The sequence below is a fragment of the Bos javanicus genome, chromosome 4 (genome assembly GCF_032452875.1).
Source record: "Bos javanicus breed banteng chromosome 4, ARS-OSU_banteng_1.0, whole genome shotgun sequence".
In the NCBI taxonomy this organism is placed as follows: Eukaryota; Metazoa; Chordata; class Mammalia; order Artiodactyla; family Bovidae; genus Bos; species Bos javanicus.
The window spans coordinates 103,602,369-103,846,161 of record NC_083871.1 but is presented as its reverse complement, the minus strand read 5'-3'; the positions used below and the strand labels follow the sequence as shown (position 1 = coordinate 103,846,161).

Genomic DNA, 243,793 nt, shown 5'->3' with positions numbered 1-243,793 from the left:
CTGGGAAACAATCGGTGGCAACCACTCGTCTAGGTGATAGGGATTAGGGGTTTAACCCTCCAGACCTCGTAGACCTGAGGATGGGGGCGGAAACCAGATTCCCGCAGGAATACAGCGAACACCCGAAGGCTGCATTTCATAAGCGTGCGCCGAATGGCTCCCGCATCTCTGACCTCATTTGGATTTCCAAAGCTCCTCCACTTACTCGAGAGTCCGGGGAGGACCGCGTGCGCCCACTCCTCCATTCATTCATTCATTCATTCTAAACCCATCTCGGGGAGCGCCAACCAGGTGCGAGAAAGGGCGAGCCGCCGGCGGCCAAGGATCCCCTTCCAGTCGGTTCCCCTCCCGCCCAGCTCGCGCGCACACAAAGTTCTGGCTGCCACCCCCGCGGACCGGCTCCCTTGCCAATCAGAACCGAAGCGCATGCACCGCCGCCCGGCGGAGCCGCCTAACCTCCCCGGCTTCCCGGGATCCGCCCCCCACCCACCCCTCTCCCTGCACCGGCCCGGCCGCTCCTGCCCTGCGCTCGGCCTTCCCCGCCTCGCATCCGTGCCATCGGCGCTCGATTGCGCGCGGACTCCTCGCTCCGGGCTCGCTCGTCGCTCGCGCTCGGCCGCCGCTCCCGCCCCCGCCCCCCGCCCCCGCCCCCCGCCCCTCCCCCGGCTCCTCCCGCCCCTCCCCCGCCTCCCTTGCAACTTTTGCCGGAGCGCCCCCCTCCCCAACACACACAGCCATGCTGAGCTGAGCCCCGGCCGGGGACTGGCCGCGCGCTGCCCGCCCCGGCTCCCGCCCCACCGCGGACCCGCTCGGGGGCCGCGGCCGCTCGGCCCTCGGCCTCGGCCGCTGCGCCCGCCCGGCCGCCCCCGGAGCCCCCGGGAGCCCCGCGCAGGGCCCGGGCCGCGGCGGCGGCGGCGGCGGCGGCGGCGCCCGGCCCCCTCCCCCGGCGCCGGCCAAGTGAGGCGGTGATGCGGGCGCTGGCGGCCCCGGCTGCGCCGAGAGCGGAGACACAGGCTCAAGATGGCAGATTCCGACTGAGGCTGGGGGGGCCGAGCTCGCGCGCCGCGATCCCTTCTCCGTTGCCATGAATCGCGGACACCCCGGCCCCGATGGCCCCCGTGTACGAAGGTAAGCGGCGCCGGCCCGCCGACTCCGCCGACCCCCGCCCGCCCGGCCGCCCGGCCCCCGGAGCTTTGTTCTGCCCGCGGCCCCGCGCCGGGCAGTACCCCCCCACCCCCGGCCCGCAGCCCCCCGGCGCCCGGTCCCCGCGCCCCACCCCCGGGGCTCGAACCGGTCGCCCGCCCCCCTCCCCGCCACCCCCTCGGTCGCCCGGCGATCGGCCGGGATCCGGAATCAAACATCTTATTTCCAGGGTGGAGAAAGAGGCGGGGGGTGGGGTGGGGGGTGTGCGAGGGTGGGCTACTGGCCGAAGAAAAGAAATTGGGTGGGAGGGGGCGCCGGGAAAAAGACAGACCCGTGACGGTGCTTTTTATTTATTTGTAAGAAATAAAGGTGATGCGGTGTAGCTTTCCATCTCCAGCACCCCCCCCCAAAGAAAATTACCTTTAGGGTGATCTGTTTCCACTCTCCGTCCTCCCAGCTCCCTTCCCGTTTCCCTCCACTCCCCCCCACCCCCCAACACACACACACACACACACACACACACACACACACACACTCCTTTATTCTTCGCGAGCCTCAGATTTTGGGGGGCTGTCGGATCGGAATGTGCGGGGCTAGGTGATGCGAGGGGGGCAGAGAGGAAAAGTCCATTTCAGAGCCAGGCAGAACAATGAAATAGGCGAAAATCTCCCCGCATTAGCGTATGTAAGGGAAAATGTAGTTTAGGTTTGCCAGTCGGGGAGGCGGCCAAGACGCTGGTCTCCGCCGGTCTGGGTAAACCTGCGCGGTGCACCTTCACCTGGCGTTGGGTCCTTTTTCTCGTCTGTCTTTAGGAAGAAAGACAACGGAAGGCACAAATACTCCGTTTCCCCTGCAGTCCCTCTCTCTTTCGTTTTTCTTTAGTCAGTTCTGTCAGTTTCCAGCCAGAAATCAAACCGGAATCAACTAAGTTTTTACACTTCGATGTGTGTTTTGTGTGTGTGTGTGTGTGTGTGCTTGTAGTAGGAGGGATTTTGAACCAAAGGGTGTCTGATTTTTTTTTTTCAGTCATTTTCCTCGTGAAAATGTCTTTCTCATGAAATCATTGAAGTAGCAGCCTTTACATACTTTGAGCGTCAGTCCATCTGGCTTTCTTTCGGTTTTGTTCAGATATCCTGTGGATGAAATACCAAATGAGAGGAGGCAAGGGTTTGTGCGGAATGGAGAGGAGGGGCGAGGTTTTAATCCTCTATAAATCCGGAGAACAGTCATGGCCAGTGAGACAGGGAACGCATTAATAGTTTTATCTCTGTTATAAAGGCAGATTAAAAAAAAAAAAAAAACTTATCTGAAAAGAAAATCTGTTATTAGTTCCAGAGCTCCAAATGAATTAGGTTTCTGGATGGAATAAAGTTACCAGTCAGGCCCTGGGTAACGAGGCTGTAAATAACCTATGGACTGTAAATATTTTTTTTCAGACTCTCTTAGAAACAAAGGGGCCTGTTTAGAAGGCAACAGAGAGATGTTATTCCAGGGGCTTTCCTCTTTGATTCTGAAGAACACAAGGTCCATTTAACCATTCAACAAAACAAAACAAAATTTCTGATCACTCCACCACACAGAATGGAGCGAGCCCGGTGGCTCTGTGAACATACTAGGAGGACCCAGTCGGGCATTCATTGTTCCTCTGAGTCTCTGGGAGGGGGCTACAGTCAATGCTCCCACTGTCTATGGAGTGTTAAAATGAAACAATTTTCTCTTTATTAAGTACCTCTTTGAGACTCCCTCTGCTGGACACTCCGGGTGAGCATTGGAGAAGGAACTTGGCATTGAATTCAGAACTATAGTAAAACAGGCTGCTTTCCCTTTCTCAAGGGGCTGGGTATGTGGGTTGGGATGTATTTTGTCAACTTGGTAGAAAGCCGTCCTGGGAACCGTGGTGTTCCCCTCCTGTTCCTTTCATTCTAAATCCATACGGAATGTAGGCCATCCCCCTGCAGCTAAGACTTGGCACTCAGGTTCTTCCTACCGTGCTCTTTCAGGGCACGACACCAGATAAAGACCTGTGGGTGTGTAAGACGTTGTGGTTTAAGCATAATCTCAGATCTCAAAGGTCTCGAGCTCACTTTTTTTATTTGCAAGCCTGCCTTCTATGTCCCAGCTGACCTACGCGGTCACTTCTGCCACCCCTGGGCCCCTCAGTCTTGTGTGCGTGCTCTATTGATCATTCCTGTGCATTGTGCCCTTTGATTCTGCGAGAATTTCTTCGAATCTTTGTAGTTCTTCTCTTCTTCCTCACCCCTTTTGAACCAGTCCAGCATCACCGCCCAAGCTCAGGCCTGGGTCTTTTTTGAAAGCAACTGTTGGTCATGCTCTCAAGCAGACAGGTGACCCCTCTAATCAGGCATTGCACTGCGGAACCCACATTTACTTCCTGCGATGAGTGCTTCTAAGACTCCAGTGACCTCCTTTTTCCCTCCTTTGGCAACGCCCCCTGGATTTAGCGAACCTGATTTTTACCACATCCCGGTCAGAGCACATGGACTCCTTGTGTGTATCCCAGAGGAGCAGGGCTTTTCCTGTGGAATTCTCCAAGAGCGATTTCTGATAGTTTTCACCCTACTAAAAGATTTGAACCCTGGATTCTTCTCAGGAGAAGGATAATGACAGGTGAGGCATTTAAGCCAGAATTCAGGGGTATATTCATTTATTTAAATAGGGTGCAATTGCCTCAGGCTAGGATTTGATGTAAAGGCCTGAGTGCATTAGTGGAGCATTCTGAACTGCCAGGTATTTAGAGAGAAGTGATCAGTTTGAAACGGGGTATGTTTGATAATACAAGTCAACGGGTAGGAAAGTGTGATCAGCCTTCCACAGCCTGCTTTTAAGGATAGGTTTCTAAATAGCATAGTAGTTTTCAATGGCTTGGTACTGATCAAGTTAAACTTCTTTAAAAAGATTTCTTTTCTTTAGAAGGTTAAACATTCTCCTTGCAGTTATGTTTACTCCATCAACTTGCTTAGCAAGGCTTTTTCCAGTGCCACAGGTGTAAATTAGAGGACCCTAAATTGTATTCTCTCTCCCTGGCTGTGCCTTGTCCACTAGTGTTGGCTCAGACAGTCAGACTTCCCCAAACTGTAGCATCAAAGTCTGTCATCAGATGGGCCTGAAGACACCTACCAAGAAATGGATTCTGAATCATCTTCCATTAAAAGAATTTGATGACACATGTTCAGAAATATCTTTTCCTGTGTTTATGTTTTATATTTTTAAAAATGAGTAAGTATAAATATTGTTTTCCTTCTTAACCACATTTGAAAAGTAAATCAAGGCTCATTAATTAATTTTAATCCCTGATCCCGGACAGTGTGGTACAATACTCGAACCAGAAACCTGGGCTTTGACTCTAGCTGTATGGCTTTGGGCATGTTACTTAACTTCTCTGAGTTTTTTTTTTTTTTTTTTCTTCTTTTCAAAGCCTTATTCGATTGTTCCAGGGCTCCATTAGAAACAAGTATATGTAAAGCATCAGGCTATAGTAGGCATTTTCTCAGTACATGTTAAATCCCTCTATCTTTTGAGCTGCTTACAGGCATGATGACTCCAGGGAAAGAATAAGCCACAAATAGTTTAGAAAACCAATAATAGCAACATTTCAATTATTAATCTCCTGCCATTCCTTTTCCAGTTTGGGCACCAGCAACAATAAGCCCCCTATGGCCAGGGAAGAAAGAGCCTCTTTTGACCCTCTCTGTGACCTTTCCAGAGTCTTTATTCCCATTGAGCTTCTGCTGGTTTCAGGTAGAGAATTTCTCTTCTCCCATGGCACATTCTCTGCAACTCTAAAAATGAAGCAACAAACCGTTCGAACTGAGTTTCAGGGGCTGCAGCTGTGCCTCTGGGAAAATATCCCAAGGTGTGAAAGATAATCTTTGCCCTTTATCAGGATCCATTGGTAACCCAGACAGCCAGCCAGGAAAGGGAGCGCCCCGAGGTGGCTTACTTACGAACGGCCTCCTCAGAGGGGAGACACCCACTCGATCACGAGGCAAGGACTAGATCCATGCATCTAACGTGATTTTCCTACAAAAAAAATTGTGGTGCATTCTGCGAGTTGCAGCTGCTCATGTTCTTCATATTTTATTTTTTGTTTCTTTATTTCTTTCTCCCTTGTGTAGAGACCGATCTTGAAGGAACCACCTTTGAGTGGAACAAAGTAGCGACGTTCGAAAGGGTATGATACGTGAACATTTTTTATTGTTCTCCGAACATGTCATTTGCCAGTGCTTTCTGGTGGTCTCACGATGACAATTCAAGCTCTTCAGGTTGCTGTCAAAGGCGAGTTTCAGAATAATGCCAGCAGATGTTATATAACATCCAATGAAGCATGAACTTGAAAGGCCCCAAATCATAATAGTTCCATTTCGTGTGGCAGTACTGCGTTGGGAGGGGTGAGGACTGGAGGCAGAGAAAGAAAATGGAAAACCTGGAATATAGGAAGGTCTTTATTTTTCCTCTAAAAGAAGCCAAGATGCCTGAAGTTCATGGTAATAATTGTAGCTTAGTTTGTGGCACATCCTCTCCCTACAGTGACCCACTTGTCCTCCTCACAGACCCACAGAGTGGATACCTTCACCCCCACTTTATAGACAGGGCGCTTCTTTAGAACATCCATTCCACAGACGTTTGTGTGGGGTCCCTGTCCTTGAGTTCAGGGGTGATGGGAAGTGAAAATCAAAACTAAGCAAGAGCTGAACTCAAGATAGAATGCCTTTACGTGTGTGCCTTTCAGAACTTTAACCAGTTCTTACGTCTTACATGCTCATGTTTCTTGAGGTATACAGGGAAGACCACCATTTCTTTATTTTCTCTAGAAAGATTTTCTTTGGGATCAAAAAAGTATTTATGAATGCAGAAAATACCTATTACAAATCTCCTTAGAAATTTCCTTGGAAATTACCATCTCTAATTTGCAGAAGATTCCGTCTTCCTCTTTCATTACTTACATTTTATACCTTTGTAAATGCACCACGTTTCTGATTTGCACATGCCGCTTGGAGACTTTCTGTTTTTGGCATTTGGCGTCCCCAACTCTATCACCAGTGGACCTATTCATCTTACGCGGCTGTCGGAGAATGAATTCCTGACTTTGCTGCCTGGCTGAGATCCTTAATTCCAGGTAGCTTTGTGATACTTATTGGTGGGGATATAGATCGGGTGGTCACTCTGTAGATCCCTCAGGGAAGGAAGTTGTGGAAGAAGACCAACTCCTCCTCGCGGGAGCATGGAGCTCAGGACAGGAGAGGACCTCGGGAGAAATGAGTTCACCCTATTGCATTCAGGAAGGTGAATAGTCGTAACTTGGAATCGTCTGTTCACCCACAAAATTTTTTTCCAGGAAAAGACCACCCTAGGAACTCCCTCAGTGACCAGTTCCAGCATTCTGTTAATCTGATGGTCAAGAAACTCTTGGGTTGGCCTGAGATCTCGTCTGTTGTCACTCAAACCTGTTCTCTTTGACTCAGTGTCTTTTTCTGAAGCCTTTCATGTACTTGAAGGCAGTAACCGAGTCACTGTTGCTTTTTCCTCACAGAGCCTGTTTTGGGTCCTCTCCCTCTGAGAGCTCTCATTTCTCCACAAAACCAGAAAAAATGGTGGTGATCAAAGCTGGACACAGTTCTGTAATAATGGTCCCCTTACTGCAGGGTTCTTGCCTCATGGAGAGCCCCTGGAGGGCAAGAATCAGGTCTGAGTCATCATTGTGTCCCCTGTAGTAGCCATGCAGTTCCTAAACCTAGTAGGTGCTTCATAAATGCTTGTTGAGTTGACACTTCCTTTTAATATATCTAAGTAATAACTTACGTCACACAAGCCCTGCCCTGGTTAGCTTGCTCTCTCCTCGGTTCTGATCTTTATTTTTCTTGTATGTACTTGTGTCTAACCATCCCTCACCCTAACAAGGCCATCTTCTGTTTGATCCTTTGAATCTCACCCTTCTGTTTGTAGCTCTCTAGAACCTTACTTAACAGATCCTACATACAGAATGCAGCTGACATAAGTCATTAAAAAAAAACAAACATAAAGTTGAACTACTCTCGAAAGAAGAGGAGAGAGGGCTCAGAAAAATCTTGACAATTTGATGCAATATTGGTTCATTCAGGTTTAGAAAGGACACTTGTCAGATTCTTTAGAGGTTCTGAGTCAGCCAGAGCCATACCTGTTTTTCCAGGTTCTCTACAACGAGTCAGTGAGGTGTTCATGACACTGGCTACAAGTCAGACTTGTAGCCCGTATCCCTCCATCTTTGGTCTAGGGCCAGTGCAAAAGACAAAAGATGTGATGGGCAACGTCATTCAATTGGCAATTTTCTGATGGGTGACTTTACCATTAGAAAGTAAGCTGCTGAAATAGTTGCCAATTTTTAAAAAAGCAGCAGACTCTTAAAACTGCAAAATAATTGTGTGGTTTTCCAGCCGCTTATTTCTAAACACAGCGTTGAAGAGATTTGTAGTGTTTTTGAAAGTGGTCTGTTTTAGCAATTCTTGCCTAACTTCTTTTGCTCTAGTAGGTTCTGATTAATTAAATGCCACTGTGTTTAAGCAGAATTAAGATTGATTGACTCTTGCATGTGCTAATGCTGTAAACTTCATAAAACCTTCATTGTCACAGAAAGAATGCGGTTTAATATGTGAGTGGACAGGGGATTTTCTCCCCAGGCTGTGCTGTCTGTCCTCAGTGAAAGATCATTTTGGAACCTGCCCTAACATTGGGTTATGGCACTTTGGGTTTGCATAGTTACAGACTGCATCCTGATGTTGCAGTAAGTTTTGTTTCCCCCTATATTTGTACCATTTTCCTCTATAGCAATATTACCCTTTGATTCAACCTATGGAGTTAAATATAAAGGGCTGATTTTCCAAGGACTTATATAATATCAGTGATCCATCATGCCAGTTCTATTGAGAACTTCTAGTTTCATAGCATCAAGGAAACAGATTTTAATGATACGTGTGTCTGGAGTCCTTTCAGAAGTCACATGGTAAAGCAATTGGGAAAACTCTGGTTTGTTGGTAGTTGTGGAATTTTGATTTTTTTCTCTAATGAAGAATTAATAGAGCTCTGACCAAAAAAAAAAAAAAAAGCAGTGTGTTAAGTTAATTTTGCAGAAATTGTAGAAAGGCAGCAAGTTACACCCTCCAGAGTTCTGTGTCCGCTACACACTAGAACCCAGGCTGATAGAAGGAGTTTCTGCAGGAAAGTGAATTTCAAGGAAATTTGTAATGGTGGGTGGGGCTGGTAGGAGCATACACCGCTGAAGCAGGTACATTTTCAGCTCCAGCACACCTGTGATCACCGTTACTCATTAATGAGTATGACCTGCACCGTCAGGAAGAGGTTAATCGATGGTCGTTATGTTCTGTTAAGTGAGACTGGGAATGTCTGTAATGTGCTACAGAAATGTTTCCATTAGAAAATGGTTATAAATAAAGAAACTCTTTGATTTAATTGTTCCATGACTTATTCCCCCAAAAGGATTTAAGGCCTCTTAAAGAGTTAAGTTCCTGGAAGAGAGGAAATTAGTTCATATAGATCAGTTCTGTGGCTCGACCTTATTTCCAAAGATGTCAGATAAGTGAGGTTGTCCTACCCGGAGTGACAGCGGAAGCCGTCAGATCGCTTGTGCTGGCGTAACCAGGTGAACAAGCAGAGGGCCTAATGGAATTCATTTGCAAAGTCATTTTTGCTTGGCTAGAGTGTAAGCGCAAAATAGACCAACAGACGAGATTGGTAAGTGTTTGGGATCAGTTGTCCAAAGGCTTTTTAAAACGAGTGCTAATTTGAGAGGCATTTTATGGTGCAGAGAAGGGGACTAATATAATCGAAATGATTCTTGAACAAGGTAATTTTTCCTGGCCTGGGTATAACAGAGGGAGTGAGGCAGCCAGAGGGTGAGCCATGTGGTGCAGGGGAAGGCGTGTGCACAGTGGTGTTGGACCTGGGCTGCTGTTGGCGTCACACAGGAGTGTGCGGAAGAGCACCAAGCAGCATGCCTGACCCGAGGCTTCAGTGAATATTCATTCCTTTCCACGTTCCTCCCCAGCTCGTATGGCGGTGGTCTGGGACCAGGGAAGCTTGCTGGTGTTAGCAGTACCATGATATTTACAGTCTGCCCTCTATATCCATAGCTTGCACATCCATGGAGTCAACCAACCACGGATTGGACATATTTGGGGGAAAAAATTGCAGAAAGTTTTAAAAACCAAAGCTTGTGTTTGTTGTGCTCCTGGCCAGTATCTCCATAACATTTACATTGTATTAGGTGTTGTAAGTAATCTAGAGCTGATTTATAGCACACAAGCGGATGAATGTACGTTATGTACAAATGCTACATATTTTTATGTAAAGGACTGGCGCATACAAGGAGATTGGGCTCCTGGAATCAACATTCCTCAGATACCATGGGGTGACTTTATTCTGTCTTTCTAAAGAATCTCTTCTTTTTATAGGCTCTCTCACAGTCTACACTGGCATCACAGTATTTCAGGATCTCACTGGGTTACAGTATAACCCCAGGGAAGGCTTTGCACACTTGTATCCACCTTAGACACTTGAGGAAACTGAGGCCAGAGCAGTGAGAAGAGGCTGCCGAGGCATCGTCTTGAGAGTTGGAGGTGGGCAGAGTGAGGCACCCCCCGCATTGCGCTCCCTCAGCCATGGGCACAGAAACTCCAGGATGTTGGCCACTGAGTGAGGTTTGCTGGGCTGCACAGCCCATGGAAGCTCCATCAGGATGGTTCCCACAGGGCTGTCAGAACCACAAACCTTCTCCCAAAATCCAGAGGGAGGTCCCGGGCTCCAGTCCCCCTGGGTGCCCTGCCGCCCATGGTACCTGCCTGAGCCCATCCCAGAGGGCTCCTTCCCACTGTCTCAGGAAAGCAAGGCCATGTGACTTCAGCACCAGTCTGTAAAGGGCCTTCTGTCAGGAAGTCATTCCTTCTGTTTCCCTGAGCCATTACTCAGCTTGTCACCACAAGCTACTTATTAACAAAAACACATGCACACAAAATCACAGAAACTGATACAATTGTGACAGGTTTCACAGAACCTCAGCACACTTTTCAGTCATTAAGTGGCTTAAAAAAAAAAAAAATTGGGGGGGATTCCCTGGCAGTCCAGTGGTGTGGACTCTGGACTTTTGCTGCTTGAGGGCCTGGGTCTGATCCCTGGTTGAGGAACTAAGATCCTACAAGCTGTGCCATATGCAGAATTAGATTTTTAAAAATTAATTGATTTTAAAAAATACTGATTTTCTAAGGTAGAGCTTCAAGTCATCCTTTCTTTCCCTTTGACCTGACCAAAACTTGACCCCTATCCCTGTTGTCAGGCCTGCCCTTGTGACCCCAGCCCGAATCCTGTTGGGGTGGCCTTCTGTCTTGTGCTGCTCCCCACCTCCCTTGGAGGTCCTCCACCCTGACGAGTAACCCTGCATAGTATTTGAATAGACTTTTACGCGAAGGGCTGGCTTGACTTGGCATTGGTGAATCCTGGGGCGATGGTGCAGGGCGGCCTGCAGCCCACCAGTTCCTGGGTTCTGTGTCCAGCCTACGACCACCTCCACCTCCCCTTGGACCTCGGGGTGCCTCCTGGCCACCTACCCAGTCCCCTGCCTGGGGAAGGGACCTGCCCTGGGAAGGCCTGCAAGTAGGCATGAAACCTTTTGGACAGGGATTACCAGGGACCCAGAGCATGGTCTGGGAGAGCACCCTGTCCTTGGGGAGGGGTGTGGCTGAGACCTGCAAAGTATGGGGTTCAGGGCTGGAGCCCCGGCTGCCCTGTTGTGAGAGCCATGCTGATAAAAGCTTGGGCAACAAAGGCGACCCGACAATATTTCCTGTTTATACAAAGTCCTGGCTGCCGATTGCTTCACTGGATGCCCTGCTCCTTTCTTTCCCTCCTCCACCTTGATCTTCTACTTAGGGTTGCTCCATAAAGCAGGGTTGATGAAACTGCCCCATTTCCTGTTCCTGGCTGCGGAAAGTCTGTTCCTCCCACAGTGAAACTCACCAGAGAGCCCAGTGCATCCCGCAGCTCCTATGTCTTGTCTGTCTCTGCCACTGACACAGGCAGCTGCTCCTCCTCCTGTCCTCCCCTTTGATGTCATCTCACCTCTCTGCTTCCACCTGCTTATTATTTCCCACTCACCTGCCCACAGCCAGCCGGGCTCCTCCTGTCCCCGACTCACCTGCCCACAGCCAGCTGGGCTCCTTCCCTCCCCGACTCTGTGTATCTTGGACGTGTGTCCGCCTCGTTACACTCCTGTAGGTGTCAGGGTCCAAGAGCAGGACACTGGGCCTCTCTCTCTGGGAAGCATTTGTGTCGGGGAGCTGTTTGGGAAGAGTGCTCCTCCAGCTTTGGAAACTGTCAGTCACCTGGAGGGCCTGTTAAAACAGATCACCGGGCCCCACCCTCACAGTTTCTGTTTCAGTAGGTCTGGGGTGGGGCTCGGGAATTTGCATTTCTAATTGAGAACCCCGATTTTAGAGGAATGCACTCAGAATGAGAAATCCGTACGTATTTAAAGTCAGACGGTAGTTGCTTTGATGGAGACTTGCCTTGGGTGGGTGGGAGTCAGAGAGACCTGGCAGTGCGTTACTGCAGCTCTGACGCCCTTCCTAGCTGAGACAGCCTCCAGCCTCCAGCCTTCCTGCCTCAACTCCGGGAGGGATGAGGCTCCATCTTCTCCAGGACCCGTCTGTACACGCAGTCTGTAGTTCATCCAATTCAATGCTGGGACCCCAGAACTGAATGGGCAGGAATGTCTCCCAGTAACAATATGTGATTATTATTAATTGACATAAACAGCGCTATGATTTTCTCCATTTACAGAAGAGGAAATGGTGGCTTGCAGAGACTAACTAACCTGTCCAGGATCTCATAAGCCAGGGCTGGAGCCCTCCTGACCCTGGAGTGTGTTCTTGGCTTGACCAGCCAGCCACCCAGCTCCACATGGGGCAGTGGGAGGGGTGCAGCATACAGCGGGGAGGATCCCCAGTAGGAAGGATCTGGTACCTTCTTGGAGCAGGGGCGGCCACCGTGGGGGCTGATGGTGCCAGAGCATTGAAGCCACAAACGCCCGTTCCCCCACCCCACCCCCCCTCTGCTGTCCCATTCACCTCCTCTCCATCCATGAGGAAGAAGTGAGATGGTGAGTGTCAAGTCTTAGCCCAGGAGCTGGCGCAGAGGAGGGTATAGTTCGGGGCAGCCAAGCCATGGGTCCATTTGAGCAGCTAAAACAGAGATCTGAGAATAATCTTACTGAGACCTCTAAGAAAAAAAGTTATGGAAAGATGATAACAGCTAATACTTACAGAGCCCTTGGAAGTTCCAGTTTTGTTCTCAGGCTTCAGTTCTATTAAATCATTGTCACCTTGTAGTAATGCAGCAGGGTAGGTTATGTCCCTGCTATGTTACACTCCAGAGGTAGTGGAAGGTTAGCCACTAACAGGTGGCTGAGCTGAGGTTAACCCCCCCCCCAGTAGCCCTGACCCAGACCCCCTGCCCCTGTCCACTAGGCTCTAGCTGCAAAGCAGAAAGTCCTTCCAGTCCCTTCCTTGATAAGAGAAATTTGTAAATATGTTGGTTCCGCCCCCAAATATAAATGTTCTTTGTTTCAATCAGAACCTGAATAAATGTTTTAAAATTTGAAACACTGATTCCTTTTGGTCTTCTTGAAAGACAAGGTGGTGGGCGCATAGAACAGTCAGGTCTGAAAGATAAGAGCAGTGGAAGGACCAGCTCTGCCATGTGTTAAGCCAAACCATAAAGCTTCAGATTTGGCATGAAACTTGACAGCCCCATCAGCGGGCAGAATAGGTGCTCAGATTTAAGGCCCTGTAGTCTGTGAGCGTTTAATAGATGACGAAGGAGTTTCCACGAAGCAGTCGGAAAGAGGAAACCTGATTGAGCAAATGGGGATGGGACCACGTGATAGCAATTTGAAAAGTCTCAACGGATGTTATCACCTCACATCATTATACCAACATAAATTCTGTGTGATTAAAATGTTAAATTCAACAAAAGTCTGTCGAGCGCATTCAGGAAGCCAGGGATTGCTCTAGGTGCTGAGGGTGTAGCAATGAGTGAAACAGATGAGCACCCCTACCCTGAAGCAGCCTGCGTTTTCATGGAGAAAGGTAAAATTTATCAATGGCTTAAAAAAAAAATCCATTTTTAAAGAAAGCTGGGAGGAAACAGAAGTGGTATTTATTAAACCTCCAGAGGGGTTGACATTTCTAAGTTTAGAATCTGTCAAAGAAATCACAGAGGAAAATATTGGTAGTTTTGTTAGTGTAACATTCCCCAGATGTTAAAGTTGTTTCTGGTTCTTCTATCCTGAATCGTTTCTCAGTGTCACTCGGGGTAACATTAAGGGGTGTCTGGGTTTTAGGATCAGTTCTTCAAAGAAGCATTATTAGATCAAGGAGTATGACCGTTAATCTGGTTCTAGATACAGACCAGGCTTCCCTGCTGGCTCAGTGGTAAAGAATTTGCTTGCAGTGCAGGAGACGCAGGTTCGATTCCTGGGTGGGGAGTATCCCCCCAGAGGATGAAATGGCAACCCATTCCAGTATTCTTGCCTGGAAAAGCCCATGGACAGAGAAGCCTGACAGGCTACAGTCCATGAGGTCACAAAGAGTGGAACATGACTTAGCAGCTAAACAATAACAAAGATACAGAGCACCAGGTTAACCTAATTTCCTCCCCTAAGTGTTTTTATATTAAACAAATCAAAGCACCTTGATAAAGATTTAAGTTCACCTGCCCGCAAATTCAGGAAGGCGCAGAGTTCCTCCTGCTCTTGGGGGACGTAAGCATCCCCAAGGGCTTTCACACACCACCTCTGTGTATCAGTGACTCCCAAAGATGTGTCTTCACCTAGACTCCTTTTTTTTGCGCTCCAAAGTCACAAAGCCAACAATCTACACGACGTCTCTATTTGGATGTCTCACAAGCATCTCAAACTTAATGTGTAAAAGAGAAAAATCTTGATCAACCACCCGAAGTGTGTACTTCTCCCAGAAATCTTTATTTCCATAAATAGCATCTCCTTCCACCCAGTAGTTCATATTAGAAACCGGAGAGTCATCCTCAACTTCATTTTACTTTATATTTAATCCGTCACTGAATTGTATTGATTTTTGCCTCCCCAGTACAGCCATTCTTGCTTTTCACTGTGCTTACATTCTGTGAAGTCTCTGCGGGTGCCACGTTAGGGGACGATGACCCTCTGTCCCTAGGATTGGCTTCCTGTGAGCCTCTGGTCATATTTTCATCAGCTGATCACTACAGAACCTTGTGTTTTATGTGTGTTTTTGTTTAATGACACCTTCTTTAATACATACTGTTGATTGATTAGCGTTGAACTTGCAGCCCACAACACTATAACCCATGCTGGAATGAAGCTTACCGAACACATGTATTTTTCTGTAAGACACATCTCAGCCTGCTCACACTTACAAACACTAGACACCCATTCATCATGATGCTTGGGGGTCATTTAAAAATCCCGAACAAAAAATACCCCCAAATGTGAAAAACGTGGTCCTAAGTAGACCATGGAAGGTAAGCTCACTTACAGTATTGACATAAGAGGTGAAGTAAGAAGTCAGAGCTCGACCTCGTTTGACCTCAGCTGGGAACACAGGCATCAGGCATCACGCAGCCCAGATTTTTCCTGGCAGTGTGTGCATGCCCGGGGTGACTGTGAAAGCACCTGCTGAGGATTGATTTTGAAGTTACAAATAAATATTAGCGAGATTATTGAATCTGCAAATAGCGACAATCAGTTTTACATAGGGAACTTGGTCTCTCTCCACTGCCACCCGCTAGTCCATTGGTCAGCAGGCTTTCTCAAAAGGGCCACATAGCAGATGCTATGCTATGCTATGCTAAGTCACTTCAGTCGTGTCCGACTCTGTGTGACCCCATAGACGGCAGCCCACCAGGCTTCCCCCGTCCCTGGGATTCTCCAGGCAAGAACACTGGAGTGGGTTGCCATTTCCTTCTCCAATGCATGAAAGAGAAAAGTGAAAGTGAAGTCGCTCAGTCGTGTCCGACTCTCAGCGACCCCATGGACTGCAGCCCACCAGGCTCCTCCATCCATGGGATTTTCCAGGCAAGAGTACTGGAGTGGGGTGCCATTGCCTTTAGGCCAAATGGCCTCTGTCACAGCTACTTGGCTCTGCCCTGATAGTGAAAGCCTTTGTAGACCATACATAAATGAGCAGGCGGGGTGATGTTCCAATAAAGCTCTGTTTACACAAACCAGCTTTGGGCTGAATTCTGCCTTCAGGGTATAGTTTGGACCCCTGTAGCCTCATCCTGCTTCCCAGGTGGCTCAGAGGGCAAAGAATCCGCCTGCATTGCAGGAGACATGGGTTCCATCCCTGGGTCAGGAAGATCCCCTGGAGGAGGGCCTGGTGACCCACTCCACTATTCCTGCCTGGAGAATCCCACAGACAGAGGAGCTGGGTGGGCTACAGTCCTTGGCATCACAAAGAGTCTGACACAACTGAAGTGACTGACACGCATGCAACCTCATCTATAATCCAGCTTTGCATCTTCTCTGTACTGCCTTGTAGACGTGTCCCCCCCTCCCACCCCCGCCATTCATTCTTGAGCTTCCAACCAATCTCCATGTTGATTTTACATGTAACTCAGATGTGACCACTGTCCCATTTGGGATGGCCAGCGGCTTCCCCTGACACTTGGAGTAAAATCCCAAATCCTGAGTCACATGGCTACTGTACAGCCCTTGTGGATTTCTGCAGCCTCACTTTAGGTCAGTCTTCCCTTTGCCCCTGGGTGACCGTCCTCTGCTCCTTCCTGCTTCAGCACCTTTGCTCACAGTCTGGCATGGAAGGCTTGCCCACTCTCTGCTTGTCCAGTTCCCGTTCACTCTGTAGCCACAACTGAAATGTCACTTCCTCCGGTAAAGTACATGCCCCCTTTCTGATCCCAGGACACCCTGCTCTTTTTCTTCATGGCACTTGGTGTGTTAAGGCATCCATGTGTTTGGGTGTGTGTATTTTCCATCTGCCTGCCCCATCAGACCACACACTCTAGGAAGATAGAGCCTCAGTTGTCGTTTCTGTCTTCTCTGCTCGAGTTGCCTTTGCATGCATTGTAGACACTTCCCGAGACTTGTTAAAGCAGCACACACGACTGTACAATGTACTTTTGCTTGTACAGATCTTTGTATGAAGATCGTTCTTTGTATAGAAACCTTCAAAAGTCACCCTTCTAGAGCCTCTAGTGTATCTTCTCAATTTGAGAGTGGTGATTAAAGAAAATCATTCTGATAGCGAGTCTGTCAGTGGGTGTGAATGTGTGTCTATTGTCAGAGGGTGACTCTGCCATCAGGCACACCTAATCCGGGGCTTTCTCCATGGGACTCAAGTGCTATGTTCAGTCCTGCTGGTCTCCCTTTTCTCCGAAAGATTTTTTGAACTTTGCTGGTAGTGTTTTCACACAGGGGAAGTGAAAGTGAAATGTGCTTGACAAGGCATTTGTGGTACCCCTTTTGAACACTGACTTTAATTTCTTCTCTAAAAGCATCACCCCACCCCTCTCAGACCTTAAGTGGTATTAGTTTTTTTTCTGCTGCTGCTGCTGCTGCTAAGTCACCTCAGTTGTGTCCAACTCTGTGTGACCCTATAGACGGCAGCCCACCAGGCTCCCCCGTCCCAGGGATTCTCCAGGCAAGAACACTGGAGTGGGTTGCCATTTCCTTCTCCAATGCATGAAAGTGGAAAGTGAAGTCGCTCAGTCGTGTCCAACTCTTAGCGACCCCATGGACTGCAGTCTACCAGGCTCCTCCATCCATGGGATGTTCCAGGCAAGAGTCCTGGAGTGGAGTGTCATTGCCTTCTACTACAGCATTGCTATAGTCTGGGGAAGAAATCTTTGATTTCTCTAGAATCATCTAAGCAGCAAAGTTCCAAATTGAGGAGCATCCCAAGAACTCTGCCTGCTCTCGATGGACAGACCATTCAGCATATTTTAGGAAGATTGTACATTGTCTTAGATGGTCTTTCATAGATTAGCAGTGATGAAATTTAAAACCTTATTTAAAGTCTTCAAGAGATGTACTACAGAAACATCACTTACGCATCATAAAAAGTTAGAAAAGAAAAAGGCAAGCAAAGGGCTTCCCTGGTGGTCCAGTGGTTAAGACTCCACGCTGCCAGTGCAGGAGGTGTAGGTTCAAACCCTGCTCAGGGAACTAGAATCCCACATGCCGTGTAGTACGGCCAAGAGATTCAAAAAAGTAAAGGAAAGCAAGCAAACACTGCCCCCCACCCCTTTCTCTTTCCTTTCTCCAGAGATTACCGATGTTATCCTTGTAGGTCTTTTTCTGTGCATGTATATGTACATATATATACGCTTTTCTTTTACACCAAAATGATGTAGTAAAAGAACTGCTTTTGTAACTGGCTTTTTTTTTTTTTTTTTAACGAACAGTTTCCAACTTTTATTTCAGCACATTTTTTTCCTTTAGTTCCTTGTCCATATTCATTTTTCCATTATTGATTCCCAAATGTCCTTTGAAGCCAGTTTGTTGAAATCAGTATCTAATCAAGGACCACGCATTGCATCTGGTCATAACTTTCTTTTCATTTCCCTGCCTGGCACACATTCTCTCCCTCTCTCTCTCTCTCTCTCTCTAAAGAAGTGGGCCAGTTGCCCATAGAAGCTGTTGTCTTCTAGATAAGCAGGGTTTCTTCCTTGGGTGGTGCTGAGTTTGATTCTTCATCTCCTGTATCCTGTATGTACGGACTCGATGAATTCAGGTTCATCATTTGGGACTAGAATACCCCAGTGTTGATTCTGGGCACCAGCTTCAGTGTCCAGGGACCTACCCTTAGTGATGCTTAGATTAACCTCTGGATGAGGGTTATGACAGCCTGGACCCTCCCCTGTCCATTCCCGTTTTCCCCCCTGAGACCAAAAAGTGCTCTGTGAGGTGTAACTTTGGCGTACAGACCATTTACTGAGGGATTTTAACACCAAATGATAATTCTTGGCCTGCTGAACTCATACATTTCATTAAGTTTTGTAAAATGGTGTTTTCCTAATTCTTTTCATATCCTATGTAAAGTAAAACTTTTCCTCTTGCGTTGGGGCCATCTGGTTACCCTGAAATGATCGTTCCTACTAGGAAGAGAGGATCTTTGCTAATACTCCCCCTTTCATAGGGCTTCCCAGGTGGTGTCAGTGGTAAAGAACCCACCTGCCAATGCAGGAGACATACGAGAGGGCATGACAACCCATTCCAATATTCCTGCCTTGAGAATCCCATGGACAGAGGAGCCTGGCGGGCTGTGGTCCACAGGGTTGCAAAGATTCAGAAACGACTGAAGTAACTGAGCGCACACATGCAGGCACCCTTTAATCATTAATTGTCAGAGTAAGGAGTTGTATAATAGCCACTTAAAATAGTGAGAAATGAGGCTTTTTTTCTGCCTTTTTTAATCATGTAGTCATGGATTTTTATTGATTTGGCATATTTTAATCATTAGTCTTCTTGTTACAATTCTAGGCAGTGAGACCCCTTCAGCTAGCTCATGTGACCTCTTGACAGGACCTCTGCAGTCTTGAAAAGCTTTCCTGCTAAATGGCACAAATGCCCCAGACTCATCTTGGACTTTGCAGTGGTATTGGACAGTGGTGTTAGACACCACAGGTTGGACGTTAGGAGTGGTTATTGCTACAGAGATGACTTTTTTCCTAGAGAATTTCAGTGGACAGAAGTGGAAAGTACATGTTGTTAAAAATTAAGAGTTTAGATACTATTTAGTTTAGTTTTAATTACCCTGTGCTTTCACTTATTTTCCTCAATTTTATCATTGTAACTCCTTTCTCTTCTCTAAGAAAATCTTTATTCTAGAAAACTTTATTTCTTCTTCTAAATATAAGAATTAAGTTTCAGAATACTAATATTTATATTATTACAAATGCTAAAACTACAAAAGAAAGTTCAACACATCTTTGTAATTTTTGTCTTTTCCTTAGCATGCATCCAACTATGGATATACAGTTAACCCTTGAACAACGCAGGGGTTAGGGGCACCAACCCCCAGCCCTGCCTCCCTCAAAGTCAGAATTTCGTGTATAACTTTTGTCTTCCTCAGAACTTACTGCTGATGGCCTGCTGTTGACTGGAAGCCTTACCACCAACATAAACAGTGGACTAACTCACATTTTGTATGTTACCTGTGTGTGTTAGTCACTCAGTAGTTTCTGACTCTTTACGACCCCATGGACTGTAGCCCGCCAGGCTCCTCGGCCCATGGAATTCTCCAGGCAAGAATACAGGAGTGGGTTGCCATGCCCTCTTCATGTTACATGTATATCTAAATATATTTTATGTATAACCTAACTTTTTCTTGATTTTTTTGATATTTCTAGGGCTACACAGTTCATCTGTAAGTTATTTCAAATTGTTGCAAGTCTACAAAAAAAAATGTCAACATGTTTACTGAAAAATAGCAGTGTGTAAGTAGACCCACGCAGGTCAAACCTGTGTTGTTCCAGGGTCAATTGTGTAATTAAAACTGTGTTCTGAAATCTCTAAATTTTTCGTCAAGGTGACCGTGTCACAGTTTAGCATATAATTAGGTTCGTAGCTTTCAGCTTTGAAATTTTAATTAAGAAATTTTATAATTTAACTTTTTTGAGAGAGGTAATGCATTTTCATGACCAAAAGGTCAAAAGTATACCAGTATTAAATGTAGATGACAGGTCTATGGGAGTTTAATAAGTTATTCTTTCTACACTTTTTTGTTTGAAAATTAAAATAATTAAATTTAAACTATATAGAAAGAATCCACTATATATGCACAATGAAGTTTTTACTTTGTTCTCTCAGGATAGCCATTTTTATTGTGTCTTGCTTGACCCTTTGAGTCTTTTGCTTTGCAAATTCAAATTGTGTGAGAGTATGTGTGTTTGTGTTTGTTAGTTTGTTACCTTATTTATACAAAAGGTAACATATATATTGTTCTACATCTTAACTTTTCTCTTAAGAATATCTTCTGGGACTTTCTCTATATTAGTACGTAGAGATTATCCTCAGTCATTTTTATGGCCACAAAGTACCTATTTTGTTGACACATCAGGTTAATGGAATATTAACATAATCTTGAATTGTATCCAGTCCTCTGCTGTTAGCAAACCATCTGTAGTGTGCTATCTTATAAACATGTCATTGCATACTCATGCAGGTGCATCTGTAGGATAGAATCCTGTAAGTGGGATTGTATGGTCAGAGGGTAAGTGCATCTGTAACTTTTAAAAGACATTGACAAATTCCTGCAGTTGGGATTTGTATCGTGTTTCACTAGAACAAGCCATACATGAACGTGCCTGACTCCCCAGAATGTTGCCCATAGACTCTGTTGTCACACTTTTGGATTTTTGCTTGTGGGTGAGACATGGTATTTCAATGTAGGTTTTTAATTTGTATTTCTTTTATTATAAGTGAGGTTTAGCATCTTTCCATTTGTTTAAATGCCATTTGGTATTTATTTTTATGCAAATTGTTTTCCTACTGTTGTTTATCTTTTTCTCCTTTATTTCTAAGAGCTCTTTACATATTGTTTGTGATATGAGTTGCAGGTATTTTTTTAGGTTGGTCATATATGTTTTGATTCACTGATGGTGGTGTTTTTTGCCCTTTAAAAATCTTTTTAATTTTATGTAATCACTTTTACCTTTCTGTTTATAGCCTCTGCATTTTGAGTCAGAGTTAAAAAGACATTACCTATTTCAGGTTTTAAGTTCCCTGTGGTACTTCTCTGATTGTGTTTTTCCATTTATATCTTTGTTCGTTTGGTAAACAGGTATGCTCTGAGATTTGGTGCCAACCTTATAGTTTTCCAATATACAATTGTCCAAACATCATTTATTTAAAAGTTTATATTTTTTCCACAGTATCATAATGTCTACTTTATCGTATATTTAATTCCTGTAGTGTAGGCTCAGGGACCTGTTTCCAGACTCTGTATTTTTCTATTGGTCTGTCTGTTGCTAATTATTGAGATATGTATTGTCTTTTAATATAGGAAAGGACTAGTTCTCCCTCGTTGCTGTTTTCAGAGTTTTCCTGGCTGTTCCCCTTGTTTGTTTTTCCATATGAACTTTGGAATCAACATGTCTTGATTTTAGAAGAAATCTGTTGGTATTTCCATTGGGATCACATTAAATTTATAAATTGCTCAGAGGAAATTAACGTCTTTACAAGACTTTGAGTCTTGTCTGAGTTCATGTGTGCTTTCCGTGTGTTCTCTTTTTGTGTACTTTAGTAATGTTTAAAGTTTACTTAAAGCTTATGTAGTTAACATCTTAAGTTTATGCTTGTAAATAGTCTTTCATTGTATTCTAATTGGTTGTTGTTTGTATGTATGAAGACTGTTGATTTCCATATGGATTTTTATCAGCTTTACTGAGCTGTAATTCACCATTTAAAGCATAGGGTTCAGTGGTTTTTAAGATACATGCAGAATTGTGCAGTCATTACCCCTGTGTAATTTTATAATGTTTCCCTCACCCCAAAAGAACCTCTGTGCCCTTAGTAGTTATTCCCTGGTCCATTCTCCCCTCATTCCCTGGAGACCACTAATCTACCTTCTGTTACACAGTTTCATATAAATGAAGTCATGCAACATACCATCTTTTTTGTACCTGGTTTCTTTCATTTAGTGTAATGTTTTCAAGTTCTTCCCACGTTGTAGCTTATGTCTTTTTTTTTTTTTTTAATTATAGCCATCCTTATGGGTGTGAAGCAGGGTCTCATTGTGGCTTTGATTTGCGAATTTCTGTGTGTATTTCGTTTCTTTTTTGTCACCCACTCTAGTGAGACTTCATGAGGACAGGAGTGGGCTTTCAGTTCTAAATCCCCAATGCCTAAATAGTCCCCAGTAGCCTGGCAAATATTTGGTGTTACTAGATGCTTCTTGAATGAATGATTTGATCTATTGTATTTCTAGAGCACCTCTACTTTTAAAAATTACTGTGTGGTTTAGCACACATAAGTTAATTATTTTACCCTAGGCAGAATATAATTAAGAGGATGGATTTTTCTTTTCTCTAGGAAGGAAAGTCGTGTGTTATATCCAACAGCCCTGTAAAAACAATTTTGTGTGATATATGGTTTGTGATGGCTAACGCTACCTTCTCTTACATTAGCATGAATGACTGAGAATTGCTGAAACTTATGTCTAGGAGACTCATTATCTTTGCAGGAGGATGATTTTATGCCCTAGATTCTATTGTTGGAGACTTCTTTGTAAGATACATAAGATAAACAGGAGAAATTAGGTAAAGGTGTTCTGGTCCTGGGAAGGGAGTTTTGAATGAGATAGATCAGCTCAGGAACATTTCAGAAGTTGTACGTTTACCAGGGGCTGTGTTCCAGAATTTCTTTTATAAAGTGGTTGTGTGGATACAGATCACATTTAACAATAGAAAAAAGTGGTACATTTAAGATCGAGGTCTCAAGCTAGCCTGAAAGAACATTAAAGAGCACATGGCTGATGAATGAGTGTGGGTGGGGGGCGCGGTGCATGGGAATCTCTGTACGTTCTGCCCAGTTTTGCTGTGAACCTAAAATTGCTGTAAAAAAAAAAATTATAATAAAAATTTTGAAAAAATAGCATAACTTAAAAATATATTTTATAGGAAAAGAGAAATAATTTAATGTCAGAAAAATAAGATTGAATACAAATTACTTCGCTTCAATATCAGTGTATGAAAAAAGATACTTTATAAAAATAGGTAAGATTGTGTGTGTATTTACAGGAGACTTTTGATCACTGTCCAAGGGTTTCGAGATTGGCAATACTGGATTTTTATATTGCCTCAATTTTGTTCAAAAGATGTGACTTTCAACAAGGTTACCCTTATGTTATTAGGCATCTATGGGTTGAGGGTGGGAGAAAGAGACAGACTGATTAATTCACTGATTCCTTCATTTAGATAGATTTCCTTAAAGCACCTGAGAAACAGGAACAGTAGGATAGAATGTGGTCCTAAAGCATCTGAATCAGCTACAAGAAAACATTCGTCTGAAAGGCACTAATTGAGAATTGAACAGTGCGAGACAGAAGCAGTATCTGAAGGGCAGGTGGGTCAGAACAGTAGCTGTGGACCCACCTGGAACCAGTGAGCTGAGGAGCCACAGGGGGCACATTTAATCAGACCCTCAGGAAGAACGTTTTCATGCTGAACTCTCTACACATGGACAGCCCTGGGAATCAGACTCCTTTCCTACTGGAGGTGTTGGAAACGAGCACCTTCTGGTGGGACCGCTGGAGAAGTTGATCTTGGTGACCTTCAGAATTCCTCCTGAGAGAGAAGGTACCAGTCCTAGTGTGTCTGACGAGTGAGGGTCCAGCTCTGCTCATGACCTCCACTCAGAGGTGCTGATAACATCGGTTCTCTTCTCCACCAACGCCAGTGAAGCTTCAGCTGGGCATTTCCTTGACCCCAAACTACGTGACCGCATGGAGTAGCCTCCCATTCCCGCTCCTTCTGTCATTGAGAGAGAGACTTGGATAAAGTCACTGTCGCTCTTCACATGGTTCTGAAATGAAAGGACAGGGCACCCAGTGTCCTGTGTCCTCTCCCCAGCCCTGCGGTTCAGGCCTGACCCGCAGCTTCCACCCGCTTTCTAAGGATGTAGGCGCGGGGATCACCTGGATACAGCCTTGGGCTGGAGCAGGGAGCCGGCTCCCAGCAGTCCCCCCTGCCCTCCACTGCTGCAAAGCCAGGTTGAGCAGCCTGGCTGCTGCCCTCCTGCTCCTCGGTTATTCAGTGCAACCTTTAGTCTAGGAAAGGTGCCAGTCTTCGCTTCCAAGAATCATATCTCCCTAAATGGGGCAATCTGCTTCAAATGCCTTCTCGCCTGGCGCCTTCCCCGTCCCACGATTGGCACAATTAAAGCAACGGTTTCACCTTTTTAACTGCATGTGTGTGTGCACGTGTGTGTTTTCATGCCTGCCCGTGCGTGCATGCCCATAGCACCAGCACACCACGCTTCCACCCTCAGAGTGGTCGTTTTCAGAAGTGTGGAGTCAGAGATTAAGATTTACTTTCGTGTTTCTCTTACTGTGCTCAACCTAAAACAATGTTTCAAGCAGTCTGGCTATTATGATGCACGAGGTTTTTTGCACGCATGCTGGACTGAGACATACCTGTCTCTCTGCGTGGTCCCAAGTTGGGATTTTGCTCCATCGCTCATGACACTGGGTATCTTTCTCCAGTCATCTCTCCCTTCTCGTTTCCTGCACTCACCATTCTCCATCTGAGAGAGAAAGAGTTGGGGCTGGCCTCAGCAGGACGTGGAGAAGCCTCCCGTGGTTGCTCATCCTCTCTGATTTCAGTGCAGCTGATAAACCAGCCCCTTCAACTGAGCTCCTTTGGACTCTGGGTTTTCATTACCTGTCTTAAACCAGAGGCTTCTCTTCAGGGCGTGCCGGTGACAGCTTGCTGCCCTCTCCTATGATCAGACAGCCAGTTATTGCAAGCACTTTACTCTCTGCAGTCAACCTTGCAGCAGCAGTTGAGGCCCACTGGGTATAGAGCCCTGCATTAAGTGGTTCAGCCGGAAACAGAAGAGAAGACACCTGAAGATACTGAAGAAACTTGGGGCAGACGGCCACCCACGCTCTCCCAGCTTAGAGGACACGGAACTGGTGTTGACTTCCTGGTCTCAGGGACAAAGCTGTACTCACTTCTGCCTCTCCTGGGTCCCCTTGCAATTAAATCAGATGTGCAGACGTTCAGGCCGTAGCAGTGGTGTTGGGCTGATGTTGTAACTTAAGGAATTTTCGACCTGACAAGTAAAGCCCCTCACCTTTCAGCCAAGCAGGTGCGGCCAGTACCCCATGTGTTCAGCAGAGTTTTATGGTTGTTTCATTTCTACTGCGAGGAAGTACAGACTAGTGAGAAGTAGGGTTTGCTTTACAGGAGATGACTTTGGAGAATCATTCCCTCCTAAGCAAAAGCCTAAAGGCATGAAGGGCTATTGGGTGTCATGGTCCTGACCGCAGGGAGTTAGCTTTGGGTGCCTTCAGGAAGATGTTTGGCTTCTCAGTGGTCCGGAAGGAAGATGGCTGTGGCTTGGTGCAGAAGGGAGAGGGTGAGTGTGGAAGTGAGACAGTCACAGGGCAGGGAGGTCTGGCGCTGGGGTTCCTGGATGGCACAGGAGCCTGATGTCGTTTTGCTGTGTGCAAGGCCACGTGGCAGCGGGAAGAGCTCTGATGCACCGTCTCTCAGGCGTCTCCAGGACAACGGTACAGTGTCATGGGGACCACAAGAGGCGCAAAGACTCAGAGTGGGAGCAACTGACCCCTGAGGTCAGAGGACGGGGACGGTGGAGAAGAAGGAGACACAGCCCCTACCTGGCCAAAAAGAAGACAGATCAGCATGTGGGAAGGGGCGGAGGTGTGGGTGGAGTGGAGTACATTGAAAATATTATGCTTGTTTCTGAGCTTGCGTGTTGGTGTGGAAAAGATAGAAAAGACAGCGTTGTCAATGACCTGAAGAGCAGTTCATTTAAACCTGGGGGGCAGTCGTACCTGGTCCAGAGAATGCACAGAGTGTGCTGCCTGGTGGAGTACCAAGCTCTCCTGGCCTCCAGGATCCCTGTCCTCTGCATTCTTCCGTAGAAGAGCAAGAGCCGTTCATTTGTTAGTGGGCAGCAGGGTAGGGGGGCATTTGGTGCTTGTGTAGAGTTTCTGAAAGCGTTAATCAGACGACCCTGGAGGCTTCCCGATGTTCCAGGGAGAATCTGGAGGGCCACGTTTGGAGCAGTGTTCTCAGGAGGGTGCAGTTCTTAGGGTGTCTGCCTCCTCCAGCTATTTGTCATTTCTCACTTATCTCTGTGTCTCCTGACAGGTGCGTTTAGTGTCCGACACTTAATGATGATAAAAATTATTGTGTGTGGTTGGCCCAGCAGAAAACCACGTGTGTTCATCCATCTGCTGGTCCAGCCATCCAGGTAAACACTCACGAAACAAGGAGCCTTCCTCATGGCCCTCAGTCGTTCTCCTCTGCCTTCTTACAGGGGGAGCCGGGTATGTGCCCTGCCCAGATCAGGGGCTCCCAGACTCAGGAAGCTGTAAGCTTAGACTCGTCAGGATTGGATTCTGAGTCCTAAGGGGGAGGGTGGGAGGTGGTGATGGAAGTGAGGGAGGGTGATGTGTGAACCAGATCCAGGCTCTGCCAGAGGGCAAGTGGAGATGGCTTTATGAGGCAGGCACCTTAGAGTGTCTGCTGCAACACGTTAGTTTTTTTTAATGTTTTGTTCTGATTGTGTCTTTTTTTTTTTTAAGTTTGCTATGATAATTAGTTCAATTGGGTTCTATTCAGTTAATTATTTATACCTCACCTTGTTCTACAAATTATGATTGGCTTTATAGTATAAACACGTAGACTATAATAACCCATACAATACAAAAAGGAATTTAAGAGCAGAACTGGGAAAAACACAAATCAATATAGAAGTTCAAAGCCAGGAGGAAAAAGGAATCTCAGATATGCCAACAGTGAGACCCCTGCGTTGGCTTCAGCTGGGCCTCACATCGTCTCTCAGCTTCAGAGGATCAAAGAGCAGTGGTTACTTCAGTAATTCTTGCTGCCAGAGAAGGAAGACGTCCCACATCCTCAAGAGAAGCAAAGAGTTTTTTTGTTCTTTGAAACTCAATTTTGCGTGTGGACTTTTATCTAGGAAGAACTGAGTGGTATCACGACCGGGGTGTTCAGCATCCCCACGGCAAACGAACAGCTGGGCTCTTATAGCTGTTTCTCACATCAGCCCTCATCACAAGCGCCAGGCATAACATCAGAACGCAGCTCAGTCAGTGGAATTCGGGCTGCCTGCTGGTGTGGTGTGATGCGATGCCCAAAATACCAGTGGAAATGCTGGTCTCTGTGTCCATCAGACAGTCTTTACAGCCATCATTGCCTTTAACAGAGGTGTGTGTGTGTGTGTGTGTGTGTGTGTGTGTGAATAGGTGTGTGTGTATATGTGTGCAAAGTGAAGTGAAAGTTGCTCAGTTGTGTCCAACTCTTTGCGACCCCATGGACCATACAGTCCATGGAATTCTCCAGGCTAGGATACTGGAGTGGGTAGCCGTTTCTTTCTCCAGGGGATCTTCCCAACCTGGGGATTGAACATGGGTCTCTCCCACATTGCAGGAGGATTCTTTACCAGCTGAGGCACCAGGGAAGCCCATATATGTGTGTATACATATGTTAATATGAAATACTGTGTGTGTGTGTATACATACATGTATATATTATGGGGCTTCCCCAGTGGCTCAACAGTAAAGAATCCACCTGCAGTGCAGGAACCACAGGAGATGCAGGTTTGATCCGTGGGTCAGGAAGATCCCCTGGAGGAGGGCATGGAGAATCCCATGGACAGAGGAGCCTGGTGGGCTACAGTCCATAGGGTTACAAAGAGTTGGACATGACTGAAGCAACTTAGCATTCATGCACGTGTGTGTGTGTGTGTGTGTGTGTGTGTGGAGAGAGAGAGAGTTCACACACACACACACACGCATATATACACACATATGAAGAGATGGTTTGAGGTTATATTCCGTTGCTACCATGTTGTTTTCTAGCTCACTGAGGCTTTGGAAATCGACCTGGTAAAGTTGACATCTTCTGCAGAAATTAAGGACTCTATTTGAAACACTCACAGAGGAGAGTTCTATTTCTGTAAATAGGATAATTGGGTGGAAAACTGTGCTAATATCTATCTTTATTTAACCACTCCCAAGGACGAAGCCTAACAGTTAAAACCATGAGGTTATAACCAAGAAACCACCATTCACCCAAGGACAGTGTCATCTGTATGATGTGGGGACCTCAAAAGCCAGACCATCCAGTGCCATCCCGTCATCTCAAGTGTGTGAATGGAGGGTGGGAATGAACAGGGAGAACAGGGCAGGACCTGCAGAGGAGGGACAAGTGGGCAGAGATGCCACCCCTAACCGCCAGGAATGTTCTGCGGTGAGTAAGAGTTTATCGGGGAGGAAGGGTTGGGGAGGGGCTTCCCAGGTGGCCCTAGTGATAAAGAACCCACCTGCCAATGCAGGAGACCTTAGAGTTGTGGATTCAATCCCTGGGTCAGGAAGATCCCCTGGAGGAGGGTATGGCAACTCACTCTGGTATTCTTACCTGGAGAATCCCATGGACAGAGGAGCCTAGCGGGCTACAGTCCATGGGGTCGCAAAGAGTCAGACACTACTGAAGCGACTTAGCACCCTCACAGGGTTTGGGAAGTGTCAAATGAGGCAGTGATTGTGTCCTGACAGAGGTGATGTTTATTCTACATGACGTTCAATGACCTTTCCACCCTTGTGCAGATGTGAGCAGTGATGGGTGGCAGCATGGCATGGGTTGTTATACAGTGTGTTCAATACCACAGAAGAGAGTAGGGGTGGGATACAGAGGGAACGATCATTTATAGAGCTCCCACTATATATCAGGCCTATCACAAAATGGTTAGGGGTGTGGCTTTGCCATCAGAGGGACCTAGCTCTCAGCTCTAAGCCTAAGTGTGTGCGTTCAAAAATGGGCATAATGGTGGCACCCTACCCCATGAATACATCATCAGCGCTCAGTAAACATCATTATAAGATTGATGACCATCACCAGGTCTTTCTCAACATAATGTGAGTTGAGTCTCATGTTCCCCATATTGTGTGTGCTAAGTTGCTTCAGTTGTGTCCGATTCTTTGCGACCCTACAGACCATAGCCCACCAAGCTCCTCTGTCCAGACTCTCCAGGCAAGAATACTGGAATGGGTTGCCATTGCCCTCCTCCAGGGGATCTTCCGAATCCAGAGATCGAACCTGTGTCTCTTTCATCTCCTGCATTGGCAGGCAGGGTCTTTACCCCTAGTGCCACCTGGGAAGCCCGCTCCCCATTTTACAGATAGGTAAACTGAGGCTTGAGAGGGTTAATTACTTTGTCCAAGATCTTTCATCAGTGTTGAAGCTGGGAGTCAACCCAGGTTTTCTAGCTCTGAAGCCTATTGTTTTTCTCTACTCCATGCTGCCTGGATTTATAGATAACTCTCCTGTATCTTGCAACTCAGATGTGTAGGCTGTGAACCAAAGTATCTTTCTGGGTCCCCGGGCTGGTGGATGACTTTCTGTCCTTGATGACCACAGTTGATAAGCTTGGGCAGTGACTTGTGTGATGACTGGAAGCAGCACTGTGATAAGGAGTCTGGGTGAGGAGAGACTTTTTTCCCATCTGTTTGTCATGTTACCTGGTGATCATACCTATGCAGTGAGATGGTTTGATTGGATGAAGGTGGAGGAACTTCCCAGCACTGATCTGGGGACCGTGACAACTGTGACAGTTTTCCTTTGGCACTTCTGCCAAAGTCCAGGTTTTGGTTTTTGGTTTTGGACCTTGTTAAATCTAGTATCGTGAGCTTGAATTGCCCTGGTGGATAATGGAAACAGCATTATGTGGAATAAGCTTCCGCCTGGGTCACCACCTGCTCCCACAAACCTCAGCAGCTTCTTACGAATCTTCTTGTATTAATAGGAGAATGGAAAACAGATGGTGTGCCAGGAGGGGTGCTTTTTCTTGGAGGCTTGAGGGCCCATTATGGGTTGAATTGCGTCCCCCTCCAGATTCCAGCAGTGAAGTCTGAGTCCCCAGAACATGACTTCATTTGGATATAAGATTACAACAGATGTAATTAGTTAAGATGAGTTCATACTGAAATGGGGGGGGGACCCTAATTCTGTATGACTGGTGGTGGTTGTTGTTTAGTTGCTAGGTCATGTCCAGATCTTTGCAATCCCATGGACTGTAGCCCATCAGACTCCTCTCTCCATGGGGATTCTCCAGGCAATAATACTGGAGTGGGTTGCCATGCTGTCCTCCAGGGGATCTTCCCAGACCAGGAATTGAACCCAGGTCTCCTTCATTGGCAAGCAGATTCTTTACCACTAAGCCACTAGGGAAGCCCCTAATATGACTGGTATCCTTGCTAAAAGGGGGAAATGTGGACACAGGCACGCACCTTGATAGAACATATGTGAACAGAAAGGCAGACAAAATCGCTGAAAGACTTCAGGTGATGTCTTTTCAATCCAGGGAGCATGAAAGGTTTCCAGAAGCCAGCAGAGCTCGGAGAGGGGCGTGGAACACATCGTCCCTCAGAGCCTCAGAAGGAGCCAGCCCTGCTGACTCCCTGACCTTGAACCTGTCATCTAGATGATCAGTCAGTTTCTGTTGCTGTAAGTCACCCAGTTTCTGGCCGTGGGTCCTGGTAGCTCTGGCAAGCTCAAACAGAGCCCATGGAGAAACAGCAGTGTGTAAACCCAGGAGAGGACTGAGAGTCAGCCATGTGCTTGGGCTACTGTTTTCTCTGGCGCAGGAGTTGGATGCAGGGCTGAGGGTTCAGGATGTAGAAAGAAGAGGAGCATGGACAAGCAGACTGCCTTCTGAAGAACGTGAATGCTTGTTGTGTAAGGGCCGTTTCTCTGAGGTGGCCTTTTGCCTTGCTGGAATTTTTTTTAAGGAAAGCAATTTGTCCATTAGGGTTGGCTTCAGGACATGGTGGTGGTTTCGTCGCTAAGTCGTGTCCGACTCTTGGGACCCCATAGACTGTAGCCTCCCAGGCTCCTCTGTCTGTGGGATTCTCCAGGCAAGAATACTGGAGTAAGTTGCCATTTCCTTCTTCAGGCAATCTTCCCGACCCAGGGATGAAACCCAGGTCTCCTGCATTGCAGACAGATTTTTTACCCACTGAACTACAAGGGTAGCCCTCAAGACTTAAAGTGATGTTAAAAAAAAAAAAAAAATTGGCCCCCTCTAAGTTTAAATTTCACTGTGCAGAAATGCTTTGTCCAGCAGAACTTTCTTACTGATTATAATGTTCCAGATCCACGCCCTCCAGCCTGGTAGCCACATGCTGCCTGTGTGGCTGTGTGGTACTTGAAATGTGCCCAGTGTGGCTGAGGAACTAAATTTTTAAAATTTTAGTTTCTACCTGTGGCGAATGGCACCATGTTGGGCATGTGGATCCGGAACATAAGAGTAACAGTGGGAAAGGACCCAGAGGAGAAGACTGAGGTGTTGGGTCTTTACTGAGGTTCAGGGGAAGGTTGGGTTAACTGCTCACCTTGGGTTTGCTAGTGCCCCCATGTGTGGCCTTGTCCTCACCTAATGGGGCTCTGAAAGTATGAAAGTGTTAGCCTCTCAGTCAGGTCCGACTCCTAGCCACCCCGTGGACTGTAGCTTCTGTCCATGGGATTCTCCAAGCAAGAATACCAGAGGTGGGTTGCTATCCCCTTCTCCAGGGGATCTTCCCAACCCAGAGATTGAACCCGAGTCTCCCAAATTGCAGGCAGATTCTTTACCATCTGAGCCACCAGGGAAGCCAGTGGGGCTCTGGTGGGAGTCAAAGAGAGGTGAATACAAGCAGACGTCTCTAGATGCTTTGCTTAAAAGATGCTTGATACAGGGCTGCTTCTCGGAGTCCAGATCGTCTTAGACGGTGCCATACTCAGTAGAGAGATGGGGCAGGTGAACGAGTGCGAGCGGAGAGGGTGGGGAAGCTGGGTCTGTGGGTCCAGAGACCTCGAAGTCTTTTTCAGGTTGTGTGTACTTGCCCCGACCTGCCCGGAGGGACACAGAGACCCAGCGTTAGGAAGTCGATGATGTCCAGGTTAGAACACCTTCTCTGAAGGCAAGAGGGTCACGCCTGGAGTGTTTTACACTGGATTTGCTGTGTGCAGATGCCCAGTAAAAGTTCCCAGAGCTCAGCACCCCCACCCATCCGACTACATTGACGACCTCTGGGTGGAACACGTGGCCGGGGTATGCTAGTTTGGAGAGAGCGCACGTGGAAGGTTTCAGACCCTAAAATGGAACCACAGACAGGCGCTCTCAGATGCAGTTTCGTATGGAACAAGAACGGGTCCCTGTGACCGTGCGACCAGCCCCGGACAAATGACTGTTGTCATCGTCTCACCACTGGCTTTGGCTCAGGGCCCCATACCATTTAAAAATTGCTCCTTTTTCCAACTCTAACTTAGCTATGATTTTGATTTCACAGAGAAGCAAATGGTTCATCAAGTCTTGTGATTTTTCTAAACCGCGAGTCAAAGGAGGGGTGTCATGCGGAGATGCTTTATGTGAGGGTGCTGTCTGTCTCTGCCCTGCCCCTCTCCGCTCCAGCAGACTGGACTTAAGTGTGTGTGGGAGGCGGTGGGGGGTGTCCCAGAAGGAAGGGGCGGATTCTCCTGACCAAGCTGGGAGCTGGTGGATGTTCAGCCGAAATTGTCTAGGCCTTAGAGGGCTGCTGCTGCTGCTGCTAAGTTGCTTCAGTTGTGTCCGACTCTGTGACCCCATAGACGGCAGCCCACCAGGCTCCTCTGTCCCTGGTATTCTCCAGGCAAGAACATTGGAGTGGGTTGCCATTTCCTTCTCCAATGCATGCATGCATGCTAAGTCACTTCAGTCGTGTCCGACTCTGTGACCCCATGGACAGCAGCGCACCAGGCTCCTCTGTCCACAGGATTCTCCAGGCAAGAACATTGGAGTGGGTTGCCATTTCCTTCTCCAGCCTTAGAGGGCAGGGGTTTTCATTTGAGAGAGGTTAGGGAGAGAAACGGGGTTGAAGGAAAACTGCTTGTCAGCACTCGGTAGCTTGTTCTCATGTCTGGGACCTTGGAGACCTCAGTAAGTAATGATCCTTCATCATGGCTCACACTCACACAGACAACGTGATGGTGTCTTAGACCACCGAAGCATAGTCTCCCTCGTCTCCAAGAACTCATGAACTCATTGCAGACAATATTAAACAAACAGCAAGAGACCAAGGGATGTGAGGTAAGGTGTCACGAGCACCATCAGAGTGACACAAAGAAAAAACTCTGAGGTCCCAAACAGCCGGGGGTGTTTGATTTGATCTGATCTTCGAAGGATGGGCTTGATTCGGATGGGCGTCCAGGCAGCCCGAGGGTCCTCCAGGTGGTGGTCCCCGAGTCTCAGCTGGCAACAGTGGGTGACTAACTTGCTCCGACCGGTGCAAGTTACAAATGACGGGGTTTTCCATTTGAATGCAACGATTTGACTGTAGTAGCTGTCAGCAGATGGAGAGTTCAGAGGGACTACACTGAAATAATTAGTAATTTGCAGGTGCAGCCAGTGGCCCCGATGTTTCCATGTGCTGTTCCATTCCAGCAGAATCCACGCTCCCGGCCCCATCTGCTCCACTCTTCCCAGCTCAGTGTTTTATTCAATAACCTCTCTGTGACCTATTCACGTGAGGTCACCCACCTCCTCTTCTTCTCTTTTCCTGTGTCTCGGTAGTCTTGGCCGCCACTTGCTGTGTGGGATTTTATTGGTTGTGGGTGGTAGTGACCTCTTGAGTCAGTGAACATGTATTGAGTCTGGGACACGGCTTGCGGGGAGCCTGCACAGAAGGGGGGTGCACGCTTGGGTCCAGTGAATAGGGGGTTAAGAGTCGTGGACTACAGGAGCTGCCCCAGGGACATGTGGAAGGCAAGCCTGGAGAATGGTGATGATGGTATAGTCATGGGGGAAAGGGAAGACAGGAGGAGGAGGCTTGTGGGATCGAGGTTACGAGATTGAGTTGAGACTTTTTGAAAACTTTATTTATTTTTGGCCCTGCTGGGTCTTTGTTGCTGCACAAGCTTTCTCTCGTTGCAACGAGCGGGGTCTACTCTCTAACGGTATCATGCAGGCTTCTCATTGCAGTGGCTTCTCTTGCTGTGGAGCACGGGCTCTAGGGCAAGGGCTCAGTAGTTGAGGCACACAGGCTTAGTTGCTCTGAGGCGTGTAGGATCTTCCTTGACCAGAGATCCAACCCTTGTCCCCTGCATTGGCAGGTGGATTCTTAACCACTGGACCACCGGGGAAGTTCCTGATCTGTGACATTTTAAGTCTGAGACAGAACATCTCCGTGGAGCCAGTGAGCAGGTATTAAAGTATTCAAGACCCCACGGCTGTAGCGGGAATGCCTTCGATTTCAGCTTCCTGGTGACTCAGGTGGTTAATAATATGCCTGCAATGCAGGAGACCTGGGTTTAATTCCTGGGTCGGGAAGATCTCGAGGAGAAGGGAATGGCAACCCACTCCAGTATCCTTGCCTGGAGAATTCTATGGACAGAGAGGAGCCTGGCTGACTGCAGTACATGGGGTCGCAGGAGAGTTGGACACAGTTGAGCAAGTAGCACTTTCACTTTTCCTTCCCTGCCCTTCTCAAGTGGTTCCCCGAAGAGTCACTTCAGATTATGGGGGAGGACATTCCTTAAGTCCCCCAGGGCTTTATCCTCACACTCAAATGCTAACTCCTGAACTCCCTGCTCCTGCTAAGTAGTTCAAAAGCTCCGAGGGATCCTTGGAACAGTCGCACCCTGGTGGGACTTTTCAGAGCCCTCCCAGGGTCGGGAGAGAAATTGCAGGGTAACTGCAAAATAGCGTGAGCTCTAACTGGCTTGAGTGATCTCCTGGCTGGATTGCGGGGGTCAGCCAGCACGTTTGAAGGTTGCTGAATACCTGTTGACCCGCGTGCCCCAACAGGGTGAACTCTGTCTGCCTTTCCATTCCTGACTAATTGCAGCAAACAATACACCCGCTCGTCTTCTGTAAAAGGAGAGGGGTGAGCATTCCCACAAGCCTTGCCGCCTTGGTGGGGCAGGTCAGTTGACTGCCTTGAAGCTCTGCTTATTCATCTGGAAAATGAAGGGACTTGGCAAGATGCCCTGCAATGTGACTTCCAACACTAGCATTTTTGTGTCGGGCAGTGATCCTTTGTCTGGGGTGTGCTATTTTTTCCATAGGAGCCATTCTGCTGTTGCCAGGTAGCTTGTCATCTTGGCAAGAAGCAGCATGATGAGGTGGCCAGAATATAACCTTTGGAGTCAGCGACCCAAGTCAAATCCGTCACCCCAACCCAAGGCCAGCCGGGTACCTCTTGCCAGTTTAGCTGTTCCCCGACAGCCCTCAAGTCTCCTCGCCTGCAAAAGGGGCATGATGACACACACAATAGCTTCATTGGGTGTTAATATATATCAAGCATCTACCCTTGTGGCTCTTTTTCAAACAGTTTTACTGAGATACAATTCATATAACAGAAGATTTATCCTTTTGAAGTACAACTTAATTTTTAGTACATTCACAGAGTTGTGTATTGGTTACTACATATCTGACCCCAGAACATTTTTCTCACTCCTGCAAAGAAATCCCACACCTGTTAGCAGTCACTTCGCGTCCTCCCCTCCCCCTCGTCCTTAGAACTTCTTGTCTGCTTTCTGTCTCAGTGGGTTTGCCTGGCCTGAACATTTCATATAAATGGAATTCTAGAACATGTGGGCTATTGCGTCTGGCCTCTTGCTGAGTGTAACGTTTTCACATTTCGTTCACGTCGCAGTGTGTATCAGTGCTTCAGTCCTTTTCATCGCCAGGCAATGTTCATTGTATGGATGCAGCATATATACAACGCCTGGTGGGCCTTGGGTTGTTTCCACTTCCTGGCTGTTACGAGTAATGCTGTGAACACTGGTGTACGAGTTTTCATGTGGACGTGCTTTCTCCCTTCTCTTGGTGTCTCATGATTTTGATTTGCATTTCTCTATTGACTAGTGTTGATGAGCACTGTTCGTGAGCTTATTAGCCATTTGTGCCTCTCCTTTGGAAAAATGTCTACTCAGATTCTTTGGTCATTAAAAAAATTGGGTTATTTGTCTTTTTTTATTGTTGAGTCGTAAGGCTTCTTAATTTATTCTAGATACTGCCTGCCTTTAAAATGGGTGTGCAGTCAATGTTAATTGCTCTTACCAGGTTTCTCAGAAATCTGTAACCTTTTAGGTGACATCTGGAACTAACTGCTAAGACATTGAATGCCCAGTATCCTGAGTCTTTTTATATATATATTTATTTATTGGGTCTTAGTTGCATCACACGGGATCTTCACTGTGCATGCAAGACCTTTAGGTTGCGATGTGCGGGTTCAGTTGCTCTGCAGCATGTGGGATCTAGTTCCCCGACCAAGGATCGAACTCATATTCCCTGCATTGGAAGGCAGCTTCCTAACCACTGGACCGTCAGGGCAGTCCCTGAGGTTTTCTTTTCTCTTTTGGTCTTCATTGCTGGGCAGAGCTTTCTCTCATTGCCGTGAGTGGGGGTTACTCTGGTCCTCTCATTGTGGTGGCTTCTCCTGTTGCGGAGCACAGGCTCTGGGCACAGGCTCAGTAGTTTGTAGCACATGGGCTTTAGTTGCCCACGGCATGTGAAATCTTCCTGGACCAGGGATCGAAGCCATATCCCCTGCATTGGCAGGCAGATTCTTATCCACTGTACCACTGCAGAAATCCAATGTCCTGAGTCTTAAATACTTCTGTCTCTTGTAAAGCTCTTAGCACAGAGCCCTCAGCCTTTTTGATCCTAGAGCCCAAATTTGAAACCTAGAACATCAAGGGTAGTGATTGAGGGGCTAGAAAGGAGCTCTGGTGGGACCTGTGGAGCAGTGGCTATTTCTAAGTCTTATTTTTTTTTCTGGATGGAGAGTGTAGCAGGGAGTGATTGTACAGCTTTCTTAGCTGCAGCTGCTCTAGGGTATCCTTCATCCTGTGCTGTGGGCACCTGGGTCTTGGGGCTGAAGACCACGTGGAGGTATATCTGAGAACATCATCATCTTTCCATAGCGCCACTGCCATGGTGAGTCACGTGTTTTCCAAGAGCTATTTGGCAATTTCAAGTCATATATAAAAATATCCCAAGGAAAGTCATGGGTCTGTTTCAAAGAGAAGGGAGTTTTATGGGAAACCCTTGAAGCTACTGAGAGGACCTGGAAATGATTCTGTGTCCTGAGACCCATACTCAGCATCTGAGACATGTCCTGTCCCTGCTGCCTCTGTGTCTTTGCAGCCCTTGTCCTCTCTCTCCGTTCCCCCAGCCTGGCGTGGATAACTATCCCCTTTCTGCCAATTCAAATCAGATCACCCCTCAAGGCCCAGCAAGGTCTCCTGCCCCTCCCAGAAGCCTCTAGGGGCCTCTAAAGTTAGGGTTCCCTTCTCCCCACTCACCAGGGGAAGGGAGCCTCCCAGAGAAGCAGAGGCCTTTGGCAGTCCAGCCTGGACCAACCCATTGGGAGCGAGCACCACCAGTTTTCAAAACTGTCGAGTCACACATCTGCCCTGAAGACATGGCCTTACCCGGGATGTGGATTTCAAGGGTTTTGGACAGATATCATTGATTCCTCCCCTTAAGTCAGTTAGGACAGTTTCAGATCATTTTAATGCCCAGGAAATTCCCTCTAGAGGACAAAGCCAGTCCAGTTGCATTTGGATGACGGCTCCTCACTTTTAAAGGGTAGGAGGTCCCTCCAGATAGGCAAGTCCACTGTCACGCAGCTTGTCTCTGTCTCCTTCCTGCTTCCCTGCACATGTGGACCTGCCCCTGCCTGGCTGCCACCTTCTTGATTTCTCGGAAAAGCCCACTCTACCCTCAGAAACTGTGTCATTTACTTGGAAGGGTGAGATAAGTCAGAAAATTGTTCATTGTTAGAGCCAATGCATTCCTTGGAGATTATCCAGTCTAATATTTTCCAGTCTACCATGTTGACCAAAAACCATTAAATGCTTTATGTGGAAAAGAAAAGGTTTCCCTTGATAAATAACTCTGGGCTATGGGGCATGTTTGTGTGGCCCTCTTGGAGACTCGCAGTGTGCACTGGTGTGTTGAAGGCTCTGAGAAGTCCTGCAACAAAAACAACAGCTTAATTTGATTTAACCCGGCCTTCCTTAAACCATTTTGATCTCAGGTTTTGTTCTTCTTTTTCCATAACAGATATTTACAGCTCCCAGGTCAGTAGACACACTTTGGGACCTGTTACCTCGTTTACTGACAAGGAAACCTGTGTTCAGAAATACCAAGTGACTTGCTCAACGTGAACACAAAGCCAGACTTGAAACCAAGTTTTCCAACTCCCAATCCATTGTTCTTGTTACAAATAATAACCATATCATGCTTGAAAGAAGGTGTATGATGTTTAAAACGTTGTCGTTCACATTATTAATGAAAAACACACAGGCTTTAGAGTAATAGTGACCTGTGTGTGAACCCTGGTCCTGTCATTTTACTAGACCTTAAGCAGCTAAGCCTTTTGGTCTCTCTGTGTCTCCTTCTTTTGTAAGGAGAGGGTGACAGTTACGGCCTCACAGGGTTGGTGTGAGGAGGAGGTGAGACGGTACATGTACAGCTCAAGTCTGTGTTCATACCTTTGATTCTGCAGACTTTTCTCCTTAGACCAGGTGCTGGCCCCGCCTTCTTTGTGATTTTAAAAGGCTTAAGCATATTACAGACACCGAGAAATCAATAACAGTGATCGTAGTGAATGATGCTGATTTATAGGATGAAGGCACATGGGATAGCAGCAATTACCTATGCAAATGCAGAGCTGCATTGAGCTGCTAAATATTCATGGAATTAGGGGGGCACTGATGGAGGGATGGGCTTGAACATGTAGATTGCGAGGGGCTCGGTGGGCAGCCTCTGTCCAAGGTAGGAGCTGTTCAGCTCTCAACCCCTGCGCCTTCCCTTTCTCCATCCCCGCAACAAGGAGACCTGGTGGAGGTTCCTTGTAAAACACATAGCAGTTTGCCTTGGGAATACAATGTATTTTAAAACATTTGGCAACAAAGTTTGTCCCAGGCGGGAGACGTAAACCTTCACGTGACAGGTTGCGGGAGAATGGGGCACTGCAGGGCCCAGAGTTCAGCATGGCAGAAGGGGCTCCCAGGGCTGTGACGGGGCCCAGGTTTCCCCAGGGCAGAAATCATCCTCACCTCCCCAGCCCACCACCCCAACCACAAAACTTGCCCATGTGACTTTTGCACCTTTGCAGAGAAATTTAGTATCTGTGGTTTTCAGTCAGGATGGGAGATTGGAAAAGATTAGATCGAATAATCTCCAAGGAAACTTTTAGCTCTAACAGTGGACAACTTTCTGATTTATTTCACCCTTCTGAGTAGATGACACACTTTCTGAGGGTAGAGTGGGCTTTTCTGCGAAATCAAGAAGGTGGCAGCCAGGTAGCGGCAGGTCCACATGTGCAGAGAAGCGGGAAGGAAACAGAGACAAGCTGCATGACAGTGGACTTGTGTATCTGTCTAACGGGCAGCTCAGACATTTGTTTACCACTAGCGTGGAGGGACCACAGGTGAGCCTGATACCGGGTCGCCAGTTGCATCGATGAGGGCAACTTTCCTGGGATCAGTCCCAGCCCTCGGCCAGGAGTGTATCAGGACTAACAGGCGACAGGCCCCAAGGGCCCTGTCTCTTTGACACCACCCTCACATCCCCACCCCCTGCCACCGTCCAATTGTTCTCTGGATCACCCGTGGTCCTAGCCCCCTTCTCTGTGCCAGTTTCTTGGCAGGTGGTTTTGGGAGCAGTCTGCGGTCGATAGTAAATCACCCTCCCCAGGCTTTGCTGTGGCAAGGGGGCCAGCGGAGAGGGTGCCGGCTTGCGTCGTTCTGCAGCTGCTCTGGGCACACAGAGCCCTTCGCCTGGCACCAGCGCACAACGTGCCAGCCCCGCCTGCCCCGCCAGGTGCTGGGACGGTGCGGGGCTGGGCGTGCGGCTGGCACCCAGCACATCACAGCTTCCCTAATTTATTTACCTCGAATCAAACAAACCCCAGCTCCCCAGCTTTGAATGGTGACTGTGCAGTTTCACAGGATGACAGAAGGGCAGCCGTGTCTACGGAACTGCCTTTTGTGGGCTTTACCCGAGACCGCTGTCTGGCATGGCTCTTGGGGACTTCAGAGGCCACTCGGGAAAACAGCATGGCAGCTCCTCAAAAGGTTAAACCCGGAGTTACCACACAACTCAGCAGGTCCACTCCAGAGTCTCCACCCAGGAGACTGCAAACGTCTGTCCACACCAACTCTTGAACATGAGTTCTCAGCAGCTTGTCCAGAAATATAGCCCGAAACTAGAAACAGCCCAGATGTCTATCAGGTGATGAATGCGTCAGCAAATGTGCTGTATCCAGTCCATGGCACATTTGGTAGTAAAAAGGAGTGAAATGCTGATACATGCTATGACATGAATGAACTTTTAAAAATGAGGTTAAGTGGAAGAAACCAGACACAAAAGGCCACATTATCTGATGTAATTTTTATGAATTGTCCAGAATAGGTAAATCCATGGAGACAGAAAGCAGATTAGCTGTTGCCAGGGGCTGGGGGAGAGGGAACAGGACTGCTAATGGGTGTGGCATTTCTGTTGAGGGCAGTCAGAATGTTTGGAATTATTTAATATATGGTGATGATGATCGCCCAACTCTCAATAGACTACCAGCCTCTGAACTGCGTTTTAAAAGAAAGACTTTTATGGTATGTGATTGTAGGTCAATAGAGCTTTACTTAGAAAATTGCTCAGAACTTGTTGCAGTGCAGTCCTCTGTGGACATAGATGTATAGGCTAGGAAACAAAAGAGGGGAGAAGAGAAGCACCAGGTCGTGGGTTTGGGTGAGACATGCTTTTGGGGGACATCGAGTGTCCTCTGAAATCCATGACATCTGTTCAAATTTGGGGGGTACCCTGAACTTCTTAGTTTCAAACCCCCATCTGCAAATAAATTCCAGTTGGACCCAGAGTTCAGATGAGAGTTCACCCTCATCTACTGAAAACACATTTTATTTGGAAATAATTTTAAACTTAACAAAAATAAAAATAATGCAAAGAATAGCCCCATTCCTTCACCAAGTTCACTGGTCATCATTTTGCACCATTTGCTTTTATCATTTGCATTCACTCACACGCTCCCTCTTTCTCACTTCTACTCTGTTGGTCACACGTGTGTGTGTGCGCATACATATTTATATATATGTAAATGCTACTTGCTCTGAATGATTTGAGGGTGAGTTATAAGTATCATGGCCCCTGATTTCTGCACCATCTAATACAGTAGCCACTAGCCACAGAGGGCTATTTAAATTAAAAGTAAATAAAATGTGGGACTTCCCTGGTGGCTCAGTGGTTAAGAATCCACCTTGCAACGCACAGGATTTGAGTTCAGTCCCTGGTTGGGGAAATAAAATCTCACATGCCGCAACTAAGACCTGACACAGCCAAATAAATAAATATTTTAAAAATATTTTTTAAGAAAGTAAGTAAAATGTAAACAAAAAGGTCCCTGGGTCACACCAGCCGCACTTTCAAGTGTTCGGTAGCCACGTGTGGTTGGTGGTGACTGTGTGGGTCAGAAGATGTTTCAGGCGTTTGCAGCTCTGTGCAGAGCTCGAGTGGACGGCCCCGACGCTGCTCGTGTGTGTCCTGTGTCCTGAGACAGGGTGCCGTGTGGTTCCCAACTCAGGAGAACTTAGCCCTGATTCAGAGCTCCCGTCTTAGCCACAGTTCGTACTCCAGTTTCGTCCGTAGATCCAGTGATGTTCTCATTCCTTTTGGAATGAGGTCTGCAGTCTTCTCTGTGGCCTAGATCCGCCTGGTCTGTGCCCTGGGGAAGCGTGTGAACTACATAGAGACGGTTCAGCTTTCTGTTGGGGGTTCCTTCTCTGTGGCTCTACTTTTCACAAACTTGAATCCTTTCTCTAACTCATGTGCTGGGGCCAGCTTGCATTTCCTTAGCTCAAAAAGTCAGCAGTTAAGACTTCACCTTCTCATGCAGGGGTTGCAGGTTCGATCCCTCGTCAGGGAGTTAGGATCCCACGTGCTTGGGGCCAGAAAACCAAAACATAAAACAGAAGCAATATTGTAACAAATTCAATGAAGACTTTAAAAATGGCCCATATTAAAAGTCACTTGATATCTTTGTCATGGGCTGGAGAACCCCCTTCCCTGTTCTACACTGACGTTGGGTGTCTGAGCAGGTGAAGAAGCTCTGCCCTGAAAGCAGCAGGAAAGATTTCCTGTGAGAACAAGACAACTGGCCTCCCAGCAGCTGCACTCTTTTGCTTTATTCTGACAACTTTCCACATTTCAGCCTGCAGTCAAAAGAAAGCCTCATCTTGTTGCCCGTTGGTTTTTTGTTTTGCAGCTGAGTCGTGATTCCGGGGCTCTACATAGCTTCGCAGGGCGGCTGGGGCTCCAGGGAGCCTCCTGCCTGAACCCATTGTGGAGTAGAGGCCAGGAGAGTGAGTCCCTGCCTGGGGTTGCCCTGCCCACTTGCCCAGGTGCTTCCAACCCTGGCCCATCTTCACCCTACTTCACCCCCGTCCAGGGAAAAGTGGACTCTGGTGATCTTTCAGCCACACTTTGGATGAGATGTGGGGAAACAAGCAAATTGCAGAGCGGTTTCTACTGGTGTTGGCTCACCCTCCAAGGAATTTTATGGCAGGAGTAAGAATAGAAAACAGATTCCTGGGTTGCTAACTTCACTTCCACAGGGCACCATCCCCAAGACTCTTACCGTGTGGAGAGCGTGAAAGCTGGGAAACAAGAAATCTACAGGCTTATGCATTCGCCTTTCTTGTATTTCCATTCTGCCCCTTAAATGTATGCTTATACCTTCTCCCACCTTGTATTTTGATTCAGCATTTCTTAGAAAAATGTTCAGCAGAAAAAAGATAAGAATCACTGAAGAACTCAGTGGGGATCTTATATGAGCCATATAGCTTGAGCCAAGAAAGAAAGGAGAAATGGAGTCATGCAGAGAAAGTGGAAATGGAGCTGATAGCTTCATTTTCCAACTGAAAAAGAATGCAAAGGGCTTGGCTGGCAGGGTCAAGACCTTGAGGCGGGGCAACAGGCGCAGTGGAGTTTCTGCCCTTCCTCGCCTTCTTGAAAATTGACACAGGAAGGACTTGCAGTACCAGGTCCCCTCCCCATTTGGAGGAGTAAGCTGAGTGCATTTTATGCTGGTGAAAGAATCAGAGCACTGGCACTTCCTCCAGCTGTCAGAGAAGAACGTAAGTTCGGATGCTATGCATTCATATCTTGTGTATAACAAGGGGTACCCTAGGGACTTCCCTGGTGGCCCAGAGGTTACAACTCTGCGTCCAACACAGGGGTTGCAGGTTCAGCCCCTGCTCAGGGATGATCCCACATGCCTGGTGGGGCAGCAAAAAAATTTTTTTAAAGAAGTACCTAATTGGCCAAATTGTTCTGATTGATCCGTGTGTTTCTGTAAGGGTTTCTGTGTGTCATCCCTCAGGATTGTAAGTCTTCGAGTTTAAGGACTAAGAGGGTCCCAGCTTCAGCCGAGGCCAGCATCACAGGACAGGGACGCATAGGCCCAGCCTGAGCACTGGTTCATTTCAGGCCTTGGAGATAACACGCACTGAGTATTGGGCAGGCTAGGGGCTGGGCAGGAGGATGGGGGGCGGGGAGGGGGGTTCTTTGCCCACTAGTGCCCCCTGCTGTCTGCTGTCTGGGTTTCCTCAGGGAAACACTGCAGCCACCCTATCCCTGTTGTGTCTGAGCTCTTTCTGGCAGCGGAGTCCCCATTCCCTGGGAGCCCCTGTGTTCCCAGGGCTGTGTTCCCAGCTGGCCTGGCCATGCCCACCAGGCCGTGCCTCCCTCGGCCACACCAAGAAAGGGACCAGCCCTTCCCTTGGCTGTCACCGTGACCCGACATTATTGTGGACGCCTCTCCTGGCTTCTGCCTTCCCTGCCGGTTGCCAAGGTCTTTAACTGCCCCTTGGTCTCTTGTCTGTGACCTTGCTTTAGTTCCACCCGATGCCACGGTTCCTCCAGGATCTTACCTCCCAGATGCGCCTCCAAGGTGAGCAGGCTGCCTCCGGGCTTCTGCCGCAAGTCCATTTTTCCGTGCCACAACCCTGCTAGTCCTTGCCTCCCCACCTCTGTCCACAGGCGCCTCTGCAGCCCCGCACCCTCTCCTGGGTACAGGCGAGGTCTGGCACCAAGGCCCTCCGCATCTCACTCACTCCAGTCTCTCCAGGTTTGTTTGCTCGCTCTCTGCAGGAGCCCTCCCCGCAGGCAGACCCTTCTTCCTTGTGTTCCCTCTACATGGCTTCTCCCCTGCTTTTGTCTTAAGTGATCTTATTTTTACATTGTACCTGCAAAAACTACCCCAGGTCCTGTGGGCGTATAAAACACCAGCTCTCATCTTAGTCCCTAAGCCCGATGTGTGTCCCCTGGCCTCTGTGTGCCATTGGCCTCCTTCTTCCCCTTGGGGTGTTCTCCTGCGCCTCCACCCTCCCTGTGACCCCTCTAGCAGTTGGTCAGTAACGGTTGCGCCTGCCTTCTGTGGTCAGTTATCTTGTCTCATTATCACTCATCTCGTCAGTCTCTTGAAAAACAGTAGTGTTGTTTTGCACACTGCCTGTAGCCTTGCTTCAGCACTCCAGGCGGTGCCTGGACATAGCAGGCGCTTAGTCGCTATTTCTGGATGCCCACCGCGGCCTCTAGAATCCTCAGCTTGGCAGATCTGGGAAATCTGACTTCATAAACTCATCAAGCATTCTGAGGATCAGCAGGACCGATTCCTGCTAACTGATCTTAGAGAAGACTGATTCATCTGAATCCTTTTAAGAGAGACCTACTCCTCGGCGTGCATCTCCAGGGGCATTCCCTGAGTCACAAGGTCCTTTCCGGAGTCCCAGTTGGAAATCAGAGACTACTTACCAGGCACAGAATTTGAGTCCTAGGCATTCTGTGCTTTTCCAGATCCCTATAAATTATGAAATCACTCTCTCCTCCAGGGATATTTCTCTCTCAAGAACCAGTATCCCGCATCTAGATGCAAATGCCTTCTTTCCCCACCTAAAACAATGAAAAATCTCAGACTCTTATTTATAGACTTCACTGGGACAACGTCACTTATTGTCACATCAGCCCTCTTTATTTTGGGATGTTCTGCACATTATAGTTCCCAGATTTATAGATATTCTGGTTAGTTATATTTTAGGCTTATCATTTTTCAGTCACAAATAAGATGACATCTTACCTCCTGGTTTGTAATTGTTGGGGATTCTTTTAGGATATGCAAATCTCTATTTATGAAATAGTGCAGCGTAACCCGCCTACTAGGGGAGTCACAGATGCTGTGGCACACGTCTAGGCGTCTCGGTCCCAAATCCCATATAAGTCAGGAATCCAGAATAGTGTTTTGGCCATTAATGAATCAGTGGTACCCTGAACATGTGAGCAGTGCTATTTTTACACCCATTGCTGACCTCAGTGATAAAGAGGGTACAGACTGTGCCTTGCCAGGCTTGTGAGCTTACCATGAGTAATACCCATGGTTATTATGATGTCAGAACTTGAATATTCTTTACCAAGAACATAACCATTGCATCACACAGCTTGGGGCAGGGTGTGAAAAGTCCATTTTCCCCGGAGAACGCAATAGCATAAGCTGGTTCTCCCACAAGGGCGGGGAAGCCTGAATTCTGCAGTGCCAAGACTCCTGCTTGGATTTGGAGAACAGCTTCCCGTTTTTGCCACCCGGAAGTTATTTGCCTCAGGGTTTCCAAACAAGAGGCATTTGTGATGGGTGATCCTCTACCTCCTGCTTGCTCAGGAAAGTACCAGGTGGGGATGAGTGGGCGCACACCTGAAGTCACTAATCGCTGTGAGGGTCAGAGCTGTCGCATCATTGGACACATTGATCTCAGGAAGCATTTTCTTTCTTTTTTTTTTTTTAACTAATTTTTATTTTCACTTGTAAATTCTTGTCTTTTTTTTTAATTGGAGGAAAATTGCTTTACAGTATTGTGTTGGTTTCTGCTGTACAACAACGTAAGTCAGTCGTAATTACACGTATATTCCCTCCCTGGGGACCCTCCCTCTCCTCCCTGCCTCCCACCCCTCTAGGTCATCACAGAACACCAGGCAGGGCTGCCTGTGTTATACAGCAGCTTCTCACCGACTGTTTCACACGTGATGGTGTACACATATCAACGCTCCTTTCTCCATTCGTCCCACTCTCTCCTTCCTCCTCTCAGGAAGCATTTTCACAAAGCACAGAAGCGATGCTAAACTATGAAAGCTAAGGATTGAACGATTTAGAATTTTTTAAGTTGTCTCTAGAAATGTGTGCTCTGACTTTGATGGGTGAGGATGCTGAGCGTCCAAACGTGATTACATTCAACCTCGTTAATCCAGACTCGTTAGGGAGCGCAGCATTAAGGCAAAGCACAGTGCTATTTAGGACGGACTAAGTTTTACTGCGGCAGCAGACACCTTCCAGCGTCTCAGGGACTTAAAATAACAAAGGTTTGCTCCATCATCTTGCTGCGGGTCCCCCTTGGGTCAGCTGGGATCTCAGCCCCTTCTCATCCTCATTCACTTCCTATTCCCACCCCTGAATCATCACTGGTTACCTTAGCAAGGTATAGAGGGATCAAATAGGCCAATTGCACACTGGCTGTGAAAGCTTCTGCCCAGAAGTGGCACTTCTCACTTGGCCACTTTCTACTGGCCAAGTTTAATCATATGGCCAAGACTAATTGTAAGTTACTTGGCTTTAGCTACCTGAGGTATAACAGGAATTTTCAAAGTGAAGAGCTCAGAACAGTTTATTGGGATAGAGAAGAAAATATTGGGGGCTTCCCAGGTGGCACTGGTGGTAAGGAAACTGCTTGCCAATGCAGGAGACATAAGAGACACAGATTCGATCCCCCCGGGTCTGGAAGATCCCCTGGAGGAGGGTATGGGAGCCCACTCCAGTATTCCTGCCTGGAGAATCCCATGGACAGAGCACCCTGGTGGGCTACAGTTCGTGGGGTTGCAAAGAGTTGGACACGACTGAAGTAACTTAGCACGCACGCACAGAAGAAAGCATTAGACTATGTATATTATTTTTCATCCTTATAAATATTCTGGTTTTGTGTTTTTAATAAACATAATAGTAAAATAGAAATATATGATTTATTAAAAATAGATATCTCATGTGTTAGGAGTGTTCAGGTTTTTTTTTTTTTTTTACTGATTGTCAATCAGAAATGCTTAGGTCATAGTTTATACGGTAGATACAAATGTGCAATGAGTATGTTGTACATAGAGACTGAGTTCCATTTATGACCTGGAGTAGTGCTTTTTAAAAAAAAATTTTTTTCAAATCGAAGTAGAGTTGGTTTACAGTGTTTCGGGTGTACAGCAAAGTGATTCAGTTATGCATATATATTCTTTTTCAGATTCTTTTCCATTATAGGTTATTATAAGATATTGAATATAGTTCCCTGTGCTATACAGTAGGTTCTTGTTGTTTATTTTATATATAGTAGTGTGTGGGAATAGTGCCTTTCATTCAAACGTTACATGGAAAAGAAATGCAATACATTTTTAAGGTTAAGTAGGTAAAAATATGGGCTTCCCAGGTGGCGCTAGTGACAAATAACCCACCTGCCAGTGCAGGAGATGTAACAGATATAGTTTCGATCCCTGGGTCATGAAGAAGCTCTGGAGGAGGGCATGGCAACCCACTCCAGGATTCTTACCTGGAGCATCCCATGGACAGAGGAGCCTGGCGGGCTACAGTCCATAGGGTCACAGAGTCAGACATGAGTGAAGTGACTTAGGATGCATGCACAGGTAAAAATATAGAGTTTTTATCTGAATCTTTTGAATCCATCCAGTTTCCTCTGTGTCTTCTTCAGAATCCTTGGAAGTTGCTTTTTTCCTAACCAGACCTCCCTTCCCATGGGGAACAGCACTTAAGACAAGTGACCAATGAGCTCTTGTCCCATTTCATCATCTGTTTGCCTTGTCCAGTCATTCAGAAATAGCGTACTGAGTCCTCGTCCAGCCAGGCATGGTGCTGAGGGGGCCCCTGGTACCATGTGAGCTCCGTCCATCACGGCCAGCCATGCATCGGCTGGGGTGCGTGTTCCTGGGCCTCAGCGAGCCAGCTGACCTCTCCCTTCTCCTCTGACACCAACACAGAGCCCCCCCTGGGCCAGACTATGCTGTGAGAGCAGGACACTGACGCCTCCCCTTCACACCAGGATCATAAGAGGCACCCATTTCAGAGATGAGAAAACTGAGGCTCAGAGAGGCTTCATCACTTGCTGAGACCTTGCAGCAGCAAGCAGCAGAGCCCACACCTGACCAGTGGCCAGGAACTCAGAAATGACCTGGAATGAGCCTTCGGAACACAAACCCTGTTGAGTTGGGACCAGCTATGTCACCAGCTGCCATCCTCTGTGCCCTGGAGCGGGACACATGAGAGCTTTCTGACGTCTTCTCTGTGCTCCGGGTGGGGACAGAGCAACACCCGGTATCACCGGAGTGGGTACCTCCCCTCAGGCCGTGTGCCAATGGCCGGCACTGTGGGGTTGCTGGGTCATAACGACACCAGGACTGGTTTGGTGACAGTGACTCACAGCATAAAAATGTCCTTGCAGCAGCCCAAAGAACCACTACCATCTACACAGTGTAGAACGGGCTATTGGTTGCCTGGCCAAGGGATCCCTGTACCAGCTGGTTTTTATATCTGTATCATCTGCACACAAATATTATAAATAATATTGTGCCGCATTTTTATTATGCTTTATAGTTTACAAAGCACGTCTCAGTGTTGCTTTATTATTCCACCTGTGCTTACAATACCATTTCACTGCAGTCTGTTTTCTCACTTTTTCTCCATCTTTCATTTCTTTTTCCTTTTCCTTTTCCCCGACCTTTCTCCCTTCCAGCATCCCAGCCTGCTTTCCCCGCCATTCCTCTGGTTTTTATTCCCTTTGCACTGTTAGGAAATGCTTCTTCTATCTTTCCCAAATTGATCGCTAGTTGAGTTTCATCAGATGTCACTTTTAAAGGCAACTGAGAGTAATGAAAAAATTCTCTAAGGAGCAAGGGAGCTGTAACATAGAGTTACTGTTGTAAACAGCGGTCACCATTTAAATCAAGTAAGAAGGATTATATTACTGGGCTTTTAAGAGGAGGAAGGAAGGAATTTGGTCTCTGAAGAGAACCCAGGGGAAAGAGTCCTATGCACTTGGCCTTGTGGGCGTGGCTGGGACTGGATGTGGTGGTTGATGGTTTAGTCGCTAAGTCATGTCCAACTCTTGCAACCCCATGGACTGCCACCTGCCAGGCTCCTCTGTCCATGGGATTTTCCAAGCAAGAATACTGAAGTGGGTTACCATTTCCTTCACCAGGATCTTCCCGACCCAGGGATTGAACCCTGGTCTTCTGCACTGCAGGTGGATTCTTTACACTCTGGGCTACCGGGGGTCTGAATGACATCTTCACAAAGTTTTCTTTGCAGGTGGATAGCAGTCTTATGAGGGAAGTGTTCAAAGAAATGCAGAAACCCGAGTACAAGAGGCAGCGAGCAACAGGTGTTGCACTGAGCATGGGATGTCCTGGTTTCTCTGAACGACAGCAAGAAGCTGAGGTTTCTTGAGCGGGCAGGTGTGAGGAAGTGCGGCGGGGACTCCTTAACTGTCACTTAGCTGGTGAGGACAGACTGAATTTTTCTCTGCCTTCCGGTGAAGTCGTGGTTGTAAAGTCACACATCCGACACGAAGAACAAGTATATTTGTACAAAGAGAGAGGGTGCTTAGCACCACCCCCCAGCATAGGACCTCAGTGCCAAAACTGAGATGGGCGTTTAGACTGAGAATGCTTCTACTGTCTTTCAACCGGGAGGCGGCAAAGACCGGCTGTCAGGGCAAACTGCCGTTCGGCCAGCGTGACTCTGCACTTGTTATAAATACTTTATCACAGCTTGAGCACAAACATGTTTTTTCAATGAAATGCATCTTGAATTATATTCCAGAGGGTATGCATTTCTGAGGCCTGCTGTAACAAAGTGCCACAAACTGGGTGATCTAAACCAACAGATACTTATTCTCTCAGTTCTGGAGCCTGCAGGTTGGAAGCCAAAGTGTCAGCAGGGCCAGGCTCCCGCCGAGAATCTAGGCAGAAGCCGTCCTTGCCTCTTCCCAGCGTCCAGTGCACCCCCCAGCCAGCCTCAGCATCCCTGGGCTGGCAGCTGCACCCCTCTGGGCTCTGCCTGTGTCTTTATAGGGCAATCTGTGTGTGTGTGTGTGTCTTTTCTCCTTTTTGTATAAGGACACCAGTCAGATTGGATGAGAACTCACCTTAACACCTTAACTTGATTGTACCTGCAAAGAGCCTGTTTCTAGATAAGGTCATGTTCACAGGTACTGGGGGTTAGAACTCCAACATATCTTCTGAGGGGATACTTACTAATATAATATACCTAGAGTAACAGAGTAATGTAGAATAATGTGTGTGTGTGTGCATACTCAGTCATGTCCGACTCTTTGTGACCCCATGGACTATAGCCCACCAGGCTCCTCTCTCCGTGGAATTTCCCAAGGCAAGAATACTGGAGTGGGCTGCCATTTTCTTCTCCAAATATAGAGTAACAGATTTACATAATTTGTTGGGTACAAAAGAGTTGGCAGCAACACTGTAATAAGAACAGTAAAATGAAAAAGAGTAAAGTAGATTTTCAGTTTTGATCCTGAGTGCGCCAAACATTTTTGAAGTGGAAGCTAGGTTCACAAGACAAGTTTGTTGTGGGCTGGGCATGGGATGGGTCAGGTTAAGTAAAATGCATAATTGGGTAAAAGGTGTTTAAGAATAACTACTCTATTGGGCCTGAAAGAGGGAAAAAAATCAAAAGCCTACTAGATTTTTAGTCTTGATTTGGACTTGCTAAACCATTTCTGAAGGACAAGCAAATCCAATTGAAGGCTTCCCTGAGCATCACCAGACATAGGGGTGGCCCTGAAGAACAGAAGTGCCTCATCCTCACCTAATCTGCGACTGATTTATCTCTTGAGTGTACTCAGGTCTCCTTCAGAAATGCATGCACACCCAGAACCAGAGCCAGAGGGACTTCCCTGGTGGTCCAGTGGCTAACACTCCACACTCCCAGTGCAGCAGGCCCGGGTTCAATCCCTGGTTGGGGAACTACATCCCAGATCACAGCTAAGAGTTCTCATGCCGCAACTAAAGGTCCTGCATGCCATAATGAAAATTGAAGATGCTCTGTGCCAGCTAGCCAAATAAAATAAATAAAAATAAATGTTTTTTTAAAAAAGAAACTAGAAACTTACTCTCCCATTTTAGTGTTATTAATATGTGATGTTCAGTTCTCTTTTATACCAGAATGACTGCCATTATTCCTTGATATACATTGCAGAGATATTCCTGCATGACTTTTTTGGGAAGCACTGCATAAGTCACCTAAACTTATGCAGAATTTAATTTAAAGTAATCACTTAGCTTTCGCTTGTATAATATTCAACTAACTGACATCCCTTCCAGGGTCTTTTGAGGCAAGACATAGGGAAGTCACAGCGTGGACTGTCTTGTCTCCAAGGAGGGAGAAACAAAGAGAGTTCTTAGAAAATAATGACAGTATGTCCTGAGAAAGTTATGCTGTAGCAAAATGCTTTTGGTTTCCTTAAACCTACCATTAAGGGTTGAATTGTCTCCCCACCTGTAAAAACTCGTGTGTTTAATTCCTAACCCCAGGACCTCAGAAGGTGACTTCAGTTAAGGGAGGGTCTTCACAGAGGCGGTCAAGTTACAGATTGTTGAACCTGGGCCCTCGGCAATGAGAACGCCGAGTCCTGACCACTGGATCTCCAGGGAGTTCCCTTGGAAACAGAGTTTTTGAGTTTTGAGTGTGTGTATATATATATGTGTGTGTGTGTGTGTGTGTGTGTGTGTATATAAAATTTGTTTTCCTCTCATTGATTCTCCAGTTTCCTAAAACAAGCATGCATGTTTTATCATATCTTTCTTTCCTTCACCAGAATTCTCTTGGATTGGCAATTTTCAGGTTGCTTATGAACTCTTGGTAACATGGCCTCTAGCTAATCAATCTGTAGGCTGTGTGTACTTACCCATGGCAGTGAAATTCTGGTGCATCCACAGTGACTTATGGCTTAGTCCCAAGCAATGAGGCAGAGACATAGAAAGGGGAATTTGGGAGGCATGAAGCTTTCAGAGGTGAAGTTGGCAACTTTCAGAAAGTCAGTCAGAACATGGAGAAGGGCTGATTTGGATGAATAATGAGCCAGTAGGTAGATAGGTATGTGGAGAATTTGCAAATGGTAGGAAGAGGATACTTTCTCAACTGAAGAAACACAGCTTATGGTAGAATTTGCAGATTCAAAGAAGATGACGTAAAGGATTTTGAAAGTCTAAGAGAATCCTATTTCTTGGGAAAACAAGGAGCATAACATGGTGCATTTGGTTCTTTTCCCAGGGGAGCACCCCTTCTTTCTCTCCTCCTGACCCTGTGGGGGGAAAAAATGGGTTGGTGGCTTATTCTCAGCCAGGCCCTGTAGCCCTTTTTCTGTTCCCTTAATTTTTTTTTTTCCATCATTTTATCCTTGACGTCTCTGTGTGACTCATAGTGTTTGACAACGTCTCTGCCCCCAAGGATTACTTTATTTGCCATCTGCTCTACTTTCTACACCGTTTCTCCAGGGAGCAGCTTTTCCCACGTGGATTCCATGTTCATAGAGGTGTTGGGGACAGCCCTCAGGTCAGCGACCCCTTACCCATTCTCCTCTCTCGTTTTTCTCCTGGTACCTATAGAATGTCTCCGCCCTGTCATTACTAATCCCACAGCGAAATCTCTCCCAAACCAAGCTCTCCCTACTGGACTCTGCTCTCATCTTTGGCAACACCGGTTCCCGTCATGGAACACGAACCTTTGATTTCAGTCTTTTTCCCTTTCCATATTTTTGTCACTCTGACCTGCTCATCTTTGTTGAGCCGTGTTTTGGGCTCCACCCCTTTGCCCTTGGGCTTGTGCATGGACTGGTTCAGGGTCACCTTGCCCTCTTCCCCCTCTGATTCATGCTGTACAGGCTGAGCCCATCTTATTGATTTCCATTCTCTTTCCAAATGGTTTATCTTCATTTGAGATTCAACTCAGCCAGTGGGAAGTAGATGCTTGATTGTCAGTGACCAGCAGCTCCTGACACTGTGACTTTGGTAAATTCAGCACTTCCTTGTCTCAGAGTTTCAGTATGAAGTGTTGAACACTGAATATTTCAACTGGGATCTCCTCTCGTGTTTGTCATTCAACTTGTTTGAAAACACATTTCATTATCCCACCCGCTAAGAGAAACGCTTTCAGACCACCTCCCGTCTTCATTGTCACCATCCGTGGAACCCCACTCCTCTCGGCCCCCAGATGTTACTATTTGATTACCCCCTCGCCTCTGCCCTTTGTCCCGTCCATCAGTGTGTCTTGCCTCCCTTCTCTGCACAGTCTTAGGTTTCTGCTGCTTCCTTTCTGTTCTTTCAGGCAGTTCTTTATTCCAGGTCCTCCCTGCTGGGAGAACCCAGGTCAGCTCACCCAAGACCAGTGTTCTGTCCACTATGCATCAGAGAAGTGAAGTTTACCTCTTTCAGGAAGTAAATTTATGTGAATAGTTTGGTGTGGTGTTTCTCCAGTGTCATCCTAACCAGAGGATAGAGAAATGCCAGTGACTTGGAAACACTGTTGTGGAGTGCATTGATTTCCTAGGTGGTGTGCAGTCAGCCTACCCCTACTTTAGATCAGTCTCCTCTCACACATCAGGTTTCATTTTTTCTTGGCTGTTATGGTACCTTTCCCCTTAGTTGGTGCTTTGACTCCAAGACCCTAAAGCATGAAGAAGAAGAAAGGGTTAGCAGCATGGATTTGTGAGTCAGGCAGACCTCAGTTCAGATCCCAGTGGTAGAGTGAGCTTGGACAAGCTAAATCATCTCCCTAAACTCAACTTGGACTGCCGTGGTGGCTCAAATGGCAAAGAATCTGCCTGCAGTGCAGGAGGCCCGGGTTCAATCCCTGGGTCAGAAAGATCCCCTGGAGAAGGGAATGGTAACCCACTCCAGTATTCTTGCCTGAAGAATCCCCATGGACAGGGGAGCCTGGCGGGCTACATACCATGGGGTCACAAAGAGTCAGACATGACTGAGCAGCTAACACACTTTCACACTCAACTTACCTGTCTTTAAAATGGGAAATGCAGGAGAAGGAAATGGCAACCCACTCCAGTATTCTTGCCTAGAAAAGTCCATGGATAGAGGAGCCTGGCAGGCTGCAGTCCATGGGGTCACATGACTGAGCATGTATGTATGAGGGTGGAGGGAGATGGGTTGGTAGCAATAAACTGGTAGAACTAAAAAAAATAAAAAATAAAATGGGAAATGCACTTGACCTTGCATTTGTGAGCTGTGCACACCTAGAGTCTGACACAGAGCAAACCCAGTCACAACAGTTGCTCTCCAACTTGTTAATTGCATGTTAGATGATAGTAAAGTGAATATCTAGTGGTAGGGCTTCACACCAGCTTTTTCAGTATTTAAAAATTACTTCTAGAAGGTTGAAGTTATCAGAAGATGACAATTCTGGAAAAGCAGACTGTTGGGGCACCAGTGTAGACTAGTAGTTATGTTGGGAATGAGCATTTGTTAATGTATGACTACTACTAAAAACTCCTGAGCTGCTGTTTCCAAGCAAAGCCTCAGCTTCCTGAGGGCAGGGGCCATAGTGCTGGCTGCAGGCTCCCAAGGCCCAGTCAGCAGGAGCTGGAACACTGCCCTTCAAAAGACGTAACATCTTTCTAACTGCAGCTCAACTCTGCCTTTACCTCCCCTGTAAACCCTTGCCTTACGGTAGCCCGTGGTGATTCCTGCCTCTGAACTCCTGTTGCGTTTATTTTGGCAAGTTGTTTATGTTGCTCAGAATTGCCAGATGTCCTTTTTACTTTGCATTGACCTTGGCAACCCCATGAGATTTTTAGCTCCTTTAGCACAGGGCCAATGTCTTAGATATCTCATGCTTCCTTTTATACCCAATTCCAGCCTTTTTATAGAGAGAACCCTTAATGGAATCAGTAGTATTGTGATTGTGCTTATTGATAAAGAATTCTGTAGAGCTTGTGGTTGATTCTAAACTGAGTTCTGGCGGGATAGACTATACATTTAACGTTATACAACTAACAGATAATTAGACTTTGATGGAAAACTATATACAAGTTTTACGGACATTTAGTATACAGTTTTGGAAATGAATCATTTATAAATGGGCTAACCTGAAATTGTCTTTGTACTTGTGAAATAGAAACTTGACAAGCAGGGTTACTGTCATTAAAATTTTATGAATATTGTTATATATGTCAATGAAGAAGTTTTTTCTGTTACCTTTCAACCCCCAAAGGCATCAAATTATGGTAATCAAGGATTATACTGATTAACTCTTTTCTAAGTGTTTCTAAATGTCCATTCAGATGCATTTTTCTAACATTCATATTTTTTTATATTTTTTGAAATATTCTGTGATTTTATTATGTCTTATGTGCATAATGTGATTCGTAAGAGAGAGAGAGCAGTCAGCTAGGTATGGGAATTAATCCATCCTTTGAGTTCTGGATTCATAAAAAAAAAAGAAAAAGTCTGTAGCTTGTATCGAATGCTATTTGGTAGAAGTGTGTGTCCGAAGGACTATACACGCGGTGAGGCTGGCACCTTTTAAACTAAGGTGTCCTCTTTTTTCCCTGTTTTTGTTTTTGTTGTTGTTACATCATGTGACTTGCAGGACCTACCTTTGCCCCCTGTAATGAAAGTGTGGACTCTTAACCACTGGACCGCCAGGAAATCCCCAAACTAAGATGTTTGTGATTCCATTCTCTTTAATAATGTAACTGGATTCTGGGTGGTGACCTGCAACACCAAAATTAAACTTTACATCCTGATAAAAATGGTGCCACTATTTGGCTTGTAATTCCTTCCCTTGAGCTTTGAGAGGTTCCAGTGCAATTGAATTCAGTTTAATTTTTTTTTTTAATCATAATCGAACCCTCACTCATCCCTGTAGTTTCACCAGAGTCTGATCTTCCAGTAGATAATTTTGGGGTGGTGAAATGAAAAGGAAATGTACTCAGATGTGAAGCAACTCTTCAGTTCATCTAATTGTGAAATATAAAATTATGAAGAAACTAAGCAAATAAGTGGGAAAAAATGAACTAAATAAGCCAATCCTTTAACAAATGACCTTTTAAAAATGCTTGTGACTTAAGAGCTCAGAAAGATCATGAAAATTTTTTAAACTAATCTTTTTTTTTTAAGGTGGAAAAAAACTATTCTTAACCCTAGAAAAATTAATTTCTCATTGAACTATTAAGACAAAAAAGGCACATAGAATTACCCAGGTTTGAACTTTTGGGGCCAGAGTCTGTTTTTTCCACTTTATTATAGGTGCCTAAACCCATCACTTGACTTCCTAGTTTTCAAACTAGGACCTTTGTAAGAATGAAGGTAGGGTGGGTGCCCTCATTAATCGAATTGTTGTGACGGGTAATTCCAGATCGTCCCAAAGTCAGACGTGTGTTTACTCTGTTCGTGAAACATCTGGCCTGGAGCCTGGTACCTACTAGGTGCTCAAGATTTTAACTTCTGGAGAATCATGAGACTCCTAAGTAATAGGGTTTGAAATGAAGTGTGATCACATCAATGGACATAAATGGCCTCAACTTCCCTGGTGGCTTAGGTGGTAAAGATCCACTTGCAATGTGGGAAACCTGGGTTTGATCCTTGGCACAGTGTAAAGAACCTGCCAATTCAGGAAACACAAGAGACGGGTTTAGTCCCTTGATCAGGAAGATCCCCTAGAGTAGGAAATGGCAACACACTCCAGTATCCTTGCCTGGAAAATTCCATGGACAGAGGAACCTGGTGGTTTCTAGTCCATGGGGTTGCAAAGAGTCGGACATGACTGAGCGACTGAGCACACACTTTTAAAAATAGTATTTTGAAGTGTAGACTTATAGGCATGCTTTTTAAAAAATTTTTATTTATTTGACTATGCTGTGTCTTAGTTACAGCATGTGAAATCTAGTTCCCCAACCAGAGAACGAACCTCAGCCCCCTGCACTGGAAACAGTCTTAGCCACTGGACCACAAGGGAAGCTCCACGTGATTTTTTTAATGCACACTGAGGATGTGATAAAGTGACCAAAAGAGAGCCCGGTGCTTTTCTTTACCTTTAACATACAGGCTGTCAGAAATGCACCCAAGTATCAGGAGCCTGGGTTTGTTTGGGGTGTGTGAGAGAGAGGTCTTTTGTCTTTGTTGGTAAGAAGAAATACCTTCTTACAAATCATGGGCTTTAATTCTGCTGACTGTAGGGTGTATCTTAATGCCCATTTTATTGGGGCTGTATTTCATTTGCCCTATGCAAGGAAGAATGTATTACGTACAGTTGTATTAGTTGACTTAAACTTTAATAAATTTAAATGCCTCTTACTGGTCACTTTTATAACATCCACATAAACTTGTATCAGTAACATTAAAAAGCACACAAGGCCCTGATGAATATCTAATAGTCAGTGTTGATGTTTTGACCTCGTTACGAGACAGATGGTAACAGGGCTATATGCCTTTTAGAAGCCAGAGTTCTAAATTATGGTGCCTGGCTGTGCGTTCATATGCGTGACAGTGCGACCATCGTGTCAGGAGTTACCTTGGGAGGCTACTGAGGCTTTCGTGAATTGGTCTGGCTCTCGTGGCCCCTCTAGGGAGCAGCTGTTGAGTTTTGCAGATGTATCCTACAGTGATTTCCCAGGTCCCTCCTCATGGGCTCAGAACCACCCCCTCACACCCCAGTCCCCCACGGAAGGAGGAGAAAAATTCTTTCTTTTCCAAGAGCCAAATAGGAAGGACAGAGGTTACTTAAAAAGCAATTGCGATTGTGCTGTAATATCAAACAGAAAATGTCCATTAAACCCCCTGCCTTTTCTGAAAAGAAAATCGACCAATAAGGAGGATGGCAGGCCTTGCAGAGTACAACACAAGAGTTCAACACAGAGAGAAAGGAACCAGGACTTCCCTGGTGGCGCAGTGGATAAGAATCCTCCTGCCAACCAGGGGGATGTGGGTTCGATCCCTGGTCTGGGAAGATCCCACAACTTTGTTGTATTTCTCAGAGCAGCTAAGCCCATTCACTACAACTCCTGAAGCCCGCGCGCCCTAGAGCCTGTGCTCCTCAACAAGAGAAGCCCCCGCAGTGAGAAGCCTGAGCACCATGAGTAGAGAGTAGACCCTCCTCACCACAACTAGAGAAAGCCCATGCAAAGCAACAAAGACCCAGTGCAGCCAAAAAGAAAAAGAAAAAAGGAAAGAGATGAGAGGAAATAGCTCTTCCCAGAGTGGGGAACATAAACATTGTTACCTTCTTCGTCCCCAGCCTTGGGGGTTTGAATAAATCGAAAGCAAAAGGTGTGGATTGGGCTTCCCGGGGACTCCATTAATCAGGAGGTTTTGTTCCAGAAAAACACTCTCAAAAAGAAGTGTTTGGATAAGTCTGTTTATTCCAGTAGGATTAAGAGTAAGTTACACAGCTACCAGCAGTCTTTTATCCCTTATAGGTTGGAGATTTAAAAATAAATTATTGTTGTTATTATTATTGGAGACTTTCTTTCGCTATATTTTCTTTGAGCAGTTTGCTTCACAGAGCAAAATGACCTCTGCTAAAGAATAAGGGTAATAAGACTGTATTGGCAAACCTCCAGCTCTAAGATAAGTAAGCTTGGGGATGTAATGTACAATCTGATGACTGTAGTTAACAAGCTGTATTGTATCCTTGAAAGTTGCTAAGAGAGTAAATCTTAAATGTTCTCATCACACACACACAAAAGGTAAGGTGTGAGTTGATGGAGGTGGTAACTAACCTTATGATTATCATTTTGTAATGTCAACGCATACCAAATCATTATGTTGTACACTTTAAGCTTCCACAATTTCGTATGTCAGTTACATCTCGTAAAGCTAGGGGGTTGGGAAATAAGACTGTATCAGGACCTGTGACTGATTCTTAGAACAGTGGCTGCTGATCTTGTGAAGGGGCAGCAGTAGTCATACCAGGCCAGGCTGGTGTGGCAAAGGGCGTCTCTAGCCATGCAGATCTCCTCTCTGATCCTGGGACTCTGTCACCAGAGATAGTGAATGACAATTTCCACAATTTTATGACCCTTGGCTGTCATCCCAGTAGCAAACAAGTCATAAGCCATTCTCTTCCCCTTTGTAAAATTCCACTTCTATACCCTGGCCTTTCCACCAAGATTTTTTGAAACAGTGAAAACAGAGAAGAGAATTGCATCTCCTTTATGTAACTTCAGCATGTTTCTTCTGCCACCTCTGACCTCTTCACTGCACAGCCCGCCCCCCTACCCCCGCAATTCCTTGGCCTTAGTCCTCCTGCTTCGAAATACCAAGGATGAAGAAGTTAGGGGCAAGCTTCATACTAGAGAATATAGGAAATGCTTACTGCTTTGCCTTTTCAGGGATAAGTTACCAAAAGCCAAGGGACTGGTTGTTTATATATTGTATAAAATATCTGGAACAGTTGTTCATTCGCTCAGTCTTGTCTGACTCTTTGAGACCCCACGGACTGCAGCACGCCAGGTTTCCCTGTCCTTCACCATCTCCCAGAGTTTGCTCAAACTCATGTCCATTGAGTCAGTGATGCCATCCAACATCTCATCCTCTGTCGTCCCCTTCTCCTCCTGCCTTCAATCTTTCCCAGCATCAGGGTCTTTTCCAGTAAGTTGGCTCTTCGCATCAGATGGCCAAAGTATTGGAGCTTCGGCTTCAACATGAAACCTTCCAGTGAATATTCAGGGTTAATTTCCTTTAGGATTGACTGGTTTGATCTAGAACAGTATGGTTATTTAATACTGGTGTATATAGAATAGTCATTTTCTGTGCTATTGTAGAATTGAGGGGAAATTGACTTGAACAAAAAGTAGAGTAGGAAGAAACAGGCTAAGTGTGAATTCTGAATGAGCAAGCCAGAATAGTCTTGTCAGGCAGAAGGCTGTCTACAGAAGTGTAGTCATGTCACACAAGTAGATACTGGAGTTCAGGAAGCCTCCGTCAGATCTGTGAGGTCAGGGTCAAGGTGGGGTTCAGAGCAGCTGTTGGGTGTTGGGCTGAGGTTGACCCTGGGAAGTCAGAGCACATCAAGGATGAAGTGTAGATAGAACGTGGTTGCTGACACCAGAACAGGAGCTGCCTAGGCTCTGCCCCAGTTTGTGTGGAAAAGTATAAGCAGGTTTTTCTTTATTCTCTGGGGAGAGGCCAGGTTCCATAGGTACTTGTGACTGGTGATTGATTACTCTATTGCTAGAGAACTAAGCTCTCCTGGAGGCCTGGTCAGATAGAGTGCTTCATTCCATCAACCGAGTGCCTCCTATATATAACAATCGTGGCTTAATGCTGAGAGAAAAAAGAAGTATGGGGTGTAAACTGTACCGCGTGCCCTCTGAATGTAGCCTGGTTATGGAAACATGACTTAAACATGGGAAAAGTTACATAGCACAAAAGCTAAGTCATTCAACTCAAGACAAGATATTCTGCAAAGTAGAAATGAATTTGTGAGCAAATGGGCAGTGCACGTGGTAAGTGGCTTAGAAACGGAAAATTGGGAATATCACTGTGCATTGCCGGTGCCTGGGGAGAAGAGGCATATGAATTGTTTTATCTTTGAATAACTTGAGAGAAGTGGTGAAGGCGTGCCAGATGGGGGTAGGGGGCACTGCATAAGAGCATGGTGGTAGGAAACAAAAGAGACAGTCTAGAAATAGTGAGTAGAACAGTTTAATTAAAACTGGGTTCAGGAAGATTAATAGTTGGAGGTGAAGCCAGCAAAGCAGTTCAGATCAAAAGGTGAAGGTGTTAAGAGTCCTCAAATTTATCTTCTAGACACTAAGGAATCATTGAAAGTTTTGGGACAGAGGAGTGACATGCTTAGAAATGTTCTAGGAAGATAATCTGGTGGCTGAATATGGGCAGATTGGGGGAAGAAAGAGCGCTCGGGTAGGCCAGATGTCTGTGCTTGCTTTTCTCTACTGGAGAGTGATAAATGTTTTCACTGTGGAAGTGGCAGCAAGAACGGAAACAAAGAGGTGGTTACAAGAGACATTTTGGAGGATGGAGAAATGAGTCCGCACCTTCTTGTCCATGGAGGCAAAGAAGAATCATCAAAGGCAAATCCACAGTTTTGGAACCAAGTGACTAGAAGAATATTTTATGAACAGACATGGGGACATGATCATGGAGGTGAAATGGCTAGATTTTTAGGAAAAGATAGGGAGTTCATCTTTGGAAGATCATCTATGATATCGTAGCAGGAGGCAGAAATAACCTTCCTGGAAGGCACAGCAGAGCAGTTGGCCGGTGATGAACGTGTGGGGGTCACGAGAGCTTAACTCCAGAGAGAGCAAAGTCCAAACATTGGCGATGCCCGAATTTTAAAGGAGGAAGAGGAAGCAGCCAGCACAGTGTGCAATCAGATGCAGGATGGGGAGTTTACAGATTCACAGGGCACACAGATAAGAGCATCAAGAAGGAAGTTGTGGTTGGCAGTATCAGATCGGTCAGTTGCTGAGAGAGCAAAGAGAATAGAGGCTGAAAAAAGGCCATTTATTGGGCAATTAGGAAGTTGTTTACCTTTAAGAGGGCATTCCTGTCCAGTGTGTATGTGTGCATGGGTGGAGAGGGATTAAAGAGTGAGCCTTGAAGACAAGGGAGCATCAACCACTGATTACAGGTGAGAAGAAGGGAAGGATCAAAAGGGAAGGATTCAGCTGGTACTCCCCTTCCAAGCGGAGAGTGTCCACGTGCACAATGTGAAGGCAGAAGAAAAAGACTGTCATTGATTCGTTTGGCAAAACTGTATTAAGTACCTGCTAAGAACTTGGATCCAGTTAACATAGAGAAATTGAAAACTGAAAGAGAATAGGTCATGGAGGGAGTTCAAAAGGAAATGGGAGAGGCTGAGAATCAGGGGAACTTTTAGCGTCAGAACAGGGAGACCCTTCTTCTCTTGAGACCGGAGAGATGGAAGAGAGGATGGAGGATGGAGATAAATTCAGGGATGTTTTGAAATGAAGAGAATAGAGGTGGAAAGCAAGGCAGCTGGCCTCAGGCTTCTGGACAGCATGGAAAGTGGGTTGTTGCTGAGAGAAAAGGTAGATGAGGTCAAAGGGAAAATGTTAAATAACCCACAGGCAATGCTAGGGGGTCAGAAAGACATGCACGAGGATCTCTAAACACCGATGGTGCTTGAGAGAAGCCCCACTTCCTGTGTGCTTTTATAGGAAATGTTTCTTAACTACACTTTAGAAGATGGGCAGTGTTTATTTCTGCTTTTACCTGTAGGGACTTACCCTTCCTCATCGCCTTGTTACTTTTCCTTAATTCGTTGTCTATGAATTTTTGTGTCCAGCATCACCATAGTTATAAATTGCACAGCTATTCCATAGTTATGGTGTTCTAGATTACTGAGGTTCCTTAAATTGTGGGTGCGGTTTTGATATGAAATAATAGTACTTTCTAGATAAATTGATTGATAACATGACTTTAGCAGGAAAAGTGAGTGAATAGAGCCCATGAATTATGCTACCCATTCCCCCTAGCCTTCCCCCCACCCCCCCCCCAAAAAAAAAGTTGATAAAATGATTCAGACTATCTCAGTGAAAACGTCAGACCAACTGCTGGTCGATTCAGCCCTACAGAATGATTTAAGGTGAGTAAGACACCAGGGGGTAATTATGGTTCATCCGGAAGCTAGCAGATCATGAGTGGCTCTGTGATTGGACCTGTGTGGGAAGCTTTGTCCTCAAATGAGCAAGCCTGACACTTGCAGGGCCTGTGTATAGGCAGGGAGTACCCAACCGTGTGAGACAGCTAAGTATACAGTAGGTAACCGGGCCACCTGAGGCAGCCTTCAGGTTTAACTGGGTTGCCACCCGATGAGAACTGAGGAAGAATTTGTTTCTATCGCAGACAATATTTATTAGGAAAAAACCCCAACATAATGAACTAAGTTCTGGTATTCTAATTCCATCTCTGAGACTTAGTCGTATTCCCACCCTACGAGTCTTCTACCGGAACTCCCCGGGCCCACAGGCTTAGTGGCCAGATTGTGCTTCTGGGTGGAATAGATTCCATTTTCCAATCTTTTTTTTTTTATTTGTTTTTTGGCTGTGCTGGGTCTTCGTTGCTGCATGCGGGCTTTCTGAAGTTGCGACAAGCGGGGGCTCCTCTCTAGCTGCGGTGCTCGGGCGTCTCTGGTTGTGGAGCACAGGCTCTAGGGCGTGCAAGCTTCAGTGGTTGTGACGCACGGGGTTAGTTGCTCCGCGGCATGTGGGATCTTCTCCGACCAGGGATCAACCGGCGTCCCCCTGCGTCGCAAGACAGATTCTTCACCCCCAGACCACCAGGGAAGCCCCTTTGCCCTTATTTGAAGTGGGAAGACAGTATTCTCGAGGACCCACGCCGCCAGTCAGAAGCCAAGGGGCTGTGTCACGTTCATTCAGGCGAGGACGACTAACATCTCTCTTCCTCCCCCGCAGGTATGGCCTCGCATGTGCAAGTTTTCTCCCCTCACACCCTTCAATCAAGTGCCTTCTGTAGCGTGAAGAAACTGAAAGTAGAGCCGAGTTCCAACTGGGACATGACCGGGTACGGCTCCCACAGCAAAGTGTACGGCCCGAGCAAGAACGCGCCACCGTCCCAGCCAGCCGCCGCGACCGTCAGCGCCTCCCTGCCCATCCCCAACCCCAGCCTCCCGTACGAGCAGACCATCATCTTCCCAGGAAGCACCGGGCACATCGTCGTGACCTCAGCCAGCAGCACTTCCGTCTCCGGGCCCGTCCTCGGCGGGCCGCACAACCTCATGCGTCGCAGCACTGTGAGCCTTCTTGACACCTACCAAAAATGTGGACTCAAGCGGAAGAGTGAGGAGATCGAGAACACGAGCAGCGTGCAGATCATCGAAGAGCATCCACCCATGATTCAGAACAATGCGAGCGGGGCCACTGTAGCCACTGCCACCACCTCGACTGCCACCTCCAAAAACAGCGGCTCCAACAGCGAGGGGGATTACCAGCTGGTCCAGCATGAGGTGCTGTGCTCCATGACCAACACATACGAGGTCTTAGAGTTCCTGGGCCGAGGGACGTTCGGGCAAGTGGTCAAGTGCTGGAAACGGGGCACCAATGAGATTGTGGCCATCAAGATCCTGAAGAACCACCCGTCCTATGCCCGCCAAGGTCAGATCGAGGTGAGCATCCTGGCCCGCTTGAGCACGGAGAGCGCCGACGACTACAACTTCGTCCGCGCCTATGAGTGCTTCCAGCACAAGAACCACACGTGCTTGGTGTTCGAGATGCTGGAGCAGAACCTCTATGACTTTCTGAAGCAGAACAAGTTCAGCCCCTTGCCCCTCAAGTACATTCGCCCGGTCCTCCAGCAGGTGGCCACCGCCCTGATGAAACTGAAAAGTCTAGGTCTTATCCATGCCGACCTCAAACCGGAGAACATCATGTTGGTAGATCCATCCAGACAGCCGTACAGGGTGAAGGTCATTGACTTCGGTTCCGCCAGTCACGTGTCCAAGGCTGTGTGCTCCACCTACCTACAGTCTAGATATTACAGGTAAGGCCGTGTGCCCTGAGATAAGAGATGCTGAATGCCCAGAGGCATTCACAAAGCATGTGCCGTGTTGGTCGCTGCTGGGGAGATAAAATTGCTGCTCTCGGTGGTCATGATTTACTCGGGAAATTAGGACATTTGCACTTTGAAACAGTGATTAGAAGTCACTTGAAAACAGAGCCAAGTAAGATTCTTGGCGTAGACGTTCAGACTTGGGAGGTATTCCTGGCAGGGTGGGGCTGGGGCTAAGAGCAAAGGCCTGGCAGGGAGTCAGGTCATCATGGACGGATAGAATCCAGATGCAGGTGAAGGAGAGAGAGGGACACACGTGATGAAGTCACTCCAGCAAAATGCCCCAAAAGACTCACAGCAGACCAGGAGGACTGCCCACCTGGCCAGAACAGAGGATCCGTGGGGGGTGGAAGAGCTGACCACAAGGATAAGCTGGCCCCAGGATGCTGGGGTCTTAGCTACCAGACTAAGGGGTTGCAGTTGCGTCTGTAAACGTGGAGTAAGCGCCAACGCGTTTGAGCAACAGAGGGTAATGGGATGAAAGTGATGCTCTGAGAAGGTGGCCCTATGTCCCTGTAGGAGGAGGAGTCCAGGGGGAGGGTCTGTAGCCTGGGGACCAGGCCACCTGCTCTGGTGATGGGAGAACTCCAGGTTTGGGGTCAGGAAGATGAAGGATTGTAACACCCTTGGTGGGAAAATGTGAAACTTCCATTCCTTCACTCAACAAAGATTTATTTCACTTCTATCATGAGCTAGGCACAGCGCTGGGGACGGGAGCACAGCCAGGAGAGCAGGGGCAAGGCCCTCACCATCCTGAAGTCTGTAGTATACAGCTTCCCACCCTTGCCTCCATGTCAAAGTCACAAGCGGGTGGACGGAGCTTTAAAAAAAAAACAAAAAACACCTGATTTAGGTCCCAGTCCCCACAAGCTGAACGGACGTCTCTGGGGGAGGTATCCTGCACGGGTGATTGTCAGGGCCATCCTGGGGCTCTCAGCACGCAGCCAGGGTTGAGAGCCGCTGCTCAGGAGGGACCCAGATGAGAGCCCTGGCTCGGGTCAGAGAGGCCTTGTTTCTCTATTCACTAAAGTGTGTGGCTGGGCTGGTTGCCTTGTTCCTGACCCGTAAACTGGGTGGGTCTGGGCACCAGCCATGTGGGGCTGGTGGACAGTGGAGCCAGGACATGACTTGGGTGCTTGCTCTGAGTCCAGCATGTGGTGGGTGCTCAGGGCTTGGATAGGAACAGGAACAAGTGAGTCTGTTCTGGGAGATGGCAGTGGGCTGCGCTTGAGGGAATGTTTGAACGGTCCAAGACTCATGGAGTTTGGCAAGAAATGAAACTAAAACCCCCACGAGAAGATGAGGGCTGACAACACATTTAGGAGGTTGACACGTGGGTGGTGAAACCTGAATCCCTCGACCTTATCGTGCCCAGGCCCTGTGGGCCCAGCCCCGAAGGGTGCCCACGCTTTCTGCTCACCCCTCCGTCCCGGGCACATGGGCACAGCCAGCCCATCAACCCATTCTGAGGCTGTCCTGGCGCGTCCCCACCTTGTCTGCCCATCTGCCCACCCCTCCACCTGGCCAGATATGCACAGGTGCCCTCACCCCAGGGTCTCCTGACCCAACCCGGCCCTCACCCTTGGGTCTCCATCCATGACCTCACACCCCCTCCCCTGGATGATCTGTGGCCACGAGACAGGCATCCCCATGGTCCCCCACCTCCCTTATCTCAGTCCTGACTCAAACAGATTTGCAAGCCATTCCACCTGTTGCATCCATCACCATCCCCCCATCCCTTCTTGAGCATCCAGGGAAGAGCCTCACGTCCATGTCCCCTGGGTTTCTGGAGGGGTGGATCTGTATTGCTCACCCGGTTCCTCTCCACTCACCTGCTTCTTAAGCCTCTGTGGTCAGCTGTGAACCTGCAGCCCCGGAGCCAGGCAAAGAAGGAGGCTGTGAGCCTGGTGCCGTGGCAGCTGCGGAAGGGAGCCTGGGCTTGCGGACCCCAGGGGAGGGCATGAGGAGGTGGTTGGGCAGGACTGGGATGGCAGGTGTTCTCTTGAAAGTGCCCTTCTCTCAATGTGCAGTCTGGGTGGCATCATGTAGGCTTACCTGCCCGTCTGAGGGATATTCAGTGCTGTGGCCAGCTCCTTGCCGCCATTGTCCCTCTGCACTTGGGGGTGCCAGACCAGGATGCCAGAGGCCACTTCTTCCTGGGTCTTGGCCTGAATTTAGGGTGAACTGCAGCAGAGTCAAGATGCTCAGGCTTTTATTATTTTATTAACTTGATGCCATTTAGTGAAGAATACTGGCTTCATTCATGTTTATTAAAAATCGAGCACAGCAATCCTGAGTGCTTAGTCCTCAGTCATGTCCAACTCTTTGCAACCCCATGGACTGTAGCCCACCAGACTCCTCTGTCCATGGGGTTTCTCAGGGAAGAATACTAGAGTGGATTGCCATTACCTTCTCCAGGGGATCTCCCCAACCCAGAGGCTTCCCTGGTGACTCAGTGGTAAAGAATCCACCTGCCAGTGCAGGAGATACAGGAGAATTGCAGGAGAATTGGGGTCGATCCCTGGGTTGGGGAAATGGACAGAGGAGTCTATTGGACTACATACACTCCATGGAGTTGCTAAGACTCAGATATGACTTAGTGACTAAACAACAACATTCTTAACGTAGATCTTAGTAACCTCAGCATACCTTTTTTCTTTCCTTATTAAATGGAGCACTTTCACCTTTTCACTTAAAAGAAGCTCTTTATGGCTTCTCTTTGGTATCTCTGAATTCCCAGCATCACTACTTTTGCGCTTTGGGGCTGTTATTAAGTAAAATAAGGGCTACTTGAACACAGGCACTGCCATACCACAGTCAGTCTGATCGTCGAGTTGGCTACCAGGAGAGTCTACTGGGGGCTCACGGGCAGAACATGCTGAGCGAAGGGAAGATTCCCATCCTGGCTGGGATAGAATGGAACTTGATGAGATTTTATCATGCTCCTCAGAATAGCAAGCAATTTAAAACTTAAGAATTGTTCGTTTCTGGAATTTTTCACTTAATGTTTTTGGATTGAGGTTGACTATGATTAAGGGGGAGGGACTACTGCATTTGATTCTATATTGATACCAGTTATTTTTCTTTTTTTTTTGGAGCAAGCAATAAGTTGATGCTTGGATATTTCCACTGTCAGTGTGACCGGCAGACTGAAAACAAGACTAAATATTAAGCTCTACCCAGGAAAAACAAAAAGACATGCCATTCAGGCAGGAGATAGTGATTAAAATGTGTGAATTTTTGTTTGTTTGCTTCTGCTCCAAGCTGTTCAAAATACTCTTGTCTAGATTTCATTTGAAATACTTAAGACTATTACCAGGACCAAAGAAGTAGGGGGGAGGTGTGTATAAAAACTTAGGATGTAAAAAATGGCCAGTAGTCTTTTCCTTCAGAATAATCTAGCCTTTTTTGCCTGGTTCAAAAGGTTTCAGACACTATCTTAAAATTGGGGGCGGAGATACATTTTAATTCGGTTCAACTCATCACAGGTTCATTGGGTGCCTACCGTCTGTCCTGTGGTGGATGCACTGAAGGGTGGGAGAGATAAGACACAAGAGTTCCAATCTGGAGGAGTTTATGGTTTCTCTGAGGAGATTAAAAGACACAAGCAGATTGCCTGGAGTGTAATTCTGATACTTTGATATTGCAAATGTTTGATCACTCAGCAGATATTCATTGAGACTCTAGGGAACCCGTGATGAGAAAAACCAGTAAAAGAGATTCAAAGTCAATGAAAGATTTTGCAAGATGGGTTAATAGGGAAGATTTATAGAGCGCAGCTATATATTGAAGGACTGTTGAGGTCTGTCTTAAAGGAAATGTGAGATGGGGGTGGGGAGCAGCCTGAGAGGCACAGAGACTGGAATAAATAAGGGAATATGGTGGAGGTGGGGAAACAACATGAGATCTGCAGGTAGTTGGGGGCCTGGGTTGGAAAGGAAGGGTTAGGTGAGAGAGGCCAGACAGTGGAGAATTTTGATTGAGGCTTCAGGGGCTTGGATTTAACAAAGGAGTAATTCAGGGACGTTAAGAATATTAGTGAAGTTAATCAATTGAAATGGCAGGAAAACGTTTGGGAAAACGCAGAGGCCAGGAGACAACAGTGGTTATTCATGAATAAAGGGAAGAGGCCATAGATTATAATGGGAATTCCCCCACCCCCACCAGTATAAATGTGAACATGTTTTTTTGGCTGCTCTGGGTCTTCTTTGCAGTGCAGGGCTTCTTTTGTTCTTGAGCATGTGGGATCTTAGTTCCTCTTGTTGGTGTTCAGTCACTAAGTCATGTCTGACTCTTTGCAACCCTATGGACTACAGCATACCAGGCTCCTCTGTCCACTGTCTCCCGAAGTTTGCTCAAACTCATGTCCATTGAGTCGGTGATGCTATCCAACCATTTCATCCTCTGCCACCCCCTTCTCCTTTTGCTTTCAACCTTTCCCAATGTCAGAGTCTTTTCCAGTGAGTCAGCTCTTCACATCAGGTGGCCGAAATATTGGAGCTTCAGCATCAGTCCTTCCAATGAATATTCAGGGTTGAATTCCTTTAGGATTGACTGGTTTGATCTCCTTGCTGTCCAAAGGACCTTCAAGAGTCTTCTCCAGTACCACAATTCTAAAGTATCAATTCTTCAGCACTCAGCCTTCTTTATAGTCCAACTCTCACATCTGTACATGACGACAGGAAAAACCATAGCTCTGACTATACAGACCTATGTCGGCAAAGTGGTATCTCTGCTTTCTAATACACTGTCTAGGTTTGTCATGGCTTCTCTTCCAAGGAGCAAACATCTTTTAATTTCATGGCTGCGGTCACCATCCGCAGTGATTTTGAAGCCCAAGAAAATAAAGTCTGTCACTACTTCCACTGACAAGGGAGCAAACCTGTATCCTCTGCAGGAAAGCAGGTTCTTAACCACTGGACACCCAGGGAAATTCCTGTGAACATTTTTAATGCTTTTACATTCTGGTAATGTGATTGCAGAGTTGGCTAGAGGAAATAGGTTGGTTGGTTTGGTTTGCTGTCTTTTGTTCATGGACTCTGCTTTCCCTAAGGCACAGTTGTAAGGCTCTGGCCTCCAGAACCTGGTTTCAAGTCCCACCAGTGCTATCAAGTAACAGGCTCTGGGAGGAGAGTTGAGAGATCTCAGCTCCAGTCCTGGCCCTGTGGGTCCCCAGCTGACTGTGTTCCCCTGAGTCGGTGTATTGATAGAATATCCACTGTGAGCCATCCCCACTCCCGCGTCTGGATCCCATTATGACCAGGGCTTCGTCCTTGGCCAGGGGACAGTTTCCTCTCCTGTGGGCTGACCTTGATCTCATTAGTTCACACTGGGGACCCGCCATCACCTCCTCCCCATCAACAGGGAACACAGGATCTTCCAAAAGGCCTTAAGTCACTTCAAAAAAGGGGCAAAACTTAATAAAGCCATAAAAATAAGTTTCCAAAACTGCAAAGCTTGTGCAGATTAAAAAGTGTAAAAGATTCCTGAGTAGGAGTTAGGTTTGATTGAAAAGAAGAGCTCTGAAAGCAACTGCAGGCATTGGCTTTTCAGCTAATTTGTCTTTCGTTACCAGCAGATGCAACAGGAAAGGGTGCTAGTTCACCCTTGAGAACATTGAGTGACAGCTTCAACCTACTGGCAGTCTCAGTCACCCAAATGAAGGAGGTGGTTTATAAATATGTGGAAGCTTTTAGAGTTGCAATCTCCTTTCTGAGGAGAAGTAATCAATAAGTTATCTGGGCTGTTAGGTTATCTTTAGTTTTTCCTTGCTTTTGTCTCAGACCTTGAGTTGTGTGGTGAAATAATTTGAAATTGGATTTTGCTTTAGTATGAACTTAAGTGAGAACCCCTCTGGTTTTTTTTGAGTGTATCTCTACCCCAGTGTTGTAGTCCTTCTTACACACACACACACACGTGCACAGTCACGCAAATAAACCCGGATGCCACAATATAAGCCCACACATGACTTACGCACACCTGGGTGTGCTTGTGAGCGTCTTGGTGATAGAAGCTAGCTCTCAACTCTAGCAAAGATGCTGATGTACACAGATGCCCACCACAGGGAGAAGGACACATACACACAACTTCACAGACACTGAGAAGCCACATACATTCACAGATCACATGAGCCAACCAGAGTGACCCTGGAGGCCAAGGGCCCAGGTGCAAAAGCATCCGTGTTGATGCCCCGGAAACTTGACCCAATTGTCTGCCTTGCTGCAGAACTACCATCCACACGTCCGCAAACCTGAGGATGGTAGGGCTGGAACCACTCTTGAGCTCAGAGTACGAACCAGTCTTTTTCAAAGTGTGATCGAAGGACCCTTCTTCCGCAGTACCAACCAGGTGCCTGTTAAAAATGGAGATTCCTGGGTTGCAAAACAGATCTAAGAAACAGGCTTTCTGGGTATGGGGCAGGATGATTTAAACAAGCTCTGCAGCTCATTCTTTTTTTTTTTAAGCCACTTTATTGAGGTATGCTGCTGCTGCTGCTAAGTCGCTTCAGTCGTGTCCGACTCTGTGCGACCCCATAGATGGCAGCCCACCAGGCTCCCCTGTCCCTGGGATTCTCCAGGCAAGAACACTGGAGTGGGTTGCCATTTCCTTCTCCAATGCATGAAAGTGAAAAGTGAAAGGGAAGTCGCCCAGTCATGTCCGACTCTTAGCGACTCCATGGACTGCAGCCTACCAGGCTCCTCCATCCATGGGATTTGCCAGGCAAGAATACTGGAGTGGGTTGCCACTGTATGACTGACATACAAAAAAGCCTTACATGTTTAATATGTACAACTTGATGAGTTTGGAGGTAAAACTATCACCGCAGTTAGTGCCCTAAACAGATCTATCACCTCCAGAAGTTTCCTCCTGCTTTATTTCTTTATTTACATTTTAAAAATTATTATTTTGTCCTTTGAGAACTGTTGCTCAAGTTGGCTTGGATCCCAGAGTCCGTCACCCCACAGAGGGCGTTACTACTTGCCCCGTCAAAATGGGAGCCGTGGGGCTACTGTTGACAGCCTGGCATGGAACCGTTGACCTTTCACCTCAGTGGCTGACAGCCCCTCCTTCGGGGCCCAGTTGTTAGATTCCTTGTGGTCAGACCCTTTCTGCTTCAATGGTGGTGACAGTGAAGATCCAAAAATAGTTGACGCATGGGACAGGAGGGGTTTATGTGGGTTGGTAAACTGACAAGTGGGTGCTTGGGAGGGGGTTGTGATGGGGGTGGGTGGGCGTGGGGAAGCCTTAATGCATGGCAGAGACATTAATACACATGGCTATCTGCATAATCTGCAATCAATGTAGCATTTATGGCCAGTTACTGAACTGTCCCCGTAGCCACAGCTGGGTTTGAAGCCGTAATCCTCATTTCTGGATCCGACAAGTAATTTTTTGAATTCCGAAGATGTGCCAGACACTGTGCTTTGTGCTGAGGTTTCAAGAGGCGAGTAGGAGTGCCCTCAGCTATGCAGCTGTACTCCCAAGCCTGTCACGGAGTGAGCTGTCCCCCGGGGAGGCAGTGGGGGTGCGTCGGGCTCCACTGTCCTGGTCCGCCCCGGCGCAGATGTCTTGTTAAACACAGAAGGCAGAGTGCATCGCCTTTGAATGGCTCTGTCTGGTCTCCCTGGGTGCCACTCATGTCTTCTGAGTCCTGGGTGCCCTCCCCAGTGAATGCCGCCCCACCTCCCACCTGTCCTTGGTCCCCCCAAGGACAGGTGGGACTCTGCCTCACAGCTGGGACAGACCCGGCCATCCTCCTGCATCCCCTCACCAGGCTTCCAGAGGAGGAAGGAACGCCCAGCCTCAGCCTCCGCAGGGCAGCTCCAATATGGACTTCCCTTCCTCCCTTGGTTCCATCAGCTGCTGGCTCACAGGGCCTTAAAGCCGGATGGAGGAGCTGGGCTCTCGGTGTTGAGTGTTGGCCCCTGGCCCTCGTTCCTGAGTAGAGATGGAGATATTGACATTGCAGAAGCAATTGTCATGGGTTAGCTCCCCAAAGCAGAGCCCAAGGCAGGGCTGGGGTGCTACACGTCTGTGTGGGAGAAGACCTCAAGAAGCTGGGGGCAGGGGGTGATTCCACGAGGAGTTAGGGGCCTGCTATAGGCCTCAGGGATCTTGCCCCAGGCAAGGGGAGGCTGGGGTTCTGAGGCTCCTCACCCCGAGACCGAGGGCCCTCAGGGGCATTGACTGTCCTGTGCCTTTGTGTGGGCTGAGCTTGTTCGAGGTCTGGGTGGGCTTGAGCAGACGCAGGGGAGCCCATGAGGCAGAACAGACCACGTGACTGTGGCCGAGATCAGCGGGAAACATGACACGGGCCCCAGGAACCATGAAAGTGTGAGCTCCAGCCCCTGCCCAGGGATCCGCTTTGTCCTCCTCGCCAACTACAAGTGTGGCATTTTTAAATAGAAAGGGAATATAGGCGAAATGCCTTTGTGGACAAATTTAAGTATTAGAGGCTAAGAATTCGGAACTGAACTCCAGATTTTGGTTTTGGAAGAGTTGGAGAATCTGACTTAAAAGCTCAAAAAAAAAAAAAAGAAAGAATGAATCTTGCCTCCACCCCACTGCCTTTTGATCTGCCCAGCCTGCTGGCTAGACATGCAAGATGGGCCAGGCTCTCAGAGCGAGATACCTGCGCAGGGGGAGGTGCCTGAAGCATGTGTCTGTAGAAGCAGTGGGGTGAGGGGGAGGCGGGTTCTTTCCATTGGTGCTCAGTAGCTGATGTAGGTGCTGGTCCCCGAGGCACCTGTGTCAAATGGGCTGGTGACCAGCTGGCCAAATGAATGGACGAAGGAATGAATAGATGGATGGATGGATGGATAGATGGTTTCAGTGGCCTCGTATGTTTATAGCTCAACTCACATTGTTACACAGCAGAGACCCCCCACGTGCCCAGCGTCTTGTAGTCTCTTCCTACAAGTCCTTTCGCTGTTGCCCTAAACCTTGGGCATGGCATCCAGCACCCCCGAAACCTGGATCATACGGGTCCGCTTAATCAGCCTTTTGGGGAGCAGACACATCTCACCAAAAACATTCATTCCATCTTGCCTTTCCACCTGTGAGGGTTCAATTTGAAACCCGAGGACAGCTGACTGCTTTTAACAGATTAGTTCCCGGAAATCAGCCAGCATCTGTCATGTCCCATTACGCCTTTACAGAAAATTAGAAATGACTTCCCAGCACAAAGAAGGGGCCGAGCGCAGCACGACCTGACCAGGGAGCCTTGTGCGTGTGGAGACAGTGCCGTCCTCCAGGCCGCTGACCCCGTCTCTGCTTCCTGTTTCGTGAGATGTTCCGAACATGCTCGTCGCAGGCCCTGTAACTTTGTCTTCTTCCTTAGGAGCTGAGTGTACAGAGCTCTCCCATAGAGGATAAAGTAAATCACCCACCGCTCAGTGTGTGCCTGGCACATGGCAAGCACTCAGCCCATGCTGGCTGCTCTTACTACTTTTCCTGCTGCTACTGTTAGCATCATTGTCGTCATTCTTACCATCCTCACTCTATTGGCAGAGACCTGGGTGTGAATTCCAGGTCTGCTGCATTATAGCTGTGTGACTCCAGGTGAGTTCCCAAACCTCTCTGAGGCTCCCTGTTCTTTTTCTTACAAGAAATATGACAGCAGTTCTTGAGGGTGTTCTAGGGCCCAACCAAACCAGACGGCTGGTGTGTGGCTCACCCGTGTGCACCTTGCCTCGACCATTAGTGACCGTCACGCTCCCTGTTGGGCCCCCTTGCTGGTTTATGTGCCTGTGGCTTAGCATCTGTTTTCTTTGACCTGGTATCATTGTTAGCTGTCAACATCCCCACACTCCTTGGGGTCACGCATCGTTATCATCCCTTATACACGTGGAGGCCCAGCACCTCCTTCACATTCAGCAGGCGCTACAGGAGTGTGTTTGGTGGGCTCATTTGGTGTCAGGAAGAGACAGTGTCCCGTGCAGCGGTGAAGGGGTCAGTGTTTGAGGAGAGGAGCGACAGCTCTTCTGAGTCAGGAGAGACACGGGCGCAGCATTCTCGACTTGAGGGCACGGGCCTGGCACCCTCCGCCGCTGCTCGCATTTGCTGCTCGCAAACAGCCGCTGCTGTTCGGACCTTCTGCTTGACTGGGGTACATGAGCCTCAGGGTGGTGGGGAGCCATGTACCAAAACCTCAGGGCGGTGGGGAGCCGGGCACACAAGCCTCAGGAAGTTACAGTGCATCTGCCACCTGCCGTGCTTCCTGCCTCCACTCTCCATCTCTGCCAACATCAGAAAGGTCCAGGGGCCAAGACTAGAGTCATAGGCAAGACTCTGCTCAGGGACTCCCTGAAGGGATGTGTGTGTGTGTGTGAATGTTGTATGTTTATGACGTGAGTGTTTGGATGTGTGAATGTGTGTTGGTGTATGTATGTAATCTGCGTGTTTTCGATGTGTGAATGTGTGTTGATGTGTGTTGTATATGTGATGTGTGGTTGGTGTGTTGTATATGTGATATGCGTTGTTATGTGGGAGGTGTGTTGGTGTGTGTGTGTTGGTATATGTTGTATATGTCTCTGTGTTGTACATACGAAGTGTGTATTACGTTTGGCATATTGTTACTGTGTACTGTGTATATGACGGGTGTTGGTAGGTGGGGCTGTGTGGGTGTTGGGGTGTGTGTGTGTTGGTATATGTTGTATGTGTCTGTGTGTTGTATATGTGGGGGGTGTATTGTGTGTGGCATGTGTGTTAGTGTGTATTATATATGTGATTAGTGTTGGCAGGTGGGGGTGTGTGGCTGTGGTTGATGTATGTGTGTTAGGCTGTGCGGTTCAGTGGCAGGAAGTAGGCTGGTCTCCATGTTTGCCATCCCTTCAGATCCGGCTTCGTGTGGCTGCAGAAATGTACCCTCCAGTCACAACTTAGTTTATGTCATTATTAACCGTAAAAATGAGTATTTTGGCCAGAACATGAGGGAGAGACCGTGGGTAGTGTTTATTTACCATCCACTGACCTCCAGTGAAGGATTTCCAGTCTTCTTCTCTTTGTAAATTAGAACTTATATTGGCAAATAAAAATGCACTAAGTGTGAACCCTCAGAATAGAAATAGCTCTGGCACCGAGAGTCAGATGTTGTCATTGTAAAAGGTAAATATTCACAGCAGGGAGACCTTTGGGAGGTGGCATGGCTCTGTGTCCCGACTGTCAAGATGGTGACGGGCTAAAACTCATAGAACTTACACAGAAAATTTTTTAAATTCTGAGTGAACATTTAGAATCTATTTACCCCTAAAGATCTCCAAGGAAACTGTTATATTAAACCCTTAAACTTTATCTTGTGTCGTTTCTCTTCCTGTTTTTGTTGTGTTGCGTTGTGTTTGGGTAAAAGAGATATCTTTGTCCATCCTGTAACAGGATGGCCAGTAGGGCAACAGTCATTACTGGAAACGGCCGGCCCAGGGAACTGTGAAAACAACTCTGGGGAATAAACAGCTGCTGATGACGGAAGTGTTTCTGTCCCAACGTTTCTTTACATGTGCTGTTCCACGTGTGGTTCATGGACTTGTCCTCTAAAAGTGAAGGACAGTGACCGCTAGAAACAGAGACGTGAGGGACTGTTACCTCTGAAATCTCAGAGTCCAGAAAGAAGATGAAGGCTTTGTGGAATCTGGTCATCCGGCCTTACTGTGCCTGCAGGGCCCTGCCCTTGGCTCTTACCTCATCATGGCCTTGGCCAGCAAACCCGGGAGTGAAGCAACATCGTTTTCGATCAAGTAGCTTTCCTAAAATCCAAGCTTTTCCCAACGGCAGGCCTCCCACCTGTGGAGACATTGGCTTTTCACCGAGGGGTGGCTGGTTTTGTAGGAAGGGTCTTTTATCCCCTCAAAGAGAGGGCACCTGTGCGCCATCTTGGAAGCAGTGCGTTCTGCTGGGTGCGTTCTGAGTGATGGGCCTTGGAGAGGGGCCCCTGTCCCCAGCAGTGATCCCGGGCCTGATGAAGCCGGTTCCCAGCAGCATGACCTGGGCCACGCACCCCAGTGACTGGGCCATGGCCCAAGGCCACACGTTGGGCCCAGAGCCACGGGCCCTTCCGTTCCCGCCCCACTGACAGGAACTTTTCACTCGTTTCCTTGGGAGAAACAGGAGCGTCTGCAGCATGTAAATGTCATTCCACTGCGCCCTCTGCAGCTCTGAGGGGCCGGTTGAAGACGGGTTCTCTGTGACTTTCCTGCAATGGGAGGTCCGTCTGTTTGCAGATCTGAGCTCGTGGCCAGCCCTGCCGTTTCCTGGGCCTCTCTCTCCCTCTGTGCCAGTTCCAGGGAGCACGGGGCATCCTTGCTTGCCCTTCCATGTTGTCCTTTTCTTCTCAGAAGATGCCCCCCATGGCTCCTTCCTTGATTCCGTGTCCCTTCCTCTGTTTCCGATGTCCTGGTTCAGAATCCCAAGTCCTGTTCCAAGGCCCCAGCTTCTCCCTTGCCCCCTACCCGTACCCTCAGCACCTGTGTGAGCCCACCCCACTCCCTCAGCCTAGCGTCCCTCCCCACCTTCCCCAACACCCAGACCCTGAAACCTAGCCCTGTCCCACTCCTCTTGTGGAAGCCAAGTGCCAGACCCACCACAACCAGAAATAATCTCTTCCTCTGGAAACATTCAGACATTGATTAACCTGGCATGTTATTCACTTGTCTATTTGACCTCCAAGGAAATTATACACTTCCTGGGACCAGAGTCTGGCCCTTAGACCCCGTGATAGAACCAGGGCTGATGTTAACAACCCATGTTCCAGGGAGCTGGCATGACCAGCCACCGCTGGCACATCTAGGGAGGTGAGATGGAGACAGAGACCCGGTCTCAGTGTCCCGCCTACCGTGTGACTCCTGGTGGGTCTCCTCGCCTCCCTGACATGCCATCTCCTTAGTTGGACCAGGTGACATAGCACACTGGGCCGCGGGCACCTGGAAGGTCTGTGAGTTTACCCCTCTGTGCTTAGCCTCACACAGCCCTGTGAGCTTCGGGCATAGTGCAGACCGTCACTGTCTTACTATTTCTAACCATGCCCGGCCTTTCCTTTCTATCCCTGGCTTTTCCTTTTTCTTCTTTTCTTCTACCTGTGCTCCCAAGGTACTCCCATACTAATCCAGGTACATCAGCAGCGGTGGGACGTCTCAGGCACCGCCATACATAGACTCTGGAGACATGATTAAGTGAGACCTCGGCTCTCAGAGTGTTACCAGTTAATTGCTTTGCTGCCCCTGCAAGAAATGTACTCATGTTACTTCTGAGTTTGGGGCCATGTGGACCCAAATGAGGTTTCTGCTGGTGCGGACAGAAATAGTAAGATCGAAGATAGATTTTTTTTTTTCCTGAAAATGAGCCATTAGCATTTTCCCCAACTTTTCCCAGTTGGTATTCTGTGTCATGGTTTGTATAGAAAGACCCGTATCTTCATCTCATTGCTTTACTTTACAAGCTCTGTTCAGCAAGGGGTGTCAAACATCTGTGTGTGTGTGAGGCTGCAGACCCAGTGCGGACACACCCCCCACCCTCCCACTCCCCAGCTTTGGGGGATGAGCCACAGCTTCTCTGGAAAGAGCATCTCTTAGGAACACACCCATTTGGACGGAAGTCTCAGGAACATGAAGCCATCAAAGAAATCAGCGGGAGTGCCAAGTCTCCAGACCCTGTCTGGGTGGGAGCTAACAGCCTGTATTTGCCTGGGCCTTTGGTTATGGTGACGGCTTGCATTTTCTTCGCCCCAGGGACATGGCTTTATGTGACCATAACACCAAGGGTGGCTCTGGCAGCGTTGTCACCATCTCACTGTGTGGTCAGTGCCTTGTTAGGGGTCACCCACATGTTGGTGACTAGCCCCACAGGTGCAGCTTGCATGTCCCACTCTGTCCAGGCAATTCCTGCCCTGGTTGAGGCGCTGCCCACCTTCCCCCCTGCCCCGCCCCTGCGCGCCCCGCCCCCACCAGCCAAGAAACCTAGAACAACCTCCGATGCAGAGGCACAGACCCGGTCTGCACGCAGCCCCAGGAATGTATTTGATGTGAGCGGCCTCCTGTCCTGGCTCCTGTCCTCCTCACTCTCCTCTGGAGGGACCGCGGAGCCACGATTGGTTTTCCCGCCACATTGGGAGGCACCTGCTTAGTTCGGCACCCGACACTCATATTTGCATACTACTTGCTTTTGTTTGTTGTTCCCTCCCTGTCCTGGTGTTAGTGAAACGCAGCATCCTTGACACGCAGGACAGGAAGACATCCGCTCCCGTTCGGAAATGAATGAGTCTGGGTGGGAGAGCGCGGTGCAGGCGCGCAGCTGCAGTGCACGTGCGCGTCGTTTGGAGGTGTGCCGCACGCCGGCGCCTCGCCCCCTCCGTGCCTTCGGGGGCAGGTCAGCCTTGGCCCCTAGAGTTTACACTGAAAAATGTAAACAGGCCTGAGTTGTGGTGAAGGGTCCCTCCGCACAAAAATCTAACTTCTTGCTGTGGAAGGAAGGCACCCACAGCCTAAGCGGGGAGGGACCTTGTACATATTCATGGGATCCTTCCTTCCATCTAGTCATCCAGACTCACCACACTTAAATACTTGCAATTTTGCCTGCACAGCATGAGAATTGCTGGGTTTGTTTTGCCACAGAAATTGAACATTTCTAACGAAACGTGACAACCTCGCCTTTCTTAGCAGGTGGTGGGGGGTGCTCTTCTGCAGGGGATTTGTTCCCTACCGCCCCTGGGAAATGAGATTGTGCCAGGTGCTGGCCAGGGAGGTGGAAGAGCCCAGCTCTTCCTCTGGGTCTCAGGGTGCTTGCTGCCCAAGCTGCCCTGCAGTAACAGAGCAGAGCACCCCACCCCCCACCCCCAGTCCTTAAGGCGGCCATTGGATGGAAGCCAGGGCTTATTGTGTTTCTTATTTATTATACCCGCATTCTTCAAGGTCTTAGACTTCATTTCTCTATTCATCTGTCTTTAGTCACTTTGCTCTCCAGTGCGTCTCTCCCTTGTCTGCTATAAATTCTTGTTGCATTTAAAAATCTGTATTTTATGCCTCTTTGCATTTGATGTAACTTTTGGACTTATGTTTGTTTTGTAATTGTGTCCTAGGTATTAGTCCTGGGCAACTAGCTAGATTGTTAATGTCTTGAGGGTTCTGGTGATTAACATATTCTTCCATACTTAGGGGAGAGGGTTGAGGATTAGAGATTTCATAAGAACTGTTAAAGGAAAGCTGTTACATAAATTCCCTAAGCCGTTCATAGCCGCAAAGGTCAGCATTAATAATCGTTTCAGGGCTTTTTTTTAATAAATTAGATATGTTTAAAAGAACTATTTCAGGAGGCTTCATACATTGCTAGTGGTCAAATAAAATGGCACAGCCACTATAGAAATATTTGGCAGTTCCTCAAAATTGTAAACGTAGAATTATTCCAGAGGAACTGAAAGCAGATACTCAGACAAATGCTTATATGTTCATAGCAGCATTATTCACAGTAGCCCGCAGGTGGAAACAGCCCCAATGTCCAGTAGGGGATGAATGTTTAAACAGATTGTGGTGTATCCCCACAACAGAATATTATTAATAGTCAGCTGTAAAAAGGAAAGAGGTACTGACACACACACTGGAGCATGGGTGTATATCCAAAACACTGTGCTGAGTGAGACGAGCCAGACACAAGCAGTCGAGCGTTGTGTGATTCTCTTTATATGAACAGTATGCTAAGTTGCTTCAGTCATGTTTGACTCTTTGCAACCCCATGGACTGTAGCCCACCAGGCTCCTCTGTCCATGGGATTCTCCAAGCAAGAATCCTGGAGTGGGTTGCTGTGCCGTCCTCCAGGGGATCTTCCTGACCCAGGGATTGGACTCACATCTCTTGTGTCTCCTGCATTGGCGGGCGGGTTCTTTACCACTAATGCCACCTAGGAAGCCCAGCAACAGGGCAGATAAACCCATAAAGACGGAATGCAGATTAATAGTTGATGGGGTAGGGAGTGGGGAGGAATGGGTGAAACTGCTGAATGAGGAAGAGGTTTTTCTTGGGAGTGATGGAAATGTTTTGCAACTGGGTAGGAGTAGTGACCAAACAACACCGTGAATATACTAAATACCACAGAATGGTAAATTTTATATTATGTGTATTTCATCTCAATAAATTACTTTTTAAAAAGAAAGGAAGTTTTTCAGGCTAAAAAGTTGGAGTGGGATATTTTACTAGGACCCAAAATTGTTAAAAAATGCCAGCTTGAATCTGAGTAGCTTTGAGAACTGTATTTGTGTGGTAACTATGGGAGCTGATTTTAAAATCCTTACAAAAGCAGATTTTTTAGGTTCATTTATACTTTTCTGGTGCTGGGCCGAAACACTGAAGTATATATTTTTTCTTTGACTTGGCAAGAAAAGGAACAGCTTTGATTTTTTTTTTTTCATTATTTATTTGGCTGAGCCGTGATTTAGTTGCAGCATGCAGGATCTTTAGTTGTGACATGTAGGGTCTAGTTCCCCGACTAGGAATCGAACCTGGGCACCCTACTCTGGGAGTGTGGAGTCTTAGCCACTGAACCATCAGGGAAGTCCCAGGAACAGCTTTATCTTTACTCTGTTTGAGGGCATCAGACACTCGGGGTATAAAAGTGGAAGTAGGTGCTGCTGTGCAGCATGAGCAGTGAGCCGGGTGTCCTAGAGCCGGGCTGCCTGCCTTCCTTGCTCTCTCCTGCTCTCTCTGTCTCTGTCTCTCTCTCTCCCTTGCTTGGTCTATCTTATGAGGGAGACTAATCTTGGTCTTAAAAAAAGAAAAAAAGACCTTTGTTTATGACACTTTTAGTATTCCTAAAGTATATGGTATTGCTGATTTTTAGAGCTGGGAAACCTGAAATGAAATTCTAGTTCTGCAGCTTCCAGACTGTGTCCTTGGGCAGGTTATTTAACCTTCCTAATTCCTACATCAGGGACAACAACACTGTCTTAGAAAAGCATGAGGATTAAATGAATCCACTCATGCAGGGCCTGGCCTGTGGAAATGCGCAGAAACGTCAACTTCTCTGAAGAGGAAACCACTGAGAGTGTGTCCCCTGAGAAATGAGTACCCCAGGGAGACACAGGTCCCTTCCTTTCGTGCTTGCCTCCCATCTGGCCCTTTCCGCCCTTCCTTAGATCTCTGCCTCTTCTGTGTCACACCCTTTCTTGGCCCTGCCCTTTAGAGGAAGTGCAGAGTACCTGGGTTTTATTTGTTTTCACATCAGCTGTCTTCCCTAGTAAAAACTTTGCTTTTCACCCGCCGCCACCCCAGATTGCCACGTAGATAGTTAAATTTTATTCTCACTAGCCTTTGGATGAAAGACAAATTTGCATCTAACCACATGTATATTTAACATGTATTAAATATATACATATTTTTAATATGTAAATGTTAAATGTAAACACATACATATGTTAACATGTACAGTTAACAAATCCTTTCAACCTGAGACCAAAGTGAAAACTTTGAGCAAAACATTAATTGGCACCGTGAGCAGGATTTGTGAGACAAAATGCCACTCTTTAAGAAAAAAAGAGATTAAGGTTGATGAAGTTTTTATTCCCAGATGGGAAGATTCACCTTATTGCTCGTTAGCTAGTGAATGGGACATATTCTTTGGATTATGTGAGAATTGGAACCTTAAATTAAAGTGGGCCAAACCTTTAGAAGGCTTCTCTGGTAGCTCAGCTGGTAAAGAATCCGCCTGCAATGCAGGAGACCCCCTGGTTCAATTTCTGGGTCAGGAAGATCCGCTGGAGAAGGTAACCCACTCCAGTATTCTTGGGCTTCCCTGTGGCTCAGCTGGTAAAGAATCCACCTGCAATGCGGGAAACCTGGGTTCAATCCCTGGATTGGGAAAGATCCCCTGGAGAAGGGAAAGGCTGCCCACTCCATTATTCTGGCCTGGAGAATTCCGTGGACTATATAGTCCATGGGGTTGCAAAGAGTCGGACACAACTGAGTGACTTTCACTTTCACATGTATATTTACGTATTTGCTTTTTCCGCACCTACCATCCACAAAACCAACCGAAGTTCCACAAACATCCTTTACACCAAGACTCCTTGCCTTGGTGTCTGCTGCCCTGCAATACGCTTTTCCCTCCTGGCCGGTTCTCCCACGTTTATAATAGGTCTGGTCTTCTCTAAGTCTGCGGCTTTTCTTTCCCCCTTCATTCAGGAAGCAGTTATTGGATACCTGTCATAAGCCAGGCAGTGTGCCATGATGAATCCAGAAGTAGACCCCTCTATCAGGAAGAATCCAGTAAGGAAAATTAAAAATCACTATGGTCAAAGTCAAGCTGTCTTAAATGGCAGAAGATTTCACTAAACTCTGTTTTTATAGCTGTTTCACTCCCCAGTCATGCTGCCCCATCATTTGGGGTAATTTTTTACCATCTTTTTTGGGGGATATTGGTGACTATTTTTGTAAATCTTCCTTCCCTAGAGTTTTCTCCTTTTTTTTTTTTTAATAATGTGGCCCATTTTTAAAGTCTTTATTAAATTTGTTACAATATTACTTCTGCTTTATGTTTTGGTTTTTTGGCAGTGAGGCACACACAGGATCTTAGCTCCCCGAACAGGGATCCCAGGGATTGAACCCACACCCACTGTGTTGGAAGGCGAAGTCTTAACCCCCAGACCACCAGGGAAGTCCCAACAGTTTTCCCATGAGCATACTCTCTTTCTCCTCTCAGAAGTTTGTGTTGGCTGTAACAAATCGTCTGTCCCGTAAGTCATTCACTACGACAGCTCTGGTTTGTTCCGGTTCTGTGCTCTTCTCCGGGCTCTCAGAAAACTTTCTAACATCCTCAAGCTCAGATAGATCCATTTCTGCGTCGAGCGTACAGAGGTTTTCCTCCCGGTAGCAGTGACGTCAGGTAACTGGGCTGACATTATCAGCTCCGTTTCATGGTTGGGGTGGCCCCAAGAGGTGGTGTGCGACGACCCCACCCCCCAAGGCCACCCCGCTGGCCAGTGATGAAGGTGGCTTTGGATCTCTCGATGGCCGTTCAGTGATGTTTAGGTCTCCCCCTTCGCTCTGGAACCACTGCTGTGATGGGCACTCTGATGACAAGGGACCACTGTTCCCAGAGAACTGACTGCCAGCAGCCTCCCCCTCTAATGCTGGCGGGCCAGTGGGAGGCAGTGTGAATATTAATAAACCATACATCACTTTTATTACTTTTTCATTAGGTTTTCGTGGAGATGGTGTTGGTAAGTGAAGCCCAGGCACTGGGCTGAAGGCAGGCATTTTGTTTTCATGACAAAATGGCGAAGACGCAGCCAGAGGAAGGCATGTTTAGGAGCAGCTAGCCAGGAGAAGCTGGCTTCTAACATGGGGTGACCCTGGGGATTTTTACGTTCTGACTGTCATCCAAGGCAAGGCAGATAAGTAGCACCGTTCAGCAGTGTTTCAGGGAATTTCTGATGTGGCTGCGGCAGCATGTCGCCTCACACGCGATGCCCCGTCGCTCGCCCACGGTTGACTTGGGAACCTCTCCCTGCTCCGCTCTCACTGCACATGCCCAGCCCTCTTGTGCTCCTCAGCAGCATCCTTCCACCAACCCAAAGCAGACACTGCCTCCCCACCCTCGCGTTTCACCATCTGTCCCCGTTCTTGCGTGACCACGGACAGCACTGAAGTGTACACAGGTGATCGGGCCAGCAGGTGACCGTCGGCTTGCCCCGACTCCTGAACCCTCGCCTGGGGCCCTTTGAGACCCAGATAGACCAGAGCGGAGTTCCCACGTGTCTCCAGAGACCGGAGGTGGTCCTACCTGGAAGAACGTGCCTTTGGTCCCGCCCCGGGAAGATGGCCCAGGGAGCTCTGAGCCAAGTGTGGTTGGGGTGTCACAGTCAGTGCACATCCTGTCTGTGGTGGAGATGGGGCTGTGCCTCACTGGGCCGGGGGACAGAACCTCACTCTTGCTCGTCTCTGCTGTCTGGTGGCGCCATGACGGCACGCGTGTCTGGGCAGGACTGACCGTGTGAGAGCTGTGGCAGCACGAATTTTACTGAATACATCCCTCTCGTGAGCCAGGAAAATGAAATGAATTTCGGCTAAGTCGAAATTAAATCGCCTTATTTCAGCAAGGTCAAAAGAGAAGCTTGAGAAACCCAAAGTGCTGAGGGATACAGGACACCTAGACTTAACCATTCTTGATTACTTATTGAATAGGAAAAAAAGTGTGTTCCTGCTTTTTCAATTCCAGATTCTTCCCCTCATTTTAGAATGAATTATTTTAAGAAAAGCTTGCACTTTTTATGCACATAAAAGTGGCTTGTTTTTAGGTTGGATTATTTCTCTTGGATTATCGCTCCTTTCATGTATTTGATTTGCAGCAAGCATTCATTAAGTGCTTCCTGCATGCTCCATACTGTTTTTTAGTGCTCTGATGAATGTGAATTTTTTTAAGAAATGCTCATGTGAGTTGCACAGTATTGGAGATGGAAGAATATCCTGTGTGTATATACGTTTTTCCAGGTGACTGAAACTTACCGATTTCAATACATACTTGAAAATGTTTTCATTTTTCTGGATAGAAATCCACCAGGAAGACATCAAAGCACCCACTGCCTTCTTATATGGCGTAGAAGACAAAGGCTCTGACGTTTAATAAACACCTGCCAAAGGCCAGGGACTACTGTCACTGTCCCCATTTAATAGATGAGAAAACTGAGTTTCAGGGAACTGATCATCACATGCCACAAGGCTCATAACTAGTGCTGCTGGAATTGGGCCCAGAGTATCGGACTCCCAGACACAGGTTCCTCCTACCAAAGGGTGCTCTCTCCCCAGCTGAGCCTTTTCTTAATCCTTCAGGGTTATCATTATGATGTGATGAAATGTGCTCAACTACAGACATGCGCTTATGTATTCTATGTAGATGTTTCATTCTCTCTGCTCCAGAGTTAAAAGGCTCCTGTTATCTATATTCATTGAATTCTTAAAATAATAGCTAGAGCTGCCATTTATTAAATGCCTATTATATGCTGGGAACTTTACATACATTATCTCTTTTCTCCACGACTCTTGCAGCTGAGTATTATCCCCGTTTCATAGATGAGGAAATGGGCTCAGAGAGGTTAAGAACCCCCCACTCCGGGATCGTACAACCACTCAGTGATAGAGCTGGGTCCTTCTGCCTCCAGAGCATCCACGTTTTCTCACGGTGACCGTCCCCTGGTCCTCCCAGCGTTCAGTCATCTCTGCTCACTGCTGTCAGTATGCTGACCCCTCCCGCCTGCCGCAGTGACGTTCTAATCTGTTTGTGACTGCAGAGTCAAGTAACCAAACTTGCTAAAGGTAATACAAAAATATTGGCACGGGAGCCAAAGGACCTGGATTCTGGCCTCAAGGCCAGATGTGTGACCTTGAGCAAGTCATTAACCTCCTGAAGTCTCAGAGCTGGATGCTCCTAGTTTCTGCCTCCCAGCTGAGCCTTGGTCACACATGTAGTTTGAAAACTGTGTGTTCCCTCCACATATGTGTGTAGAGTAAATTATGTTTGGTACAGCTGCACGCAACTTTTTTTTTTTGATGCACATTGACATTCTTGTGATTCATATATTGAAAAACATTACTTGACTACCATAGCTTTTTAGCATTTGGTATTTTCCCAGTTGGAAGATAATAGAAGTATAGTTACTATCATGTGGCTCTTACTGCCCTGACCCCGTTTTGCAGAAGAGGATGGAGTTTTCCTCAATGTCCGGGACATTCCCCCTGATGCCATGGCCAGTGCTCACTAAACACAGGCAGGGGTCCCTTAGTTGATGTGGTCCCTGGGCCTTTAACCCACCAACGTCTGCTTTGTGGTGCTCCAGACATGCCGAGCGCAGCTCCCCCCAAGCATGTGCCCTTCTGTCCCTTTGAAATCTGTCATCTCTGCTGCTCCCTGTCCTCGGGTCCCTGCCATCAGGCCCCTGTACCTTGGGCCACTTGTCTCTGACCCTGTCAGGGAAGCTCTGTGTCTCTCAGTATTGCCGGCTCATTTCTCCCGACCCTCTCCTCCTCTTTTTCTGATTTCGAGTTAGGTATCTGTCTACCCCAGTTAGTCTCTCGCAACACTCAAGCCATAATGTGAGAGCTGTGAGCCAGTTGGGTGGAGGTCAGGCGTCACCCTCCAGCCAGGGGGAAGTGGGGGACCAGCAGGGATGTGCAGCTTCGCATGGGGACAGCTCCAGTCTGGGCTCATTAGAAGAAAGAAAGTGAAAGAGTTAGTCACTCAGTTGTGTCCAGTTCTTTGCAACCCCCTGGACTGTTGCCTGCCAGGCTCCTCCATCCATGAGATTTTCCAGACAAGAATAACTGGAGTGGGTTGCCATTTCCTCCTCCAGGGGATCTTCCCCACTCAGGGATTGAACCCAGGTCTCCCGCATTGCAGGCAGACTAGCAGAAAGAATCCTGGACAACTTCAACAGTCTAGCGAATACATATAAATGATATTGTATGAAAATAACTTGGGGCTGTTTCACAGGAAATATTTATTTTCATTCTAAATGAGATAGCAAGATGATTCTTTTCATAGGAAAAGATGTGACATAAGTAACTCCAAGGTCATGGCGCTTGTATTGGCTAAACCTTAATCATGAGAACTTCAGGGGTCTGTTTTGTGGGTGAACTTCATTGTGGTGATTGGATTAGGGACAGCAGCAAAGTGTCCTCTCTCTGCCTGTGCCCGAGTTGGTCTATGTTCCCCTATAGGGAGCAGGCCTCCCTGACAGAAGTGTACCGTTTCCCCAGTTCTTGGGAGAAGACCAGAGGGTCCAAGGCTGCTTTTACCCTCCTCCCCTGGCAAATTTGGCATTCAACAGGCACCTCCTGGCTATCACAGGGTTGTTGTTGTTCAGTCACTATGTCTGACTCTTGTGACCCCATGGACTGCAGCACGCCAGGCTCCTCTGTCCTCCACTGTCTCCCGGAGTTTGAGCAAATTCATGTCCATTGAGTCAATGATGCCATCCAACCATCTTATCCTCTGTCTTCCCCTTCTCCTCCTGCCTTCAATCTCTCCCAGCATCAGGGTCTTTTCCAGTGAGTTGGCTCTTCACGTCAGTCGTGGCAATGAATATTCAGGGTTGATTTCTTTTAGGATTGACTGGTTGGATATCCTTGCAGTCCAAGGGACTCTCAAGAGTCTTCTCCAGCACCACAATTCAAAAGCATCAGTTGTTTGGTGCTCAGCCTTCTTTATGGTCCAAGGGGTAACAGGATTATTCTTTAGCTATTGTTCTGGGTCACCAACTGGCAATTATGTTTTCAGGTTGAGAATTTCTCTTCATAAGCCTTATGAATATTAGAGTTTGACTTGCAGTGGTATCTGAAAACATGAACTCTTGAACTAGAAGTAGGCCTTGGGGGTGGAGGTGGGAAGATTAAAAAGAAGAATAAATAAAACTAGAAGTATATTTTAATACACAAAAGCTCCAGAAAGTACCCCAGAGTCTTATCAGTTAATGGACCTTTTCACCAACCTTTTTTTTTTTTTTTTCAGGTTCTATCCTGGTAACATTAAATGTACACATAAGCAGAATGCCCTTTGTAGTGAACAATCATATTTTTAAGTTGGTTGTCCAGGTGTGGGTCAAGTGGGAAGTGGGAAGAGGGGTAGTGATTGTACATGGGCATTCACTTCTGATGTTAAAAAAATAGTGATCATCAGAGACATACAGGTGATAGAGAAATATTACCTCATTCCACATTATTCAGGGAAGCATTTGATGCTAAAATTGTATGTCGGAGTTGAAAATAAGTTAGAAGACCAGCCCTCTGAGATGTGTACCTGTAGCTGGGAGCAGACCTTCCGCCCCCAACCCTGAGCACAGCCCCCGGGAGAGGACCAGATGGCAGCCAACAGTTCCCACCTCCTGGCTCTTGACACCTGACCCAGACTCTAGAGGTCAGAGACAAAGAAGCCAGTTCTCCCAGACCTTCCTGGCTTTTCCAGTTTCAGGCTGCCCTCAACTGCTTCTGACATGAAGAGGTCAGGTTGTCTCTGGTGGCTCAGACAGTAAAGAGTCCGCCTGCAGTGCAGGAGACCCAGGTTGGGAAGATCCCCTGAAGGAGGGCATGGCAATCCATTCCAGTATTCTTGCCTGGAGAATTCTGTGGATGGGGAAGCCTGGTGGGCTACAGTCCATGGAGTTGCAAAGAGTCGGACACGACTGAGCTACTAAACGACAGCAGTCCAGTGAGCAGCATCGGCCACAGGGAAGCTGGAGAGGATGAATGTGGAGAAGTTCGAGGGACCTGCAGAGCCTGGAAAGAACCTGGTGAATGAGAGTCCTCCATGCCAGAGCCCCACGGTCAAGGAGGAGCAGGACCTCAGCAGGCTGGGGCAGTGAGCAGGACAAAATGTGTGTGCATGGCTGTGAGTATGGGTGTGTACACACAGTGGCCACTGGGCTTGTCCCTCCAGACCCAGTGGGACATCTGTGTTTGTCAGCCTTGGCAGCAACTTACAGCAGGCTGGGATGACAGGAACTTGTATTGCTGGAGAACAAGGGCATACTCACCTCCAGATGTGCTCAAACTCAGCTCTGCAACACGTGGCTAGGAAGGGCCCTTTGTCCTCTCTGTAGGAAATTTTGTTTCATCTCATATCTAGATTGTTCTCTCAGCCAACCAGCCATCCACCAGCCCCAAAACTGCCTCACATTATCGAATACAAACCTGGGCTGTCTTGGCCAGAATTTCATTTATGTTGGAGCAGCAGGGGCTGATCATTAGACCCGCTCTGTGCTGCTTCATGGTTGCAAGTTGAGGAATCCAGGGAACTAATATTTCCTCCCCAGTGCTGGCCTGCGGGTCCTGGCAAGGGTGCCTGGTGGTGGACTGGACACACGGATGGGGGGATTGAGACAAAGTTGGGGGCATAACACCCATAATATCCTTTGTTCAAATTAAAACCGAAATTCTTAAGTAACATCAGATGTTCTGTGTTCAGCACGTTTGTCCGTTTTCTTTACCAGTGTGCTCCGTATCCCAAGCACCTAACAATGCTTGGCACATTTTAAGAATCCAGTGAATATTTGCTGAATGTTACAAATAAACTTTTTAAAGTGGTAGGCATTTAGAGTTTTGAAGAATACATAAAATTCCATCACTGATCACTTATCTTTAACAGCTTAGTTAAATCCTGGATGAGTGCATATGTCTCTATAGACGCCCCCTCCATCTTCTGTGGAATGGCCCCAGGGCTGTGGATAGTCTGGCTTCAGAAACTCTCTCGGGTAGCATCCCTTTCTCCCCTCATTTGCACGCAGCCCTGTTTCACCTCGTGATGAGTAGCCATGGCCTAGTAAAGAAGTCATTTAAAAACCAAATGACCGGAGTTTGCCCTCCTGCCAGAGAGAAGGGAAGAATTTTTATCTTTATATATTTATTGATTTTTTAAAAAAAATTTTAAACTCCCACTCCAGCTGTTTAGAATTATTACCTGAATTTTATAAGAGCCAAAGTTTGGTTATAATTATTTCTTTTGCAGAGGCTGTAACTCAGAGTGTGTTGTAAACTTGTCTCAATGGAGTTGCTTGTTTGGATGTTGGAAGAACACAATATTTTACTAGTGAACATTATTTTTTAAAGTGTTAACATTTTTGAATAGAGTTAAGTTTGAGTTTCTTTACGTTTTTCGTGATACTCACCAGGTTGCCATGCCCCAACTTGGCCGGCTGAACAGCCCAGCCCCCGGGGGTCCAGAGAAGATCTGCCTTTATTCCTTAAAGTTTCCCAGCCACGAACCTCGGCATTAATTCAGAAACAAGAATATTTCCTAGTAACGTCTTGAAATAATATTTTATTAGTGACATGAATTGTTGAAAATATTTAAAATATTTTTAAAATGTTTACATATTTAACATGTTTAAAAGTAATCATTATACATCCATGTTAGTAACAGCATAATTCAGAATAGTCAAAAGAAGAAAGGGACGCAAGTGTACATCGATGGATGAAGAGTCCAGCAAAATGTGATGTGTGTATAGGATGGAATATTATTCAGCCTTAAAAAGGAAAGAAATTTTGACACAAGCTGCAACATGGATGAATCTTGAAGACATCAAGTGTAATAAACCAGTCACAAAAGGACAAATATTGTATGATTCCTCTCATATGAGGTGCTTGCTGCTGCTGCTAAGTCGCTTCAGTCGTGTCCGACTCTGTGTGACCCCATGGACTGCAGCCCACCAGGCTCCCCGTCCCTGGGATTCTCCAGGCAAGAACACTGGAGTGGGTTGCCATTTCCTTCTCCAGTGCATGAAAATGAAAAGTGAAAGTGAAGTCGTTCAGTCATGCCCGACTCTTCGCAACCCCTTGGACTGCAGCCTACCAGGCTCCTCCGCCCATGGGATTTTCCAGGCAAGAGTACTGGAGTGGGGTGCCATTGCCTTTTCCTCTCATATGAGGTACTTGCTGCTGCTACTGCTGCTAAGTCGTTTCAGTTGTGTCCGACTCTGTGCGACCCCATAGACGGCAGCCCACCAGGCTCCCCCATCCCTGGGATTCTATAGGCAAGAATACTGGAGTGGGTTGCCATTTCCTTCTCCAATGCATGAAAGTGAAAAGTGAAAGTGAAGCCGCTCAGTCGTGTCCGACCCTCAGGGACCCCATGGACTGCAGCCTTCCAGGCTCTTCCACCCATGGGATTTTCCAGGCAAGAGTACTGGAGTGGGGTGCCATTGCCTTCTCCAGTGAGGTACTTAGGGCAGTCAAATGCATAGAGACAGAAAGAGTGATTGTTGCCAGGGGAAGGGAAGAGGGGAGATGGGGTATTGTTATTTAATCAGTACAGACTTTCAGTTTTACAAGATGAAAAGAATTCTGGAAATGGATGGTGATGGTGATCACACAGCAATGTGAATGTACTTAATGTCACTTACCCACACACTAGCCTTCCCTCATAGCTCAGTCGGTAAAGAATCTGCCTGTAATGTAGGACACCCGAGTTCGATTCCTGGGTCGGAAGATCCCCTGGAGAAGGAAATGGCAATCCACTCCAGTATTCTTGCCTGGAAAATCCCATGGACAGAGGAGCCTGGTGAGCTACAGTCCATGGGGTCACAAGAGTCCGATACGACATAGGAACTAAACCAGCACCACCACCCGCACCCTAAAAAAAGCACATACGTTTATGTTTGTGTTTATAGGTATAGGTGTGTGGATAGACAAACAGATAAATATCCTTTCTCCAATTCTGAGCCTGTTAAAATTTTCACAGCCATTGTGTAAAGCATCTGCAGCCTTCAAACTCACAGGTGGGGAAAAAAATCTCTCTGCGTGCGTATTGTGAGCAGCCCAATGGAAGCCCACATAGAAAGAAACTGAGGCCTCCAGCCAACAGCCAGAAAGTAACAGAGGCTTCCTGGCAGGAGTCATGTAGGTGAGCTTAGAAGCAGATCACGTTAATTACAGCCTCACGAGAGACCCTGAACCAAACCACACAGCTAAGCCGCTACTGTATCTCCCACCTACAAAAACTATGAGATAATGACTGTTATTTTAAGCCACTGAGTTTCATGGTAATTTGTCAGCCTTGCAACAGATAGCTAATATGGTGTCTTACAGTATTTTAATCTCGGTACATGTAACCCATGTGTGTGTATGTAACACACAAGCTTGACGTGGTCATAGTGGTTGTAGTCCAGACTCGAGTTTGAAAGCCAACCCCCCGCAATGGGTAATACTCGGTATCACATGAAGAGCAAGGTTTTGTTCAGTAATTACTAAGTGGCCTTAGGGGATGGTGTGTCAGTGGTGAATGTGCCTCTTCTCTAAGAGGAGAGGCATGTCCTCCATCCACCACCAGAAAGTCTCATCCTGCTGCTGTGTCGCTCCCCTGAGGCCTGGACCTCTCCTCCCACCTGCTCCGCATCTGGGGCCTCTGCTGTCCTGCAGATACAATAGTCCGGAGGAGTCCGAGGAGGGTCTTTGCAAAGCACACAGCTTAGAGTGGACAGCTGGGGCTGGCCGTCAGACTCCTGACTGGAGCCGTCTGGCACACTTCTGCCCCCTCCATCAGAAGGAGGAACAGGTTTCTAGTGAATACTTCAGGAAGGATTGCTGTTGACCCTGATCCTAAGTTTTACCGTCAGGTACATTCGAATCAGCAGTAGACATGTGCGGAGCACCCGCCATGTACAAGCCAGGGTGCCTGTTGTGTGGAGAGCACAGAGCAGAGCCTTGTTCCTGCTCTCGAGGGGTGTTCATGCCTCTGGGGGCCCAGGTTGAGTACATTCATTACTGCCCTGACCCCAAAAAGGACCCTGAGGAGGCTGAGTGATGAGGGAGAGCTTCCCATCAGGTGGTATCCAAGCTGGGCCCCGAGAAATGGAGAACTGCATTCTCCTTCCTTGGTTCTCAGGACCCTTCGTCCTGACCGTTTACTGCACATCTGTGCTGATAGATCCGGCTACCACTACTCAAGTCTGAGCTTCTTGAGGAAGCTCATCTAGAGATGGGTGTTATTTAGTGTCTCTGTGTGCGTCTATCACAATGCTTGACTCACTGGAGCCTCGGAGGATCTTTATGATTAAATGAACAGGTGAAAAAGTGAGTGAATATACACAGTGATGATTGATGAGACTGGCAAGGTAACCGGGGCTGAGTTGTAAGGGCCTGGGATGCCATGAATTTTGAGCTAATAATTGGCACCCAGGGGTGTTTGCCTTCTCACGTGGAAGCAATGTGGCCTACAGTCAGCGGCACCAAGGAGAGGTGGAAGCTGGGGGCCACGTCGGTGTGTTCCTGTGAGCCCCGGCATCACCCAGGGTCTGTCCCCAGAGGGGCACAAGCCATGTGCCAGCAGTAGAGGTGGCATATTAAGAGAAGGAACCAGAGCTGAGGGATGCAGTTGTGATTCCTGGGCTAGAAAAATCAGAGCCCACTGAGGCCAAGCTGTCGTGGGCTGGGGCAACTCCCAGTCCAGGGGGAGGCATTCCTGAACACAGGTGGCTCCACCGAGATGTATGGCGAGATTCTGGCCCAGAGAACTGGAGGCCCTCTGCTCCCAGGACCCGTGGATGCTGCAGTGGACTGGGCTTGGCTAGTGCAGGGTCCAGGCTGCATTCTGGACTTTGCTTAAAGAGAACCTCTTGTCCCTGGAATAACAGAACATGTCACGTGAGAATATTTAAATGTGCCTCTGGGTGGTAGCTGCGGCAACCTTAATTTCCATGGAGTAAACAGAGCTTAATTTGGATTCACAGAAAATGTGACTTTTAAAGCACGGCATTTAGTGATCATTGGAGATCATTTTTCACAGTCACCTCTTTGATTGTCCAGGTTGAGGGGAGGAGGAGATGGGAAGGTGGGTGGAGCTTTGGGGTTCAGCGTGTAAAACAGCAGGTACTCCGGAAATTGGCTCTGGAAGTAGATTTGTGCAACACAGAAGAACCCTAAAAGCAGGATTTCTTCCTCTGTACTCACCTCCATCCTGTCCGCCGTCCTCATGTGGGATGGCAATGGGTTTCCATTATCAAGATGAGCCAAGAACAAGAGGGATTAAAAGCCAACACCAGAGAAAAGGTCACATTGGTTTCATGATGGGGCAGGGAAGAAATTGACCCAATTAAGACTTAAGAGGCCTGCCTTTAATGGCCTCTCCTGTACATTTTTATCTGGAGAAGCGTGTTACCAGCTCCCCCAAAGTGCAAAGTCTACCCGAAATAGAGATTGAAGAGTGGCTTTGTCATATAATGAGTCAACATCAGCCGGGAGGAAGGATGAATATAGCATCACGATATTCTCCATGGGCAGGCACCCCGGCCCTGGGGGATGCTGTGGTCTAACCAGAGGCCCTGTGGTCTGTCAGGGGTCCTCATGACAGACAGGAGACACAGTCCACGGAAACGGCCTTCAAAGGACATGCATCGCCACCCTCGGGCTGTCCTCCGAGCTTTATCAGGCGCTGTGTCCTGAACCGGGAGAGCTGTTCCCTTCTGTCCTAGTTGGAAAGTTCTGGAAGCACATTTAAACACACACATGCCCACAGGCGTGAGCAAGAGTCTGTCTTGTAAAGACTCTTGAGCCATCTGAACATCAAGTTAAAAAATCACCTGCCGCTTTGGAGGCATTCTTAAGCCAGTTTTGGATACCATCCCTGTTAATTCTGTTCCTGGGGACATTCAGTACCATTTCTGTCACGGTCTGTACTTTTCAAAACATCCATTGCCCCCCACAAAGCCTTCATAAAGCAGCATACCCCAGACACCCAAGGCATCCCCCATGGGGCAGGATTTTAAGTCGGCAACATAAACTTACTATTGGGTGAAAGTGAGTCGCTCAGTCGTGTCTGACTCTCTGTGACCCCAAGGACTGTAGCTGGCCAGGCTCCTCTGTCCGTGAAATTCTCCAGGCAAGAATACTGGGGTGGGTTGCCATTCCCTTCTCCAGGGGGATCGTCCTGACCCAGGAATCAAACCCAGGTCTCCCACATTGATTGCAGGCCAATTCTTTAGCATCTGAGCCAGCAAGGAAGCACTTACTACTGGGTACCTGAGTCTGAGGCTGCCCACTCCGAGTGTCCCAGGGCAGGGCTCTTGTTCCAAAGCCACATGCCTGCTGGAGCTGTCAGGGCACCAGTTAAACTGGGGTGATAATCACCCAGGTTCCCGGTGGGGAGGAGGCTTTCGTAGAGCCGGGTCCTTGGGAAGCAGGCTGGATCCGACACAACCAGTCCTGGGGCAGAGGGGCCCTTCCCTGGGACCCGCATCCCATCTTGGTTTGAAAACCACTTAGACTTGGGCTAAATTCTGCTTGAAGAGTCTTGGGTGGGGGAGGGGCATTTTCAGAGATCAATTTGCTTTAGCAAATTCTGTGTTCGCCCTTGCTTGCCAGCCTTCCTAGACCCCATCCACACTCTCCCTCAGCTTCATCCGTAGAAAGCTTTGCACCCCAGGGTTCTGGCATTGGGTACCGAGAGAGACTAATGTCCGTGTCAAAGTGATTCCTGAAAGAAGGCGTCCTAGGTGTTAAATATTTATTTTAAGTGGAATGTTCTACTTCTGAGAGGTTAAAGAACAAATGTAATTTCATGCAGAGGCTTTCACTAGTCAGGGTGTGAGTGTCTTTTGGCTTTTTTTTATTTGGCTCTGCAGCAGCCAACCAACAAAATGCATTCCTGAGATGAGCTGACAAGAGTGCAGAAATGAAGAAATAAACAAAAAGCCATGTTAATTTCAAGCTTCAGTAGGAATACAGAAAGAAATATTAACATTTGCTGAATGACAAATAATGAAACGACTAGGAATTTTTAATGCTTCTAGCAAGGTTTTTGTAAGCTTTCATGGAATTTTCTCCCAGTCGAGTGTAGCACATTTATAACTGGCAGCACCCCATGAAGGTGTCTTGATAGGAGGTTTAATTTCAGGATGGTCCCTCCAAGCATATGGGGTTTCTAATACGATTCCATAGCCCCATTTCCACTGCTCTAATCTGTTTGGAGTGGCCACATCTCCTTAGCATAATCTTCACAAGTGCTTGTCCACAAAGTAAGAGTCACTTTGCCTGGCCAGAAGGATGATCACAGAGCTGTTGCGTTGCTGTTGTTGTTGTTTGGGATATGTATAAAAAAATATGTATGTTAGCGTCCAGCTCCTACTTAATACCTAGTTTCTTTTATAGTCATGTTTTCTTTAGAAGTCGGTCCTCTCACTTTAATGTTGGATTTATTGAGAAATATTAAAGTTCTAAACACTTTTATAATTTTAAAAATTTATTTTATTAAAATTCTTTCCAGCTTTATTGAGATACAGTTGACATATAGCATTGCATACGTGTAAGGTATACAATGGGTTCAATACTTTTTTTTTTTTAGTTTTTGTTGGAGTGTAGTTGATATACAGTGTTGTGTTCATTTCAGGTGTACAGCAGAGTGAATCAGTTATATGTCTACATACATCCATTCTTTTTTAAACTCTGTTCTCATGTAGGTCATTACAGAGTATCGAGTAGAGTTCCCTATGTCACACAGTAGGTTCTTATTTAAAGTTCTAAAATTTGTATGCGTGTGTCAGGTAGACATAAGGCACTGTTAACTTAAATTTTCTTTAATTCATTTTAGTCATGTTTTGGTTTTTTTCCTTTAATATTTATTTGGCTGTGCCAGGTCTTAGTTGCGGTATGCGGGATCTAACCCAGGCCCCCTGTATTGAGAGCAGAGTCTTAGCCGCTGTACCACCAGGGAAGTCCTCGGTCACTGTTTTTGAGCACCCACCATGTTGCAAGGCACTGGGTGAGCGGTCTTCTCCCAAGGGGCCGCTCCTGCCAGCTGTAGATACAGAAGCATGAGGTGTTTGGTTGTAGAGAGAAGGTGCCCTGGCAGGTCAGAGGCAGGGGAGCTTCGTCCAGCTCCTCCGAGCTGTCGAAATCATCCTCACCCGTCCGTCACCCCTACACACCCAGGACCGGCCTTGCACGCCGTGTACCTAGTGCTGAGCACACAGCGGGCGGCCCACAAGTGTCTGCTGAAGGGGGCTGTTGCGGGGAGCAGATGCGTGTAACGGTGGAGGGGCCTGTGAGGTGGGCAGAAGAGAGCGTGGGACGCTGACAGTCCACAGTGAGTGTGAGGAGACCCCAGGTGAGGAGGCTAGCCTCTGGGCTGGAAGGCCCGAGGGGGACAGTCAAGAGCTCTGCATGGCGGGGCCCAGCCTCGGGATGTCTGCTGAAGGGTCAGCAAGCCATGGCCCACAGGCCAGCCCCGTCCCCTCATCACCAGGAGACTGTGGCTGTGCCTGCGCCTGCTGGGCCGAGGTGAGTAGTTGCAACAACATGGCCTGAAAACTGAAATTGGTTTTTACATGTCCCTTCACTGGTGGCTCAGATGGTAAAGCATCTGCCTGCAATGTGGGAGACTCGGGTTTGATCCCTGGGTTGGAAAGATGCTCTGGAGAAGGAAATGGCAACCCACTCCATTACTCTTGCCTGGAAAATCCCAGGGACGGAGGAGCCACAGACTCCTAGTAGACTGGTGGGCTACAGTCCATGGGGTCACAAAGAGTTGGACACAACTGACCGACTTCACTCACTCACAGAAGGAGCGTGCCGGCCTCTCCTCAGACACAGGAACAAGGATGAGTATAGCCAGGGACCTTAGGACCATGTTGTAGAGGGACAGCCTCACTTGGTCCCCCTGTGCAGGGGACTGCCCTGACGGGAGGAGTGTTTGAAGACCATTGCTGTGGCAGTGATTTGCACCAGGGAAGGAGCTGAGTGTAGAAAACCACCAAGAACCGCCGTCAGTCACCTGCTGAGGTGTCATGGGGGGAAGTGCATGGTTTTGAGTCTCAAGATGAGAGTTGGCTTGGCACACTTTGTCCCTGAACTAGAAACCCTTGCCCTCTCCTAGTCCTTACCACTAGCTGGGGGTCCACCTCAAAGCTCCTTCAAAAAAACCCAAGTCAGTCCCACCCAGCTGACCATACCCTGACTTGTGGTGCTGTTTATCGAGACACGTGTGTCCTGTCTCTCTAAGCCTGTGAATATACCCTGAGGCCAGGGGCTTCAGCCTGCCACACCTCTCTCAGTGGTTAGCTGGTATTTTTAACATAACTAGTCACTTTGAAATGTTTGGTGAGGAGACAGTCACCAAGCAGGACGTGTTGTTAGAGAAAACATACCCTATCTTGTTCCATATTTTAGTCAGAAAACATCAGGCTAATAATTGTAAGAACAAGCATCTGTCTGTCTGACGAAGCAACGTTGCGTCCATCAGATAGAGCGGTTAAACCCACGTCAGTCAGTTTGGTACAATAAAACTAAAATTAGACACAGCACAGACACAGAAAAGATGAGAGCATTTATCCCAACATTAAAGACTGATAGAGGCAGATGCTAAGGTGTCTGGACTCCTCGGACGGTTCAGTTCGATGGTTCTTCCAGAGAAGAGCCTGGGTGAATGGAGGGGAGGTAATGGCCGGGGCTGGAGCCCCAAGGCCACATCCAGCACCCCTTTCTCGTCTTGAGGGTATGAGAAGCAAAAACGTCAGAATCATGAATCCAGTTTTACTTGGTAATATTCATTAGTGACCTAAATCAACAGAGAACCTTCTACTTAATGGAGTAATTAATTCGCTCCGGTAATTGATGTTGGAAACAGAAGATGAATTGATTAGCATGATTGCTGTGTTCCTTTTTCTTCCTTTTGTGGAAGGGAGCTGCTGTCGGGTCCATGCCAGGTTTGACATCAGGGGCCAGGCTGGATCAATCGGCCTGAGATTCGTTTTTGCTCTTCTCCTCACAGCTTGTCTGGTGCCCCGCTCTGTGCTCCTGTTCCTACATCATCCACAAGCCAAGGGCCTGTCTCCCCACCTTTCCCTCCAACACTTTACCTGCTCAAGCTCCGCCCACACCTCGCCCCCCACCCCCCATGGATTCAGGCTGTCTTGGTCCTTGTGGATCCCTGCTTTCTTTAAGTCACCATTTTACCTAATCAATACCAAGCAGTTTCTCGTGTAATGTTTCTTGTTGCTTTATATGTGGGATAAGGGGAAAGGATTAAAAGATTAAAGATAGACATCTCCCTCACTTTGCATAGTGTGAAATCCGACCTCTCTGCTCTGATAAGCCGCCTTCAGCACATCTCAGAGGGACGGGGGATGGAGGAGAGGGTGTCAGGCAAGACACCTATGCACTGTGAAGGCCACACAAGTTGTAATTACCGGCACCATAATTATTTTGGCATATGTGTAGCTTCTCTGCTGCACCATAATTATTTTGGGGTACATATAGCTTCTCTATTGTGTTTATACTGAAGATCCCCAAACCGAAAGTCAACAGGTTTTTGAACACCACTCTTTGTAAACGGGCTTTACCCTCGCCAGACAACGTGCTGCAAATAAATGGTTTTAAAAGCAGACTTCCTCCAGGTACCTGCTGCCCTTGCAGGTCGAAGGACAGTGAAGACCCACTTGAAACAGTGAGAAGGAACTCAGATGCAGGCACCTGGCCCCGCCCTGCCTGAATCTTCCTGCCCTCCCCCTCCCCACCTGCCCAGAGTCAAACACAGATGGCCCCACAGACCTCAGTCCCCAGGGGCTCCCCCAATCTCATCTTCCTCCATTTAGTCTTACAAAAAGAAGCAGGCGAAGCTGGACTGCCGCTCGGAGAGGGGGAATTTGGCAGTGTGCTCAGAAGCACTGGTGACTGGCCGACTCTTCCTCTGTGAGGGGGAGAGCAGAGCTGACAGAATATGAATGAGAACCAGAGTACATCACTGTCAAGGTCAGGCGTCCGCCACCGCTCTCTTCATTCGCTGCCAGCCAGCATGCTCCTTCTGTTTCTTCCCAGCTGACACCCTTTCAGGCTCCGCGTTCTCAGCCCATCCCTGGGCCCCAGAGTAGGTGGGGGTGACTCTGTAGGTCTCTAATAATCAGTTCCTGGCCATCTTCTCCCCTGACACCTGCCCTTCCCTCCCCCCCCAATTTTTTTTTTTCATTAAAATGTTCCAACCACTGCTTTTCTAATCACCACTGTTCTAACCACTGGGACTTTCTGTTCTAGACAGATTTATGGCTGTTAAAATATTTGTCTTAATTGTTGCAGGTGGTAATTTTGCCTTCTTGGCTTTGTTCCAACTTGCATTATTTTTTTTTTTTTTGCAAGGATACTGAATGCATTATAAAATATTAAATCATACTGTGACTGAGAATAGTAAAATTTAAATTCTTTAAATATAACAGGAGTTAAAGATGGGATAGTTATGTGGAGGACAACCCACCTGACTAAATAAATCATGATTCTGGTTTAATGACCTTAATTGACCCCAGAATTAATAAAAATGTTACTTTAATTATTTTTTTAAAGTTCTTATGCTCTGGAGACAGGACTTGAACTGACCTTTCTACAGTCAGTTTATGATTAGTTGATATGACATATTTAAAACTGTCCCAATTTTTCTTACAAGTTTGACTAGAGGCGATGGCACCCCACTTCAGTACTCTTGCCTGGAAAATCCCATGGACGGAGGAGGCTGGTAGGCTGCAGTCCATGGGGTTGCTAAGAGTCGGACACGACTGAGTGACTTCACTTTCACTCTTCACTTTCATGCGTTGGAGAAGGAAATGGCAACCCACTCCAGTGTTCTTGCCTGGAGAATCCCAGGGATGGGAGAGCCTGGTGGGCTGCCGTCTATGGGGTCGCACAGAGTCGGACACGGCTGAAGCGACTTAGCAGCAGCAGCAGTCTTCCATATCAAAGATATTGTATAATCTCATACCAACTTAAATGTAACGTATTTTCAAATCACTAAGTCAATAGCCAATCAATTCTATTAGCATTCCAAGTATTATACGAAGTAGAATGTAAATTCCATGAGGGCAGCAATGTTTGCCAGGCATGTGTTTATTTTATTCACTGTACTATCTCTAGGATCTAAAACAATGCAGAGCATGTGTTGTTGTCACTAGATAAATATTGAATGAATGAATGAATAAGTGAGCTATAGACAAATTATAAGAATTAATAAAAATCTTTTTACAAAAATGCAGAACAGTATATCATAATGTTAAATCACAAATGTGTCATTTTCAACTAAGACTGTAAATACCAACATACCATGATTGATTGTACTTCACAGATAGTGTGGTTTTTACAAATTGAAAGTTTGTGACAACCCTGCCTTGTCAAATGATGGCTAGTATTTTGCAGCAACAACAACATACTTTTAAATTAACGTATGTACCCTTTTTTAGACACTTAATAGACCACTGCTAAGTCACTTCAGTCGTGTCCAACTCTGTGTGACCCCATAGACGGCAGCCCACCAGGCTCCCCCATCCCTGGGATTCTCCAGGCAAGAACACTGGAGTGGGTTGCCATTTCCTTCTCCAGTGCATGAAAGTGAAAAGTGAAAGTCAAGTCGCTCAGTCGTATCCGACTCTTAGCGACCCCATGGACTGCAGCCCACCAGGCTCCCTTATCCGTGGGATTTTCCAGGCAAGAGTACTGGAGTGGGGTGCCATTGCCTTCTCCGTAACAGACCACAGTATAATGTAAAAATAACTTTTATATACACTGGAAAACCAAAAACTCATGTGACTCACTTTATTTTGGTGTTCTAGAACCAAACCTCTGAGGTCTGCCTGTAGTGAACAAATGGGAGGAATTAAAACAGTCTGCATTGCCCATCTCAACTGTAGCACTCAATGCTTAGATTCTGGTAATGCCCGTTTCTAATAGATGCACTGTAGTCGCTGCGTTAGAACTTTACTCAGAGTTCAAAGCACTGTAAGGGAGTCCAGTCTGTTTGGGTGCACAGACCATAGAAATAGTTCTTAATCTACTTTGATTTTCTGATCTGTATTCAGCAGTCTTTATAGAGACTGGCATAAAGCTGGGTACAGAGCAATCACAATATTAGAGAAAATGTCACGTTCACAGTTCTTTTGAAGTCTATAAATACAAAGTTAACCAGTGTGGTTTTCTATAAACCTGTCTTTGGTATAATTACTATTTCTTTTAATTATTCTGCCTTTACTCTTGTAATCTTCTGTTGTGTTTGACATGCCAGTTTCACGTCACTGAATTCCACTTGTAATACTGTGTTTTCAAGTATTATAAAAATATCTTAATGTTCTTTCTGTTGCAAATTATTCCTTTGGGTTCAACTATTTCAAATTGTGGGTTTTAAGAGTGTTACTTTTCAAGTTGTAGTTAAAACTAGAAGATGTAAAAAAAAAAAAGAAAAACAAAACACTAAGATGTTTAAATTTGGTTGAAAACAATCCAGTTTGAGTATCAGGATAAGAGGTGCGACCCCAGCCCCACTGCACTCCCTTCACTGCTGATTACGGGAATGATCAGTAATTAAGTCATGTCACTCCTGCCTTGTAAAAGTCTAGAATCTTAATGACGGTACAGGCCTTGGAGGGACCCTTTGACTCTGTCACCCCTCCATCAGTTGTGCGGGGAGGAAGAACAGCTTTTCTACTGAAGGAAGAACAACTTCTTGTATGACTTCTGAGTCTTCTCAGGCTGGACTCTCCAACCGGTAATGAGAGATGAAAATGTTCAGCCTCTACTCTAAGTTCTCACCTGCCCAGCGTCCGAAAGCAATTTGAGAACAATTCAAACCAAATCTTTCAGTAGAGCTAGTAAAGATCTAGGGCTTCCAGGTGGTGTAGTGGTAAAGACTCTGCCTGCCAATGCTGAAGACACAGGAGACATGAATTTGAGCCCTGAGTCAAGAAGATCCCCTGGAGAAGGAGATGGCAACCCACTCCAGTATCCTTGCCTGGAAATTCCGTGGACAGAGGAGCCTAGCGGGCTACAGTCAATGGGGTCACAAAGAGGTCACAAAGAGACACGACCGAGTGACTGAACACAAAGCACAGTAAAGAACTACATCTAACTGTTAATGGTGCCACATTTTGCTCTTAGAACCTCCATAAATATAAGATTAAAATGATGGACCTGACAGGAAGTAAATAAAGCTTAATTATCCCAGTTTAAAATTCAGCCATGGGTATGCCTGTGCCTGGCTGTCGTGTTGACCTCATTGCCATATGACTGCCATCAATAGCTCTTTATATTTAATCCGTTTCCTCTAAAAGCCACACTAACACATTTATAATGTGTGTAGACTGTTTTTTCCCATCACAGTTGATGTAGTCGCACAATCATTATTGAAGCCTTTTGTGAGATACAATCTTTCTGATTATCCTAGGATTTTCTGCTTCATTGCTTAAGTTTTTTGGTGACTGTGGTAGTACTGTTGCTCATGGAACAATTTGGTGAGACCCAGGAATTTCCCACTGTGTTTCTGTGGTTTCAGGGTCATCTCTCCATTCACCAGATGGAATCTCTGTAAGAACAGTACTCATCAGATAATTTATGAGAACCTTTTACAGCTGTGTTTTCTCATTCACAAATGAGTCTTGAAAACCTGGATTTAAGAAGTTTTTAAGATCTTTCTCTCAGTCTGCAGGAGAAAAACTGTGTTTATTAATGTTGCAGGCATGCTAAGTCACTTCAGTTGTGTCTGACCCTGTGCCAGCCTGTGAACTGTAGCCCATCAGGCTCCTCTGTCCATGGGATTCTCCAGGCAAGAATACTGGAAGGTTGCCATGCCCTCTTCCGGGGGATTGTCCCACCCCAGGGATTGAACCTGTGTCTCTTAATGTCTCCTGCGTCGGCCTGCAGGTTCTTTACCGATAGCACCACTTGGGAAGCCCTTATTTATGTGACCTCTGTTTTTATTCATGTAGCTATCTCCCCTGCCAGATCACCAGCTCCTCAAAGTGAGAGATCACCGTTGCTGTTTATGGTTCATCCTTTTAAACGACTTAAGAGCAAGCTGAGTACACAGTGGCCCACTGGCCGAGGGGATAGACTGTGACCTCCTTAGTAGGAGGAGAGATTCTTCAAGAAAGGTCACTCCCTACCCAGAATAATAAACCCTCCACTGTTGAATGTAATTGTTATCTAAAGGGATTAATTAACCCCAAGGAAGGAATGTTATGGCCACGTTCTTGGTCTTGTTTTTGATAAGAAAATTGAATTGAACCTTCTGTAAATTCTACACCTCACATTAGAAAGCAAAGGTTAAGTTGATCCTGCCACTTAAATTCTTCTGTGGTTGATTATTTGCAAAATATCTTGAAAGCTAAAAGGCATATAGACAAAAATCAATCAATGTAAATAGTTACATTTAGAGGAATAAAAGACAGTCATCAGTTGTTTTTTACTTCTCCATTAACCATGTGAATTCAGAGCTGGATTCTGTATCAGCTAAATACAACAGCTAGTATCCAATCAAATGTGCAATTTTAGCATTAGCCAGACAATCCCAGAATATCTGAATAACATTTGTAATTTTAGTCACAAAAATAATGGCATTAAATTCTAATAGAATTGATTTCATTTGTTAATTTCTTCTAAGTCAATCTAAAAGAAATCAACTTGACAAAGCAGGTGAGTGATGTCTCACCAGACATCCAGTTAAAAGTAAATCATGTCTGGTTCCCACAACAGGTAGCATTAATCAGACTTACTTGGTTAATAGTAAGTCATCTGACTATTGTTGCATAAGATATTGTTGATTTTAATTAACTCAAATTTGATATAATTTTAATTTATTTAATCATAAATGCTCTCTTCTCTCTTACCTAAAAGATAACCCAGGTGAAATAGAATGTATTCACCACTTATTACATATAAAACCAGATTGTTCTATGTATAAAGGAGATTAACCAATATGTTTTTGTATATTATACAAACGTACAAACTTTCTCCAAGGACTATGGCTTTTTTGGTAAGAGCTTCCCCGTTGTTATTGGTTTTCTTATAATAAAAACCAACAAGTCAATGCCATTTCTGAAATGGCAGTCACTCTTTTAGGATCCTACAGCAGAGACTTAATGCAAGAGGTAGATCAAAAATCATAAAATTGAATTTGAAACTCTGTGTTTGTACAATGCTACTAAAGATCAATTTAGCCAATTATAACAGCAGCCATAAATAGTTTTAAATCCTTTCACCTGATCATCTCATTCCTTAAAATTATGACTAATTGATTTTTAAAAGTGAAAGTGAAGTCGCTTAGTCGTGTCTGACTCTTTGGGACCCCCTGGACCGTAGCCTACCAGGCTTCTCCATCCATGGGATTTTTCAGGCAAGAATACTGGAGTGGGTTGCCATTTCCTTCTTCAGGGATCTTCCTGACCCAGGGATCGAACCCTGGTCTCCCGCATTGCAGGCAGATGCTTTACCCTCTGAGCTACCAGCATATATGTAATTATCCAACTATTGTTGGACAGTTGGATATTAGAATTGAATGTCAGAGACAACAGAATCAACAAATGAGCAATGAAGAATAAAAGCTTGAAAATGGAGTATTAAGAGTCAGGTGGAGTCTGTATTATAAGTATAAAGATCAAAAGTATATAGGAGGGGTTACAGACAAAAGAATGCAAAATTGTATGTGGACTGTGATTAAAATGATATGAAAAATTTTAAGTGAATAGCTTTTGTGTTAGATTTGTAATCTAAATTTCTTTAATGTTATTTTTTTTTTAAATATTGTTACAAAGTTGTTGAATATGTTGCTTAGCATATTTTTGTTCCATGGCACTTCAAGGAGGAATTGAAAGGATCAGCCAAAATGACTGCAGGTTATACCATCAACAATAAGGTCTCTTGGTGCCATTTAACAAATGACTGCATCCATTTGTGGCATCCTCAAAGAATGTCTGCACTTTCTAAGCATCCTCACCAACTCCCAGAGAGTCATTTACATGGTGGAACAGTTTCTTCTGGAGTGTCTTATCTGTCTAGTTAAAACCTCAAGGAGGAAGATGATATTTGCCAGTCCGTAAAATGACATTTGGCCACCTGACCTTTGACTTTTAAGAAGTGCCAGAGGGTCTTTAGTGGTTCAAGTGAGCCTTGGATTTCTGTGTTATCGTAGTGACATAGTGACAGCCCCTCTCACAAGAGCACCCCTTGGCCAGCACCCCTTCTCGAGTCTCAGAAGGCTGAACTCATGGTCACTGGGTTGCAGGTTAAAGATATCTGCGCATTCCCACCTCTTTAAAACTCTGATTTACCTAACACATATATTGACCTTTTTAATGAAAAAAGGAAAGCCCAAAGAGTGAAATACTTGCTCTTCACCCATACCAATAAATTATTTTGAAAAATTGCAGTTTCCAGAAATGTACTCACCATGTCATCTGTCTTTTTCTAGGTGTATTTTTTTTTTCTTATTTTTCTTTTTTAAAATTTTATTGGAGTATAGTTGCTTTACAATGTTGTGTTAGTTTCTTTTGTACAGCAAAGTGAATCAGCTGTAAGTATACACATATCTCCTCTTTTTTTGGATTTCTTTCCCATTTAGGTCACCACAGAGCATTGAGTAGAGTTCCCTGAGGTATACAATAGGTTCTCCTTAGTTACCTATTTTATACAGAGTGTCATATATGTCAGTCCCAATCTCCCAATTCCCCCTTGATATCCATATGTTTGTTACTACCTCTGTGTCTCTGTTTCTGCTTTTCAAGACAGGTTCATCATAGTTTTGCTTGTGCAATGTTGCTGGCCCTCGTAGAAACTGACTTCTGGCTACTAATGGTCACTGCCCATCAGCACAGTATATTAAGTAACTGCCATATTGAAACCACCATCTAAGCATCACCATGTTTTTGTTTTTGTTTTAAAAAGCTCTGCTTACTGACTTAACTGATTTTAAAGAACTCACAGTCTAGTTGGAAACAGAACAACTGAAGAACATTCCCAAAGGTCAAGATGAACTGGTCACGCCATAAGTATTTGCACTGAACCCCCAGTTCTGGGTGATCCTCAAGTGAGTAGCAGGCTTAGATTAGCTGAGGCCTGGGTGTCCCAGCTGGAGTGACTATGCGTGTAAGAGAAAGTCAAGTACCAGGTACCAGTTTTAAAAAGGGATGAATTTGGTAAGGTAGTGAGAATAAAGAGCAGTTGTCAATTTCTGGAAAGTGAGTAATGGAATAAAAATTATGACTAGGAGACGGATTGATTGATGAATATGGCCAAGGGGCTGAAGACAGGAGTCCAACCCAGGAGAGCTGGGTCAGTGCCTACATCGCTGGGGCATCTGCTGAGAAAATGGGGATGACAAAAGTCAGATCTTTTACAGAAAAGGAATCTTCTGGGTTTCATAAAGTACTGAATGCAAGATAAGAAGAAGGAAGGGCAACCAAGGGAAAGGAATTCTAAGCATTTGGAAACTGTTGTTGTGCGGGTGTTGATGACAGGCTGGGGACAGAGTACCTATAATAAGACGGATGAGGGACTCCAAGCTGCTTGTGTGGTGTGTTGTCGCTCTCCAGTATCCGTGGGATGTTTATCTGGACAATTAAGGTATAGAATTCGGGGGCAGTTAGGACCAGACACTAGACTTGTCCGTTTTGTGTTCTTCAGATGAGTGCACATGCAGAAGGAGGACCCAGTTGAAAGTCAAGGGGATGGGCTTCCCTAGTGGCTCAGTGGTAAAGAATCCACCTACTGATGCAGGAGCCACGGGTTCGATCCCTGGTCCGGGAAGGTCCCACATGCGGTGAGGTCACCCAGCCCATGTGTCACAACCGCCGACGCACGTGCTCTACGAAAGAAGTCACCACACAATGAACAACCTGCACCTCACAGCTAGAGAAAGGCTGTGTGTAGCAACGAAGATCCAGGACAACCAAAAATAAACAAATAAAATTATTTAGAAAAAGAAAGTCAAGGGGAGGATTAAGTCAGTGGTGGAGAGGGCAAAAGAGCCAGCGGAGAAATAGGGCCACAGTGTGGTCTCAGACCCACCTCACTGCCGCCACAGAGGCCACCCGAGGGGATGCTCTGCGTCCTCCACGGGGAGCGTTCTAACACAGCGGTGCAGACGGAAGCCACGTGGTGAGATGAGGGAGGGAGTTTTCAGGGGGATAAGCTTATTGGAGTAGTTGAGAAAGGAGGATGAGAACAAAGCAGATGACAAGGGGAAAGGGAAGATGAACGCAGAGTGACCCGGTGAGGGTTTTTTCAGTCAGAAGCCTGAGTGTAGAGGCGTGGAGGGTGGAGGGTGGTGGCAGTGAAGCGAGTGGTCAGGTGTGAGGACAGAGGGTCCCCGTAGGAGCTCTGTGGGACGCCCAGGCACCCCTTCAGCCTGTTGGTGACAGTTGCTGGACCACACGCTTTCAGAACACAGGTGAGCTTGAAGGACCGCTGGAGACAGAGTTGAAGAGGTCTCTGGGCTAGTTGCTTCTTATCAGTTACTGTCTCTAGTTTCCAGGTTGGAATGTGGAAAGTGCTGGTCTGTCAAGGTTAAACTGTACCCCAGAGTCTAACTGAATTTAGCTTTTATATCTTTTCTGTTTGTCTGTTTTTTTCAAATGTCTCAAGAACCCAGTTTTACCTGGAGCTATTATTTAAAGTTCGTTTGGTCCCTAATGCATATAAACAGCATTGTGCGTGCTAAGTCGCTTCAGTCGTGTCTGACTCTTTGTGACCTGTGGACTGTAGCCCGCCAGGCTCCTCTGTCTATGGGATTCTCCAGGCAAGAATAACTGGAGTGGGTTGCCATGCCCTCCTCCAGAGGATCTTCCTGGCCCAGGGATTGAACCTACGTCTCTTAAGTCTCTGCATTGGCAGGCGGGTTCTTTACCACTAGCACCCTCTGGGAAGCCCTCATTTATACCACAGAAGCCCACAAATATTATAGATGATCTGCTCCACCCCCACCCAGCGTCAGCAGGCCAGCACACCACCGGGATTGTCAGAATAAAGAGTGTCTGTTGGAAGCTGTGACCTTCTGGAATGTGAGACAGCAGATCGGAGAATGGAACATCCATGTTTACGTTCTTTGGACTTTTCAGATTTTCTTTCCCTCCATTATGCGCAGCTCCCATTGTTGGTGCTCAAAGCACTTCCTATCTCCTGCCAAGATCTGAGGCCTGGGAGTTTCTCTGTCACTGGATCTGCCAGGGAAACTCAGATACCTTCTGTTTCTTGGAATAATTCTTTCCTTGTTCAGTATCCCGACTGGCTAGCCCTGAGCAAGAGGCAGCCCCACTCCTCAGCACCAGCTGAAAGAACTGTGAGTCACAGATGAGTTCAGCCATCAAAACAGGATTTGGAAACACACAGGCTACGGAGAACACGTGGTCACAGGTGTAAGAGCAAAGCCCTCCCTGCAGGCCATGTGGCCCGCAGCAGGTCTCAGATCAGCCTCCGTGCCCATGGTTCATGGGCAGAGAGTAAACAGTGATTTTCATTCTATTGTTTCTCTCTCACACTTCTTTTTACAGAGAGGATTTGAAGAAAGCCTGAGTCAGGTATAAGGGAAAAGCAAATACCCTGTGGTAGACAAGACAGCAGTCAACCGTGGTCACGCAAATTCTATTTGAGTTTGTTCTGAGGTTCTTAGTCAAGAAATTGATTGTTTTTACTTTTCTCATATGTCTACTATATCCCACTTGAAACCCCAAAGGCTTTTCTCTTTTCCCCAGCGCTGCTTTCTCCCCGTTCCCCAGGAGAGAGAGACAGTAGCACCCAGGAATAGGTAGGCTGTACCTGGGGGAATAGTCCATCTAGTCAAAGCTATGGTTTTTCCAGTAGTCATGTGTGGATGTGAGAGCTGGACTATAAAGAAAGCTGAACGCCAAAGAATTGATGCTTTTGAATTGTAGTGTTGGAGAAGACTCTTGAGAGTCCCTTGGACTGCAAGGAGATCCAACCAGTCCATCCTAAAGGAGATGAACCCTGAATATACATTGGCAGGACGGATGCTGAAGCTGAAACTTCAATACTTTGGCAACCTGATGTGAAGAACTGACTCGTTGGAAAAGACCCTGATGCTGGGAAAGATTGAAGGCAGGAGGAGAAGGGGATGACAGAGGATGAGACGGTTGGATGGCATCATCGACTCAGTGGACATGAGTTTGGTTAAGCTCCAGGAGTTGGTGGTAGACAGGGAGGCCTGGCGTGCTGCAGTCCATGGGGTTGCAAAGAGTCAGACATGACTGAGCAGCTGAACTGAACTAACCTGGGGGAACGGCCCTTCCAGAAAAGTTCACATTGCCACCCTGTGAACAGTCTGTATTTGATAAAAAGTTTTCTTGCCAAATAAACCTATCCAAAGGTGATTTTTGAGCCGTAGAGCAAGCTAGTCTGAACCTCAGTATCCAGTTGTTTTTAACATGCAATAACAGGTTGTGAAGCTGTAAAGAGGTCTGTTTTAGAAGTGACTAAACCTCGTAGCACCAGTGGGAAGGAACGCGCCTGCCAGTGCAGGAGATTTAAGGGACCTGAGTTTGATCCCTGGGTTGGGAAGATCCCCTGGAGAAGGTATTCTTGTCTGGAGAATCCCATGGACAGAGGAATCTAGCAGGTTATGGGGTCATAAAGAGTTGGACACAACTGAAGCGGCTTAGTAGGAAACCCAATGAAGATGAGCTCTGTCCTTGTGTGGAGATTAGAGTGTGAAGAAGGGTCCAAGAGACCTGAATAAAGGCGTAAAGGTGAGACAGGAAGAAAGGGCAGGAAAGAGAATGCAGCTGTAGCACCACCGGGTCCCAGGCTAGGGACACATCCTTAGAAAGGTTTAGGCCAAGGGCAGGGAGTAAAGAGGAAACGGGTCCTGCTGCAGAAGCTGTAGGATGACAGGAGGTGGTGACTTGATGATGGTATTAACCACAGGCCCGTCCCAGGACCCCAGGAGGCCAGGGAGCAACCTCACTCTAGCCTTACCAAAGCCCCAGCCTGGGGTTGGAGCTCTGCGGAGCCCACAGGCTGGGGCTTCTGTAAGCCCCTTGTCCCTTCTGGCAGCAGAAAAATAGGGGCCCTGTTGGTTTTGGTTGGCCACATGCTGTCTGAGAAATGGCCTCACTGAGAAATACATCTGCTGGTCAGCATCTCTCCTTCTGCAGTCAGAGCTTCAGGGAAATGAAGCCCTCCTGCCCTAGACTGTATGTAAAGAGCCAGCTCCATATATATGAAATCTAGAAAAATGGTACTAATGAGCCTATTTGCAGGGCAGGAATAGGGATGCAGTTATAGATACACAGATGTACAGAATGGACTTGTAGACGCAGGGGGAAGGAGAGGGGATATGAACTGAGGGAGTAGTGTTGACATATATACACTGCCATGTGTAAAATAGGCAGCTAGACGGGAGCTGCCACACAGCACAGGGAGCGCAGCTCGGTGCTCTGTGACGACCTGGAGGGGTGCGATTGGCGGGGGGGAATATATGTATTCTTAGGGCTTCCCTGGTGGCTCAGCTGGTAAAGAATCTGCCTGCAATGTGAGAGACCTGGGTTCGATCCCTGGGTTGGGAAGATCCCCTGGAGGAGGGCATGGCAACCCACGCCAGTATTCTTGCCTGGAGAATCCCCATGGACAGAGGAGCCTGGCAGGCTACATACAGCCCATGGGGTCGCAAAGGACACGACTGAGCAGCTAAGCGCACAGCACAGCACACAGCACACCTGGCTGATTGACGGTGTTCTGCAGCAGAGACCAACACAACATTGTGAAGCAATTATACTCCAATTTGAAAAAATAAAAACAAAAAAAGACAATCTGCAAAAAAAAGTCAGCTTCTCCCCTGGATACCTGGGATGCTGCCTAGAAAGATGACAGTGACTCAGGTCATTTTCTGTCTCCTGTGGTTCAGGAGGAGAACCCTCCTTAAGAAAGACTGGCAATGCCTGACCTTCTGATACAAAATCATTAAGTATTTTAGCAACTTGCCAAGGTTCTGCCTGAAGAGGACTGCAGTAGCAGCTGGACTAGGGGGCACTTGGGATTGGGGATATACAGACCAAGGTCTTAGCTGCCTTTGAAGCATCTCCCAACTTTGATGTACCCATCAGAACTCCAATTCCCTCCTTCTCTTTACCCAAGATGAATTCTCTTATTAATAAATCAAATCTGTGCTTCCAAAGGCTCTCCCCCATCAAAACTTATAGTATTTGGTTCCAGTAGTGTTAGCACCGGAGAAGGCAATGGCACCCCACTCCAGTACTCTTGCTTGGAAAATCCCATGGATGGAGGAGCCTAATAGGCTGCAGTCCTTGGGGTCTCGAAGAGTCGGACATGACTGAGCGACTTCACTTTCACCTTTCACTTTTATGCATTGGAGAAGGAAATGGCAACCCACTCCGGTGTTCTTGCCTGGAGAATCCCAGGGATGGCGGAGCCTGGCGAGCTGCTGTCTGTGGGGTCGCACAGAGTCGGACACGACTGAAGCGACTTAGCAGCAGCAGCAGCAGCAGTGTTAGCACTGTGGAGAAGGCAGTGGCACCCCACTCTAGTACTCTTGTCTGGAAAATCCCATGGATGGAGGAGCCTGGAAGGCTGTAGTCCATGGGGTTGCTGAGGGTCGGATATGACTGAGTGACTTCACTTTCACTTTTCACTTTCATGCATTGGAGAAGGAAATGGCAACCCACTCCAGTGTTCTTGCATGGAGAATCCCAGGGAGAGGGGAGCCTGGTAGGCTGCTATCTATGGGGTCGCACGGAGTTGGACACGACTGAAGTGACTTAGCAGCAGCAGCAGCAGCAGCAGTATTGGCACTGAGATAGTTTCTAAGAAGAAAATTTTGTTTTTGCCTCCCCATTTCTCATGGAAATTGTTCCATGAAAATAACTCAGTGGGGTTGAAAATTCTTGGCTCACTGGCCCTTAATAGCTTGGTCATATCTATAACACAACATTGAATTATTGAGTGAGAGAATTATTGACACTCCATTGATCTTTACCCCAATATATAAGGTAACCAAGTAGGAATTATTCTTACCGTCTCAGAGTTGAGACAACTTAGGCTCATAACAATTAAGAGACTTAACCAGGAACAGGTGTAGAACCCAGGTCTCCTGATCCCTGATCCAGAACTTTTAAAGGGAATCTAGAAGAATGGTGGCCAGGTGCATGGTGTGAGGCAAAATAAGACAAGTTGTGTTTCAGTAAGCACCTAATATATAAGACTAGGGGCAGAGGCATGGGTGTCCAGGAAAAGATGTCGTGGTTTTTCATCAAGAAGCTTAAAGCTTACTTGGAAGGATCAAACTGCTACACCTAGAAAGAATTAGCCTTAATGAAGGTGAGTGAAGGGAAAGAAGAGAGTTCTGGAATGTACCAATAAAGTCTCTGGGGGAAGAACTAGAACTGAATGTTGGGCAGAGATAGGACTGCATAATCAGAGACCGGGGGACTGGGAGCGGAAATGGGGAGTTCGTGTTTAATGGGGACAGAGTTTCAGTTTAGGAAGGTGCAAAATTCAGGAGACAGATCATAGTGAGACTTGCACAACAATGTGAGCATACTTAGTGCTACTGAACTGTACAGTTAAAATAGTACCTTTTATATTATGTGACTTTACCACAAACACAAAAAAAACCACTTTTTTTTAAAGAGCTAGCAAGCAGGTCCTTCTGGCCAGGGGTCGTTTGAGTGCCGGCAGAATGTGCAGGAACTGTCCAGTCTAGAGATGAGGAGCTAAAGGTGAGGTCACAAGCTCCACAGAGGTCAGGCTGAAGAGTTTGGACTAGTAAACTGAAGAACTGAGTAGATGAGTCTGAAGGCACACTGGGGTCATCCCAAGTCTGTAAATAGCGGGATCGTGACCTGCAAAGACAAAGCAAACGGTATCTAACAGAGAGGTCTCCAGGCTGGTGTGATGCCTCCTGTGAGAGGCAGTGAGCAAGGGGGCACAGAGAGCAGTCTGGGGCTCCTGGGGGGAAGAGCCTGGGTGAGGCTAATAAAGAGCCTTGAGCTGGACTCTGAAGATGTTTACGATTTGAATAGGAGATGGAGAAGGCGCTTCAGGTGAAGGTGACACAGAAAAGTAAGGAGTAAGAAGGGAAGATACGGGCTTGAAAGAAGTTATTAAACAGAAACAGGATGGGATAAAAAGATGGGAATGGCTGCTCAGGGGCTGGGAGGCAATTAGAACTTGGATTGCATGGGGTAGCAAATTGGAGGAAGGAAGTTGGTATGATGAAAGCCGTTCTGGGAAAACAAGCCTGGCAGAGTCTTAGACAGGATTGGAAGGGAGAAAGATTAGAGGCAGAGAAACCAGCCAGGAGACTCTGTCAGAAATCTGGGTTAAGCCCCTGGGAGTCATGGCCCCGAGAGGGAAGAGGAAAAGGTGACTCCAAAACAAAGAAATCAGAAACTTGGGATTTCAGGGAAGATGCCATGGGCAGATATGACTTGAGGGCCCTAATTTTGAAGATAAAAAATAATGGTTCTACTGGGATAAAATGGGGTGATATGGGAAAGGAACCCCATTTTGAAAGGGGAAGGCGATAGTTCCATTTGGGGCACCCAAGTAAAGATACTCCCATCTTTGAGACTATGGGCCTAGAGGTGGAGGAGCTGGGACTGATGTCTGACGGCCGATGCTGGACAGTGAACCACAGTGAACGAGTGCCACTGGGGGGCTGGGGGTCCAGAGTAAGGAAGAGGAGGCAGAAAGGAAAGACAAGAGTGACAGGAGGAAGGGGAGAGCCAGGGAAGCACATTTACACATCTGAATGGATTTTGAAAGTGGTCCAGTGGTTAAGAATCTGCCTTCCAGTTTGCGAGACGTGGGTTCGATTCCTGCTTGGGGAACTAAGATCCCACATGCCTCAGGGCAAAATAAGCTACAACTACTGAATCTGCTCGCTAAGTCCGAGCACCACAATGAAGACGCAGTGCAGCACCCCCCAAAATAGAATGAGTTGAAGATTATCTGCTATCAAAGAGAGGGGAGGATCTTCCCTTGTGGCGCAGTGGATGAGAATCCGCCTGCCAATGCAGGGGACACAGGTTCGATCCCTGGTCCGGGAAGATCCCACATGCTGCAGAGCAGCTAAGCCCATGTGCCGCAACTACAGAGCCCGCACTCGAGAGCCCAAAAGAGCAACTACGGAGTCCGTGTGCTGCGACTGCTGAAGCCCCGAGAGCCTGTTCTCCACAAGAGAAGCCCCCGCAATGGGAAGCCCACACACCGCAACGAAGAGCAGCCCCCTGCTCACCACAACTAGAGAAATAGCCTTCGAAAAGCAGCAAAGACCCACTGTAGCCAAAACTACATTAATAAAACTTTAGAGAGAAAGAGTGGGGAGGCTAAGGATGGGAACTGAGAAGGCCAGTGGGTCTGCACAGAAGGAGGTTGTGTTGCTATAAGAGCAGTTTTCCTAGTGGCGGGGGGCTCCCGGTGCGGGGGGCGGGGGGGTCCCCACCCACCTGAAATGATGTGCTGGGCTCCAGACTCCCTCCCCCTGGCCTTCTCAGCTCTGACTGCTTCTCCGGAGGCCTAGCAGGAGAGGGCTCTTTCTTTTCAAATCTTAGTCACAAGTAATTAATAGTTATGTTTCTAAACTACAGATCTAATCACACATCTTAAGTTGGACGGGTGAGTTACATGGGCAGTGGCGGAAGGTCTGAGGAGAAGGGGAGCCCACCAATCAGAGGGGGCATATGGCGGCCAACACTGCTTTAAAAGGAAGAAGGAGGGACTTCCCTAGTGGTCCGGTGGTAAAGAATCCGCCTTCCAATGTAGAGGATGCAGGTTCGATCCCTAGTTGGGGAACTAGGATCCCACACACCGCAGGGCAACTGAACCTGTGCACAGCAAGAGAAGATCACAGGCTGCAAGAAATGACCCTGAATGCCGCAAGGGAGACCCAGCACAGCCAAAAATAAAAATTAAAAAAAAAAAAAAAAGGACGAAGGAGAGAAGAGAAAGGAGAAAAGAAAGAGGAAGTGAGCACATCCGAACCCAAAGCAAAGGCCTTGCAGCGGGGAATGAGCAGCGGCTACAGAGGGAGGCAGCCGGCACTGCTGGCCCCTCCTTCCTGCATCTCCAGGAACCCAGGACCGGCCACTGCAACTAACGGCTTAACTCATGATACACCTTCCCTTCGTTCCAAAGGGAAGATCGATGTCTGCTTATCTATCACCACTTGCTTCATCTGCTCTTGCTTTGTTTGCCTTCTCAGTACTTCTGCCTGCTGTTTCCCTGGTCTGCGTTTATTGCGACGATGCTCCCTTGACTAAACGTGGTTACTGACAACTGACGTTAACTCTGCACCTTGTTGGCACCTGGAGTTCAGCCACTGGCTCACAGACCGCAGCTCTGGCTGAGGACCCTCATCCCCAGGGATGCTTTCTGATCCTGTGCATTCCGCCACGGTCATAACAGCCCTTCACGCTAACGCATGGTCTTCCATTGCTCTGCGTCCCCTCTGCCTGTGTAATTGCATGTGATCAGAAGGAAGGCGGAATTGAATCCTAGAGCCATGGTGTTGGCGAGGACTTGAGAAATCACCCCATCCAGCCTCCCACTCACGAGGAATCCCTGCAACAGCTTTTGTTTAACTTATTAAATAAATAGCTTTTCTCTCGATTTAAGCTGTTCCCAAAATAAATATTGGGTGGGCGATCCAAGGAGAGGTTTGAGAGTTGATATTACCAAGAATATCAAGACGAGCTCACTTTTTGAGAAATCAGAACTTGGCTGATTGTTAAGAATCCTCATCATGCTTGGCTACCACGCCCTCCATGGAGACTGCACTGATGTATCATGGGGGGCCTAGGGGATCAGATGACAGGTCAGTGAAACCCCGTCCACAAGAGGGCCACTCCCTCCTAAATGTGCGAGGCAGCTCCTAAGATATGTTTCAAGTGACGTTTACCTTGAAGAGCCACTCAGGCAGCAGCCACTTCTCTGTGTGCTCCATACCATTAAGGCCACTTGAACATGGTTCTGTCAGGTCTCTGCGCCATTAGGACGCTGTTTTGCTTCTGTGTCATCCAACACGCTAGGCTGCACATACACAGAACTGTTTCATGTTACAACGGACCAAGTCTTTGGGACCAGGTGAGTGTGGTTTGCTTCCCCCCAACACACACACAACATCTGGGAAGGAAGAAACATTGAACAAGTGGAAAAGCTTTGCTAACATGACGGAAAACTTGGCATCATCTATCATGTCCTGGGCTGTGCCCCCTGAGGCTGTGTGGCTCACTTCCTTTCTCACTTCTCACCTCTCAGTGGCATCGCCAACAGGACATGAAGGCCTCCTTCCAAGGCCCGTGTGTCAGGCCTTTACAGTATATGGCCCCGGTGTTGCTGTTTGGTTGCTCAGTCTTGTCCGACTCTTTGTGACCCCATGGACTGCAGCACACCAGGCTTCCCTGTCCTTCACTGTCTCCCAGAGTTTGTTCAAACTCATCATATCCATTGAGTCGGAGATGGCCATCCAACCATCTCATCCTCTGTCACTGTTTTCCTCCTGCCCTCGATCTTTCCCAGCATCAAGGTCTTTTGCAATGAGTCGGTTCTTTGCATCAGGTGGCCAAAGTAGTGGAGCTTCAACTTCAGCATCACTCCTTCCAGTGAATATTCAGGGTTGATTTCCTTTAGGATTGACTGGTTTGATCTCCTTAATGTCTAAGGGACTCTCCAGCTCCAGAGTTTGAAAGCATCAGTTCTTCAGCACTCAGCCTTCTTTATGGTGTGGGAGGTGTGGTTTGTCCCATGAAGTCTCTAACCCCACCATCTACTTTACAACATTTAATAATCCCCAGTGCCATCTTCTCCAGTTACTCATGGTTAGAGACAAACCCCCTTGTGTCTGTACTTTCTGAGTAAAGGAATCAAAGAACAGCTCATTATCTGACCTCAGGACCAGCGCACCGGAAATGCAGGGTTAGTGCTTGCTGCCCTGGGTCATAGGTCCTGGTGTCCCTTCCTTGTTCCCCTGGACACTCCTGTGTTTTCCTGCCTCTGCGCCTTCACTTACAGTTTTCCCGTCTGCAGGCCCTCTCCCCTCTTGGGACCCTCTAAAGTCAGCTGAAAGTCTACCACTTCTAGTGTGTTAGTCGCTCAGTCGTGTCTGATTCTTTGTGACCCCTTGGACTGCAGCCCACCAGGCTCCTCTGCCCATGGAATTCTCCAGGCAAGAACACTGGGGTGGGTAGCCACTACCATGCCTAGTGGTCACAGTAAATCCTACCTCCTTGTGTTCTTCCCAGCCTGGATCAAGTCACTGAAGTCCACTAGAGTGTAAGCCCCAGGAGGGCAGAGACCCCCCATTTTTGTTCATTCCCAAATACTCAGCACCAGGACAGAATTGATGCTTGGTAAGTATTGTTGAATGAAAGACAGCGATTACTGTCTGTAAACTTAGTGGCCATCTGAGGTATATCCCTTCTGTCCATGTCCACCAGCTGCTAAGCTTCTTGAGAACAGAAACCATGACTTTGTATCACCCTCTAGCAGAGTCTGGAACACCCGAGGAGCTCCATAAATACTGGTGATCACATTTACGACATCGTTCCCTGAGCGTGGGGTGGGCTGGGGGATGGGGAGGCAGGCAGAGTGTCTTTCTCGTGCTCTTATAAAAACCACCTTGAGCAGCTTTTTAAGGAAGCCCAAGGGCCCCTGACCTCCCACTCAGCATTTGACTGTTTAGAAAGGATGGTCTTAAGAGCATGACATTGTTAATACTGCATTCCTCCTCTATAAATTTTCAAAGGACTGTATAGAAATTGTTCAGGAATCAAGTTATCCAGGGATTGGTTAGTTAATTCCTGAGTAAGCCACTCTGAAAACTGATTTTAATCCTATTTCAAATGGAGAGTTGGGAGAGGGCCAAAAAAGGGTATATTATTGTATCTTGTAGGAGAGACGAATCCAGAGGATATTCACTGAGTTATGGCGCCAGAGCCTTCCTTTCTTCTGTTATTGTGAATAATTGTGCTCGTCGAAAGCCAGGTCAGCAAAGTGAGACTCCGGCATCCCACTTCCTCTCAGCTGAGGTCTTCTGTAATGGAGACCTTCATAAACAAACACTGCATACACTTCACGTGGGATCCTTCTAAACTTCATGCTGTTTAATGTAAAGTGTAATCATTATTGTACATTCCTTCTAAGTTCTAAAGTGTCCCTGGCTTCTGGGGTAGCTGTTGATGAAACGTTTTTTGTTTAATAAAAGATAACTAGCTTTCTACCCCTCAAAAAAGTCTTCAGTATATAAGCTAAAAGCAGTCATTTTGCTTAGCTCCTCCATTCGTCCTTCCTCTTGCCTCTTTCCTGTGGGTGGCAAGCTCACATGCCTGTAGGGCCAGGCGGGTAAAATCAGCGAGCTGCGAGGGCACAGCGGGAGACACACCTGTATGCCACATAAGGGGGCAGAGCTCCCCAGCCCAGGCTAATTGCTGCCAAGCACAGACCTGTAGCCCTGAGTTGCCGGAGCCTCGGAATTTCAAGAGAAGCCAGAAATCCAGATTTTTAAGAAAGACCACTTGATTTCTAAATGTTAACAACTAATTCAAAAAGGATTTTTAACCCTTTGCAGGCCAAACCCCTTATGTGTCTGTGTCACACGCTTCCTACAGGGTAGCAGTTTGCAACCTTTATTCTGTCTTTCAGGCATTCCTGCCTCTGGGCACTTGAAAGTCCTCCTTGGTCATTGGTTTCATTGTACCACCTACTTTTTTAAGAGGTTGATCACTGACATCCAGAGTGTGTATGCCCACAGAGAAGGGACTAGGAGGAGCGTCTAGTACAGCTATGGGCACCAGGCAGATGCTCAGCTAAGGCTTGTCTCTAGAACAAGTCTCAAGCTTCTTTTGCATAATCCCTCCTCTCTTAGAAGTCTGGTCACATGTGGGTTTTAGTTACCCATCATTGCATAACGTATGACCTCAAAATTCATTGACTTAAAACAATAATATATATGTATTATCTCACAGTATCTGCAGGCCAGGAATTTGAGAGCAACCTGGCTGGACAGTTGTGCTCCAGTTCTCTCATAGGGTTGCAGTCAGCTTCTCAAGGGGGAGCCGCAGTCATCCGAGGACTTGGCCTGGGCTAGAGGATCTTCCTTAGTGGCTCTTTGTCCTGGCTGGTGCCAAGCTGGTGCAGGCGGTTGGCAGGAGGCCTCAATTTCTTGCTGTGTGGGCCTCTGCCTAGAACTGCTTGAGCATCCTCACAACATGGCCACCGGCTTCTCACAGAGTGGTCCATCCAAGAGCGAGCAGGGTAACAGATGCAACGTCTTTTATAACCTAGTCTCAGCAGTCACATTGTTTCTGCAGTATCCGGTGGGAGGATTCAGTGTGGGAGGGGATTCACTATTGAATATGACGAGGTGAGCGTCTAGGAGCCATCTTGGAGGCTCCTAGATGCTGTGTGTCACAGCTGTGCTTACAGTAGTCAGTAAATCCTTTTAGTTTATTTTGATTGCACTGGGTCTTCATTGCTGCTCACTGGCTTTCTCTAAGTGTAGCAAATGGGGGCTGCTCTTTGCTGTCTCGTTTCAGTGACTTCTCTTGTGAAGCCTGGGCTCCAGTAGTTTCAGCATGTGGGCTTAGCTGTTCCACAGCATGTGAAATCGTCCCAGGTGGGGGTTGAACTGTGTCCCCGGCTTTAGCAGGCAGATTCTTATCCAGTGTACCATTAGGGAAGTTCAGTAGTCAGTAAATCCTTTTTAAACAGATGATCATTGAGAGTAGTTTAAAAAAAAAAAACAAAAACCTAAAGGAATAACATTTATGCCCTAGTGATTTATCCCTAATATTCATCTCATTTACTATTGTGTTCTGGAGATGAACCTCAGGAATTAAATACCCTATTTTCATATCCAGTCTTAAAACTGTCATCTCCAAATGTGTCAAAAAACACTTTTCAAAAGTAGATTTAAAAATTCTACCTGTATCACCTCTCACAGTGATAGACTCAGGTATACTGTTTGCTGTTCAGGGAAGGGCTTTCAATTACTGCTTCCCTCTGTCTGCTTCACGGGGTTTCCCTGTTCTCATATTCTGTGGATTGTCTGAGATGACACTTCTCTAGTGAGCCTAATGTTTTTTAAAGATTTGAAAGGAAAATCCCGAAGAAGTAGTGTCCTGAGCCAAGGATGGTACCCGCTTTGGTATATTAATATCATTTGTGAAGACTAATAGCCCCCAGAGACTTCCTGGAGCCCTCTGAATTGGTAGGAGAGGGGGGCCAGTTTTCAGAAGGTCAGAAGTTCATGCCACTGTATCTATTTCGGGTATCCCCTGTGCCAGTCCCCATCCCAGCTCCAGCATCAGGACGGAGTGGGAGCTGCTGCCTGCTTCAAACATAGACACACAAAACACACACACACACCACATACATCACTCAGGCTGCACCTCGCAGACATACAGACCCGACACAACACGCACGCGCACGCGCGCACCCTCAGACTGCACCCTGCCTTTGCCTCCTTTAAGACCACTCTAAATACTCATTTCAACCACATTTCGCCTCAATAAAAATGTTCAGGGGAAGGAAACGTGCCCCACCGTGATTTCCCCTAGGAAAATCCCTGCTGGTAGCTAGTGCTTATTTGTTCAATAAACAAAACCTTAGTCTGGGAATTGAAGGTCAACACTAGGCAAAACCACACGAGTGTGCCTTGCGCTGTGCTCTGGGGCCAGCGAGTCTGCGTGTGCACCCGGGTGGTGAGGGGGGCGCGGGGCGGGGTGGGGGTGGGGGGACCGCCTCGCCCCGCCCACTCCACCTTAGCCCTGGTCACCGAGAAGGGCATAGGTGGATGGAAATGAAATGCATAATTCATAAGGCCCGTAGTGGCGTGCGATCTGTGGAAGGGGAGTGGTAATTACAGAACTGAGAAAGGAGGCTGCAGGCGTGTAAGTAACCTTTCTAGGTTACAGGCTGCTGTGATAGATGGCCCTCATTGTTCTATTCCTGACCTTTTTCTGAACTTCCCTTTAGAAGAACAGAGGAAATACACTTCTGCCTTTTCCCATATTGTTTGTGAATAATACCTTCAGATGCCAGCTTTGAGCATGTTTGTGTTCTTGCGTTTAGTGGTTTTGCTTTCCTTGTCCCCTCCCCAACTCAGGCCCCAGGCTTTGCTGCTTCCCATAGTAAAATTTAGTCCCTAATTAGTTCATCCCAGTATTAATGGTAAATACAGAGGCTACACAAATATTTGTCCATATTGAACATAGTACTGGGAAAGAAAAACACCCACGTAGCATCGTTTTCCCACCTCCGCCCCCTGCCTTTCCCTCCCAAAATTGCCTCCCTCAGGCAGGCAGGACAGGCCTGAAAATGGTGCTAAGGATAATGCAGATGGGCCGGTGACAAAGGTGTGGGATGTGGCTGTGGCCTCTCAGTAGGGATGATGGAACCGATGACAGACCTTCAGCCCCACCTTGCAAAATGGAGTCATTTTCACCAGATGTTAGGTGCACCTAGGAATGAAACTCACATTTAAACTGCTGATGCAATTGCAGAGAAAATAAAAAACATAACCAGGCTAGGGAACATGCGCCGTATTTCTTTTATCAGCCTTACCTCTACGCAACCCCAAGTCCTCGGTGTTGTACATGCCACACTTCCTCCAGCGGTATTGATTTCCTGGTCTGAACGGTGAGTCCCCAGTGATGGCCCTGTGATCGTCTGAAGCCTGTCAGCCTCTGTAAAGTCAGGGGACCCCAGAAGAGACAGGAAGGAAGACATCTGTTTGATGTTTCACACAAGTTAGCATCGTTAAAGAGTCAGGCAGAATTGTTCCACTTAGCCACCAACTTGAATCTAGAGTTGAATCTTTGGGGGTATTTGGGGTTGTTTTGTTCCTTGAAAAACAAACCCTTTTTGAGCCTGAATGAAAAGGAACTAGACAGTTGCGTCAGAGGCTTTCAACGAGGAGTCAGAATTTGATTGGTTAATGCTGATTGAACACCTGTTGTGTGCAGAGCACCACCAGGCTGCTCTCTGGCGGCTTAGCACTTCCTTAGGAAGCAAACATAGGCTCTGTCTTCTCAAGGAACTTTTGATCTCGTGGGGAAAGCCAGGACAAGCCTAAATGTACACATACAAAGACCTGCTTACATAACTGACACTCTACAGAGGCGAGGGTGACAAGCTCGGTTACTTTAAATGATTTTTCAAAACTTCGTACCAATGATGACTACCATTCTTTCAAACATTCATTTAATTGCTTGTGGTTTCTTTTTTTTTCAGTTGTATCTTTTAAAATCTCCCTAGCTGCCTCCTCTCTTCTCATCTCCATTTGTTATTTCTTTCCTCCATTCCAGATAAATAGTTTCTTCTCTTCACCTACCATTCCTCCATATCTTTTAAAGATACAAACTTCCTAGGTCAAGCCTCTTCCATTAGAAATGAAGGATTTCTCCATGGAAATCCCCATTATCAGAGAAGTACCAGACAGGGCTCACTTGTTCTCTATCCCTTCTCTTGCCTGGCACATAAACACATGCATGTGCGTGCTCAATCATGTCCAACTCTCTGCGACCCTATGGACTATAACCCGCCAGGCTCCTCTGTCCATGGGATTCTCCAGGCAAGCATACAGGAGTGGATTGCCATTTCCTCCTCCAGAGGATCTTCCTGACCCAGCGATCGAACCCGCATCTCCTGCATTGCAGGCAGATTCTTTGCTGCCTGAGCCATCAGGGAAGCCACACATCATCTATGATGCATAAACAACAAATAGTAAGAAGTCCCTGTGTTTACTTCTTCCCCAGAAAATGGCTTTCGTCAGCAAGCATCTGTGTATTGAACATTGACTACATCCTGCAGGGTTTGTGGTAGGAAAAGGAGACTGAGACCTCTGCCTCTCCCAACCCATGAGCGTGGCGCGTGGCCACCCGTATATGTGGAGGACTCACCCCCACAGCACTTAGGCCGGGTTTGCAGGGATAAATAACAGACGCCCACTGCCTCGAGATGCTTTCTGTCCAGCTGAGGAGCCGCTGGTAGATTTTTCTCATTTTAAGAAATTTATCAGGGCAGCGATGAATAAAAGACTGGAACTGGAAGATGTGTTGTGGGGACACAGACTCAGAGAGCGCCTTGGTCAGGACAGAATTCTAGAAGAGGCAGGATTCGAGTTGGAAGCCTTGATGGCCAGAGGAGGGCTTTCCATAGAGGCAAACTGGAGGTGCGGCTGGGGGTGGGGAGCGAGGGCGGTTGGAAGGGATGCTGGGCGTGCTTCCAGGGCCTCGTCCTGACCACCCTGATGAGTCTGGATGGTTCTGCCCTGTCGCCTCTTGTGCCCCCACCAGGTAGATCCCCCCCTCCCTCTCAAGTCCATCTTCCTTTCCTTTTCCTCCACCTCCTGAGCCCCAGCCGACTGATGTGCAATGCCCTACTTCTGCACTTGGGTTAGTCCACTCAGCTGGAGTGGGGTTCGGTGCTCCAAGGAACAAGATGAACATTTTAATCTCTTTTGCTGAAGGCTGCTCCATTCCAAAGGCAAGATCCGAGAGTCCCAGCTCTTGGATTACAAAGAGGCCCCATTGTTCGGATGAGAAAAACAAGTTTCTGGACAGATGAGCAGTGGTGTTCTCATCTGGGGGGACAGCCTGCTCCCCTTCCACTGGCAGAAGTGTCTTCCAGGTTCTCGTCTGCAGCGTGCTGTAGGTCTGTCACGGTGACGTCCCTGGCTGTCCCCGGTGGCCTCCGTCCCTCTATCCTGCAGCAGTCGAAGGATGGGGGCCCTTTCAGAGCATGCATCGGCCCCTGCACGCCGGCAGCCCCTCATGTCAGCTGCAAAAAGCCATCTTTGTTTTTCCTCCATGACCCAAGCGAGCACAAGAAAGCAAACTGGAGCTCTGTTTTGTTTCCAGTTCCTCTAGGAAAAGTTGAATATTAGGTTTTCCCTCGATCAGCTGCCTTTGGCTGGAGACCTGGGATTTATGCCCACTCTCTAGTCCTAACTCCCGTCGGAACAACCAACCAGCCGCCACGGGGGCCGCATCTTTGCCCTGACCAGGGCAGGTCTGAGCAGACCATGGTTTAAGTCCCCTCTGCAGCATGTCCTGCAGTAGAATTGAGTGAAGAATGGTGCCTCCATTCTCCTCTGCCCATCTGGTCTCCTGGCAGAGCCAGCCTCATCCACCTGGCTCTTCTTCCTCCACGCACCTGTCCACGTGCAGACAGGACACTTCCTACACTCTGTGGACCAGAACCTGCTCCATCAGCCAGGGTGGCCATTGGCTTTAGTTGAAAACTTGCTTAGGTAGTGTATCTGCTAGCCTTGGCCCTTCTTTCTCTATAATTCTCTACCGACAGCGCAATAGCAGGAGGGAGACCTTGTCTGAGGATGGAAGTATCCCCATGGCTACAGGGAAGGTCACCCTCCAGCATGTGTTCAACATCTTTACTCAGCGGGCTCCTCTCCATATCTCAGGTTTCAGCTCCAGCTCTCTTGATTGGTATGTCTCCAATCGGTGACACTGAATGCATCTCCCTTTCAAAGAAGGAGCAGGTTTATCCCAGGCCCTGTATTCCTCACCCCCATCCATCAGCCATAAAGACCGCCTCCTGATTTAGCACTGTGAGCCACAGAGTCAGCTGGTGCCATAAGAAGGGAAATAACCCAAGGACGAGCCTTGACTTTGGTACCGTTCACTTGCCAAGAGCTGGGCATCAGGGGGCCCCGTGCAGTACAGCATACTGGCTCTCCAGCCTCGTGCTGGTTCAGTCCAGCCCTGAGAAGCATTTCTGAGAACTCACTACTGGCCAGCGGAAGCTAAGTGTTAACCAATGAAAAGTTTTCCACCGAAATCAATAATTTCTTATAAGTAATAGTACCTTCTTAGTGTGCTTTTATTTGGGATAGAGGCTGTTGAGCTGTTGCTGAATCATGTCCAAGTCTTTGCGACCCCATGAACTGCAGCACGCCAGGCTCCCCTGTCCTTCACTATCTCCCAATGTTTGCTCAAATTCATGTCCGTTGAGTCGGTGATGCTATCTAACCATCTCCTCTGCTGCCCCCTTCTCCTTTTGCCTTCAATCTTTCCCAGCATCAGGGTCTTTTCCAATGAATCAGTCTTCACATCAGGTGGCCAAAGTATTGGAGCTTCAGCATCAGTCCTTCCAGTGAATATTCATGGTTGATTCCCTTTAGGATTGACTGGTTTGATCTCCTTGCTGTCCAGAGAACTCTCAAGAGTCTTCTCCGGCACCCTGGTTTGAAGGCATCAATGGCTGAGCCTTGAGTTAACTCACTCAAAGGTGTGAAGGAGACCCCTCCTTTCTTCCAGGCCTGACATCCCACTTCCACCCCATTGGGGGTGACACATAACCACTCTGAATAAAGTGGAGGGGCTGCATCTGCCATGGGTCTGGAACTCAAATTCCAAATTCCCTCCCAGCGCAGAGAAAAGAGGAGTGGCCTCAGGAGGCGAAGGGTGACAGCCGGTGACAGTGCCTCATGGGTGAGGCCTTCTTGGTATCAGCTGACTTTCCAGGGAAGCTCGAAATGCAGTTTCAACCCTCAGTTTCAGTCAGCAGACTAGCAACAAAGCAGAAGAAACAGTCAACCAGCAGAACTAAAAAGGACATCCGAGGTTTTGTCTTCTTTCTCCCACTCAGCCAGCTGCCCCGGGCTTTGCGCTGCACGCCTGCCCCTGTGAGCCAGGACTCTGGTCTGGTCCTCCTGTTAAGGACCTGATTCCTGGAGGCGTGGGGGCCACACTACAAGATGCACACACTCCTGTACAGGCCACGTGTCACCACCTCATACAGAGAGGGGTCGGTATGCGGGAGGGGCTTGGTGATGCCCACTGCGTCTCTCCACCCGGCTGTGAGTGATGCCGGGCGATGCTTTCTGATAAGTCACAGCGCCATTATGTTTTTGCTCTATGCACATCTTTTTACATGTGTTGTTATTCACAATCAATCAAAGCCTTTTTTAACTTTATAAAAGAACCTGGAGCCGTACGTGTGTAAAAAGAATCTCTAGGTGTAGTTCAGTTCAGTTCAGTCATTCAGTTGTGTCTGACTCTGCCACTCCATGGATGCAGCACGCCAGGCTTCCCTGTCCATCACCAACTCCCAGAGTTTCCTCAAACTCCCATTGACTCAGTGATGCCATCCAACCATCTCATCCTATGTCGCCCCCTTCTCAATCTTTCCCAGCATCAGGGTCTTTTCCAGTGAGTCAGTTCTTTGCATCAAGTGGCCAAAGTACTGGAGCTTCAGCATCAGTCCTTTCAATGAATACTCAGGACTGATTTCCTTTACGATTGACTGGTTTTGGTCTCCTTGCAGTCCAAGGGACTCTCAAGAGTCTTCTCCAACACCACAGTTCAAAAGCATCCATTCTTTGGTGCTCAGCCTTCTTCATGGTCCAACTCACATCCATACATGACTACTGGAAAAACCATAGCTTTGACTAGACAGACCTTTGTCAGCAAAGTACTGTCTCTGCTTTTTAATACACTGTCTAGGCTTGTCATAGCTTTTCTTGCAAGGAGCAAGCATCTTTTAATTTCATGGCTGCAGTCACCATCTGCAGTGATTTTGGAGCCCAAGAAAATAGTCTGTCATTGTTTCCATTGTTTCCCCATCTATTTGCCATGAAGTGATGGGACCGGATGTAGATGTGCCGAAATCTGAGATTCCGTTTCCCTGGCCAACAGGTGCTTCCACAGGCATTTACTGAGCATGTACTTTCGCCAAAAGTATGAGCATAAAGTCTGGTAATGTTATCATCCCATGGGGTGTTGGACGGCAAGAGCAGGCTTTCTCCAGCATCCCCCGACTTCATGATAACAAGCCCCAGAGACCTGGGAGATACAGGACCACCGGGTGTGGGGTGGGCTGAGTAGACACAGTGCGTGATACATGTCAAGAGGATAAGGAATTCTAGGACAGGGTCCATGTTTTCGAAATGACCCGTTATGAGGTCTAAGTCATTCTTCCCAGGACCATTTCTTAAAGCGATTTACAAAGAATTAGAGGCTAACGTCAGTATATCCTCTAGATATCTGGGAACCGGTTTCCTAATTATACCAATATTGTTAGAAGCCTTTGGAGATTATAGTTATTGAGTTCCAGATCCAACCTTTTCTTCTGGTAGATAAGCAAGAAGGTTAGATTTTAGTGCTGAACTTTGCAGAGTTGAAGCAGAGCTGGGAACTAAGGGTCAGCACAGGGGTGGGGAATGGGAGGGTGGAGATGTGTGTGTGTGTGTGTGTGTGTGTGTGCACGCACGCGTATATTTAGTGTACACCGGGTAAGACTTCCTCAGAGTCAAAATGTTCATTGCCAATACAAATCCAAAAAAACTTCCGCTCTGATTCTAACATTGTCCTGAAATGGTTGGTTGACTCAAGGAAACGCACTTCCTTTGGGAGACTGTCCAAGTATGGCGTGAGAATGACGTCACCAGCACAGTCAAACCCTGATTATATATAATCAACTTTCCAGGTGGATGTGATGCTTTGTTCTGATGTCTTGAGCATTTCTGTTCGTGAGAACTGGAGGTGCTCAATTATAGCAGCGTCACCAGTGAGGATCTTGAATCCTCATAGCACACACACAGTTTTATGGCTGTCAGCAGTGGCCCCGAGAAAGAACTTCTAGAACCCCTCTGAAACAATTTCGTTGCATATGTCACATCAATCTGGGACCACCACAGGCACCAGTTGGGTATATTTGCTGGCTTCCCTTCTGGAGTCAGAGCCTTGTCACTGTCAGAGGACAGCGTCCTCCTCGTCGTACAGCAGATTTTCTTACAGAAGAAAATCTCTTCTGTGGAGGGTGTGTGGAGCTCTTAGGATGCACAGTGTTTGGTTAGACCAGTCTCCTTATCACCTTGGCTCAGGGCAGGCTCACACAATGAGCGGGCTCCTGGTCAACCTCACCCTGTGATTTGTTCCTGAAGCTCTGTCTCTGAGTCACTTTGCCTTTCACCCATTTGTCAAGCACCTCAAAGACGGAGCTGCTTCTTTACTATCTCCAGTTTGCCAAGGAAGCTGTATCTTCTTCAAAATCGAACCCCAGGTTGACCTTGGATTAGCCAGGCCTCAGTTGCTATCTCCACTTGGACCTTTCTGGGTCCCCCTGACATGGTACGAACCCATCTTCTAGAAATACTGCCCCGAGGCACTCCCCAGCATTCACCTTTCAGGTTGTCCTCTGTGAAAATCCTTTGGGCTTTGGGGTCCAACTTCCCTAAAATAGCCTCCTCCGAGTCCTCAGATTTCTGCCCCTCCTAGGGTCCTGTGTTGCCTTGATATAATCCTTTGCCTCCCAGTCCAGGTCACCAACTCAAATAGTGCCTCTGAGCGGGTGTCAGCCTTTCCAAGTCTCCTTATTTTTGCGGCGGAAACATAAGATTTAACAACCCATCTGAAACACAATTTTACATTTTGATTGCTTCTGCCCCAGCCATACTGAGGTTACTTTCAATCTACATATATTTGTGGGAACAGGCTTTTTCACTGCAGTTCAATTCAAGTACACCTTATAATACCAGTGATTATAAAATACCATGGACTAACAGAGTGTCTTGCTTCCAGAGAGTTCAAACTGCTTTATAATTCTACCAAACGTAATTTATCTTCATAAGCTGCTGCAGAGACAAGGAAAAAAGCAAGATTAATAATCACATTTTATAGATGGTGAAATAAAAACCTGGAGAAATTGAGTAACATTTTTCCAGAAATGCACAGTCCTTCCTGTGCTCTCTGATTAGTGTTGCAGATTTATTGCCCGAGTTGGGAGTGGCCGTGAACCTTGCACTTATGTTATTAGTGTGGGTGATGGAGACATGAACTTGGCCGGGGAGGTTGGGTGAGGAAGGGCTTGTACTGTGAAAGGTGATGCAGGGTTAAGGTCATGCTCTCCAGTAGGAAGACGTTAAAGAGCATCCCTTTAACTTCTTTAAAGTTAAAGGGGGTTGTGAATGGGCAGTTTTCTTTCTAAAGCTAAATGACAGGGACTTCGTTGTTGGTTATATTAATCTTTGTACCTTTTTCGTAAAGATAAATGAAAAAACTCTTCAATGGTTATGTTTTAATATATTTAAATAGTTTTCCTAATGTTTAAATTTATAAGGAAGAAAATGGACCTTTAAGATGAAGAAAGGGGGACTCCCCTGGTGGTCCATTGGGTAAGAATCTGCCTGCCAATGCAGAGCACATGTGTTTGATCCCTGGTCTGGGAGGATTCCACATGCCATGGGGCAACTGAGCCCTTGTGCCGCAACTCCTGAGCCCATGCTCTAGAGCCTGTGAGCCACAGCTGTTGAAGCCCATGTGTCTAGAGCCTGTGCTCTGCAATGGGGGAAGCCACTGCAATATGAAGCGCCCACACCGCAAGAGAGTAGCCCCTGCCCGCTGCAACTAGAGAGAAGCGCGTGCAGCAGTGAAGACCAAGCGCAACCAAAAAATAAATAACAGTAATAAAACTTTTTAAATGAGGAAAAGGGATGCTTTTTATCTAATTGCCGTCACATGGCCTTAGACACATTGTACATAATACATAAGTGATGTACTATCTGTTGACTGCTTTCTCTGGGCCAGGCCCTGTGCTAGGTGCTCCCATGATGCTGTTTCATTTTATCCTCCTACCAACGTCAGGAAGTTGGTATACAGCCACAACCTGATGGCACTGTGAACTTGGGGTCCTGAGTGTTTCCACTCAACTCAGGTGGTATCCACGCCTCTGTTGGAGGTCATTCCCCCATAGGGTCACAACATGCTGCACGTGATCTGGGAATGCCTCACCAGCTACATGTACTGTCAGGAGAGCAACCAGAGTGAAATATCAAAGCTTAATCTCTGGTGTGTTGAAAATGACAGTTGTCTGTTCTCTTTCTGTAGAAAGATAGAATTTTCCATGTCTTGCTGTGGAAATGTTGGAAAGGAACAATCTCTCTTTCTTAGGTGCAAATTTTGTCTGACACTCCGTGTGTGTTTCAAGTATTTCTGATGTCCCAAAATAGCAGTGAGGAGCTTCTGTAAGAGGATTCCATGGGCTGGTAAGTGAAGGTTGAGTCCCTGACAAAGCCTGGGCGGTTCTGAGCCCAGAGGGGAAAGGCCATGTCCCAAGCTGGCAGTCCTACCCATTAGGGACCCAAACCGAGACCAGAAACAGCCCCCATGCAAGAAACCGGGACGTGATCTTTTTTCTTTTTTTAAAGCATGTAAACTTTGAAATAGAAAGGCCAAGTAGTCTGCCTCTTGTCATATAGGCAGTGTTGCCAAGGAGATGGCACCAGCTTCAGGGAAAACTGGTGCCTGCTGAGGGTGTGGGGTTGAAACAGAAGGGTTTATTCCTTCTTCAGAGGTGTGGTGAGCACCTGGGTGCTCCATGTGTCTGTGCTAGACGCCAGAGGTGCAGCCAGAGGCCAGGGATGGACATGTACTCACCCCGCCCTGTGCCTGGAGGCCACTTCGCCCGATCACCTCTCCCAAGAAGCCCCCCAGGCTTTGCCTCGCCTGCGTGTGCTGGGCGCCGGTTGTATGTTGGCTGCAGGCCCATTGTTGCCTCTGACTAGACAGTGAACTCCTGGAGGAACCACAGGGTCTGGTTTCTGATCATCAGCACCCAGCACAGTGCCTGGCACATAGGAGATGCTTAGGAAAATGGCAGTTGAGTTATTCTGCTAAGTGACTAAATAAGGGGCGCTAAACTCTGTCTTAGGATAACCCCTGCTAATAATGGTTTCTTCACTGAAGAATAAATACACCTTACCAACCATCGAATATGCTTCAGGTGCACTGAACAAAAAGAAACCAATTTTAGACTTGACTTTGAACATCGAGGAGTTTGGAGCCTTACAGACCATTGGAGCAGGGACTAGGCATCTGCCCGATCATAGCAGAGGGGTCTTCAGTTCCCCAGGGATTACTGAGAGGCCAGATAAAGAAGTACCTTCCTGACCTGAGGGTTCATGTTGAGCAGATTTTTATGAAGCATCTTCTGTGTACCAGTGGCTCAAAACATAGAAACACAGGCCCTGCCCTTGGGATAGTAGAGGGCGAACACCCAGACATATATATACAGCAGTTGTTGTTCAGTCGCTCGGTCGTGTCTGACTCTTTGTAACTCCACGGACTGCAGCACACCAGGCTTCCCTGTCCTTCTCCATCTCCCGGAGTTTGCTCAAACTCATGTCCATTGAGTTGCTGATGCCATCCAACCATCTCATCCTCTGTTGTCCCCTTCTCCTGTCTTCAATCTTTCCCAGCATCAGGATCTTTTCCAATGAGTCAGTTCTTCGCATCAGGTTGGTCAAAGGATTGGAGCTTCAGCTTCAGCATCAGTCCTTCAGGTGGTCAGTTAATATTTATTGGACCGATCTGGTGGCTCATGTCTGTATGTTCACCACACAGTCCACCAGCACCGAGAGCAAGGTGTGTTTGAGTGAGGAAGGGGCGGGGAAGGACAGGCTGTCTCAGAAATGTGACCAAAGTGTCATGTGTGCAGACAAGAGGACACAGCCTTTGAATGGGGGACAGTTTCAGAGTAAATTGGAAATGGTTGAAACCAAAGGCAGGGGACGAGTAGGGGTTTACAAGAGAGGGCTGGACCACAGAGGGCTCCAGCAAGCCCACAGTGTGGAGCTGAGTGGATGATGGCTTCTAAAGGAAGAGGGAAGAGATGGGCCTTATCAGCCCTGCCCGTTCACATGCACGGAAGCCTGCTCTTCCCTGGGTGAAAGGCTCGAGCCTGGGCTCTCATTCCTTCATGAAGATTCGCCCCTTCCACCCTCCTTTGTTTGCAAGCCTTAGAACTTTCCATCTGAATCACATATTTTAGCACTTTTCTTATATTTAATAAAGGTTTATTCAATCTACAAATCCTTACTGATTGGCTCCTAAATGCCAGACCCTGTGCTGCCCTCTTGGATGTAGCAGAGGAGACAGACGGTGAGGAGGTTATTGGGAAAGTGCTGTAAAGTGACATTTACGGCACCAGAGATGGAGACTGACTGGTATCGAGGGACGCCTGTCGGCGGCGGTGACAATTAAGCGCAGGTTTGAAGGATGAGCGAGAAGGAAGCCGCCACCTGAGAACCAGCAGAGAAAGCATTTGACGCCGAAGCTACAGCTCCGCAGGAAGGCTCAGGAAACTGGTTAGACTGGGGCTCACTGAGCGAGAGTGGACTGGGTGACAGTGCCCGGCAGGGGAGGGACTGAGATTTCCTTCTCAGGGTGGCAGGGAGCCTGGGAAGGACTTCGAGCGGAGGCCCTGTGACCTGTTGAGCTGGTAGAGAGTGGACTGGAGGAAGCAGTGATGGATGGAAAGATAGGAAGGCCCAGGTGAGGTGGTCAGGGCCAGGGCGGTGGCAGCAGAAGCGGAGGATCTGGGGCCAGTTGAGCTGCTTCGGAGCTGCCGTTATTGCGTGGCAAGGATGTGGAGGGAGAGAGAGGAATCAGCGATCAATCCCAGGTTTCCACCATGAGTAATGGGGCGCTGTGGGGGGTGAGGGTGCGACAGGAATTCCATTTAGTGAAACAGAGGACAGAGGGAGGAATTATTTGGGGTGGGAGGGTGCAGAGGAGCAGAGTTCCCTTTTAAAGACAAGTTGAGGTGATTGAGAGATATTCCAACGGAGATGTCAGGCCATCAGAAACATAAAGCTGGAGCCGAGAAAAGTCCAAGATGGAGACAGACTTTTGGAAATACACAAAATGGGATTTAAACCACTAAGAGTGGACACAATGACCGTTGCACTTTCCCAGCGTGCAGAGACGAGTACCACAAAATACATGACTCAGAATAACAGAGCCTTGTCCTCTCTCAGTTCTGGAAGCTAGACATCCAAAACCAAGGTGTCGACAGGACCATGCTCCCTCTGAACCCTCCAGGGAGGGGCCTTCTTGCCTCTTCTAGCTTCTGCTGGCTCCTTGGCTTGTGACAGCATCACTCCAGTCTCCGCCTCCATCTTCACATGGCCATCTTCCCTCTGTGTCTGTGTCCAAATCTCCCCCTTCTTCCGAGGACACTGGTCATACTGGATGAAGGATACACCCCGCTCCAGGATGACGTCATCATAACTGATGACATCTGTAGTCACCCCATTCCCAAAGAAGGGCACACGTTGAGCTACCGAAGATTAGTACTTCAGCATGACTTTGGGACACAGTTCAACCCCATAAGAATTACCTAGAAAAACAATGAAATGAGAGAAGAGAAGGGGTCCTGGGGCTTTGCCATGGGCAGCACTTGGACAGAGGAGGACAAGCCGTGAGCAACAGAGCAGAACGAATGCAGGAGCACGTAGTGTCGTGCGGACCAAGATTGCCTGTTTCAAGACTGGATGGAACGATCAACTGTGTGGAAGAAACATGACTCTCAGGCTCCAGAGCTGAGAAACTGACCAGTGGACGCGACGTGGTCCCTGCTGGCCTCGACGAGCTCCACACTTGAGTGGAGCGGAGGGGCAAGTCCAGCGAGAGGAGGGAGGGAAGATGCGAGAGACAGAGCGTTGGAAGCTGCCGGAGATGACTCTTCAGAGATTTGGCTTTGGAAGGAGAACAGAGAACTAGGGCAACAGCTGCAGGGAGCTGAAGGGATTAGGAGAGGTTTGGTTTTGGCATGTTTTGTTCTTGCGCTCTGTTTTATTGTTTTTAGACGGGAGACACTGGAGGAGAGTGTGCGCTTGGATTAGGTCTGTGTGTGTGTGTGTGTGTGTACTGTGAGACACTGGAGGAGTGTGCGCTTGGATTAGGTCTGTGTGTGTGTGTGTACTGTGAGACACTGGAGGAGAGTGTGTGCTTGGATTAGGTCTGTGTGTGTGTGTGTGTGTGTACTGTGTATGTTTTTGTGCTCGACTTCAGTTGTCACCTGTGCTTTGGTGTTGCCTCCCCAGCGACCCGTGGGGGACAGGGCTGCACCTTCTGTTTCTTTTGTCTCCCAGCTGCCCTGCCTGATGCCCACGCATTTGCTCACTAGGATCACAGCAAAAGAAATCCTCTGCCGTATATATCGCGACGCCAGGAATTGCTGTCATTCCGTTTTCTGATGGGCTAAACCATTTTTTTAAATATTTACTTACTATTTATCTGGCTGTGCTGGGTCTTAGTTGAGGCATGAGAACTCTTAGTTGCAGCATGTGGGATATTACTTCCTCAACCAGGGATTGAACCTGAGCCCCTTGTATAAGGACCTCAGCATCTTAACCACTGGACCACCAGGGAAGTCCCCAACTAAATGATTTTCACAGATCCCATACCTGTAACGTGAGTCTGCTGTTTCTTGCCCAAGAACATCACTGGCATGCCCTTTGCATGACAGTCTTACCTGTTGGATTCTGCTGGGCAGATCATCAGGGAACAGAATCTGAGAAATGGGTTTCCAGGGGTTCCCAGCAGTCTGCTTAAGGGCATGAAAAAGTGAAAGTGAAAGTTAGTCACACAGTCGTGTCCCACTCTTTGCGATCCCATGGACTGTAGCCCACCAGGCTCCTCTGTCCTTGGAATTCTCCAGGCAAGAGTACTGGGACATGAGGGCCAGTTAATTAACCTGATAGGAAGGACAGCCTCATGGTCAAGTCCAGAGATGGCCACACAGAACCAGAGCAGCCTGTTCCTAAGACCCGAGTGTCCAGGCTGCAACGGGCAAAGGGACAGGTCACAAGAACGGGAGACAGAGGTGCTGAGATGCCTGATTCTGAGCCAGCAGCAGCTGCCACAGGAGGGGCTTCTCAAGACCAGAGCAGGGACCTCCCCAAGGAGAGGCCCGAGTCTCCACGTGAGAGGATGCAGGTAGACACGTCTGACTCTCGAAGAGAGAGGGCAGAAAGCAAAGCAGGTTCTGCCACATGTGTAACAAGAGCATGTTGTTTTCACTATCATGTTCTTTTGAGATACTCCCTTCTTTTCAAAAAGATGTGTTGTTTTTGTTTTTGTTTTAAATAAACCGAAACCACCTCGGAAGAGATGGCATTGCTGGAAGCAACCTGCGGTAGTCTCATCAGTTCCACCTAATGACGTGTGGCTCTGGAAGCCCTGGTGTGCGGGGGCTGTGCTGGACACAGTGACCTAGGCCAGGTCGAAGGTCCCTGACCCGGGGCAGTCCAGCACTGACGCCTCCCCAGGGCATCCGTCCCGGAGGGCAAGAGCCATCCCCCAGGTCCACATGAACCGTCAGCAGCTAGGCTGGGAGGAGACAAAGACCAAAGACAGAGCGAAGTGCCAGGCGCAACACTGGAGCTGAAGACACCCAGCAGTGAGGGGACGGGGACAGGGGAGACCCCTTAAGTAACAGCTCGCTCCCCGGCCCTCTGCAGCAATCCCCTCCTTCCAAGCCCACGGAGACCCAACCGTGGCCTCACCACCCAGACCACAGTCTTGGTGCTCTAGAAGCATCAACAGTAGTGCTGCCTCTCCAGCTCCAAGGAAGGGAAGAGACTCCTTTTTACAGCTGAAAAATCAAAAGACTTGATAGCAAGACCTTTTGGTTCATATTTGCTTTTTCAGAACCATTATGTAGAGGAAAAAAACCAGCAATGAGAGCCAGTTTAAAGGAACAGGCAGGGAGATGCTTTGTGCAGGGAAAATTCAGCTCAAAGCTCCAACAAGTGGAGGTGCTCCTGGCATCCCCTCCCTCCCTCCTCTCCTGCTGGCTGGGCAAAGATAACCCGGATAGAGAAAAGTCTCCCAGCTCCCGGGCTCCCTCTCCAGGCTGCTAAAAAGGTGGAGTTGCATCTTCCTGGATCACTTCATCAAGGGGACCATTGATAGACAAAACAGAAGTTGGGCCCATGCATCAGCAGAATGCCTTGAGCCACGTTTAAAAAAAAAAAAAAAATCATAAATTGAGTTCATATCTCATGCTCTGAACGTGGTTTTCTCCAAAATGTACCCCTAGCAATCATGACCAATTCCTAGAAAAGCGGAGCTACTCTGTGGTCTTTGGTTTTGATTACCAAGTACATGTGAAATTTTCTCTTTGAGTTTAGGTGATTTCCTTTAGAAGTTCCAGCAGGTAACCAGGTTTATCATGTGAAGGAATATAGTTTCTAAAGTTAGGAAAGGGTTTATAATGGAATTCTGATTAACACCTGAACCAGGTACTATAATTGTCATAATAGAGAATTCTTTAGAAGGTAATGAAAAAAAAAAAAAAACTAGTGTTTCCTTGGAAAAGTGTGATACAAACCCCTAAAAAGGGATTGTTGGCATAAACAGATACTGGATTTAATCCCATTCGGAGTGGAGGCAACTTGTTTTATATATGACTGAAAATAAAATACCTGTACTTCAGAATTCCTTTGTAAAAACTGGGCATCCTTGGGACTTCCCTGGTAACCCAGTGGTTAAGACTCGGAGCTTCCACTGAATGTTCAGGGTGCAGGTTTGATCCCTGATCAGGGAACTAAGATCCTGCATGCCACTCAGCAAAAAAAATTTTTTAAACCTGGGCATTCTCTAAAGGTTGGTTTCCTGGATTTTCAGCTACAAAAGATAATTCTTGAGTATCTGAAAGGCATTGATTAGCTCGTCTGGCTGGAGTGTGATGGTAATGAAGCAGTAGCTGTGGTTCCCTCTGGGTCTGCTCTACAACCTCAGACCTACCGTGCATCTCAGCCAGTCATCCAGCCAGGCTCCCTACTGATGGGAGGACCAAGCCAAAGGATGCAGGGATCATTGCAGCCCAGCTCAAGAACAGCAGGACCTTGAGTAACAGTAGCTTGGATTTGAAAGACTGGATTTTTTTTTTTTTTTTTTTTTGTAGAAGTCATACAGAAATAGCTTCCTGCTTTTCCAAATTGCTAATGACTTTTTTTTTTTCCATTCTTCCTTTTCAGGGCCCCTGAGATCATCCTGGGTTTACCATTTTGTGAGGCAATTGATATGTGGTCTTTGGGCTGCGTCATCGCAGAGCTGTTCCTGGGCTGGCCGCTGTATCCAGGAGCTTCAGAGTACGATCAGGTGGGTCCAGACAGCACAGGTGTTCTCAGCCAGCTCTCTTCCTTTGTCTGGATGGGCACCCCATCCATAACCTGACATGGGGTGGGGCTCTGAGGTATGATACTGTCTCCCAAACCTTGCTTCCCTTCAATCACTTTTTTTTTTAATTTAGCCACGACCTTTATTGAAGCATCTTACCTGTGTTATCTCTTCAAGTACCAGTATCCAAATTTACAATTGAAGATCACCTGGCTTTTCTTTCTTTGTTCTTCTTCCTTTTCCCTTTTCCTTTGATTACTTCTTTCTCTCCCTATAAAATTGTCATTTTTCTCTGAGACGCTAGAGCCGTGAGTATACCACGTGTATGGTGACAGGAAAAGCCCTGACCTCATTCCCATCTTTCCTTGCAGATCCGGTATATTTCACAAACACAGGGTTTGCCAGCAGAATATTTATTAAGCGCGGGGACAAAGACAACTAGGTTTTTTAACCGGGACACAGACTCGCCGTATCCTCTGTGGAGGCTGAAGGTAGGAAGAGCGCCCACTCTTTCCTCACCAACACCCAGCTTTCGGGGAAGAAGGTCCCCGTGAAAAGTACCCCCATTCGCAGGGAGCCTTTAACCGAGGCACGTGGGTCCTGGCTCTGACTCTGATTCGGCCATGGCGGGGTCGCGACTGTGGTTGATACATGGTGGATGGATTTTTGAATGTTCAGAAAGCACCACTTTGCTTGACCTACTGCCTCTGCACCTCAAGCTCTGATTGCTAAACTCCCTCAATTTCATCCAGTAAACCTGGATGACCTGCCTGGTTGGCTGCTGGATAGAGAAATGAAAGAAGTGAACGGCCCCTGGCCCTTAAGGAGCTCCCAGTGCAGAGGGAGACTGAACCTGTGTGACAAGCCCTGCCCCCTCCCCATGACCAGCACCCTGTTTCAGGCAGGAACAGAATGTGGGAGCCTGGAGGAGGGAGCCTTGATTCTTGCTATGGCAGAGGGTTGAGGAGGAGCATTTGAGCCAGGCCCTGAAGGATGCAGAGAGCCTTGCAGGCAGCAACACAATGTACGAAGCCTCCGGGAGGGGTCTGCTGGCCCCGCCGGCAGGTGGTGTAGCGCCTCACTGCACACCGTAAACTCCGGCAGTTTGACTTTAACGGAAACATATTTTGCTTTCACTTTGATCTGTGCCTAGTAATTAAAATTAATGTTGTTTTTTTTTTTTCCTGGGGAGGAGAAAATAATATACATCTTAAGTGTGTTTTGTGTTCATTTTACGTGTTTCCTTTTTTTTGCAAGAGTGTGGGTGGGTATTTTTTTAACAGAAACCACAGCCAAACTGTAATACATTAGAGATGATGCATGGTCAGTGATGGCAAAAGATTTAGAAAAGAGATCTGGCAGCTGAGCAGGCCTCTGAGGCTCCTGATGGGAGGCTGGCGTTTGGCAGCTGTTGAGGGTGAGCGGCTCAAGGTCAGGTCCAGTGAAAAAGAGTCCTGGCAGGAGGAGGCTGAGGCTGGCCAGGGCCGGGGTTCATTTCTGTGTCTTAGTTAGGAGACTCAGGCCTTCTTGGCCAGCTGTTCCCTCATCGAAGCCTGGATCTTAGCAGCTCCAGGTGTGCTGTCCTTGAGTAAGTCTTGGAGGATCAATTACCTGTGATCCATGAATGAGTCCAAAACCCCATAGTCATTGGAAACAGCGGCTTCCTAGACTGAGGCCAGTTTAGGAACCGGACGTGTGTCCCCTGGACCCAGGCAGAGGGAACTGTCGAACAGACTCCAGAGCCAGCAGTCACGTGACCTTGGCAAGCTCCTCAGGCTCTCTGCCCCCGTTTGTCCCTCTGGAAGATGGGCTGGTAATCGGCCTCCCTAAGTTGGTTGTGAAGGGCATTATGTGAGTTCACGTGCTTTGGAACAGTACCTGGGGACTCCCCTTGCAGTCCAATGGTTGAGAATCCGCCTGCCAATGCTGGGGACTCAGGTTCGATCCCTGTTCCAGGAAGGATGCATGTGCAGAGGGGCAACTAAGCCTGTGCCTCCCAGCTACTGAAGCCCACGTGCCCTGTAGCCCATGCTCCACAGTAAGAAAAGCCACCACAATGAGAAACCCCCTGTGGCCACAGTTGGAGAAAGTCCTCATGCAGCGAGGACCCAATGCAGCCACAAATAAATACACGGTTAAATAGATAAATAATTTTAAAAAATAGTGTCTGACACATAGGGAGAGCTCTATGTATATGAATTTGATAAATTAAAATTTTAAAATGTGTGGACAAAAGGCTTCTGCTTTTCCACATATGAAACCTAACCGCATCCCTTAAACTTAGGGGAGAATGTAGTTTTCGGGGTTGTGGCATATACTGCCTTCTGGGGATCCCCCCAGACCCGACTCAGAGCTGGCACCCCAACAGTGTTCATGGGAAGGGAGGAAGGAGGAGGGGTGAACTAAGTGTGGAGCAGGAGGAGAGGAAGGAATTCCTGGACAGGTCACTTTAAGAATCCTATCTCCTCTCTGAAAGGTGGGAAAAGATCCTCAGGGGGAGAAGCAGAGGTTGGCAGGTTTGAGTCACAGTGACTAGGAAATAATTCATATTACCAATGGCCCGTTGCCTGTCTTGACCAGACACCAGATGACCATGAAGCAGAGACGGGGATTAAGTCAAAAGAAGCAAGGAAGTACATTTTCAACTGTTTAGATGACATGGCCCAGGTAAGCTCCGTGGGTGAGTATACAGTGTTAGCCCTTTCAGGGCCACACACAACAACACTTCTGCAGGAGTAATTAACAGAGGATGGGGGTAGAAATCCACCTGACTCCAATGTGGTGGCTGACTTTGACCTTAAACAATGACATGTCAGCCTTGGGAAGTATACCACTGAGTTTGTGGAACATTTTTAAGACCTTACACAAGCTCTTTAAAAACAGCTTCAGTTTACTGTCTCTCAATTGTAAAATAGCACTGGCCAATCTTACTGATGTCTTCATGAGAAGAATTCAAGCCCATTAGTTCATTTGAGTACCATGAGGAGTTCTCTAGTGCCACCTTATCAAGGGGCCATAAACTGGTGACTTAAGGCAACAGTGTTTATTCTCTTGCAGTGCTAGAGGCCGGAAGTTTGAGATCACAGTGCCAGCAGGCCATGTCCCCTCTAGACCAGCTCTAGGAAGAAACTGGCCCAGGCTGTTCTAGTTTCTGATGGCCCCCAGTAACCCTCAGTTTCCCTTGACTTGTATCTGCATCCCCCAGTCTCTGTCTCCTTCATGTGGCCTTCTTTTCTCTGTGTTCTCTATGTTCCCTCTTTTCTCTGGGTCCAAAATCTCCCTTCTTTCTCTTACAAAGACACCAGTCATTGGCTGTATGGCCCACCCTACTTCATTGTGACTTTAACTTGGGTACATCTGCTGAGACTCTGTTTCCAAATTAGGTCCCATTCCCAGGTACCAGGGACCAGGACATCCATCTTCTGTGAGCACTCAACCCAATGCAGTCAGTCTCTCTCAGGTCACCTTTGTGTCCAGAGAGAATTCTAGAACATCAGCTATTTTTAGAATAAGACCTAGTCTAAAATCAGGGCAACCCAAAGTGAGTTTTTCTTCAAAGCAATGAGAAACACAGCTCCAGACCAATGAACACTTAACACACTTCTTACTGAAGATAAGCGTAACCAAAACTCATAACTCCAAGTAAAGTATACTTGTCAGTTGATTAGAAGCTTTGATTTTCTGAGAAAACTGAAATTGCTTTCCAGTACATGTCTTGGGAGGGAGGCGGAAAAGAAAGCACCACAAAACAAGGCTTTTAAAGGTCATCCTAGTATAGGTTTCCCAGGCAGTACAGTGGTAAAGAATCTGCCTGCTGATGTAGGAGACACGAGTTCGATTTCTGGGTCAGGAAGAGCCCCTGGAGAAGGAAATGGAAACCTGCTCCAGTATTCTTCCTGGGAAACCCCACGGACAGAGGAGCCTGGTGGGCTACAGTCCACAGGGTCACAAAGAGTTGGACACGACTGAACGACTGAGCACACACACATACCATATAGACTTGCTCTTGGAAGAAAAATCTTGTGTTCAGATATCCTGCCTGCCTTTGCCAGAGATGGTCCCAGTGAACCCAGGGATTCAAATAACTCAGACCCTGGCTCAGAAGCTGCAAGAAGACTGACCTGCTGTAGGTATAGGAAGCAGGCCCCAATACCTCTCTTATAAGGTTAAAGAGCTAAACCTTTTTTGCATCTTATTTTTCACTGCTTGGTTGTAATTATTGTTTTTTAACCATGGGAAAATATGTGTAGCCTAAAATGGTACAACTCTAAGTATACCATTCAGTACATTCACATTGTCATAAGCTCAGTCTCCAGAATTCTTTTCATCTTATGGTTCTTTTCAATGATGCAAGGTGCATTTCAACCTAACTGATGAAAGCAGAGCCAGCTGCGCCCGCACACTCATATGTGTGCAGGTGCCCACAGGGGCCTCTGTCTTCCCTGAGCAGCCCCCACCAGCCTCTCCTGCAGAGAGAACAGCTATGACCTGCGGGCAGTGATGACCCGTGGCAGCACCCCCCACAGGGCAGACACAGCCTTCTGGGGGTTGTGAAGGCGTGCCCAAGAGATTAGGATGGAGCTGCAGAGCACAGAATAAGAGGGATGGGGCCAGGGAGGCCCAGCGGAATCTTGGTAACTTGTCCCCACTTGCTTGCAGGTGAACATGACCACAGATTTGGAAGGGAGTGACATGTTGGTGGAGAAGGCGGACCGGCGGGAGTTCATCGACCTGCTGAAGAAGATGCTGACCATAGACGCCGATAAGAGAATCACTCCAATCGAGACCCTGAACCACCCCTTCGTCACCATGACGCACTTACTCGACTTTCCCCACAGCACACAGTAGGTGTCCTGGTGGATGCTTTATCCCAGGGGTCGGCAGACTCTTTTTTAAAGCCCCAGGTAGTGCATGTTTCAGGCTTTGTAGGGACTTCCCTGGTGGGTCCAGTGTTCAAGACTCTGGGCTCCTTTCAATGTAAGGAGCGCAGGTTTGATCCCTGGTCAGGGAACCAAGATCCCACAGGCCTCGAGGCTCCCCCCCAAAAAAATTCAGGCTTTGTAGCCGTATGGTCTCTGTCACGACAACTCAGCTCTGCCATTAGAGTTGAAAGCAGCTGTAGACATTACAGAAACCAACAAGGGAGGCTGTGTTCCACTAAAGCAGTATTGATAAAAATAGTCAGCAGCCACACTGGGATCCTGGGCTGAAGTTTTCTTAACACCAAAAAGAGGGAACAGTGGGGCATGAGAGGGCATGAGGCCGGGTGGACCAGACCTGGGGTGTCTGCATGAAGGGAGGTGCTCAGAATGGCAGCATCTGTGGTGCAGAGCCATGTACAAGCCAGAGGTCACGCGTGGATTATTGGTTTGTTCATTCATTCATTCATTCACTGGGCTGGGCCGGGAGCTGGAGGCAGTGGGGAGCAGAGCAGATGGGTACCCTGCCCACTGGAGTTTAGAGTCTATAGGAGAGAAAGTGAAAGTTGCTTAGTCGTGTCTGACTCTGTGACTCCATGGACTATTACAGTCCATGGAACTCTCCAGGCCAGAATACTAGAGTGGGTACCCATTCCCTTCTCCAGGGGACCTTCCCAACCCAGGGATCAAACCCAGGTCTCCCGCGTAGCAGGTGGATTCTTTACCAGATGAGCCACTAGGGAAGCCCAGGCATACTGGAGTGGCTAGCCTATCCCTTCTCCAGGGGATCTTCCCAACCCAGGAATCAAACTGGGGTCTCCCGCATTGCCCGTGGATTTTTTACCAGCTGAGCCACCAGGGAAGCCCCTATAGGAGAGAGGAAGGCACTAAACCAAAGATCCCCAAATAACCAGGCTGTTCTCAGGGGATACAAAGGGCGAGCAGAGCATGTAACACGAGGACCTTGCTGGAGGCAGGGCGGGGATGACCCACAGATGTGACCGCCCAAGGAGAGGGAGCTGCTTGGTGGAAAGGCCAGTGAGAGTGGAAGGGGCCTTCCCAGGTGGAGACCCCAGCACGGGCAAGATCAAGCACCTGGGGACAGGGAGAGATGAGGCCTCAGGATAAGCCAGTGGCAAGGCTTCCGTGTTATGGATTTCGCTCTTTCTCCTAAGAGTAATGGGAAGTCATTAAAGGATTGATGGCCAGGGAATGGCTGATTGGAGTTGTGTTAAACAAAGATCGGTCTGCTGTCGCTCGATCAAGTCAAATAAGCTTGGAAAAAATGCCCATCAGATCTGGCAACTTGGAGGTTGCTGGTAACTTATGGAGAGCTGTTTCTGTGGATGGTAGAAGCAGAAACCAGTTTAGCAGGTTGAAAAATTGAGTGAGAGATGAAGAAATAGATGGTACCCTTTTAGGAAGGGAGGCTGTGAAAGGTGGGGGGAAGAAATAGAAGGGTGACTCAGGAAGACCCAAGGAGGGGGTTTCTTTTCATATGAAAGAGACTTGAGCATCTTAAGAGGCTGATGGGAAGTGCCTGGTAGTAAGTAAGAGATTAAAGATAAAGGATGCTCAGAAGATGTTTCTCGAGGTAGTGGGAAGGACCAGGATTCGGAGGGCAGGTGGAGGAATAGGCAACATCACAGAGGGCGGGCAGAGGAGAGCACATGGCTGTTGCAAGTGCCTGGTGCAGTGGAGCAGAGTTGAGGGCTTCTTCCACCAGCTTCTGTCTCTCCCTGTTGAAAACAGGGTATTGGTGGTTAAAGGAGGGTAGGAAAGCTTAGGTAGCGGAAGGTAGCAGAGACAATTGAACAGAGAAACAGAGCAGAATTGCTGAGTGTGGGGGTTGGATTTGAAAAGCCCGGGGTGTAAATGAACTCCTCAGGTGAAGGCATACAATCAACAGAGTCCTTCCAGGTTGGAGTTTGGCTGCACTGCTAAGAGAAAAAGATTGACACAGATTTATGATGTTGGCAGTGAAGAGACTGTAATCCAAAGTCATGGCTATGCGAGGCTTAGCTAAAAGAAAAAGGAAGTGAAGCTGGGAGGGGTCCAAAGAGACTGAGTGGTCTGATCAGCTCAGAGAACGCTTAGTATAGTCATAGTTGAACTAGCCAGATGGGTGGAAAGTGTGCCTAGGAGGTGGGATGCTTGAATTTGTGGTTGTGGAAATGGCACGGTTTCAGGCTTGACAGTCCAAGGAATGGGGTGGCTGGAATTGACAACAGGTCCCTGGAGATGAGAAGGAACTAAGGAGCCAGGGAGTCTGACCAGGAATCAGGGTGACTCCGAAGGGCTTCCCTGTTGGCTCAGACAGTAAAGAATCTGCCCGCAAGGCAAGCAACTCAGGTTCGATCCCTGGGTCGGGAAGATCCCCTGGAGAAGGGAATGGCAACCCACTCCCAGTATTCTTGCCTGGAGAATTCTGTGGACAGAGAAGCCTGGCGGGCTACAGTCCATGGGGTCACAAAGAGTCGAACACAACTGAGCAACTAACACTTCCACTTTTTCACTTTTCGAAGTCTCCCAGATGGGCAGGACTGAGCAAGTGGCCCGGCCTCGGTGACTGAGGGGGAGAGAAGAGAAGGGAGGATTAGTTTGAGGAGGTGCCATCACAAAGCACCACCAAGTGGTCGAGTGTCATGAACAGCAGACACTCATTTTCTTATTCTAGAAGCCCACGATCTAGGTGTCTGGCAGAGTTGGCTTTTTCTGTGGCCTCTCTCCTCGGCTTCTGCCCGAGTCTTCCTGTGGTCTTCCTCTTACGCTGTCTGTGTCCTGATTTCCTCCTCCTTCTAAGGAATTGGTTCAGGGCCCGCCCTAATGACCTCATATTTCACCTTTAAAGATCCTATCTCCAAATTCAGTCCCATTCTTAAGCACTGGGGGGTTAGAACTATAACATGTGAATCTGAGGGGCACGGTTCAGCCTATAAACAGAGTCAGGAGAGAGATCACTTCAACCTCTGAGGCACTTGGGGCATGAAAGAATAAACAGCCCTCTCCCTGGGGGTCTGCCGGGAGAAGCAGGGTGCTCAAGAGAGCAGCAGGTTTCAGGTGGCATCAGGAGAGAGAGGGATACATGGAAAGAGCCTGCAGCCGAGACAGTCACGGGTCACCATGGGCCCCGCCACAGCCAGAATCAGATCAGGTCAAGTCTCAAGGCTGGATTTGACCCTCAGCAGCATACGAGAAATGAGGGTGTGGCACCCATCACCAGTGGTGCTTCCTCTCTTTTCGGTCTGTTCCTTACTAGCTGCTGTTGAGCAAGTCAGATTGTATTGCAACAACCAGATAGTGCCTCTACTTTAGAAGCATGCTTGCAACAACCAGACTCGAGAACAGAGAAGGAACTGGGACCCATCCCTTGCAAGCTCTCATTACGGGATTTGTCCTGTTTCTGGGTATGGGAGGGGTAAGTCAAGGGGTGCCAGTCTGAACCACAGAGGAAAGGCAGACTTGGTGATTTACTGCATAGGCCCCCATAAGATCAGTCTTCGTGTCATCAGGAGTGAAGTGGGATGGCTGAGAAACAGCTGTGGATAGGAGATGGAGGGGTGCTCGTTAGAGGGTTCCTGGTAGCCGTGTGCACTGTCAGTGAGACATTCGTGCATGCCCAGCTGTGTCCAGCTGTTTTGTGACTCAATAGACTGCTACCCACCAGGCTCCTCTGTCTAAGAAGTTTCCCAGGCAAGAATACTGGAGTGGGCTGCCACTTCCTTCTGCACGGAACCTTCCTGACCCAGGGATCGAACCCACATCTACTGCATCTCCCGCACCAGCAGGTGGATTCTTTACCACTGAGCCACCTGGAAAGCCCCCAGCACTGTCAGTGAACAGTCACATGCATAAAGTTTGAGGCTTGGCTGAATGACCTCAGGGTGCCGTCTGTCTTTTAGTTCTGCATGGAAGCAAATCAGGGTGTTTCACTGTAGGTGAAGACCCAGCACGGAAACCATGGGCATCAGCTGGCTCCTAACTCAGAACCTGGTGTGGAACCAGGGGAAGCACTGACAACTTAGATTTCAGAAAATAGGCCTCGGAAGGAAAGAAGGGTCTCTGAGCACAAAGTAGGCCTGATCTCCAAGCAACCCTAGAATTTGCTGGGCAGACCATGAAGAAGTCTGGGGCCAGAAGAAACCTGCGGCTGGGCCAGGGCTGCCCCAACATCTAGATTATCAGATGAAAGAGACTCCACTCGTTTCTCCATGCCAAGATTCTAGTGCTCGAATTCCTTAAAAACCATTCTCAACATTAACCCAGTGTGAAAGTACTTTCCTCTGAAACTAAAAACTCAGATCGTTTCAGTTACAGAATCCTGAGTCTGAAAGCTTTGTGTTGAATTGTCGAAAAACCATTGATGTGTTAAATACAGTCCAGAAGAACACAAAATCCATTGTTTTTTTCTTTCAGCCTCCAAGCACTTAGCAGTAGGTTTGGTACTGAGTCGATGCTCAAAACGTGTTGGCATTGCTAGCATTAGTGTTTTTAGCTCTTGGTCAGCAGAGAATCCGTTCTCCTTCTCTCTAGGGTCATCAGTCAGTCATTGTTTACTTCGTGTGCATTGTGTGGCCAGTGTCAGTCATGATTAAGTCACAAAAAACGTGTAAGTCAGTTCAGAGGACCTTTCATGGAGCGGATGTTTCGGGATAGCCTGCAAGCACCTGCCTGGCCCAGAATCTAGCTTACCCGTAGTACAGTATGCAGCTGTCATCTTAAAATGGTAGAATTTTATTGTTACTACACTACTTATAATTAAAATAAGTATTTTAAATGGAAATTTCAGTGGGATCTTGCTATCCTAAATATTAGCATTTGAGGAAAAAGTGAGTTTAATTAGAAGATGACCCAGAAGTGAATGAGACTTGGCGTGGCACACGTGCTCAGTTGTGTCTGACTCTTTCAGACCCCGTGGACTATAGTCCACCAGGCTCCTCTGTCCATGGAATGTTCCAGGCAAGAATACTGCAGTGGGTTGCCATTTCCTCCTCCCGGGTATCTTCCTGACCCAGGGATCAAACCCGCGTGGCCGGCGTTGGCAGGCAGATTCCTGACCTGGACACCACCTGGGAGCCGGGGACGTGAGTGAGAAGCGATGTACAAACAACTGGAAATCCTGTGGTGGGGTTTCAAACACCCAGTCAAGGCCACTAATGGCTTTCTTTGTCCTTGATGCTGGTGTCCGCAACACTTTTATACTTGAATTTCATAATTGAGAGTTTTGTTTTGATTCAAAAATGCAATGGAAGAAGAAAAAGAGGGAGAGAATTTTATGTAACTGGGTAACAATAAGAAAAGAAATGAAGAATGAAGGAAGTTAAAGAGAATGCACGTGTCTATGTGAAGACTACCATTAACCAGCTCTTGATCTTGGCAAATTAACCTATCCCTTCTCTGCTTTATCCTTATTCGCAAAATAGGGGCAACAGTTGTCTGTCTTCCCCTCGTGGTGGTTGTAGGACTGAGTGAAAGAGTGCTTGCGAACAGCCGCCACGCTGTCAGTAAGCTTCACCGCTATTCAGTTAAGTTCAGTTCAGTCGCTCAGTCGCGTCCGACTCTTTGTGACCCCATGAATCGCAGCACGCCAGGCCTCCCTGTCCATCACCAACTCCCGGAGTTCACGCAGACTCACGTCCATCGAGTCAGTGATGCCATCCAGCCATCTCACCCTCTGTCGTCCCCTTCTCCTCCCGCCCCCAATCCCTCCCAGCATCAGAGTCTTTTCCAATGAGAACCCTTCGCTCATTCCCTGCACAATCCAGGGAGGAGCAAGAGTGCCAATCAATAGGTCCTGACACCGGGTTGGCTATTCTTTGGCTGACCCCTAGATGGCGCTGGTGTCCTGGGTTAGCTGGAAAGGGCGTGGGCAAGGAAGATGGCGGCAGGTCATCCGTTGATGACCAGTGCCAATCAGAGAACTTACATGTTTATTTATGGGCCAGAAACCACTTTAAAAGCCAAGAATGAGCTGTGGAAATTGGGAAGCAGATCAGCAGCAGGAGGAAATGCAGTGAGAGCCAAGAGGTCTGTTGTGTTGGTGGAGAACTGTTACCCACCCAGGATGAGGAGGAGGCAGTGAGAAGGTGTGGGGGGAGGGGGCAGGGGAGGGTGGAATTCCTGTAAATACCACCAACTTTTGCAAGTGCAGACACTGCCTGAGAAATCCAGGAACCTGAGATCCAAAGTGAAGTGTCTCGGTTCTTTCGTTTATTAGATTAACTCTCTTTTTCTCTCTCCATTTTCTCCCTGTAATTCCATGTTACTCTCTCCCTGACACCTTTGTCTCTGCTTGTGCATGAACAGCGTCAAATCATGTTTCCAGAACATGGAGATTTGCAAGCGTCGGGTGAACATGTATGACACGGTGAACCAGAGCAAAACCCCTTTCATCACGCACGTGGCCCCCAGCACATCCACCAACCTGACCATGACCTTCAACAACCAGCTGAACACTGTCCACAACCAGGTGAGTGGGGAGCAGAGCGGAAGGCAGACACGGGGCTGACAGAGCAAAGGTCAGGAACTCTGTTTTCCCACCAAGCTGAGTCAGAAGACAAAACTCCAATATCATATACAACAGACAAAATCCCTCTACTGTCACGTTCAACTCTGCAAGAAGGTGTTTGTCTTCGTTATTTTCCTTTGAGATCCTCAGGAATTCTTTGTATTGACTCCTAGCCCCTTGAAAGGTCCCAGAAATGACTCACTAAGAGAGTTATTTCTGAGATGGTACCTCCTACTGCTTCCCTGTCCTGCTGTGAGAATAAGGTAAAGGAGATGCTGGGATCCTCTCATGTCTGACATCTGCCCGATGGAGAATTCTAGAACTGGAAGGGATGGATGCTAGCGGTCATCCAGCTCAGGCCCCCACTCCTCTTGTCCGCACTGCCGGGTCCACATGATCTCCTTTCAACACAGAAAAAAACCCGCCCTTTTCCAGGTCTTGTCACCAGAATCCCAGCAGTGAGAACTAAAAGGGGACCCACAGCTTTCAAACCTCTTACAGAAAATTTGCAGAATCTAGCACCTAATATACTGCTGGAAATATGGATGACACCCAGGAAATATGTACTACATGAAGAGTCTCCAAGGCCTCGCTCAGGCAGCCTCTGGTATCTAAGAGACTTTAACTTTTATTCCTACCTACCAGTTTCCCCAAAGAAAGTGTCCCTAGATCTTCTTCAGTCTTAGTATCAGTCTTTAATGATGACCACACACCTGTGTACGTACACACACACCACACCCCTCGATAGCAGAAGAGCATGTATGTTCCAGCGGGAATACTCTGCCTGGCCATCCACTCTTTTGACAGGTCCCGTGCTCCCATGAAGAGTCACCGACCCTGCTTCCCAGGCCATTCCCGGAACGTTTGGTTGCTAAGGCCCAGCGTTCCTTCCCAGCCTGTTCCTCTCCCCTTCTGCCTACCCTCTAGGAGAGGCTGCCTAGAATCTGCTGCCCCCTGGAGGCCGCTGGTGTCCTTACCGTTCTCCTCAGCCAAAAGAGTTCATTTCTCTAAGGCCTGGAGTACCCTGTGATAAACATTCCCACCCAGCGCCTAGCTCAGCCCTCAGGCTAAGACAGCCACCTCCAGTCAGGTGAACTCCTGGACAGAATAACCACTGTGATTCTGCTCTCCGTCTCCAGAGTCCCAGCACGGTGAGCAGGCCGTCTGGCTGGTGCCCTGAGCAGGGAGGGTAGAAGATACATTGAGATGGGAAGTAGGGCCTAATTGTGACTGGAAGGAGGGCCAGCCTAAGATGCGTACACAGTGCCCATTAGGCAGCAACCGGAGACTTTTGAGCAGAGGTGGTATCACACAAAAAGTAGTCATTTGGAAAGAATGTTCTAGCCTCTGTGCCCAAGAAGAATTAGAAAACAAGAAGTGGAGACCAGAACATCACTAGTCAAGGCCCTACAGGTCCCAGGCACCAGGACAGAAGGCCTTAGCAAAGGAAGTAGTGATTAAAAAGAGGGAGAGCCTTCCGGGGACATTTGGAAGGAAGGAGCAGCAAGACCAGTGGCTGGCCAGAAGGGGGAGCCACTGAGCACCCGTGTGGGAACCTGGAGGAGACTGCTGCCAGTGCCCCAAAGAGGGAAGCCAGGAGGCAGGAAGATGAGGGGAGAGTGTGGACTCTGGTGTGTAGAGGGCAAGTGGCTAGTGGGAGGTGTGTCTGAGGGGAGCCTCCAGGAGAGGTGAGGCTGCAGAGAGAGCAGAAAGGAAACACAAGTCATGCCGTTGGTAACAACACAAAATGCTGGCCCCATGCAAATGACTATGTATAAAATGAGCAACAGGGCCCTACTGTGCAGCACAGGGAGCTGTATTTAGTGCCTTTTAGTAACCTGTGATGGAAAGGAACAGGAAAATCGTGTATATTTATTCCTTTCACTAGAGTTTCCTTTTGTTAGGATATATATACATAACACAACATTGTAAATCAACTACACTTCAATAAAAAACAGCGATAAGAGATGCTGGCCTACATGTGCCACACATGCATTCCCAGTCACACTGCCTGGAGGCTGACTGTGTGATGCTGCACAGACGCTGGCTGTTAAAATAACATCTTAAAATCTAAACATGGGCAGTACCTAATGTGGTGATTACTTTCAAACAAATTCTATGCTTTGCACTGAAATTCAGCATAAAATATAAGTATAAAAGACATGTAAAATGAGACTTTATCCTTTTCATCAAATTTGACATATATGCATACCTTTCCTAAGGTCCTAATTTTATATGTTTCCCGATAGCCTTGTGGCTCTTTCCCTTTTTACTTTTTTAGTCCTTATAGCCTCTAGTAGCAAAATCTCTCATAAACAAGGTTGAAATTGAAGCCATGGGTTACTCCACCTATCTTAATAAAGGATCAGCACGAAGATGGGCTGAAACTGGAGAATTCCCAATGTAGAATTCCTTTTCCTTCCATGGCCTTGCTTCACATGCAAGTTCAACCTCAAATGCTATCTCTTTCTGAAAAAGAAAGGAGAGAGGACATAACTTCAGTGTCTGTCTAACCCATCTCCATTTAACTTAACCCATCTCAAGTTCTCTTAACCCCCTGGCATCTTCTCCTTGCCCTTTAGGCTTAGTTGCTGAATGCCAGCACAAGAATGCACCGAATTCCAACAAGTAACCGCAGCCTCAGCATGTCCCCCTCTATCTCTATTTCTGTAGTGTTATTTCTTCGCAGTAACTGTGCTCTGTGAACATCTAAGGGCATCTGTAAAAGTGCTACCCTTAGACCTGAGCAGAAGGGCTTGCTGCCCAGGCCCTCCCCGAGTGCATGTGCTTCCGTGTCAAGCTCCGGGAATCTGAGACCTGGGGCCTGGAGGAGCCACTTCTAGTTTCATCCTCCCCAGTAGAGACCAAGTCCAAATACCTGCACCCAAAGGCCCTCAGGTTGTGGGACGGAGCTGGAGCCTGGAGAGAAGGCAGGCAGGCACTCGGCTCCATATTCCAGGGCCCAAGCCAAGGAATCCAGATTCAGACTCAAACCAAAGCCTTCCAGGTGGTTATGAAAGTGTTTGTGTCTGCGTGGAAGGGCAGATCATAATTCTTTCCAGCCAGTCCTTAACTCTGCTGTTTAGACTTGACAGGCAGGCATGCTGTGTGCACTTGCAGGCCCTGCAAGTATTAGGAACAGGCCCTGAAAATATTAAGAACAGGCCCGAATCTAAGCATCGAAGGTGATTCTGTGTCCTGGGCTGCAGGTGCCTGCTTTCCCCTAAGACTTTCCAACTGTATTTCCCCTCCCCCGTTTTTGCTTTTTTTCTTGGCTCGTGGTTTTCGTTCATTCATTTGCTCTTCTTTGAGTTCATTTATTTGATTTGGATCCATGTCTCCCAGCATGCCATCTCCCTCATGTTTTATTTGTGTTTATTTTTGTCTAATCCCCACCATTCCTTTAGGCTCCCACCTCCACCAGTGCCACTCTTTCCCTAGCCAATCCCGAGGTCTCCATACTAAACTACCAATCTGCACTCTGCCAGCCCTCAGCGGCATCCATGGCCGCGGTGGCCCAGCGGAGCATGCCCCTGCAGACGGGAGCCGCCCAGATCTGCGCCCGGCCCGACCCCTTCCAGCAAGCGCTCATCGTGTGTCCACCCGGCTTCCAAGGTAAGGCGGAGTGGACCCAGCCTCCCACCTGCTTCCACCAGGACCGCCTCTTCGGTGCTGGCCTCATGCTTTTCTGTCCTGCTAAAGCCCTCTTTGTTTCTTTCCGCGAGAGCCCTGGCATCCCTGAACTTGAGGGCCCCCATCCTGCGGCAGTCAACCTAGAAACAATGGACTTAGGCTTCTGCGTCAAGTCCGTTCCCTGTTATTCGCACCACCTGCCAGTGGTTTTGTCCTGGCTCAGCCACCGTCTGTAAATCAGCACATTGTGTGCGCTCCCGTTGTTATGCTGATGTCAGCTCTCCCGTGGGATAACCTCTGTGTGGATTATCGACAGCACACTGCCAGCCTCTGACAGCGCACCAGTCCCCGTTCTTGTGACGAGTGTAAACCTCTCTGAAAAGTACTTCCTGGCCAGTGCCCCCACCTCTGGCCAGGCACCCCGGCACTCTTCTGAAAATTCTAAGCGAGAGTTGACCGGGCACCTTGTTATAGTTTACCTTGAAAACTCGAGAATTTGGTTCTGAAAACCCCCTGGTGTAAGTCTGCGTGGTTGAGTTTGAGTAAGTGCTGTTCAGCAGCCTTACCCTCTCTCCCCGGCTTTGACCCAGTCAGATGTGTCTTCATGACAAAAGCAGCTGTTTTCCTGCTGTAATTTGTCAGCATAACTGTTTCACTTTGGGCTTTAAAGACTCCTTAATTTGACTGAATCTTTGAAAACATTCAAAAAGGTTGTTTTTTGGTTTTTTTTTTTTTTAATTTTAAATTAGAGGGAATTCCATGGTGGTCCAACGGGTAGGACTCCACGCCTCCACTGATGAAGGCCTGGGTTCTATCCCTGGTTAGCAAACTAAGATCCCAACAAGCCATGTGGCATGGCCAAAGGAAAAAAAACCACAGACTTTTTTTTAAGTTAAAACTGAGGCAGGGAAGACTTCCAAAGGACCAGGCAGTGTCTGGTGGGGACTAGTGCAAAGGGAAGCTGAGGGCTGACAGAGTGGGCTAGGAAGGTCTCCTCATCCAGCTCTTGCCAGTTACTCAGCCCTTCTCCCCCTCACCCCTTGTCTGCACTAGGATTGCAGGCCTCTCCCTCTAAACATGCTGGCTACTCTGTGCGAATGGAAAACGCCGTTCCCATCGTCACTCAAGCCCCAGGAGCTCAGCCTCTTCAGATCCAACCAGGTCTGCTTGCCCAGGTAATTCTTTTTTTATTATCACTGGTATTACCACGACACATGTTAATGTTGTTCACAAAAGAGATATATCTCTGATAATTCCCTCCCTGGCAGTGAGTTAGATGCCTCAAGTCATTAGAATATATCAGTAATATTCCGAATGATCCCCAGGTGAATTACCTTCCTAAGTATCTAGCTTACAGTTCCAAGAAGAAATTTAGACACAGGGGGAGTCTGGAGAAATTTATTATTATTATTGTCTCTTTGTAATGTAGATTAATATGAGAGACCTAGGTTTTAATCCTAACTCTACTAATAACTCTGTGACCCAAGGCAAGTCAGTTAGCATTTCCTTATTATAAATTGAAACTATTTTTTGAAAGCAGAAAAAGAACCTTGGAGATTATCTCTTTGTTTCCTAGTTGAAAACCAGGATCACAGAGGCTTTGGGCTGGAAGCTTCCTTATCTGTTCACATAGGTACTCTGGTAGATTCCTCAAATAAGATCACAGAGGTGAAACTGGTTGAAAATTTGTGACGTGTTGTGAAAATTGTAGGCAACAAAGTGGTGTAATGATAATAAGTAATCGATCCTTAATGTCACTCGAACATTAATAACAAATACATCTTCGTTGTGCTGAGCACTTCATAGTTGCTATTGATTTAATCCCCACAATATGGTAAGGTGTTTGTCTCCTTTTGCCAAACAAGGCACAGGCACTGGCTCAAAGTCACACAGCAATTAGGTGACAGAACCAGAACACAAACCCAAGAAGTCTGACTCCAGCACGTGTATTTTAACCCATCATTTGCTGTACTGTTTCTTTATCATGGCTTCTGTTGCTGGGAGTCAAGGATAGTTTGACTGAAATGTTGTTAGTTTAAAGCACCTTTGTTTTTTAAATGAAGTTGGTTCCCAAAGACACTTTATTTATAGTGTCTTTTATTGAACAGAAGTTTGGGGGATAATTTTAATGTAGTCAAATTGCATAGGTCTATTTTAGACTCATGGGGTTCCCTGGTGACTCAGTGGTACGGAATCTACTTGCAATGCAGGAGACACAGGTTTGATCCCTGGGTCGGGAAGATCCCCTGAAGAAGGAAATGTCAACCCACTCCACTGTTGTTGTTTGGGAAATCCCATGGACAGAGGGGCCTGGCGGGCTACAGTCCATGGAGTCAAAAAAGAGTCAGATACAACTGAGCAACTAAACAACAACAATTTTGGACTCAGTCCGTTCTAGACCACTGGGCTCTCTGATATCCTATTGTCTTTGCTATTGATTTTATAACTTTAACGTATGTCTTGATATCTGGTGGGAAAAGCCCTGATCCTATCACGTCCTTCAAAATTTCCCTGTCTGTTCTTGTCCCTTTGCTTTTCTATGTGAATTTTATCCTCACTGTTACATAAGAGTTTTCATTCCAAAACAAACAAGACAAAAGCCCAGAACCCTGATTTGTGTGTATTGGACCTGCACTGGATTTATATTCACTTCAAGGAAAACTGACATCTTTGTAATATTGTCATTTCATCCTTGATCATGGTATATAACTGTATATAGTGAGTGAAGTTGCTCAGTCGTGTCTCTTTGCAACCCCATGGACTGTACTACGCTCCTCCATCCATGGGATTTTCCAGGCAAGAATACTGGAGTCGGTCGCCATTTCCTTCTCCAGAGGATCTTCCCAACTCAGGGATTGAACCCAGGTCTCCCGCATTGTAGGCAGATGCTTTACTGTCTGAACCACCAGGGAAGTCATAACTGTATATAAGTTACCTTTTATTCCTTTCACTAGAGTTTTCTTTTGTTAGAATCATTCCTAAATATTTTACACTTCTGTTATTAATAACTTTATTAACTATATTTTCTTATTATTTGTCTTTGGTTAATAGGAATATAACTGGTTTTGCTCCATTGAGTTTGTTATCCAGCACCTTCCAAACTCTGATTAGTTCTGATTGTTTCTGTGAATTCCCTTGGATTTTCTGTGTAGACTATTTTTTCATTTACAAGGGATACAATTTTGTTTCTTCCTTTCCAGTCTTTATAACTTTTATTTATTGTTCTCATGACACCGTGCCAACAGTAGCTCCAAAACAGTGTTTAATAAGAGCGTTGATATTGAGCATTCTTAACTTGAACTTAACTTTAAAGCAAATTCTTCTTGCTGTTTGCCACTAGAGATTTTGTTTAAAGAGCGGTTAGGGACACTTTATCAAGTTTGCTAAATTTTTTTTAATGAATTAATGTTCAACTGCATCAAATGTTCTTTCTCCACCTATTGAAATACTCCTGTGTTTTTGTTCCTTCAACTGTTAATGTAGCAAGTTAATAGATTTTGTAACGTTAAGTCATCTTTGTATCAATATTTTCAATGTGAACTTTATTTGATCATGTGGTACTTGATGTGTTTGTGTGCTTTTCAATTCTGGATTGTTTGTGAATACTGCAGTTAGTATTTTTGCATCTTTGTTCGTACGTGAGGAAGTGGCATGGATTTCTTTTTCTTATAGAATCTTCATCTGCTTTGGTCATGGAGACCACACCCAGGCTCATAAGACACGGTGGATATTATTACTTCTTCTTCTGTTTTCAAGAACAGCTTGTTTGAGATTGACACTAGCCGTTCTTAATCTCTTTGTTCTTATGTCCAGATTGAGACTGCAGATGCCCACTTCCACTAGTTTCTGGTGGCACACAAAATTCTGTCTTGCTGAAGGTTTAAACAGAGAACCTTCCGTATATAAAGCACACCTGTACTCCTTCCCCTCTCTCTCTGTTCCTCATAGCTCCCTTTTGTTTGCACAGTTTGGTAGTACGGAGTTCAGAAAAAGCCCTGGTAGATCAAGAGAACTACCACTCACTCCAGGGGCACGGCAGCCTGTTCACACTTCATCTGACTGGGAGCCAAAATTCAGGCCAGTTTCCCAGTGCTGCTCCTCTGTGAGCCAAAACCTGCAGAATTCACATGTACTCTTAAAGGGTACTTACAGATCCTTTTTTTGTGTTTGCATACTTAACCCTGTAAGCCAAGAACCATCTCTGAAAGAAATGATACATAGCATCGCATACTAGCTAAAGTAGATATTACTCATTGTTCAGTTCGGTGGAAACCAACAGGCCCAGCATTTCTGAATTTGTCTTAGTCCTTTAATCACAGCAGGGAAGGGCTTTACCAACTGCCTACTTGAAAAGGAGTCCTTAGAGCACCATAAATCTCCAAGTGGATTTAACCTACAGCTCTAAGTGGGGAAGTGAACCAAAATTACATGTACAAGGATTTTAATTGCTACAGTGCTTATAACAGGGAACTGCTGGAAGCAATTTGAATGTTCATCAGTAGAAAATTTGTTTAAATTGATAAGGGCATAAAATGGAACACCATATAGCCATTGGAAAAGGACGTGGTGGACCAAAGTGTCTTAACATACAGAGTTGTCTAAGAGATATTAACTTAAAAATTAAAAAAAAAAAAAAGAACTGTCCTGTTCTATCCAGTGTCACTGTGTCTTTTTTGTTTATTGATTGCTTTTGATTTTTCTTGTTTGTCACCCAATCCATTCCAATATGTTAGCCTATTAAGGTGGAGCTTTCTCCTAGATATTTTTTAATGATCCCTTCAAAGGAAAAAAAATAAGCAACTTGCAAAACTAGGCAGATTCTTTAGCCTCTGAGCCACCAGGGAAGCCCTAAAAAACTAGTATGGCAGCTATTTTTTTAAAGCAGTAATTAAACATTAACACTGACCCCTTCATTTTTCTTGGGATTAGGTTAGGTATCAGGCAGAGGTACTCCAAATATTATTACTTTAAATATATCCCCAAATTTCAGTATATTTCTTTTTATCTAAATGTTTAAACCTTTTCAAGGAATTTGTGCATGTTTACAAATAGTCTTTTGAATCCACCCTCATGTTAGCTTTGTTTGCTCTGCCATTTTCCAACCCCCCCTTGCCAGTAGCATCATATGTCCCTAAAATGGAAAACAGTCTCTCTGGTGCACCCCAAAGATGTGTGTCCGGAAATAATCACACCCTCTCATTTCAGTAACACAAGGGTGATCATGTGGATCGCCTTACCAGTAATGCTTTTTTGGTATCGCCTAAAAGGAGCTTTCACCTCTGTCTGCCCAGCCCCCAGCCAAGAACTGGTATCTTGACCACCATCAGAAATTGTGAGTGAGGGACTTGCCTGCTGGTCCAGTGGCTGAGATGCCACGCTCCCAATGCAGGGGGCTGGGAATCCCCGGCCAGGGAACTAGACCCCACATGCCACAACGAAGCTCACACACCACAACTGAAGATGCTGCCTGCCACAACAGAGGCGGAAGATCCCACTCCAGCGCTTCTCAAAACCTTCTCTGGTCATTTTCAGCAACCAGTCTTTCCCACCATTCTGTCTTGCTGTCTGTGTCAGTCTTGCTGGGTGCCTGATATTGCTAATAAATAAGGAAGACTTTTTCATACGACTCTTAGGCACCTGATCCTGAATTGGGCCGTTGTTTTTATGTGTCACCTCCACAGAAAGTGTAGCATATTGGCTGAGAGCATGGGCTCTGGAATTCCACTGCCCATGTTCAGATAGCGGCCCCAGCACTCACTGGCTGTTTGACTTTGGAGAAGTTATTTTGAATTTAAATTTTAATTCTTTTTCAAAGTAATACATGTGTCTAATTGTTACAGTTAAATGCCACCATAAACAGCTAAGAAAATAGTAGTCTCCTGCCTATCCCGTCCCCAATTTCCATTCCCCCCAAACTATCATTTTTTAATTAATTAATTTTAAATGAAGGCTAATTACTTTACAATATTATGGTGGTTTTTGCCATACACTGACATGAACCAGCCATGGATGTACATGTGTCCCCCCCTACCCCGTCCCGAGCCGCCCCCCACCCTCCTCCCCATCCCAGCCCCCTGGGCTGTCCCAGTGCACCGGCTCTGAGTGCCTTGTTTCATGCATCAAACTTGGACTGGTCATCCAAAAATAAAACAGTTTTTTTTAACTGTTTCATTTAGCTATTTAAATCCATGTTTCTAAATAGCATTCTTTAACTGTTTCTTACTGAATTTTGCACTTTAGGTATCAATCAACCATGGAAGAATGCTTAGCCCTCTAACCCTCCATCTCCAGAACACACAGGCCCACTCGCATGCACACTCTCTTCCTCTCTCTCTCACTTTTCCTTTCTCCCTTTTCCTCCCTTGTAAGTTTTTCTTCGACCACTTCATATTATCTACATAATTATTATCATCAATATTGTATTATATTATTATCAGCTGAGCCTCATAACGTACTACGATTCTGCTTCCTTTCCTGTATAAGTTGTTTTTCCTGGAATTAGTATTGTCCCATCTTTTCATTGGGTCAGTTTCCTCTGTATGTGTTATTGTGCAGCCCCAAAGTCTTCCAGAGCTCTCAAAGGCTTGTGTGCTTGATGTACTGGTGTCTTTGAGCGCATTGAGAAGTTCAGTGCTGTTGTTTTTCCTCTCTTTCGGAAAGTTTTTTAAGACCTTCCTTGTCCATGGTGGACACGATGTCCGTGAGATTGACGGCTCCATGCTTTCTCATGAGTCTTTTAGAATACACTGTCCGGTACATCCTGTTTGCCCTTTTTGTCTGGAGAACTTTCTTCTTTTATTTTTGCCCTTTTTATCTGGAGAACTTTCTTCTTTTATTTTTGCCCTTGTTAACTTCTTCCCCTACATTTTCTCTGTTCCTTCTTTGTGGAATTCCTGCTAGTTGAGCGCTGGTACTTCTGAACTGATCTAATGACTTTCATATCTCCCACCCTCACCCCCATCCACCTTTTCCCTGTATATATTCTATCTATGCTACTTTCTAAAATTTCCCCATCTGTATGGAATTGTTCATTTCTATTGTCATTGTTCTCATTTCCAAGAGTTTTCTTGTTCTCAGAATATAGATATATATCCTTTATATCTTGTTTCATGGATATATATACACGTTTAGCCTCTTTGAGGACACTAATTACATATATTTTTAGATTTTCTTCCAATTCCTGTACTGTTGTTGTTCCTCAGAGTTTCATTTTTTGTTTTAGTCTCCTTCATGATAGAAACTTCCTTTAAAGTCTGGTGACCCTTGGCTGTTCATTCATATCTAAGACTGAAGGACTAAAAACTGGAACGCTTCAGGGGCAGCGGGGTGGACTTCTCTATCGGATAATAAGGAGTGAGCTCAGCATTTTCATTGGCAGGTCCCCTCTCATCGAAAGTATCTGTAGTTTTTTTCTCTTTGAATAGTCAGTTTCCTTGGAGAGAATCCACCAGGTTCCTGCTTGAAGATTGGGGGTGGCGGGTGAGGGGGTAACAATCCTTCATACCAGGAATCTGAGGGTGATAGAATCCCAGGGTTTGATATTCAGACTTTACCTTCTGTTCCTTCAGTCTGCTAACTTGGTAATCACTCTCATCTGTTTTCCAGCTTCTAAAATTCTGTTAACTGTTACTGTCCCTCACTGTTCTCTGTGTCCTTATGGATCTATATATACTTTTTCATTCCTTCACTGTCATTTTAGTTGGGCTTAAAAGAGGGAGAGCTGTAAACGTATGTTTAATTTACTATGTGTCCAGGCAAGCTAGTTAACTTCTCTGTGTTTCAGTTTATCCACCTGAAAAATAGGAGGGGAGAATAGCCCCGATGTCACAGGATTGGTGTTACGATAAAGTCAGAGAATCCACTTATGGTCTTAGTTCTATGCCTGGCACACAATGTGCATCCAGAAATATTGGCTCTAACCTTACAGATTATAAAGTAGCAATAAATTATAGAAATACCTGATGCAAAGTGTTGTCTCAAATGAGTTGAACATATCCATCAGTGATAGAGGTCCAGAAATATCTTTTTACCCCATCTCTTTGAGGTAAAATGCTAAGATTCATTTTAGGGAAACAGGGAAGAAATAATGTCCTTAGCTTGATATCAAGATTTATTATTTCAAAATGACATTAGTCAAAACACAGGCTTTTCATGGGATCTGAAATAAGTTCCAGACAAAACAGTAGAATTCTTACTGCCAATGAGACTATTGTTCATTTAAGCTTTTGAGCTCATAATTATTTTAATCAATTAAATTATTTTTCTGCTTACTGTGTTTGAATTCAGTAAACCTGAAATACAGTTAAGTATAGCTAATTGCCTTGGTAGAATTGCTTCTTTCATTTTATCAACAAACATTTCTTAAGCACTTATTGTATAATCTGTGGTCCCTGAGCTTTTTGACTATATATTAAAAGATCAGTAAACAAACAGGAAATATCTAAAAGGTATAAGAGATCTCACTGAATCTCATGTGCAACAGTGGTAACAGGATAGACCAGGTGAACTATGCACTCAAATCTAAGAGGAAGCTGTATCATTTTAGTACACATCACTGATTATGAAGTTTTGACTCAAATTTATAATCTATTTCTAGAAGTGCTTGTTTGTTGATATGAGCCAAAACACACATATTGAACATATGCACAGTTTGTGGAGCACTACATTATATTAATTAGCCAGTGTTCGTCATCTCCAGCCTGATGGAAAGAGAGAGAAAGAGCTAAGATCCAAGTCTTTAAATCCTTGACCTTCCCAAGAGGTATTTTCCCTTAGCAGCATTCCTTCAAGTGTCCAACTTTGGACAACTGTGTTCAGAGTGAATCATTTAATAACCAAAGGCAAGCAGAATAGTGACTGAAGATACAGAGGGCTCAAAACACAACACACACACACACACACGTGTACACACGCACACCTGTAAGTCTATTCAAGGAGGAATCAGGAAAGTTCCTGATTTATAGCTTGGTGCTTATAAAAAATCGAACTCTGACTTCCTCACTGTTTCATTTTCGCCTTGAGGAGTCAAGGTATTCTCAGTTAAGCTCAAGATCCCAGCTAAGAATTTTACTTCATGCCTGTTTGCCCTTGGATATAGGCAGGTGTCAGATACTTGGTGATCTCAGAATTACGTTAACTTAGATTCAGAAGATAACACAAGTTGCACCTCTACATTCTAACTGCTAAACAAAAGGTAAGATATTAAATAAAGGATACTAGACAGAAAACTTCTTGAGGGCAAGGAGTTACCCTTGTATGACCCAATTCAACCCCCTCAATCTCTTGTGCACAGTTGTGTCACAAAAGAAATCAATAAGTGAACTTTTGGGAATTTTAAACGTGGTGCATTAGAGCAGATTTATAAATAAATCATTCTTCAGTGTGAATGAATCACTTCCATATAGTTCTTTGCCCATATACCTACCTACTGTCTTCTATTGAGTTCACATGTGTTCATTTTATCTGCCGTGGTGTTTGAGGTCAGAGAGCAGGTCTCCACTGTCACACCTGTCAAGGGGTCTAGCATAACCTTGAGCAAAGAATAAGCGCTTGACTCATGCCAACTGATATATGATCGTCAGACATAGTGATGGCAGGTATCCTCTGTCCTACAGCAGGCCTGGCCAAGTGGGACCCAGCAGATCCTGCTTCCCCCGGCGTGGCAACAGCTGACCGGCGTGGCCACGCACACTTCGGTGCAGCACGCAACTGTGATTCCTGAGACCATGGCCGGCACCCAGCAGCTGGCCGACTGGAGGTGAGCAAGGCGCAGGCAGGGCTGGGATGGGAGGCACGTCCACTGCTGACCCAGAGGGCGGCCAGGCTGGCCAGTACCAGACTCCCCTGCTTTGTAGAGGGCTTTTTAAATTAAAAAGAGTAGCATGTGGCCTACCTGGGTTCGATCCTTGGTTTGGGAAGATCCCCTGGAGGAGGACATGGCAACCCATTCCAGTATTCTTGCCTGGAGAATCCCATGGCCAGAGGAGCCTGGCGGGCTATGGTTCATGGGGTCGCAAAGAGTCAGACACTATCGAGCAACTAAGCGCCTGAGCACACCATGTGGCCTAAAACTGCAGTGTAATGAGAGATTGTTTTTAAATAAATGTATAATGGAGAAGGAAATGGCAACCCACTCCAGTACTCTTGCCTAGAGAATTCCGTGGACAGAGGAACCTGCTGGGCTGCTGTCCACGGGTTCGCACAGAGTCAGATACGACTGAAGCAACTTAGCATGCATGCATGCACTGGAGAAGGGAATGGCAACCCACTCCAGTATTCTTTCCAGGAGAATCCCTGGGACAGAGGAACTTGGTGAGCTGCCGTTTATGGTGCTGCACAGAGTCAGACACAACTGCAGCGACTTAGCAGCAGCAGCAGCATACCAGGACACCAGAAAACCAGCTTGGTTACTTTAGGATCTGTTGTCATTTTGAACTCCAAATTCAGTTCCATTATCTGATCACCAGTGTGATTCACCAGACTTGGCTTGGGATGATTTTTGGTTGTTTCTCTGCAGAAGAGATCCAGGGGCTCCTTAGCAATTCCAGGAAGTGTTCTCGAGGTGTTTTCACACGCGAGCACGCTGGAGTCACATCCGACCTCCTGGGGGAAAGCTTGACAGAAAGGGGTTTATTTGGACTGGTAAACTCTGCTCTGTTTGCTGAGTGTGTCTCTTCAGTTGATGCTCATATCTTTGAGATCAAAGTACGCTTTCCACAGAGCCCAGAGACATCCAGCTGACAGCCACAAGCACACCACAACCCCTGCATCTGTTTCCAGAACCTTCCATGCCATCTTGCTCACCAACTTCATCACTAACATGTGGCTCTGTTGTTTTTATGGCCACTTTCCACTTTTCCTTATACCTGCCACCTATTCCATCCCACGGAGAAGGCAATGGCACCCCACTCCAGCACTCTTGCCTGGAAAATCCCATGGATGGAGGAGCCTGGTGGGCTGCAGTCCATGGGGCACTAAGGGTCAGACACGACTGAGTGACTTCACTTTCACTTTTCACTTTCATGCACTGGAGAAGGAAATGGCAACCCACTCCAGTGTTCTTGCCTGGAGAATCCCAGGGACGGAGGAGCCTGGTGGGCTGCCGTCTCTGGGGTTGCACAGAGTCGGACACGACTGAAGCGACTTAGCAGCAGCAGCAGCATGCCATCCCAATACCACCCTCAGTGCCCACCTTCACCAGTGCAGAGCCAAATGGCAGTCCCCCAAGTTGGCCCCAACTTCTCATGGCCCTCTGGGCTGTCTTTCTTTCAGCCAAAGCATCAGGGTAGGACACACCCTTCACCCTCTGACAGTCCTCAAACCAGCCACAGAACCTCCCGACAGTTCTTTTTCTGTCCCGTAAAGCTGCTGTGAGTGAAGAGCTCTGATGAAAGGCAAAGAGACAGGCCCCCAGTCCAGCCTCAACTGCAGCGTCCTCTGTCCTGCCATTTAGTTTTCTACTTACTAATTTACTAATTCTAATTTAGTAGAAAGAAGAGAGGAACGGAGGCCATTTATCACAATCCCATTCACTTTCCACTGACAACACCACCCCCCACATCCACCGCCTCTCATTGGAAGCACTTTCAAGCCAGGTAAACTGGGCTCATTTCTGGCCCTGCGTGACCTGGGAAAGTTACTAAACCTCAGTTCTTCAGTAAAGTAGGGACAGTAATGCCTATCATCGGATTGTTGGGAGGTTTAAATTTAAGATAAAAGACAAAGCACTTGACTGGATTTAACATGTACCATGCAGCGCCAGGCTTCCCTGGTGGCTCAGTGGGTAAAGGATCCGCCTGCAATGCCGGAGACCTGGGTTTGATCCGTGATTCGAGAAAGATCCCCTGGAGGAAGGAATGGCTGCCCACTCCAGTGTTCTTGCCTGGAGAATCCCACAGACAGAGGAGCCTGGCGGGTTATAGTCCATGGGGTCGCAGAGTTGGACACGACTGAGTGAATAACATTTCACTTCATTCCAGCGCCTGATCCATGACAGGCAGCAATAAATCTGTTATCTGCCCTTCCCCCGTTCACAGCATGAACGCTCAGCAAGACCACCTTCCCTCTCCAGCTCATTAGCAGCAGCAACCAAGTGGAAAGCTGTTTGACCACTTGTTTTTTTCCTTACCCCTTTTTCTCCCAGAAGACCACACATATGCTGTACTTCCATTTTCCTTTGTCTCTCAGCATTTACAGCTTATTTAATTTCAGAGATACTGACATTCTTAACTCATTCATGCACATCTTCTTATCTCTCATCCCTCCTCATCTCTTACCTGGTTACCACAGGAGAGACCTAAAGCCAACAGTTTCTTTTCAGTCTCTTCTCCATTTCATATGTAGCCCAGAGAACATCTGGAATCATGGCTAGTGCTAGACCTATGTCAAAGGGAAAAATGCCATGTCTGTAGAAGAAATAGCAACAAAGTAAAGGAGCTATAACATCAGTTTTTAAAGTTCACTTAAATGTCCAAAAGACTATCAGGATCTCTACAAAAGTGTCTCCCTGCTTCTTTTGTGTTCAACTTTTTTCCTAAATTTCATAATATTTAAAAAATTCCTATGAACTCTCCTATAGCTCTTCATTTTACCATGTATTAAATGGGTTTTTCGGAGAAGGCGATGGCACCCCACTCCAGAACTCTAGCCTGGAAAATCCCATGGACGGAGGAGCCTGGTGGGCTATAGTCCATGGGGTTGCTAAGAGTCGGACATGACTGAGCGACTTCACTTTCACTTTTCACTTTCATGCATTGGAGAAGGAAAGGGCTTCTGGATGGAAACCCACTCCTAGTTCTTACCTGGAGAATCCCAGGGATGGGGGAGCCGGGTGGGCTGCTGTCTATGGGGTCACACAGAGTTGGACACGACTGAAGCGACTTAGCAGCAGCAGCAGCAAATGGGTTTTTATGGGCAACTCTCTAAATTCATCATCACTCTTAATATTTCTGTGGGAATAAGCCTAACAGCACCATACAACCCAGATCTCACATAACCCATTTTCAGGATTATGGCTACAAATATTTCTATCAACATGTGTCTGTTACTAATTTTCACTTAGTACCAAACTCTATACATGTCTAGTCAACCTTCAGTTAATCTAATTGTTCATTCAGAAAGCATGTAACTCACTGATCAGCTGTTACATTCCTGAACATTGTGCTAACTGCTGAGAGAATTCTAAAGAATGTTAGCACTTCCTAATGCCAGAAAGACATACCTACGAGACTTCAAAGTTTGTTTTTCACATAACTGATATTCTCATTTACAAAACGGTATTACTAAGATATCCTGCCTACCTCACAGAGTGGAACAACCCATTGAAGGCGCTTTTTAAATTATAAAATAAAATACACAGCCCAGTTAGCTATTTAGGGTCTTGAAGAGCAGAAGGGAATATTTATTTCCTCTCCCCAGAACTTAAGCTGAGTCCGCCTACTTGGCATTCTCCCCACTTGAAATGTGCCCTTTCTCACTCACGAACAAATTGTGTCCACGCCACTTAAACATTCCTACACCAGAGACACTCAATGAAGTCACCTGGGAAGGCTCATCTCTTCAACAACTCTCTCCTCGGTGTGAAGACTACCTTTTGATTTTAATTTGACTTTTAATGGGCGGGAGGGAACTTTATCTTCTAAAGGAGCTCTGTTTCTATTAAACCATCAAAGAATCTGTTTTCCCATCTCCCTTTCAGGAACACGCATGCTCATGGCAGCCATTACAATCCCATCATGCAGCAGCCTGCGTTGTTGACTGGTCATGTGACCCTTCCAGCAGCTCAACCCTTAAATGTGGGCGTGGCCCACGTGATGCGGCAGCAACCTACCAGCACCACCTCTTCCCGGAAGAATAAGCAACACCAGTCCTCTGCGAGGTAGGTGTGTAAGAAGTGTTAGAGAAAGAAAACTTCAAGGAGATTGGAAATTAAAGATCTGGGTCCCTGGAATGGGATTTTGAAGGAGGCACTCATCTTGAGGTCTATGTGAGTGCTGGCCCTACCAGCACCCTAGGGTGGGGCCCTCAAACCACAGTATTCCGTGTTCCCGTCTTGAGTGATTCTCTCCCCTTCCACTTATCTAGAAAACACTCAGACTGCCCTCTGAAGATGCATTTTTGAAACCATAACTTTTTTTTAGAAGTAGTAGAGAAATGTGTTTTATTTGAGTCTAATGTCAGAAATTTAACTCATTCAGCTATTTGCTAAAATATAAGCAGTAACTTTGGTTAATCACAGACACTACCAGAAGAACAATGATCTTTCCCATTTCCTCTAAATCCAGTTTCATCTCCATGAACTCTTAAAAAAAAATTAAGATTGACCAAAGGCCGTGTCCTTTTGTTCATTTTATATGGTATTTTGGAAAAGGTAAAACTATGGAGTGTGTAGATTGAAGGTTGCTGGGAAAGATTAAAGGCAGGAGGAGGAAAAGACAGAGGTTGAGATGGTTGGGTGACAATCACCGACTCAATGGACATGAATTTGAACAAGCTCTGGGAGATAGTGAAGGACAGGGAAACCTGGTGTGCTGCAGTCCATGGGTCACAAAGAGTCAGATACAACTGAGCAACTGAACAGCAACAAAACTATAGAGACAGATCAGATCAGGAGCTGCTAAGGACTAGAGGGAACTTTTCAAGGTGATAACAAATTTCTGTATCTGCATTGTGATGGGAATTACATGACTGTACATTTGTCAAAACTCATCAAACAATTGATACCTCAATATACCTTACTTAAAAAAATAGAGATTTCCTAACAAACAAAAAAATCGAGATCAAAATTGTATGGCTGTAAAATTGTTCCTACATCTCTCTCCGGTGGCTTGGCGGTCCCTAATTGTTTATTTGGAATAGGTTAATCAAGAGAAGTCAAGTAATACATGAAATGTCTAGTGAATTTTTTATACTTCCTTGGATAGCAAGATGCCAGAAATTAGATCTGCCTCTTTTCATTCTTTTTCATTTGAAAACTAATCCAAGAGCTGACTTCCTGAAGTTGTCATCCTTCCTGAACAAGATTCTTATTTGGTGGTTTCTGACAGCTTAGGGAAATTCATGTCAGATCAGTGGCAGGCTTCCAGAATGCTTTTGTTTGACAGCTCTGTGATAGAACACCCATGTCTGTGTTAGATTGGGTGGCCCCAGAGGCCCCTGTCTCAGTCCTCACGTGCTGTCATGCTCAGTCTGGTGGGTGGTCGCCAGAACCCTGGTCTGGCTTGAGCTTAGCCTCTGTGTGCTCACTCTGGCCAGGTAGGGGCAAGAAGAACCCTTAGTCTCTGACCTGTTGGTAAGTCCCTCTTTGTGGCCTTCTTACCACCCAGCTGGCTTTAGAAGGCTCACTGCCAGTGCATTTCAAGATCAGTGGGACTATGGTGAAAATTATGGGTTTGCCTATTTTTAAGACCAATGCCTTAGGCAAAACAATTGGAAAAACCAGAAGGCTCTCCCCTTTGGCAGGCGGTACGATCAGGCATAGTTTTCTTTAAAAATGCCAAGTAGACATATTTTAACTGCTCGAGTAGTAAAAACTTAATCTCAAAATTGTACCATGTTAGTAATAACAAATATTAAGTTTTCTGGTAAGTACAAATAATAGAACAATTTTATCAGTGAAACTTCTTATTAGGAGCCCCCCAAAAGGAACAAGCAACATGTGATACCGACTAAATAGAAAATTAAATAGACCTACCTTTATGGAATTATTTTCATCTAATTACCTTCCCTTTAGCTAGAAGGTGCTAGAATCTCTAAGGACATATCACACTCTTAAGTTTCATTATAGGCTGGCTTTGGTCTCATTGTATAGATACAACCAAGGTCATCAACAGTTGATGGGGAAGGGAAAGGTAAGGTCTTCTTTCTCTAAAGTTACCAGAAACTACATTGGCTTTTTGATAAGTTAATTTCTAGTTGATCAAAATCAAGAGTTACAGGTCCCTTAAGCATACATTTTCGTTTTGCATTTTTCCTGGTTTTTCATTACGATTGAAACAGACTGGTAAGCTTCCTGTGAGGCTCCTGTGTCAAAATCCAGGATTTTCTTTGGGTTTGTTTCTGGTTGCACTGCGAGGCATGTGGAATCTTAGTTCCCCAACCGTGGATTGAACCCATGTGCCCTGCATTAGAAGGCAGAGTCTTAACCACTAGACCGCTCATTAAGTCCCCAGAAAAATTAATTTTTGAAAAATTATACCCGCACAGATACTTCTATAGTTATGTCCTTTTCCCAGAGGAGGAAGGAGGCAAAGCTACACTTTAACCTTAGATCTTTTAGCTCCAGGAAGTCTTAGGAAATGAGTGTGGTCATTGAATCAGTGGTAAACCAGCCGTGAGCAAGGAAATGAAAGCTTTATGTGCAAATATCTTTTCTTCCACCTCCCTCCAAAACAAGACCTAACTCAGTACACTGGGGAGGATGACGAGATTGAACTTACGTAGTTGGGCTTTGACCCTGAAGGCAGGGGGCTGCGTTGGGGCAGACACCCCTGAAATCTGCCCCCACCGCAAGACCGGCCCAGTCCTTGGGCATGGTCCTCTGTCCTCTCCTGAGAGCCCTGGCTACCCACTTTGTCCCTCAGCGGGTAGAACCCAGAGAAGCCAGGATGCTGCCCTGTCTGTGTAGCAATTGAAAGAAAGTCCCACAGGCCACCGCCTCTGCAGTCTGGTTAAGCCCGAGTGTGCTGGTCTCTCTCCGATTTATGGAGAGCTTACGACGAATGGTGTCGGATTCGTGATCTCCGAAGAAGATATAAGTTCAGGACCAGGGACCAGGCTTGAGCACTCAAGAGCTTTCATAAAGCAGAGTTTTATTAAAGTATAAAAAACGGACAGAGAAAGCTTCTGACACAGACATCAGAAGGGGGAGGAGGAGTGACCCCCATGCTAGTTTTGGCAAGCTGTTTTCTGTCTGTTAGAAAGCTATTAATCAGATAGAGACCCCTCAAGCCTGAGGGAGTTTCACCAGGCCCCTCTCCCACAATATGCATTTTTGAGATAGGATGGCAGGAGGTGTGTCATCCCCAGCCATAAAACAATTGATATGAATACTGGTTGGTTGAGCTGTTATCAGCCAAAAGTTAGTCTTAGGTGGAACCATTTTGAAGAAAGGCAAATTCCAAAGCAAACACATAGTTTCATTAACATAGCTTAAGAAAAACACTTCCATAAGAAAAATGCGTTGGTTAGCGCAAGGTTTGAGAAAAGTTAAGTTCAGGTGGAACTAGGTGTTGTCATGGCAACACAGAATTTTAAGAGAAAAAATTCTGACACTTGTAGTTTGTTTCCTCCTGCCGCTTAAGGGAGAGAGAGAAAAACGTCTGACACTGGCAGCCTGTTTCCTCCGTTTATAGACCCTTGGCCTTCCTGCCTGTGATCCTCTCAATTTGGCCATGCTGGTGTTTCTAGACAGTTGGGCTTCTTGCAAGGACCTGGCGGCCCTGACCTTCTCCATGAGTGTGGTATGGCTTTGTCGTTCCAGAAACGTCTCCACCTGTGAGGTGTCCTCCTCTCAGGCCGTCAGCTCCCCGCAGCGGTCCAAGCGCGTCAAGGAGAACACGCCTCCGCGCTGCGCCCTGGTGCATAGCAGCCCCGCCTGCAGCTCGTCCGTCACGTGCGGCTGGGGTGACGGGGCCTCCAGCACCACCAGGGAGCGGCAGCGGCAGACGATTGTCATCCCCGACACCCCCAGCCCCACGGTCAGCGTCATCACCATCAGCAGTGACACGGACGAGGAGGAGGAGCAGAAGCACGCCCCCACCAGGTGAGGCCGTGATGCCTTCAGACACCAGGAAGGAGCAGAGTCGGGGTGCACGGTGCCTGGCCGGCTCACCCAGAGATAGTCGGTGGTGGGCCTGGACCACTTCCCCGTCATCCAAAGTGATGATCCATCCTTCTCTCCTGGCCCCTGAATCCTGGCCTTGCCATGTCCTGGAGCCCTAAAGTGACTTCAGGGGATCATCCAATAGATTTGGGCTTCTCAGGTGGCTCAGATGGTAAAGAAGCCGCCTGCAAAGCAGAAGACCTCCATTCGATCCCTGGGTTGGGAAGAGCCCCTGGAGAAGGGAATGGCAACCCACTCCAGTATTCTTGCCTAGAGAATCCCCATGGACAGAGGAGCCTCGTGGGCTACAGTCCATGGGGTTGCAAAGAGTTGGACATAACTGAATGACGCTTCACTTTCTACTTTTCAAACAGATTTCTATAATTATTGAAAGCCCAAAATAATTTTGAGTCAATTTGGTCTTAAAAAATAGTTATAGGCCCTCTACATTTGGGGGACGTGAGACCATGAAAGTCAGGCACACAGTGCCGTTGTATTTCAGCCCTCATAAGCTAAAAAAATCTCTGCCTCGGGCTATTGAACGTATTCCCAGTTGGTCAGGCTGTTTCTCAAACATTGCCTCGGTGCTCAGAATTTGAGGTAATTGTCCAACTAATCAGAAATTTCCCTGTGTCTGATTAACCCAGTCTTTCAAACTGCCACGTGGCCTTTTACCCAGAGAACATTACTGTTTATTCCCAAAGTAGTAAGAACTCATTTCACTCGCTGTATGCTTCTGGGGGAGAGGGAAGAAATATTTATTATATTTGCAAGACTGTTAAGCCTGGTGCCAGAGGCTCTTTCCTATACTTGCCAGCCAGACTGAAACAGAGTTTGGTGTGAGTTTGAGCTGTCTAATGGTCCCCTGGAACTTTTCCCTCCAAACAGTTGGTCCTCTGGCCCTTAGCATCCCTGGGCCTCGGGACCTTGTAGATCTGAAATCTCACAACCCCAACCTGCTGGCTCTTCGCATTGGGACCCAGGACTCGGGAAGGGAGGCCTGCCAGTCAGAGCACATCCTGTGACCCAATGTGAAGATAACATTCACATTTAGGCCCAAATTATTAATTCCTAATTGGATAGAATGTCACTGATTATAATCACAAATCCTTTTGATTAGATAATAAATTCTTACCTTTGAAATCATTGCACGATGTACAGATAGACTGATTAAAACATTATCACTACAACTATTCCTGGCTGCATGGGGTATTCCCTTCCCACCTTTATAATGAGCTCAGCATCTTGTCTTTTCATGAGAAGGCTTGTGTAGCGCTCATTCCAGTGTCCTCTTTAATGGCCTAGCTCAGTTCAGTGTGTCTCAGAGAAGCATGTGATGGAGCATTTCTGTCCTAGCATTGGGTCAGGTGGCAGAGGGGCCGAGGAGCTGAGGGCTGGGGTGTAGTGCCTCCCTCCCAGCCTGCCTGTTCCAGAGCTGGCCTCAGTTTCCTTTGGAGACTCAGTTTCCTTTGTTTCCTTAGGAGAACAGTCCCAAGCTGAGTCCATGGCCCGTGCCCCCCAGTCACTTCCCAAAGGGAAAGGCTCCTCCCAGCCACAGCCCGGGCCCTGGCGTGGAGCAGTGTGCCCACACATCTGTGGCATCAGGCATAAGAAGGACAGGCAACCTCACAGGGCCCTTTGCCACAAGTGGAAAAAGGCAATTTTAAAATCTGACAGTTGACTAGATTGGAATATCATTTTAACATTTTAATTGACACGGAATCTCAACATATGTGCTCAGGAGAGAACCGAATAGTGGATCTGAGGGGAAGGAGGATGAGCAAACCATCTCTCCACCCATCATGCCGCTGCCAGGGCCGAGAGCACAGAGCAAGCCGGAAGTACAGGCTGCCTCTGCAGCAGCCCCAACGCCCAGAAAGAACAGAGCGGAAGCATGTGGCAGCATGGGAGGACCTTGGTGTCGATGAGTCACGACTTAGGGGAGGGCAGGGAAGGGGCCGATGGGCAGGTGCCAGTGTGACAACCAGAGATAGTGAGTGACAGTGGACTGCTGAGTACCGGAGATTCATAACATGGAAGATGCAGGCCTGCCTCCTGCCCAGGGTAACAAGATGCACAGAGACATTCCGTCAAACATGGGAGGCTGCAGTCTGAGGCCAGAGCGAAACCCAGAAAGGTGTCACCTGTCCACAGGTGTGATGGGAAGCTCACAGAATGAGAAAATAGTGTTTTCCAGAGAGATCAAATAACTGTTGCCTTGAAGAAACATTTGAGGACCCAGGAAGGTAGGAGAGGGTATTGGAACCTGAGGAGGATAAAACAGAAACCAGTAGCTATTTTATTTATAGAGAAACCATCATGTAATGTGACCACATTAATGTGACTGCATTTTGTAATGAGGAAAAAGATAGGGAGAAATACAAGTACTCATTCTTAGAAATCAGACTATCATAAAATTTAACAGGGTAAATATTTATTGGCCCCACTGGTAAGATATTATGCTCGGAACCGCAGGTGCTGCATAAATAAGGTAGACAGTCTCTGTCCTCAGGAGGTTTGCAGGGTAATAAGCAAGATAAGACACGTACAAATCTTCATAATACAAAACAGGTTACCAGGCCCCTAAAAACTAGCAGAGAACTGTAGGGATTCAAAGGGGGAATAGCTTGAGGAAATAGGGGAGAGGGGGCTTTTCAAGGTCAGTGGTCCTGATATGCTTAGACAATGGGTAAAGGAGGTGAGACTGCAAATTTCAGTGAGATAAGTGGTGGGCAGAGCCTCACAGGTGGGCAGAGCCTTAGGTGGGCAGAGGGGGATCAAGAACAGGTGGGGTTCACTGATAAGAGAAAGTGGGAGGTCAGGACGAAAGGGATTTCAGCATGGAAAGGGGGATTTGGGGGTAATCTCCCCTTAGGTGGGCGTGGCCAGCTTTCCAAGGAGATGCTGAGGAGCTCCCAAGAAAGCATCAGTTCTGGGAGAACAAGGATGGGACATGCCCCCAGGGCAGGCCACTGGGGAGCCGCCTGGTTGCCCTCGGACTGGAAGCTTCTCTACCCGTCAGGGCTCCAGTGTGAACGTCCCTCCTTGACCCTCACCGTCCTCATTCCCAAACCTAATTTCTCCCAGCTGTGAGCAACTTGATTCTGCTCTTCTGTGTTCTGACCTCATTTCCTATTTGCGGCTCAGCCCCAGTACTAGCCCTGTAACCCTGCCTCAAATGCCGATGGCTTCCCCTCAGCCTCATCACAGCCTCTGGAGAGTTGAGGGAGGGGGGTTGGGGGTTCCTGTGATGCTCACAGGGATGGTGAGCATGGGATCACGTGGCAGCGACTTTTAAAGCCGACCTAAGACAAGTAGTCCTTGGTAGCTCAGTGGTAAAGAATCCACCTGCCAATGCAGGAGACGAGGGAGATGCAGGTTCGATCCCTGGGCCAGGAAGATCCCCTAGAGAAGGAAATGGCAACCCACTCCAGTGTTCTTGCCTGGGAAATGACATGGACAGATGAGCCTGGTGGGCTACAGTCCATGGGGTCGAAAAGAGTCAGACATGAGTTAGCCACTGAGCACAAAAGCACAAGCGTGTCAGTAAATCTCCAGGATCAGGTGACATTGTCTAGAATTTTCAGGGGAATGCCAAGGCAAAATTATTGTTCCCGACCCCCAACATGTGGGACTGTTAGCTGCCAGAGCAGATGGACACTCGACAGCTCCTGCTTATAAGAAGGACTCCAGAGTGTGAGGGGCAGGCTGGGGGTGAGTGAACCAGACAGGAAGGGTGTTATAACAGACATCCCCCAGGAGTTTTCACCTGCACTGTCTCTGCATCATTTGATGAGATGACACAAGGCTGGTAGTTGTAGTCCCATTTAATAGATGAAGAAACTGAGGTCTGAGAAAAATAAGTGACTCAGAGTGGCAAAGGTTCCAAGTAGCAGAATTGGGATTCAGGTTTTGTGACAGTGAGAAAATGGTAATCTTAATTACTGGCAAAAATAATTTATTTCTCCTTAGTCATTAATTCAACACATTATAAATTATGTCCTCAGCCTCCTCTGACCATAACCATGCCCACACCCATGGTCTCACCTGCTGTGTGCAGGGCACCAGGCCAGGGCAGTGGGGAGTCCAGGGCATGTTCACTGAGCCCTGACTCAGGCCAGGCATTGGTTGAGTGCAGCTGCTCTAGCAGCAGGCCAGGCAGAATTCACCTGTTCTCATTTCTTTGAGAAGGTTTGAAAAAGCGAGGAGGCCAGGCAAGACCCAGTAGCCTCCTCTTTTTCCATGTTGGATGAGGGGGCTCTGTGGTCATGGCTAGAGTTGTTTGTGTAAAGATAGAAAACAGATATATTTTTTGGATTCCCCAGGATTAGGTAGTAGAACCAGAATTACTTTAAATACACATAAATGATTTTGATGAGAGGAACAGCTGACTCTCTGCATGTGCTGAATAAGCCATGTTTTCTCCCTTGAAATTTCCTTGGAGAAAGTTTATGGGTGCCCGTCTTATTATTCAGACCTTTCTGCCAACCTTGTCTTGTGCTGAAGCTGTCTTTTAGGGGCCATGGGGCTACATCATACAGGCTTCCAGAGTGTGTGACCAGAGTGGCTCATTTCAGCTGATCCATTAGAAATCATTTTGCCTGGTCTCCATTATTCATTCATTTATCTGCTCATTCAATTATCTATTTCTGGTAGACGGGGTTCATTTACCAAGGTCATCAGGGCACCACTGTATCCTGCATCACTTTGCAAGTGATGCTGAGTGTTACAGCTAATCTGACCAAAATGTGAACTTCCCTAGGAGATTGATTCATCATTATCCCTAAGGATTTTAGGGGTCATTCTGAAACTGTTTATCCCCCAAAAGTGTGACACCACCCCCCCAATGTTCTTTTTGACACTAAATTGAAAATCCAGATAAATTACTATAGAAAAGTCACAGTCAGGAAGCTGATGTGCTGCTGCCCAAAAGACGGCCTGAAGAATTAACATCCAGTTAACGGGGGAAAGCGCACACACCCACTCAGGCCAACTTCGTGCTGTGCTGGTGGCATCAGAGCCAGGCTTGAGGAAAGAAGCAAAGGAACCCAGCACGCAGTGTCATTTGGAGGGCTTGTTATTTTGCGGTGTTAAGTTAAATCCAGTGAACCAGTTTCCATCACCTGACTCTTCCCGGGAGAGGTGAGTTTTGAGGAGAGTACCCCATGGCTTCCTCTTTCCTGGGCTTCATTCAGAACACCCCAGTGGTTAAGGGCTGCACTTTATGAAAAGACTGCATCTTGAAGAGAAGATACTGCACCCGGCTGTCCCCAGCTGCCAGTCCTACACTTCCCCGTGTTACAAAGCCGTTGCTGACGTGTAGCGACGACCTGCTGTCCTGCCTGCCTTCCACAGGGCAGAGGGAGGAGGGCCGGAGCGGCTTGGAAAGCACGGGGCAGAGCCATGCCCGGGGGACGGACCCAGCGTGATCAGGAGAGGCCTGCAGGCATGTGGAAGGCGGGGGCAGAGTGAACACCGGCTACTGTGCGTGATGCCTGGGGACCAGGGCCACCCCTGGCTCCTTCCAGACCCCGTTTCAGATTTCTCCAGAAGGTAGTCAGGTTTAAAGTGATCATAATGGTGACGTGTATATGCGTATCTTGGGGCTTCCCAGGTGGCGCTAATGGTAAAGAACCCACCTGTTGGTGCAGGAGACATAAGAGATGTGGGTTTTGATCCCTGGGTCAGAAAGATCGATCCCCTGGAGAAGGAAATGGCAACCCACTCGAGTATTCTTACCTGGAGAATCCCATAGACAGAGGAGCCTGGCAAGGTACAGTCCATATTGAGAAATATATATATATATATATATATATATATATATATATATATATATATGGATAATGTAACTCAAATGGAATGTATGCACCAAATTTAAAATGTAGAGGTTTTTTTTTTTTTTGGTCCTCAGTCATTTCAGTCACTCAGTCATGTCCGACTCTTTGCGACCCCATGGACTGCACACCAGGCTTCCCTGTCCATCACCAGCTCCCAGGGCTTACTCAAACTTATGTCCATCAAGTCAGTGATGCCATCCAACCATCTCATCCTCTGTCATCCCCTTCTCCTCCTGCCTTCAATCTTTCCCAGCATCAGGTTCTTTTCCAGTGAGGCAGTTCTTCACATCAGGTGGCCAAACTATTGGAGTTTCAGCTTCAGCATCAATCCTTCCAGTGAATATTCAGGACTGATTTCCTTTAGGATTGACTGGTTGGATCTCCTTGCTGTCCAAGGGACTCTCAAGAATCCTCTCCAACACCACAGTTCAAAAGCATCAATTCTTCAGTGCTCAGCTTTCTTTAAATCGAAGGCCATGTGATACATTGGAAGGAGCATGCTGGCCTGGTGGCATTGGACCCCAGCCCCTCCACTCACGTGACAGGCTAGTTAAAGGCTGTTGGCCATTTCTTTCTGGTTGGGTAGAAAGGGAGTGGGAACAGCACAGTGAACAGTTCACACCCCCATGCAGGTGGCCGGGCCAGCAGCTGTCATCTCCATCAGCTGGGGCAACTGTCCGTGTGAACAATCCCACGTCCCATGCCACTGTCGCCGACTCGGCCCCTGGTGGAACCTGAAGGAGGACTCTGAGTTGCCTTACATTCTCAGTGCTCATGGGTAGGAGGAGCTGTGTAGCTGGTGATGAAGAGGGAGTGCAGGCTCCGGACAACCCAACAGAAAAAAAAAAAAACAAAAAACAGAAACCAAATTTAAAAGTGGGCTAAGGATTTGGACAGAGTTTACTTAAAAGAAGATGTACCAGCAGCCATATGAAGAGTGCTCAGCCTCACTCATAATCAGGGAAATGCGAAGCAAAACCATGGTGTGGTATCACCTTACACATGGCAGGATGGCTGTTACCAAAAAGACAAAAGCTGATCATTGTTGATGGAGGAAGTGGAGACATTGGAACTCTTGGACACTGCTGGTGGGAATATAAGTTGGTGCAGCTATTATGGAAAACAGTATGGAGGTTCCTCACAAAAATTAAAAATAGGGACTTCTCAGTAGTCCAGTGGTTAAGACTCCATGCTTCCAATGCAGGAGGTGCAGGCTCGATCCCCGGTCAGAGAAGTAAGATCCCACGTTCTGTGGGGCACAACCAAAAAGTGAAAAATAGAACTGCCATGTGATCTAGCAGGCCCACTTCTGAGTGTTTATCCAAAAGAATTAAAATTAGAACCTCAAAGAGATACCTACACTCCCATGTTGACTGCAGCATCAGTCACAGTAGCCAAGATGTAGAAGCAACCTAAGTGTCCATCAGATGAATGGATAAAAAAAATGTGACCTGTGCAGACAGTGGGATGCTGTTCAGCCTTAAAAAGAAGGAAAATGTGCAGTATGCGACCTCATACATGAGCTATGTAAAATAGTCTAATTCACAGAATCAAAGAATTAAATCTCGGTTGTCAGGGGCTGTGAGTAGGGGGACATGGGCAGTCACTAATCAACAGGCATAAATCTCAGTTACAATGAATAAGCTTCAGAGGTCTGCTATATAGCGTCACTGATACCGTATTGTATACTTAAAATTTTAAGAAAGTAGATCTCATGTTGCATATTCTTACCACAATAAAATATAAAGTTTTAAATAAACTAAGACCACACTCAGTCACAAAAAGAAAAAGGAGCAGAAGAAGAATGCTCACGCTTGGTTCCAGCCCAGCTCTGTCCCCAACCAGCTATGTGACCTTGAACATCCAAGTGACCTAAAGCACCCAACATTTTCCTGTTCTCAAAATGGAAGTTATAATTTTCTCCACCTCATAGTCTGGCTGTGAGGATTCAAGGGGATAAAACATGTAAAGGATTTTGAATAGTAGTTGTGCATTCAGTAAACATTATCTATATTCAGTAATCAATGTCATTTCACATATAGTGTTGATTATGGCATGGAAAGTTCATTGGTGGAGATGAGTTTTGACTCTGGTCTTGCAGGATGGAATTGACCGGCAAATGGAAATCAGAAGAGCATGTTCCAGGTAGGGTCCTACAGAGAAGGGGTTGCAGAATGTGTCTGATTCTCCAGCCATGTGTTCTCCACTGGGGCTGATTTCTTTGCTTCTTAGCTCCTTGTTTCTTTTCATCACTTGAAAATGATGAAAATTGTCTACTGCCATGACAACACAGTGCAGTCGTGAACTCTGGCAGCTTTGTTCTTTATTCAGAAGTGATGTTCTGTCGAGGCCATTTAAGCAAGGATTTCTCATTCTGCTCTTGTCACTGTCTGTCTCACTTCCATTAACCAGTTTGTAATGGGATTGATAAGCTATCAATAATAATTAGACAGTGTCGTGGGATGAATCCCAGCAGAATCGACATGTAGGAGCTAAAAGAATCCGTAGTCATCGTGTCAAATGCGTGCTCATTTTTAAATTGACTCATTTAACAGCTTCCCTTTTGTTCTTTAATCTGCATAGTACATCAAGTAGAGCACAGAGATTCTAACAATAGAAGATATTAGAAACAGAGCTATCAAATTAATTCACCTCTTCCAAACCTGTCACATGTAAACCCAAAAACGTAGGTATAACAGCATCAGACTGTGTTGTACCTGTCTGTTCGTCAGGCATGGGGACTTCCAGCTCCAAAAAAAGGGAGGAATCCCTGAAGAGCTCAGAGGTTTTATCCCACACTCCTGATAGATATCAAGAAAATGACACACAGAATTCCTCTACCCCTTTGGTGGAAAGACTCACCACTTGTTAGTTCTGAGGGGTCATCTAGATCAGCTGTCGGCTTTATAAGACTCTTGCCAGAAAGCCATCCTCTTGTGACAGGAAGCTCACTGGTTCACAAATTGGCCCACTGTCTGTTCAGATAATTCCAGTTGTCAGAAAATTCTTAACTCGTATTGAGCTGAAGCTTCTCTGCAATTTCTAAACTTGAGTAAAGAATTCCAAGTATGTCCACCTTGAGTTCGGTTACAGCTTGGCCAGAATTAGTGGGGTGGGGTGTGTGTGTGTTTAATTTGCCCGTTTTCTATTTGTGTGTTAGTCCCTCAGTCGTGTCTGACTCTTTGTGACTCCATGAACTGTGTAGCCTTCCAGGCTCATCTGTCCATGGGATTTTCCAGGCAAGAATACTGGAATGGGTGGCCATTTCCTTCTCCAGTGGATCTTCCTGACCAGGGATCAAACCCATGTCTCCTGCATTGGAGGCAGATTCTTTGCCGTCCGAGCCACCGCAGAAGCCCTATTTAATAAACTACTCAGAACCTAAGGAGGATGGTAGTCAGCAGGGATTGCCTTGGTCTGGGTCTCCGTGAAAAATACACTTACTAAAAGGATTTATTTTCTCTCCAAATTAGTAAAGCAAATCCTCTTTTAAATGTCTTTAATAATAAATATTCAGGGGACCACAACTGGCTCCTTTAATGCCACTCTCCCTAACAGTTTCATAGCAGGTTAGAGCTGGAGGGACATCCAGGGTCACCCCAGTATATCCAGGCCACTGCCCAAGGTCACACCAATGACATGGACAGCCGCGCCAGGCCCAGAGCGCCAGCTCTGAGGACACATTTGGCAACAGCCAGCCTCTGTCCTTCACGTGGGGTCCACCACCCACAGTCTGCGCACCTGCAGCAGAACGTTTCTGCGTTTAGTGAGGTGACCAGATGAGTCACTGTGTGTGTGTCATTTAATCAGGCGGAACTGGCTGTGACCGAGGCTGAGAGTGAAGGGCGGGGCAGGCAAGCCGCACGCTCTCAGTCTCCCAGCGCTGACCCTGGTCCTGGGAGCATTTTGTGATGGTGCCAGGAGTCGGGGGTTAGAGCTGGGGGCGTTTCCTGTAATAACATCTTATTACTCTAGAGACTGCTCCCAGGCCCGCCCCACCCCCCCACAGAGAGCAGCTGTAGCTTCTCTCACCAGTTCCTTTTTTTTTGTAAGGCAGCTCTCCTTCCTCCCAGTGTGTTGTGGGTTAGTCACTCAGTCGTGTCCAACTCTTTGCCTCCCCCTGGACTGTAGCCCATCAGGCTCTTCTGTCCATGGATTTTCCAGGCAAGAATACTGGAGTGGGTTGCCATTGCCTCCTCCAGGGGATCTTTCCAACCCAGGGGTCGAACCCAAGTCTCCTGTTTCTCCTGCGTTGCAGGCGGATTCTTTACTGCTGAGCCATCAGGAAAGCCCCAGTGGTCCATCCCATTTCCACAGCTTTCCAGAACTCTTGTTGCTCTCAGATTTCTTGTCCCTGCTGTGCAGGCTTGGGGATCTTTCCCCGGTGCCCCACTTTGTAGTTCTGCCACATCTGAGTCATTCATCCCCACCTACCCTGTGAGTCCCATTTGCTTTCTTGTCCCTGAATAAGCATATGGACTTTAAAACTTGAGATATAATTTGAGTACCGTAGAGTTCACCCATTTAAAGTATACAATTAAGTGGTTCGGGGCCTATTACATTATTTTTTTTTTCAGTTGTGGCACTCAGATTCAGTTCAGTGTCTCAGTTGTGGCCGACTCTTTGCAACCCCATGAACTGCAGCACGCCAGGCCTCCCTGTCCATCACCAACTCCCAGAGTTTACCCAAACTCACGTCACGTCCATTGAGTCGGTGATGCCATCCAACCATCTCATCCTCTGTTGTCCCCTTCTCCTCCTGCCCTCAATCTTCCCCAGCATCGGAGTCTTTTCAAATGAGTCAGCTCTTCGCATCAGGTGCCCAAAGGATTGGCATTTCAGCTTCAACATCAGTCCTTCCAATGAACACCCAGGACTGATCTCCTTTAGGATGGACTGGTTGGATCTCCTTGCAGTCCAAGGACTCTCCAACACCACAGTTCAAAAGCATCAATTCTTTGGCGCTCAGCTTTCTTTATAGTCCAACTCTCATGTCCATACATGACTATTGGAATAACCATAGCCTTGACTAGACGGACCTTTGTTGACAAAGTATGTCCCTGCTTTTTAATATGCTATCTAGGTTGGTCATAACTTTCCTTCCAAGGAGTAAATGTCTTTTCATTTCATGGCTGCAATCACCATCTGCAGTGATTTTGGAGCCCCAGAAAATAAAGTCTGCCACTGTTTCCCCATCTATTTGCCATGAAGTGATAGGACCAGATCCCACGATCTTAGTTTTCTGAATGTTGAGCCTTAAGCCAACTTTTTCACTCTCCTCTTTCACCTTCATCAAGAGGCTCTTTAGTTCCTCTTCACTTTCTGCCATAAGGGTGGTGTCATCTGCATATCTGAGGTTATTGATATTTCTCCCAGCAATCTTGATTCCAGCTTGTGCTTCATCCAGCCCATTGTTTCTCATGATGTACTCTACATAAGTTAAATAAGCCGAGTGACAGTATACAGCCTTGACGTACTCCTTTTCCTATTTGGAAACAGTCTGTTTTTCCATGTCCAGTTCTAACTGTTCCTTCCTGACCTGCATACAGGTTTCTCAAGAGGCGGGTCAGCTGGTCTGGTATTCCCATCTCTCTGTACATACGTAATAAAGTGTGCCACTTGAACCATTGTTAAGTGTACAGTTCAGTGACACTGAATACGTTCATGTGTGCAGCCGTCACCACTATTTCCAAAACTTTTCCATCCCCTCAAACAGAAACTTTGTACCATTAAGCAGCAACTCCCCAAACTCCTCTCCCCACCCCCCAGCCCCTGGTACCCAACCTCTAATTTACATTCTGTCTCTATTAATTTGCCTATTCTAGGAATCTCGTATAAGTGGAATCACACAATATCTGTCCTTTTGTGTCCGGCTTATTTCACTTAGCATAACATTTCCAAGATTCATCCATATTGTAGCATGTATCAGAACTTTATTCGTTTTTATGGCTGAATACTATTCTGTTGATCAGCCGATGGGCACTGAGGTTATTTCCACCTTTTGGCTATGGTGAATACTACAGCAGTGAACATTAGCATACAAGTGTCTGTTTTGGCTTTCAATTCCGTTTTGTACTTACCTAGACCAGAATCACTGGGTCATACAGTAACTGTTTACCTCAAACTGTGTTTGAGCAACAAGCATGTGGGCCTTTTGCATTTCAGCTGTTACAAGTAGAAAGTGTAGTTCTTTATCCCCTGGAGGAGGAAATGGCAACGCACTCCAATATTCTTGACAGGATAATCCCATGGACAGAGGAGCCTGGTAGGTTACAGTCCATTGGAGTTGCAGAGTCGGACGTGACTGAGCGACTGAGCGCACATGCACGTAGTTTTTCTTAATTAAGATATATCCATTTTATCAGTTAGAATGAAGAACTATAAGTGTATGCAATCAATTCATTCCTTGCCTTCTTCTGAGTTCTTAATTATCATCTGCACAGCTCACTTGACAGTTCATCATGGAAGCCTTTATGACATCCTTTCTCTTTAACTGATTATTTTAAAACTTCTAATGTGTAACTTGTCATGTTTTTATACAATCCTTCACTGAGATTTTAATCAGCTCCTAGGGCGGAGACACATATTATATTTCTTTATACTGAAATTCCCTGTACCACCTAGCATAGATTGCCAAGGATTCTAACTGATGAGTTTTAACTTCTTTCCTATCAGTCTTCTGGTTTATTCCTAGACTGGAAACTTTTCCAGCAAGTCTGTTACCTTCATAGAACTCACTTTGCCTAGAGATATTTTTTGCCTGCAAACCTGTTTCCACATGTTAAATGAGGTAACACTAATAATGGAAGCTAGTTTTCATAGAATACTTAACTCTGTGTTGTGTACCATTCAAAATACTTTGTGTATTTTCTCATTTGATTCTCAGAACAAGCCTGTGATGTAGGTACTATTATTATCTACACCTTACTGGTAAGCAGATTGACTCTCTTGGAGGTTGAACAGTCACCAAGGCCACCGGCACTTGCTGAAGTTAGACATCTGTCTTCCGGGCCTGTGTCCTTACCCACAGATGCAGAGAGGGACCCTTCCACCCTGATCCGGGGGGACAGAAGGTACAGCCCCAGGAGGAATTATCCAGCCCAGATGTCAGCAGTGCAGGCTTCGGGGAGCAAGGCATCAGGCCTCCTGTGGACTCACTCCCAGCCCCTCAGCCTTTTGTAGACCAGCAGACCTGGGGCTCCAGTTTCTCATTTCTCCACTGCCCTCAGGTGGGGCAGAGATCAATCTTGGAATCTGGCTGTCACTGGCTGTGTGACCTTGGGCAAGACACCTGGGTTGGGAGGTGGCAGTATTGTGGCTCCATTAGGCGCTCTATAAATACCGGCTTCTTAGCCAAGTGGTTGGACACTGACCATCTTACTTAGGCAATCGATATTTCTTAAAAATAGATGATCAATATACAAAAATAGATGTGATCCATTTTTACACCTTTCACAATAAGCAAGCAATTCCGTATCTGTCATCCCACCAGCCTCTCACTGAGCTGCGAGGCAGACAGAATTGGTTCCCAAAGTGACAAACATAAATATCTCAGGAAAAAAGAAATGTGCTGGCCAAGAGCCAGGCAAAGTGTGTTCCTCCCCATCAGTGTATGAAGTCTCGGTTCTAGAACGAAGACCAAGGGTTCAGAGCAGCGCCTTCACAGGCATCTTTTACCGCCACCCCACCCTCGGCCCGGCAGTGGAGAAGCTGTAGGAAGGTTGGGACTTCCCTGAGATGGGGACCTGGGGGTCTTAGGTGGCCTGCACGGCAAAGCCATCGCCCCTCCCGTCCTCAGAGCCGAGAGGTGGCTGATGCTATGGGGTCCAGCTCCAATTCCTCAGCTGTGTGCGGGATTAGCAGGGTCAGCACCTCGCTCTCCCATCCCTCTCACTGCATCCCAGCCCCTCTTGGATGTCTTATCCTCCCTTGCCTAAATTGGCGGGGTCTCCCAGGCCCCAAGCCTAATAAAGCTTATGCTCTTCCTTCCCAGGGGTGTTTTTCTTCCACACCACAGCCTCGCGTTGCTGGGGTCTGGCTGGGTGCTCCGTGTGCTTTTCTGTCCCTCCCTGGTGGCTCAGAGGGCACTTGTGTGAATTGGAATATCTCCTGCCTTATCAGTAAACAAGAATGTCACAGCCATCCGCGATTTCAGGCCTCCAAATGTAATGTCAAATGGAGTATTTTCTGCCATAGTAAACAGGGATGTCACAACCTAGCTATTTTTCCTTAATTAACACTTTTGATGTTCAGACTACTTGCCCCTTGCTACAAACTTCTATATAACCTGATTCCTCCCGCTACCTCCTCGGAACAGTTATCTCAGGATCACTTGAGATGCTGTCTCTCGGACTCCCAAGTCCTAGGTGGATGTTGTCTAGTCGCTCATTTGTGTCTGACTCTTTGCAACCCCATGGACTGCAGCACGCCAGGCTTCCCTGTCCCTCACTATCTCCCAGAGTTTGCTCAAACTCATGTCCATTGAGTCAGTGATGCCAGCCAACCATCTCATCTCTACCATCCCCTTCTCTTCTTGCCCTCAATCTTTCCCAGCATCAGGGTCTTTACCAGTGAGTTGGCTCTTCATATCAGGTGGTCAAAGGATTGGAGCTTCAGCTTCAGCATCAGTCCTTCCAGTAAATATTCAGGGTTGATTTCCTTTAGGATTGAATGGTTTGATCGCCAAGTGGTCCAAAGGACTAGGAATTCCCACCAAACAAAAGATAACTCTCAATTTCAAGAGAGTTGTGCCTGTTTTTTTAGTGGACAGCTGCCACACAGCTGTGGGCTGCCAGTGCTTCCCCGGCAGGTCTGCTGAGCCCTGATGAATGGGGGAGAGCCCAGGCCTGCCCGGAAGGTTCACCCCATTTCCAGAAGCTTCTGTGGGCCCCATTCCAGCCTCTTCTCTTGTCCTCGCATCATCCCCACCCCCGCCCCCAACCCCGCCGGTGAGACTGGTGACACCTGGGTTTCCCCATCAGGGTTCTCAAGAGCAGAAGTCACATTCCTACCCTCTCTCCTGCTCTGCCTGCCCCTGCCTGCAGCAAGTGCAGCTCTGCCCGGCCGGTCAGGTGTCTCACCACACAGCTTCTCATGGTCCTTGTTTCTCTCTTTGCATTTCCAGCACTGTCTCCAAGCAGAGAAAAAACGTCATCAGCTGTGTCACGGTCCACGACTCTCCCTACTCCGACTCCTCCAGCAACACCAGCCCCTACTCCGTGCAGCACCGCGCCGGGCACACCACCACCACCTTCGACACCAAGGGGAGCCTGGAGCCACACTGCACGGGGAACCCCCGGACCATCATCGTGCCCCCCCTGAAAACCCAGGCCAGCGAGGTGCTGGTGGAGTGTGACAGCTTGGGGCCAGGTAATTCGGGGCGGAGCTGCCAGGAGCATCTCTCTCGAGGCTGGTTTTCTGCTTCCTGTGGCTCGCAATCTTGTTACAGGAGCATTTAATAAGCCCTGGGTCGGGGGAGTGTGTGGTTAATAGATCTTTACCAAGGATCCTGTTTGAGAAGGTTCCTTGTTGTCAGCCAAGGCGGCCAGAGATGACCTCATATCTGTCACAAAAAGTCCTCCCTGTGATGACGGCCGCCTCATTTCTAAACCATCTCACGGATGGGTGGACAGATGGGTGGATGGATGGATGGATGGATGGGTGGGGAGTTTGCAAAGAGTTTGTCGCCTGAGTGGGAACAAGCCTGGTCAGCCCTCAATGTTTCCTACTGAGGGTGGCTTTCTTTGCTCTCAAGGGACCATTCTCAGGAACCATATGTTCTGGAATTATTCCATTTGGGCACTTCTTAGGTTTCTCACACCTGGTGGCAGTGCAAACATTCAGGAGAGTGAGAAGGGAGCCTTTCTTTTGTAAGAGGGGTGAATGCGAGAGAGAAGGCGGGTAAGGGAACCAGTGGGTCCTAGGGCCAGTGCACCCATTTAGGAAAAGATACATCTGAAAGTTAAGAATCTGGGCATTGACCCCTCAAACCTCTCCTTGCCTCACACCCTTAAGTCCTCAGGTCACCTGCATGTAGCCCATTTATAAAGATTACAGCCTTAAATGCACACATCTTGGTGTGTGCTCTTCTGCTTAATTAACAGTGAAGGTGTCAAGACTATGTTGTTGAAAACCTTAAGACCAGCAAAAAGAGAATGACATACTGTTTTTCATCTGTAATCCAAAATCCAAAAAGCTCTGAAAACCAGATTTTAAGTTCATAGCAAACTCGGCTGGTAAACCCAGACCTGAACTAACCAGAGGCTGTTTGCAAGTCCCTTTGTCATATTCCTGTTTGTGTCATAGTCATATCTGTGCCAGTTAGTGAAATGTCCCGTATTTTATAACAGAAATATTCACTTCTTTTTATTATGTGGTTGGTGCCCAAGGCTCCTTTGGGGGTAACCTAAAATGTTGAATATGTATCAAATTCCCTTCTAAAATCTGAAAGTCTTTATTTCATAAGTGTCTGACCCTAGGGTTTTCCAATCGGAGATTGTCGATCTACAGAATGAGATGAGCGTTGTAAATTGAGGATGCCCGTGTTCCAGGACCTCTCAGAGGAACTCCGTAGCAGTAATGGCCCCTGTACAATTCAGGACAGTGTCTGTAAGAATTGGCTCAGAACAGACCTTACCCAGGTCCTCTGGCAATTCATAAAGGCAGGGGTGGGGGTGCACAAGTAACTGATGCTGAAATTCCCTTGGCCGTTTAAACACAGAGGAGGATGCATGAGAGAGTGACCATATCATCGAAGGTTAGGCATCTTCCAGCTCAGAGCTTTGTCGGTCTTGGTGCTGGCAAAATTGGGAGTTACTGAAACTTTAAGGTGAGGTGGTCCGATCCCTAGTTGAAACAGGTGAGGAAACCGAAGGCCAGCTTTGCCCCGCCTAACACAGCAGTTTTCTGTTAGGACCCAGAACAACAGCGAGGTGGACAGAGGCGGCTTTGTGGAGCCCACCGGTCACCTCTTTCACATTCCACTGCCCATTTCCACCATCAGCTGTCACGCTGTGGGCCGCCCATGGTGGTTTTGAGGACTCACCCCACTACATTTCCACAGAGATTGTTAGAGCTGAAGGGATGAGAATCTCTCAGGGATACTTTGGACCAAAAAAAAAAAAAAAAGGAAGTTACTCTCAGAATTCTCAGAAAGGCTGCTGGTTCTACAGCACCTCATGCTGCTGTCTCTGGGGAAGCCCGTGGTGTGATTTCCTGATGTAAAGAGAGATGTATGTTCCCCTGTGAGGACCTGCCTTCCTAGTGACAGCAGGAGGCAGGAAGGAGCTTCATTCTGGTCCCTGTCAGCCCACCAGCCTGTGGTGTCTCTCAACACTGACACCCACCATTAGCGGCACAACCCTCCTAGCTCAGCTCAGAAGAATCAGGAGAGCAGCCTTCCTCGGCCTCCTGGGGCCCATTTGGCCCCATTATGGACCTTTGCGGGGGTCCCGGGCTTCCCTGAGCCCTCTCAGGTCAAGACAAAAGGCCGTGCAGCCAACAGTCCATTTTCTTTCATTCTTGTTTTGGTCCATTTTCTCTCAGTGCTCATACCCTCTGTGGGTCTCAGTTCAGAAAGGATCCCTGAGAATGTCTCACGTAGCCTCCTCAGATCTCTTGGGGTAGTTAAGGTTCTTCTGGACGGCAACAGAACGAACTCTGCACTGTTATAAGGAAAATGCAGGACTAGGGTCAACCACCAAGTCCCGGATGGGACAGAACTCCTTGATCTGAGCCACTGGAGGCCCAACGCCTGCTTTCTGGGCACTGCATCACCCTGACCCAGTGACCCCCAGGCTCCCAGTTTCCCTGCCCCAGGAGACAGGACTTGATGGTCCCAAGTTGGGGCAGACATCTGTTGTTTGAGCATCAGCCTTAGCCAAGGAACAGGGCTCAATAATAAAGACATCAACCATAGCTAACACTGTTAAGAGCTGAACACGTGCCAGATACTAAGCATTCTACGTCCTTTAACTCAGGTAGTCCTCACAGCAACCCTAATGTAGTTTCCATTACTTTCCCAGTTTTCCACATAGGAATATAGACGCACAGAGAGGTTAACTCACTACGGCCATGCAGGAGGCCCTCCAGGGTTCATGTGGCATCTAAAGCACTCTGCTACCGGCCTTGTGCAGACAGGGCCACCAGGGGCCACCCGTGAACCCAGGCCTGTTCCCGAGCAGTGGATCTTTGAGAGCAGCTAGGAAAGATGGAGGGCAAGAGAAGAAGGGGACAACAGAGAATGAGATGGTTGGATGGCATCTCTGACTCAATGGCATGAGTTTGAGCAAACTCCAGGAGATGGTGAAGGACAGGGAAGCCTGGCATGCGGCAGTCCATGGGATCACAAAGAGTCGGACATGACTTAGGGACTGAATAACAAGGCTTAGGTAGAGAGCTCTGTACATCCTTCCAGCTCCAAAATATGCCCCAAGAACTTGACCCTCAGCACTTGCCTTCTCCACTCCGAGGTCACTTCATTTCTCTCCGCAGGAGGAAATTCCTAGTCTCTTGGTCCCTTTCAAGACCCTCTTCCCTCATTCTGGGGTCCCCTACTCTGGTGACTTGACAAGCTCTGACCCAGCCCCCCACCCCTGTCCCTGTGATGATGGTGGCCTGGCCCTGTCACATCCATTTCATCTGAAGCTCTCTAACTTACAGGCTCAAGCTATGGGTCCCTTGCACTTAAGAGTTTCTCCCTCAAGTATAATTACTACAAAGTACCCAGAGCATTGACACAGGAGCAGAGAGGTGCCATCCCCAGCTGGGCCCAGGAAGCTTGCACAGCTGGTGATCCACAAGGCAGGGAGGAACTGAATACCAGTACAGCAGCCCTATGGCTGAGCGATGGAGACTGAAGTTGTCCTGAAGTTGCCAACATCTGCAGCTTTCCGTCCTTCACCCTACAATGGGTCCCCTGAACCCCTCCCTCCACCCCCACCCCCAGGTTTTGGAGGACTAACTAAGTTTGGCCTGAGCACAGACCCTGATTCCATGATGCAGGTCAGCTGTGTCCACCAGGGCCAGGCTGGCTCCTGCTCTCCTGGAATCTTACGAAGAATACAAATTCCTGGGCATCTCATGCTTCACTGGGTAGGATGGGAGGGCCACTGGGCACCGATGCACAGTTGAATTTGGGGTCTCTGCTAGGACCCGCCCCTTCCCAGGGAGGTAGCTCTCCTTTTACTGGGGCAGGGAGGTTGGGGGGAGTGGCTGTTGCCTCCGGGTAGGAGGCTTCTCTCACCCTCAGTGTGCTCCCCAGTCTCCTGCTCCCAGGTTCCTGATTGGCCTTCACTCTCCAGCTTTGTCTCCATCAACAGTTAATCAGCATTCTCTCTTGCTGGCCCCAGCCTCAGGCATCTCCTCATCATGACTTTGATCTCATCACCCTGGGATTTGTAATAGAATTGATCCAACCCAGTTATGTCAAGTGTGCTTTATTAATTGTTAGCATCCCTACCCCCTAAAACAGCCAGAGAGTGCAGAGAATGCTCAGTCACTCAGTTGTATCCGATTCTTTGCGATCCTACGGACTGCAGCAAGCCAGGCTTCTCTGTCCATGGGATTCTCTAGGCAAGAGTGGGTTGCCATGCCATCCTCCAGGGGATTTTCCAGACCCAGGAATCGAACCCGCATCTTTTGTGTCTCCTGCATTCACACGCGGATTCTTTACCACTAGCGCCACCTGGGAATGACCAGATGTGCTCTTTTTACACTCACAGTCCCGGGGTGCCTGATTGAGACTGTCTGTATTAGACTTTTGTGTTTCCCAAAGATGCTCATCCCCAATAAATCTTCCAAATTCTCACAACTGACAGCACAAGAAATAGCCCTGCCTTCTGAGGTCCTGGGTTCGTCTTGCCGCTTCTCCTTTTACTGGGGTCTTCTCTTAAAGTCCCTACTCTGGGAGGCTCCTTCAAACATGGATGGTTTTAGGGTCGGGGAGTCTGCTGAGGACATTGCAGGTTTTGGCAAGTGTCCGGACTCCCTGTGCTGAAGGCCTCTTGGCATTCACTGTGGATCACTTCCTCTTCATCTAGACAAAGCTTCAGGACAGGAATACCTGATGTCAGGAGAGACACTGAGAGGTAGGCGAGCGGTCACTCTCAATTCCATATGTCCTGTGTCCGTGCATGCGGTTCTGACTTTGCTCCCTGGAGACACAAGTCCCACTCTGCTGGGAATTTGACAGGTCACTCGGCACCAATAATGACTGAAATGGTTTCTTTAATATAAACCGCCTCCCCCTCTTCATTTTATTCTGGTTGTTCCCCCTACCCCTGGGTATATTATTATTGTTCAGTTGCTAAGTTGTGTCCGACTTTTCATGACCCCAAGGACTGCAGCACTCCAGGCTTCCTTGTCCTTCACTATCTCCTGGAGTTGGCTCAAGCTCATGCCCATTGAGTCAGTGATGCCATCCAACCATCTCATCCTCTGTTGCCCCCTTCTCCTTTTTCCCTCAATCCTTCCTGCATCAGAGTCTTTCCCAGTGAGTCGGCTCTTCACATAAGGTGACCAAAGTATTGGAGCTTCAGCATCAGTCCTTCCGATGAATATTCAGGGTTGATTTCCTCTAAGATTGACTGGCTTGGTCTCCTTGCTGTCTGAGAGACCACAGTCCCTTTTTTGAGACTCAGTTTTCTGTACTCTGCTACATCTGTCACTGTGTCTTTGCATCTTGGCAGGTGGCCCCCCACTGCACCCCTGGCTGAAACACAAGGAACCTCAGAGAGCTCTCCTTCCACCTCTTAGATGACCTTTAGGCTTTTCAGTGTCACCAGATAGTAATTCTAAAGTCCATCAGGGTTTGCTCCCAACCAGTGGAACAAGCTGCAGCCCAGGTGTCAATCCCGAGTCAACATCATCACCGAGTCTGGGGGCAATGCGGCTGATGGGGATGGTCCAGTCTCAGGACTGTGTCCTCGGAAGACTGCTGTTGTCCCCCTAGGGCAGGGTCTTCCGGGCAGCCAAGGACCTGTGACTGACTGTGCCCTTTTCCTCCTCCTGACACAGTCAACACCAGTCACCACTCGTCCTCCTTCAAGTCCAAGTCCTCCAGCAACGTGACCTCCACCAGCGGTCACTCTTCAGGGAGCTCGTCTGGAGCAATTGCCTACCGGCAACAGCGGCCAGGACCACACTTCCAGCAGCAACAGCCTCTCAATCTCAGCCAGGTAAGCACACATGCCATGCTCCCCTGCCCCTCTCCTCCCACCAGCTCACTGGGTGCCCTGGGGTAGCAGGAAGTGCCTTGGTGAGCTCTGGTGGTCTCCCTCTGCTGCAGGTCACCTTGGAAAAGGTGGATCCTCAATACATGGAGAGCCAGTCCAACGCGAAATGACTTGTCTAATGTTCCAAAGCCCTTAGTGATGCGGTGCCTGCTTAAAAATAGTCTGGCCCACATGTTGCCTTTTCAGCCCAGCGAAGGGTAAAACACTGGGTCTGGGCCCACTTCGGCCCAGAACCCCAGAGACAGACCTAGAGTCCAACCACGCCAGGCCTCCTGAGTCATTACAGTGAAGGAGGCCTCACACAGGGACCCCAAACCCAGGAAAAGAGCCGGTAAACTTGGGAGACAGTGGTTGATACTCAGGGGAGTATCAACCAGGCCGTGTCTCCAGGGGCAGCACTCAGCCTGTGTGTCTAGGATCACTCAGGTCTGAATTGCAAAATGGACTCCAGCCCTGCTTCCTTAGTAGCTGGGAGGTAAGATAAGACCACGTGTGTGTTGTGACTCAGTCTCTGGCTGAGAGAAGGTGGCTTCATTTGTATGTGACTTCAGAATACGGCAACGTTTCTGAGAGCCTGCTGTTTGGGGAGCAGGACTTCACGGTGAGGCAGGAAAGTGGTCCGCACTCAGAGACGGGCCCGTGTGACACTTCACAGCTGCAGGATGTCCTCGGGAGACATGCTGTCTCCTGTTGCCTCTGCAGCTGGCTCTGTCGGTGTGTCACCCGGCCCAGGAAACAGCAGGGCACCACCTTGCTTCTCGGACAGGTTGACTGATATTTTTCCCAGCATGTGAACGAGGCATCTTCTGTGATCCCTGCCGCACCGCCCTCCCCACCCTCCTCCTGACTCTCCTCCCCAGCCCTCACTTCCGCTTTCTCCCAAGTCCTCACTTCCGCCTCCTCCCCACTCCCCCCACCTTCCTCCCTCTCTGCCCGCTCCCGCCCCATGCTCTTCTGCGCATGCGTATGTCCAGTCCCCCCACACCCCCCCAACGCGGTCCTCCTGGTCCTTCTCCAGGCTCAACAGCACATTGCCGCAGACCGCGCCGGGAGCCACCGACGTCAGCAGGCCTACATCACTCCCACGATGGCCCAGGCTCCATACTCCTTTCCGCACAACAGCCCCAGCCACGGCACTGTGCACCCCCACCTGGCCGCCGCCGCCGCCGCCGCCCACCTCCCTGCCCAGCCCCACCTCTACACCTACACAGCACCCGCGGCCCTGGGCTCCACGGGCACCGTGGCCCATCTGGTGGCCTCCCAAGGCTCGGCGCGTCACACCGTGCAGCACACTGCCTACCCGGCCAGCATCGTCCACCAGGTCCCCGTGAGCATGGGCCCCCGGGTCCTGCCCTCACCCACCATACACCCAAGTCAGTATCCAGCCCAGTTTGCCCACCAGACCTACATCAGCGCCTCTCCAGCCTCCACAGTCTACACTGGATACCCACTGAGCCCAGCCAAGGTCAACCAGTACCCTTACATATAAACACTGGAAGGGGAGGGGATGGGAGGGAGGCTGGCCAGAGGGAGAGGAGGAGGGACGGAGGGGGGATCTGGGGCTTCTGTACTGAAGATGCCGCACAGAAACAATGCAAACGGGCAGGGGTGGGGGGGCAGGGGGCAGGGACGGGACACAGATGAAACTTGAACTAGGAAGTAGGAGGACTGAGAGCGGAGGAGAGAACATTTTGAAAAGGAAGGGATTTAAGGAGGGGGGAAAATTATGCTTTTTATTTTAAAAAAGAAAAAGGAAAAAAAATTAAAAATAAAACGTCAGTAACAAAAAAAAACCCACAGCTCACGAACCCGTTCGGCACCAAACTGGAAAGAAGAAGAAGAGCCACAGAAGATTCCAGAAGTAGGGGGAGGGGGGCCTCCGTTTTTGAAGAACTTTATGAACTTTGCAAAGATTATTTTCATATGGCAGCAAGTGGCGTTTAAGAATTTGCTGTCAGGGACACCTGATACGGAAATCCAATAGATTTTTAATGATTGAACGTAAGGATTAGGGATTTTTCCAGAACTCTATAAAGGGTCGGGAGCCCTCTGGAAAGGCCAGGCTGTGGCCTGAGGAGGCTGGTGTCTAGGGGTTGGGTCGGGGTTGGCGGAGCCTAGTTCTGGTCCACTTGCCTGGACCTTTGGGGAGGGCGGGCAGGCAGCTGGGCTGAAGGAGGACCCCGGGAGAGGGTGTGTTTTTCTGAGCACTCTGGATAAATCCCTAAGCAATGATATTCCTCAAAATGTCATTAATGATGTGTGTTGCAAACTCGCTTTTTTTTTTTTTTTTTTTTGGTCTTTTCTGAAAACGTGTCTTCTCTTTGAGTGCATCCCGCGTCTCATAGCCTAGGGCTCGCGGCGTGGCCAGCACCCTGGTAAATGTAGCAGTGTGCACCTATCTGTGCTGCTTTTCGTTCACCCCATTGATACCAATAGACTATCCTCACTGTAATTGCACAAGAAAGGCGATCTCACGCAGGCACGTCCCCCGCGCGGTGGTCCAGGTGCGCCCTCCCGCCCCCGGCACCGCCTCCGGCTCTCGCAGACTTGGTTTTTACATCCTTTCCTCCTAGTGCCTTAGCGACCGGGGACGCGGTTGAGGGTTTACTTCCACGGTACTCCAAGAAGCCGGCTGAGGCGAGTCTCAGCCTCTCAGCCCTTCTTCTGTGCTGTTGCAACATTTTACTCTGGTCTTTTCCTTTTCCTTTTTTTTTTTTTTTTAATTTTAATTTTATTTTAATAAGCTGTTGTCTTTCCCCGGGCTGTTTGCTAGCAGAGGAGTGTCAGGGAACTGGCAGGGGCTAGGAGAGCCAGTGGGTCAGGAGACGGCTGCGGGAGGTGGATGGTGGTGGGTGAGGCTGACGCTGGAGATGGCTTGGCGTGGCTCTTCCCCTGGTGGACAAAGCAAGAGAGACTGACTCCCCACCCTGCACCTTCACCCAGTTCTGCCCCCAGCGGGCTAGCTCTGCCATCTGTGGGATCACAGATCCCATCTCAGTTTCAGGAATGTTGGCTTTGCTTCTGACGCAAGGAGCAAAGGAGAGGAGTGGCCTGCAGCCTCCAGGCCGGGCACTGGCTTCGGGTCGGTCGCCACCTGTCCGCAGGGCGGAGAGCAGGCCTGGGGGCCCGCCCCGTGTTCTCAGACCCGCCCCACACTCCACTCCACCAGTCCAGCCCATCTGGCCTCTGCTTCCACCCTCCCACCCCACCAGGCTGTGTTTTTCTCTCAACCATTTTGCCTGATCCCTTTCTCTGTAGACAACCGCCAACCATCATTTGCTGCTAAATCTTTCCTCGCGTTACCCAGGCCTACCCCAGGCAGGCCTTCGTTTCTGGTCTTTGAGGGTTCGGGTGGGCAGAAGGCTGGAGGGACATTCACGAGGGTGAGCCGGTGATCTTGGACCGCCCTTGGGAAAACACGCCCACGGGCAGTCAAATTTCCAAGGAAGTTTGCCGTGTGCCCTCTGTGCATCGTTGATAACGTTCTGGAAATTTCCTCAGGCTTTGAACACTGGTGGGGGTGGGGGTGGAGAGGTGTCTCTATCCATAGCAAATTATTGTTACACACGAAAACGTTGGGAGGTGCTGTCTGGTCCCAGACGGGATTTTTAACTGTGGTCCTCACTGTTCGATGGTTGATGCGGAGCCCCTGACCCCAAAGCCAAGCTTCCAAGGTGCAGAGGGATCGCTCCCGGGTTCGAACAGCAGTCCGCACCCGCCTCCCTCACTTTCCTTCCCCATCCTGCGGTATCCCTTAACGATCTACTGTGAAAGGTGTTTTTAATCTTGATATCCGACCTAATTCAGTAACGAAGCCCAGCCCTTACCTTAGCTCTTAGCTGTGAAATGTGAAATAACTCTGGAAAATATCCCCTCTCCATGCATCAATTCTACTTAAACGACAAAGAAATCGGTCCCCAGGTTGGAACCAGCTTAGTCCCGGCCTCAGCCTGGAAGGAAGGAAGGACCCCGTGTCCGCCGGGGAGCCGCCTACAGCAGGACACAATGGTGTCTTCATGGCGCCACAGTCAATGCATCTTCTATCTGGACGTGGGGAAGTGCTGCCATTCTGAGACAACCAGAAAGTGGTCCATGGGGGTGGGGGCGGGGAATGTGCCAGAGGACTCGTGAGCCCGAGCACTCACGGAGCCACGCCAGCCTGCGGACGGATCTCTGTTCTGGACTCGCGGCATCCAGAGGGCAGCAGTGCCCCGTCCAACCCTCCCCGTGCCCAGTCGCACAAGTCATGGCTGCAAACGAGCCAGCGTTTTTGCCTTATTGGGTAGCATACTGGACCCCTGGTACTGTTCACTTCCAGCGCTTTCTAGATCTGATCTTTTAACAGGAAAAGACAACGTAGCCTTCCACTTTAATGAAAATTATTTTGTCTACTTAAGTTGGAAGTTACTCTTTCACCTGACATTTTCTTTCCTTTCCTTCCTGATCAGGAAATGAAAGTTTCATGCTGCTCATAAAGATAATATTATTGTACTAATTATTTTGGTTATTAACCTTTGTAATTATTATCCTAATCATCATTTTGATATTTTAGTTGGGGGTTTAAAGTGCACATTTATTCCAAGTTATCTTTGTGTTTTCTCTTTAATATTTAAATTTATTTTATTGTATCTGTGAGTATCTGAGTAGACAGGAGGGACATCCAGATGTCCAGTTTTGTCAGACCAAAAAGAAAAGAAAAGAAGGAAGGATTCAGGAATCAGGAAAAAGCTGTCAAGAATGATCCACCAGAGAACAAAAGTCTGAAGAAGAATCGAAGCCTTTATCTCTGTGTAAGCCAACTTGGGCTCTGGACAGCATGGTTCGTGGTCACCATCAAGACTAGATTTTTCTAGACTCTCAGTGGCCTGGGAAGAGATCTGAGGAGGCTCCTTGGAGGCTGAACCCTCAGCATGGTCCTCTCCAACCTTCTCTGTGCTTCTGAAATCTGCTAAATAGACCCTGGGCCTGCCTGGCATCTGATACTGACCTGTCAAGGAAAAAAAAAAAAGCCCTCTGCCCAGAGCTGACCCAGCCCCCTCCCTAAAAGTCCCCCCTTTTCCCATCAGCCCACCGGAAGTGTGGCTTACACCCTTCAGTGTATAGATAATGTTGCCTCCTAGAAGCCACTGAAGGTAACGAGCTGATGGAAGGTGCTTAGGCAGGTGGTACCTTCCCCTGGGAGATGTCAGCCTCCCTGCCCCTAACAAACCACACTGCCCACTTCTTCAGTCCCTGCCCCCACCCAGTACATCTCTGCACACAATTCTAGGGACAAACTGTGGAGCCAAAAAAATAATAAATAGGGATAGTAGGAGGCCAGAAGAGCACTGACCGTGTCCGGCAGGTCCTCGGACAGTATGGGCTGCTGCCCCCATGAACTCGTTGGCCAGTGGAGGGGCACAGTGGGGCCTTACAGCGATGCCCACTGGGCTCTGACTGTGCCCTTTAGGCCACCATGCTGGGTGCCATGGGCTTTCTAAATCAGCTTGAGGTGCCCACACACCGCCCACCAAACCCAGAAACTACCAGGCCCCAGGTGGGTGAAATAAGGCCTGGAATGACGGGCTTCACTGAGGCTAATGAAGGGAGACGCCAGGTCATGCCCAGCCCCCCACCACTCAGCGAACATTAGTATCCTCCCCGCATCCCCACCTGCCTTTTTCTTCCAACCCAAGCACAGAGCTGTGGGTCTGAAGCCCTCGGAGAAGGCCCTAGTGGGAGAGATGAGCCCCTCTGTGGGTTCCTCAGCAGCTGCTTGAACTCCCACCCCATCCTCCAACCCTGAGTCGCCCTGGCAGATAGGCTGAATAAAGGCTGCCCGTCCCCAGGACCCAGCTCCCAAGTGGAGAGATGCCAACCTAGTCTTCATGTAGACCACAAATACCCTAGAACATCATCTGCTCTGGAATTGGCTCCATCCTCCTTTACTGAAGCAACATGGTTACGGCTCAGAGGGGCAGGCTAAAAAAGACAGGTCAAGGGGAGCCTCGTAACCGGAGCCCTGGGAACCGCAGGTTGATTTGCTTCTGCTCGTGTCGTCTCGCAGGCGCCTCGGGTATTTGCACCGCCATCTCTGTGCTTAGTGCCTCCTTTCATGATGTTTTGGCTGTTTCCAAGGGAAGGGTGAGCAGGCCGATGGGTGGGAGGGTCTGAGGCTTGGTGCCAATTAATACTGTGACGTGGAGCATGTGGTTGGTCGAATTCAGAGGGAAAGGAAGGGTTGGTTGTCTCCTGGACTGTCTTTGCATTCTGGCCTTACTGGTGGTGAGTGGCTGGTGGGCTGTGGGAGCTGGAAGACTTTACCCACCCAGACACCAGACTGTGGGATGTAAGGAAGGCAAGGAAAGATCAGCCCAGCTGCTGACAGGCAGATTTCCCTCGACCGGATCTCTGGAATTGCAAACACTCATTTTTGAACAAGCTCGTGGTGGAGGATTTGGGTTGTGTGAGTGTGTGTGAGTGAGTGGAGCAGACTTTCTTGGAAACTGGAGGAAGGAGATGAGGAGGCTTAAGGAAATATTGCTGATGGGCTGTGGTTGATGAAACATGGTGGGCTGACTGGCCGGCCCCAGCTCTCGTCCTGGTGCTGGGGGTGGGGTGGGATGTGGGGCTCTCCATGGCCTGTTCAGTAGCTGCGGGGACAGAACAGAAGAGAAAAACGAGGTGCCCTCGAGCAGCAGAGAGGCCAGGGCTCCTTCTGTGGGTCGCAGACCTTGCCCAGCACTGCTCAACACCAGCCCAAGCGATTCTGCCATGAAATATTCCAGCCCCAGGGACCCAACTTGCTTCTCGCCCCTTCTCTGTGTTTTCTTTCTGGTGTGTCTTAGAGATTTCAGATGGGGAAGGCTCAGAGTTGAGCAAGCTAGAGCTGTCCTAACCAAATTGGAAAGGAAAGTGAAAGTGTTCCTTTCTTTAGCCAAAGACCCTCTTCTCAAAGACACCCCCAGATGTGGACAGAATGGCATTCCTCTGTCCTTCCTCTCCCGGCAATAATGACTCTGTCAGTGATGCAATCCCGTTTATATCCTTCTCTTGCCTGACTTGTTTTGGGTTTTTTGTTTTTGACTTTATTTTAAAACTGTGCTCATCTTGTAAGTGGAGTGGAGGTTTATAACCCCCAAATGCTGCTGCTGTCAGGAAACTGGAAGTACTGCATGGATCTGTGGGTGGAACTCACCTTGAGTTACCTCGGGTATCTGCCGGAGCAGACCAGCCAGGAGGTGCGGCTCTGTCTGGGTCAGGTGCACGCCAGGACCGGGCTCAGGGGGTCAGTATTTTTCCACTTCGATGCCTTAGGACTCTCACTTCTGAGTTCCACAGACGGGACTCAGTGGAGAGATGGAGATGGCAAACTGATATTTAAAGGCAGTAGAAACCCCTTGAAGGCTTTTGGCACCCTCACTCACTTGAGCAACCCAACCTAGGAGAAGTTTTTCCCATCCTTCTGGCAGCTCCCAAAAGTCCAAGAGAGCCAGCTCTGAGCCAGTTCTTCATTTGAGACTCATGAGAATCTGCAGAGAAGTGACCCTTCTGCGGGGCATGCTTGCTCAGGGTACCTCTGCCAGAAGGGAGCTTCCTGACGCCCCAGCTTGAGTCCCAGAAGCCTCTGCGAGCCCCTAATTGCACTCTCATTGCATTAGAATTTCACGTTGACTGTCTCTGTTAAAACTTGCCATGTCCTTCGAGTAGGAGCCAACATTTGTTGAATGCTTTCAATACACCAGGCTCATCCCAAGCCCTTAGTGAGCACGGCCTCCCGGTACCCTCAGACCCACCCCTATTCACAACACCCCTCTCCTCCATTTACAGAGGAGGAAGTTGATGAGACAGTCGACTCTCTGAGAAAGTAGGCTGTGTTAAGGAAAGGAAATACAAGGATTGGGGGTGGCCCCAAATCCCCGAGCTTCTAGTGAAATTTTGTGTTCTTGAGACCTTTACTAACAGAATTTGTTTCCCTTGTTAAATAATCATCAGTGAGTGGCCTCGTGTTTCTGGTGATCCGTCTATGATGCTCCCATTGACTGTGTGCCAGACACTGTGCTGGAAGTCGCTCCTGTTTATCCCGTTTCATTTCGTCTTCATAATAGCCCTATGAAATCGGCAGTACTAGTCCCTTTACAGATGAGGCAGATGGCTTGGTGAACTGGTAACCAGCCCAGGGTCACACAAGCCAGTAGGGAAGGCCGGCCGTGACCTGGGTCTGCCCAGCTCACAGACGCTGGCCTCAGCTGTCTCCTGGGAGTGTGTGCGAAGAAGGGCCTCACAGGAGCGTTGCCCCGCACCACCCCTGCCCTGTGCGCAGAGCTCAGCAGAAGGTCTGTATGTAGAGGGAGTCCTGAATCTGATCCAGGCAGCAAGGGCAGAATTAGTTTGACTTTTAGAGAAAATCTTAGGGGAGTTTCTTTTGATTAATCATAGTAGGGTTCATTTTCGATTCCTTTTCAGTGCACCAACTAGCTTTAGCAGTGCTGCTGCTGCGACAAACTCTTATAAGAGTGAAGGAAAAAAAAAGTGTTCTTTTCTTCTTTTAAAAAAATATTTTTTTCTTGCTTATAGTTAATTCTAGAAAGGCAATACTAAAAGTATATATTTTCTTCAAAATACTATTTTTTACTGCACTGATAAATATCATAACGACTCTGGTCTCTGTAATCAATCCACCCTTCAGCTCTGGGTAGAACCAAAGGCAGGATTCACACCAAATTTGTAAATAATCACGTGTGAGTCTGGTGTCCAGGAACTGTTTTTTCTTTGTGTTTAAAAAAATAAAAAAAAAAAAAAAAGGAAAAAAGAGACAAGATCAAGATGATATTTAGAAAGAGGAACAAAATTAAGTTTTCTTTCAAGATAGCCTTCTCAAAGAAATGGGAAGCAACATGTTGTGCAAACTGAAGAAAAATTAGCCAACTTTCAGGATACAAGGAAGGGGAGCCTCTGGCTGAGGTGGGAGATTAACAGTAACGTAGAAACGTGTTTCCTTTGGTTGAAAGGTGGCAAGAATTTAGCAATGCTTTAGAACTAGATTTTTCATTTTGTGGAAAACCATTACCATTTGTTACGAAATATCTCTGCAGTTGTTTGGAATGGGGTTTTCAGTTTCTTTTTTTTTTCCTTTAAAAATTTCCTTATTGACTGGCTCCAGACATGTTTGCCTCAATTCTTAGGTAGTTTACACAAGTTCTAGAGTCTTCTAGAGCTTTAATTCCATTGGAAGCAAACCCAGCTAATCAGAATTTGAGATCCTGGTTGGTTTGAATAGGTATTCTGGAATTCTTGACAGAACACCTGAAGACTTCTTTTTTTTTTTTTAAGAAGGTTTTAGATACGTTATCTTACACAAACTGTGACCTGATGGCAATAATTACCTCAAATGTGGGCATTCATCCTGGTTTTAGCCTTTTTTGAAATCATGTAGCCAGCTTGCTCTTGGAATTTAAAAGACTATAAATATAAACTCTGTGTGGGCTGAAAACAATGATTACTGCACATCCTGGTCGTTGTTGCTTAAGTGAACTCTGAAAATAGGTAATCTTTACAACAGAAATTAAACCAAGGGAGAGAATATTCTTTGTGTTTTCAAATGTGAGTTTCAAATGCACATGTTTAAGTATATATGTTTTTAGCTACTGTAAAATGCTGTTAGCCTTCCAAGATATCAAGAGAGTCACGTTTTAAGTGCATAAACTATAAACAATTGACTGTGGATAACTAAACATATTTCTGGCCACGTTTTATAGTTAAAGTATTTTATAGTTTACATTTAAACTGGTACTTTTTAAAGAAAATTTCTGTTTATAACTGACATCTTCGGACCCCAGCAATTGCCTCTTCAGTTGGAGGCCACATTCCCCCAAGGCAGGTGTGTTCTGCCCCTACTGTAGCGCACCGTGAGCATTTCCATCCGTATTGCTGGTTTCCATGGGAACTCGAGAGAATGTAAAGGGATTTCCAGGCTGAGCAGGAAGGGGTGAGTCCACAGCCTGGGCCAGGTGCAAAGATCTGCCACGTGATATGCACACTGGTGGTCAAGGCCTTCCTTTTGACATCTTGGAAGAGGCAGAGAGAATAGACATCTGGTTCATTGATTTTGTCTTGATTTGAATGTTTAATTTATTAATCGACCCACTGACTTGCAGGCACCAGGCAGTAGAAGACACTGGGATTCAGGTGGCCCCAAGGGTACAGCTGCTATTTCTGGGGCCCCAGCAATACTCTGATTGGTGTTTTGCAGGGGAGAGTCATACACCCCCGTGCCTATATTTACTGGTTGAGTTTTCCATATATCTGCTGTCATTTAATTCCTTTTGTCCTTTAAAACAAAGTGTAAAAGGATATGTTTACTTTTTACTCTTTATCAAACTTCTGTTTGAAGCCTAGGTCATTAGGAGGTGGGATCTAGATTTTTTTTTTTTTTTTTAACAGCTCAGTGTTTTATTCAGTAAACAGAGGGTAAGTAGTACATCCTCCAGGCGTGGGGGTGGGCCGACCCCAAAGGAGAGGCCTAGACTCTTTTTTTCTAGAGATTGTAAGTGCTGCTGAGCAGGAGGAAGGGACTGGAGACTGAAGGGCAGCTAGGGGGGCAGATGATGAGATCTATCCAAGTAGAGGTCACAATTGAGAGGCCCCGTCGCCATGCAGAAGCAGCCTGGAGGGCACCAGTTGCCCTAAATGTTTTGGTTCATTTCTTCTTTTGTGCCACAACCTTAGCGCAGAGGACCTACTGTGATCCAAAGGGCATTCCTTTAGCAAATAACACCTTAAAAGCTGCAGAACACCTGGGACCAGGGAACTGGTGGTGGTTCTTAATGCACTTGCTTTTTCCTTGTGAACTCTGTTGATAGCACGTTCTTATCACAGTATTCGGTTGGAAATGTCACTGTAAAATAGTTTTTGTCTTGCCTCTCCTAATTCAACTATCACTTTCCTCTGGTTTTCTCCCGTGATTTAAATAACCAAATATATTTTATGTCATTGTCTTTGGGGCTTAATCATATTTTTAAAAAAACAGAGGAATAGAAATTAGCTTTTTTTTTTTTTTTTTAGTAAATATGCTGTATCTGAAAAAAGGGCTCTGCCTTCTCTCTCGTTTCCTTTCAGCCAGCCTCCACGCAAACCTCCCAGCACCCTTGCCCTCTTGTGTTGGGGCACTGCTCCCCCCACCGCCCCCACACGTGGCCACCTTGGCTTCCGCCCTGATGTCCCCACAGCCCCATCCATGCCCAGGCACCCAGGACGCCCAGGAAGCTCTCAAGAGCCAGGAAGAAGGATCCACTTAGCCTTGCCAATGGTGGTCTTGCCTCCCTGTTAGATATTCGCCTGCTTGGTTGAAGGGGCAATGGATTTATTTTTATTATTATTATTTTAATAGTTTGGCTCAGGTTATAAGGAAGAACTTGGGAAATGGAAAGTGACTTGACCATGCCCATCCTTCGTAGCTTTCTGTGACTTCTGAATGGAACCTAAAGCGTGCCCCACCCCAGTTCCCTCTCCTCCCTTCCGGCAGACTCCTGTAGACGCCTCCATGGCTCGTGGTTTCTCCCTGCCGTCTCATCGTCACTTTCTACCCTTTCACCGTTGCGTTACTGCTCCTTTAAAGCTTTCTCCCATGGCTTTTCCAGGGCACAATCATTTCTGGCCCCCAAAGCACCTCCTCATCCTCTTTGTGTGCGTTTCTTTAACCAAATGAAGTAGACCCGGAAGTCATACTTTGGGGCGGTAGGATTTCTAGTCTAGGAGAATCACTGTATAGATAATAGATGTTGATATATATGTGTGTGTATATATATATATCAAACCAAATTTTGGATAGGAAAAGTATAGCTTTATGGATGAGGAAGGAGAGGAGCTTTTGGAAGCTGGTTGCTATATCAGAGGAGCCAGGGATGACCCAGGCTGCGCCGTCGCACATGGACTGGAAAAGCAGGATGCGGGGGACCCAGGCACCACCTCGGGCTGCAGTGGAGGCCGGTGGCCCCGAAGGGTACTGCTGCTCTCTCTGGGTCCCCAGTAACAGGGCAGAGATGAGTGTTGGGGGGTGGGGGAGGGCGGTACAGCACATCAGAATGACTGGAATTTTCCATCCCATTTTGCTTTGACCACATGTATTGAGCTGCAGCCTCTGATATTATATCCCGTTTCCAAAAATGGTATCCATTAGGATGGAAAGAGAAGGCATCTGTAGAAATGTTTACCTTTCAACTGCCCACACATCAGGACACTCTGGATAGAAAGACTCACTCCCCAGAAAGAGAGCAGGGAAGAGGAGATCCGGTGAGGCTCGGTCACCGGTCCAAGGAACGTGGCTCCTCCCCAGGGCCATCTCGCCCAGATCTCTCTCTACCAGGTCATCTCAGCTCAGTTACCCTACAGAAGCCCTGGTCTGTTGTGTTCCTTCACTGTACGGTTTCTGTAATAAAAAAAAAAAAAGTGTTAATCCATGTTAATCTTTGTGAAAATTATTGCGTGCAACAGTATTTTCTCGTGTACCTCTTTTTCCTATGTGAATTGTCCCTCTTTTCTTTTTTTATTTATAAATGTCTACTTTTTTTAAAAAAAGACAAACCAATGTGTCGTAGGCCTATATGTAACCTATTCCTTAGTCTCATATTATAGGTATGTTATAAGAATGGATATTTTACTTGGCTTTAGAATGTTTTACAAGAAAAATAATTCTTAACTGATCCAGTCCTTGCTACTAAAATGCTTGTGTTTTTCATCATGACGTCGTGTGCTTCTAAATTAATGATCATTTTTGTTGTAGAAAAATGGAGTGAATTTATATTAGTCTTGGAAACTAATAATAGCATTGTAAATTTATGAGATGATTTTAACAGAAAAAAATTATAGAAGAATATAGTTATTTTAATTGTAATATTACTAACTGTAGGGTGAGGAAGGGGGGGGTCCCGTTGTGGTGAACTATGTTATAGCTTGTTACTCACAGTTTCTTTTTGATCATTTTTTCGGTCTCTGAGGTGAAACGAGTTATTAATTAAAATTTGTAAACTCACATATGCATATTGTATATGTGTAGAAATGTAATCACACTTTGTCTTGGAATTACATTAAACTGTTTGGAATCACTGTACACTCGCCCTGGCACGTTTATTTATTCTAGAGCCAGACCAGTTCTGAGACTGCAGAGGTTGTTAATACGAGTCACAGCTTAAGTTATTTAGCCCTCTGGAAAATATTTAATACCTCTGAACACATTCATAACCCACCACTGCATTTTAAATCTGCCAGCAGGAATGTATGTGCCTGAAGAGGGGAGGTCTTGAGGTCATGTCACTACCTGCTCCTGGACAGCTGGACAGGGCAGCTGGACAGGGGGTCGTCTCCTCACTGCCACTGACTCAGCTCGCCGTTTCCCAGCTCCATCCCTAAGGGCTAAGGCATTGCTATCATCTGCTGTCCCAAGCACTCCCCAAAGTCATCCCAGATCTGAGTGGGAGGTCACCATCCTGTGCACCCAGGCCCACCATCTCACCAGACTTCAGTGCCAGGCAGCCCCCCACTCACCAGCACCAGGGCCCCCCCAGCACTGCCCACCAGCACTCTACCACCGTGAGAAACTCCACATCCCTCTGACTGGGCCTTCTCACCCTTCCAGCAATCTTTTCTAAAGTGGTTAAAATATACATAAAAGTTACCATCTTAACCACTTTAAAATGTACTATCAATTAGTTACATTCACAATGTTGTGCAAACCTCACCACTAGCTATTTCTAGAACTTTCATCGTCCCAAACCACCTCCTACTTTCTGTCTCTAAATTTTCCTTTTCTAGACTGAACAACAACAAAGACACTTGATGTAAGTGGATCAGTACAATATTTGCCCTTTTGTGTCTGGCTTCTTTTACTCAACAGCGTTTTCAAGGTCCGTCTACTCATGTTATAGCACGCATCCGAATTTCATTCCCTTCAAAGACTGGGGCCACTCCATTGTTTGTGTACACCACATTTGGTCTGTCCATTCATTGTTAATGGACAAGTGAGTAACGACTCAACTTCTGGCTTCTGTGAACCATGCTGCTGGAAACACGGGGATGTAAGCGCCTGAGTCCCCGCTTTCAGTTCTTTGGGATAAATACCTGAATGTGGAATTGCTGGGTTATATGGTGATTCTTCACTTTTTGAGGAATTGCCAAAATTTTCCACAGCAGCTGTACCATATTACACCCCCGGCAACTCCAGTTTCCTCACCCAGCACTCTTATCCTGTCCTTCGTGGCCAGTGTTCTCAGGCCTCAGGAATGCCAGGCTCCTGGGCCTCCATTTTCTGTGTCTCCAGGTTTCATAAGGTCCCCAACCAGCCTAAACTCTCCCCACCCACCTTCTCTTTTTTTTGGCCGTACCACCAGGCTTGAGGGATATTAGTTCCCTGACCAGGGGTTGAACCCATGCCTTCAGCAGTGGAAGCATGGAGTCCTAACCATTGGACCACCAGGGAATCCCTTCTTCCCAGGTGATGCTAGTGGTAAAGAACCTGCCAATCCAGGAGACACAGGAGATGCAGCTTGGTCCCTGTGTTGGGACGATCCCTTGGAGGAGGGCATGGCAACCCACTCTAGTATTCTTGCCTGGAGAATCCCATGGACAGAGGAGCCTGGCTTGATACAGTCCATAGTGTTGCAGAGTTGGACACGATTGAAGTGACTTTGCATGCACACCCTTTTGGCTGGTACCCTGAGCTTCCTGCTACACCTACTCACTGTGAATTCAACCATCTATGGCTCTGCTTCTCCACCCTGGCTCCCAGAACCATGGGGACCTTGGGCCAGCATCTGTGCTCGTCATTGGCTCCATGTGTGGCTGCTTGAAAACTTGCCATTCTCTCCAGCCACAATCCCTACTCTGCAGAGTCACCCAGAGAAATCCAGGCCCCCACAGGGCTCTCTCAATCCCATGCCCTCCTGAAGCCTGTGCCTCACAAGCCTTTCTCCCTTCAGCCTCAGAGGAAGAAGGGCCTGCACCCAGAGTCCCTTCCTCTCTTCAGAGCTCTTTCTTGTCAAGCATCTGCCCTTTACCTGGGATTCTCCTGCTTGTCTCACACCGGGTGCCCTTCGAGAACCAGCCTGAGTCATCCCTATGGTGGGCTCGTCCTCAGGCTCCTGATAGGGTGGGTGTCCCTGACCACAACCTCTTGTGCATACTTCTTAGTAAGCCACACTGTCAACCTTTTTTTCCTGATTTTCCTTCCCCAGGGACCACAAATTCCTTGCAGGTAAGGATTTTTCTCTCATCTCTTATTTCCATGCCTTCTATTACCCTGCTAGGCAGAGTAGGAGGTCAAGAAATATTTGGATAAATGAACACACTACATCAGGCTGCCTTCATTGCCCAATCAACCCACCTTCCCGCTGGCCAAATTCCATGTGTCCCAGAATTCAGGACAAATAAACCCTAAATGCAACTCAACCAAAACTCAAGTTCCGTAAAAATCCATGCAGAAAATTTTGACAGAACTTCAGAACTCGTCCAACAAACTTCTTCAGTGAGAAATGCACTCCAGGGATCACAGCCCATGGAAATGGAGAAGAAGCAGAGCCTATATTCCAAGTGAGATAAGAGCATGTCAATGGGAGATACAGGGCAGCTGTGTTTAAGATCTCACCATTAGTGTCTCTGGAAAGTTATTTAAATCTAAAGTGAAAAGACAGAAGAACAAATATTGTATATTAATACATACATATGGAATCTACAAAAAATGGTTCTGATGAACCTATTTGCAGGGCAAGGATAGAGACACAGAGATAGAGAACAGATTTGTAGACACAGTGAGAAGGGGAGGGTGGGACAAATTGGGAGAGCAGCATTGACAGTTCACTTCAGTTCACTTCAGTCGATCAGTCGTGTCTGACTATTTTCGACCCCATGAATCGCAGCACGCCAGGCCTCCCTGTCCATCACCAACTCCCGGAGTTTACCCAAACTCATGTCCATTGAGTCAGTGATACCATCCTGCCATCTCATCCTCTGTCGTCCCCTTCTCCTCCTGCCCTCAATCCCTCCCAGCATCAGTCTTTTCCGATGAGTCAACTCTTTGCATGACACCACTGTGTGTAAAATAGATAGCTGGTGGGAAGCTGCCGTAGAGCACAGGGAAGTCAACTCAGTGCTCTGTGATGACCTAGAGGGGCGGGATGGGGGAATGGGTGGGAGGAAGGTTCAAGAGGCAGGGGATATATATATATATACACACACACACACACACACACACACACACACACACACACACATATTCCCAGGTGGCTCAGTGGGTAAAGAACCTGCCTGCCAATGCAGAAGAGGTAAGAGACCCAGGTTCGATCCTTGGGTCAGGAAGATTCCCTGGAGTGGGGCTTGGCAACACACTCCAGTATTCTTATCTGGAGAATCTCCATGGACAGAGGAGCCTGGTGGACTATGGCCCAAAGGGTTGCATAGAGTCAACACAGCTGAGACTACTGAGCTCATACGCATGGCTGATTCACATTGTTGTACAGCAGGAAAATAAATAAATAAAATTTGTAAAATAATAAGTGAAAAGACAAAGCTACTGATGTCAATATGTTCCTCCAAGCAAAAAAAAAAAAAAAAACACTGCTTTCCTTGAACTGATGATGAACAGAAAGTGGAACTCTAGAGGCCAATAATAAATACTATTTCCCAGCAGAGCCAAGGAGCCCCTAGAGGAAGGCCAAGCCAGGAGGTAGGTGGCGCTTTCACGCAGCAGGCAGCTCCGGACTCTGCTCCCTGGCGCTTTGCTTCTGGGGGGAGGTGCTCTCACCTCACAAAGCTCCCCTTCCTTTGGGGGCATATTGCTGGGTCCTGGAGGTCCTGCCGAACAGCCACGTGCACTACGTTTTCGGCAAGAGTCTGATTTACATGTTTCCTAACTGTTCCCTGGGAATAGCTAAGCTTAAGCAAATAACCCCTCCAGTATCCTTGCCTGTAAAATCTCCATGGACAGAGGAGCCTGACGTGCTATACAGTCCATGAGGCTGCAAAGAGTCAGACACAACTGAGCAACTAAGCACACACACACAAGCAAATATCAAGTAAGTGTAAAAGCAGAGAATACACCAAGAGCAAAGTGTAAATGTAACAGTGATGGGGCAGGTGTCTTCATGACCTCTTCACTGTGTTCAGTCCCTCCCTTCTGCCCTTGGGCCCTCCCTCCCCCACCTGGCACGATGTAGGCCCAACTTGAGCCATGCAAACATCCTCCAACAGATCTTCCTTAGAAGATCTACTTTCCTTACACTGCCTGGTGCTGCTTGAGGTTGGAAACCATTCCCTCCCACCACCAACCCCCACCCCAACACCCTATTCAGCAATAACCCTAATCCTCACTCTGCTGCTGCTAAGTCACTTCAATGGTGTCCGGCTCTGTGCAACCCCAGAGACGGCAGCCCACCAGGCTCCCCCGTCCCTGGATTCTCCAGGCAAGAACACTGGAGTAGGTTGCCATTTCCTTCTCCAATGCATGAAAGTGAAAAGTGAAAGTGAAGTCACTCAGTCGTGTCCGACTCTTAGCGACCCCATGGACTCCAGCCTACCAGGCTCCTCTGCCCATGGGATTTTCCAGGCAAGAGTACTGGAGTGGGGTGCCATTGCCTTCTCCAATCCTCACTCTACAGAGAAGAAACAGCCAGAAGTCAGATAGTCCTCCAGTCTTGTGAGCCTGAAACCATGCACGATGATTAATCAAGTCCATTCCACCTGCCTCCACTGATCCAGAGCACTTTCACAATCACGTGTCCTCCAAGCAGCTTTTAACCTGAACAGTAAGATCTTTGCCTGAGTCGTTTTCTAGGAATTTGGAATTGCAGCTGCATCTAGTTCAACTGAGCCGGGTAAAATGGATAGGCCAGCGACCCTCCAGCTGGACCCCTGCAGAGGCTGGTAGCTTGGTTACATCTGCACAGAGAGTGATTCCAAACCTTTTTCCAATCACTGTGCATCAGCAAGACAACGTTGGTTTGGTAAGACGACCATCTAATTCCCATTCATGAGTGCTCTCTTTACACACATCCATCTATAGATCTAGTCCCATCTACCGACACACTCGGCATTTGACCAGCACATATAAAACACTGGAGTGCAGGTACCCTTCTCCAGAACCACTTAACTTCCGCTTCTATGTCTTTTTGTATTCTGTTTGGATGTCTTATTGCTGTGGCTCTCAGACTGTTTATCTGCTGCAGACTGAGTTCCAGAAAAACATCTACTTTATTGACTATACCAAAGCCTTTGACTGTGTGGCTCACAACAAACTGTTGAAAATTATTCAAGAGATGGGAATACCAGACCACCTTACCTGCCTCCTGAGAAACCTGTATGCAAATCAAGAAGCAACGGTTAGAATCTGACATGGAACAAGGAACTGGTTCCAAATTGAGAAAGGAGTATGTCAAGGCTGTATATTGTCACCCTACTTAATTTAATTTATATGCGGAGTATATCGTGCGAAATGCCAGACTGGATGAAGCACAAACTGGAATCATAATCACAAGGAGAAATATCAATAACCTCAGATATGCAGATGACACCACCCTTATGGCAGAAAGCAAAGAGGAAATAAACAGCCTCTTGATGAAAGTGAAATAGGAGAGTAGAAAAGCTGGTTTAAAACTCAACATTCAAAAAACTAACGTCATGGCATCCAGTCCCATCACTTCATGACAAATAGATGGGGAAAAATGGAAACAGTGATAGACTTCATTTTCTTGGGCTCCAAAATCACTGCAGATGGTGACTGCAGCCATGAAATTAAAACGTGCTTGTTCCTTGGAAGAATATCTATGACCAAAGACAGCATATTAAAAAGCAGAGGCATTGCTGACAAAGTTCTGTCTAGTCAAAGTTATGGTTTTTCCAGTAGTCATGTATGGATGTGAAAGTTGGACCATAAAGAAAGCTGAGCACCGAAGAATTGATGCTTTTGAAGTGTGGTGTTGGAGAAGACTCTTGAGAGTCCCTTGGACTGCAAGGAGATCAAACCAGTCAATCCTAAAGGAAATCAGTCCTGAATATTCATTGGAAAGACTATGCTGAAGTTGAAGCTCTAATACTTCAGCCACCTGATGCAAAGGACTGACTCACTGGAAAAGACCCTGATGCTAGGAAAGATTGAAGGCAGGGGCAGAAGGGAACGACAGAGGATGAGATGGTTGGATGGCATCACTGACTCGATGGATGTGAGTTTGAGCAGCTCTGGGAGTTGGTGATGGACAGGGAAGCCTGGCATGCTGCCATTCCATGGGGTTGCAAAGAGTTGGATACAACTGAACGACTGAACTGAACTGAAAAGCCCATGGACCAGACTGCTTATAAGAGAAAAAATTACCCATTGATATATAAAAAGGCAGAACCAGAATAGAAAAAGTGGGTGCTTGGAAGAAGCCCTTCTAAAGGAGAAATGATTGCCCCAGGTCTTAAGATAGCACTGGCCAATGAGGCATAAGAGAGAAGGCATTATCCATAACAGAGCAATTCAGAGCATGGCTTTGGAGTCAGCCATATTGGGTCCAATTCCAGGCTCTGTTGTTTATGATGGTAAAAGCTGAGAGATCACTTAACCTCTCAAGCCTCAGATTTCTTTTCTGTAAAACAGGGATAATGCCAACAGTGGCAAAGACTAATTGGATACTCTCAAAGTCGTTTCCTCTTCTTGCTGAGCACAGAGCCAGATTATATTTCCTAGCTTTCTTTGCATATAGATATGGCTGGCCCAGGACTTCCCTGGTGGTCCAATAGCTAGACTCCAAGTTCCCAATGTAGTGGGCCTGGGTACAGTCCCTGGTCAGGGAACTAGATCCTAGATGCTGCAACTAAGAGTTCACACACCAGAACTAAAAGCTCCCGTGTGCTACAACTAAGACCAAAGATCCCAAGTGCTGCAACTAAGATCCAGCACAGTCAAATAAATATATTTTTTTAAACAGCCCTAAAAAAACTCTCCTACTTTTATCCACGCTCTCTTTCCTCAATTTCTGGCCAAATGTGGAAGAGCTAATGAAGGACTTTGAAAGCTCGGAGAACCGTGGGACCACCGAATGACTTCATGGCCTCCTAATAAAACCACGTTGGACAAAGCCACAAAGAGTAAGAAAAAGCCTTTTTATAATATTTAAGCCACTGAAATTTTCGGGTTGTTTGTTACAGCAATTGCAGTTTTGATCCCTAGGTTGGGAATACCCCTGGAGAAGGAAATGGCAAACCATTCCAGTATTCTTGCCTGGGAAATGCCATGGACAGAGGAACTTTGTAGGCTACAGTCCATGGGGTCGCAAAGAGTCAGACACAACTTAACCACTAAGCGACAACAATAAATTATAGCAATTAGCCTATCCTGACTAATATAGACATTGGTTTCTGAAAGTGAGGTACTACTGTAGCAAACAGGTAAAATAAAATCCATGGCACTGGCTTAGCAGCTGGACAGAGAAATGAAGCTGATTTCAGGAGTTGGAATCATGGTGACCCACGCTTTGTTTTAATAAAACATTGGATGCACGTGCAATTAAAAAGCCTGATCAGTCTGCTGAAATATAGAACTAACAAGTCAGTCTGGTAAGATAACAGGATAAAAGGTATGACAAACCCAACAGCCTTAATTGGAGTCCGGGAAGGAGAGAAAAGAGTCAGGCAGGAGAAATATTTAGAGACAAAGGTAAGGAATCTTCCAAAATTTATGAAAACCTCAACTTTTAGAATCATGAATCTCGTGCAGGGCTTCCTTGGTAGCTCAGTGGTAAAGAATCTGCCTGCTTATGCAGGGGACACAGGCTCGATCCCTGGGAAGATCCCACATTTCGAGGAACAACTAAGCCCGTGTGCCACCACTATTGAGCCTGTGCTCTAGAGCCTGGGAACCACAACTACTGAGCCCATGCACTGCAACTACAGAAGCCTGAGTACCCTAGAGCCCACGTTCCACAAGGAGAAAAGCCGCCACAATGAGAAGCCTAGGCACCGCAACTAGAGAGTAGTCCGTGCAGCAACAAAAACCCAGCACAGCCAAAACTAAGTAAATAAATAAACTTATTTAAAAAAAAAAGAATCTCATGCATACAACAGGCATACAGCTGAAAGATATTTCTCAGCCTCCAAAACAACCTTCCTGGTCAATGAACTGTGGATGGAACGTGTGCCACCTCCAGGTCTCTGTCTAGTCTAGGGTAAGATACGCTATGATCACAACAAATCCAAAATCTCAGAGGCTTTCTCCCTTACACATCTGCTGCAGATTCAGACACCCTCCAGGGAACCCATCCTCCACATACTGACTTAGCATTTCAGAATGCTTCAGTCTTAGGAAGCCTCCAAATAGAAAAATTATGACTGGCAGTGGAGGAGGGGGCAGTATAGAATATGGAGGAGTGTGCACTGGTTCTTAAATGTTTCCACCAGGAAACGACATGTCACCTTTCCATGGTTAAAGCTCTGGTGTCACCTGACACCCACCTTCAAACAGACCCGGAAGTGCAGTCCTTCTACATACCCACAAGGAAAGGAAAGGAAAAATTGGTACCTGGTAGCCTCATCTACCACATCCCCTAAAACACGTCCTGTGTGAGCCTCTATGTTCAAAAGCCCTGGATGCAGCAACGCTTTTCCATGTGGTTGACCTGCGTTAGTCTGCGGTGTGAGCCACAAAGAGATCTTTACTCAGGTAAGCCTCTGAAATGCAGGTATTACAGAAGCTAGCATATTCCAACCCCCTACTCAGTTTACATCATAGTGAAAAAAGATAATAACTTTTTATTAAGCACTTACTATGTGTGTGAAGTGCTTCGCACAATGCCTGGCCTTATTATAAGCTCTTAATTAGCATTCATTGTTATTATTCCAATTTTGTCTTAGATGTGTATGTCTTTGTTCAGATGGATTCTGTGCTCTAAAAGATGCTAATCGACATTGCAAGGTAGTTGAGCATCTTTTCTTTTTCTCTAAAACATCTGCAAGTTTTCATACTTTCTGAGGGCAGCTGGACTGGCAGTGCAGATTTCTGAGATCAGAGACAGCATGGTATAGAGGGAAGGAGCATGTGAATTAGGAGCCAAGATCAGTTCAACACACATTTATTAAGCTCCTTTAGTATGCACCAGGCTCCAGAGAAACAAAGGAGCATGAGAGTGGATCCCCACCCTCTAGGGGCTTACACTTCCGTGTGGATGGTGAACAAGTGAACAAATAAAGCATGATACGTGCAACAATAAGAAGATCAACAAAGAAGAGAGGAGCCACGAGACCTGAGGTCTAGCTCTGCCACTAGATGCGCAACCTTGGACGTGTTTTTTAACCCTCTCTGGGCCTCATGGATAGTGAGAACAGGGTTGATCATTTTTTATCCCTGAAATTCTAACATCTACAGTTCTCATAACCCTGTGAGGTAGGCCAGGCAGGCACGATTTCTACTTTATTAGAAGTAAAGCCTGGGGTCTGGGAGGTTGAGCACAGCAGTCTGAGCTGCACACCTGCTCATTGGTAGAGATAGTCCAGACTAGACTCCAGCAGGTCTTCAGAGCCAAGAGGAAGCACATCCCCTCCAGGCTGAGAATGTATCTCTGAAGGGTATGGCAGGAAGTTTTCCGGATGCCCTTCTGTGTGAATCTCATACTTGCTCCCAGTTTGAAGTTCTTTACCCCCTCCTGGTGTAAGTACACAGCTGACAGTGGACATTTCTGAAAGCCAAGTGGTCTTTCACACACAGAACAGCGACATTAGCATAATTATCCTGGAGATCACAGGAATCTTCAGCAGCCAACCCCAGTCACTGCTGGAAGCCCTCCCTGGGCCTGGTCTCTTGGTCCTCTGTGTATGATGCAAAGAACATCTTAAGAGGTGGAGGGATTTCTCCCTCTCAGCTCACGTGCTCCAGGCCACCCCCACTCAGGCGGCCCAGTATGTACGTGCTTAGGGAATGTGAGTGAGCTCACTTAGCTGAAGCAAAACAAATTAAAGATCTCATCTTGGCCGGACCTCTAAAATCATGCCACGCCCACTAAAGCCTAAAAGGCAAGTCTCTAACAGGCAGCCAGCCACGGCTGTCTGCCCCCATGGCAAAGGGTGAAGAGATGACACTCGCCAGCAATCTTATTGTCACCAACAACAATTTTTTTGAGCATATGTTATGTGTGCTACAAAGAGCCAGCAACACATAATCCCTGCTATTCAGAGGCTTATAATCAGACAAGAGCAGTCAGATGAGTGAAGAGATGCGTCACAGATGAGAAGTTCCACACACTCGGCCGTGTGAGAGGCTCAGTCTTCGGTGCTGGAGGTGTTGGGGGAGGGCGTGGTCACCGAGGGCTGCTGCCGACCCAGAAGCAGTCCCAGGGAGTGCGAACTGGACCTTGAAGCGAGAGAAGGGCAGTAGTCAGTATTTGCGTCACTCACGCTCTATGGGAAATTCCACCTGAAAACCATATGAAAGCGATAAAAGTGCGCAGGAAAAAAAAATCGCCGAGGGGCACCCCACGTCCTCTCCCAAGGTGGCTCCTTTGGCTCCTTCTATCCCCCACCCCCTAGGCTTGTGATGTAGATAGAGCAAGCCCCTTAACGTTCCTGAACCTGCTTCTTCATCTGTTAAGGCTGTAAGAGAATTTACTAAGCAAACACCAGTGAACCTGCCAGCACAGCAACGAACCTTACCCCGCACTGTGTCCTGCTAATAAAATCCCTCCTCGCGCCATCTTCATAGCCAACGTCTGAGGGTGGCCTGGGAGGTGAGCTCCAGCCTTCCCGTCCCCTCCAGGGGCTACTCAGAGGACAGCGCTGCGGTGTGGCTTCAAATCCACCCAGGTTCCAAGCTAAGCACACTCTCAACTCCAGGCGAGTCGCCTCAGAAGGGAAAATCTTCCAAAGGGGTTGAGGAGTGGGGCTGGAGGGTGGTCCTTTGGGGCAGAAGGGTGCTTCTTTGCACCTTGCCACTACCCTTCTCCCTAGCCTGAAGTGAAATGAAGTGAAAGTCGCTCAGTCATGTCCGACTCTTTGCGACCCCATGGACTACTATGCAGTCCATGGAATTCTCCAGGCCGGAATACTGGAATGGGTAGCCTTTCCCTTCTCCAGGGGATCTTCCCAACCCAGGGATCGAACCCAGGTCTCCCTCATGGCGGCCGGATTCTTTACCAGCTGAGCCACAAGTGAAGCCCTACCCTAGAACCTCTCCCTAACCGCCCCCACCCAACCCCCCAGCCCCCGACCCAGGGAGACAGCTCTGAGCTCCAGGCTTAGAAACCCGCAGAGGGTCTGGACTCCATGCTGCCGCCTGTGGCCTCAGGAGGAACTGCATGCCCACCCAGCCTGGCTCACTGCCCACCAGGATGGCGTGGGTGCCTGGCTGGGTATATCGGTATTTTGTTTTGCTTTTGGCCGCGCAGGGCAGCGTGCAAGATCTTCCTCGACCAGAGATCGGATGGATCGCGCCCCCTACAGTAGAAGGCGGAATCTTAACCGCTGAACCTCCAGGGAAGTCCCTGGCTGGTTTATAACCTTTGAAAGGATTTTCAACGTTTCTCAAGTTTGGCGTGCCGGTGCTTTGTTTTGCTCTTGTGTTTCCTTCCTGGGTAGGAATAGATAAGAAAGCTCTGAAAACATCCATGACCTTGGGTCAGAGTTCCTTTTGTTGTTACTCAGTCGCTCAGTCCTGTTTGACTCGTTACGACCCCATGGACTGCAGCTGGCCAGGCTTCCCTGTCCACTACCTTCCTGAGTTTGCTGAAACTTATGTCCACTGAGTCAGTGATGCCATCAAACCATCTCATCCTCTGTTGCCCCCTTCTCCTCTTGTCCTTAATCTTTTCTACAAGAGGGTCTTTTCCAGTGAGTCGGCTCTTCAAATCAGGTGGCCAAGGTTTTGGAGCTTCAGCATCAGTCCTTCCAATGAATATTCAGGGTTGACTTCCTTTAGGATTGACTGGTTTGATCTCTTTTAGCTTTAGAGTTCCTTTAACTTTGCTGAACTGATTTAGAATTGTTGAGCCACCCCAGGACAAACCCAAGGTTAGGCGAGCTCACCTGCCAGTGTGCCCTGAGGCAGCAGGCTGTGGAGCGCTGAATGAAAGATCAGATCCCAAGGGCCTGGGTTCCTATTCCCTGCCCTCCCACAGTGCTTCCTCCCTGCCCCCTCGTGGCTCCCTTCTTCCCACTCGAACCCACAAAACAGAATGAGAGCACAGCCCCGCTCCTTGTGCCTTGGGGCCCTGCCTGGGTACTGTTGGGTCATCTGTGGCAGCATAATCCGCCTCAGGTCCTTTTTAAGAGAATTAAATGAGGTAAGACTAGCATCACTGACTCAATGAACCTGAGTTTGAGCAAACTCTGGGAGATAGTGGAGGAAAGAGGAGCCTAGTGTGCTGCAGTCTGTCGGGTCGCAAAGAGTCAGACACAACTTGGTGACTGAACAACAACAGCAAAGCCTTTGATGGGAGGATACTGGTGAGAACCCCAGGCCTGTGTATGACTGAGAACAGGTGTGAGTGTGAGACACCCCCCTACTCACCCTTCAGCTCCTGCCCAACCCAAGCAGCAGCAACAGCAGCTGACCACTTCCTCAGTCCTCAGCCCCTCAAAACACTTCCCCACAGGAGCTGGGAAGGCAGTGGGCTTCAGCCAACCCCCCACAGGCCACCACCACCACACTGCATTCCTTTAACCTCTTCATTACACAGATTCTACACTGGCTCCCCATGAAGATAAAATATGAAACCACAAAATACCCATATTTTACTAAATATCTGGAAAGCTTTCAGAAGAATCAACAAAACCGAAGCTGACAGTTTTGTCTGAAAACTGACAGTAAAAGTGACCAGAGCAGAGCAGGATGTGTTTCCCTCCAAGCTCTTTTCTCAGAAAAGGGGCCAGGACCCAGATTCACAGACGCAACTCCGAGGCAGCTCCCGCCTGTATCTCACCTGGCCGTGGGCTGGGGATGCCCAGGCCGCCCCACCGCTTGCTCTGGGCTCCAGGTGTGTGCTGGAGAGGGTGGCACTTGCAGCCGCTGCAGGCCCAGGGGAACTGCCAGCCTCTGCCCCATCCCCCCTTCCTTCCCCACAGACCAAGGGAGAACAGGAAGGGGCCCTTGGACCTGCACAAACTCTTAACCAGCCCAACATGCACATGATCTCCTCTCATCCTTCCGCCTTCTTCACTCCATCCTCTCCTAAGGCAGAATAAGCCATCCCCCGGCCATGTCCCAGAATGTTCTGGTGCTTCCCAAGCTGGCCCCTCTACTCCCTGTGTGCTCACTTGGGGGATACAGCTGCTGATCCCCCTGCCTGGTGTGGTGTCTGGCACATGATAGGTGTGAATAAATGTTTGTCATGTTGAGTCGAATAGTAATGACGCCACCAGATGGAGCACACCCCTCAGACATCTAAGAATAACACAGTGGCCTGGCAACATTAAACAGTGCCCTGAGGCCACTGAGCGTGTTTTTGGCCTTGGTTCCTACATGTGTCGCCGGCCACACAGGTGCCTCTTGGTGGTCCCTCCCTAGATGGTCCTCCCGAGCCATGGCCCCTCCCCCAATCCACGACCATGGAACAAACAGCAGCCGACTTCTCTGGACGCCAGTCATCTCTTTATTCCACCGGTGGCCAACAGAGCAGCACCACGGACACAGCAGGGGCCTGCCTGAGACTCCGGGCAAGGCCAGAGAGGTGGATGCAGGGGCCAGGTGAGGGGGCTGCCCTTCCTGCCTCCCCAGGTGCCAGAAGAGAGATGCCTGGGGAGGGGGGTCCGTGTGTGCAGACAGTATGGCAGACTGTCAGCCCCCAGCCTTCCTCAGAGCACCGGGGCCTCCAGAGGAAGAAATGCTCCAGGGTGGGGCCAGGGAGAGACCTGTTGGGCTGACTAAGGGTAGACTGTGAACTTGAGCGGGCGCTGTGTGCACATGTGTGCATAAGCAAGTGCGTTGGTGTGCGTGTGTGTCTGAGGACAGGTGCCTACTGTACTACTGAGCTCGTGGGAGTTGACTGCTGAGCCACAGGACCTGCCTGGGGCCAAGGAGACCAGGGACCAGGACTCAGGGGTTGGGGAAGAGCACCCAGGGGCAGAGAGCATCCTCCTCGCTGCTTTGCCTTGGAGTGGGGCCCCGGGCCAGCAGGTCTCGGAGCCTGGTTGCAGGGTGGCCTCTGGCGTGACCCACCTCACGTGTAGGCCATCTTGCTGCACACCCAGGGCCGGGTCATCAGGCAGTCTGTCGACACCAGCCTGGTGGGCTCCACGAAGACGCACTCCCCAGGGCCCGCGATGGGGAACCTGTGGCCGGGAGAGACGAGACCAGGCACTCACCGCTGGCAGATGCCACCCATCGCTGGGCAGCCCCGGAGGCCCTGTGACTCATCCTTCCCTCTGGAGCTGCCCTGCTCTGGGACAGTCCGCCCCATAGACCTTGCTAGTGTGGCTCCCACCATCTCCCAACTCTGTCCACAGCTCCAATCGCCCTGGTGACGCCCACAGACGTGTCCTGGACGCACCCTACACTCCCCATCCGGCTTCCCCATCCTGCCAGGCTCAGCTCACTCATGCCAGGAGACTGGGACCCTATCTAGGACAAGCCTCCCCTGACCCCACCTCCCCACGGCACCCTGCCTGCACCTCTTACAGCTATTGATAGCACAGGGGGTTTTCCCTGCCTAAAATCATCCCTTTTGAATCTCAACATTTCTTCTTAAACTCATTTGGTCACCCTGACCTGAGCCTCCCACCACCAAGGTCAGAACAGGGGTCTCAGAGGGCATCAGAAGGACCCCAAGAGGGAGTGGGGAGGCCAGAACCACGTCAGAGTGGTCAGAGAAGCGTGGCCCCAAGGCCTGCTGGTTGCTGGGTGGTCAACATCCTGGGGTCCCAGCCTCCAGGGCTCCCCGGGTTCTGGGAGCAAGAAGCTTCCAGAAGGGGAGAGGCAGGGGCAGCAGCAAGGTAAGACTTTCTCAGCAGCTCTGAGAACAGATTGGGGATGAAGACAGGACAAGGAAAAAGGAGAAAAAAGGAAGGGGCAGTGAGGACAGAGAGAGGCACCGAATGAAGAGCGCAGGAGACAGGGAGACACAGGAACAGGGAAGTCTTCGTGGCCCGAGGGTCACATCAGGTCAGCAGCTGTGCCCGCACCCAGCTCCTCGGGCCTAGTCCTCCAGCCTTAGGGTCTAGATCAGAGGCTGAGGTTATTACGCCCCTGTGTGTGCTGACCTGTGTCTCCCTAAGCCTAAAGTGCCCCCCTCTCTGCTGCCACCATCACCCTACACATGCACCACACAAATCAGACGCTTGCTGCCACACCACGTGGGCCACACAAATAATACCATCCTGGCACACGCCACTAACACCCTCAAGGTGTTTTCTCTAAGAGGACCCTCCTGGGATCCATAGTTCAGATCCCCTTTCTCCATAGTAAAACTGTTCAGGTAGCATGTGACTGCCCAGCAGAGAAGTCCCAGCTCCTCCCCTCTCTCACTGTCAGGTGGGGCCATATGGCTAAGTTCTGCCCAATGCAGAGGGCTGTCCTGGGATGTCCTCCCCTTTCTCTGAGCCACACTGAGCCGTGCAGAGGGATGAGGGAGTCACAAGATGGAAAGAGCCTGGGCCCCTTCCAGCAGCAGGAAGCTCTGATGCCTACATGGGACAGGACCACCAAACCAGGCTGGACTTTACTGGGGAGGGAACAGTAAAGCCATTCCCACGCCCAGGTCTCTGTCCCTCACTCCTAACCCTACAGGTGAGTGGCTCTAGCTAACACAAAACCAAGTTCTCCCTCAGGAGGTTCGTCTGGGAGGCTAGGTCTTCCTCGGTTTAAGCTCGGTGGCCAGGAGATGAAGCCTCAGCTCACGTGTCCGGGTCAAATGGGTCCCCGTTGACCCAGTGGAATTCGTCCCCCACTCTGCGCAGGCCAATCCAGGGCTCCCTCCGTGTGAACTTGAACATGAATTCCTGCACCAAGGAAAGAGGGAAACCGCAGAGTCAGGTGTGGCCTCCTGACTGCTCAAACATCCACAGATGAACCTCAACTTGGAAGACTGGCTCTCAAGATGTGTGGACAACATGAAGGAGACACCTCACTGCACCCCAAGACTGAGGAGCTGGGTTTACAGATGCACTGCAATGGCCTTCAAGGTACCTGGACTCTGGGGATGTGCCAATGGGGCAGGAACCCTGGAACAGGGTTTGTCTCTTAGCTTGGGGACCCAGCATGCCAACATTCCTGATTTTCAGGAAGCCTGGGATTGCTTGATGGATTATCTGGGACTGGCTGTCCTGGGCCTTTCTCTGCAGAAAGAGGCTATTAGACTGTGTATCAGAGACAAACAGAAGTGATTTTAGATTTTGAATTGCACGAACTGTTGCCTACAAAATCCAAAAATGGCCAAGAGACCTGTTCATTGTGTTACATTCATATTTCTAGTGATATAACTGTTTGGGGTGTTAGGTGGGACCTCAGATCCTGACATGGACTAGTTGAAGATGCCAATTTGATATACTGGAGTGGGTTGCCATGCCCTCCTCCAGGGGATCCTTCCAAACCAGGGATTGAGCCCAGGTCTGCTGCATAGCAGGCGGGTTCTTTACTGTCTTGAGCCACCAAGGAAGCCCTCACATTTCACAAGTGCCTGTATAATTTGTAATGCTTACACTTAACTGTGTTGAGCTCAGCAAACCAGCCTTGGAATGGACGCAGCTGGCCTTGACAAGAGCAGTGAGAACAAGAGGCCCTCGTGGAGCTGCTCAAATTCCACTTGTGGAGCCCACGTGCACACCCCACCCGTCTGGAAACAGGTCACGGGGGCACCATGTCCTTGGGCGTGGCTGTCCCGGGTGGCCCCGCCCCTTTCCCCGACACGCCCAGGCCCCGCCCCGACACGCCCCCCGCCCCGCACGCACCAGCTCTTTCTGACTCTGGATCACAGCAAGTGCCGCTTCGTGGCTGTGGCAATACTGCCGGCCCGTGTTCCAGTCTCTTGGTTCCTCCGAGAAGAAGTAGCATTTTCTTCCGTACAGCAGCCAGTCCTCCGGGCAGGGCGCTTCGCACTTGATGCAGCCCTTGGAGGCTGCAGGGAAAAGGAAGGACTCAGTAGCTGCCAGTACGGAGAGCCTCTGCCTGGCCCCCCAAAATCCCACTTCCCCTGTCTTTGGTGACCATCAGTCATTCATCTCAGGGGAGGGCCTGTCACAGTGCCTGGCAGGTCGGAGGCTGAGGACTACATGAACTAGGAAGAGCAATTTGGCAGGGACACCCCTGTGAGTATTATAGCAGGTTATGTTCTCCTCTCTCTCTGAGCTCCTGGAGGCCGTGGAATCCTAGAAACTCGGACTTGAACCTGGTGACCATCCTCTCTCTTCAGCCAGGGTGGGAACCATGCCAGACTCCATGGGCTCCATAACCCCCCCACTCCCACCTGCAGCCCCCCCCCCACCTCTGACCCCCACTCCCACCCGCTCTCATTGGCCACACCCTCATCGGCTACGCTGCGGAAGCGCTGGAAATTCCTTTTCAATGCTGAGTCTCAACCTGCCTTCCCATTGTGACCTAGCACCGCGGACCCAGGATCTGCCTCTGGAGTGACCCGGACAGACCTGCTCTGCCTTCTCCTTGAGGAAGGACCCACATCCCCCTCTTCCAGAACTGAACAGACACCGTTTCTTCCACAATCCCTTGGAGGGGATGCTCTCCAGACCTTCTCCATCCTGCCTGCCTCACTGTGATGCACCCACATCACCCCTAAAACGCTGCCACCAGCACAGGCTGCGACACATCAGCTGTGCTCTGCCACCCAGCAGCGATCGCCATACCCCTTCCGGCTGCCGTGGATTTTCCAGTCTGCAGACTCTCCAATGAGGAGAATCTGTGGGTATGTGCATAGGTGCACTTTTCTGGGAAGGAAGCCCGGAGCTTCCATGCAATTCTCTAAGGGCCTCCTTGCCAAAAGGAATTCAGCCATACTCTTCAACTGTTTTCCTATGATCTCCTTCCAAACCAGGCCCCCCTGCCCAGAACACGTGTAAATCACATTTAAATCTAAATGCAGGGTCTTGTGTTTATTTCTTACACAGTCGCTTCATTCACGTTGGCTCATTTGAGTTTTTAAGGATGAATTTTAATCTCGATTTCTTTTTCACCTGGCCTGTGGAACATCCCCCTTTGGGTTGTATTGCCTACAAATTCCATAAGCATATTTTTTTCATTTGTTCTCATATAAGAAGGTTGATTAAAATGTAGACCAGGACAGAGTCAAGAACAGGCCCTTGGTACTCAAGCGCCCAAGGGAGCTACCCCTACGCCAACACCAATTAATTAATTAATGGGCACTTGGGCATTCCTGCTCAGTGAGCTGCAGGCTCACTTAGAAGTATAGGCCATGCTTTTCCATGAGGATGTCCGAAGACTGTTGTGCTTTCCTCCAATCACAATATGCTCTGTTTACACATTGCCCTGGCCTCCCAACACAGCAGTAGAACAGTTTAATTTGTAGCAATTAGTCTAGGTGGATCCAAGCTGGTGGTCACCACCTTCTTTTCTAAACACCCACAGTGCCCTGCTTAGCCTGCATGCCCTGCAAGTGCGGGTTGAATAGAACTGATATTATCCGTGGATTTTCCTCCCATTTTGAGGTCTTGGGATGCTTCTCAAAGATTAAAGACAGAGGTCCTGAAATCACTTTGGCTTGAATCCATTACAAGCAGCAAAGCCCCAGGTCATATAGCCTGGCCTGCCTTACTTGTAGCAGTTTCCTCTTTTTTATTCCTCCTTCAACCCTTTCAGTCCTGCCTGCCACTGGTGTTTCCCTGGACTCTCCTTCTCAGAATGCCCTGGTCTGTGTTCCTCCTGGTCTCCAGGAAACTATTCATTCTTCAGAGTTTACCACATGGGAGACCTCCAGGCAATACCCTATCACTGGACAAGGGAGTTGATGTCATACTACACTTTAAAAAAAATATATATCTCCAGCACTTAGCCCAGGGCCTAACACACAGCTAGGATCAATAACTGTTTGTTGAGTGAGTGAATGAGATCTTTAAGGCCCTTAACCCCAAACTGTCTCTTTCATGAAGCACTGCCCGCCTAACGCACACCAAGTTTGTTCAGCGTTCTTGAAGCATTTTTGTAATGGTACCTAAGTAACGTCTCCACTTTCGCTGCATGGCTTAGTTAAGGGGATGGATATAATCGATGTGTGAACATATTATTTTAGGCTAAAATGTCATCTAGAGCCAACACTCTATTTCCTATTTACTTTGACCCCCACAAAGTTGACGATATGTCTGGAACCTTTCTTGACCTAATTAGACATGCTTTTGAAAGGTGTGTAGGAAATGAATTACAAATGCTCTGACATCCATGCTCACCCAAGATGCTCATCACCACCAGGATGGCGAACAGAAGCACTGCGATGGCCCCCAGCAGGAGACGCGTGGTGGTATCTGAGGAGAGAGAAAGGGATTGATTATGGCCCATCCCTACCACCCATTCCCACTGCCAACCCCAAGTCCTGACACTGAGAAACTGGGGCTGAGCCCAGCACTCTGTGTTTGAACAAGCCCTCCAGGGAAGTGGCCCCCAACCTTTTTGGCACCAAGGACTGGTTTTGTGGAAGACAATCTTTCCATGGACCATGAGGGGTTCCATGAGGGAGAGGGATGATTTGGGGATGATTCAAGTGCATTACATGTATTGTGCACTTTATTTCTAATTTAATGCCAATGCTGATCTGATAGGAGGTACCAGTCCACAGGCTGGAGGTTGGAGACCTCTGGTCCAGGCCATCCTGGTGCTGAAGTCTGAATTGCCATTCTCAAGCACAGGTTTGTCTGATTCTGTGATACTTCTGCTTAAAAACCCTGCCTCAAGGCTACGCACTTGAACTCTTTCTGTGGCTGTTAGCACTTTCCAGTCTCTCATCTCCTGCTGCTTCTCTGCCTCATCCCTAATGTCAGCCAGACAGACTCCTTGAAATACCCAGTTCGCTCTCTTAGCCCTGTGGCTGGATCTTTGCTCCCAAAGTGCTCCTCTTCCACTGCTGTCTCTTGAAATTCTGCCCCACACCCTCCATCTTCTTCAGGAAGGCTTTCCTGATCCTCTGGCTTCTCCCTTTAAATTTTTATTTATTTATTGTTCTCACTCCAAATTTTAATTTGATTTTTTAAATGCTCATAGCAGGTTTATTCATAACAGTGCGAAAATGGAAAGAAGCTAAATATTTGTCAAAGGGAGAATGGATAAAATGTTGGGCATTCATTCAGTGGAATCCTGCACAGCAATTTTTTAACTCTCTATTTTATATTGGAGTGTAATTGATTAACAATGATGTGTTAGTTTCAGGTGTATACAGCAAAGTGATTCATTTTATATATGTATATATCTGTTCTTTTTCAAATTCTTTTCCCATTTAGGTTGTTACATAATATTGAACAGAGTTCCCTGTGCAATGCAGTAGGTCTTGTTGGTTATTTTAAGTATAGCAGCGTGTACATGTCAATCCCAAACTCCCTTACCATCCCTCCCCTCAATCCTTCCCACTGGTAACTATAAGTTCCTTCCCTAAATCTATAAGTCTGTTTCTGTTTCGTAAAAAAATTCATTTGTATTCTTCTGTTTTTTCAGATTCCACATATAAACGATATCATACAATATTTGTACTTCTCTGTCTGACTTTATTTCACTCAGTATGACGATCTCTAGATCCATCCGTGTTGCTGCAAATGGCATTTAATTTGATATTTAATGAAAGAACGCTTATAGACTTTAGACACAGGGTCTTTGAAAGTTTTATTAATTGTGATAAAATACACATAACATAAAAGTTGCCTTTTTAACTATGCTCAAGGGTGCAATGCATGGTGTTAATTGCATTCACAAAGTTGTGCATTGATCCCCATGATCTACTTGTAAAACTTTTTCATCATCCCAAACAGAAACTCTGTACTGATCAAGCATTAACGCCTCATTCCCAACCCTCTCCAGCCCCTGCTAATCTCTCATTCACTTTCTGACTCTAATATTCACCTATCCTAAGTACCTCATGTAAATGAAATCATATCTGTCTTTTGGGGTCTGACTTCTTTTGCTTAACATATTGTTTTCAGTGTTCATCCATATTGTAGCACGTATCAAAATTTCATTCCTTTTTGTGGCTGAATAATATTCCATTGTATGATTACATACATTTTGTTTATCCATCCATACATTGACAGACAGTTAGATGGACTGTTTCCATCTTTTAGTTATTATGAATCATCCTGCTGTGAACATTGGCTAACAAAGATCTGTTTGAGTCCCTATTTTCAACTCTTTGGGGTATATACCTAGGAGTAGAATTGCTGGATCATATGATAATTCTACATTTAACTTTTTGAGGACACACCAAACTGCTTTCCACAGCTGCAACACCATTTTGCATCCTACCAGAGATGCTGACACCACGTGTTCTACTTTCTCCATCTCCTCACCAACACTTGTTAGCTTCCAGTTTTGTTTGTTATAGCCATCCTAGTAGATGTGAAAAGTGAAAGTCACTCAGTCGTGTCAGACTCTGTGCGACCCTATGGACTGTAGTCTGCCAGCCTCCTCTGTCCGTAGAATTCTCCAGGCCAGAATACTGGAGTGGGTAGCTGGTCCCTTCTCCAGGGGATCTTCCCAACTCAGTGATCAAACCCAGGTCTCCCACATTGCAGGCGGATTCTTTACCAGCTGAGCCACCAGTAGATGAGAACTTCCTTTTTGTTTTTAAGTCCTTTAAAATTGTTTTATATTATATATGTGCATAGATGAAAGAACCACCTCCACAGCCCACCACTGGGTTGTCCACCCGTATGAACTAAGTACCAAAGTCAAGAGGAAGTATCTATTAGTAGAAACGTCTACAGCAATTCAGCATTCCTGTGACATCCAAGTGCCTGATACTGTTTCTAGTAATTCATCTGTATGGTACTTCACAACAGATTGGGAAAAGAAACCTGGTCCTTTATCAAGGATCTGCAAAGCAACAGATCCAAAGTCAAGAAATTCTACCAGGCTTCACTACACAACCAAAGAACATCGCCCCTTCCATAGAGGCAACTACTTCCAATTCCTTCAGCAAATTCTTTCGGTATTTACCTCCAAATCTCTAAAAGCTTTGTGTCAAGAAGTCAATACTGCTCAACTTTTCTGTTTAAGACATTACTTATTGACGTTCCACAATAATGAGGAAGATTTAATTCTCTGCATTATTGTCCCACCCTGACCACTCACATACTACTTACCCTCTCAACATCATAGTTTGGGTTGGACTGATAATTTGGTGAGGTTTTTTGTGTTTTTTTTTTTTTTTTTTTTTTTGGCCATGCCACACAGCTTGTGGGATCTTAGCTCTCCTGACCAGGGATAAAACCTGCGCCCCCTGCAGTGGAAGTGAGGAATCTTAACCACTGGACCACCAGGGAAGTTCAGTGTTCTTTTCTTACGACAATGTAAATGCTGCTCCCAGCAAGCTATGGCAGCGTATTATTTCTACACAACTTCTTGTTTCCCTGTAAGTAATTATTTCCCTTTGCCTACACTTCTGTGTGCTCATCCTGATTTCAATTCCAAAGCTCCTTTAAGCTGATGAGGCAAAATCAGGAATTCTACTCCACTTCTGTCTTAGTCTTCACAGGCTAACAAAATCCCCAGACTAGATGGCTGAAGCAACAGACACATCTCTCCCCCAGTTCTGGAGGCTGGCGAGTGCAGGATCAAGGTTACCAGCAGATCTGTTCTTGGTCAGGGCTCCCATGGTGGGGTTAATGCCCTTACAAGAAGAGGACATGGCACCAGAGCAGACAGCGGAAGCCCTCATATCCACTTTGCCTGTTGCTCTATTTCCTGAAGATTTTTTTAAACTTTACCTTCCCACTCTCTACTGAATCTTTTATTTTTACCATTATTTTTAACTTGCAAGGTTTTGGGGGATTTGTTGCTGCTGTTCCCTGAACACTCCCTCTTAAAACATCCTGTTCTTTAATGATGCGAAATTTTCTCTTCTCTCTCTGAATAATACTGACAGTTTTTTAGTTGATATTTTGTGGGGGAAGCAGGAGGGTTGGGGGAGAGGTGGGCAGAAAGTTTAGTCTATATAATCGCTGTTTTTTCCAAACTGCTTCCCCCACCCCCCCATTCATGTTTTAATCTCTAGCTTCCATGTCAGGGACTTTCCTCATACATCTCAAGATCCTTGGTTATTTGTTCATGATTAAGGCAGGAGGAATAAGACTGTATTGGCGCCTCTGAGACCGTGAGAGGAGCTTATTAACTGTGGAGGTCACGGCAGGGTGACCTGGCTGGGTCAGTCCTCAAGGCTCTCTCTTTAACACTTGATTTTATTATTATTTTTTTAATATTTATTTATTTGACTGTGCTGGTTCCTAGTTGCGGCCTGTGGGATCTTAGTTCCCTGACCAAGAATTGAACCTGGGCCCCCTGCCTTGGGAGCACTGGGTCTTAGCCACTGGGCCACCAGGGAAGTCCAGCTCTCTGTTTGTGGACCTTCTTGGGTTTCTCCTTTTGGGTCAGCGTCCCTGGGGGCTGTCCCTCTGTTTTCACTCCTGGAGGATGTAGTCTTGCCTGGGACAAGAGGTGAGGAGGCCGTCCTCAGCCCTCAAGCCGCAGATGCTGCCTCGTTTGCTCTCAAATGTTCTCGTGTCTGGATGTCCTCTCTCCCCAGGGCAGAGGGCTGGGGAGAGGCTCACAGAGTGGGAAGAGGATTGGGGACCTGAAGTCTTCCTAACAAGGGTTCACCCAGCCCTCCTAACATCAGCTCCCTCTTCAGTCACTGCTGTGCTGACCAGTGTGGGGTCCTGCGTGCTCCTCTGCTTCCTGAACTTTCTAAGCCCAGGGAAGTCAGTGTCAGTTATTGATCATTGATCATCATCATTGATCCCTAGCTCCCAACTGTGTTGCTATTGTTTTCTCTCCTGTTCTTATTATTCTTGTGGTCTTTTTAAAAAATCCCTTTATTGGATTTTTAAGGGAAAGAAAAATGCATGTCTTCAGTCTGCCATCTTTACTTGAAAGTCCCTTTATTGGGACTTCCCTGGCAGTCCAGTGGTTAAGACTCTGTGCTTCCACTGCAGGGGGCATGGGTTCGATCCCTGGTCAGGGACCTAAGATCCTACATGCTTCAGTGACCCCCTCCCAAATAAAAGGAAAAAAAAAAAAACCTTTTACTATTGTATTAGTGAGTTTCAGAAGGGAAAGAAAAATGCATGTGTTTAGTCTGCCGTCTTTATTTGCAAGTCCAACAGACATTCGGGAGTCCTTGCTATGGGCATGGTTTGTACTGACAACTAAGCAGGATCCAGAGGCGGGTGGCCCCAGGCCCGTTAAGAGCAGAGGGCTGAACCCCATCTGGGTCAGCTCTGCCGTCCCCAGGGGCTGCGTGTTGTAAGGTTGATGCCCTTGAGCTGCATGGTGGCGCCCATGGCAAGTACGCTGTGTGAATCCTTCTTTTTCCTTCCATAAACACCTCTCAGTCCGCATTGTAAACCACTTCACCTGGGTTCACATCCCAGCTCTGCCACTTTCTTGTGGCAAAGTTACTTAGCTTCTATTTCATTTTCCTTGTCTTTAAGACAAAGTCATTATAGTATCTGCCTCTTAGAATTTTATGAGAATTCAACAAATTGTGCTTAGAGCAGTGCCTGGCACGGTAAGCTCTCCTTCAGTGTCAACAACTACCATCATGATGGTTATTGGCCCACAGGCTCCTTCTGGGCAGTTGTTCAGTCCTCCAGTCGTGTCCGACTCTTTGCGACCCCGTGGACTGTAGTACGCCAGGCTTCCCTGTCCCTCACCATCTCCTGGAACTTGCCCAAGTTCATGTCCATTGAGTTGGTCCTTTGGGGTAAGGGTTGTACTTTCCTCACGTTTGGGTTCCCTCTAACAGGGCGCAGTCATCGCCTGGCATGTTACAGAGCACCAACTGGGGCTGGAAACGCACAGAGAATCTAGTTGCCCTGAATGACAATGCCCTTGACCATGTGTATATACACCTGCTCTCAGAGAAAGCGGAGTCTGTGCCTGCACCTCCAGCATCACCAGAATGGAGGACTCTCCTCGTCTTTCATGGGATAACTGCCCTGGACACTGTGCTGTGGACAGACAGAAGACACGCTACAGGATCTGACACTTCGTTCACTCCTGAGGGTGGCCTTGGAGCTGGACAACCCCAAACAATGTGGTATTAGTTTCCTAGGTCAACATAACAAACCATCACAAACTAGGTGGCTTAAAACACCAGAAATGTGTCATCTCATAGCTCTGAAACCTAGAAGTCCACAGTCAAGGTGTCAGCAAGCCATGCTCCCTCTGAGACCTGTAGGCAAATTCTTCCTGGCTTTGTCCTCATTTCTCCTGGTTTACTGGTGATCTCCGGCCCTCCTGGGCTTGCAGTTGCATCACTCCAGCCTCTGCCTCCATTGTCACGTCCTTCTCCCTGTGTGTCTGTCTTCATGTGACCATTTCTTAGGACACCAGTCACATTGGGTTAGAAGCCCACTCTACTCCTGTATGCCCTCATCTGAACTAATTACACCTGCAGTGACCATATTTCCAAATAAGGTCATAATCTGAGGAACTGTGGAGTTACGATTTCAACACATCTTTTAGGGGGATACAATTCAAGCCAGAACAAATGTCTAACTCAGCAATCCTTCCTTGTATGCACTGGCCTTTATTAAATGGAGTTTGAGGGTGCAGTTTATTTATGTTATAAATGCATATGATTTAGCCTAATGTTAGAAAGAACAACTGAAAAAAATTTGGCTTCCAAGCCCAGACAAATCCCGACAACGTTCATATCACAGCACAAAAGAGACTCATAGCTGACGTCCCTAAGTTGACAGTCAAAAACTCTCAAATGTAGAGTTTGGTAATTTTTAAATTTTTAAGAGGCTTTGCTAAATGCGTGTGTGTGGTTTTGAGCAGGAAGTTGTGGGTTTATGCCTAATCGAGAAACTTTCAACATTAAAAATTCAGAATTGGTGAGCACTGAAAAATCTATAGCCTGAGATTTGCAGAATCATCTGTGGCCCCCCTCTTGTACCCCCCAGGCTGCTTTTCATCACCCCCGCACCCCCAGTGCCAGAAATATTCCCATCTCCAATCACCTCCAGTCTTTCCAGCACCCAGATGGCAGCTTTGGATCACTTTTGCAACCTGTCCCCCAAGGCTGAGGGTGGAAGGAAAGGTTAATAGCCACAGGGAGAGGACTCAATTGGAAGAATTTCTGTTTGGCTTCCTATTTATAAAGCTAACTGTTCATCAAAGGAAAGTCTTAAAGACCTGGGCTCTAATCTCAGCTTTAGATTTAAGATGTTTTCCACGTCACTTAACCTGTGAAGAGGAAAAAAATATCTGCTGGAGGCAGCAGGGTCATCTGAGGAGCACACGGAGGAGAGCTGCGTGCGTCACAAGCATAACTTCTCTCCAATTAGCCTCACCGAGCCCCATGCCCTTGGTCAGGTCAGGACAGGGTAAGAGCTCTCACATCAGAGGGCCTCGTGGCAAACCCAATGGGGTTTCGCCTGTGACAGAGCGATGTGTGTCCTTGGGCAAGACACTGAGCCTCTCTGAGTCTCAGTTTCCTCTTGTATAAAATACACACGACACTTACCCAGCCCGTGGAAGGGCAGACATGAGGGTTAAATGTGACGGTTATAGGAAAGCCCCAGCACGGGGCTGGCACATAGTAGGGGTTTGATAAATATTCAGCACGTGGTAATAAAGGAGCACAGCTCCCCTGAGGGCTCAGCTTGGTCAAATCAAGAAGTCTCAAGACAAGGACTTCCCTGGCTGTCCAGTAGTTAGGACTCTGCACTTCCAACGCAGGGGGTGAGGGTTCAATAGCTGGTCAGGGAATTAAGATCCCACATACCCTGCAGCTCAGCCAAAAGAAGAAGTCTCAAAACAGATGCTTGGCTAAGCAAGGGCTGCAAAATTGATCTCTTGGTCCACAGACATGGCAGACCACTCATTCCATAACGAGGGTTTCATCATGGGCTTATTAGGTGGGCCCCAGTTTGATCCTTGGGTCAGGAAAATCCCCTGGAGAAGGGCATGGCAATCCATTTCAGTATTCTTAGACTTCCCCGGTGGCTCAGATGGTATAGAATCCGCCTGCAATGTGGGAGACTTGGGTTCAATCCCTAGGTCGGAAAGATCCCCTGGAGGAGGGCATGGCAACCCACGCCGGTATTCTTGCCTGGAGAATCCCATGGACAGAGGAGCTAGGCGGGCTACAGTCCGTGGAGTTGCAAAGAGTCGGACTTAGCATGCACACAGTTCAGGGTGGGCTGTGGACTCAGTAGGCAGACCAGCAGTCAAAGGATTTTGGTTGAGCAGACAGTCACACACTTTGCCTGGGTTGCCCCACCGGGCTCTAGGGACTGGGGAAAGGGGTCACCTGCACACACCCTACACCCCAGCACCTCTGTCTGTGTAGCCCTGAGAGGCAGAAATCCTTCTCTAGCTTAGCAGGTGGGAAAACTGAGACTCGGACAAGTTTGAAAACCTGCCAGCACACTGGCAGTGAAAGGACCTGGCTCAGGCTTGGCCAACCCCAGAATTCGTTCTCTCTGCCCCTCAACAGGCTGCCTCGGCCCCTGCCCCACGATCTCTTCAAGCACAGGGATGTTCCCTGTGCCGACAGGTGCGCCAGGACAGTGGGCCCTCCAGGAGTGTGTGTGGGAGGTGAGGAAGAATGAATGAGTTGGGGTGGGGAGGTGTGGCGGCCAGCACAGGGCAGGACCTTGGAGAGCACCATCCTGGTTTGAGAGCTCCCCTCTCCCCACGGGAGATGCGGCACCCAGGGAACACCCAGGAGATGCTCAGGGGACTGGCAGAGGGGAGGCCCCTGGCAAGGACACAGACTCCACGTGCTAAAACAATGGGAAAGGCCCATAGGCCCCAGAGGCTGAGCCCCCAAGGTCCACAGGCATCAGAGTGGGCCTGTTTCTGATGGACCATGTGAACAAGGGCAAGGGACCAGAGCTGCCCCGAGACCCAGAGTCAGGCGAGGTAGGGAGCCATGCCCGGACAGGTGAGATGAGGCTGGGCCACAGGTAAACACGGACCACAGGGTGGCCCGGAAGACCCAGTGTCCTGAAAGACCCCCTGGACCATTTCCTGCCGGGCGTGCAGCCTCTTCTTCAGCCTAACTTGCAGGTGGTTGGCCCAGTCACCCCTGGGAGTAGGAAGCAGACGGGGCCAAGGTCAGGATGAGGAATAAGACAGGAGGTGGCAAGCCAGAGGTGTTGAAAGAGGCCACACCACCTCTGAAATGGCCCTAACCCCTGGGGGTTAGAGCTAGGTTGGGGCAGATGCTGGAGAAATGCTTACAAATGAATGAGTGGAGAATACAGATAAGAGGCGTGAGCAACCAAGAAATAACTTGGGTGGGAGGGAAGCAGGGTGTCACATGCAAATCTAACAATGTGCCTGGAGACGCATGTCAAAGAGAGGGGTCTGTCCACCTTTATCCTGAGAAGAGGGCTCAGCTCTTCTCAGCCCGAAGCCTCTCTGCAAAAGTTCTTCTTCTCCAAGTTCCAACATCTTTGCCTCCTTTGTCCCAAATCACCACCCAGGTGTCCAGCTTTCCCCCAAGTCTGCACTTCCCCACCCCGCCCTCAGGCCATCCATGTCTCCTGGTCCACCCACCTTTGGGCCAAATGCAGACACGGCTGCCCCATCTCTCCCTCCTCGGCCAGGCCCCTGCCCTGGCTGCCACTGGCTATGTCCCTCCTCTGACCACAGCTCCACCTTCCTCGCTGACCTAGCCTTGGTCTGACCCCTCTGGGCCACCACCACTTTTCCAAGGGTAAACTCGCTTGGAAAATGAAACCCGCTTCATTTTCATTCTATGCTTTAAATCTCTCAGTAGTTGCCTCAGACAAAGTCCAAACTCTGGCAAGGCCTGGGTCGCCGTTCACAATCTGGGTCCTCCGGACTCCTCTCTTCTCACCCCTCCCCGATCCTGTACTTTGAAGGTCAGTTCCCCACAAGGGACAGGCTAGCTCTCACTATTTGACCCCTGAACATGTCACTCCTTCTCTTTCCATATGTCTATGAGGTCACCTACTCCAGGAAGTCCTCCTATCCTGATATTCCTTCCCTAATGGCTGGGTAATCCAGCTTAGGGCTTCCCTTAGCTGATGCTGTCCGGGTCCTCCACCTTGGGACTCTGGGTGTCAAGTTTACCAAGAAACTTCCAAAGGACCAGCCCTCTGGCCACACCTCCCACACCACACACCACCAGTGGCCACCCAAGCGGACTGGGAGAACTCATGAACTTAAACTCTCTTTTCCACTTTGGTTACCGCCCCCCTTGGCCAGTCAGGGGTCACCTCCTGAGCCCCTCCGACTGAAAGAGGTAGGTGGGACCCCTGCAGGTTCTCCAGTCCATCACCTCCAGGCGTTCACCCCCACCTCCCAGCCAACCCCTTCTCACAGGGCATTAGCACCGCGACTGGGGTCTACAGCTTTTGAGCTTTGCCCAGGGCGTTTTCACTGCTGGAGGGTCAAGCCACTCGCTGAATGCTTCCCAGGTGAGTGCGGGACAGTAACCGCCCCCTTCACTCATGAGGAAATTGAAGCTCAGCGCGAGAAACCTACTCCCAAGGTCAGAGTGTGAGTTAGCTGCAGAGATAGGTGGTCCCCAGTTACCTCCTCCCCACTGCCCCGCAGTGTGGCATCCGATGCCCTGACATCCATCCTCGGGGGTCCAGAGTCGCCCTCACTCCCCTCCCTGTCCTCCCCACGGGAGATCGGCCAAGGTGACTCTTGTCCCGCCTCTCGCGTCCCGCTCACCGCTTACCCTCCAAGGCCGCTTTCCAGCTGGTGCTGCCCTCGTAGCCCGACCCCGATCGCCGCAGCAGCCCCTCTGGACTGCGGCCCTCCGCCTCGGCGGGCGAGCGCGGCCTGGGGGCGGCAGGGACTGGCGCAGGGCGAACGGCGGGAGGCGGCGGCGGCCGGGTGCGCGCGGGGGGCTCCCGGGCCGGCTCCATGCCCCGCGCTCCGCCGCGCCGCGCCCGCGCTCCTGTGCCGGGGTGCGGGGCCCAGCCCCACGCGCACTCGGCGCTCCGCGCGCCCTGCGGGCCCCCCAGGCCGGCCTCGGTGGGCGAGGGCCGCGGCTCGTGCAGGCCGGGGCTGAGCCCGGCTCCCCGCTCCGGACCCGCTGCACCCGGTGGCCGCCGCCGCCGCCGCCTGAGTCCCCGCGCGCCTGCCCGGCGGAGCCGCAACCTCAGCGCAGAACCGAGGCGCGGGGGAGGAGCGCGGGGAGGCGCGGGGACCCGGGCAGGGCGGGGGCCGGGAGCGAGGGAGGAGGCGCCGGGAGCGCGAACGGCCCCACCGCCCGGGGCCGCCGGCCTCCCGCCCCCTCGGCAGGAGTCCAGATGCTGCGGAGCGGGGACCGCGGCGCCGGGAGCCCGGAGTCCTGGCTCCCAGTCCACCTGCCAGTTTCTATTAAAACGGGAATCAAATTACCGCGGCCGACGCAGCGAGGCTCAAGGAAGATGAGGGGCTTTCCTCCGGGCCACCCTGGAGCCAGAGCAGTAGGGTGAGGGCTGGGACGTGGCCCAGACTCTTGGCAGATGAGAGAAACGACGGAATCGGTGAGCACGAGAGAGCCGAGGGCCGAGGGGACGCGTGGAACAGCATTTCCGATTCACTTAAAGTTGACAGAGCCTCTAATACGTGCCAGGAGTTTTTTTTACAAAACTTAACTGACAACATCCTCAGTTTAGGTTGAGAACGGGGAGTTAGAGAGGTCAAGAGCGATGCTGAAGGCAGCACCGTGCAGGCGCGTTAGGCCACTGTTCTATTCTGGGGCCAGGGCTTCCTGGATGGTCTTCACTCGGGCCGGGCTCTTTCTGTGGTTGACCCCAGGTCACCTCAGGCTCCATGCGGAGGCTGCCATGTCCTTCTCCAGGCCCCATCCCACATCTGTTTCCTGAGTCTATGATCCCTCATTCTCAACCCTCCTGCTCTCTCCTCCACCAAATCCAGTAAGGTACCAACAACTTCTATGAATTCTCCCTTTCAGTGGCTCCATCTGTCCATCCTTCTCTCTTCCTGCAGCCACTCACCAAACACAAGTCCATTTCACTTCTTGTCTGATTGCAACCCCAGCCTCCTAACAGTCTCCCTCAACGTTGCACAGCCATCATCACTACCTAATTCCAGAATGTGTTCACCATCCTAGAAAGAAATCTGGTACCCATCAAGCAGTTACGCCTCATCCCCCTCTCCCCCAGCCCCTGGCAACTGCTAGCTGCTTTCTGTCTCTGTGAGATTGTGTGTTCTGGATATTTTGCATCAGTGGAGTCATACACTATGTGGCCTTTGGTGCCTAGCTTCTTTTTACTTAGCCTGTTTTTGAGCAGCATCCGGGTTGTAGCACGTGTCAGTCCTTCATTCCTTTTCATCTCGTTCTGTTTTGAGAGCTGCTGTCCTTTCAAGGTTGTATCAGAATCCCCAAAGCTTACAAGGGACATCCTGGCTGACACCTGTCCTCTGAGCTGAGCAGACTCTGCTTCCTGGCTTTCATGAGATGTGGAGTCTTTGCTAGCCCTGGGGTGCTGGGGCCAGAGCTGCCTCTCCAGGCCACTGGGCCATGTGGCCCCTCCATAGGCTCTCATGGAGCTGTGGTGGCCCTGCTGCCCTGAAGGAGCCTCCAGACTTCTCTGCCCTTCCTGGGCTGGGGCCCACCCTCCTCACTCCACCACTTCTCCAAGGTCACTCTCCAGGACACCCCATCATCTCATCAGTGACCTTAGGTTCTTAGTATAAATCAGCTTCATTTTCAAGCTGCTGTGCTCTCTGCCCCACCAAAATTCTTAAGGCAAGGACATACAAAGCCTGGTGAATTGCTTACAATCAGGTTCAGTGGATAGAGAATCTGCCTGCAATGCAGGAGACACAGGAGACGAGGGTTTGATTCCTGTGTCGGGAAGATCCCCTAGAGGAGTCATGGCAACCCACTCCAATATCCTTGCCTGGAGAATCCCATGGACAGAGGAGTCTGGCGGGCTACAGTCCATAGGGTCACAAAGAATCGGACATGACTGGAGCAACTGAATAGGCACAGGAAATACGTAAACTGTCAAACAAAAATTTCACTAGAATAGGGTCTTCCCTGGTTGCCCAGTGGTTAAGAACTGCCTTCTAATGCAGGGAACATGGGTTTGATCCCTGGTCCGGGAACTAAGATCTCACACGCCACAGGGAAATTAAGCCTGCGTGTGCAACTAGACAAACCTGTGGGCCACACAAAAGATCCCGGATGCTGCAACTAAGACCTGATGCTGCCAAATAAATGTCATTAGAACAGGTTATTTTTCTGCTAGCTGTTAGAGTGTGATGTATGTTGCACCCGTGTCCTCACGTGCAGAGTTGTTCTGGAATGATGGTGTCTGCTATGGTGTTTGCTAGACCAGGAGGGCACAGAATTGTGAACCCAAATGCCCAGGGGCAGACATCTGAAGGAAAGAGGGAGTAAATCCTATCAGTGGGGGACTGTGGAGGACCCCCTCACTCAGGTCAGCAGGTCATGGCCAAGTGGGAACACCAGTCCACTGTTATCAGCACTTCCCAGCGTTTGGGTATTTTCCACAGGGGTTGGAAATATGAGTGGTTATATGAAACTTCATCATTTCTAGTTCTGGCAAACAATTCATATTTTAATAGAAAACTTGTACAAGCCAAAAAAATAACAACACACACACACACACACACATCTACAGGATTGATTCAGCCTCTGAGGTACCAGTTGACAGTCTCTGATTTAAGGATATACTTGATGTCAGTTCAGTTCAGTTCAGTCGCTCAGTCGTGTCCGACTCTTCGCGACCCCACAAATCGCAGCACGCCAGGCCTCCCTGTCCATCACCAACTCCCTGAGTTCACTCAGACTCACATCCATCAAGTCAGTGATGCCATCCAGCCATCTCATACTTGATGTCAGGGACCCCATATAACACAAGACATCACAAACCCTTAGGAAAAATGGTCACTGGATGAGACCCATGAGAGCAATTGTCTCCTAATAGGCAAGGGCTTCCTTTACTGGCCTGTCTCCGTCATCTGGAAGGAAACTTCCTCACTGCTTATTATGTGAGCATAGGGTGTGGGGGTCCTTATGGCTGAGCAGGTGTTGAACTGGGAGGATATTAGGAAAGGCATTTCCATACAGATGAAGGCTGAACCTATATACTGGTTATAGGTTTTTCCTCTTATTCCTTTGGATTGGGCTTGAGAAATCACACTACCTTCTCCCCATAAGTCAATGGCATCACCTGAGATCTGCAAGCAGACTGCATATTACCGTGGGATACCAAGAAGGTCTTTGCTCTTGGCAATAAGAGGAGTAGGAATAGATCATTTATAATAACAAACATAAATAATTCACTTTATTGTCCATAAGTTAATAAAGTAAAAAATTGTGAAGCCAACACAAGGAGAAACTAAAGCCTGGTAGTAGAATATATTTTGTCACATGACTTATTTTGGCATCATCTCCTTCACGAGTCCATTCTTGGCTGTCAACAATCAAATTCTCATTGCCAAGTCCATGTGAGTCTTGCCATATGACTCATAATGCTGCTTGGAATCATGGGGTATTCAAGGTCCTTCTTTCTTGAGTTCAGGAAGTCAGTTAGTTAGTGTTAGTCGTTCAGTCATGTCCAACTCTTTGCAACTCTATGGACTGTAGCCCACAAGGCTCCTCTGTCCATGGGATTCTCCAGGCAAGGATACTGGAGTGGGTTGCCATTTCCTTCTCCAGGGGATCTTCCCGACCCAGGGATTGAACCCGGGTCTCCCTCATTGCAGGCAGCTTCTTTACCCTCTAAGCCACCAGGGAAGTCATTGTCCTTTTTGTAGCACAGAAGAGACATTATCTGTTGAGGTTCCTCTCCACTGGGGCAAAGCCCCCCCTGTCAAGTTGTCCTGTGTTTCTCTCCAGAGCATGGCTCATCTGCTGAAATAAGTCTCCACTCCCCTGTCCTGTCTTTCTTTGTCCTGGGTCCCCAGTGATGTGATTTGTCCTCTGCCAGTTTCAATCAGGCCAGATGATGACTCTGACTTTTTCTCATCCTCAACGTAACCCTAATACACAGGCTAAGCTTAGGACCCCAAGTAGCGCACACAAGCAGATTGTTCAAGCAGAAGTAATGAGCATAGCCAAAAGACTTCAGTCAGGAGATTTTCCAATCCCAGAGTCAACTGTGAGACACATGAAACAAGGAAATGAGTGTCAGTTCCTGGACTTGTGCACAACAAAAGAGGGTGTGGTGAGGGACTTCCCTAGGGGTCCAGTGGCTAAGACTCCGTGCTCCCAATGCAGGGGACCCAGGTTCCATCCCTGGTCAGGGAATTAAATAGTACATGCTGCAACTAAGAGTTCGCATGCCACAACTAAAGATTCCACATGTGGCAACAAAGATGGAAGATCCTGCATGCTGTCACTAAGATTCAGCATAGCCACATAAATAAATAAAAAATTTAAAAAGACAACTGTAATAGTGTTTCTTTACACTATAGGAGAAAGGGATAGTTAGGGAGCTTGGGGTCGACATGTACACACTGCTATATTTTAAATGGATAACCAACAAAGACCTACTGTATAGCATAGGAAACTCCGCTCAATGGAGTTGAGCAGGTCCCGCTCAACATTATATGGCAGCCTGGATGGGAGGGGAGTTGGGGGGAGAAGGGATACATGTCTATGTATGGCTGAGTCCCTTTGATGTCCATTGTTAATCAGCTATGCGTGTGCTAAGTCGCTTCAGTTGTGTCTACTTCTTTGAGATCCCTTGGACTGTAGCCCTCCAGGCTTCTCTCCCTGGGAATTCTCCAGGCAAGAATACTGGAGTGGGTTGCCATGCCCTTCTCCAGGGAATCTTTCCCACCCAGGGATCAAACCTGTGGCTCTTATGTCTCCTGTATTGGCAAACGCATTCTTTTACCACAAGAACGACCTGGGAAGCCTCCAATACAAAATAAAAAGTTTAAAAATTAAAGAAAAACTTAATATCATCCCCACCAAAAAAAATAAATAAATAAAAAGAGGACTGTGGTGAATGAATCTTGGAAGCACTGAATAATTTTGTATGGCCAGCGGTTTTCCAAAACTTCTCCATAGACTGTTCTCGGGTAAGAGGAGAGTCCATGGAAATTGAAGCATGTGAGAGTGAAGGAGAGGGGGCACAGGGCAGCCGTCACATCCCCACGCTGGGGCTTTTCTGCACCTCGGGTCACAGGCTGGTGCAGCAGGACCTGGAGATTGCCCTGGGGCAGAGGCTTCGGGAGCCAGCGCTGGTTTCTCTGACAACACAATCCAGTTGGGATTCCAGGGGCTTCCAGGCTGTTCTTCCCAAGTGCCATGGAGTAGAAACCACTGACTGCCCAGGTCATAGCCAGGACTCCGTGCTTTACCTCATCAGGATTTCCTTGCTTAACTTCCTCCTGCTTTTATTTTCCTTATCTGAAAATCAGCATCTACTCCAGTGGGTTGTTAGGAGTTATGAGCTCATAGATGTGAACCATACAAGAGACACCAAAGTGTCGGGTCGTGTGACTAGCCTCCTTAGTCTCAACCTTCTTCTGGCTGTTTTCTGCCTCTCAGCCTGTACTTGCAGCGCCCTCAGCTTGTTGCAGAAAATTCAGCTTTTCCAATAGAACTTGACCAGACTCTCAGCCATACTGGCTTGCAGGTCCCAGGCAAAAAGGGGCTTCTCCTAATAGAGCTGTGTTTCTTTCCATCCGTGTATGTTTTATTTTAACTAAAATACATGCAAAGTAATATTTACCATCTTAACCATTTTTCAGTGGCTCTCAGTACGTTCACGTTTTGTGCAGCCATCACCACCATCCATCTCCTGAGCTCCCTCCATCCTGCAAAACTGAAACTCGGTATCCAGCAAACAACCACTTTCTGTTTCCAGCTCCCCCAGCCACTGGCAACCACTGCTCTACTCTCTCTCCTTCTGAATTTGACTAGTCTAGGCACCTCATGTAAGTAGAACAGTGCCCTTAGTCTGAATGGCCACAATTTAATTAGTTGCTTCATTACTATGTGATAAGAATGGCCAACTTGCTACCAAGAGAAGGATCTCCACCTTCTTTGACTCGGCTGATTCAGCATGCTGGGGTCCCTTGCCATCCCTCATTTATTTATTTGGCCGCATTGAGTCTTAGATGCAGCACTCAGGATCTCTGTTGAGTCATGTGGGACCTTTTCCTTGTGGCGTGTGGGCTCCAGGTCACGCAGGCTTCAGTAGTTGTGGCGCACGGGCTTAGTTGCCCCAAGGCACGTGGGATCTCAGGTCCCCAACCAGGGATCAAACCCATGTCCCCTGCACTGCAAGGCAGATTCTTAACCGCTGGACCACCAGGGAAGTCTTGCCATTCCTCATTCTTGATGCCAGTTTCTATAGCAAGACTCTTCCTAGGGTGAACTGCAGAAAGCCCTGCCCAATTTGCTTAGGCAAAAAAGGAATCCATTGGCACATGTAATTAAAAGTTCAGGGTGGAGAGGGAGGGCTCCAGGTAAACCTGAACCAGACTCTTAAAACTATGCCATCAAGACAAGCATCTCCCGATCTTGGCTCCATTCTTCTTCATATAGGCTTCATTCTCAGACTCCACACGATGGAAACTGCTCCAGGACCACATTTTCCTGGTTGCATGTTCAGCAGGAGAAAGAGAGCTTCTCTTACCTTAATAATTCTGATAAAACTGTGGCCCTCACTGACCTTGCTGGCATCTGGGTCACGTGTCCACCCTTGAACTAGTCTGAATGATAAGATCTGGGTCGTATGTCCAAGGCTGTAGCTGAGGTCAAGGCCATCTTCACCCAAGTCATAGGACTGAAGGTGGGGAGGAGACAAAGGAACTCTCAAAGGACGAAATGCTACTCTCCCAGGCTGCTGGGCAGGAAGAATACAGCAAGCGTTTCCCATATAGACAGTGGAACAGGAAAGCCCTTTAGAAAGAATAAGGTAAGGACTTCCCTGGTGGGCCAGTGGCTAAGACTCTGTGCTCGCAATGCAGGGGGCCCAGGTTCAATCCCTGATCAAGGAACTAGATCTCACAGGACACAACCAAGTCCTAGTGCAGGCAAATAAAGTTCTTTCAAAATAGAAGTTGGTTTAAAAAAGAATAAGGTAAATCTGTGTCTGTTGATTTGGAGCAGTCTCCAAGCTAAGCTAAAAAAGAAAAAAAAAAAGGAAGATGCATAAGACTGGCAGAGGGTGTGTCCATCTCTGGCCACCAAAAGGCGAGGATGTGTGCGTGGGCGCTGGCACGGGAGTGAAGATAGTTATGAGAACACACAAGAAAGGGTTAATGGGTATTTATCTCTGTACAGTAGAACTAGGGGGTGTGGAAGGAAGAATAGTTTTTGTTTTCAGTTCTTGCGCATTTTCATTAAATATCAACCGACCACAGGCCCCATATTTAAGTTGCATTCAGAGCACCTATGTCAGAATTTTTATCTCACAGAAGCCGGGAAAGATCACTGGGAGTAAGGACTCTGAGGTCTGGCTGAGATTTTGACTGAGGGGCAACGGACCTGGGATAGCAAGGCCAGGGGGCCTGGGCCAGGAGCTGGGCAAAGCAGGGCCACCAGTCATGTTTTCTGTGTCAGGGGTGGAGGCTGGGGAGACCTTCAGAAGGAAGGGGAGCTTGAGGCTCAGCTCTGAGAGCTCACGACTGGGGACCACCCTCCTTTTTCAGAAACAGAGAGAGAGTCGGCATGTGGGTGGGCCTGATTTGGAGTCCAGAGCATCTTTGAAAGGAGCTCAGAGCAGTTACAAGTCCACTTAGATCCCTTTTTGGCACCCAGGCTCCAAAGACACCCCAGAAGTGATTGATTTTGCTTCAGCCATGAACCCACTTACCATTATTTAAGGTGATTACCATTTACATCACAGTTTCCTTGGTGGCTTAGTGGTAAAGAATCTGCTTGCAAAGCAGGAGACATAAGAGATGCAAGTTCGATCCCTAGGTTGGGAAGATCCCCTGGAGGAGGGCATGGAAACCCACTCCAGTATTCTTGCCTGGAGAACCCATGGACAGAGGAGCCTTGCAGGCTATAGTCCATGGGGTCGCAAAGAGTTGGACATGACTGAGCAACTAACACAACAGCAACTGTGTAGGAGAAACATTCTGCAAATTGCTAAAACTCGTCACATCAACTCCATGGCATCCTGTCTGAGTCCAGGACAGTGTCTGCTCCTGTGTGTTAAGACTTTACCAGGTGCTGCTCAGGTGGCTCAGCCAACTCACAACTGTACAGAGTTAGGAACCCAGGAGACACCCATGACCCAGGAACTTCCAGCCACCTTCACAGACACCCCACTGCCCCAAAATCTGAAAATCAAGCCGAAAGGGATCAAACAGCCTTCCTTCAACAAATTCTGTTAACAGTTACTGAGCAGCAAATACACACTGAGCAGGGCACTGGGTGCTGGGAACACAGAGGCCAAGGACATACCCAGCCCTGGCACTCAGAGCTTCATGACAAGGGCCCCACCAGCGCGTGGAAGCTGGGTCGCTTGGTGAGCGTCCTGGGTACCAGCTCTGACAGTGAGCTGTATTTGCTGATGGAAGCAACTTCTGCAGTCAAGAAAAGCTAGTCTTGGGACTTCTCTGGTGGTCTAGCAGTTAAGACTCCACACTCCCAGTGCAGGGGGAGCAGGTTTGATCCCTGGTTAGGGAACCAAAATCCCACATGCTCTGCAGCCAAAAAAAAAGCTAGTGCTGGCCAAAAGATTGACTTTAGGATAAGAATGATGTCTTCAATAATAATCCTGCTCCAAACCGCTGCCTCATGCATTAGCCTTCTCCCTGGAGGGTAACAGGAACCTGTAAGGGACACAAAAAACTTACACTGGCTGAAGATGAAAACCAAATCTGACTTTGTGCCTTTTTTTCTAAAACAACCAATATAAACACATTTTTAAAATTATAAAGCTAATACAGAAAATGTTTTCATGCAGGCAATATGTAAATTTTTAAATAACCTTTTGCTAGAGTTTGGT

At 47.7% G+C, this 243,793-nt stretch overlaps 2 protein-coding genes across 8 annotated transcripts; one reads left to right on the top strand and one right to left on the bottom strand.

Moving 5' to 3' along the window:
- Window positions 1-943: 943 nt before the first annotated feature.
- Window positions 944-204,842, top strand: HIPK2 (homeodomain interacting protein kinase 2). Of its 6 annotated transcripts, none has more exons than XM_061414873.1 (16): window positions 944-1,128; window positions 63,505-64,588; window positions 137,663-137,786; window positions 138,176-138,295; window positions 140,385-140,471; window positions 142,464-142,648; window positions 149,030-149,192; window positions 152,639-152,846; window positions 153,918-154,039; window positions 162,479-162,621; window positions 164,354-164,458; window positions 166,561-166,740; window positions 170,344-170,625; window positions 185,647-185,891; window positions 191,538-191,698; window positions 192,774-204,842. In XM_061414873.1, the coding sequence occupies exons 1-16, from the start codon at window positions 1,110-1,112 to the stop codon at window positions 193,242-193,244; spliced, it is 3,699 nt and encodes a 1,232-aa protein (XP_061270857.1). In that variant the 5' UTR covers window positions 944-1,109; the 3' UTR covers window positions 193,245-204,842. The 6 variants fall into 6 exon arrangements, with proteins under 6 accessions (XP_061270857.1, XP_061270856.1, XP_061270859.1 ...); XM_061414872.1 differs by having other exon boundaries at window positions 164,351-164,458; XM_061414875.1 differs by having other exon boundaries at window positions 945-1,128; window positions 152,720-152,846; window positions 164,351-164,458.
- An 8,967-nt stretch (window positions 204,843-213,809) lies between these two features.
- Window positions 213,810-234,772, bottom strand: CLEC2L (C-type lectin domain family 2 member L). Of its 2 annotated transcripts, XM_061414870.1 has the most exons (6): window positions 234,568-234,772; window positions 224,087-224,161; window positions 221,624-221,790; window positions 220,575-220,675; window positions 218,898-219,010; window positions 213,810-215,099 (listed from the first exon to the last, which is right to left on the bottom strand). In XM_061414870.1, exons 1-5 carry the CDS (start codon window positions 234,755-234,757, stop codon window positions 218,899-218,901), a joined length of 645 nt encoding a protein of 214 aa, XP_061270854.1. In that variant the 5' UTR covers window positions 234,758-234,772; the 3' UTR covers window positions 213,810-215,099; window position 218,898. The 2 variants fall into 2 exon arrangements, with proteins under 2 accessions (XP_061270854.1, XP_061270853.1); XM_061414869.1 differs by lacking the exon at window positions 213,810-215,099 and having other exon boundaries at window positions 218,309-219,010.
- Between the last annotated feature and the right edge of the window lie 9,021 nt (window positions 234,773-243,793).

Coding starts and splice junctions, on each gene's coding strand:
- HIPK2 (XM_061414872.1), top strand. Junction 152,847..153,917: donor GTGTCCACCCGGCTTCCAAG/GTAAGGCGGAGT, acceptor TGTCTGCACTAG/GATTGCAGGCCTCTCCCTCT. Junction 191,699..192,773: donor AGCCTCTCAATCTCAGCCAG/GTAAGCACACAT, acceptor GTCCTTCTCCAG/GCTCAACAGCACATTGCCGC.
- CLEC2L (XM_061414870.1), bottom strand. CDS start 234,757: ATGGAGCCGGCCCGGGAGCCCCCCGCGCGCACCCGGCCGCCGCCGCCT. Junction 224,162..234,567: donor CTGGAAAGCGGCCTTGGAGG/GTAAGCGGTGAG, acceptor CTCTCTCCTCAG/ATACCACCACGCGTCTCCTG. Junction 219,011..220,574: donor GACCCATTTGACCCGGACAC/GTGAGCTGAGGC, acceptor TCCCGGCCACAG/GTTCCCCATCGCGGGCCCTG.